At 43.5% G+C, this 288,358-nt stretch overlaps 5 protein-coding genes across 18 annotated transcripts; 3 read left to right on the plus strand and 2 right to left on the minus strand.

The window, feature by feature from the left end:
* Positions 1 to 3,391: 3,391 nt before the first annotated feature.
* On the plus strand, positions 3,392 to 128,521 carry ADAM23 (ADAM metallopeptidase domain 23). Of its 7 annotated transcripts, XM_053282740.1 has the most exons (27): positions 3,392 to 4,284; positions 5,647 to 5,876; positions 31,866 to 31,942; positions 36,397 to 36,460; positions 43,606 to 43,688; positions 45,740 to 45,803; positions 51,172 to 51,244; positions 52,104 to 52,174; positions 58,094 to 58,159; positions 60,074 to 60,145; positions 62,596 to 62,762; positions 63,869 to 63,953; positions 65,136 to 65,226; positions 74,968 to 75,016; positions 75,881 to 75,980; positions 79,174 to 79,245; positions 80,822 to 80,908; positions 83,042 to 83,122; positions 87,206 to 87,256; positions 87,908 to 87,971; positions 90,756 to 90,861; positions 91,932 to 92,051; positions 92,596 to 92,764; positions 94,968 to 95,079; positions 109,416 to 109,506; positions 113,050 to 113,140; positions 124,754 to 124,782. In XM_053282740.1, the coding sequence occupies exons 1-26, from the start codon at positions 4,062 to 4,064 to the stop codon at positions 113,054 to 113,056; spliced, it is 2,475 nt and encodes an 824-aa protein (XP_053138715.1). In that variant the 5' UTR covers positions 3,392 to 4,061; the 3' UTR covers positions 113,057 to 113,140; positions 124,754 to 124,782. The 7 variants fall into 7 exon arrangements, with proteins under 7 accessions (XP_053138715.1, XP_053138713.1, XP_053138718.1 ...); XM_053282738.1 differs by lacking the exon at positions 113,050 to 113,140 and having other exon boundaries at positions 124,754 to 124,931; XM_053282743.1 differs by lacking the exon at positions 113,050 to 113,140 and having other exon boundaries at positions 3,394 to 4,284; positions 109,355 to 109,506; positions 124,754 to 124,791.
* A 15,005-nt stretch (positions 128,522 to 143,526) lies between these two features.
* On the plus strand, positions 143,527 to 151,621 carry FAM237A (family with sequence similarity 237 member A). Its single transcript, XM_053284823.1, has 3 exons — positions 143,527 to 143,700; positions 147,870 to 148,285; positions 151,464 to 151,621. Exons 2-3 carry the CDS (start codon positions 147,877 to 147,879, stop codon positions 151,619 to 151,621), a joined length of 567 nt encoding a protein of 188 aa, XP_053140798.1. The 5' UTR covers positions 143,527 to 143,700; positions 147,870 to 147,876.
* DYTN (dystrotelin) lies at positions 150,433 to 197,337 on the minus strand. Of its 2 annotated transcripts, XM_053284810.1 has the most exons (18): positions 197,026 to 197,337; positions 196,751 to 196,849; positions 195,491 to 195,546; positions 192,105 to 192,179; positions 190,809 to 191,010; positions 187,795 to 187,880; positions 186,315 to 186,415; positions 183,939 to 184,010; positions 182,062 to 182,225; positions 176,998 to 177,109; positions 174,959 to 175,104; positions 170,013 to 170,175; positions 168,334 to 168,404; positions 162,895 to 163,054; positions 157,091 to 157,547; positions 154,526 to 154,670; positions 154,066 to 154,106; positions 150,433 to 153,197 (listed from the first exon to the last, which is right to left on the minus strand). In XM_053284810.1, exons 3-17 carry the CDS (start codon positions 195,531 to 195,533, stop codon positions 154,070 to 154,072), a joined length of 2,034 nt encoding a protein of 677 aa, XP_053140785.1. In that variant the 5' UTR covers positions 195,534 to 195,546; positions 196,751 to 196,849; positions 197,026 to 197,337; the 3' UTR covers positions 150,433 to 153,197; positions 154,066 to 154,069. The 2 variants fall into 2 exon arrangements, with proteins under 2 accessions (XP_053140785.1, XP_053140775.1); XM_053284800.1 differs by lacking the exon at positions 154,066 to 154,106.
* A 9,674-nt stretch (positions 197,338 to 207,011) lies between these two features.
* On the minus strand, positions 207,012 to 239,269 carry MDH1B (malate dehydrogenase 1B). Of its 4 annotated transcripts, none has more exons than XM_053282752.1 (13): positions 239,110 to 239,267; positions 235,879 to 235,991; positions 234,346 to 234,480; positions 233,450 to 233,592; positions 227,252 to 227,751; positions 218,975 to 219,116; positions 217,560 to 217,723; positions 216,478 to 216,518; positions 215,490 to 215,541; positions 214,629 to 214,688; positions 211,797 to 211,862; positions 209,187 to 209,285; positions 207,012 to 207,220 (listed from the first exon to the last, which is right to left on the minus strand). In XM_053282752.1, the coding sequence occupies exons 1-13, from the start codon at positions 239,129 to 239,131 to the stop codon at positions 207,207 to 207,209; spliced, it is 1,551 nt and encodes a 516-aa protein (XP_053138727.1). In that variant the 5' UTR covers positions 239,132 to 239,267; the 3' UTR covers positions 207,012 to 207,206. The 4 variants fall into 4 exon arrangements, with proteins under 4 accessions (XP_053138727.1, XP_053138726.1, XP_053138728.1 ...); XM_053282751.1 differs by having other exon boundaries at positions 216,379 to 216,518; positions 239,110 to 239,266; XM_053282753.1 differs by lacking the exons at positions 215,490 to 215,541; positions 216,478 to 216,518.
* FASTKD2 (FAST kinase domains 2) lies at positions 238,946 to 272,400 on the plus strand. Of its 4 annotated transcripts, none has more exons than XM_053282745.1 (12): positions 238,948 to 239,386; positions 240,125 to 240,932; positions 241,667 to 241,770; positions 244,234 to 244,342; positions 244,962 to 245,085; positions 245,770 to 245,909; positions 249,500 to 249,672; positions 259,752 to 259,915; positions 264,276 to 264,497; positions 268,006 to 268,093; positions 271,246 to 271,360; positions 272,054 to 272,400. In XM_053282745.1, the coding sequence occupies exons 2-12, from the start codon at positions 240,204 to 240,206 to the stop codon at positions 272,150 to 272,152; spliced, it is 2,067 nt and encodes a 688-aa protein (XP_053138720.1). In that variant the 5' UTR covers positions 238,948 to 239,386; positions 240,125 to 240,203; the 3' UTR covers positions 272,153 to 272,400. The 4 variants fall into 4 exon arrangements, with proteins under 4 accessions (XP_053138725.1, XP_053138720.1, XP_053138719.1 ...); XM_053282744.1 differs by having other exon boundaries at positions 238,948 to 239,382; XM_053282746.1 differs by lacking the exon at positions 238,948 to 239,386 and adding an exon at positions 239,415 to 239,539.
* The last annotated feature ends 15,958 nt before the right edge of the window (positions 272,401 to 288,358 follow it).

Here is a 288,358-nt window from a genome sequence, read left to right on the forward strand (position 1 = left end):
GAGTCTTCGCCCTTTAACAGCACAGTACTGTAAATTTCAAGCTGAAAAAACATGTTGAGGGCTTCTGCACTTGCACATAAGTTCTAGGAAAATAAGCATGAAAAGTAGATATAATACAGCTACCTTATGATGCCTGACAAAACAATGTCTAAAGAGAGAACAAATAGCTAGTGATACAATGAAAAGGCAGAAGGGAATGAAGAAATATGCTGGTGATCTGAGTCATGCACACGTAGTATACTTGTTTTGACTCTCACTGGCTTTTAAAAAGTGAATTGTTCTGAAGGCCAGCAAAGCTTTCTAGAGCATAGTGTGAAGGTGCAGAAGTAACAGGAATCTAAATGACGAGGAATTGCCCTGCTGGATCAGAACAAGACTCTGTTCAGTCCAGCACTCTGTTTCCTACACCACCATCAGCCAGCCAGATGCCATTGGAAGTACACAAGCAGAAAAGCAGGAAATCATGGTAGGAGTCTTGTTTGTCTCTTGCATCTGGTATGCCGCAGGTATGCTGCTTTTGAATATGGAGGATCCATTTACTGTTGTGGAAAATGGCGATTGACAGATACATCCTTCATATATTTGTCTGATCCTATTTTCAAATAAAAACCTATCTAAGCTAGTGGCTGACACACCTCATGGCATCATTATGATCCATATCTTATTAAAACAATGAAAAAAGTGGATTTTTCAGTTCACTATTCACTCCTTCCAGTTACAATTTTAAAGGCTGTTTGGATCCTTTACTCCCAAGTGGCTGGAACTTACTGGGCTACATTTTTATTCCCCCCCCCTCATCTAATTAATATGATCAAAAGAGGAATAACAAATTAGTTTGAATTGGTGTCTTCTAAATGATGAGATCTGCCCTTAACAGAAGCATATCTATTTTGGGATGCTACAGAAGTATTTACTGAGGTACAGACTGTTTTTCTCTGAAGCAGACACTACCTGAATTCTGTAGCCATAGCATAAGTACAAAGGGTAGGTTACTCACAGTGCTTCTTTGAAGCTAAATTTATCCTTTCAAATATTCATCGCCTTTCTGAGAATGCTGGGTGGCAGTATTAAGGGTGAGGAGCACTTGAAAGGAGCTAACATTCAATGCTCAGTTAACATTCCTAAGCTCAGTTGCCACCTTTGACGGGGCTGTGCTAGTTTAGACCAGCTGAGCAGATCCATCTTGGTTGCAAAGACTCTCCTCACGTTTAAATCCACTCCTGTGTTCGCCTAACAAAAATATTGGTGTGCATTTTATTTCTGGCTGAGGAGTCTTTAGGGAAAATTTGTGCCATATTTTTGAAGATTTCCTACATAGCAATGAAGGCTAGAATAGAAGCTTGGTGGGGTGGGGGGAGAGGAGATGTACACTGCTTTAATCCAGTAAAATCCAGCAGTATCTACTCAGAGGCTTCTAGTACAAAACTGGAAGGGACCAAAAGGCTATCTAGCTCAACCCCCTGCCCTAAAGAGAAGGGAGTTGAACTCCCTGCCCTCCTTTCAGTCTCTGCAATGTAGATCACTGTGTATGACAAGCAGAAGGTTAATTGCTCAATTAACAAAGTTAATTGCTCACAAAGCAAATAGCTATTGGTCCACTGATCAGGCCAAGCCATCTGCTGAATAGAAGACTCACCACACTCAGGACTACTGGTTGTTGTGACATCAGGGAAACCTATCTAGGGACACTGGAAGCTGCCATATATTGAGTCAGACCATTGGTCCATCTAGCTCAGCATTGCCTACACAGATAGGCAGCAGCTTCTCCAAGGCTGCAGGCAGGAGTCTCTCTCAGCCCTATCTTGGAGATGCCAGGGAGGGAACTTGGAACCTAGATGCTCTTCCCAGAGCGGCTCCATCCCCTGAGGGATGTGCTCACACATCAAGTGCTCACACACCAAGTCTCCCATTCATATGCAACCAGTGCTCACACATCAAGTCTCCCATTCATATGCAACCAGGGTGGACCCTGCTTAGCTAAGGGGACAAGTCATGCTTGCTACCACAAGACCAGAATCATGGTACTCCCTGATGCCCTAATGGAGCTGTGGTGGGGAATGGGGAGAGGAAGCACCCAAAGGTGAAACATGTCTTTGAATAACCTTGTATGACATTTTTTTCTGCATTCTGCATACTGTAGTGTGAGCCTTAAAAGAATTCCAAGCAAGATTATGGAACTGTATGGATTTTCTTTTTAAGCACAGTTCATTATGTGAGTGTATCATTACAGGTTAGTGACTTGTGCAGTAATGAAAGGCACAAGAAATGGTTCTTGGAAAACCAATCCATAGCTTTTTTCTGTTTTGTGGCTGTGTGTGGCTCTGGGTCCAAGTCCCCAATCTGCAATAGACTCATGTGCAATCCTGGGCAAAGCACATGTTCTCAGCCTCAGTTTTTCCATCTGGAAACAGGATCTATACTGAGCTACCTCACAAACCTGTTGTGAGACAGCACTAAATATTGTTTACTTTGCTCCTGAATCTTTTGTCCTTGTGCAGAAAGAAGTCAGCAGATGCTTCTTCTCCCATAACTGCAGTAACAGGACAGGCGGAGAAAAGACATGCCAGAGCTTTCTCCTGCAATTGGTTAGACAACCACTAACTACCCTCGGTCTCACCTACGGAGGTGAAATGTTTTTTATGCTGATTCTACTAGAAAAAAACCTTATTTTTAATCACTTTACACAATCTTTGTAATTTAGTACACTCTTATCTTTGTAATCCCTTTTCCTAGCAATTCCCGAGGTTATAAAGCTTGTTATTTCAATGCAGTGTAACCCCATTCTTTTTTGTTTGTGACTAATAGCATCAAGCCGTTCTCTGTTCATGCCCCCCTCCTCCATTTACCTGTTTATCGTTCTGAAACTACTGTTAGAGAGTTGAGGGAGAACTGGTGGGAGGAAGAAATGGAAGGGCTAAGAATAGCTCCATGTATAGGTATGAAGCCAATTTAAAATATATATAAAAGAGAAGGCTGAGCAGCAAAGGTCTTTGTGGGCGGCAAAAAGTATGAGATTTGGAGACATGTCGGCTCATATAATATAGCTGCTTCTCCTCCCCGACCTCGTCTCTGCAGCAAATCTCGAGGGGGAGGGAAAGGAAGGAATTGCACACAGGCAAGGGGGCGGGCGGAACCCCGCATGCAGGACTTTGGCGCCGTACCGCCAGTATCCAACGCTCCCTGGCTCGCCTCGCTCTGAGGCCGAGATGCTGCATCACGGCACCTACTTATTACCTTCGTTGCATGAGGGAAAGAAGCACGCACGCCCTGCAGCCTGCATTTAGCCGGGTGCTATTACTGGGTGCTTAACCATTCAGCAGCGGCGGCGGCGTCGTCAAGTCAGCGAGCGCCAAGAGGGACACGCAAGACAACGAGGAGGATCCCTCCCCACCCCCCCTTTCCTCTCGCACGCGCCTTCCGGCTCTCTCAAAACCCTCCACCCACCCACCCAAACTGCTCGCTAATCCACGGGACGCACGCGCGGCCCTGGGGTGCAATGCAAGGAATGTGGCTCTGGTCTCGACGACACCCCTTAAGCAGCATGCGGGGCTTTGGAAAGTGAAGGGCTGAAGAGAAAAGCGAGGAGGAGGGGCGCGAGCTGGGGCCAGCCCTGCCAGGAGGAGGAGGAGGAGGAGGAGGAATAATTGAGGAGCTCGCGTCGGCCGGGGTTGTGTATGCACCGGCCTCGCGCTCGGCTCGGGAGCGGCGGCCCCTCACAAGCAAGCGGGGCGAGGTGTGCACGCGCGCGCGCGCGCTGTATATGTGTGTGGGGAGAGAAGCAAGCAGACAGGTGCGGCGGTAACAGCAGCAGCGACCGAAGAGAGTAGGAGCATCGAGGCACCGCGCCTTGCTTCCCTACAGCGCCCCAACATGAGAAAAAAGGCGCCCTGACTGCCGCTCCGAGCTCCTGGACCTGCTTCGCCGGGGGTGGGGTGGGGTGGCGCAGCACCGCGGGCCCCCCAACCTTAACCCGTCTCACAGCTCGGACGAGGTGTCGTCCCCACCCTCGCCGCCGCCACCACTACCACCACACGCCCTTACCCCGGGGGAAGCGATGAGCTATGAAGCCACCCGGCAGAAGTTCTCTGCGGCAGCAGCCCGTCTCTGGCCGCCGCTACCGCAACAGCAGCAGCAATCTCTCTACTACGGCTCCTCCGACCTCCTCTTCCTCGTCTTCTTGGCCGCCGCGGCTGCCTCTGTCCAGCTTCTTCCATCTCCTCTTTTTGACGCTTCTGGTCTTCTGCCCCGGATGCCCACAGAGCCGGGGGGTTATTGCTGCCACCGGTGAGTGCAGAGTAGAACCAGAGAGCGAGGCAGCTCCCTCTCCGCCCCGCCACACACGCATACAACCACCGCATCCGCCCCAGTGGTCGTCTTCCTTAACCCCCGATTCTGCTGCGGGGATACGACTACTGCGGAGGAAAGGGGCATGGGGTGGGGTGGGGGTCAATCTTGATCCCTCCCCTTGCAATTCCAATTACTGTCTTTTTCGTGCGTGCCAGTGCTAGCAAATAATGAGCATTCCCCTTTTCAGTGTTCACCCGCCGCCACCCCCACCCGGCAAGTGTTTAATGCTTATAACAGCGGAACAGAAACACTGTCTGGGGTTATGTCCCCGACTGTGCGGTGGAGCCGGCTTGAACATAAATAATAAGCATGAACTTCTTTCACACATGTACTTTTCGTTTCACTGTTGACGCAATTCCTCTTTTAATGACATTTTGATTGGCCTTCAGTAGTAGTAATTGGTAATAGCTGCAACCCTACCACCTTTCTTGTGTGTGTGCGGGTGCACATATGTACAGCTGGATATGACCTGCTTGTTTTTACATAGTAGTCTAATATGTACATTAAGGCTGTATTTGCTGGTTTATTATGCTGATGGCAATGAAATTATTTCAGAAGGTGCTGATGCAGCAAATGCTGTTGGCAGAGTTTCAAGGTTGCTGTTTTTGTGCAGAATGTCATATGCAACAATAATGAGGGCTACTGTATTAGAAATGACATTTTTGTTATTAACATTTTCCCATTGTTAGTTAGATGGGGCATACCTTTTGCAAACAGAAAGGGGAATGGGATATGTTCAGAGAACCATGATGAATACTGTCTGCAAAGTGCTCGTTATTCATGCAGCATGTATATACTGTATGTTTGTTCAGAAGCAGGTCCCACTGAGTTTATTGGGACCTTCTTCCTAGTATGTGTGTTTAAGATTGCATCCTTAAAGTTAAAAGAATAGGGGAAAGTAGCCATTATGTAAAGGGAATTGATTAACATTCAGTACACATGGATTCAGGTCTTGAGTTGTTTACAGTGGACTCAGATTTATACATGGCTGGTAATTGTGTGGGAAGCTGGCAGAAAGAGGATCATGGATGACTGGATCTCCATTAAGAAAGTATTTATTTTCTCTCTCCTTGGAGTCCTTGCATATATAACACTTATGATAATGTAAAACTCTGTAAAATTTAACAAAGCACAACAGAAACGTGTGTGTATCTATTTCAGTGAAATATATTGGATTCATGAGAATGACTATATTCTTCACTTTAAGCCAATTAGCAAAATTAAAAAAATAACAAGTGTTTAGTCAACGTGTGTCTAGTTCCTCTGTGAATTCATAAAAGGTTTGTCTGTCTTCTCTAGCTCTGCATTGGAATGAAACTGCAGGAGATGTAGGAAGAACACTGGCAGACGGTGAAGACACTGCATTTCAACAGACAAACAGTAGCAGCAGTAAAAATGACAGTCACAGCAGTGCATTCCAGAAAGAAATCACTTTGCCTTCAAGACTTGTCTATTATCTTAACAGAGACTCTGAAAGCCCTTACCATGTCTTGGATACTAGGACAAGGCACCAGCAAAAACACAATAAGGTAAGGCTCTTTAAAGGAGCTTTCTGTACAGTGACTCAAAATAGTGATGTCTCTGGAGGGATTGTCTTACTTTGAGAATGGTTGCTCAGCAGATCTGTAATACTTCAGAAGTCACTGCACTGTTCTTAGACTGAAATAAATGTTTGTCCAAAAAAAGGAAAAAGGGAAAGATCTTGTCACAGCAGCCTCATGATTGATACAAGTGCCAGGAGTTGTCTTGAGTAATAATAACTGAGATTTCACATGGGTATCACTGTCCCCATTAGAATGAAACCTGGAGTACAAACCATAGTTTACTTGCTCTTTTAGAGGCCTAGAGCATTTTCTCTTTCATCTAGCTAATTTTACCTGATTTGGGGAAGAAAAAAACCCATAGTAACGAGTTCAATCTCCTTGTGTGCTCCTGGCTGCTGACAAAAATGGGGGTGACTGGGCCTGTCATCTGTGTCTTCGGTTGGGAGAATGATAGATGGAAAGAACTGGTAAAGCAGTAATGTCCAAGGGAAAGCCCAGGTCAGTGCAGGGGCAGGGATACCGGTAGAGTTGGCAGGGCCCACTCATGCACTCATGAGACTTCAAGTGAATCTAGGGGCATGGAGAAGGTGAATGCTGAAGTGGTCACATTTCCTATATGCTCCCTGGGGCTAGGCAGCATCCTTCTAGGTGAACCTGGGCACCTAGCTGTGAGAGGAATAAGCTGAACAGAAAGGGGGAGATCTGTCTCATGTTAGAGCACCCAGATATTGCTGTGAGAGCAAAGTGCAATAAAAAGCCACATTTTAGCACTGAATTCTTGCTTTGACTGATATTACCATGCAGGTACTCAGGCCCTTTGATGTAGAACAACCCCCCCTTGGGTGGTGAAGCCATCACACAGAGGTTCAGGATATCCCAAATGTTGCGTATTTAGCAGGAATACCAAGTTTTGAAAATAATGGAATATAAGTTAATCGTGGGGTGCAATGCAAGGAATGTGAATTGCTTTCAATTAGACTTGGTCATGACTAAGTCTAGTTTTGTGTTCAGAAGCACATTAGAAAATAACGTTAACTGGGCAAAGTGGCACCTTTTAAAGTAGTGACTCTCTTATATGTTGTAGGGGAAGAACAACTGTCTTTGTTCAACATAGCACAGCATTTTCCCAGTGTTTGTTGCTGTCTCTTAGGGCTGGTCGGTAATGTTGGACATGGCTCAACATCGGTGAGGATAAGCTGACCCTGACATAAGGAAGCCTATGTGTTGGGTCAGAGTTCCCAGGCACTATTCGGGGATTCCCGACCCATTTTGGAGCTCCAAATGGCAGTGGGAGCCTGCATTTTTTCCTGCTAATCACAGCTGGGGAAAAGAACTCCAACTACTGACATCTCTCTGCCTGCCCACACATTTCTTTCTTTCCCCCCAAATTGTAGTAAAATAAAAGGAGAAAGAAAGAAAGCGGAAGATTTACGTGGTTTTACATCACTTCCCTTGAGATTCTCAGTTGTTTTGTTGTTTCTCCTGAGATTCTCAATAGTTATGTCCAGGTACATGTCCCTGTCCCCTTTACCAAGCCTGACTAGGCTTACCAGGTTTGGCCTCAGAGCTGGGACAGGGAAAGGGCTGAGCGTCACCCTGTGCTGCCTCCATCCCAGGCTGCTTGCTCCTTGTGTCTTCCCCTCTCTGGTGGCTCCTGACACTTGCCTCCAACCAGCCTCTCATCCCCGGCCGGCTCCTTATATGCCTCCTCACAGGCTATGCACTGCCTGCCCCCAATTACGGGGCCAATGCCCCTCTTTATTCCCTGTAATTGTCTACCCTTTACAGCTGCTGCCAATGCCTCTTCCCCTTCTCCCTCTTCCTGCTCAGACCCCCTCCTTGTGGGAGGCGTGCTGTTGATGTTACCCTCACGCGCCTCCGCTTCGGCCCTTTCAGGGCTCTGCCCTTTCTCTGCTTGTCCCTGGCTGCCACCCATCCCTGCCTCCTCTTCACCACTCCGTCCTTGGAGGTAAGGACAGCCGGCCTTGCTGGACAAGTTATATCACTTTTCTTCCCTATTCTCTCTGAGTACAATTTCCACGCTACTTTAAAAAATAATTTTAAAACAGTGGATGGTCAAATTCAGTTTTATTTAAATACGCAGAGTCCAACCATCCTTAGCTACTTGTGTGCTTATTTTCTTATCCCCCTGACCAGCAGTCTCCTCCCTCCTGACCTTCCCCCCCCTTTCCCCATAGACTTCTATGGAGATTTTTGCTGATCAAAAAATTGGTGGTTTCCCCAGCCTTGACCTTCTGAAGGGTCCCAAAGGACCTGAACTGACATCTGGGGTTCTGGATTCAACCCAGTCTGACCCAATATTTGCAATCATGTACAGCCCTACTGTCTTCCCCTCATGTTTCCTTTAAATTGTGAGCTCTTTTGAGAAAGGGAATTATTATTTTTTAATTCTTTTGCTATGTAAACCACTTTGTGAACTTGTTGAAAAGTAGTATATAAATAATAATAATTAATTAATAATGCTACCATTGCCTAACACTAGACAATGTTTTGTTTTGTTTAGATAAAATAGGGAATCTAGAGACCATAACAGTGACCTACAATTTGGATTTAGGAACATCAGTTTTAACTATGTTTCAGTCCAAACTTCTGGTGCTCTGTCATCTAGTTTCCCCTGGTGTCTCGGCAGCAAGTAGGCCCAAACGTGAGGGTCTCTCTTCAAACAGTGTCTGAGTAGGTGGGTGTTGCAGACTATTTATGGATACAGTTCAATACTGCTATGATTTCCTCTTTGAAGTTCAAAGAATCACACAGACTCTTTTTCAGATTTCTTAATAATCATGAATATGTTGAACACTTTGCCACTGATAATAACGTCTTGCTCTCTAGTTACAGGCATAGTATAGGACTGAAATAATTCCCTCTCTGAATCTCAGCTTAGTGACAGGAGGAGCCTGCTGTTTGAATGCCACAATCAGAAGCTTCTTAAGTTTGTATTCAGAGTGCTTTCTTAAGATAAGAGATTGGCACTCTTCTATCCATTGTTAATATTACCCAAAGGGATGCAAAATCCAAAGGAATTGTGCTAACCTAAAGGGAACTCAAAGGGATACACCAGTACAGCAGAATGTCTGAAGCCTCTCTGCTACCTGACAAGTTGCTCCTGAAACAGAGGAAACCTTTGGGATCCAACTCTAATGCAGCATAAGAAGCTGTAGTCAGATAAAGATGGAAACTCTAGAAGTGTTCATATCCGCTTCTACCATATACCAAGGAATCATTCTGGTTTGTGAACTAGTGCCCTCATTTAGTTCTACAGAATTTTTCATTTTGTTGTGTAGTAACTTCTAAAAGAGTGTTCTTTGCAAGACCTTGAGCCATTGGCAGCTCCTGTCAACCCTAAGGGAGGCTCCCTGAGAAATTGATTGTTAGCTGTGTGCAAAGGTTTGGCTAAAGCTGAATACTCTTCATCCCCAGCGCCATGTTGGAAACTGTGCATGGAGCCCTTATGACTTGCTGCCTTGCTGTCACTTGCCTGACAAAGGAAGGATTGTTGGGAGCAGCGGTGGTTATTTGCTGTGCTGTCTACAACAGCCTTTCCCCTTCCCAAGCAAGGCACAGCAATGCAGGAGCAAGGTTATAGTTGCTTCAAGAGTCATTTTGCTGTTCAGCAATTAGGTAGGATGACTATGTAAGTTGCTTGTTTGACTTGCTAAAGTGATAACATCCTCAGTAATAACACAATTCAACTTATTTTGTTGTGATGCTTACTTGCTGTTGTTAAAATATGTCAAAGTTTTTCTATCTACCCATTTATAACATTCTATTTAGTGTCTTATAATTCATTATGGGTAGTTCATTGTGGGTAATAAGGGGAAACATAGGACACTGAGGGGGGGAACTGCATCCGTAGTGTCAACCTACCTTGCATTGAAAGGCCGTTTTTCCTTCCAAAGGAAGTCTCTGAGCCATTTATAATTTTTCACTGAACATGCCAGTTCAACCAATATGACTAAAAGTGTTGAATTTCGTTGTGGAAAATTCAGGTTTTGAGTCCCTACCATCCCTAAGGCTCTCTGAGTAGCCTTGGGCAAGCTACTCATTTAATCTATCTTTCAGCGTTGTTAGGATAAAATGGAAGAACTCATATCACCCTAAGTTCGGCGAAGGAGGGCAGGATTTTTCAACTGTGATGAATTAAATACAAAATATCTGTAGTATATGGACCAGGATTAATGCCATATCACTATAGTAATTATATAACAAGTTTAGAATAGCCAAAAAGGATAGCATAATTATAAGGTAGGGGCTACAACAACATGGGGCCTAGTGAATGATTCAGCAAAAGTGGCTATCAGAGAAAAAACGTTCTGAATATTTGTGTCACAGAAAAACTCAGGCAATCCTGAATTGTACACACAATTATGTTTAATATAGGCCTGTTAACAGGATGGCTCCCTGGTAGCACACATTCTATTCCTAGGAGAAGTAGAGAAGGAGAAGTAGGAGAACATATATATGTTGATACATGTTGTTGTATGGAGCAGTGGATCTCTGCCAGTGTATAAATATGAATAGTTTGGAACAGTGTGTGTATATCTCAGTTCACTGAGAATGACACTATGCTTTCTCTGGTCCTTATGGATCATGCACCTACATTGGCAGACTCATTGTTTCTGCTTGCCTGTGTCTATGTATGGTTTATTTCCTTGAAGGCCATGGGAGGTCTCTAGCCCTACACACTCTTGCTGAGCACAATTTTGACAATGGGCTGTATCCTAAGGTGATTTTGCTGTTCTGCATGCCATTATGTTCCAGGGGGTTTCCAGCCCTCAGGAGTGGGTTTTTCGGGGGGACACTATAGGGAGGAGGGACACTGAAGTTCCCTTGCCAGAACTTCCTTCTGCATGCAGTTCTTAGGATGCATTTTTGCCACGGGATGAGGTGATGGCCACTAGTTTGGATGGCTTCAAAAGGGGCTTGGAAAAATTCATGGACAGGTCTATCAATAGCTATTAGTCTTGTGGCTTTAGGCCAGCCTCTGAGGCAAGATGCCTGAATACCAGTTGCAGGGGAGCAACAGCAGGAGTGAGGGTATGCCCTCACTTCTTGCCTGTGGGCTCCCCAGAGGCATCTGGTGGGTCTCTGTGTGAAACAGGATGCTGGACTAGATAAGCCTTTGGCCTGATCCAGCAGGGCTGTTCTTATGATACAACATCAGTCTGGAACCAAATATTTCAAAGTTGACAAATGATTTCTACTGCTTGAGGCTTTATATATGACTATGATATAGCACTAAGATGGGAACATGATAACCTGTTGTTTTTATTTTTTAAAACAAAGGGCACATATCAGTATTAGGGATGTGCACAAAACCAATTTAATGTTCTGTTCAAAGTTTGGAACAGAACGTTAAATCTCTGGAATGTTCCATCGGAACAACTGGTTGAGGCAGTTGTTCCAACAGAATGACCCTGTTTTGACTCAGATATTTCTGAGCACCATTTTGGATTCCAAAATGGTGCTCTTCTGGCCTTTGTGATTGAGTGGCAGCCATTTGTGTAGTGGTGCTGACTACGCAAATGGAATCCATTTTGGAATCCAAAATGGCGCTTGGAATGTTCTGACTCGAAACAGGCTGTTCTGTTCCAAACTCAGAACAGGCCTTTTATTTGAAGGGTGTTATGTTCCAAACTTGGAACACTCAAAATGGCACAAAATCTGCACATCCCTAGTATTAATGTTGCATAATCATAAAACCATGGAACTGTAGGGCTGTTGGAACCTGATAGTTGTTTGGACCCTGAGGGAGGATCCTTTCTAGTGCCCAAACATTCTCATTATGAGAGTATGGATTAGCAGCCTTCCAAATTACAGCATGCAGAAGGGCTAAGGCACCGGGTCAGTAAAGTGTCTTGTTTACACAGTTAAAATTACTTTAGAAGTGGTTACAGGGTATACTGGGGAATCCTGGCTGTTTTAGGTACACACTCCTTCCTGCTGCTTTGGATCATATTAAAAAGCTGTATTTTCCTGATGTGGATTGTGTGGTAATGCAGATTTGATTACCTGATAATCCATGGAGAGATTTCATAAAGACTGACTCAGGAACACAAGGTTAAGCAAACGCCCCAGTCTATTTGATTATGAATGTATAATTCATTCATTATTCATAATACTAAATGAATGAATAATCAGTGTGAGGTGGATTCTTATTTATCTTCTTATTTAGCCTGCAGTGGCTGCCTTGTGGGATTTAGCTAGTCTCTGACTACCTTATGCATTGTGGCTTCTATATGTCCATAGAAGTGCTCTTTGACACACAACCTGTGGCTTTTTAATCTAACTGCTATTATCCGCCCTTCTCTATTAAGTGTACACAATTCGTTCCTTTGATTACATGTGAAGTAATCAGCATCTGCCTCACTTCTGCATCTCTCTGGTTTCTGAAAGCTGCCATTTTATGTTGGCATGTGTATACAGGTGAAACTCGGAAAATTAGAATATCGTGCAAAAGTCCATTAATTTCAGTAATGCAAATTAAAAGGTGAAACTGATATATGAGACAGACGCATTACATGCAAAGCGAGATAAGTCAAGCCTTAATTTGTTATAATTGTGATGATCATGGCGTACAGCTCATGAAAACCCCAAATCCACATTCTCAGAAAATTAGAATATTATATGGAACCAAGAAGACAAGGATTGAAGAATAGAACAATATCGGACCTCTGAAAAGTATAAGCATGCATATGTATTCAGTACTTGGTTTGGGCCCCTTTTGCAGCAATTACTGCCTCAATGCGGCGTGGCATGGATGCTATCAGCCTGTGGCACTGATGAGGTATTATGGAAGACCAGGATGCTTCATTAGCGGCCTTCAGCAATTCTGCATTGTTTGGTCTCATGTCTCTCATCCTTCTCTTGGCAATGCCCCATAGATTCTCTATGGGGTCAGGTCAGGCGAGTTTGCTGGCCAATCAAGCACAGTACACTGTATACTTTTCAGAGGTCCGATATTGTTCTATTCTTCAATCCTTGTCTTCTTGGTTCCATGTAATATTCTAATTTTCTGGGATTGTGGATTTGGGGTTTTCATGAGCTGTATGCCATGATCATCACAATTATAACAAATTAAGGCTTGACTTATCTCGCTTTGCATGTAATGCATCTGTCTCATATATCAGTTTCACCTTTTAATTTGTATTACTGAAATTAATGGACTTTTGCACGATATTCTAATTTTCCGAGTTTCACCTGTATATCCCATTGGAAGACTTACTGAGTGTTTGATATTGAAGATGATGCTGGTCTTCTCACCTTGCAAGTAAGGGGCCTGTGCATTGCTGTGCATTGCAGCTTAATGGCAGAATGGAGCCAGTTGCTAGTCTCACACACCACGGGAAGCAAAACCAAAATGGTAACCTCATAGCAAAATTGTAGACTTTACAAAACACCTCATTGGCCTGATTTATTCCCTAAACATTACACACGTATCTTATTTGTTCTCCTTGTGAGGGAGGAGAAGCACCAAGGGAAGCGAGTGAAGATCAGGCAGCTGCTCAGGCTGGGCTGCCCCTCTTTGCAACAGAGCCCTGTAACACCAATTGCCCAGTGAGAAAGCAGAACTAATTTTGCTTTTGTTTTGCTGAAGTGAAAGGTTAACACATCTATTGCATTTTTCTATATTGTATATGATCCAAAGGTAGGATAGAAAAGTATAAATAAATAAAATAAATAATCACCGTGCTTGAAATGATACAGAAATACAGAAAGAATTTTTTTAGCTTTGGAGGCATCAATACAGAAACAAGCCCCACTGTCAATATTATTCATGCTTTTAAAAATTGGTTATCACTGCCTATATTTTTCCAGCACTGATGACTTGCCTTCTTCTGTAGAGTTTGATGGATAGTGATAGAGAAACCTGTAGGTATTAATGCTGGCAATTAGAAGGTCTAGAAGGTTCACATAGTGTGCTATGGGCTTCTTGTTCCTTGCAACTGGCATTTGGCGAATTCTCATTCACCAAAGGAGGACTCGTAAAGGCTGATGCTCTCAGCAATAATGATATGAAGGATAAATCTGTATCCTGTCACTAATGCCATCTGGTCCTTTCCAACTTTGCTAGGATCCCAAAATGTTATGTCTACTAATTTATCTCTAGAATAAGGAGGAGCGGCAAAGATTTCCAATTTCTTTTTTTTGTCTCATGAGTGTTACTGGTATGTGTTGTGCATGTACATTCAGATGCTCACTAGCATCATGAGCAGATTCACTGGTGAAAACTTTCATTTATTCAAGCAACTGAAAGTAATGGAACAAGCTTTTGCCTAGAGAGGTTAGGCAACATTTGTCAGGCATGTTCTAGGTTACACATAGTTGCTATATCAAAAGTGAGACACAATTCTAATTCTGCTTATATTTCAGAACATATCTGGTATCTCCCCTGTTCTGTCCCTCACTCTTTTTGTGCTCAACTAATGCTTAAACATTACTGGTTTTGTTCATTTTGTGCTTCCGTTAAGATATTAATGTAATCCTAGTATTGGACTTTCAGAGCTAGACTAAAGTTATATAACTTTTTGATTGTGAATGATAAACTAATTACATGTTTAAGTATAGATCTAGTCTTGTTATTGTGGTAAAAGTTAGGGATGTGCACAAATCAACTTTTATGATACGATTCGAGCTCGAATCTGCTGCCTCAAATCTAAGATTGATTCAAATTTGATTTGAATGGATTCAGCCTAATTTTTAAGGGCTAGTGGACACCAAAGTGGGTTGGGTGGTATTGTTCTTCATAATCCCTATGAGAAAGTTACTTCAAACAGAGAATCCACACCAAGAAGCAAAGGAGATCACCAGCCAATTGTGAGATAATGCAAAGGAACCAGCCAGACTGGCAGATAAGCTTGGAGGGCTAGCAATGTGAGGACAAAATGGTGACTTGAATCACCAAATTGATTTGAGCTGGAATCTAGGGTGATTCAATTCAACCTTGAATCTGGTCAGTGCCCCCAAAAGTGATACGATTGGAAGGTGAATCACTCAAATCAATTAGATCTGAGTTGAATTGATTCGCCCATGAATTTATTTACCCATCCTTAGTAAAAGTAACATGATCTAAGATTAAACATGTTCTGAAATTATTTGGAATGTGAAATAGAGTTAAATGGATAAGTGTATTGATATATTTGTGTTCTGTTTTAGGCCACTTAACCATAAATATTATAAATGCAGAGACCATACATAGCAGAATGCAGCTATAATTCTTTGATTACGTCTTGTAAATAATTAAGATAAAATATAGGCCACAAACAAACAATGTCTGCAGTATCGCCATTTAAAATATTCTAAATTTTTATGATTCTCAAATGCTGGAATTATGGAATAATGTCATAAAAAGATGAGCATTGTTGGCTATTAGAAGAAGCTGTTTGATCTTGATGAAATTATAAGGATCCTCTTTCTGATACTCCAAGAATAAATCATATTCCTTTAAAATAATTCTATAAATGGACGTATACTTTATTGAAAAAAGCTCTATACTGTGTCTTAGTGTAGAGACATACTCTGTGTAATCACATTACTAATCTGCTTTTGAAATGTTTTTTTCACACATGGAAGTCAGGCTTTTGCATCTGTGTAGCTCTTAACTGGATGGGGAACTGCATATGATTCTTCCTGATCCAGCAGTTGGGGCTGTGGCCTTGGAGCTGTCTTCAAACAGTTGTAATAGCACATATTGGTTATTGGAGACAAAGGACTAGGTTTTAGAAGAGAGGTTTGCACATGCAGCTGCAGTTGATATGTGCATGCACAGTCGGATTAAGGCCAATGGCATTTTTTAGGCAATAGCAGATGGGAAGTCCTGCGAGTGAGAGTCCTGAATATTAAAATGGCAAATAGACTCAATTGGTTATATTGCAGCTTCAGATTATCCTGAAGATTTATCCTGCTCTACTTGCAAATTTTGTTGATTGTTTTAATGGGATTGCCAGTGCAACATAAGCAACAAACTTGTAGAATCATAAATAATTCAAGAGGGATTCTGAAACAGGGACTAAAATTAGGGCTTTGCCACAATCACTGTACATTGTTACTTTTCCAACAATGCTGTAGTTTTATCTGACAGAAAGGATGAATAACTAAAATACAGATTGCAACTGTGTGGTCTATAGATGCAGGATATAGTGGCAGGGAAACTTTAATCTTTATATTGATGACATAACCAGAGTATTTGAGCTCATTTTGGTAGCACTAAATTGCTAGCACAATGCTGGAATATTTAGGTGGTCTTAATTTTTGTTTCTGTCTAGAGAAAAGATATAACTAGCATCTGCGCCCCTAGTTCTCCCTGTCTCTCCCCACCCATCTTCATTTTGTCTTCAGCCCCAGTCCATTCTCCACCCCACCCCCTAGTCCACATTGTCTCACTGCCCTCCGGTGGCTCTTTCCTTCATTGCCTGCTGGCTGGCCAGGCTGCCGTCTGCCCATCCCCGCCACTATCCAACAGCTGCTCACAAACTCTCACGAGAGCTGCCACACATGGGATTAGCGACAGGTATGCCTAAGAGAAATAGTTCTAGCTGTCTGGTTGCCAGACCCCAGACTGTTGAAGAGAACCACCTGTCACTTGTTCTGGAAGCTACTTGTGAGAGATGTGGCTTTCGGGGCTTGTTGGCTTAAAAGCAAGGAGGCTTGCCAAAGGCGTCTGTAGGCGGCAGCCAAAGGGAGCCGGCCTTTGGGGCAGGACCTTTGAGGGTGGGACTGAGGGCTGGGGTTGGGTTGTGCCAGGCCTTTTTCAGATATGTGTTTGAGCTCTCTTGAGTGGGATGGTGCGCCCAGCGGTTCTGGGGCAGCTATTACTGTGGTGGTGGGGAATAGAATAATTGGTACTGGCAGAGCAGCTGGCGTTATAGGGGAAGGGAAATCAGTAATTTAGTGACTGTTTCCACTTCCAACTGCTCTGTCAACTCTCAGGCCTCGGGGAGCAGCTCCAACAACCCACAGAGTCTGGCCTTGCTCTTCTGCAATGCCAGGCCAGTTCAGAATAAGACCAAAATTGTCCATGATTTGATCGTGAATGAGGGAGCAGACCTGGCATGTATAACTGAGACCTGGTTGGGAGAGACGAGTGGTCTTGTGTGGGCTCAGCTTCTCCCACCAGGTTACTCTGTCGTGGAGCAGGCTGGAGGATGTGGGCAGGGTGGGGGGTGGAGTGGCTGTGGTTCATAAGAATACCATTTCCCTTACCAGGGCCCCTGTGAGACAGCTGACTTATATTGAGTGCATATATTTGTGGCTGGGAACTAGGAATAGATTGGGGATTCTGTTGGTGTACCGTCCACCCCGCTGCCCAACCGACTCCCTAACTGAGCTGATGGAGCTGGTTGCGGAGTTGGTGTTGGAGTCTCCTAGACTTTTAGTGCTGGGGGACTTCAATATCCACTTTGGGGCTGACTTGTCTGGTGCGGCTCAGTAGTTCAAAGCGGCCATGACAACTATGGGCCTATCCCAATTAGTTTCTGAACCAACTTATGTTGCTGGCCACGCACTCAATTTGGTCTTTTGTTCGGATCAGCGGGGTGGGAGAGCCAGTGGCTTCCCCATTGTCAAGGATGGACCACTACCTGGTTAAGGTTGGTTTCACAGCCGCAATCCACCCCTGCAGGGGTGGTGGACCTATTAGGATGGTCTGTCCAAAAAGGCTGCTGGACCCAGTGGGATTTCAAAAGGCCTTGGAGGATTTTGTTGGTGTGGCTGGTAATTCCGTTGATGCCCTGGTGGGAACCTGGAACAGGGAACTCATCAGGGCAGTAGACATGATTGCTCCTAAGCGTCTCTTCTGACCTGCTTCAAAAATGGCCCCTTGGCATACTGAGGAGCTGTGGGGACTGAAGCGGTTGGGTAGGCGACTAGAGTGCAAGTGGAGGAGAACTCTGTTTGAATTTGACAGGATACAGCATGTGAGTCCTGAATGGCTTAGGTTCAAGTTATCTTAGAGAGCACCTTCTTCTACATGATCCCCACCGCACGTTAAGGTCATCTGAGGAGGTCGGTCTGCAGTTGCCACCAGTGTCTGGTGGTGACTCAGAGGCGGGCCTTCTCTGTAGCTGCTCCTGGGCTGTGGAATGCACTCCTGGCAGAAATTCGTAATTTGAGATCATTACTGTCCTTCAGGAGAGCCCTTAAAACCTATATGTTTGGCCTGGCCTTCCAGGGTTTTTAAATGATTGACAAACTGTTTTAAATTGTTTTATGTTGCTGCCCTGATTTTCAGGGTTTTTTAGTTGTTTGAATTGTTTAATTGGTTTTATTCTGTTTTTATAGTTTGATTTTAACTGTTAACTTATTTTAATTGTTTTTATCGTGCTGTGGTATAAATAGATAGTTTATAAACATATAATCCAGCCAGTACATGCATGGAATCTTCCACCCCTTGCAAGCACTGCCTTATTCACTGAGAGAGATCTAATCAATTTACATAATCTGTTAATGGGATTGTCCTCATGCAGCTGATTTATGATGGGGATTAGTGTGCTATATTTTAGTGATATTTGTGTAATCCTCTGTGGGTTGGTTTTCAGAATTGGGCAATGTTAGTTATGCTGCTGAAAGTCAGGAGGCAGAGGTGCACGTGCTTCCGTGAAAGCTGGTTAAAGTGATTGTGTGTTGCCTGGGCACTGTGCCCTATAGATGAAGAAAAGTGAGAAGCACCAAATACAGATGCAAAATGAAGAGACAAAAAGTCATACGGTGCTGTAAACTGGTTTATTTGTATTGCTGAAGCTACCTTCAGGGCAAACTAGGACACATGATAACATGAAAAATGTTAATATACCAGCATAAAACGACTTGTTGTGAAAACTGTAATCTTTGTACACTTACATATAATCCAGTGTAATCCTGTTCCAAAAATTCTTCTTCAAAAACAGGTAACAATCTAGAAAATTTAAAATAGAATCTCAGTTTTACAAACACAGTATGTGACCAAAAATAACACTCAAACACAATGAGAAACATGCCATTACATACATCTTGGACTAGCCAAAGTAGATGGAGCACATTTGCTGCAATCTTTCTCATGAGAGCTTGTCACATTTCTCCATTTTCCTGCAAATTTATACCCTTGGATAACATGCTAAGCTGTGCTACCTTGCCTAACCAACTCCTGAAGTCGTGCTACTTAAAGGAGAATAGTTTTCCTCATTTAAACCACCTGGAATCAAGGCTTTTAATTCAAAAATCCACCAAGCCTCCCTCCTAAGTAAGATTCTATCATGGCCAAAATTAATCTTTCCAGCAGCCCAAAAACGTAAATCTTTGTAAGAGTGCTTGTGTTCCAAAAAGTGGGCCACCAGAGGGGCACCCATCTTTGCACACTTAATATTACTCGTATGTTCACCAGTCTGCTTCTTTAAAGGTTTCAAAGTTTTTCCAATATACATTCTCTTGCATGGGCACTGAATGACACATACCACACCAGCCATACTGCAGTTGGTAAAAGAATGCAGTGTGTAACATTTCTGATTAAAATGATTTACAGTATCTTTAACTGAATATGTATATTGGCAATATACACAATGGCCACAAGGATAATGACCCTAAGGTCCAGAAGAACCTGGTAAAGTATGTAGACTTTCTCTCCCTTCCTCCTTATATTCACTTCTCACTGATATGTCCTTCAGATCTTTTGTCCTTTTGAAAGAGATGATGGGCTTATTCTGACAACCAGGGATATCATGAAGAATGGGGTCTGTATTGCTTTATTTTCTTTTGTACAGGTGAAACTCGGAAAATTAGAATATCGTGCAAAAGTCCATTAATTTCAGTAATGCAAATTAAAAGGTGAAACTGATATATGAGACAGACGCATTACATGCAAAGCGAGATAAGTCAAGCCTTAATTTGTTATAATTGTGATGACCAAGAAGACAAGGATTGAAGAATAGAACAATATCGGACCTCTGAAAAGTATAAGCATGCATATGTATTCAGTACTTGGTTTGGGCCCCTTTTGCAGCAATTACTGCCTCAATGCGGCGTGGCATGGATGCTATCAGCCTGTGGCACTGATGAGGTATTATGGAAGACCAGGATGCTTCATTAGCGGCCTTCAGCTCTTCTGCATTGTTTGGTCTCATGTCTCTCATCCTTCTCTTGGCAATGCCCCATAGATTCTCTATGGGGTCAGGTCAGGCGAGTTTGCTGGCCAATCAAGCACAGTACACTGTATACTTTTCAGAGGTCCGATATTGTTCTATTCTTCAATCCTTGTCTTCTTGGTTCCATGTAATATTCTAATTTTCTGAGATTGTGGATTTGGGGTTTTCATGAGCTGTACGCCATGATCATCACAATTATAACAAATTAAGGCTTGACTTATCTCGCTTTGCATGTAATGCGTCTGTCTCATATATCAGTTTCACCTTTTAATTTGCATTACTGAAATTAATGGACTTTTGCACGATATTCTAATTTTCCGAGTTTCACCTGTAAATGGTTGGAAATATGATTAAATGTCAAACTGCAGTGAATGGCACTGGAGGAATCCCTCTAATGTATGCATACAGCTGCTCCCTAGGAATCCCCTTCACTTTCTGTAAATTACATTCAACTATGTTCTCTGTATTACCCCTATCCAGAAACTGTTGTCTGACTATTGTGGATTCTCGAACATATGATTGATCAGTGGAACAATTCCATCTAACTCTTAAAAATTGTCCATACGGTAAATTTTCCCTGAGCTGTTTGGAATGGGAGCTATCAAATTGCAAACAGTAGTACATCTGCTGGTAACCTCCAGACTGGATTACTGTAATGCTCTCTATGTGGGGCTGCCCTTGTACATAGTCCGGAAACTACAGTTGGTTCAGAATGCAGCAGCCAGGCTGGTCTCTGGGTCATCTAGGAGAGACCATATTACTCCTGTATTGAAGGAGTTACACTGGCTGCCGATATGTTTCTGGGCAAAATACAAGGTGTTAGTTATAACCTATAAAGCCCTAAACAGCTTGGGCCCTGGGTATTTAAGAGAACATCCTGTTTGTTATGAACCCCACTGCCCATTGAGATCAGCCGGAGAGGTCTGTCTGTATTTGCCACCGGCTTGTCTGGTGGCTACTCAGGGACGGGCCTTCTCCGTTGCTGCCCTGAGGCTTTGGAATGCACTCTGTAGTGAAATAAGAGCCTCCCCATCTCTGACCATTTAAAAAAAGTTTTTAAAGATGCATCTGTTCACCCAGGCTTTTAACTGATACTGTTTTGATTGTGTTTAATGCTGTTTTAGAATATTGTTTTAAAATTTTTTAAACTGTTGTGTGTTAAATTTCTTGTTTTTGTTTTTAACTAATGTTTGAATGTTTTATCTTCTAAACTGCCCAGAGATGTAAGTTTTGGACGGTATAAAAATATGTCAAATAAATAAATAAATAGGTTTTCCTATCTGTAGATTTTCTATATAAACTACCATCCACCTTTTTGATCAATAAATCCAAAAAATTGAATTTGTGCATAGTCAGACTGAGTGTCAAATTGAATATTGGAATCCCTACAATTGACCCATTCAAAAAAAAGAACACAATTCTGCAGTACTACCTCTCCAAATGAAAAAAATTATCTATGAACCGAACCATACCACCAACTTTGACCTAAAAGGATTATCAGAAGATGAAGTATGTTGGCGCTCATAAAATTCCATGTACAGATTAGCAGTTTCTGGGGCCATGGGACATCCCATAGCAACACCTTTTATCTGCCACAGTGATCAATTGTGTGTTATACTTTTTGTATATAGAGAATATTAGATATTTATACAGTATAAATCCATTTACTATTGTGTGAGTTATTGGAGGAGAGATTGTGTTTACAGTCTGAATGCATGAAGAGCGGATGGTGACTCACATATTGTTGCTTCATCTTTGCAATGGTCAACACAGAATATTAGACTTAGAAGAGGTTTAAAATGATTATCTGTTCTAGCTCCCATTGTAGCTATACCATTTTTAACCAGAGATGTGGAAACTTTCTGGAAATGTTTCCAATACTTTATTTTCTATAGATTTCTGTTTCTAAAAACTCATTATTTCATAAAATTCGTTAGTAACACTATCTCACGTGTTTCACAGAATTAGAAGGGTGGAACAGGAGCTACAGTCTCACAAGAGGCTGTTTTGGAGTTCAGCCAAAGCATTGCCAAGCAGCCAAACACACGCAGAGGGGAGGGGGAATGATTTTAGCTGGTCTCCCCTCCCAGTGCTATTTGACTGCCAGGAATATGTCGCTGAGGGTTGAGCCATCATAAGTAATTATAGCATGCTGGGATAGTAACATTCTATTTGCCATTAATTTTTACTCAGTAATATGATTGGGGGGCATTCTTCCCCACTGATCTCTCTCAGCAGACAGAACCACCTTTTGGTCACTTCCTGTGTGTGTGGCGGGGAGAGGGATGGACTTCCCTCTCCAATTAATGTGGCATCTCCATAACTCCACTAAGATTTTTTTTTTGCTGCTGTAGCATTTGTTAATTATTAACAGACATATTGAGAACAAATGTGTAGGAATAATACTCAGTAGGCGAAAAGAGACGTCATCCCCAAGATTTTATTAGGGTGCAGGGGCGTAGCAGGGTTGGAGTGGGCCTGGAGATGAGATTTTAAAATGGGCCCTTCATTGCTGATTAACAAAGGAGACTTTCAGCCATGCAATGCGATCCTGTGTATGTTTTCTTATAAATCCTAACAAATTCAGTACAGTTTGCTTCCAGGTTAGTGTGTAGAGAATTGCAGCCTCAGGCAGCAAATCTAACCACATTTAGCTGGAAGTACATTTCACTGAAACCTAAAGGACTTTGTAATTTTTTGTCACTAAACAAGCCACTTATATGACTTTTTGGATGTTTTTCTAATTTTAAAAAATATTTAAAACGAACAATTTGTCCAATCCACTTCAATTTAAATATACACATTCCTCCCACATCTCTCTTCTCGAAACCAAAGCTCTGTGTCCAGTCATTCCAGGTGATCTAAAGGATGGTGCTGAAATTGTTTTTTTTTTAATGATGGCAAAGGGCAGATTCTTCCATATCAGGGTGGAACTACTTTTTAAAAAATAGTTTTTTAAAATTTAAAAAAATCATTTTAAACCAGCAAATTCATCAATCTCTGAATTAAATATTCAGAGTAATTCCAATCTGTCCTACATCTCCCCCGCCCACCTTATATTAAAGCTCTATGGCAAGGAATACCTAAAAATCCAAGTGGGGGGTGACCACAAAAAGGAAATCCCACCCTACCTCCATTACTAAGCCTGAGGAGTCAAAAGCTGGGCAGAGCTGTGGTGGGTAAGAGCAGCCAGAGCTGGCCACCCTGCCTCCCTCCTTTCTTCATTCCTTGCTGCTTGCCGGCACTCGAGTTCTGGCTTCAGGGAGGCCTGCACGGAGGCCTCTCTGGAAGCCTCACCCACCCGCTGATAGGGATGGGCCTGGACCGGTCCAGAGGCCATTTAAAAAGCCTCCGGACCGGTCTGGACCTGGGCGGTCCGGCACTGGGGTGGGGGAGGTACCTTTAAGAGCGGCGGGAGGGTTTACTTACCCCTCCCGCCGCTTTCCTGCTTGGCGCCGTAAACTTACGAGTAATTGGGGCGGCAGGACACCACCCTGCTGCCCCTTCCCCAACGTTGCTTATAAAAACTTCCAGCAGTCTGCAGAAATGGCAAAACTTACAACACGGATCAGAGACCAAAGTTTAGAACGTTTCAAGGAAGATTGGAAACCTTTTTTGGTTTATTTAAAGAATTATTTTCCTACTATGGATCTTACAGCAGGATTTGAAATTTGAAATGCAGGTTGGGCAGATTAATGGTGGTGGAAGGTTTAAATTTGTGTTTTTCTTTTTTAATTAATATTACAATAAGGGTAAAATTTATAGTTGGTATCACGAAAAGAGGTGCACGGGAAGTCAACTTGTAATTGTGTTTATTATGATTGTTATGGTTACTATTATTGTTAAAAGTTAATAAAAAATTGAAGAAAAAAACCCACAAAAACTCCCAGCAGTCCTGTGCGTGTGTGCGTGCATGTCACAGAGACTCTCTCTGTGACATGCGCGCACATGCGCACAGGACTGCTGGGAGTTTTTCTAAGCAACGTTGGGGAAGGGGCGGCAGGGAGGTGTCCTGCCGCCCCAATTACTCGTAGGTTTACGGCGCCAAGCGGGAAAGCGGCGGGAGGGGTAAGTAAACCCTCCAGCCGCTCTTAAAGGTACCTCCCCCACCCCAGTGCCGGACCGCAGTTTGCGGTTCCGTGCACACCCCTACCCGCTGAACAGCTGAGAGGCAGAGACTTAAGGAGCTGCAGCAGCTTGCAGGCTGGTTCACTCCCTTGGCCAGAGCACGAGAGCTAGCAGGAGAGGGGGCCAGCAGGCAAGGCAAGGGGGACTGGCTAAGGGGCCTTGGGGGGCCCTCCAGGCCCTGTGGGCCTAGAGACATTCTTCTCCCCTTGCTCAAAGCACTTATGCCCCTGTTAGGGGGTTTAGAGTGCAGGAGGTAACAGAAAGCAAGAGGAGCTTGGTGAGGAAGAATGCTGGCCTACTATATCCTGGAGTGAAATTGAATAGTCATGCTGAGTAGATCCCCCCCCTCCCCGAAGGAGGAGGGAATTATTCTCCACTGGGAAATCTTACCCTATACAGTATGTGAACATTGAATGGAATAAAGGGAAGATCATTTCTTATAACCTGTGGACATAAGGATTAACTTTAGGTATACATCTGGAGTATTACATCCTTATTTCCACAGGTTACAAGAACTATAAAGGAGAATATGAGGAATTCAGGGGTACTTTTCTGAAATCACCATTTCTTCAGAGATACTCCTGACCATATCCATGAGAAATATTTATTTTAACCTCAATTTCCTTTGAGGAATTTACACATTAATGAAATGAAATCAATCATCAATGCCCTCAGGACCATGATAAGTTTGATTGAAATATTCATCAAAGTTTGGGAAAAGCCCCAACTGAGGGTAGAAGTAAAGTATATTTAGGCACACAGGAAGCTGCCTTATACTGAGTCAGACCATTGGTCCCTCTAGCTCAGTATTGTCTACCCAGACTGGCAGCAGCTACAGGCAGGAATCTCCTTCTGCCCCATCTTGGAGATGCCAGGGAGAGAACTTGTAACTTTCTGCATGCAGGTGCTCTTTCCAGGGCAGCCTCATCCCTTGAGGGGAATATATCATAGTGCTCACATATGTAGTCTCCCATTCAAATGCAACCAGGGTGGATCCTGCTTAGCAAAGGGGACAATTTATGTTTGCTACCACAATATCATATTTATCCATCTAACGAGCTTGGAGACCACAGTATGGAATAGAGATAGAGAGAGGAGGAGTGAAGGATGTGAATTTGCCAAGGGTTGAAAGCACCTTGATAGTGCGGATTCTCTCTGTGGGGATCTGATGTAGGGTAGTAGATCTGCTGTCTTGTAGGAGTGGCTCTTTGCACATATGCTATACTTGTATATTATATTATAAAGCAAATATTACAAAGATACCATAAACTTCCAGTGTTCGCTAATCCGAAGAAAATGAAACCCTAGTTTCTGCCCCTGGAATTTCACACCACTTGGGAAAGTGGGGACAATGAAACAGTGTCTAGGAGTCTGGCAGGGTGTCCTATAGATGCTGAACATTGCTATTCTCCAGTCCATGATATGCAGGGTCTTTCAGTATGGGTGCTGAGGGGTTCTGCTAGAGTAGGTCTGCTTGGTCTGTTAAGTTCCAGGTTTTTTGTAATGTTGATCATATCTGCAGATCAAGGTCCATGATCAGAACAGAATGATCACCTTTGCCTTTATATCTCTGGTTCTCTGCACCATTTTGGAGCTGGAGGGGAAGCAGGATGATCCTTGGCCATGATTGAGACTGGGCATTGAATCCTTCACTCTTGGTCATGGTATTGCACAAAGTACCACTCTTGTTTTTTGAAGAAAATTACTACAGTTCTGGCTATCTCCAAATCTGAATTATCTGATAGAAAAGCCTAGTTGTGAAGGATTGAGGTGTTAATCTGTGCTCATGGTGCATGTCTCTTAGAGACTTTGGGCAGTTGTTCCATCCAGGCCATTGTGTATTCCTTTCTTGTGAAGAGCTTACAGCCTCTTCTGTTCTTGTCCATTGATGTAAGAATTCAATGTTGTGTTGTCTGTGAACACCCTGACCAGCTTTTGTAGAAGTCTGTCTTGAATTGCAGCAGTGGCAGATGGATGGCAGGCAAAGTACCAGCCATGTCATGTTCTTCTTGGCCTGCTCAATTTCGGACCACTGACCCTGGGCTGAGCTCCATATAGTTAGCTCCTTGGCTAGACTGTCTGACATCTGTGGTAGAAAGAGGGAGAGGCAAACTAAGAGCCTGTCTAACCCTGCCAGCTTTCTTTTAAGTCACTCTGGCAGGGAGAAGCATCTTCACCCCGGAAAGTGACTTTAGGGGCTGGATATTGACATGCATAGTAAAAATGCTTTGCTAAGCCCACTGTACACTTAAACTGAAGTCTGGAGCTCAAGGTTTTTCCTATTTGCATCTGAAGTTTCAGGACTGACCCTTGTGGGTCAAACCCACCCATTCCCTTCTGGAACAACAATTTCATGTTTTTGATGATTAATTGACTCCTCCCCTCCTTCAGAAAAGGTGCTGAATAAGCGTTTCATCAGATAAGCATGCCAGATATGTTCGGGTTTTTGTTTTAACTTTCAAAAGCTTGCCTGAGCATGGTAGGGACAGGCAAAAATAAGTGTGATTCAGAGTTGGGTGCACTTGTCATGAGAGGAGTGAAGGCAGAGGGCAGCAGACTTTGTTGTTGAATTGAAAAACCAAAATTTATTCTGCTTTCTGTTTCCAAAAGAAGGGACATCCCAGTGACGAAGAATGTCCTCCTGCCACTTCCCAGGAAAAGGAATTTTATTGACTGTGGTGTGTGGGATGATGGTAATATGAAGTTTAGATAAGAATTAGACAAATTCTTGAAGGTCTTTTGTGAGACCTCCATGAGGTCTCATGATAGACTTCTTAGGTATATCAGCAATTTTTTCTAAATGGAACTTTTTTTAAAAAAAAGCAGTTTACCTAGACCTTTAAAGGCAGCAAACAGATGCTGGGGACAAAGAGAGGAGGGTTCTCTCTTCTTGCCCTAGGGCTGATTCATAGAACTGAGAACTGGGCGAATGTGCTGCGCATCCAGGAAAACATGGCTGGTACGAATCTGATTTTTGCTAATCTGTGAACAGAATGCCAGTTAACTCACTTGGAAACTATTGTGTGCTGCAGTGCTTGGCATGGGCTAGCCAGTATTGGGAGCAGATCAGGGGTAGTTAAGCAGAGCCTCCTGCTTGGCACACATTTGTTTTTTGGAGGATTTAACCGGGATTTCAGCTTTCAGATATGCAAAAATTGGGAATGCGCCGGTTGAATTATCCTAGATAAGTGGCGACAGCCCAGTTCTTGGTCCTCGTACATCTACATAAGAACAGCTCTGCTGGATCAGGCACAAGGCCCATCTAGTCCAGCATCCTGTTTCACACAGTGGCCCACTAGATGCCTCTGGGGAGCCAACACGCAAGAGGTATGTGCATGCTCTCTTTCCTGCTGTTGCTCTCCTGCAACTGGTATTCAGAGGCATCGTGCCTCTGAGGCTGGAGATGGCCCACAGTCACCAAACTAGTAGCCATTGATAGACCTGTCCATCATGAATCTGTCTAAGCCCCTTTTAAAGCCATCCAAGCTGGTGGCCATCACCACATTCCATGGCAAGGAATTCCATAGATTAATTATGCGCTGTGTGAAAAAGTACTTACTCTTGTCGGTCCTAAATTTCCCAACCTTCAGTTTCATAGAGTGACCCCTGGTTCTAGTGTTGTGAAAGAGGGAGAAAAATTCCTCTGTCTACCCCCTCCACTTCATGCATAATTTTATACACTTCGATCATGTCTCCCCTTAGTCACCTCTTTTCCAAGGTAAAGAGCCCCAGATGCTGTAGCCTAGCCTCATAAGGAAGGTGCTCCAGTCCCCTGATCATTTTGGTTGCCTTCTTCTGCACCTTTTCTCGTTCTACAATATCCTTCTTAAGATACAGTGACCAAAGCTGTATGCAGTACTCTGGATGTGGCTGCACCATAGATTTGTATAAGAGCATTATAATATTAGCACTTTTATTTTCAACCCCCTTCCTAATGATTCCTAGTAAGGAATTAGCTTTTTCCACAGCTGCTTTTTTCACTGAGACAACACTTTCAATGACCTGTCCACCACAACCCCAAGTTTTCTCTCCTGGTCAGTCACCGACAGCTCAGATCCCATCAGCGTATATGTGAAGTTGGTGGTTTTTGCCCCAATGTGCATCACTTGCTTACATTGAACCACATTTGCCATTTTGTCGCCCAGTCCCCCAGTTTGGAGAGATCTCTTTGGAGTTGCTCACAATCCATTGTGGATTTCATCAGTTTAGTGTCACCTGCAAATTTGGGCACTTTGCTGGTTACCCCAACTTCTAGATCATTTATGAACAAGTTAAAGAGCACTGGTCCCAACACCGATCCCTGGGGGACCCCACTTCCTACCTACCTCCATTGTGAAAACTGTCAATTTATTACTACTCTCTGTTTCCTGTCCTTCAACCAGTTACTGATCCACACATGAACCTGTCCCCTGTTCTCTTCATTTGGGCAGGACTTCCATTTTCTGAAGGAAGCCTTCTTCCTTTTTATAGCTTCCCTGACTCTTCTTGTTAGCCATGCTGACATCCTCCTGAACTTGATGGTACCTTTCCTCCTTCTTGGTATACATTCCAATGGAGCTTCTATTATTGTGGTTTTAAATAAGTTCCATGCTTTCTGTAGTGATTTGACCCTCCTGACTTTCCCTTTCAACTTCCTTTTTAACATTTCCCTCATTTTTGCTAAGTTTCCTCTTCTGAAGTCCAACACATCTGTGTTGGACTTCCCTGACAATTCTCCACTCGCATATATGCTGAATTAGATCACACTATGGTCACTGCTACCCAATGGTTCTGCAACTCTGACATCTCACACCAGGGCCTGGGCACCACACAGGATTAAATCCAAAGTCGCCATTTCGGTGGTTGGTTCCATGACTAACTGTTCTAAGGCACAGTCATTTGGCACATCTAGAAATTTGGACTCTCTGTCATTACCTGAATGTGAATTTACCCAGTCTGTGTGTGGGTAGTTGAAGTCACCCATTATTACTGCCTGTCTCTTTGATGCCTCTCCTATTTGTTTCTCCAACTCCCATTCACTCTCAGCACTTTGATATGGAGAGCGATAGCACGTCCCTAGTAACACATTTCCTTTCAGTCCTCGTAGTGTTACCCATAATGATTCTATGGAGGACTCTGGTCCACCTAGGTTTTCTAGCTTGTTGGAATCTATCCCTTCTTTAATATACAGCACCACTCCTCTCCCAACCCTCCCATCCCTGTCCTTTCTATAGAGTTTATATCCAGGAATAATCGCGTCCTCCTGGTTCTCACAGTTCCACCAGGTTTCTGTTACACCCACTTACATCTATGTTTTCATTAGTAACCAAGTGCTCCAGCTCACCCATCTTGGCTCTGAGGCTTCTGGCATTGATTTACAGACCGCTGTATGCCAGGTCCCTCACCTGGTGTTGGCATATGCTATCCCCCTTACCATCATTTGACCTATTTGGCAAGCTGTCCTGTGTTTCCTTCTGCTCAACTCCTGTCCTTACTGTGTCCCCTTCTAGTTTATCCAAAATATGTTCTCCATCACACCTTAAGGGATTTTGCCAGCCAAAGCAGATACCACCCTGTTTCCGCCGGCAATCGCCCAGGCGTCATTTTAAAGGCTGCTCTGCAACCTTCTTGATTTTTAGTGCCAGCAGTCTGGTTCCATCTGGGTTTAAGTGGAGCCCATCCCTTTTGTACAGGCTTCGCCTTCCCCAAAATGTATCCCAGTGCCTAACAAATCTTAACCCCTCCTAACAGCACCACCGTCTCATCTACACACTGAGACCCCTCAGCTCTGCCTGTCTCACTGTCCCTGCACATGGAACAGGTAGCACTTCAGAAAATGCTACCCTGGACTTCAGTATGCTACCTAGCAGCCTAAATTTGGCTTCTAGCACCTCCCGAATGCGTTTCCCAACATTGTTGCTCCCAGCGTGTACCACAACAGCTGATTCCTCCCCAGCACTGCCCAACAGCCTACCTAGATGCAGCGTGACATCTGCAACCTTCGCACCAGGCAGGCAAGTAACTGTGTGGTCTACACATAGGTCACAGACCCATCTCTCTATGCCCCTAATGATCATATCACCCACTACTAAGAGGCCCTCACCCCCTGGAGGAGTATCCTCTGTGTGAGAGGATATGGGCATATCACCCAAGGAAGGGGTCCTTTCTAAGGGAGTGTTTCCCCTTCCTCAGACCAATGTCCTCCTTCTCTGAGACCCTCATTCTCCATGACAACAGAAGTGCTGTCAGCCTGGGAGTGGGATGCCTCTACCACATCCCTGAGGGTCTCATCCACACACCTCCCTGCTTCCCTAAGCTTCTCCAGGTCAACCACCTTGGCTTCAAGGGAACAAACTTGTTGCTTGAGAGCCAAGAGCTCTTTGTACCAAGCACACACTCACAACCTCTGCCCCTCAGGCAGATAGTCATACATGCAACATTCTGTGCAGTACACTGGGAAGCATCCCCTCCCCTGCTGGCATTCTACCTTCATAACTAGTTTTATTGGGTATTTAGAGTATATGGGATTTGAAGCTAGGTACTGGGTACACTTGTCAGCTAATTAATGGTTTTTACTTTTGTCCCCCAAGAAAATTACAAAGGTTGGGTAGTACTCACCTTATTCTTGCCTTATGTATCTCCCCACAGCTTTTACCGCCAATCTCCTGCTAAACTCCTGAAAAACTCTTCCGTTATCTATTTGTAAACTCCTGTTAGCAAAGCTCCTCTGGTCCGAGCCTTGTATTCAACACCAGCAGTCAAACTGACTCAGCTCAGGAATGTGGGGCCTCCCACAAGCTGAGGCCCTCACTTAATCCTCCACTTAGGCTTCTCCTCTGGCAAAGACACAGACACTGCCAGCCAGCCAGAAATCAAACCCTAGGAGATTTCCAGCCCTAGCAGACCTAGTTTCTCCTTCCCCTATTGTTTTCTTGGTGATTTATTTATTTATTTTATTTTCTTGCTGTGGAAATGTTGCTACAAGCTTGTTGCTTCCTCCCTCTTCAAGACCAGCAACTGGTCTTATGTTGTGCACTAACGGATTTATGTTGGGAATTAATGTGCTATATTTTAGTGATAAGCAGTTCATTATCCTATTGGTCTCCTGCTAAATGCTTTGTAAAAGAAACCTTTCTTTATAATCTGCTGAAAGGTTAGCAGTGGCAGGGCCATATGACCTCTTTTGGGAGGGCATTCCATAACCGTGGATTTCTCCTGCTTCACCATTTGTCAGATAAGGAAATTTAGAGAAGGTAATCTGATGTTGATCTAAGTGGTTGGGTAGGTACATACATATGAGCCTATAAATAAAAAGTCTATTGGAGGTATATATATATATTTAAGAAACTGAAATTCCTAATTGATACTACTTTTGTTAGATAGTAATATCTTTTAAATAAATTTTATAGGTTATATAAATAAAATATTCAAATTAACATGTTAATATAGTAAACTTGTGGATTTCAAAAAGTTGTTTGAATTATACAGCAACCATATCTATGCAGTTTTAACGATTTAAGAGCCATGCAGACACAGCTCTATGCATGATTCTCTATGCATATTTTCCTGGAAGTAAGTTCCCTTGAGTTTGCTGGAGTTAATTCCAGGTAAATGTGCATAAGATTGCAGTCTTAGTGAACAAGCTGGCCTGTTATGAATAATCTGATAAAATAACAAAGTTTCCCTTATACATGTTTCTTCCTTTTTTGCCCCCACACCTTTCCTTTGTCTTCAGGCTGTACATCTGGCTCAGGCAAGTTTCCAGATTGAGGCCTTCGGCTCCACATTTATTCTTGACCTCTCATTGAATAAGTGAGTATATTTTTGTGCTTTTTAACATTGTAGGATTTTAAGCTAGGATACATTGTTTTGACCTGCATTAGTTTTAAGAGATGATCAGGCTATGCATTTGTTTCCTGAAACATTGTGTTATTGTTGGAAATCTTATCTACACTAAATTGCAAAGTTACAAGTTGCTAAATTGCTCAAATATTTCTGTAGAGAGATTTTATGAACCCAGCAACTCAAGATAGCAAAAAATCTTCGAATTTCTTTCCACCTTCTTTAATTTGTTGATATACTTGACATGCTTGGTATCTCCCCAATATTATATATCCAGATTTAAGGTCTCCTTAGTCAAACAATCATCCCAGTACAGGCAGATTTTACATTCTTGGTACCTAAAACGCTGCCTACTTTATAGGCTTTCTATGTTCTAAATGGAGATTTTCCCTAAATTTCACAATTTAGTGTGTTGCCAACTGTTACTCATACAATACAAGAAGAATCATTGATCTGGTTGTTCTAGTTTTCCTTTAAAAAAAAAAAGTACTTTAGAGTTAACTGAAAACCACAATCCTGGAGAGAGATTGAAAACACATACCCATTGACTGAAGGGCTCATGACATCATCTGCCTGCTTCCCTAAATTACTGTCTGTGATTAGGCTAAACTTGTTGCTCTTTCTGTTGGGTTTTACTCTCTTCTTTCGATAACTTTGCTGCCAGCTGAGAGGCCCACAGATCCTATCAGGCTATAATGGTGAGAATAGTACCCAAATCGATTTGTACATCCCTAATATTGAAGCATTTTGGAGACGCATTTTGGAGATGGAGGGGGGGTGGAGGTTTCTTCCAGCTACTGTTACTGAGCTGACCTTTTCACTGATCAATCTGCTGTCCCACAAAAATATTACCTTGTTTCAGCAGGCCTTTTGTGTTTATGAGGAGGTAGTAGAGAAGGGGAGACATCCTTAGTGCCTCCCAATATCACACCCAAACCAGGGCTGCAACCTCCTCATAAACATTCCCTAGTTTTTGTGATATTTAAATTGCTTAGTATTCATACAGCTTAATAATTTCCAAATGTTCAGTTTCCAAATGTTCAGTTGCTTCACAAATGTTGTGTCAGTTACCATTTACAACAACCCTGGAAGGTAATCTACTACAACTACCCCTATATTACAGTTAAGAGGGGTGTGTCTGATCAATCTTGGCTTGCCTAAGTCATCCAGTGAAGATAGGCCAGAGGCCAGTTGGAAACTTGGTATGCAGTTTTGCAAGGCACAGCTTGTCAGAATAAATGAACAATATTTCCTGTGGTATTGGGATCTCACCTTAAAATGATTTTTTAATAAATTTCTTATTTAAAGCACAAAAGGTTTCTAGGTGCCTCTTGTTTTTGCAGAAATATATAATTATACTAATAAGTATTGTTCAGAAAATGATTTTTTAAATAAATGACCGTACATAATATGTGTATGGTGGGTGTTTACCTTTAATCATCTTTTGAAGGGCTAATGATGCAGATAAGACTCTTGTTCAATTCTGTATTGCACATTTTTGCTGGATATAACAGTTTTCCCAATGTGCCTGGTCACTGCCAGTGTAGATTTCCACACAGTCCCTGTTGCTCTCCAAGACTACATGGCACAGGGAGTTGAGGAGCCTGAGAGGAGTTGAACCATATACAGTCCATTGACACTAGCTGTATCTGTAAATGCTTCTGGAGCAGAGCAGCACATAACAGTCAATTATATCAGGGTGTGTGTGTTTCTCATGTTCCTTTTTTTTTTGTTCTCCAAAGAAAATTGAGAACTTTTGAGGTCTTCGGTATGAAGCTTTTTCTTAACACTTTCCCCATTTTTAGTTGGATTAGGCCATCTCAACACAACCAAATTCTGTAAACCAGGGCTGTACAACTTCGGCCCTTCTGCCGATGTTGGACTAGAACTCCCATGATTTCTGACTACTGGCCATCGTGGCTGGAGATGATAGGAGCCGTAGTCCAAAAATAGCTGGAGGACCAAAGTTGTGCACCCTGCTGTAAACCAAAAAACCCCAAAGCCTTTCTTTTTACGCTATTTGGGAAATAATCTATTTACTACCAGAATTGTGTGTGTTCCTTTCTGAATCTTTCACTTGTATGGGAGGATGATACTGCCTTTCAGTCCTATCCTTCATTTTACTGATTAAGGCTGTTCTCATGAGCAGCCTAATCCAGGCTAGGGCGGTACAGCCTGGGTTAGGCTGCTCGTGTGCAGCACTGGGATTGAGGTGGATCTTGGCACTGCAGTGGCTACTAACCTGCCTTTTTTGACCTGGCCTTGAGCTAGGATTATGGGCATGATTGCACCCTTAACCCAGTGACCGGGATCGTTTGTTTGATTGGGCTGCTTGCTGCCCTAGAAGACACAAGAGTTGTGTGCCTAGAGCACCCATCTGGTGGGCAATCTCCCCTCAATGCACCACACTCAGGGCGAGGTGCATTGTAGGATCCTCGGAGGCTGGGATGCATTGCCCTGACTGGAAAGCTGCACAGCTCCTGGGAGAGCTGCTCAAGCATAGCCAGGAAGTGGCAGGGAGGGCAAGGAGATCATCTGGGGGGAAGGTCAGTTCAGCACAGCCTTCTCCCCCACCTGTCCCACCTTCAGTCAGTCAGTCAGTCAATCAATCAATCTTTGTTACGGTCCCAGACCAGCACAAGAATAAAAAGCATAGAAGGGCATGGAAAAACATCAGGTGTTAAAAAACACATCACCATCTAAAATATCACTATTAGCAGTCTGCCTCCAGTCATGTGAATGGACTTATTCTCTTTTAAGCCATTATTATTTTTAGCATTCTTAGTAGCTCTTTTGATTCCTCTGGGGCTGAACCATATAGTAGCTAATGAACTTAACATTCCTTGCCAATTTTTATGACTCCTTTAAAAATTGATAAGAAAAAACACATTTTCTGGGGTGTAGGATCGTAGTGGCAAATTACAGTGATAGCTCAGTGGGGAAAGGATGCTGGCTGGAGAACCAGGAGCTGAGAATTCAAATTCCCACTGGGCAAGAATTAGTTAGTTCATGGGAGAAGAGCTGGTCTTGTGGTAACAAGCACAACTTCTCCTTTGATAAACAGGGTCCTCCCGAGTTTGCATTTGAATGGGAGACTACATGTGAGCACTGTAAGATATTCCCTTGGGGATGGGGCCATTCTGGGAAGAGCATCTGCATGCAGAAGGTTTCAAGTTCCCTCCCTAGCATATACAGATAGGGCTGAGAGAGACTACTGCCTGCAGCCTTGGAGAAGCCGCTGCCAGTCTGGGTAGACAATACTGAACTTAGTGGACCAATGGTCTGACTCAGTATCAGAGGTGCTCTTACCCCTGGACTTCGGGGCCGAAGTCTAGGGCCTCCACAGCCCCTGCTTCCCTCCCCCATCCTCTTTAGTCTGTCCTGGGTGGTGTGGTTTGTGTCCTCAAGAACCTACATGTTAAAAAAATATGCTTAACTTGCAGCAGGGGGCCTCCAAAGACCTTTAGGTCCAGGCTCCAAAATTGCCTAGGTGCACCTCTGCTCAGTATACGGCAGCTTACTATGATCCAGTGTAATGCCTTTCAGGAATAATTCCCTGACCATTATAGGTTGCTTTTTTCTTTTGGAGCAGATATCTACCACTTTTCGATTCCTGTAACACTGTGCAGGTATCACTTCTTTTTTCCTACCTTATCAAGGTAGGGAAAGAGAAGTGATACCTGCAGTGTAATTACAGACTCCAGCAGTCCTTGCTAAGACACAGTGCTGTGTACAGTATATAGTGGATGGAATCCAGTCTTCAGCACTGTGTAACAGTGGGGTGGGGCTCTTGGACGGTATTCGTCCTTGGTATATAAGAATTGGTTGTTAACAAGTTTATCCTATTTTCATCTGCGAAGTGTTTGAGGGTATGTGTAACAGTCAGAAGCCTTTTCCCTTCAGCCTCCACTCATATTCAAGTAGTGGAATAATATGACTTCACTGGAGTCAACATAACTTGCTTTCACAATCGCACTCATTTTCTATTATGCAGGGCTCCTTAGAGGAAGAGTGGGATGTAAATGTTACATAAATAAATAAATAAGATTTCCACAACTGATCAGATCTCCACCATACTTTTAAACAGTATTTCCAGTCCTTTTATGTTCTCCACTTTTATGTTCTCTTCTTACATCTTCAGGTAAAATAATTCAGTTCAGTATTAGATCAACAATAGTGTACAGCTAGGCAAAACAGCAGAATGGTTAAATGCACATAATAGCAAATTTCATAGAAATCAATACAAATTACATTAAGTACATTAAGATTTGCATTGATAATCAGGGTAAATGTTCTTTATTTAGATACATTTCCAGTATGAATAAAGTTAAAAATGCTTAATGGATAAAAGTGACAACAATCAGGTTTTCTAGTGTTGTTTTCAATATACTAATATTTATATTCATTCCCTAATTTATTTGTAGTGATTTATTATCCTCTGATTATGTGGAGATTCATTATGAAGATGGAAAACCACAGTATTCAAAGGTACTGTACAAGCCTTTTCTCCTGGCTGAAAAGTAAAAATGTACTAGCGTTTTCATTATATATGTGTGGTGAGGGGAACCTAGCACATTTCAAACACCAGTTAACCAAAACATAAAATAACACCAGGCAGCTTTTAATGCGAATTTCTTATGCTGATGTTTGTGGCTTTGGGTATGTATGGTATCTGCCTGGTATATACAAGCATGATCTGTTCCAACTGCAATCATACAGAAAAGTTGAGAGCCTCACATCTGTACCAGTCTTCAAAGGAACTTGCAGAAAAGCTAAATTGAGTTAGAAAACAATTCTTCCTGGCATCTATTCAAAGCCAAAGGAACTATCAGCTGCATTACCAGTAGCATTGCAGTTGCTGAATCATGAGTCTTGCTTCAGGATTATATAGAACTTTAGACTCAGCAAATGGACCATCTTTGCACACTGCAGTAACTTGATCTAGATTTCCTGGAGAAAATTTCAGAGTCAATTGATTTGGAAACATTGATAGGACCCTTGCAGTCACATGTTCCTCAGCAAGTGTCATTACTTGCATTTCAAAAAAACACCATGCACTTATTGCATAGAAGGTCAAAAACAGTGCATTTCTCAGACATTGAGAAAATCTAGTTTGCTAATTCCACCCCGCCTCTCTCATATTGAGACTGGAATGAAATTTAAAAATAATTTCTTATAAGAGCAATAGTATATAAACATAATTTCTGATGACTATAAAGAACCTTTGGGAGTGTACAGGCCATAGTGTGAGACCTTCTTGAAAATACAACTAACTGTGATGGCATTTCACTTTTCCTTACCGAAGAGGTTTCATGTCAGGAGGTGGCAGTACTGTCCCCTTTTTTCTCTTTGCCTCTAGAGAATAGGTACATAAAGGGATATCTTGTTCATTTGTTTTTCTATTCATTTTCTTAATAAGCTCTATTTTGTCAGTTTCTATAGGCATTCGTGGTTTAACAGCTTTGCCAGCCCTTAAGACACATTTTTTCAGCCAGGCTTTTAAAATATTTAATTTTATTACATTAGTAATAGTAATTACATTACTATTACATAAGTAATTAGTAATCTCTGAATGTTTTAGATTGCTGTTTTTAAAAGTTTTGTTTTGTTTTTCTTGTGTTTATTTTTGTGAGCCTCCTAGAACCTTTGGAGTCAGGCGGTATCTAAATGAAATAAATATATAATTTCCCTTGAAAATTAAAATATATTTCTAGAGGCACTAGTGATGACTTTAAACATGACCAAAATAGCTTCATAGGAGTAAGAGGGATATACTGCATACTATTTAGTTTAGTCTAAATATTTTAGTCCATTGACTGTATTGCTAACTATTCTGTAAATATTGTTTTTACTGATTATTGTTGTTAACAATTCTGTATGAGAACAAAACTCCCCAAACAAGTGAAGATTGGAAATTATTTGAATTCCTAGGAGATAGTGAGTACTGTGGATACTTCTGAAGCATAAAATGTCTTTGCTGTTTTAGAGAATGGATTGTTGGGAAAATACTTTCTTTGTTCATGAGACTGCTGTGGCTGAAAAAGTTGATACTGTTGGGAAATTTGCTCTTTCCCTGTTTGTATTGAAAAGCCTGTAGCGGCCGGTGAGGGTGCCAGTGGAGGGGCGGCTAGTGGCACCTTTAAGAGTAAAAGAATTGGTGCTTACCTTCGCTCTCGCCATACCTGAACGCTGCTCGGAGGAGCAGTGTGCTGCCCAGCACCCTCTGTGGCCCGCCTCTGCCACTCACCTGGCTTCCAGGGAGCCAATCTGGTGAGTGGCGGAGGCGATTCCCTGCCGTAGGGGGTGCTGGGCGGCACGCTGCTTCTCCAAGCAGTGTTCAGGTGTGGCAAGAGCGGAGTAAGCATCAGTTCTTTTACTCTTAAGGGTGCTACTAGCCGCCCTTCCACCAGCGCCCTCACTGGCCGCTAGTGGATTTGACCCAGTTTTGGAACTGTTGTTCAACTGAGAGCCTGGAAATGGCTGGAAAGTTACAGATGAACTCAGAGAGTTTGCTGGCATCTAATGAGTATGACAAAAACTCAGGTGAGGGATTTGGAATACCGTTGCTCCAGGAAGCTGAGATGGTAGTTAATGCTGTTAATGCTACATATTAACAGTGCAAACTGTGAAAATTATATGTCAGAGGCTAACAGAAGTTTTAGAGAAACTGGACAAAATTAAAAGCACGTTAGGGGAGCATAAATAGAGATATTAGAAAGGGCCTGTAGTGCCAAGTCAAAAACAGTTGCAGTCTGAAAGGAGGAATGAAAATCAGGTTATTCCTCAAATTCCAGTTCCATCTGTGAATATAAAACAAGGATCAACTCTAAATAAGCAAACAAAAACTTATGGTTCTAGTAGAGTATTGCAGCCTAAACCATTTACACTCATAGTAGTGAATAATACCTTCAATTTTGGGAGGTGGAGTAACAGATGGAACATTGTGCGATCTCTTGGGCAGCTTCTGCATTGTCAAGTCAGTTATATTGATTTGCCTTCATATGAAGTATTACCTAGTAGACCTGCAGTTAAAAGGCTTTTGTTCTCATTCCACCAGCATTTATTTCCAACTATGCTAATTAAAATGAAATAGTTCTTGGCCACGCTCCAGATTTTTCCATGAAGAGTATTCCCTGATATAACTACAGTGTCTTTAGTAATGCGGAATAATAAAATTAGGTTGGCTGACTTGGTAACAAGTGAGAAGATCAAATATGAAAATGGAATTAAAAATAAAAGTAGAACTACTTTAAACTTCCTAAAAGATTCCATCAACAAATGCTGCACATTGGAGTCAGGTGTTTTGGATGGCATTGGCTGCCTCCCAAAAACTGTGCTCAGTTTCCTTGATAAAGTGTCTTCAAAGGAAGGCAATTCTGGGCAGGCAGCCAACCGGACAGATAAGGATGTACTTTCTGTCCAGACCAAAGGCCATCTGATGGAGAACTTACCGGCCAGAGTTGAAGATATGAAGAGAATCTTTAAAACAAGCCAAGACATACTGAATACACCATCCAATCACCTAAGTTATAACATGGAAGAACAGGAGACAGACTTTCGATTTCTCAATTATGTAAGAAATGAGACTAAAAATGGGAATACAGTTGTGTCCTTGTCAGCTGTTATCTTTAAATTTGGAGACTAATGCGTCCATGGTTGCAGATAGTCAGAACTGTCATAAGTGGGATGAACCAGACCCTGTGCAAGCAACATTTGGTTAGCACTAATTCTGAATTTCTGGAGCAGCCTAATTGCTGTTCAGGAGGCTCCTGATTTTAGGATGTTGAATATGGGCTCAGGTGATGCCCATAGTGAAGAAATAACTCACATGACATCAGTAGGCTCTCCCTCAAAAGAGGGATGGGGGGAAAAGGGGAAAAATTCATCTGGTCCTCTGATTTGTGTTATTCCCACAATTCATAAGTCTCTTGAAAGTCAGTCTCTGCTGGTGACACAATCACAGCTTAGAGAAGAGGATGTTGTACTGAAGAGTTGCTTCAGTCAAAATGATTAAGACAGTCTAGATACGAACAAGGAAGAGCAAGTGAGTCTGCAGATGGTTGGGTCCCTTCATCCTTGTCTAAATTACATTCTATCCCCTCATTGCAGCCTTTAGCCTTTACTTTTTTGAATGTGGCAGGTTGGAGGTCAAGAGTCAAAGATGTTTCATTTGTAAATTATTTTGAGATTTGATTTTATATTTGTGTAGGAAACCTGACTTGATGAAGAATCATATTTAGATGGGTTTTCTTCCTTTTTTCTGGGGGCTGTGGTGGGGAAGGGGAGGGTTTGACTATGTGGAGGCTTGGGGCTGTTAGTTTCTATTGCAGTACAGGCATCAATTGATAAGTTACTCATTTTTTAACACTATGCAATGGTGATTATGATTAAATTTAATAGTGCCCATTTGATTCAGATAAATGTGTATTTATACTATCAATAAGGTTGAGTACACAAGTTAAAGAAGTTTGGGGTAAATGTGAGGGATGTGTAAACAGCATACTTTCCTCCAAGCCTTTACTATAATTGCAGGAGACTTGTGAGGATGGGTAGGAATGATCATAATATCAGAAGTTTTAAAGCAGTGCGTCAGAAATAGAAGATGTTGCTCCACCTCTCGCAGTTCAGCAATTTAAGGATGAGGTTGCAAACTTTGCAGGTTTTTGTCTAGCACAAGCCATAATTAGACTGCAGCTGCATTTGCTCAAAGGTGCAGCATCTGATGATTTCCCTGGAGGATTCACCTATTGGGTTGGATCTAAAATGTCCACGATTGAGTATATCATGGTCTTGTGAAACATGCTAGCTTATTTGGACCATTTTAAAGTTGCTAATTGCCCAGTAGTGATCATTTTTCTAGGCTGTTACAGCTTAGTCCATTTGAAAGGCAGCCATTTTTGGAGCTAACCAAAAATTTAAATGTTGTATCTGAAATTCAACCCACTCAAGTACAGTGGTTTGAGAGGGTAAGGTAAACTTACTTCAGTCCTGAAGTTGGATTTATTGCAAAATGTGTGTAATGCAATATTGGCAAATGATATGAGAAATTGTACTTTAAGAAAATGTAATTCAGGTCTTAAGGCCAGTTTTGACATCACTTAGTGCAAGGAAAGTTATAACTGTCACCTGTTTGTCTGTAGAATGGTTTGATCAGGAAAGCTATAATGCAAAGAAGGAACTTGTTAGACTTTATCAAACTTCTAGAGAAGGTTCAGCAAATCCTCCTGCTCTAGAGCTTCTAAACCAGAAAACGAAATACAAATTGTTGTTAAAAGGCAAAAATTAAAATGCCTTAAAAGTGTCATGGCAGTAATTGATTGCTGCAGCATACCTAAAAAAATTCTTCAGTCTTCTGGTGACTTATTAAAATGCAACCATCCTGTGGTCTGCCTTGCCCAGTTTGTCATATTCCACCTAAAATATTGGAGGATTATTTTTGTACTTTGTATGACACAGAAGAGGTTGATGAATTTATTCTTGAGTTATACAAGAATTCCATACCAAAATGGCTACTACAACTTCAAGAGAAGTAGTTTCCCTGGCTCAGCAGTTTAAAACAGGTAGAGGTCCAGGAAATGATTTGATAACAGTTGAGATAGAGATAATTTGGACTGGTGGGTACCCGTGTTGGCCTCTCTTCTTAAAGCAATTGATTTCACTGCCAATGTGCCAAAAGAGTGGGGAACTGTGATAACAGTTCCCCTTTATAAGAAAGGAAAGCGGGACAATGCTGCCAATTACTGCCCCATAAGCCTACTATGAGTGGTGAGTAAGATCTATGCTAGGCATTTGTATGAGAAGTTAGTGGACTGGACTGATTCAGGAGATACTTTGTCAGATGAACAGGATGGGTTTACGGCCGGCTGTTCTTCTACAGATCGAGTCCTATTACTGCAGCATTTGGTAGAAAATTATCCCATGAAACCAAATAGATTATATGCTGCTTTTGTGGACTTTAAGAGAGGGTACAGTGCAGTTCGTTAGGACATCTTACAAAAGAAATCTGAACCAAGAGAGGAGTTGGACAAGGTTGTATTCTGGAGCTGATACTATTTAATTTTTATATTAATTCTCTTGTTTCCCACCTGAAGGATTTGAGATACCATCTGCCAAAGCTGGCTGATAAGCATTTACCAATTCTGCTTTATGCAGATGATGCCGTTCTGCTTTCCCAGACATCGATTGGTTTAAGGCGAGTCTTGCAGGCCCTTTCTTTGTATTGTGATCATTAGAAATAAATTACAGTAAAACTAAAATAATGGCATTTGGGAAAAGTCGTAAAATAAGAAAATGGCTGTTGAATAATCATAGGTTAGAGCAGGTTACCACCTTCAAATATTTTGGTGTAGTTGTGCAAGCATCAGGCAGTAGAACAGCACATTTACATTGTGTTTTTCAAAATGCCCAGAGGTCTATAAGGGCTGTTCTAACATTCTATTGATCCAAGGGTACTCAGTTTGCCCCTGCTGCAGTTAAACTATATTTAGCTAAGTCCCATACACAGCTACTGTATGGGGCGGGCAGGGGAGGTGGTAAGTTGGTCCATATACAAATCTTGCAGAACTTGAAGCTAAACAGTCAAAGTTCTTGAGGAGCTTATGGCAGACACCACATTGTGTCACAAATGCAGGACTCTGCTTGGAAGTGGGTGTCACAAAAGTACAAGTGGGTCAGTGGCTTGGTATTTTTGAATTGTGGTTAAAGTTAAAATTTCATCCTGCTGGCCAATCTCCTTTGTTATTAAGATTTAAGAAGGTTCCGTATGCAGAGCATCTATGTCCACGTAACACAGGAAGAGTTGAAATAATAGCTCATGTTTGTCATACTGCAATTTTTATAAGGATATTTGTAGTTGATGATAATGATAATGATAATAATAACTTGTTGCCTTTTAAAACGATTATCCTGGGTGTTTTGATAAGTTTTATGTAAGTTATATTTTATCTGCTACAAATATGTTATATTTAAGTGTAGCAAAGTTTTGTTTTACAGCAGAGAAGGTTTGTCAGAAGATAAGTTGTTTTGGAATTTTTGTTATATTTTAAATGTGTTTTGTTATGCTTAAACTGTTTGATTAATATCAGATTAACATTATATTAGTATTATTTAGTTTTTCTTCATTCCGGTGTTTTAAGTCAGAAGCCTGCATTTCAGGCTAGTGCAACAGGGTGCCCTCGTGCAGAAAGGCACAGAAGTAGATACCCACATCACGTTCTTCTGTTGCTACTCTACAAGCACAGTTTCGATTATCCCCATGACTACTCGCAGCTAGGAGATCTTCTTGTGTTGTGTAGCTTTGTTTGTCAGCCTTTATAAATATACTTTATATTTACATATTTCATCAAAATATTGTAAATGGCTACAGATTCCTCAGGTAACTTCTTCAGAATAGCATTTAAAAGATTGTCTTCTTAAGGGTTTAAATGTTTAAAAGTGTGGCTTAAAAAAAAAAAACTAAAGTAGAGATACATTGTTTTTGTATCATCAAAATTCAATGTTTGAAAAGGCATGGAGACTTGGAATTTGTTTTTTTGGGAGGGCACATATACACAATCATTCACCTGGGCATTCTGGATATGCAGCCTTTTGAAAACGGAATTGCAAAAACTTATAGGACTTTTGTTAATCCCTAGGGAGGAGAACACTGTTACTATCATGGGATTATTAGAAGTATCAAGAACTCTAAAGCTGCACTTTCCACATGTAATGGGCTCCAGTAAGTATTGATGGTGTTAAGTATACTGCTTATTAGTTACTGGCCTGCTAGTATATCTAGTTGTTACTACTGGGAGTCTTATTAATACTCTGTTCCTTCGCCTAAAGATATTGGTGTCACAGTAGATCTCTTATAGCTAATGAAATCTAATTGCCAATTCCTCTACAATAAGAATCAGCATACCTTGGCTGAATATTTGCAGTACAGGCAAACCTCACCATTCGCAGACCTGACATATGCGGTTCTGTGTATCTGCAGTTAGGTAATTGACACCCAACTTTGGCATACACGGTTGCGGGGGGAGGGTTAATTTCATGTATCTGCGGTGTTGGGAGTGGCCAGAAATTATCTCCTAAGTCATTTTTGGCCACCATTTTCAGAAAAGGAACTTTTTGTGGCTCGTTTAACCCCCCCCCCCTTGATTTTTCATGGGAAATTGGGGGAATTGGGATTGGGGGGGGCATCCTGGACAGCTGGAGACCCGCAGAGCATGACAGGACACTCCCCCCTTTTGGGGGGTGGTTTTTGCCCATTTTTCAGCCTCCAGGAACCTAACCCCCCATTCCCATTGCCTTAAAGCCCCTTTATCTGTGGTTCCATTTTCGGTGGTTATAGCAGAGAATGGAACCCCCACAGATAATGGGGTTCACTTGTACTATATTGCTTTTGAAAAGTTTTTATAAAAAATTGGTTGAAAGTTCCCAAATATGGATGCATGAAAAAATCTTGGGATCCTATTAGATACCTATGCTAGTGAGTTATGCATGAGGGGTAGGTATAGTTTGCTACTTGGGCTGTTTGCCTAGGGGTAATGGCTACTTGTCCCAGAAGAACATTTTTAAAATTCAAATATGATGTTTAAATTGTTTTAAGTTTTAATTTTTTTAATGGGTTACTTATTTTGTTTTTATCTGTATTGATGTGAGTCACCAAGAGCCAAGATCTGGGTTAGGTCAGTCGTATAAAAATTTAATAAATATATTAAATTAAATAAGTGGAAAAATGCAAGGCTGTGCTATCAGAGTGAGATGCAAAGAGGTTTGTGATATTTAGATGCATCCTCTCTAAATAGACCACATATTCTGTGAGCCTTTTAAAAAGTATTATTGGATGGCTGAGCCTTTCAGTGAACCACTGACAATGACTCTTTTCTCATTCAGCCCCTTATTTGTGTGTCTTCTTAGGACCATATTTTATCCAGTGCATTTTCTTGGTTCTTAGCAATATATTCTTTCAGAAAACATTTGACTAAAACAAATGTTACTATTAAGGCGATTTCTTTTTATTTTGAATGTAATGTTTAATATCCCTGCTATTGCCTCAGTCAGAACCCTTTTCTTTTTTGAAATAATATAAAAAGGAGCTGCTGTGTCCGACCTCTCTGAGTTCCAGATTCTGGGGACTAACAAGGGATGGCCCATGACACCCCTATTCTGCTTGTTAGTTTACGCAAACATCCAGCTTGTAGAGGAAAATGTGCTGGACTTGATCATGGTTGCATAGTTTGGCCAGCAAGCCATCCTTAGGAGCTGCTTCAGCTGACCCAGCTGGTGTCCTCTCCTACTCTTTTTCCTTTCCCCAATTTTCCAACTCCTAAGCTACCCTTTCTTTGGAATTATTTCATTTGTTTCAGTTGGGCATGCTCAGAATTAGCGCATGTTCTTTGCAATAAAATGAGGGCATTATTTTCATTGATGTCAACTGTGAATCCAAGTCTTTGACTCCAGTAAATGCCTTAATATTGTGACCACACACAATCAGACAAGGTTGCAAATAGGATATAAATAAATGTCATCAATTTATTCCCACCCCCTTTGCCATTTCCCCAAATATCATGTAGATATTTAAAAGGATAATTCGTCGTTCCTAGAACTTGCTTAAATTGTTTTCCATCACTTAAGTTGTCCCTACATGCTTTCTGGAATATGCTTGAAGTACAACAGTATGAAAACGTATTGGTTATTAGGAACTGTATACTCTGGTGTAATCATATGGACTTATTTCTAGCTATTTTTCATGCTCTCATACCTATCTTTATTCTTGAATTCCAGTGGCATGTTTGATGATGGTACTTATGTGTACTTGATTGAGCCTATGGAGTTGACTCACAGTATAGTAAGTTAATATTGATCTGTTTTGCTCTTGTTTTGATTTGTTACATCCATGTTTAGATGATAATTCTATAGGCCAACAATATATGATACAGACCCCTGTATCTGTTCAGGACTGCCTATGTTGTTTTAATATTTTTCTGCAGGAAGTTTTTATACCACAATTCCTCTATAATGATTTGTTTTCCTTTAGAAAAATATAGCCCATAGTCCCAGTACACAACCCATTTGTGCTGTGAAATTGAGCCAAATTGTACTATAGTTCCAAAGGATCTACCATAGTGACACTGCATTCTGTGATTCTAGTTCAGAGTCTTCCTGAGTGCTAGAATGGAATTGGATTGTGTATATGAAGTCCAAAGACGTACTTTCAAAGACTATAGTACGGTATACGCCCATTGGAATTAGTTAAGCTTGTTGTGGAGTTTTGCAGCTCTCATGAGTGATGTTGGTTCATCTAAACTGACCTCTTTGTCTGTGTATTGAAATATTTGAGTTCTGTAGCTCGAGGATTGTGTGTTCCCTTAAGCAGAAATAACACATCAGTCTGGGTTTTCAGCCAAGCAGGTGTGGGCTTCTATTAAACAATTATCTCGAAGATAGACTTTAATGCCCATAGCTGTTGAAAGAGCATGAGAAATTAGAGCTCTAATTTCACCCTGTTTTCAATATAATGCAAGAATACATTTCTTGCAAACATGTAATAGATAACGATATAAATTGAATTTAGCTAAAAATAACGTTCAGGATAGTAAGAATCCTGAGCACTAAAATCCAAAAGTTATTTGATCAAGAAGATGCCTGCTGGGTTTCTACGATGAAAGGTAGCAATACAATGTAGAATGGGAGTGTAATACAGAGACAACACTGGGCAGGGGAATTGACAAGAAACAGTTGAAAAGTGAGGCCAAGAACCTGGCAGAATCAACAGGTATGATGGCTCAGCTAGCAGAACAAGGTGCTTTAGCAACAGCAGACACACGTGGTGTTGGAAAGCAGGTGAATAGGCAAGGTCAGTGTCTGAGGGAAAGAACAGATAAAAGGGGCTGTGGGGTGGGGGATGAAAAGTAGTCAGAATAACCTTCAAAGATGAGAGGCAACCCCCCCTCCCCTTGTTATGAGTGAATTCAGGGCTGAAATGTATCAGGACAGAACTATATGTATTTACATATACATACAAAAACAAAATGTGTTTGTTTTTGCTGTAGTTATTAATTCAGATAAGCTGCCATTTGGCTTGAAAAGCTGCCTCTGAACATACCCCTTTTAAAGATCCTGTTATATATCAAAAATTTAAATGAAACCACCAAATATTAAAATTACTTATTAAAATTTGGCTGTTATTTGGTTATTGTTAGTTGGTTATTAAAATTATCAAAACAGATCTTATCCCATGTTCAAATATGCCATTCACAGTACTCATGTGCCAAATAATTGAGCCATCACACGTGTAATACTGGTGCAGACAATCTTAAACTTAAAGTGCAACTAACAGATGATACAAGTATGTTGGAGGCTAAGACACCACCAGCAGAAAAAACAATAACATGGAAAGTTCAAGAAACATAAAGTTGCAGACATGCTGCCTAACACAGTGTGTGCGCTAGGAGGCCCTGTGGGGATGCAATGGGGCCCTTGTGCAACTCCCCTAGTCCTCTTTTAGTGCTGTTGCATCAGCAGGTGAAACTTCCCAGATCTACTCCTGTTCTGGAATCACTCTGTAAGAGGGGAAACTTGTTGCTGAAGCTCAGCGACAGCACACACAGAAGCGGAGTGGAGGAGTTGCATCAGGGTCCCCTTTGTATCCCTGTAGGCCAGGTTTGTACAACTTCAGTCCTCTTGCAGATGCTGGACTACAGCTCCCATAATCCTTGACTATTGACTCCAGTAGCTGGGGATGATGGGAGTTGCAGAGGCGTAACCAGGGGGGCAGGCAGGGCACGTGCCCTAGGCACCACTGGAGGGGGGGCGCAAAAGTGCCATGACCCCCCTGCCCCACCCCCACCCCAAAAAACTTATCTTCGGGCAGCTGCGTGAGCACAGCAGCGACCCCCCCAGCAAACGCTCGTCTCTGGCTGGGTGCCTCGCTGCCTGCGGCATTGGCCTCACGGACCTCCTCCTGGCACTCCCCACCCCCCACTCGCGCATGCGCGAGTTGATCTCCTAATCTCATTGTCTCGCATGGCACGTGCATTGTCTGAGGTGAGAGAGCGATGAGCGGAGTGTCTGTGTTGCTTGCTTGCTGCTGGCTGTGGCTCCCTGGGAGGACAAGGAAGGAGGATCTACTTTGGGGCCCAAATTTCCAGCAGGCAGCAACAATATCATCATCATCATCATCATCATCGATCAAATTGCGCAGTAAAGTGTTCACACAGGATCAAGGTGTGTGTGCTTTTTTCTAAAAAAAATTATAATGTATTCTTTAAAATTATACCGTAACTGGGGTGTGGTGGGCTTGCTTCGAGCGGGGGGTGTCTTGAGGGGTGGTTGGTTGGGGGGTGTCTTGAGGGGTGGCGGGGTGGCACCCACCCCACCCCAAGTTGGAAGAGGAGGTGGTGGCATGAGCCGCGCCTGGGCAGCAGGCGGAGAGCATCCTTCCCCCCCTCCTGCCCTTTCCCTCCTAGCGGGTCATTGGGCGTCCCGGCCATGGTGCATCCTTGCAACCCTCCTCGCTGCCCCAGCCTGGAAGTCGTGACTTGTGCCCTGGCTGCAATGGCAGCCCGCGGGCGGGTCGTTGGTGTGTGTTTGTGTACCAACCATGAGCGAGAGAGAGCCTGCAGGAGGCAGCTGCCTGCTGCTGCGTGGCCAAGACGAGGGGATGGCTTTGGGGGTGAGCAAAGTAGTAGTCCTTTCTGTGGACCGTGGGCAAAGGGATCAGAGGGAGGCAATGAATGGGGAAGGCTCCAGCCCAGAGAAAGAGCAGCCCGGGGACAAGCCATGCGTCTCCAACTGCAGCAAAATGATACTTTCTGAGGAGAAAGCAGCCGGAGCCAAGCAGGACTGAGAAGCAGGAAGGCTGCCTATAAAAACCTCACCACTACCAAGAGACCCCGACCTGTGAATTACTGGACTGGATTAGGAGCAACTTGCAGAGTGTTGTCCTCTTTCTTGCTTTTTAAGTAGGGTTTGTCTGAGCAACATTTCTAAGTTTCCCCCCTCGGTGTTTCCTTCCTTCATGCGGCCACACCCTAAATTGCTTCCCATTTATTCTCTTTGCCACTCCTCCCTGCCTTCAAGTTCCCATGAGTAGCCCTTTACTTTCTTCAGCGCAAACATTCAGTTTGGCATCGTTCTTGGTTCACAGTCTTGCCTCTGTCACACACCATGATTTATATATCCTAATTATTTCCCCACCAACTTATCTTATCTCGCTTATTTCTCGGTGTGTTGTTTGTTTTCTCAACCATGGCTGCAAGAAGATAATAGCAATAGCAATAGCAATAGCAATAGCACTTACATTTATATACCGCTCTATAGCCGGAGCTCTCTAAGCGGTTTACAATGATTTAGCATATTGCCCTCAACATTCTGGGTACTCATTTTACCGACCTCGGAAGGATGGAAGGCTGAGTCAGCCTTGAGCCCCTGGTCAGGATCAAACTTGTAACCTTCTGGTTACAGGGCGGCAGTTTTACCACTGCGCCACCAGGGGCTAATGAATGGAATGGAATTTAAAGTGTTGATTGGGAAGTATAAAGTCCTGTGTGCAAGAAGAGTGCAATTAAGACAAGATGAAATTACCCATTTGAGGATCCACACAGCCATCTTTCCCTCCCTCTCATTCCACTGACTTTTACATGTCTTCTGGATTATTCTAGTCCTGGCTGGTCTCGTATCACACTTTTGGGGAAATGAGAATACAAGTTTATTCCCATCTCAATAAGCCATTTAATCACCATTGACTTTAGCTGCAAGTCCTCCTAAATCACAGGTTCTTAATAGCTCAAAAGAATGTAGCTTCACTCTCTTAGAACCTCTCCAGTATGATTCTGGACATCCTACTGGATCCTTCTGTCTGCGGAGAAACAGACAACCTTGTCCCACCTTACATCCCAGTTTAGCTGCTGCTCTTCCCCAAGATAGGATCATCATCACCACATTTGTATAACACCTGAAATATGCGTCCCTAGGTGGTATACATAAGTTAAAATACAAGTATAAAACAGGATAAAATGATTAAAACAGTAGGGGTGTGTACAGATAGTTTGTGGACAAATTCAGACCCAACCACCACTCTGCGAATCGGTTTGGTCGAATAGACCGGCTGGGCCAGTTGAACTGATGAAGCAGCTTGAAGCATTTTGAAGCGGTTTGCAATCAAACTGCTTGAACCAGCCTGGTTCGTGACTGACTGGTTTGTGTACACCCCTATAAAAGAGTTTTATGATATAAAACAGACCATTTAAAATTGGGTAGTAGACAGTATCTTCAAGATATTCCTGGCCTTTTCCATAGTGTCTGGCTTCTGAATCCCTGGTTGTTTAAAACCTAGCTCTAGAAGCAGAATGTTTCCTGAACCTCATTGCCTTGTTGCTCAAGAACAAAAATCCTTGGTAAGGTTAGAATGTTTTTTTCTTATCTAAAAATGTGAACTATGCAAAATGTGGAAGGCTTTTTGAGCATGTGTAGACTATTTGTACTTGTATGACATGAACCAGCCTTTCCACCCTCCACAGTTGCTACACTATGGTAATGACTCATATCATGCTGTGATATGAACAAAAGCACCTGCTTTTGGGAAACAGGCAATATCAAATAATGCCATGCTTTTTAGAAGCAAGGAACAGAAGCAGACATAAAAACTCTGGCAAACCTCTTGCTTTATAAGAGTATTCTCATATCTGTCTCCAGATAGTGATGATAATCGGGGTTTATAATATTTAAAAAGGGAAGCTCCTAGTACTGAGTCTTTCTATAGCTGACTTCTATATTGCATAGTATCTCTTTTCACATTTGGATTATTTTGTCAAGGTATCATAAGCTTAGATGACTTTGATGGTGCAGCTTTACACTATTTCTCTGCACTTAAGACATATATAAGCCCTATTCAGACATTATGTTGTATATGTGTTCATGAGAATGTACACATGTACATGCTTTTGCATGAATTAACTTGGATACAGATCCCTCAAATGCATGATGCTGATAGGAGTTTTACTGCTCTATCCACATACAGCATAATGTGTTAATAACTGCACATGGGTATAGATCTATACATGCATACACTGTACACAGATTGTACGTATTTATTTATTTATTTGGTGAACTTTACTTGTGAATAGGGTTTAAACTTGCAAAAGACACCCATATATTATAACATATTGTGTTTACATTTGTGTAATCTGTGTGACCTATTTTCTCTGTTGTTACAGACAAGCATAGGTAGGCCACATGTCATCAAAAAAACATTAGGAACAACTACCTCCAAGGGATTGGAAGATCTTGGTATGACATCTTTTATATCATATTTCAGTAATATTGGAGTTATACAAATATATATTTCTAAAAAATCATTTAATTTGATCTTTGTTCTGTAACTGATGGACACTTTTATACTGAAATACTATACTGCACAATACAGTTGTTTCTTGCCAACCGCAAGGGTTCCGTTCCTGGAAAACCTCATGGTTGGCGAATTTGCGGTAGATGAGCAATAGGAAAGTATTGGAAACAGGGAATTAGGGGAATTGTGGCCATGGAAGGGCCAAAAAACAAGGTTAAAACCAGTTAGAATCACCCCCTGACCCACAAAATTACCCCACCCCATTTTTAAAAAAACTCACCAAACTGCAATCAGGTTGCAGTTCGTGAGACCGGTGACAATTTCCCAGTTGCAGATACTCAAGTTTATTTACTGTCAAAGACCAGAAATCAAAACATATGTACAAATAAGAATCAACAGTGCTTACAGTAGTTTGGTATAATGTCTCAGTATAACAAATAAAACCCAAATAACAAATCTGCGATTGGGAAACCTGTGGTTGGGGAGTGATGACTGTATTTATCACAAACATTCTCAATTTCCATACAGAATTAGATTGACATAATCATTTGTAGTAGTAATAAGTGAGGTACATTGCTTAAAATAGAACATTGTCTTTAAAAATACTCCATTTTTTAGTGACCACATGACAGTTGTGCTAATGGTAAAAGTGTTGCTGTTCTTGGCATTCACTGCTGAGGATGTCCAACACCTGCAAATGATCAGTACTGGTAACTGTAAGCTTTAAATGTCTAAAAATCTCATTTTATAAAGATAAATGTGCTTCTTGTTACATTTTGCTGTTAATTTTATCTTCTACAGATTTTGACTCTACTTCTGAATGGCCCTACATGTCTGAGTTGCAGTGGCTAAGAAGAAGAAGAAGGAGGGATGTGAGTGTTATGACATCAGTCACCCTACACCAAATCACAAGATCTCTTTGCTTTTAAAATATACAGAAAAATAGTTCCATGGACCTGCACCCCAAGGTCAGGGCCTAAGGGCACCTCTGCCTGGCCCTTGGCTGAGAAGGCTATGCTGAGAGCCTGCCTCCAGCTGAAATATGGTTTGTGGGAATAATGGATCTCCTTCCCTTGAGAGAGATGTCTTGACCCCTCTCTATATTTTTCCTGTTTCATGTACTTTTATTTTGTTGAAGCAGGCCTGATTGATCCATGTTTTGTGATATTTTATTTATATTTATTTACGCACACACACACACACACACACACACACACACACACACACACACACACAGAGTCATTGAGTTAAGATCACTTTCTCTCCTTACTGCTTTGAAAAGTTTAGACTGCTTCTGATAGTCTGGTTTTGGTAATTTTGCTGGCATTTTTTGGATGCTTTGTATTTGGGTTTTTTGTTGTTTGTTAAATCTGTAAGCCAATGTTTGAGCTCTGTTTCCAAGTGGAAAGGTGAGTTATAATTTTCACTGCTGGGTGAGGACATCTCATGTGGGTTATCCTCTCCAGCATGCTCCAGAGGGGCAGGACATATTTAAATTAGTCAAGAAACCTTTAAGAGGCCCAAGAGGATAGCCCCCCCCCCCCAGTTTAGTTAGTCCTGCAGAGCTCCAAAGCGGACAGTGCTGCCTTGCTTGTATTCTACTCTTCCTCTACTCCTTTGTCTTCTCTTTACCTTCCTCCATACCTGGCGCTTCCCTTCCGTTACCTCGCCATTATTCACCCTAAAAAAAAAAAGCCTCCTCTGCCTTTTCCACTCTCTTCCCCCTCCCCCTCTCTTCCTGCTGATGGAGCCTAAGAGATTGGGCATACTGCACAAGCTGATGCTGAAGGAAGATGTTGGCGGACTACTTACAGCCCGGTAAGCCCCATCACCACCGCGTGATGGTGCACGCTGCCCAAAATGCCCCACCACGGACCACTGTGTCTTTGGGCGTGACGGGGAGAGTAAGGGCCATAATCCACTGCTGGGACACCAGGGTGCCCGTCTCATGGCAATTCAGCATGCTCGGAAGCACGACGGTTCAACTTCCCCTCTCAACAGGCCTGTGAGCCCCAACTTCATGGTCCTGGATGAGGCCAGTGCTCTGGAAGCCTCGCAGCCAGAGCCGCTCCCAAACAAACCACCCAATTCCCTTGGAAAGGACGCTGACGCGCCCATCCCAAAGAAAGGGAAACCAACGCCCAGGGAAGGGATGGGCGAGATGGCCACGGGCTCCTATCTACCAACAAACCCAGCTGGTTCCCCAGACTCGTTGGCGTAGGGAGAGAGGCCTTCTCCTCGATCCACTGAGGAGGGCATGGTTGGAGGAGCTGCAAACGCCACACAAACGTCCGTCCAGCTGGAGAGTGCACAAATAGAGGTTCCGACAATGCCGGCCAGCCCTCTTCAGCCCGATCCTGTGAGTCCAGGACCCTCTGGGCCAATAGCCCCTAGCGGACCAGTGTATCCCCAACCTCCTGCAGGCATCACCATTCCAGCCCCACCTCACACCAGGGAAGTACCTGAGACCTGGCATCTCTGGTTTTCTTCTTTCTTTCTTCTTCCTCCACCCATTCCCGCAGCCTCCTTCCATCTGAGGACTTTTCTAACTTATTTGTGAAAGCCTTACAAACTCTGGGTTTGAATATTGAGGGCCTACAGGGAAATACTGCTCCTTCTGGCGAATCCTGGGTTCTGCCCACCACATATTCTCTGGATCTGTTGTTTCCACTACCGGAAAGCTTTGCAGAATTACTGAGAGGAATGGCAGGCTCCTGCTGTACAAAAGAATACTACTACATTGGCTAACGAACACTATGGTTTTGTCCCAACAGCAGGAACTTGATTTCAGACACCTCCTGTCGATGCTCACATGGCCGCTCTCGCATCTGGTGCCATACTGCCTCGAGATGGAGAATCCATGCTCAAGGACCCCATTGAAAAGCAGCTTTAATTCCAACTCAAGAAGCACAACCAATGCATTTCATTGTCAATATGGGCCTCCATAGCAGCTGCTATCCTTTCTAGGGCATCACTTCTCTGGATGGACGGACTCCTTCAATCGCCGCCCCCAGATCCACTTAGACAGAGACAGATCCTATTAAAAATTCAAAAGGCCCAAGCATTCATAGCAGATGCAACACTGGATTCTGTACATTTTGGGGCATGTGCCACAGCAAACAATGTTGTGACCAGACACACCTTATGGCTTAAACATTGGCAGGTCAACACAGCTTCCCAATCCAACCTGTCCTCAATTGCTTTTACAGCCCATAAACTCTTAGGGGATGAGGCCTTGCAAGATATCTTAGTAGAAACGAAGGATAAGAAAAAAGCGCTCCCTTCATTCACTCACAAAGATGACAAACGACCTAATAGGAGATTCAACCAGCCCTTTCGGCCCTCCTTTTATCCCAGAGACAGAGACACAAGACCTCAGCACACAAACTGGAACAAGCCCCGCTTCTACGAAACAACTATTTGGACAATAATCCAACAGTCACCCTGACTCGCTGGCCATGGGAAGTCGCCTGTCTCGCTTCTTCCATTCCTGGGAGGCCTCCATCTCTGACAAATGGGTCTTGGACACGATTCTCCACGGTTGCAAGATAGAGTTGAGCTCCTGTCCCAGGGACAGATTCCTACCCACACCTCATTCCAAATCTCACCAGAAACACATGGCCCTACAACAAAGCAATCAACCACCTCTTTACCATTTCGGCAATAGAACCAGTTCCTCCTCATCAAATCTGACGAGGCATTTTCTCTATCTTGTTTACCGTGCCCAAAAAAGATGGCTCTCTCAGAGCCATTTTGGATCTCAAATACCTCAACAAGTGGGTCAGATGCAGAAAATTCTGAATGGAAACACTCCGCTCCATAGCGGAAACCCTACATCATGGAGACCTTCTGACGTTGATTGACCTCACGGAGGCATATCTTCATGTACCAATCTACCCATACTCCTGCCGCCACCTCCGTTTCTCCTACCAGGGATGCCACTACCAGTACACAGTGCTGCCTCTCGTCGGTTCCAGGGATCTTTACCAAAGTGATGGCCCCCCTAGTGGCCCACCTCTGGCTGCAAAAGGTCAGACTCTTTTATCTAGACGATCTCCTCATACAATCCAGAAAGTCTGCAACACAAGAGGTAAACACCACCCTTGCTACACTATTCTCGCATGGTTTTCTAATAAACACTGCCAAGAGCCACCTAACTCCCTCCACTCAGCTTCAACATCTAGGGTTGGTCATAGACACACTACAAGACAGACTCTTCTTCCCAGAGGAGAGACAGGACAAGATAATGATCGTAACCCGATCCGTATTGTCTCTGAGGAGGTCATGACCCTAGCACAACTACTGGGTCTCATGGTGTCCACTTTGGAAGCCCTCTCCTGGGTGCACTTCCACCTCCGCCCCTTACAGTGGTTCCACCTACCTCACCAACTTGCCGCCTGGTGACTGAACGCAATATCTTTGGCCGCCTGGGATATGACAGATGAGTCTTAGATACACTCTTGGCATCCAGAAGAGCATCCACCAACCGCATCTATCAATCTACCTTGCACGCTTTTCTTCGATGGTGCAGGCAATGCAAACTTTCAGTGATAGCATGCAGCCTTCCTGAACTACCCCTGCTAACTTGGCAAAGAGGCACCTTTTAACGTGGTGATTCTCTTTTATTTAGCAGGGGGAGAGTAACTGGCCCTATCCACCCCCAGCACAGTACCTCCAGTGACTGTTGCTGGTGTCTGTCTTATGTTTCGTTTTAGACTGTGAGCCCTTTGGGGACAGGGATCCATCTTATTTATATATTATTTCTCTGTGTAAACCGCCCTGAGCCATTTTCGGAAGGAAGGGTGGTATAGAAATCAAATTAATAATAATAAATAATCATAATAATTTCTGCTGTTCCTCCAGTATGGTCTGGACAAGGGTCTAAGTGCACACACCATCAAGCGACATGCAGCAGCTCTGGGATCGCTTCTCTCACCTTTCAAAAGGAAAGGCCTGACCCTGCACCCTCACTTGAAGTGCTTCCTGAGCAGGGCCAGACTGTCATCTCCTCTGGTAATTCACAGGTTCCCCTCTTGGAACCTCCACAGGGTCCTCAGGGTACTACATGCACTTCCATTTGAACCATTGCGTTCTATTTCTCTCCGCATTCTGTCCATGAAGCTCGCCTTTCTGATAGCTATCACATCTGCTAGGCGAGTTTCCAAACTTAGGTCCCTATCTGCCAATCCCAGATTCTGCATCTTCTCCTCAGATTCGGTTACCCTGATTCCGGAGCCCTTGGTACTACCAAAGGTGGCTTCAGTATTCCACAGATCTCAGTACCTAGTTCTACCCTCTTTTTGTCCTAACCCCTCTCACCCAAGAGTGGCACAAGCTAGACGTTCGCTGATGCCTTAAAGCCTACCTGTCTCAGACCTCTTCATTCTGTTCCATGGAAACATTGTTCTTGTCCTTCCTACCATCCACAGTGGGCCAGCAAGTCTCATCCTCTACTCTGTCCAGTTGGATCAAGGCCTGTATTTCCCTGGCTTATGAAGTCCAGCACCTTCCTTCTCCACTGAAGCTTACAGCTCACTCCACTCGCTCAGCTGCCACCTCGGCCGCCTTCTCCACGAACGCTCCCTTAGAAGATATCTGCAGAGCGGCAACATGGTCATCTCCATCCACCTTTATGAGGCATTACAAGTTAGACCTGATGCACTCATCTCAGGCTGCCTTCGGCAGGCATGTACTTCAACACATTCTTCCTCCCTGGTAGCCGGGGTCACCCTCCCTCCCAGGGTCTTGTTAGCTGTGGCATGTCCCATGTGAGATGTCCTCACCCAGCAGCTGAGAAAGGAGCATTGGTCAGTCACAAGGCTTCTTCTTGCTTCTGGTGTTGAAGAAATCTCGACCCACCCGGGATGTCCGCCGCTACTGGTCTGTACCTTGTTACCTGTGTTTTTGATACTAACTGTACCTTTTATGTATTTTTTCTCTCCTTTCTAGAAGCTTGGCTTGACTAACTAAACTGGGAGGGGCTATTCTCCCAGACCTCTTAAGGGTTCTTGACTAATTTAAATATGTCCTGCCCCTCTGGAGCATGCTGGGGAGGATAACCCATGTGAGATGTCCTCAACACTAGCAGCAAGAAAAAGCCTTCACAGTGAATGACCAATGCTCCTATTTATAAAACAAAAATAAACTGGATTTGTAGTGTGACGGCCACTGCCATGTGGTAATTTAGGATGGAAAAGTTCTGATTCACTTCACAAAAGTTCTGCTGACCTGAAGTAGAAAACTGGCAGAAATAAAATTTCTCTCTCATTCTGCAAGTAGTTATGGTTGGAGTAATGATATCACAAATAGATTTTCTATTTCAGAAACTCTCAATAAAGATAGGAGGAGTCCAGATGAGAATATGGCAACAGTTAATTACAAATATTTTTGAATAAAGAAAAACCAAAAATCAAGGAAATAATTTTGAAAGATGTGGAGGGAAGGCAAGATCAATGAAAATTACACCTTCCCCATAGCTGTGTCCCTTAAAAAAGAAAAGAAAAGAAAATCTTTCCCGTGTGATTAATTTAACTAAAACCACCTAGGTACAGATTGCTGAAACCAGCAGTCTTGTGACCACAATATTTGACAAACCGCCCCCTAAATTTTGGGTGAAATCTTTTTTCACCCAAGCTTTTTAATTGTACTGTGGTTTTATGTCAGTTTCATTTTAATCTGTTTTGTGGTGTTGTAAACTGCCCAGAGATGGAAGTTTGGGACAGTCTACATACTATAAATAAATAAATAAATAAATAAATAGAAAATCCAATTACGTTTTTAAAATATTATAGGTAGCACATGGAATATTTGAAGAAACAAAATACCTGGAGCTTATGATTGTTAATGACCATAAAATGGTAAGTTAATTTTATTCATTACTTTTGTTAATTATTGGCTTATCTAATAATTGCATTATCTAGTTTAGTTTTCCAACTATGCTAGAATATTAATATTCTCTCTTCTCTAAAACTGTTAACTATTGTATATATTATGCATTAATGCAACTTGATGAGTTTATATAATTTGCTAATAGGGATTGTGCATTGCAGTGGAGGAAGGGAATTATTATACAAATGTGATTTTAAAAAATGCAGCAAGTTCCAAATCAGTTCCTTTGTGCCCATTGTTAAAGGTTTACAGGAAGCAGAACTGGGCAAGGCCACAATCAGCCATTCCAGTGCCATTGCAAATTGAAATAGCTGGAACGGGGTGGGCGGGGTGGGGTTGGTTGGATGAGCCAATGGCCTCACTGAGGACAACAAAACTAGTCATTTTGGCCAGCTTTTGTAGTCATCCATCTCTCACAGTGTTGTTATATTTCATACCCTCCTAATATTCTTTGAGGTACTTCCTGATATCTGATTATTTCCTCAGGGACCCATAGTGATACCCTACCCCCAGGCAACACTGAATATCATTCCAGCACCATCAGTAAGAACAAAAAGAAGAGGAAATTTGGGTTTACCCACACTTCCTTAGGCCATGCAACTTTGATCCCCTGTGACCTTGTTGTAAGGTTGTACTGGCATAAGACTGAACAGGAAGTCCTTGGTCTGAATTTTGTCTTTTTCATGAGAGCCAAAAACCAGGAGGCCTTAGGTAATATAGGGATAATCTCTCTCTGAAGCCGCATGGGCTGGTGACCAGCTGCACAACTCCCGTCATAGCCAGAGTGAGGTGAAAAGAGAAAGTCATGCCATGGAGCTGGGGCAGAGCAGGAAGATAGAGGGAGAGGGATGCAATGGTAGTCCATTTGCTCCTGCCAGCCATACCCTCCACCCCCAGCTCTTCTGGCACCAGCTACCGTGGTTGAGCTCTAGAACCTTTGCTTTCTGGAGTTGCAGATTTTTTTAGATGTTCTAGGAACAAAGTGATTATACTCCAGAGCATGCTGAGAAACACTTTTTTACCACTGACTAACCACATCCAGTTCTCTAACAACTTTGATTTAAAATGAAGGCTTAAATGAAAGAAGGGATGGAACCATGCTCACCTCAACCCCTCTCTCACTATTGCCAGGTCACTAATTCTGGTTTGTGAAATGAAGCAACTCAATATTTAAGCATTCATAAAAGAAATTCTTTTCTCTACCTTCCTTTTGGAAGAATCACTTCTTAAGACTCTGATACCACATCCCTGTCAGTAGTCAAAACCAGGCTTGAAAATAGCAAACTCTTCATAGGCCTTCCCACCTTTGCTCACTGCTGGGATATTCTAAGTCAGGAGTTCTCAAACTCGGATCCGCAGAGATTGTTGGACTGCCCTATTGTAGCTGTCCCAAGTTTGAGAGTCTGTCTCCTTAGAAATGCATGTACCTGGCAACTAGCAAGGAATGAAAGGAGGCATGTGTGCCACATCCCATGCTGGCAATTGCAGGGAAGCTTGTTTTCTTGCTGGCTGATTTGATATTTTCATTGGTATTTATATGCAGTTTTCAGAATGATGAAGAGTAATGGATTATTTATTTAAATCACAGTTGTCTTTTAATGTATCTAAGTAAAAAAAAAATGGTTAAAGTACACTAGTTCAGTTTCAGGATAATTTTATTGTACTAATAGTATGCCATGGCAATGGCCAACATGTGTAATGCAACTCCGGCATTACTGATCGTGCTGCGCATGTAAAGGTTCTGGTACAGAATTTCATGAATGAATGATAAATGATAAAGGAAAATATTATTAACAGAACAGTGATTTGTTCTTTTCTTTGTCAGGAGGCAATGAAGAATAACTGACATCTTGATTTTATTATAACTAACATTTTCCCTTTAGTTCAAAAAGCATCGATCATCCCATGCTTATACAAACAACTTTGCGAAGTCTGTGGTAAACCTTGTAGATGCTGTAAGTATTACCATAATCAATGCAGTTAATAGCACATGACTCAGCATGTTTCTTTGCAGTTACTGGGGTGAAAATAGAAGTGATAATGGCATATAGGCATTGGTTAGAAATCACTTTAGGATGTGACTTGCATAGACTGTAGAAAGGAAACCTGTGTTTCATGAAACACAATCTTGACTAAGGCTGGGCCAAAATCTTCTCTCCCATTTAATGATCCAATTTGTGGGTCATGAAATTGGGATGACAACTTTGGGGGTGCAGGTGTATATGTGTGGATTTTGGGGTTAGGCAAAACTCACCAGCATTCCTCCTGGCTCCTTTTGCCTGGAGGCTGCTGTTATGTCCCAAAATGATACTGCATCATGATGTAATGTTTTTCCAAGGGCCATATTGGAGAAGGTGGCCCCTGGAAGAACGTTTGGAGCCCCCCCACCACCCGCGCGGCAGAGGACTGGACCTGGGCCCCAAGGTCCGGTTCTAAATGCGCCTCTGTCCACTAGCTATCTTTTCCTCCAAGAATACTCCTGGAGAAATCCCCAGAATTGCAGGGCATTCTGGGATAAAACAGCAACTGAAAGGATCCAGGAGAAGCACTGGTAAATTTTTTGCACCTCCACAAATTGTGCCCTCCTGAAAAGTGAAAGAGACTTCGCATCCTCTTTTGCTCCCTCAAATTTAGCTGAATTTTCAAATGTTCATCCCAGCCCTGTTTTATGCATCGGGAGCAAGAATTAAGATTACGTTTTTATGCTTATTGTTCACTTGAATAATATGAGATATAGTATAGTATAACAGAATATGTTTAGCAGAAAAGTATAGCAAAACAAGCTAGAGAATTAAGTGGCATACTGAGGCAAGAACTTCATTTTTTTTAAAATGCAGACAGAGACCTTCCAGAAAAATGGGGAGAGATAAAAGGAGGTTGTTCCTCCATCCCTCCTCCTGCTCTCGCATATACATACACATAGGAGTCTCTCGACTTTGGGGCTACGTCCTGTGTCAGTGAGTTTGAGCCATTGGAAATTTGGGTTCAGTTCAGATTCTTCAGCATTTTTAATTCTCTCTAGTTCAGACATTAACTTTAAAAAGTAGTTCAGTCAGTTAGTTCAAACATTTTGAACCACTTTAGATACATCTCGTGCAGAATAAGAGCCCATTCTCACGTCTGAGTGAAAGGGCTTGAGGGCAGGTGGTGGGAGAGGCAGCAGAAGCTTGCCTTCCCTGCAGATGAGCAATAGGGAGTTGCTGCCCATGTGGATTGTGCACCCAGACGGTCCATGGCTGCCACAGGAAGTGTGGAGTTGTAGGGGTCGGGACGCGTTATCCCAGCCCCCAGAAATCTCATAATGCACCACATGAGGCACCTGAAAGTTTTTCAGTGCCGACTGAAAGCAACCAGTACCGACAGTCAATCAGCTTAACAGAGTTAAGGTAGTGCTTGCTCCCTTGACCGTGTTTAAGAGGCGGGCTCCATAGGCGGGTTTGCTGCCAAGGCACCACCAGATGCCAATTGACTTCTGGCAGTTCTGCAGACAGACAAGCTTGGGCTTAGCTGCTCTAGCCCGGTCTTGACTGCTTGTGAGAATGGCCTCTAAATATACCACTCTTTTGCTTGCAGTTCAACTTGTAAATAAATACACTAGGGAATTCACTTGAGGATTTTTTTCTTAACTATTTTAAAGATTTTATGAACAAAATATATATGACAAGATTTAAAAACACACACACAGAAGGAGTACCCTGTTTAGGATGAGCGATAGAATGCCAGCAAGGTACACTGCAGGCACAGCCTTCAGATATTTAGAGTTCAGTGCTGGTGGTTCAGACTGAAGGCAACCTAAATACTTTAGGTTTGGGTTCTGTGCTGGCTCATTGGGCGGGGGGGGGACCCTCTCTGAACCAGATGTTGGGTTCAGGTTCAGTTCAATTTGATTCCTTGACCTGTGTGTGCCCTTTGTTGCTGGGATCCCCATTTCTGGAGACCTTTATCAACCCTGAAGAACACTATAATTTTATACTCTTAGAGTCTGAGGGTTTCAAATATATGTAATAGTAGTTGAAGAAATATGCGTTTAGCACATATTCCATCACATTATTATAATTTCCCACAGCATACCATAAGCACTACAGTACATAATGGTGATGTAGTAATAAAAAGTTAATGTAGATCTACTGCCTGTAATATTGTAATATTTTAAATTTGGAAGGGGCCTTGGAGGTCTTCTGGTCCAATTCCTTGTTTAGTGCAGTTAACCATTATAGCATCTCTGAAAGATTAATGTAAGCTTAATGGAATATTTATTTTTAGAAAAATTAGAGGCATATTGGCTAATTATATCCCCATGTTTCCCTCCTGCTTTATCCCCTTTGTCCTTCCACTGACTCTGATTGGCTAACTGTGCATGTTTGACCCAGTGTTCTACTCCTGTGCCTGTCCTGTCTGCCTTCAGATTTACAAGGAGCAATTGAATACCAGGGTTGTTTTGGTTGCCGTTGAAACCTGGTCAGACAGGGATCGTATTAATATTCGCCCTGACCCAAGGCAGATGCTTCATGACTTCTCCAAATATCGACTGCATTTCATCAGACAGCGTGCTGATGCTGTACACCTTCTTTCGTATGTATTATTAACTCTGTTTTGTACTGTCTGTGTTTTCTGAAGGACTCTCCCTCATGTTCACATTTTGTCTACTTATTTATGTTTCCTTGCTATGTCTCAAATACTGCATAGGGCTTTTAACTATTGTTATAAAATTACAAAAAATTATAATTACTATTTTTGCTATTACCATGATTCATATAGCACTTCTCAGCAAAAAAAACCTCAACATGGTTCACATAGAAAAAGAGTAAGAAAATAGTAATAATAATAATAATAATAATAATAATAATAATAAAAGATCTTCAAAATGTACACCAGTGTAGCAAATGTTGAATTTTTCTATTTTATTTCAAAAAGAGCTTTTTCAGAAAGGAAAAAACCAGAAGTAATTTAGAAAATGCAAGATGGTAGCCAATACACTGTTTTTCTGATGTACACTACAGTCTAGATACAGATATACATAGATAGAGGCCAGCAAAGTCTGTCCTGGGCTAAATCTAGGTGCATTGTTTATGGTTTCTGTGCAGTCACTAGAGTCTGCACCTATTCAAGCATCCTTTGGAAATGGATCTAGATCTAGGAAATATTTTGGGCCATAGCGGTGGTCAAAAGTTTCCTTGCTTAGGATTCAGAGGACCAGTCCACCCCCTAAGACATCATCCTCATTGCTATTTACAACCATACAACAATAGGTTTACTTGGAGATTCCAAGGGAGAGAAACAGGATAAAACCCATAAAATGGAACGGAATCCTGAAGGAACAATATCCTGAGGAACTCACCTCCTCTTCTGTAGGATCCCTGTTCTAGGCACCCTCCTCCCAAACAAGACCAAGGATGCATATTCTCTATGTATTGTGTCAGGTAGATGGTCTGAATGCTCCCATTTACCATATTGCCAAGAATTATCCTTTTTGCCTCTATATTATGAGAGCCCATCTCTTCAGTGGGGCTACTCTTAGTTTTATCCTTTATGACTGTTTAGCTTTATCCTTATATTAATGGAAATAAAATGCATATTTGTTGAAACATACTACATATGGAGTTATTTCACACATTTCAGGGTGTTCAGTTGCTACTTTGCTGCAGTTGTTAATATTATTTGTTTGTCTTGTTCTTAAGGAATGTAACATTTCATTACAAAAGGAGTAGCCTGAGTTACTTTGGAGGAGTTTGTTCTGTGGCTAGAGGTGTTGGAGTAAACGAGGTAACATTTCTCTTTTGCACATTTTGTGGGTGAGGGGTACATGAAATAATTTCTTCAACGTGTCTTTTTTTTAATGGGTGCTTCTCAAAGTGTATCAAGAAATTCAACAGTTGACATCCTAACTAAAGCCACGTGCATGCAGCCAAAGAATGCACACCTATAGCAGTCATGTCCCTGCTTCTGAAGCGCAGCTGCTCTTGTGGAGTGGGGAGAACTATTTTCACCGATCTTGCCTTCCCCCAGAAGCACTCTGAGCAACACACAATTATGTCTCTAAGGGCTACGTGACCCTCAGGGATATAACTGCACATTGCTCAGAGCACTTCCAGGGGAAGGCAAAATCAGCCCCCAACCGCAAGTGAGAACCTGGGACACTGCTTCTATGGGCATGCATTCTTTGGCTGCACACACAGAGCTTTTATTAGGATGTCAGCCAACATCTTTTTAAAATAGATGTATTGAAAGACCTTTGACTGAAATATGGTTGTCCAAACATTAGTTTTCATTTTATCTTAATGTCAGTATAGTGTAACACACGGACAATCCAAAAGGCAAACAACCTTATCTCCAGGTTAAATGCAATGGCAGCCCACATTTGAGAGGTGAAGCTGTTCTTATATATTACTCATTAGGAGTGGGGGTGCAGAATCTAAATGTGAACTTGTTCTGATTCTACTAGTCAGCGCACCTGTTTTTTAAAAAACCCACCATAAACAATATAAAAGATGATATCCTAAATCTTTATACAGAAGTGCCCTTTGAACCTAGTTGGGCATTGAAAGATATTGAAATTGGGCTGCAGTCAACCTTTAGTGAATAACCTGTAAAATAACCTTTTTGCACAATAGATTTAAACTGTTTTTACTTGTCATATATGGAGATGTGAGTTGGGAAAAAAAATTTCTGTGAAAATTTCCCCCACATTTTATTTCTACACTTCTCATGCTGTATGTTAAAAATGTTGGTACTTAGACTTAATGTGCATTGGGGTAAAATAATTGTTAGATTGCTAAAGCTCAGCTGAGCTGCATGAGTTTCTGCAGCATAACTAAGAAAATTGGATTCCTGCATAATTGTTTTCATTTCCTGGAATATGTTTTTCTATTGTTTTTAGTGTTTAGTGTGCATATTTTGGAATGTGTAGTAGTTTTATCAGCTTACTATTTAATCTTGTTCTAACAGTATGGCCTTCCCTTGGCAATGGCACAAGAACTATCCCAAAGCCTGGCTCAGAATCTAGGAATACAGTGGGAGCCAGGAGCCAGAAAACCAAGTATGTACTTTGCATTACATTCCTTCTGTTCTGTTCAGACTGTTTACAAAACATTTGCACAGTTTTATTGTTAATAATATATACATATAAAGTGTATTAAAAGAGCTGGAACTGTAATGCATAACTTTTTCAAGAGTGTTTAATATACTGATATACAGTATGCAAACTGAGATATATATCTAGATCTATATCTCAAAACACTGTATATTAAACAGTGGAGGTTCCATTCCCAGCTGCAACCACGGATAACAACACCGCAGATAATGAGACATTGAGGGAATGGAAATTGGGGGAGGGGTGTTAGGTTCCCGGAGAGAGAGAAAGGCAAATTAAAAAATGCTTTAAAAGGCAGAAACAAGTGAAATAACATATCGTGTCATCCTCTCTAGGTCTCCAGCTGTCCAGCAATGCCCCCCTCAACCCCCAATTCAGCCAATTTTCTGCCAAAAAAAAATCACAGTTTTTAAAAAAAGGAAAGACCCACAAAATGGTTCCATTTAGTGAAATGGAGGCCGTAAATGACCTCGGAGGTTATTTCCGCCCCCCCGAAACCATGGATACGCAAAATTTAACCCTTTGAACCATGCACAATGAGGTCAGAGCTCCATTGCCCAACTGCAGATACGCGCAATTGTGGTTGTTGGGGCTGCTGTAATGAGGTCCTCATCTACATATTTAGCCAATTAAGTGTTTCCAATGCTGTGTTTCATTAAGCAGTCAAATTTTTATTGACTCCAGTATTAGTTTTCTAAGGGAAAGTGCTACTTTGTAATTGTTGTTTAGCGTAATCTAATTTGTTGACTATTGCACTAAGGCTGCATTCTCACAACCAGAATTACCCTGGTTAATGTGTTAACAAGAATTGCTTAGCCTCATGGAGCTGATCGTAAGAATGCAGATTTCCCAGGTAATCCTGGTCAAACTACTTAGATAACCAGGATCTGATCCTAACTATCCTGTTTAAATGGGGTTCATTTAACTACAGTGGTTTGACCAGGACTACCTGGGAAATCTGCCTTCTTATAACCAGCTTTGCAGTGCTCAGCAATCCTAGTTAACTCTTTAACTGCAATCACTGTGATTGTGAGGATGCAGCCTAATTTAGTTAATTTACTTTAAACATACCTGCTGTCTGAGCCTAAATCTTTCTGTGGCAACATATAGATGTTTAGAAGAGGGTATGAAAGAGGGCGGGCATCAATACCGGAAGAACAAGAGAGGGAACCTCAGAGGTGCACTTGAGATATACAGGTGAAACTCGGAAAATTATAATATCGTGCAAAAGTCCATTAATTCTAGTAATGCAAATTAAAAGGTGAAACTGATATATGAGACAGACGCATTACATGCAAAGCGAGATAAGTCAAGCCTTAATTTGTTATAATTGTGATGATCATGGCGTACAGCTCATGAAAACCCCAAATCCACAATCCCAGAAAATGAGAATATTACATGGAACCAAGAAGACAAGGATTGTAGAATAGAACAATATCGGACCTCTGAAAAGTATAAGCATGCGTATGTATTCAGTACTTGGTTTGGGCCCCTTTTGCAGCAATTACTGCCTCAATGCGGCGTGGCATGGATGCTATCAGCCTGTGGCACTGATGAGGTATTATGGAAGACCAGGATGCTTCATTAGCGGCCTTCAGCTCTTCTGCTTTGTTTGGTCTCACGTCTCTCATCCTTCTCTTGGCAATGCCCCATAGATTCTCTATGGGGTCAGGTCAGGCAAGTTTGCTGGCCAATCAAGCACAGTACACTGTATACTTTTCAGAGGTCCGATATTGTTCTATTCTACAATCCTTGTCTTCTTGGTTCCATGTAATATTCTAATTTTCTGGGATTGTGGATTTGGGGTTTTCATGAGCTGTACGCCATGATCATCACAATTGTAGCAAATTAAGGCTTGACTTATCTCGCTTTGCATGTAATGCGTCTGTCTCATATATCAGTTTCACCTTTTAATTTGCATTACTAGAATTAATGGACTTTTGCACGATATTCTAATTTTCCGAGTTTCACCTGTATGGTTGAGTCCAGCATGTTTTAAGAGAATTACTTCTTCAGGGGCATTGGTTAAACAAAGTCTCTGAGTCTCTGTATTGTCTCAGAATAACCATTTCACCTGAAGAAGAGACACTTGAAATTCATTAGGTTCAGTAACATATATTTGTAGTGTAGCTTTGAGATTCTCTCTCTTTCATAGTTTCTAGAATCGGGTGTACCATAATTATTCCAGTGCAGCCTCACAAAATAACATTACTTTGACATGTGCATGAAGTATTTCAGGAAATATGCTGGCATAAATATTAAAGACTGGAATATTATACCTTTTACCTAATATCAAAGCCTACCTATGTTGACATTGGCTATCATCCACTAGTTCAGGCATGTCACACTAGTGCAGAGATGTTGTGCTAGACTTTATTCTAAGTCGAGAGGTTATGTTTCAGATTAGTGCAACAGGGTGCACTCATGCTGTGAAACCTTTCTCAATCCATATATGCTGCAGGGAATGATGCAAAGCTGTCTGCTATTCTGGTTATGCAAGTGCAATGTTTGCGTAAGTGGACTGAGAGTGCAAGCGATTGCACAGCTTTGTTCATCCACTCAGCTATGTGACCTTGGGTGTTTCTTTGTTTCTTGCATTAGCACAGTATTAGTCTGGATGTCTGCTGTTATCTCTAAATAAATATACCTTATACTTTAAGAATATACAAAAAGGTAGCCCAAGTCCAAGTGACTGGTAGCATGATAAATGCCGTCCTGCAGTGACGGCGGATCTGGCCCAGCGTGGAGGCAAGGCGAGGAGGCGGCGGCGGCCCAGCCGGAGACTGGGGTGCGTGGGGGAGAGGTTGCCGGCCCCAAAAAACGCACAGATGCTCTGTGCGGGGGTCGGCTTGTATTTATTATTTCTCTATGTAAACTGCTTTGGAAATCTTTATTGAAAGGCAGTATATTGATATTTGTAGTAGTAGTAATAACTATAGCTTGCTGTTTTGTGTTAACTGGCTAAACACAAGCCATAGATTGCCTGGTTTGGTGTTGTCTGAACTGAGCCTCAGCAATTTCGATATGCACCCAGAGGGTTCAAACTGTATTCAAACTAGCAAAGAAGTGTCAGTGACTAGAAAAGTAAATGATCTGGATTGTGATCCATTGTATCCATAAGAACTGGGTTTCTGCGCCTGCGCAGGGACCTCCCAGGCTGACTAGCTAGCTCCTCTTTGCATCCCGCCCGTCTGCACGTGCTCTGCTTATTCTGTTGGAATTGACGGTTGGGGCGCTTCTCCTTCAGTTTTCTCTTGACCGCCAAAGCGTATACACCTCTTGGCTGTTGCTCCTCGTTGAGAAAATTAGGACTGTTTTTTGACTACTCTATTGCTTATTGATTATTGTTTGAAAACTCGGATTGAACCTCGGAACGGAAAACGGCTTGATTCTTGGGACTTTGTCTTTAACTTTACGAAAGATTGAGGATTAAACAGCTTTGACTCGGATTGGCAAACGGACTTGTTAACGGCTTTTGGATTGTTTGTTGCCATACTCGCTTCCTGTGTCTGACTGAAACAGTTGCGAACGGGATGGAAACTAAGAAAACTTTCAAGCGCTGTGAAAAATGCCGGGCAAAATTGCCCTCCACTGATTACCATGACGCATGCTTGATGTGTATGGGAGAGGAACATAACACGGCTGCGTGTAAGATATGCTGTTCCTTCTCGAAACAGACGAGGCAGAACAGAGCTTTGAGGCTACGCGCGGCGTTGTATGAGGAAGCTCTTCGACCGCCGACGCCACGGCCTTCGACGTCGACCAGCTCCGGATCGATGTCGGGAATGCCTTCGATGTCGAAGACACGTGAAACATCGGGCTCCCCGAAGCCGAGTTCCAGCGGGTCTGCCGAGGTGCAGTCTAAAGCCGCTGTCGATACTCTATTTAAGAAACCGAAAGAGGTCTCCAAAAAACGAAAGCACAAAGACAAGGATCGTCGTGCGCTGGAGAAGGAAGATCGGCACCGTGAGATGCCTCGTCAGCGAACTCCTTCGCCGGCTGCGGTGCAGGTCTATGATGAAGACTCAGCTGAATCTCCTGAGGCACCGCCGTCTATGTCGATGATCGGTATAGCAGTGTCTTCAGCATCGGCTTCGACATCGACACCAACCCAACTCGCCCTGGGCCCTACATCGACATCAGCATCGGGATTGATGCCGAGGACGACAACACTGGAGTCTAGATCGATGCCAACAGCTGCGCGTTCGCTCGTCCCGATATCAGAGTCGACAACGCTTGACCAGATGATGTATACAGTGCCTCCGACATCGACGATGCCAGAACAGTTTTTGAATATGGGCTCTACTCCTGCGTCGATGTTGACGGCGTCGACATTGAGGGCTGTTCCTCATCTGTTATCGCCGGCAATTACGCCAGCTCAGTCTCCCTCGACACCAAGGACTCCAGGGCTGGCTGGACGAGATGACAGCCTACGGGAACTCTTGGAATCGACTTCCAGTACCCCTTCGGCTGCGACTTTTCGTGGTTTTGTGTCTGTGGACTTGGACGAGGGTCCTGTGCCTAACCAACCACGTGAGCAGGGAACTGTGGAAGGATTCCCAACTCCGTCGATTCAACCAACCCACACTTGTGGATTTCGACATAATCTCCCTAATGACTATGCAGAGTTTTTACGCTGGAAGGCAGAGCAGGGCGTGCGTGCTGGAACGCAGCCAGTGGACGCTACCCAACCGCTGATGGTGCCAGATCCACAGGTGGCAGCTCCTGCCCAAATGACAGCTCCTGCCCGAGTGACACCTATGGGTTTGACAGCTCCAGCTCAAGTAGCAGTTCCTACTCAGGCTGCAGCAATCAATTTGCCTGTACAGCAACAGTTAACTCAAGCTCAGACTTACCTTACTGTGAACCCTCAGCTAGTTGACATCCATCCTCGGCCACCAGAAAAGCCTGCGGGTAAAAGGAAGAGAAAAGCTATGCCTACGCCTTCTGAACCATCCTCGTCTCCCTCTGATGATAGTGGAGATGACGAATCTGGCCCTAGTTCTGAAGGAGATGATATCAGCCGCAGATCGGATCCACCTTCAGATGTACCTCCTAAGCTCGCAACCTCTCCAACTGAGGAATTGAAAGCCTGTCATGTCCTATTAAGGGACATTGCAGAGGCGCTAGGAATGGACGTAAAATCCCCGGATGCTGATGTGGCGGATCCCGTCTATAATATGATGAGGAGCTCCAAAACATCGCACCCTGTTGCCCTCACCATGATTCCGGGCATAAGTAAGGCCGCCAAGGTGGCATGGGACATGGTGGGGGTCGGGGCCCCGACCTCTAAACGCATTGAAAATTTGTATAGGGTGACTGAGGAGGATAACACTTACCTGCTACAACATCCTGTGCCAAACTCCTTGGTCGTGAGTTGCGCATCATCATCTAAAGGTGCACACCGTCATTCCACGCCGGGTGATAAAGAGGGCAGAAAGATCGATGTTATGGGTCGAAAGATCTATAGCACCTCCTGTCTAGCAATACGTATAGCTAATTATGCGGCGTGCATGGCACGATATAACCATCTCCTTTGGGATGCTTTAATGCAGGATTCAGCTTCGTTATCTCCAGAGGAATTTCAATGGAGATTTAATGATACATTTGAAAAGACCACGGCTGTTACACGCCAGCAATTGAGTGCCTTTAAACACTTGTCCGAGACTGAATCTAGGGCTATGGTGACAGCAATAAGCTTACGGAGGCATGCATGGCTGCGTTCGGCGAGCCTGCAGACCGATATGAAGGAGAAAGTGGAGTCTTTACCCTTTGATGGAAAGGGGTTATTCCACGAAGAAACAGACTCGTCAATGGAGACTTTTAAAAAAGTCAAAATTCACGGCGCGTACATTCATGACACCTTCGAGTGGGTCTAGCACATCTTCACGGACCCGTAGTTACTATCAGCGAAAGCCTGAGAGATATCGTGACAGAAGGGAGTATAAGAAACAATATAAACCCTATCAGCGCAATAGGGGATTCAACCAAAAGGCTAAAGGAAAAACTGCTCGGCAAGGTGATAAGGACGCCACGAAGCAGAACTTTTGACGGGGTTGTCCGTCCATGGCACTATTGTCCCAGCAACCAGACGCTACGGATTCCAACACCACCAAACAAGACATCCAGGACTCAAAACATCGGCCCTGTAGTTGCCAGATTCAACATCAAACTGGCAAGCCGTGCTCAAGCATGGCACAACATAACATCCGATCAATGGGTTCTAAGGATAGTTCAGACAGGATATGCATTGGAATTCAAGAACAGGCCTCCTTTTTCGGGACTGGTTTACACGCCAGCCACGGATGTGCTACAGGAGGAGGTCAGGGTGCTGCTGGAAAAACAAGCAATTGCACCAGTGCAATGGACGGACAGGCTGAAGGGTTACTATTCCCGTTATTTTCAGATACCCAGGAGAGATGGTGGAATCAGAGCAATAATGGACCTGAGAGGTCTCAACCTTTACATACGGACCAGGAAATTCAGAATGGTAACTTTACAAGGCATTCTTCCCCTGTTGGTCAACGAGCATTGGGCAGTGACCCTGGATCTGAAGGACGCCTACTTTCACATTGGGATCCAGGAGAGTCACCGCAAATACCTCAGGTTTACGGTGGGGGCACAGATTTATCAATACGCGGTGCTGCCCTTTGGACTCTCCACGGCGCCCAGAGTATTCACCAAGGTGATGGCAGTGGTTGTGGCATACCTAAGTACGCGGGGCCTAAGGCTCTATCTGTACTTGGACGATTGGCTGGTGGTGAGCCACGACAAGAGCATGCTAGTTCATCAGGTGCAGGAGTTGTTGGACTTGTTACAGGACCTCGGGATCAATGTGAATTGGAAGAAGTCGCGGTTGGAACCAAGAACCAGTGTAGATTTCATTGGGGCAGTTCTGGACCTGGAAAGGCAAAGGGCATTCTTACTGGAAGAATGAGTTGCTCAGATACAGACTCTCATACTGCACTTTCAGAGGTCGCCGCAGCAGCCAGCGGTACAAATCCAGAGATTGTTGGGATTGATGGCATCTTGCACTGCGACAGTGGAACACATACGGCTCCACATGCGCACATTGCAGCATTGGTTTCTCCGAAATTTCCGACCCAATGTGGATGGCCAGAATATGCAATTAACACTGCCGCCATGTACTCTTGCCAGCCTGCAGTGGTGGCTGGATCGGAACAATTTGAGCAGAGGGGTTGGATTTGTGTCCAAAATACCCACCTCTCAGATAACGACCGATGCGTCAATGTCAGGTTGGGGTGCGCATTGCACCGGGACCTGCGTCCAGGGCCTATGGACTCAGTTACAAAGTCGCCAACATATAAATTACTTGGAACTGATGGCTGTGTTCTTGGGTTTGAGGGCGTTCGAACCTATGATACGGGGGAGAACAGTACAACTGGAGTTGGACAACACAACGGCAATTGCCTACCTCAATCACCAAGGGGGGACAGTGTCCTTATCTCTTTGCCTGCTAGCACAGAAGATATGGGATTGGTGCGTACAGCATTCAGTGCACCCACTGGCGATCCACATAAGGGGAGTGGAGAACTGTCTGGCCGACAGGCTCAGCAGAAACATCAGCTTCAATCAGAGACACGAGTGGGAGATAGACCCCTTACAACTCGAAAAGGTGTTCAGAACCTGGGGGGTCCCATCGATAGACATGTTTGCCACGAATGCCAACAAAAAGTGTGCCAACTTCTGCTCACGTGCGGGCATAGGCCAGGGGTCACTGGGAGATGCTTTTCAACATACCTGGAAAACAGGACTGCTTTACCTATTTCCCCCACTACCGTTGATGGGTCGTGTAATCGCAAGGATAATGCGAGACAGGGTGAAGTGCATACTCCTGGCCCCATGGTGGCCACGCCAGCCGTGGTTTGCCGCACTTCTACAGATGTCAGGGTCGACTTATTACAGATTCCCTCGGGTTCCAGACCTGTTGCAAAGAGAACAGGGAAGGGTGTTACACCCCAAGGTGCAGTCACTGAAGCTGACCGCATGGAGGATCAACTTTTGAAAGACATTTTACTGAATAGCAGGTGTGAGACGACTAGATGCAGCTACGCCTGTAAGTGGAGGCGCTTCGAGGCCTATATGAGAGGAAAGGGTGTGGCGCCCATGCATGCAACATCGCGTGATGTGCTGCGTTACCTGACTTCACTAAAAATGAACGGCTTGGCAAATGTGTCCGTAAAACTACATTTGGCAGCGATCTCTTCAAAACACAAGGGATGGGATGGGTACACAGTCTTCTCCCACCCAGAGTGCAAACGTTTCCTTAAGGGAGTAAATAATCTATACCCACCTGTGCGTAGTCCAATGGAACAATGGAGTCTGTCCTTAGTGCTCTCTGCCCTGACTGAAGCCCCGTTTGAGCCACTGGCGTCTATCCCAATAAAGTGTCTGACTCTGAAGGTTGCCTTCCTAGTGGCCATAACATCAGCAAAAAGGGTGGGCGAAATGACAGCCTTGAGGATGGACAAACCATACACTCAGTTCTATCCACACAAGGTGGTGTTGCGTTTTGATCCGAAATTCCTACCTAAAGTGGTGTCGGAGTTCCACCTGAATCAGGACATAGTACTGCCCACTTTTTTCGCCAATGCGGAGTCGGACTTGGAAAAGGCACTCCATACGTTGGATGTGCGAAGGGCACTCCTGTATTATTTAGAAAGGACTCATGAGTTTAGGAGAACTAAAAAGTTGTTTCTCTCTTTTCGGGGACGTAGCAAGGGCCGTCCAATTTCACGACAGAGACTTGCACACTGGCTAGTAGAGCTCATATTTCTGGCCTATAAGAGCCAGAAGGTGACACCGCCCAGGACGGTGCGTGTGCACTCTGCCAGAGCTTATGCGACGTCCGCGGCGCATCTGTCAGGCATTAGGCTGGCGGATGTCTGCTTGGCGGCAACATGGTCATCGCATCCGCCATTCGTTAAACATTATGCACTGGATCTACGAATGGCTAAAGAAGCAAATTTTGGGAGGTCTGTCTTGAAGCGAGTGTTGGCGTAGCTATGGGTCTTCTGCACCCGCCTCCTTATGAGGTAGCTTGCTAAACACCCAGTTCTTATGGATACAATGGATCACAATCCAGATAAACAGGTTGCTTACCTGTAACTAATGATCTGGATGTGATCCGTTGTATTCATAAGTCCCTCCCAGCCGGCCCCGCTGCAGAATGTAGGGGTTGGTGCTTCCTAATGTGCGGGTCGTCACGGTGTGGCGGTCTGCAAGAAAACTGAAGAAGAAGCGCCCCAACCGTCAATTCCAACGGAATAAGCAGAGCACATGCAGACGGGCGGGGCGCAAAGAGGAGCTAGCTAGTCAGCCCGGGAGGTCCCTGCGCAGGCGCAGAAACCCAGTTCTTACGAATACAACGGATCACATCCAGATCATTAGTTACAGGTAAGCAACCTGTTTTTATTGTCTTTGTATGATTTTGCTAATGAATACCCTGTGTTCAATAGAAAACTGTTGCCTTGTAGCTATTTTGGCTAGGTATGCTTTACCCTAGGTATGTCTTTATTTGTTGTGTAGTGTTATAGTCAACACTGTAGGAGCAAAAACACATATTAGACTTTCTCTATCTCCCTTTTTTGTAAAGAGTTGTTTTTATTGCTTGTATATTTTTACCTACTTTCTCTTTGTTTTGTATTTTCCATTCTGTTTGAGAAGAATGTGACTGCACAGAATCCTGGGGTGGATGTCTCATGGAGGAAACAGGGTATGCTATAATAATCAGTACTGGAGGGATGTAGAAATATTTTGAGTTTCTCAAAACAAATTTGAATGCCTGTGTAACCCATCACTGGGGCCCATATATTTTGGGAAGAAATGCTTTACTGTGTAAGATAGCGTACATCCTTCCCATTTTGTCATAGTGTGAAAAGGAATACTTCATGGGAACTGTTGTATTAAATATCAGTTATATATCTATTGCGCATACAGATAATTGGAAGAAAACTAGGATAACCTTTTATAGAACATTTTATATCTATGCTTACTCCAAGGTGACTAGACACAAAGGCAGTTCACATGATCTTTAATTGGGTAGGACAAGTGTCCTACCCAGCTTCAGGAGCAATGCACACTCCCAATTTTTGATCATGTGGTAGCAAAGACCTAGGCAGGAGGAGAGAGAGGGGAGTGATAATCTGTGAGACCCAAGCTGGATAGGATGGCACCATCCTACACAGCACTTGTACCCAACATTTTACTGACGAAAAGGCATCCTACTCATCTCTTGTCACACAGTGTAAAAGCTGAAAAATACATACATACATGCGCATGTGCGCGCGCACACACACACACACAATCAGGAGTGCACATAGCTTCAGAAGCTGGGTAGGATGCTTGTCCTACCCAATTAACAATCATGTGAACTACTTTATAGAGTACTATTTTGATTAGTACCAAACAATTTACTAGTTTAAAAGTAGGTTTGTAAAAATGTGGAAGGACTGCACTATGTTGGCTGGAACTGAATAATTATCAGATAAAAACGATATTGATTAAAAAAAAAAGTGGGCTGCAGTTTTGTTTACTGCTTTACTGTAAAGCATTTTTCTAATGCTTTGTTGTTTTTCAGTGTTTACCACCCCAGAAAATTCTCCAGGTGCAGCATTGAAGATTACAAAACATTTTTACGTCGAGGGGGTGGTTTCTGTCTTTTCAACAGGCCCACAAAGGTACATATTTAGGGCGGAACTTGGTCCCCATATATTTTATCACTTGGTGACAGAAGTAGAAAAAATTGGACATGGGAGCAATTTTGAATGGACAAACAAGTGGCAAAAATGAGCATACTGGTAATGGGAGCAAACCATTCTCCTCCTTTGCCTTAACCTCTTTGCATTTTGTTGCTTCAAGCAATTTTCCTCTAGTTCAACTCTGTTGTTGGAAGTTAGTTGGACTGGGGAGAGAATTGCCTGAAGCAACGAAGAGCAAAGAGTACGGTAGAAGAGTGTTTAATTCTCCTCACCCACATTCTTCAATACATATTTTAAAAAACAGATTCCACATTTCATATGTGAATCACCAGACAGATGAATAAAGTAACTCATGTTTGCCTTATCACAATATAAACAAAGAGAGGTCACCATGGAATTTCCTGTTTTTAAAAACTTCAAGGAACACCGTGGACTCAAGATATCCCTTATTACTTCTTGTGGACACTCTGATTTTTCCACATACTTCATTTTCAGTGCCTTTTAAACTTCACGTTTTAATGCTCATTTAGGGGAGTATTATAGCCACTAAGAGGAATATTAGGAACATAGGAAGCTGCCAGATACTGAGTCAGACCATTGGTCCATCTAACTCAGTATTGTCTACACCAGGCCTGCTCAACTTAGGCCCCCCAGCTGTTTTTGGACTACAACTCCCATAATTCTCAGCCACAGCAGCCAATAGCCAGGAATTATGGGAATTGTAGGCCAACATCTGCAGGAGGGCCGAAGTTGAGCAGGCCTGGTCTACACAGACTGGCAGTGGCTTCTCCAAGGTTGCAGGCAGGAATCTCTCTCCGCAATGGACATTGGACGTAACCCCCCCGATTACCTGATGTGCCTTGTAATCCCCCACCCCTGAGTTACAGTACTACCTGCATATACTTCATAACCTTGTGGGTTTCCAAATCCTTGTGTGTAAATCTTTGTAGATATATCATGTACAAACAATCACTTTGTATATAATTGTGCTTTGGCAACGTACTGTATGCTTTGGTAGTTTGTTAGTTCAATAAAAAAATCTTGTCCTATTAAAAAATAAATAAATCTTGTCCTATCTTGGAGAGGCCAGGGAGGGAACTTGGAACCTAGATGCTCTTCCCAAAGTAGCTTCATCCCCTGAGAGGAATATCTTAGTGCTCACACTTACAGTCTCCCTTTCATATGCAACCAGGGCAGACCCTGCTTAGCTAAGAGGACAATTCATGCTTACTATCATAAGACCAGCTTGCCTCTCCACATGCACCCCAAGTATTTGAAATAGACTTTTTTCTGCTTGAGTATGTGTATGGAAGCTAGACGAATAAATAAAAGATAATGACTGTTTCTCTTAAACCTTGAGATACTGAACAGTGAACTCCTACATCAGTGATGTTGCTTTGTTAAAACCTTTGTATCTCCTGACTAGAATCAGCGTAATCACTGTATTTGGAAGGCTGTGCATGTAGTACAAACTTAGTGGTGTGCATGGAAGCAGCACCTGCTGGTTCGAAGGTGGGGGAAAGATCCGTTTAAGGACAGAGGAGAGTGCTCTCACCCTCCCACTGCATTTCCCCTGCCGGTGCTGCTTTTTAAAATGGTCCAGTGGGGCAGCAGCGTATCTCCTTGCTGCCCCAGTGCCTCATTGGATGGAGATTTGCCACTGCACATCCGCACGTCATGACATGTGTGCAAGTGAGCATGATGTGCGAGCGAGCGCAACTTGAGCACATACGATGCGACATGTGCACACACAGTGGCAACTTTCGGTTACTTCTGGTCCGAGGAAGCACTGGGGTGGCATGGAGGTACGCTGCTGCCCTGCCGGACCATTTTAAAAAGGCAGCGCTGGCAGGGGAAATGCGGTGGGAGGGGTAGGAGCACCCTCCTCCACCCTTAAAGAGATCCCCTCCCACCTTCGAACTGGCCGAACCACTGGTCTTTCAAACCACTTCGGAAGCCCAGAAAGGCTTCTAAACCAGTTCCGGGCACATCCCTAGTACAAACTCATTTTTCCATATAGATTATTGATTCACTGCTCTAGAAGCTCTATCTTTGGTTTACTGCTTTAGATTAGAATATGTGAACCCTTCACATACTCATGCTATCCATCTGTTAACATACCTTTACAAAAGAGTGTGATACACACTATAATAGATTAAAAGTGTCAGAACACTTCTAAAATTTAAAAATGAATCTTAACTAGTTAAAGTTAAGAGTGAATATTGATAAAGGTCCATTTAGGTCATATATTTCCCCCAATTCACCCTGCTCCCCCACTTATTTTTGTGTATCCAGGACTGCCTAGTTTAGTGCTCACAACCAGCCCTACTTGAGTAGGACAGAGCAAGCCCAGGTAGGGCTGGTTGTCTGTACCCTCAAGATTGCACCCGATCCAGCTGCTCTTTCCCTGGGTAGCCCTGATCTGCTACCCAGGATTAAAGGTGAACCAGGAGGACAAGCATGTGTTTCTTACCTCACTCAGTCATGTGGAGCTCTACGCTGCTGGCAGCTGCTCCTGGTTTGCCGGCAGCCATCTTTGGTTGGCTGGGGGAAGGAGCAACTTCCTGGGGGAAGGAGCAACCAGGCAGCACAGAGCTTTTCCAGTGCACTGGGCTGCTTGCATGGTGCCTTCTGGGATACCTGGAAGCCCCCAGATTCCTCCCTCCCTCCCTCCCTCCCAATTGTTGCTGGGCTTGCTACCACACTGCTCATGTTGGCATGTGGGCAGTGGAGCCCTGATGATGCTTTGGACGTGTAGGAGCAGGAAGGTAGGTTCCTGCCTTCCCTCCAGCTCCCCCCCACTCCCCCCACATTTTGGTTGTGAGAATGACTTCATTGTGTGTTGTGCTGTTTGCTTTATTCTTCCAATCTTTCGTTTGGAAGATCCTATGAGGTAGTTCTCATAGGAGAACGCTTTGCTCCATTCTCACAGCAAAAATCCCATACTTTGATGACCTTATTTTCCATCTGGTTGACTTTTGTTGTTGTTTGTTCTTTGCTCAGTTGCAGAAAACTGGGGTATGTGTTTTATCATCATACTGCTTCAACATGGGAATGCACAGTCATTTGGTTTCAATGTAAACAAGAATAATTTTATCTATCCATCTGAATAGTTGAACACTAGTTGTTTGTGATCTTTCTAACAGTGTGTTTGTGTATTTGTCTTTTTCAGTTGTTTGACACCACTGAATGTGGAAATGGGTATGTGGAACCAGGAGAAGAATGTGACTGTGGTTTCCAAGTGGTAATATTTTTATACACAAAATACAGATACTTCATCTTTCCTATTCATATTTTAAACTACCCCATAAATGAATATTCAGTAAATATGTTGTTAACCATAAGACTCATGCTGTATAGTAGGGAGGTGCATGGAATCATTCCACGCTCCATTTTTGGAGCACTGAACCAGTTCTGGCAACCAGTGTTTGAACTGGTTCAGAAGGGAGTGGGGGTTGCTTTAAGGGGCAGGGAAGGCACTGTCTGCCTGTGAGCCACCCCCCCCCCCGGCCGCTTTTCCTTGTAGCCGGGACCAATGTCGCCATGCAGATGGCTGGTGCGCTTGCATGCCATGCATATGTATGCCAGCCATTTGTGTGGTGATGCTGATCCTGGCTGCAATGAGACATGCTGCAGCCCCGCACACCTGCTTTTTGAAAGAGCGCTGGTGGGGGTAAGAGGCAGGGCGGCGGCTGGCAGGTAGGCAGCACCTTCCCTGCCCCTTAAAGCGACCCCCCACCCTCCTGAGAGTGCATGGAACTGGTTCCGTGCACATCTCTACTGTATACTGGAACTATTGTACAGTCGTCCCTCACCAACCGTGAGGGTTCCATTCCCAGAAAACCTCGTGATTGGCGAATTCATGGTAGACAAGCCATTGAAACCAATGGCAAAAGGGGAGTTAGGGGAATCACTGTTGTGGAAAGACTGAAAATAAGGTTAAAAAAAAATAGGTAGAATCTCCCCCTGGCCCCTGGAAATGACCTCCCGACCAGAAATCCTCCCTAACTGCCAATATGGCGAGTTTTTTAAAAAAATATTTATTTATTTATTCATTCATTTATTTATTTAAGCTCACCAAACCTTGGATACTCGGGTTGCAGTTGGTGAGGGTGGTCACAATTTCCCAGTCGCGGATACTCATATCTGCGATTGGGAAAACGCTGATTGGCGAGGGACGGCTGTATAGTAATCAAATGACTGAGCCACTGAAAATGACTCGGGTCATTATAAAATGAAATTTTATAAAAAATAAAAAATAAACTTGTACTTCAGTGAGAAATTCAGAAAAGAATTGTCACAGGAAATAATATGATAAATAGAGAAGAACATTTCAGTTTCCCCACTTCTGAAACTTTCCCTTGCCTTTACCACAAGAGAAGTCACATTTGACAATGGATGGAACTTTTCCCACAGGAATGCTGGGAGAAATTTTAATTCCCATAATAAAAATTTCAACCACAAAATCAGGAGTGTGATGCAACACTTCTGTATAAAAAAAACACAGAGCAAGTTAGTGTTGAAAAAAAGAACTTGTCAGTGGCTCAGATACCCCGCTGATAAAAGTATATTCTTATGGACGGTACTATTTCAGATTGGAGCAGTTCACTGTGGTAAGACCATGCGGGTCCCGAGTCTTGCTTCTTAGTTTCGAAATGTTTAGCACGTAATATTCCTTGCACTAGGTGGTTGTGTAGTTTGATGTGTGGAATGTATAGAAATAATCCATAGCCAATAGATAGTTGAAGTGTGTGGCTGTGATTGCACAAGTTAGTATGTTCTAGCATTTATACTAATAGATCACGTTGTGTTTTCTTTAGGATTGCCATGGAGAGTGCTGTAAGAAATGCTCTCTCTCTAATGGAGCTCATTGCAGTGATGGCCCATGTTGTAATGAAACCTGCCTTGTGAGTTTTTAAAGCATTTATCCTTTATTAGAATTACAAAGTCTAGCATTTCTCCTCTTAAAAATTGCACTGTTAATGTTTTTAGCTACGTGCTGCTAGCCTGTTCACGGTTAGAGCTGAAAAAGTGACACTAATTTAAGAGGCTTTTAATATGTCCGAATAGCTGATGCTAAGATTTAAAAAATTACATTTTACAGTGAATTAATTACTGCATATGGGAGGCAATAACAGTGTGTTCAGATGAAGCCCATTTACATGGTGATAGTAATTGATATAGATGCCCTTTTTCTCCCCTGCCTGTTGCTGCCTACTCTACATAAAGAAAAAGCACCCTAGTGGTTCTTCAAATGTTCTTGTACAGTGGCTTTAATAATGGTTGTGCAAATGTTTTCATCATTGGGTTGTATCCAGAGGTATCTTATGTAAGTGCAAAGGCATTTCCAGTCATGCAAGGCAACCCTCTCTCACTTTCCACTAATTTTCTCCACCCCCCTGCCCAGCAAGAATGGATTTTCTGGGGCAATTGGCAGCAGTGGAGAGGCCCCTCCTAAAAAACCCTCATTGGGCCCAGTTGACCTGAATAACCTTTGATCAGTGTCTAACCTCCCCTTCTTGGGCAAGGTGTTGGAGAGCATAGTGGCATCTCGGCTCCAGGCTGCCCTGGATGAATCTGATTATTTAGATCCTTTCCAGTCTGGCTTTTGACCTGCATATGGGACGGAAACTGCCTTGGTCGTTCTGGAGGATGACCTATGCCGGAAGATAGAGGGATTTGGCTCTGTTGATTCTCTTGGACCTCTCAGCAGCTTCAGTACCATCGACCATGGTATCCTTCTGAGACGTCTGTTGTAATTTGTGATTGTTTAGCAAAGCACTGAGGAAGCTGCCCACTCCAGTTATGAAGTAGTGCAGAGCCTTATTGTTGCAGTTAGTCAAGCACAAGCATGGAGATTGTAGTGCAGTATAAAGTAAATAAGATTTATTAGATTAAGTACACTTGAGGTAAGAAAGACCTATCCTAACTATGAACTACTTAGTGAATAGGAAGGGAGAGGGAGAGTATGGTATTATGTATATGACATAATACCATAATAGCAATCTATAAAACTGTAGCTAATAAAACACTGTAGAGTTACGAAATCTACAACTGCATGGTACAAGCCCTAAGTGATGAGGCTATGAACCTACTGAAACTATGTTACTTCCCTCTTCAGCCCCAAATAATTGCATAGCAAAGATTTCATATTATAAGGAAATATGTCTGGTGGCTATAAGCCATTTCCAGCCTCAGAGGTAAGATACCACTAAACACCAGTTGCAGGTAAGCAACGGCAGGAGAGGGGGCAAGCCCTCACCCTCTGCCTGTGAGCTTCTTGAAGGCATCTGTTGGGCCACTGTGTGAATGAAACAGGATGCTAGACTAGATGGGCCTTGAGCCTGATCCAGCAGGCTTATGAGATGTAGAGCCCATTCTCACAATTTGAGAATGGTCTCTAAAGAGGAGAGGGGAAGGAAGCCACAAAATACTTACCTCCCCCGCACACGAGCAGTCCTCCTTCCTTGGGTGGGCAGATCGCACGCCCAGACGAGCACCAACTGCTGCCGGTAACTCCGAGGGTTGGGGTGCCGGGAGACACCGCTGTGCATCGCCCCGCCCCCCAGAGCTCCAATAATTCACTGCCTGAGTGCACAGTGCCTTATGGGCATTATGCACCGTGCATTATCGCTCTCCTAACCCCATTTGCAACGTAGGCTTCATAGGCAGGGTTGCCACCATGGTTGGGCAAGATCCCAGCAGTTCACACACTTGAGCAGAACTGGGCTGGGCTCCCTTAGCCCGGTTTTGCCCCTGTGTGTGAATAGCCGCATAGAATAGCCATCAGTGATGAGTTCCGGTATCCGGGTGATGCATGGTCGGATGTTGATGAATCTGTCATGTCGTCATTTTGAGAATGGAAACTTGGAGCCAAACTACACATTACATAGAGTTGGGTGTTTATTTCCCATGACTCTTTTTTAAACACTAAAAATGCTCCCATTGGGAGCACAAGAGCAGGGGAGCTTTGAATGTTTGGAATTATTTTTATTTAAGCCATCTTGATTCTTAAGTCCAATTTTTTATTTTGCTTCCAGTTTTTTCCACGAGGCTTTGAATGCCGGGGTGTTGTGAATGAGTGTGACATTCCAGAGATCTGCACTGGAGACACTGGGCAGGTAATTAAACATTTGTAATGTATTCCATATACCCACCTAATGGCACAGCGGGGAAATGCTTGATTAACAAGCAGAAGGTTGCCGGTTCGAATCCCTGCTGATATGTTTCCCAGACTATGGGAAACACCTATATTGGGAAGCAGTGACATAGGAAGATGGAAAATTGTGAACTTCTTTTGTTGTTTTCAGCAGCAACTTTAAAGTCCTTTTAACTGGAAATGGAAGATGGAACTTAAAAGTGCTGTGCACATACAAAATTTGTCTCTAACAAAACCTTTTCCTACCTTAAGTCACATTCATAAAATAATTATAGATAATGGGGATGTCTCCTAAATTTCATGTAGCATTTTTAGTAGTATTACTCCATTAGTATTACTCCATAGAAAACCTATACACAGGACAGGAAGCCACAGTCCATGTGGAACATGGTGAAACAGATTGGTTCCAGGTCGGCAAAGGAGTAAGACAAGGCTGTATACTTTCTCCTTCTTTATTCAACTTATATGCTGAACATATACTGAGAAGAGCTGGATTGGAAGAAGAGGAGCGTGGTTTTAAAGCTGGAGGAAGAAATATCAATAACCTGCGCTATGCTGATGACAACCACTCTGATAGCTCAGAATGCGGATGGTCTGCAAGCTCTAGTAACGAAAGTCAAGGAGCACAGTGAAAAAATGGGTCTACGGCTAAATACTGACAACTGGTACAACAGCCAGTCTCAGAATTGATGGTGAAGACATTGAAGATATGGATAGCTTTTGCCTTTTAGGATCGACCATCAACAGTAGAGGATCCAGCAGTCAAGAAATACTCCACAGACCAGCACTTGCTAGGGTTGCAGTGAAGGCCTTGGAAAGGATATTTAGATGCTGTGACATGTCTATACCTACAAAGATCAGAATCATTTGGACAGTGGTTTTTCCTGTGATACTCTATGGATGCGAAAGCTGAACTTTGAAGAAACAAGATAGAAAAAAACATTGATGCTTTTGAACTTTGTTGCTGGAGAAGACTTTTGAGGATATCCTGGACAGCCAGGAAAACAAACAAATGGATCATAGAACAAATCAATCCAGAATTTTCACTCGAAGCACAAATGACCAGGCTCAAACTATCATACTTCGGACACATTATGCGGAGATCCAGCTCCCTTGAGATGTCCATAATGCTGGGGAAAGTTGAAGGAAAGAGAAGAAGAGGACGACCAGCAGCAAGGTGGATGGACTCGACTGCGACAGCAATGAATGTACCACTGAGAGACCTTAAAGGGCAAGCTGAAGACAGATCATCCTGGAGACTATCTATCTAACTGGTCGCTAAGAATCGACACCAACTTGACGGCACTTAGTCAGTCAGTTAGTCAGTCAATCACTCAATTAAGCAGCTTGGCATTAGGTAGTGTGATTTACCATTTGTTGATTCCTGCATGATACTTTGTTGGCAATGAAGATTTCATAGGAGTGGAGATGAGGAGTGTGAAGACCACGGAGTTAACATTAGAGCTGGTTTTATAACTCTCCATCTTGCTCCCCAAATTGCCCTCTTGAATAGCATGCCAGTGTAAGGAGAAAATAATTATTTGATTTTTCTGCATTTTTCTGCTGCAACAGTGCTGAGAAGGGGTGGGGTGGGGTGGGGTGAGGTGAGGTGAACAGTGCCTGTTTCCTGCTCTTTTTTCTTTTGCTCTAGAAACAGCTGAGGAAAATTTCTGTCAGGGTTGGTGAAATCTCACTTCACTCCCGTTAGGAATGGAGCAACTTCTTGAAAATAAAGGACAGCCATGATTACATTTGAATGGTTTAACTCATGACTCTGAGGTAGATTGGGGAACAGGCTGTGACAGTGGCCTCTTCCTTCATTCCCTCTATATGACAGTGGCCTCTTCCTTCATTTTACCTCAGGACTGGTAAGCCTCAATGCTCCTAATTGACATTTACAACCCCCCAGCCTTGTATCTTGTAAGCAGAAGGGGCTGCTGAGGGCCCAGGACTTTTAACAGTTGCATGACAGGCAGACATTTACCAGGTGCAACTCAACCTACCATGTGAGGATGGAAGCAGCACCTGTGCTCTCTTACAGCTGTATGGCAGGAGAAAAGTTGCACCTGTTGAATGTCTGGCTATCATGCAACTGTAAAATGTTCCGGGCCTTACAAGGAACTCAGCAGCCCCTTTTGCTTATGAGGTACAAATCCAGGCTGTAAAAGTCAAATAGGTGCCCTGAGGCCTACCAGTTCTGAGGTCATATTATTACAGGAAACTTCACTTCCTATACTCTGAATGACGAGGCCTCAAAGAAAGACAGCAAGCATGATGTCACAGCACAGCCAACATGGCTGCTGCCTGTTTGGTGGGTTGTGGCCAAATAGGAATTTCAAGCCTTGATTTCAGTTATGAGCAGCTTTCAACGACAACAAAAAACTGGGTGACTTGTAATCCATTTAGTGGTGAGAACAGAAAAATAAAATATTTTAGGAGACAACCCCGTTATCCATAGACCAGAACACAGTGTGCACATCTTTGTGTGTTTCCAGATGTAGTTTATTCCACAGTCAACACTGATTGTTGACAAGCACTTTACAGGGTGTCTTCCTGATGATGTGCCCATGTAATAGAATAAGATTGCTGAGCAATGAACAAGCAAAACAGGCAAGATAAGGTATAATAAGCTGCTACTATCCTCTTGCAACATTTGTAATGGCAATATCATGGAGTTAACATAAAATGTGTGTGTGGCTCTGACAGCTGAAATAGTATAATGTCACCTTGCTTCTATCTAGTATGACTTAAAATGCAATAATTAAGAGGCTGGCCATTTCCCAGATGTTATATAAATCTTGCAGGTTGGGTGCATCAAATTCACCTTAATTTGAAATACATGTGCAGTGTATTTCATGCACAATGCAGATGAGCCATTACTGAACAGGAAAACTCAAAAAGGTGGAGGGATAAGCTGAACTAATTACGATGTGCTTATCACAATTAGTTTGGCATACCCTTCTACCTTTGAGAAATAATGAGACTGTGTAATTACTGGTTAGTGCAAAAACAATAATATCCTTATTTATATATTCCTAGTTCTGATCTAGCATACAATGGTTTTATGCAACCAAAGAAAGTATGTAAATGTTTTATGTGTATAAACATTGGGGATATCTTTCTACTAAAGCAATCTTAGTCAATTAATTGTAGGAGTATTATTCAGCTAAATCAATCAAATCTACATACATGTGCCTTTAAGTTGAAACAATTGTTCTGAAGGGGGGGAAAGCACACTTTCTAACTCCTTATCACTTCCGGCAGCATTTTAGAAGAGGCATTCTTGTGTAAGAGAGAAGATGCCTCTTCTAATATGGCATCTGCCACCTGCAATTTTGTAAGTACTTGTGTTTAAAATTATTAAACATTTTAAAAATCTGCTGCCTGATTAATCATGGGCATCTTTTAGTTGATTTGATCTAACCAATTAATCTGCTATATGTTGCAGCCTAAGCTTATAACATTTTTGCCCTGTTACTTACTCTTGGTACACTTTTTTCTTGTCTGCATCCAGTTACAGGAGAACCTCATTACTCGTGGGAGTTCCATTCCTCGCTTCCTACCACAAGTAATGGAATCATGAGTAATGAGGCATTAGGGCTATGGGGGAAAGGGGAGTTAGGTTCCAGGGTAGAGGGGAATTTTTTTAAAAAAAGAAAACTGCTCCAAAATTGCCCCCATGGGTCCCCCATGTGCCCAGAAATGCCCCTCAAAGGATGGAATGCCTCCAAAAATCATGGGGGAAAGTCTGTGTGTCCCCCCCCCGCCAAGAAATGAGCCACAAAATGGCTCCTCCTGTCTCTTCCCAGGCTCCTCCAGACAAAATGGCGGGCAGAAGTGACCTCCACAGTCACTTCCAGCCCTCTAGGAACCTTAGACACATGGGTTTTAACCCATTCATATCCATGGATACTAAAAATGGGTGTCTGTTAGATGCCTCGTGGCTAAGCAGAACCGCAAATAGCAGTTCAGTGAATAACAAGGTTTTCCTGTACTGTCCCATAATTCAAAGCTTCATAATTAAAGGAACACTTTTGTCTTTCAGTGCCCACCAAATCTTCATAAGCAAGATGGATTTGCTTGTGATTCTAATCAGGTATGTAAGTCTAACATATATCTTACAGAATACTAAGGACATGTAAATTTTGTCTTCTAAATTAATTCATCATATTCATTTTCTTAATTTCATATAATACTAGCCAATGATAATATTCTCTGGACATCCTTTCAAACACCATCTGTTCTCAGCAGCTGCTAGGATCAGATCAGTGTCTTTTGGGTATAGTTCCTTATACCTGGTTGGATCCCCCCACCACCCAGCAGAACATCTATGTGATGCCACCTATCACTCTCTGCCATCGTTCCCTCTTCGTAAGTTAAGCTGCTGGGCAGTAGCAGCTCAGCAACTCAGAGCTTGTTGGCTATTGAAGTCTGCACATGAACGCAAACTGACCTTATTCACAGTGTAAAATTCTAGTATTCTCTTCTCTGAAGGAACAGCTCTCCTGAGTCTCCTGACTTATTGGAAATAGAGTCCAAAACAATACTTGTTCTACTATTCTCCCCACTAAGGAAACTGACCCTGGGAAGCTACTCTGAGCACCTCATTCCCTTTGACAGAAAATCAGCATTGACAAAGGGAATGTGTGCCTATTGAGAGCAACACTGACCAACTCTTTCATGGCAATGTCTGGTTTAGGAAGAAAGGGGAAATGTACAATTCTGTTTACAGTTTGTTTTTATTTAGGGGCGTTGCTACAATGGAGAGTGCAAGACTAGAGATAATCAGTGCAAATACATCTGGGGAACTAGTAGGTTGATTTAAGTATGCTTTATTTACATGCATTTTTTTCTTAGCTTGTATTAACAGCTTTCCACTTGCTATAAGTGTTCATTTAAAATTGCCCCATGCAGGAGCTAAAAGGCATATGTTATGGAAAAATATTTGTATGTTAAGCTTTTATTTGGCATTTTTGCCATAGCATGTGGTTGGAGACAAGTCTAAGTGTAATCTTACTTTTCAGACTTTGCTGAAAACAGGAGTGATGCTTAAAGTGAACACTATAACAATATATTTGATAAGCATTTATATTTACTTTTTGTATACATTCATATAAAATGTTCATAGCTCTTGTTAACTTTCAGAGTCTCTGACCTAACATTGCATTAGCTCTTGCTGGAGCAACAGCCTAATTAACAACAGTATGTAATATATAGGTACTTAAATGTGTGATATCAATGTGGTATTAATTAATTCCAAATTAAATAGCAAATATTAAGGCATATGCTGGTTAGGAAAGTTGCAGAAGATTATCAGTCCTCTCTGGCTTATTTATCCATTATTTGAAAATACTGGGTGGTATCCAGACTAAATCTTTGGTTGTGGGACCCTCTGGGACATCGTTTTGGGAGGCACAGGAGGTTGCAGAGAGAAGGTGGGTTGGCAGTAATCACTGCACCCCCTTGCATGAGTGGAAGAACCCTGCTTGTGCAAATCTTTGTCTTGATGTCACTCATTGATATTATTATGTTGGAGTCAGGGTATATTGGCACCACCTTCAGCTCACTCAATCTCCTAAAATAAAATAAATAAATAAATAATAAAATAAATGTCAGATTTCAAGAACCAGGTACATCTTCACCCTTCCATGTTGTGATGTTACCCTACAGGGGTCAACCCCTCCAAACAAAGATGCCTGGACATTATTGGCATCTATTTCCATAGGAGCCACCTTGCTAATTCCACAAGTGGAATTAAAATTTCTTAAGGTTTGCTAGTCGTTCTACAATAAGAAGTGTCCTTGAAAAGAGAAAACAATTTTTAAATGTATATTTGTTTATCATATTTATATACCAACTGATATTTGTGTCTCTGGGCGATGTACACAATTTAAAACAAAACAGAAATACAACAGTAAAAACCATTAAAACAATCAGCACACTTCTCATAAATGTTGTAGATGGATAGAATCCCTTTTTAAAAGATATCTTTCTAATGTTCTCTGGTGGGGATGTGCAGAACGTTCTGAGCTCTGAACATTATCACTCGAAATGGGCCCTTGCAAGCGTTCCATTCTGAAACTGAATCATTGGCGGATTAACGCAGAGGCAGAGGAGGCATCTGCCCACAGCATCCAAATTTGAGGAGCGGCGGTTCCGCAAATATTGCTCTCCCTCTGTCGGAAGTGGCAGGGGGCAAGAAGAAAGTCCCTCTCCTGCCTCCTTTACTTCATTTTCTTTAAAAAGCCACGGCGGCGGCAATAGCTGTGGGGTGGGGGAGGGAGAGGAAAGTCCATTTCCTTTACTTCATTTTTTTTAAAGGCAGGGCAGCTGCAGTCTATAGTAGAGCGCAAGCTGGAGCCTCAGCCTGAGTGCATTCACTCAAGAGGAGGCAGGGAGGAAGAAGGAGCTAAGCCCACCGCTGTGAGCGGTGGCCTTTTAAAGGTAAAAGGAATGGGACTCTCCCCTCCTCGTCCTCACACCCTCCCTGAAGTCAGCTGCCACCGCACCCCATCCCATCTTGCTTCCAGCAGCAGTGGCAGCCTTTTAGGGGACAAAAGGAGAGAACTTTCCCCTCACCCAGTCACTCCTCCTCCCTGCAGCAGCTACTGGAGCTACTGCACTGCACTTTAAAAAATGAAGTAAAGAAGGGGGACTTTCCTCTTGCCCCCCTTCTCCACAGTACTTGCTTTTGTGTTTTTTTTAAAAGGGGCAGTAAAAGCCTTTTTGCCTGTAGGCAGCAAAAAGGTTAATCCGCCCCTGAACGGAATGCCCTTCAAATGAAGGGCTTGTTGCAATGGAATATTCCGGGCATTTCTGCAGGCCACTAATGCCTAGGACGTTCCATCGGAACAGTTGGTGGAGCTGGTCATTCCGACGGAACAAGCTCTTCATTTGAAGGGCATTCCATTTTGGAACGGAACACTCACAACGGCCCATTTCAATCTCGGAACATTCTGCACATCCCTATTCTTTGGGCAACAAGTGTATTAAGTGCATCCTTTAGTCCTTAAGTAAGCCCAGGGGACCAGTCAGTCATCCAAGTAAGCTGGAAAAAGTCTGCAACACACTACTTCTTACTCCTTATATATTTGAGACGATGGCGTGGAGCAAAATTAGCTTGTAACATTTTGTTGCCAATACAGTATATGACTCCTAGGATTATATTGCTTGTTATGACTCAAATGCAATCTTGCAGAGTTATTGAGAGTCAGGAACCTGCATTTTTTTCCTGCCATTTTGTTCCTTCTTATCATTGGTCACTATGTCATTGAATAAAAATGTGTCACAGTACATTGACATGGCAGAAAATGCATGTTTTCTATCATGTGTCCATACAGCCAATACCTACTTTCTCAGGCATGTACCCTTATCACGTATACAGCTCAAAGTGCATGGTTCTCAGACACACACATCAAGCTATTTTAAAATGCACATTTAAAGCATTTAAGGCATTTACTTTTTAAAATGTGATGTGTGAAGTAGTGTCATTGTTTAGCAAAAATTCTTATTCTTAATTTATACGCATTCTAATACAGAAAGATTTTCTTGTGCCTAGTTCTGATAGTAGATTACATTCTAACTTTCTTTAACAGAGGCTTCAGGGTCTCATAAACACTGTTATGAGAAGCTTAACACGGAAGGCACTAAAAAGGGAAACTGTGGAAAGGACGGTGATAACTGGATTCCATGCAACAAACAGTAAGTTCAGCATTTTAGAAAATGCATACAATTAATGTGTGTGGGATGATTAGAATTCCCAGTGCTCCTTTTGCCTTTCTGAAGTTAGAAACCGCCAAAACATTTGAAAGAAAATAGAAAACCTGCCCAGTTTACATGTCCATTCAGGGTTCAGAATAAATATTTTGACCTGTACATGTTATGATGTCTCTAACAAAAGGCCAGTAAATGCTTAATTTTGAGAATCCCAGTTGTTTACATTCTAGAAATTTGTCTGTAGAATTACTGGCTGACGTCCTGGTTAATGAAGCGCTCACGTTTTTAGGGACTGCGGGGACATATCAGGAGCTCTCAAGCAAGTCCTGATCTCCCTGCACATATGTTGTTGTTGTGCAAGAGTCCTCAGGGTTCGGAGCACTGCCTGCATTTCAAAAGTACTCCATAAGATCGGAAACATGTTGTTGAGGGTCAGCGATGTGTTTCCGATCTTACAGAGTGTTTCTGGAGCATGGCTAGCACTCTGAACTTCAAGGGCTCTTGTAGAAGAAGAGCGCATGTGCAGGAGGACTGATGGAGTTGTGCAGAGGCTCCTGGCTTGTCCCCACTGTCCCTTGAAGCATCCACACTTCGTTAGTCAGGATATCAGCCATTTTTTTCTCTCAAGGTTGAGAACTCTATGTATTGAACTTTGGCTCATGAAAATCACTTGAAGTTTGCTATTGACTATAGTTTAGAGACTGATTGTATTTTCTTATAGAGCTAAGTTTTATAATTATTTTACCACAACATTCTCTGGTTTCCTTTAAAAATGCAAAGGCTGCTTCTAAAACTTGTGTAAGAGAGAGCTCACATGTGGGAATTGTCTTGCCCTCTGAATCCCTGAAAAGTGGCTTTTGAGCTGCTTAGTTCCCAGATGGTCCACTCAATTTTTGTCAGTTCCCAGCCTCCCTCCAACCTGATCCCACCCTATTCTGAAGATTCCTCAACCCTCAGGAGAGTTTTGGTGTGGGGTGCAGGGGACTGCTGTGGGAATGTTCCCTTTTTTCCTGCATGTATAAGGTCTGAATACAACCTATTTATTTATTTCACAGTGATGTGTTCTGTGGTTTACTGCTTTGTGCAAATCTTGATGGAGTTCCACAAATTGGTCACCTTCAGGGAGAAATTACTCCAACTTCTTTTTTCCACCAAGGTGTAGTAGTGAATTGCAGGTGTGTAGTGCAGCTCAATACAGTGCGTATGAATGGTTCTCTTCTCCTAAGATACATTTTGAATGGTAACTATTCATGAACTAAAACTAAAGTTCTGTTTTATAAAACTTATAGGGGTGTTATTGTTTCTGTAGTACAGTCCCTAAACATTATTTAAGTAATACAATCTGTATCGTTTGCCCTCTAGAGACCTTGAATATCATATATTCATACACAGTATATATCACTGTTTCTCACTGAAATAAAACTTTTTTTTAATCCTTGTCTTATTGAAATAATTTGAAATATTGCTGTTGTATTCAGTGTGGTCAGTTTTTTGTGTGTCTTGCTTAGTATAGCTGAATACTGTCCTAGTTAAAATAAAAATAATTATGCAAAATGACAAATATCCATACATATACATATGGTGAGGTTATTTTATCATTTTAATGCCCGTTTCTCAAAGTATATTGAGAACATAAATGCTACGAGCCCTTAAATATGTATTTATTTTTATGATGTCTCAGTTATGCTAATAGAATTTTTAAAACTTCTTTTTGTATAGTGGTGCTCATGTACTTTTGGATGATGATACAGATTTAGGATATGTAGAAGATGGAGCCCCATGTGGTCCTCATATGATGTGTATGGACAGAAGATGCCTATCCATTCAGGCTCTGAACATCAGCAGTTGCCCTATTGGTGCTAATGGAAAAGTTTGTTCAGGGCATGGGGTAAGATCCAGTTAACATCTTCTATATATATAATTCTCTAAGGCATACCCGTGGCTAATTCCGTGTGTGGCAGCTCTTGCGAGAGTTCACGAGCAGAAGCACTGTGATGATGGGGTAGTGGGGATTCCATATGCAGATAAGGGGAGGAGCCTGTGATGGTTAAGGGCAATTGGAATGCAACTGTTACTGGTTGGAATTTGTTTTTGATTGTAGAGGAGAGGAGTGTATATATGTAAGTGTGTGTGTGTGTGTGTGTGTGTGTGTGTGTGTGTGTGTGTGTGTGTATAGTGGGCAGGGGGAAAGGGGTCATGAGGGAGGAAAGAGTCCCTTCAGGAGAAGGAGGCTGCCATTGTGTGAATTAGGGAGGAAAGACAGGGGAAGAGAGAAGAAGGGAGGAGAGAGAGAAGAAGGGAGGGCGAGGGATGGACCCAAGCCTGTCAGCGGCCTGAGGAGAACAAGCACCCATGGTGGCGGCGGCGGCGGAAGCAAGGAAGGGCCCAGTCAACCACTGCTGCTGTTTTGAGCTACCGAGGCCATTGGTGGAAGGAGGCAGGCAGGCAAGGGACGGGCCCAGGCCCATCAGCGGCCTGAAGGGAATGAGCAGCCATGGCGGTGGTGGCAGCAAGGAAGGGACGGGCCAACCATTGATGCTCCTGTAGGGAGGAGCCAGAGCGGGTCTTGGGTGGGGAGGTCTCTGGAGATAGGGGGCTGCAGCTTGGCCAATAGGCACCACAATGCTGCAGCCGCGACCAAGAGGGGTGAGGAGGATGGAAGCAACCAGATGGAGGAGGAAGAGCAGAAGTGCGGCTCATGTGAGGGTGGAGAGATCTCTGAGGTGAGGGGAGCTGTGACAGGGTGAGGGGAGCAATCAAGTACTAGTGTGCAGATGCTCTGCGTGGGTTAAGCTTAGTATACTCATATTTCTTCTTCAAACTAAAAAAGGTTCTTCGGGGTTTCTTATCAATATACCTCTCCACAGTAGCTAAAAAATGCAGGAAAGGCTTGCATCCTCACTAAGTGTGCACCTGCATGCCAGGAAAAAGTGTCAACACTAAGGAGAGCTTATTGAGCTTCATAGGGCCAAGCATGCATGTGGGAGTGTATGATTTATGAAGCTTCTTTTCCGAATAATGGGCACATGCTTAGGATGTTGGCCAGAATTTCCTAAAGAATGTTTGAGACTAAGCTAGAGACTGCCCCTTCATCTCAACACTCAGTTGTGTTTATTTTCAACTCTGCTGGCAGATATTTGAGCAGGTGGACTGTATGAACTGGGGTGGTTGTTTGCTTGTTTTTTATTGTACCGGGAGCAGAACAACCCAGGGATGGGCAAGAAGATTCACCATACACTCCTGGGCTGAGAATACAGACCACAGTTTTATTAGCAGTTGTAACATACAGCACCAGGTTTGGCACACCTCTAACACAGGAACAAGGGTATAGTTAACAAGTGAGATGCAGTTTCTTAGCAAACTTATCTTCCCTCCAGTTGGCTTTGCCACCAACAAGCTGCTGTATGAAGCAGACCTGAAGAGCAGAGATGCTGCCTCTGTGGGGCATGTGTGTCGTGGCCAGTGAGTTCTTGCTCCACTGCTCTACCTGCCTGGCACAACCCAGCTGCAGAGTGGGAACACCAGTTATATACTGTTTGTTTGGTTGTAAGCCGTACTCCATCCAGTGGTTCTGGTATAGGACTATCTTTACCAACTGGGAAGTACTTTTCCTTGGTTGACAGGCAGAATCTTCATGAAGGAAGTGATGCTAAGGGGGTGGGAGTTCTCTTCAACCCCCTGACTAGCACCAGCCTCCACACCCATGGGGTATCACACCTCTCCTAGGAACATAGGAAGCTGCTGCCTACTGAGTCAGACCATTAGTCCATCTAGCTCAGTTTTGTCTACTCTGACTGGCAGTGACTCTCCAGGGCTTCAGGCAGGAAGAATATATATATTCCAGTCCAAAAATTGCAAATAGGAGGGAATGCTTCAGAGCATATAGAGAAATCAAATCTGCACAAAGCTGCTCTTTTTAATTCAGCAAAGGGCCAGATCCCTATGCTTGAAAGAATGTGCAGTCAGATCAGATTCTCCTGTGTTCAAGGGAACTATGTATCTGGATTTAAAATATAAATGTGTTCTCCAAAGTTCATCTTTCTGTAATTATTTTCTATTGTATGCTAATACATGCTATCTTTTTTGTTTAGGTGTGCAGTAATGAAGCCACGTGTATTTGTAACCATACCTGGGCAGGGACAGATTGTAGCATGTTTGATCCTATAAAGCCGGAAGACCCGGGTAAAACCGAAGGACCAAAGGGTTTGTGTGATTTCAGTTCCTGTTTTCCTCAGTTTAATGGTATTGTTGGATAGTGAGATTTGGAACAGAGCAGCTAAGGACAGTATAATTATAGACTCAATATATATGTATTCTTCTCAATGATTGTTTGTAATTATACTTTGATCTGTGCTGTTCCAGAGGGCCTTCATAGAAAATCATCAGCAAAACAGATTTTATTTTCTTAGCTTTTGTCTTTTTATGTTTAATAACATAAATATAGAAAATATATTTTGTTATGATTACCATCTGTTAATAATCTTACCTCCAGTTTACATCCTAATTAGGACTTTTTAGGTGCCTGTTTTCCTTTTTAATGTAATACAACATTTAAAAAAAAATCCTTACAGCCTATATTTGGTTTCTGCCCTGCCCCCATTAGATATAGCTTTGCTGTAACAACTCTTACAGCAGTTCAAAGATATTTAAATATTTTGCCCAGGTATGCTAGTCTGGAGCAACTCTTACTCAGTTTACCAGAGACCTTCCTGAAAGATTTGAACCTATTTCTTCTAGTGCATTAGGTGGTATTTGGGAAGAAAAGTCACACAGTATCGAGAAATATTAGCCAACTTGACAGGCAGCGCTCAGTCCATGTCAGGGACCCCACCAGGGCTGCTGTGCAACTTGTAAAGCATCCCTGATGGTGTAGTGTGACAAGGCTGCTGTGAAATAACTTAAAACTGCTTCCAGGCAGCAGTTCACAATGGAAGGGGGAAAACACAGGACAGCTGGCCCAAAAGGTCAAATGATGGTAAGGGAGATAGCACATGCCAACACCAGGTCACGGTGTATAGGTGTCTATATACCAATGCCAGAAGCCTCCGAGTGAAGATGGGTGAGCAGGAGTGCTTGGTTACTAATGAAAACATAGGTATAGTGGGTGTAACGGAAATATGGTGAGAACCAGTGGGACACTGTTATCTCTGGATATACACTCTATAGAAGGTACAGGGAGGGGAGGATTGGGGGAAGGAGTGGCACTGTATATTAAAGAAGGGATAGATTCCAACAAGCTAGAAAACCTAGGTGGTCTGGAGTCCTCCACAGAATCATTATGGGTGACAATATGGGGACTGAAAGGAAATGTGTTACTAGGGACGTGCTATTGCCCTCCAGATCAAAACGCTGACTTCAGCTACCCACACATAGACTGGGTAAATTAACATTCACATAATGAAAGAGAGGCCAGATTTCTAGACATGCAAAATGACTGAGCTTTAGAACAGTTAGTCATGGAACCAACCAGAGAGATGGCGACCTTGGACTTAATCCTGAGTGGCACCCAGGACCTGGTGTGGGATGTCAGTGTCGTCGGCCCTGACAGTGACCATAATGCGATCAAATTCAGCACACATGCAGGGAGAAAATCACCAAAGAATAACTCAGAGACTTTGAATTTCATAAGAGGAAATTTCTCCAAAATGAGGAGTATGGTGAAAAGAAAGCTGAAAGGGAAAATCCGGAGAGTCACTTTGCTCCAGAATGCATGGAGTTTACGCAAAACACAATACTAGAAGACCAGCTAGATTGTATACCCCAAAGAAGGAAAGGTACCACTACTGTAAGTCCAGGAGGAAGCCAGCATGGCTAACAGGTAAATTCAAGGAAGCCATAAAAGGGAAGAAGACTTCCTTTCCAAAATAGGAAGTCCTGTCCAAATGAAGACAGGAAAGGAACCTGAAAGGAACACAAACTCTGACAAAAGAAATGCAAGGTAGCAATAAGGGAGGCGAAAAGAGAGTTTGAGGAACTTTTAGCTAAAAGCATCAAGGGAAATAACAAAAACTGCTTTAAATACATCAGAAGCAGGAAACATGCCAGGAAGGCAGTTGGACCATTAGACAATGAGGGAGTGAAAGAGATTATTAAGGAGGATATGGAGGTTGCAGAGAAGCTAAATGGGTTCTTCACCCATCTTCACAGCAGAGGATACTGAGCATATACCTGTTCCTGAAGCAGGTTTTTCGGGGATGGGGGCTAAAGAACTGAGTCAGACAGAAGTAATGAGAAGATGTTCTAAACTGTTAAAACTGAAAACTAGCAAATCGCCAGGGCCAGATGGCATCCATCCAAGAGTCCTCAAAGAACTCAAATGTGAAATTGCCAGTCTCCGTGCTAAAATATATAACTTATCCCTGCAATCAGGCTCTGTACCAGAGAACAGGAAAGTAGCAAATATAACACTGATTTTTTAAAAGGGACCCAGGGGCGATCTGTGAAATTACAGGCCAGTCAGCTTAACATCAATTCCAGGCAAATTGATGGAAAGCATCCTCAAGGATAAAATTGTAAAGCACATAGAAGAATAGGCCCTGCTGGAAGAGAACCAGCATGGCTTCTGCAAAGGTAAATCTTGTCTCATAAACCTTCGGAGAGTGTCAACAAGTGTGTGGATAAAGGTGATCCAGTTGACATAGTATACCTGTACTTCCAAAAAGCTTTCAGCAAAGTTCCTCATCAAAGACTCCTGAGAAATCCTAGCAGTTGTGGGATAAGGGGACAAGTACATGTGTGAATTGTTAACTGGTTGAAGGACAGGAAACAGAGGGTAGATATAAATGGAGAGTTTTCACAATGGAGGGAAGTAAGAAGTGGGGTCCCGCAAGTATCTGTACTGGGACCGGTGCTTTAAATTTATTCATAAATGATCTAGAGGTCAGGGTAAGCAGCGAGGTGGCCAGATTTGCAGATGATACCACTCTTTCAGGTAGTGAAATCCAAAACAGATTGTGAGGAACTCCTAAAAGATCTCTCCAAATTGGGGGAGTGGGCAACAAAATGGCAAATGCAGTTCAGTGTTGGCAAGTATAAAGTGATGCACACTGGTATGAAAAACCCCAATTTCAAGTTTACGTTGATGGGATCTGAGCTGTCGGTTATTGACCTGGAGAGAGATCTTGGGCTTGTGGTGGACAGCTCGTTGAAAGTGTTGACTCAATGTGTGGCTGTGAAAAAGGCCAATTCCATGCTAGCGATCATTAGGAAGGGGATTGAAAATAAAACTGCTAATATTATATTGCCCTTATACACAACTATGGTGAGGCCACACCTGGAATACTGTATGAAGTTCTGGTCACCACATCTAAAGAAGGACACTGTAGAACTGGAAAAGGTGCAGAAGAGGGCAACCAAGATGATCAGAGGCCTAGAGAATCTTTTTTATGAGGCAAAGCTACAACACCTGGGGCTATTTAGTTTAGAAAAAAGACGACTGCGGGGAGACATGATAGAGGTCTATAAAACAGCAGGAGGGAGGGCACGTTCTCCACTCCTGCCTGTAGGCTTCCAGTAGCATCTGGTGGGCCACTGTGTGAAACAGAATGCTGTACTAGATGGGCCTTGGGCCTGATCTTGCGAGGCTGTTCTTATAAAGACAAAATTGTTAAACATATAGAAGAAAAGGCCTTGCTGAAGAAGAATTAGCATGGCTTCTGCAAGAGCAAATCTCGCCTCACTAATCTTTTGGAGTTCTTTGAGAGTGTCAACAGGCATGTGGATGAAAGTGATCTGGTTGACATAGTATACTTGGACTTCAAGAAAGCTTTTGACAAAGTTCCCCACCAAAGGCTCTTGAGCAAACTTATGTCTACTGTCATGGGATGAGAGGACAGGTTTGTGTGTGCATCGGTAACTGGTTGAAGGACAGGAAACAGAGGGTAGGAATAAATGGACAGTTTTCACAATAGAGGGAAGTGGCGTCCCCCAGGGATCAGTGTTGAGACCAGTGATCTTTAACTTGTTCATAAATGATCTAGAAGTTGGAGTAAGCAGCAAAGTGGCCAAATTTGAAGATGATACTAAACTATTTAGGGTAGTGAAATCCACAACAGATTGTGAGAAGCTCCAAAAAGATCTCTCCGAATTGGGGGAGTGGGCGACAAAATGGCAGATGTGTTTCAATGTAAGCAAGTGTAAAGTGATGCATATTGGGATTAAAAAAACCCAACTACACATATACACTGATGGAATCTGAGCTGTCAGTGACTGACCAGGAGAGAGATCTTGGCATCGTGGTGGACAGTTCATTGAAAGTGTTGACTCAGTGTGTGGCAGCTGTGAAAAAGACCAATTCCATGCTAGGGATCATTAGGAAGGGGGTTGAAAATAAAAATGCTAATATTATAATGCCCTTGTACAAATCTATGATGTGGCCACATCTGGAGTACTGTGTACAGTTTTGGTCACCTTATCTTAAGAAGGATACTTTAGAACTGGAAAAGGTGCAGAAGAGAGCAACCAAGATTATCAGGGGCCTGGAGCACCTTCCTTATGAGGCAAGGCTATAGCATCTGGGGCTTTTTAGTTTGGAAAAGAGGTGGATACGGGGAGACATGATCACAGTGTATACAATTATGCATGCAGTGGAGAGAGTGGACAGAGATTCCCCCCCCCCCTTCTCACAACACGAGAACCAGGGGTCGTCCCATGAAACTGAAGGTCAGGAATTTTAGGGCTGATGAGGAACTTCTTCACACAGCACATAATTAATCTATGGAATTTTTTGTTATGGGATGTGGTGATGGCCGCCGGCTTGGACGGCTTTAAAAGGGGCTAAGACAAATTCATAGAGGACAGGTCTATCAATGGTTACTAGTCTGGTGGCTACAGGCTACCTCCAGCCTCAGAGGCCACAAAGCCTCTCAATTCCAGTTGCAGGGAAGCAACAGCAGGTGAGAGGACATGTATACCTCTTGTCTGTGGGCTCCCCAGAGGATGCTGGACTAGATGCTCCTTGTGCCTGATCCAGCAAGGCTGTTCTTATGTCCCACTGCCCAGAAGTGATTTTAAGTCATTTTGCAGCAGTCCTGCTGCACTACACCATTGGGAATACGTTTCAAGTTGCACAGCAGCCCTGGCAGGTCCCTAGTGTCAACAGAGTGCTGCCCAGCATGTAGGCCATTATTAATTTTTTATTTGTGTTTAATCATTTTTTGTTTAATTGTTGCATGTTTAAAAGGCTTAAATGTGTTTAAAACAGGCATTGACAAATTTTATTTGGATCTAGGAGCCAGCTCCAAAATTTAGACATCAGACAACGGACACTTGACAAACTTATTGGACTTGGTGACAGACATTATTGGAGTGGGGAGGGGAGGGGATTCTCTCTACCACCTTTACAAGTAACAGAAACAGGGCTTCCTGTGGCAAATATAGCTCCCCGACGCCTGGGATTTGTCAAGCCCTGGTTTAAAAAGCAAAACAATACTTACATCTAGTACAACATCCATAAAACAGTGATGAAAGTGACCTAGTAGTAGTTCTGTTTTGTAGGGCAGATTTCATTTTGAAACTTGGATGGTTTTATATTTTCTTAACGTTGATGCACCCTTCTTAATACCCGTAGAAATTAATGAATCAATTTTATTTCCACCTTAATCTAGCACTGGGGAAATAATGGATTTGAGCAAAATTTGTGAGCAGAATGAAGCTCTTCTAAAGGATCTTGTCTTTTTCCTTCCCACCATTATAGCTCCCTGAGCTCCCCGAAAAGCTGTTCCAGGATGGGGGTCATCCTGGGGGTCCTCCATGCCTCAGAAATAGTGTGGGATGTGTTGTGGAGCGGAGTTAGGATTCAACCAACTCTTTTTAGAGTATAATTTACTGTTTGCAATGTTTCATTACAAACATTTACTGTTTGTAATGAAGATTTTATAATTCTGTATTATCTAGTATGGTAACATTCATTCAGATAGGACCAACATATACCACATACATGGAGTCATGGTGCATAGACTTTACATCAGGGTCAATTTGCATTACCAAAGAGTGGAATATTGGAACAAGGTAGCAATTCTTTTTATTAAAATATTCTATTAAGTGTTGAAATATTAAGCAATGTTTCAAGAGGAGTTATTACCAGTTTTATGGCTGCATACACCTTCTCTACCAGAAACCTATTACAGTAATCCCTCGACCTACGAACTACTCGACATCCGATGTTTTCGAGTTACGAGCGACAAAAAAGACCGGAAGTAGTTGCCAGTTTAGATTCAGCTTACTCGACCTACGAATTTTTAGATGCGGTTTCCTCGACTTACGAATGTTTCCAGACTTCCGTGGTGCGCTCTTCGACTTACGAAAATTTCGACCTCCGAACGTGCGTTCGGAATGGATTAAATACGTAAGTCGAGGGACCACTGTACAAGGTTTGCTATGCTTTGGCTTAATTTGGGGAACTGAACTTAATGCAAACCTGCATAATGTGGGGAACTGAACTTAATGCAAACCTGCATACAGTCAAATTATACACTGAGATACCAAGAAAGCTGACTGTGGATAGGATACACCCATGTTAGAGCACTCAGAAGAGTACAATACAGTTTTCTTACAAGCAAAGTGGAGTTTTATTAAAGTATAGAGATTTACAAGTAGAAATCAGGGCTTAGTGACAGAAGTGCACCTAGGTAATTTTGGAGCCTGGACCTAAAGGCCTTTGGAGCCCCCCCTCCCCCCGCACACACACATTAAGCATCATCATACTGTGCCACACCACCAGGGACAGACTAAAGCGGATTTGGGGGCCCCTAGGGACTGTGGAGGCCCTGGACTTCGGCTTGGAAGTCCTCTGCTTAGTGTTGAAGGGTGTGAGGAGAAACATTGATTGGTCATCACAGCAGAGTATGCTCTGGTGATAAAGACACTTAGCCCAAGAGATTATCTGGAGATAGTAGATTGAGTTCAATAAACAAATACAGATTTATTAAGAAACTGAAACATCACATACTGAGAGAGAGTGCCATTGAACAACATATACAAACAAGCACTAGCCTACAGGCACTGACTCTAACTGACCAAGAGAGACCTATTAGCATAACTAGTGCTAAAAATCAATGTTGTAAAATTCACACTTCTAACAGTTATCACCTCAGCAGATTTGCTGGCAGTGATCTTCTCTTAGGGAGTTAATGTTCTGAGAAAGGCATAGAGTTGCCCTAATACACATTTACAGGTTACCACTACATGACAGGGGCTAAAGTTGTGGGCTCTAGAAAAAGGCAGTGCGGGGGGAGTGGGTATAGAGAAACAGTTCTATAGCTACCTGTCTTGTAGCTTTGCCTTGTGCTGGAGCGATGGGATGGGAGATTCACCTGGTGAAGGGAAACTCCAAGCAGCTTGGAGAAAGGAAGGGCCCCAAAACAGTGATTTCAGCTCAGAGATTCTCAGGCTTGGGAATCTCTAGGACTCATCCACAGAATTCTCTCTCTCTCTCTCTCTCTCTGGGCTTTCGGTGGGGGTGGATGGTCAGGTTAGTGTGAGGTGGGTAGCTTCAATCCTTGAGAACAGGCTGACGTGCAACAGGGTGAATCCTCATTCAGTGAAATGTGCAAAGTACTAACTCCAAGAGGGTTTTTTAAAAATAACTTCCAAGTAGCCTGAGGGCATGATATTGGGTGTGTCCATTGTTCTATGGACAGGGAAATACTTAGACAAAAGGTGTGGATGAGGGCCAGGCTGTGTGCAATCTTAGACATTTTCCTTAAAACAAAAGGCTGAATAGGTGATCTCCCAAGGGGAGGTGGATCCTGATTTTCAGCATGATTCATTTGATTGAATCTAAAAGTCTTATCTGTGGCGGGGAATCAGTCCATGGTCCCTTGGCTTATCTGGCTGTTTGCTTGTTAAGAGAGAGAAACTGCTTTCCTACTCTACCTTTGAAGGGAAGCTGTTTAACAGTGACTGACATGATATGCAGAGTAACACTGCTGCCGGCATCTGAAACAAGGCCCACAGAGTTGTGCAAGAGCACTCTGTGCTAATAAGAACTATACAATCCCACCCACAAGACAATACTTCCATTGCAATTAATGAAAGTAGCGTTGTGCAAGAATGGTTGTGGAGTTTTATGTATCAGTGCAAGAGTGCTCTTGCACAACATTGTGGGCCTTGATGACCCATGCTGCTGCAGGCTTTTAAAACATGTCAGACAGTATCTTTTTCATCTGTTTGGGATCTGAAATATGACATGTTCTTTTTTCAGTAAACCACCATAAGCAGGTATCTTCTTAAAAAGACAAGTTCAGATACCATCAATATGATGTAAAATATGTTTGGACCACCTTGCCACTTGGGACTGGGAGGCACTGGCTTTTAGTGCCTCTGGTCATTCCTGGAGGGGCATTCTCAAGAGGTGGTGCTGGGGGATTTGACTTTTGGATTGTCACAGGGATCCATCTTGTCCCCCATGCTTTTTAGCATCTGTTACATGAAATCACTGAGTGAAATCATCTGGAGGCTTTACACACAGGGCTTCTGCCCCAAATCTCCTTCAGAAGAGAGAGTGTGCATTCACACACCAGCCAAACCTACCTTGAAGTGTCTTTGAGATTTTTGGACCCACTCCACACAAACCGGGCTTTGTGATGTACATTCTAGCTTATCTCAATGTTGTAATGAATGGAGACTGGAGGATGGTGGATTTAAGCCTAGCTTTTGTCTAAGAGCAAGAAAGGGGGAGAGAAAAATGCTGATTCATTCCCGCCATGTTTGCTCAACAAGGCTGTCTTTCTGGTAATTGCTGCCACCACACCCAAATTATTACAGATGGAAACCCACCCCCAGATTTGGGTGAATGTCCAGGGAACTCTCCTCCTCATTTACCCAAATGGAAAAATAAAAAAAACCTCCCACATGCAGCCTACACGTGGTGAGAAAACTTGGTAGATTGCCGAACAATTAACCTTGAGGCATGTTTACACCAGAGTAAGATCCCTTTTTCCCGAGTTAAAAATCCACTCAAAGGCAAGTGAAATGACAAAGAATAAAAGGAGAAAACTTTATTCAAAAGACTACAGACTGCTTTGGTCTGAGGCTCTAGCAGCTTCAGTTACAGATTAAAAAAAACAAAAGAAACACTCAGTACTTTCAAGAATAATTCAAAAAGAGCACTCCAGTTGATAGTTGGAGTGGTACACTTTAAAATCTTGGTTACCCAGTTGCAAAGATAATTCAAAAAGCACCTCCAGTTGTAAGGAACCTTTAAAAGTACTTTTAAAGATTACAGAGACTTTTGCAGTGCCCTGGATGGATAAAAAGGGCACAGGTACAACCTTCTTACATTACAAATGAAACACAGTGGGCCAGTTGTAAGGATCTACAAAGCACTAAAATAAAGAAATCTGATGCCATCTACCTAACACACAGTTCCCTGGCTTAAACCCTTCTCTGAAGCCAAGCGCTAGCTTCTTCACTGAACTCACCAAAACCATGTTAGAGACTTCAAGCCCCTGCAGAGTTCCTGGTTGCTGCCATGGCTTGGCCAGCCAACCTGTTGCTTCTCCTGCCCGGCTCCAACTGACTCAGAACAAAGACTCCCTTCACTTCCTGCCACCGGGCCCTCTATGTTGTGGCCACCATGTGCTGAGCAGCTGATCCCTAGAGGTCACTGCCTGATGGACCGGAAAGGGTTCACTTCCAGTTCACTCTTTTGGGGGAAAGGAAACACTGTCTCTGACTGATCACATCAGACCTATGTCTGGGTTTTTAAAATGCTGGTTTTAAGCTACTTTTTCTGAAAACGCCAGAGCAAATGGGAGAGGCACTGATGTACGATCATTAGCACGATAAGAGGCATACTCTCTTCAGAAGATCTTTCTCTGCAGGAGCTCCCCCCCCCCCAACTTGGCTAGAAGGAAAACATGGAGCAGGCCATGTGAACTTGCAGAAACAAAACCCAAGAGCAGAGGGGAGGGGCTGCTTCCCTCAGTGCCGCGAGTTTACTTCCAAGTGGCTTCACTCATTGTTTACTCCGAAGCCAAGTGTGAATAACTCCCTGGAGGTTTGAACTGAAGTCTCATCAGTATGCTGCTGTTACCCATCTGTAGCTCATTACTGTCATTCTCTGCTAGGGAGGTGGCAGTTCTGCTTTGAGATGAGGATGAATAAGCTGAAACTTGATGCAGACAAGACAGGACTACTGTTGGTTCAGAATTCTGTTGGTCTGGGTAGATATGCAACCTCTTTTTGATGGGGTTGCACTTCTCCACCTAGAAAATCCAGTACACACTCTGCAGGTACTCATGGATCCAGTGTTATCTCTGGATGCCCAAATTGTTGGGAGTTGTAATTTTTATCCCCCAGTTAATTACTAGAACACTAAAGAAGCTGCCCACTCCAGTTACAGATTATAATGCAGAGTTTAGTTGCTGCAGCTCTTTAGAGAAGACACATGGAGATACTTGTAGAATAAAATACTAAGTGGATTTATTGGTGAAGTTCACTCTTGGATAGGAAAGACCTAATTCTTAATCTAAAGAACTACATAATGAATAGGTTGGGGGAGAGAGAGATGTTTCCATCTGCTCTCTAAGAGGAAAGGAAGGGAATCCTGACTCTCAACAGGAAATACCTGAAGAGTCATATCAGGGGTCATAGAGTAGAGACAGGTAATACAGCTAGGGAGACCCTTACTCACTATCTCTACTCCCAATGCCCCTAGTGGTCATTGGGAGAGTTGATGCACTGGAACTCCAACATAAATTGCATCAGTAGCTAAAATAATCTTTTACTAGTTTCAGCTGGTTTACCAGCTGCAGCCCTAACTAGAGAAGGCAAATCTGCTTCAGTTACCCATGCACTACTTATATCCAGACTGGATATTGCAATGCTGTCTACCTGGGACTGTCTTTAATAACAGTTTAGGAACTACAGTTGGTACAAAGCATGGCCACCAGAATTCTGATAGGAGCAAGGTGATCAGATATCACACACATTTTACATAAATTTTCCTAGTTACCAGTTTGTTTCTGGGCTAAGTACTGGTAATAATCTTTGAAGCCCAAAATATCTTGGGATCAAGTTACATTAAGGGCCACCTTCCCCCATTGAACCTGTCTGGGCTTTAAGATCAATACCATTGGCCCTGCTTCCTGGCCCATTATTAGCAAAAATCCAATTGGTAGGTACCAGGAACAGAGGCTTTCAGTGGTGATGTCATGGTTGTGGAATTGTTTCACTGGACAGATCCCCCTATGGCTGTCCTAGACAGCACATAAGAACAGCCCTGCTGGATCAGGCCCAAGGCCCATCTAGTCCAGCATCCTGTTTTGCACAGTGGCCCACCAGATGCCGCTGGAAGCCACAGACAGGAGTTGAGGGCATGCCCTCTCTCCTGCCATTACTCCCCTGCAACTAGTACTCAGAGGCATCCTGCCTTTGAGGCTGGAGGTGGCCCACAGCCCTCCGACTAGTAGCCATTGATAGACCTCTCCTCCATGAAGTCATCCAAACCCCTCTTAAAGCCTGAAAATGTTTTTCTCCTGGAATGTGTTCTATAATTAACTTTGCTGGTTTTTAGTGCTGGTTCTTAATGCTGCTTTGAATTGTTAGTAAAAATAATAATAATTTTAAAATGGTATTTTATGCTCTCTTTTTTTAATGTAGGAAAAATATACCAGAGGGATGTGGAAGGAAAATTCACTTTTTAAGTTCCTTCAGCACATGATGGGGGTGGGTAGTGCATGTCTGCAGCCTGCATTGTAGTGTGGTCTTTAATCAGCCCCAGTTTAATCAGCCCCTTCACTGCCCCATCTGCAGTGAAGACTTTGGCTGATTCATCTCAATCATTTAAGTCTTATTGCCCTAGTAAGTTCCTGAATGGAGAAGTACAGTAGAAGCTGCCAATCCTATATTTCAGGGGCCATGACAGGGTCAGAGAATACAATAATGCCATAGTTGTTGTTAGCCCTGGGGCACATGCTTGGAATCTCCTGCTGGGTGCCCTGGATCTCTGGCATCCCCAGCATTTGTCCTTGTTTTGAGTACATGTCCTGTCTTCCTTCCAAGTCTGCATTGTAATTAAAAGGGGGAGATACAGATGGAACACATTCTCCTCATTTCCTCTTCTGCTCTGGGAGCAGGAAAATAAATAGGAAGAACATGCTCCATCCATCCATCTCCTTTTCTATTTTGGTGCACGGGGATTTGGAAAGAGGAGATAAGGTTGCAGAAATGCTGGCCTTTGGTCCTGTGATGCTGTGGGGGCTTTCTCTTGGGATGGCAGCCCTGGAAGGGGGGGGCGGTGGAATTGCTGGGGCCGCAGCCTCTCTTCAGTGCCCTAGTCGCCCTGCAATTTGTGCTCTGCATCAAGTGCGCTGCTGTCTGAACTGAGGAGAAGAGGTGGTGACAGTGAAGGGGGTTGCCAGAAGAGGGAGGTGGGGCCTAGATATTCTCAGCACTTAGCAGTGCCCCGGTGAATGTTGTGCAGAGTAGACATGTTAATCGGCTGCAGCAAAGGCACCTTGAAAGACTGGCAGCTATATTCTGGCATAAGCTTTAATGGGCCGGATGCTACTTTGTCAGATGCACGAAGTAGTAATTTCAGTGGTAGATGGTTGCAGCTTGCTCCTTGGATGTTAGGCTGGGGTCGGTGTTGACCACCAAGCTGTTTGACTAAAATTAGATGCAGTCCACTAATACTGTGTATTAGTGCCTCCTTGCTGTGCTGGGGAAGCTGTAAAAACGGCCCTGTTACCTAGTAGGAATCATCACTTCCTCTTGCAGGTAGCTCAGAACTATTACTTCTTCACTGGACCATATGCATAGGCTTTTTTTAGCTCTGTTCCTCCTTTGTTTTTTGTTTTTGTTTTTGTTTTTTAAAGTAAGATATTGAAATGTTTAGAATGATTTAAGGTAATTTTACCAGATCATATTTTTTGAAAAGTAAGTATATGGAAGAATGTTGGGCTATTTTTCTAAAACCTTTACGAACATCATCATCATAATAATAATAATAATAATAATAATAATAATAATAATAATAATAATGCATTTCTTTTTGCTTGACTTAGTCAGTATGCAATGGCTTGGATCCAAAAAACAATGAGCGGAACTTGCAGAAAGAGAAAATGACTTAGTGCTGTTCCATGAACTCTTGTGCAAATGTTAGTGCAAGACTCCTTGCAATGCTGAGCTACAATATATTGGAGGAGGGGCAGGGTTGCTTTACAGTACAAGAAACATGGTAAATAAGAAAGGTACACTGTAAAATAAAAACTCTAGTGGGCCATAAAAGTTTGGAAAAGAGCTTGTGCAAGGACTGGTACAGAAGGTTGCACAACTGGAGGACTCTTTTGGATTTGGAATCACTCTTCTCATAAGAACAGCCCTGCTGGATCAGGCCCAAGCCCCATCTAGTCCAGCATCCTGTTCCACACAGTGGCCCACCCGATGCCGCTGGAACCCTACAGGGAGGAGTTGAGGGCATGCCCTCCCTCCTGCTGTTACTCCCCTGCAATTGGTATTCAGAGGCATCCTGCCTCTGAGGCTGGAGGTAGCCTATAGCCCTCAGACTAGTAGCTGTTGATAAACCTCTGCTCTATGAAGTTATCCAATCCCCTCTTAAAGCCATCTAGGTTGTTGGCTGTCACCACATCCTGTGAAAGAGAATTCCACAAGTTGATTATGCTTTTCTCTTCTACATTTGTTTTAATCTCATGCTGGTCGATGACCAAAATAAAGAGATTTGATTTTTGATTTGATTATGCTTTGTGTTCTCGTGCAACACTCTTCCATTGTGTCAGAAACCAGTTCTTTCATGAGCAGAAGAGGCTTTCTGCTCATGGAAGAGCACCTTTGGATCCAAGCCAGTTTGTTTCTGATGGTACAAGAGAGTTTTATTATTTGTGATGATTATAAACTGTGTCTGTTTGAAAATGTAAATGGCTGAGAGAAATAAAAACATGGGAGCATGATCCATCACTCCATGGGCATATTGGCACTGGGTGCAATGGAACTCTCTTTCCTCTCTCCCTGGCTGACCCTTGCTCATGTGCACATCAGCCTACATTTTCGTAATACCTCCCATACTCAGCCCTCCCTCTCCTCTACCATGCTTTTGAACACATTAACCTCTGTGCAAGACCCAAAGGAGGAGAGGGATGGCCTCATAAGCATGAAGGAAGAGTTGGGTCCTGTTGAAAATAATGGCCTGTGTCTCGAAGCATATGCAACTGAAAGATAGCCAGGAACCAGGCGGGGGCGGGGGGAGCGGGGAGCAGTTCCTGTGAGCCCTGTGCCTGCCCCTTTCCCCACACAACTGCATTTTGAGGAGGATGGTTCATGCTCATGGTTTACAAAACACTGCTCAATTTTTAAAACAGAGTGAACTTTTAAACTGATGCTTGCAACACATTTACATGCAGGGAAATGTACTATGTGCTAAATCCATATTTCTAAGACTGCTGAAATGAATTATCTGTAAAATGAATGGTAGAAAATACTATATCATTTTGAGGTGCCATTTAATTCTTCTTTTCAGACATCTTCTATGTACGTGATGACATCCTTTTTAAAAAGTCTTCCCTTTTCCCTCTACACAGTGAGCATGGCCACTAACAGACTTATAGGTGCAGTGGCAGGGACCATTCTGGCTCTGGGGGTGATTTTTGGAGGCACAGGGTGGGGAATAGAGTAAGCATATTTCTTAGTTTAAGAGTTTTATGTTTGGTTGTGAGGTAACTGTGCGCATCTGAACCCTCTGTGTAGTATCCCATTAGCTTTGTGTTATGTGGTGACTGTATTTGTCATGTGATTTGACTGTCTGTGCCATGTGATTTGCTCATGCAGTGTTTAACCCTCTCCTGTCTGGGATAATGTGGGGCATAAAACAATTCTTTGTGAATTTTACATCATTACAATTAATGCAATTCAATGTTTACATGTTGTCAGTGCTCTAAATTATAAAATTAATTTCAAAAAATTATCAACAAATGTACTCGAATAGGCATCTTGGACTATATGATATTACTTGATTTAGCGATTGGGGCTTTCAGTGTAACAGTGCGTCAAAATCCAAGATGAATAGTATGAAACTAGAACTTGGGAAGTATAGTGTTTGTATAACCAGTTTTTCAAGTTTTGATTCTTCTTTTTCTAGGATTTTCAGTTGCCTTAGACCATAGTGTTCCATCTTGTTATGCCATGATCCAGCAAGGGAGGTCCACTCATGGAAATGGCCTTCTGCACCCTTAGGCAATGTGTATCCAATGGTGCATCTTGATGTACACCCCTCCTTGCATCATGATCTAATCTGGGTCCCACTGAACTGGACAGAAGTGTCTTTTGGTGCTTATGAGGGATCTCATCTGGGGTCACCATTTGTTACACATAATTGATGCTAGATTGGGGCCTTAAGCTGTATGAATACTTATGTTCAACAGGTTATATAATTTTGAGAGAGCTAAAATATCCGCTGATAATACACTAATTGACATCTGCTATCCATACATGAGATTAGAATAATCATGGGATAGGATCATTCAGCATTCTTTATGAGACTATATTACAGCTGTTTAAACAGTCACTGGGATTGTTATTTTTCTTCCCCCCCCCCTTTTTTTTCTTGTTCTTTTCTTTTTTAACAATGAAAATTCCATCTGCTTTTTGCGTCCTATGTTACCTTGGACAGAAATTTATAGGGTTAACAACTTATTTTGCTACTATCATTCCTATAACAATTTTAAATATATCCACACCCTGGGTGGCAGACTGGATTATATAATAACAGCAAGAGGCAAACATTGGATTGGTATATTTTGAATTTTCTGTCTTTTGTCTAAAATCAGTTTCTAGGGTTTTATTTTATTTAAATTAATTATTGTTACCAGATTTTTTTTTTAAAAACCACCTAATTTAGGACTTCTCAGATTGTACATTCCTGCATAATGAGTGACCTGTGGTTTAAATTTAATTATCCCACTGTAAACCATCATTTTGGATATCTGCTGCAGTAGAAAATTCTTTATTTATTCAAAATTGGTACTGATATTTCAAGAAAATGTATGTTAGTAACATTAGCATAATACACTTATTAGGATTAACAGAAATATCACAAAGTGAGCAAGTTTTTGAGTTCATCAAAACTCTTAATCAAAACTCTGATTTTGTAGATTTACCCCCATAGACAAATACCCATTATTAGGTGGTAAAAGGTAATCTTCCTTTAATTCTATGGTCCCCCATGCGAATGGCTAAAACTGGTATTCTTCAAAGTGGATGAAATTTGTAGACAGTCATTCATGGTTACTTGCAGTTTTTGTGTGCTTAAGAAGATGTGTGATTTTAATAGTAGTCAATGTATATATCTTACAAAGTTTTTTCTTTCAAGTTTCCAACTATGTTTTCTGTGGGATTTCAAAAGTTTTTCTTCCCTTTTGATAACTGGCAAGGTTTGTTCTCAATGGTTAACATTCAGACTAGCACTGTGTGGATGCAGCAGCGCTGAGTTCCAGACTAGCACTGTGCTGGTAGTCCCATGCACAGCAGGCTTCAGATTTGGGTGTCATCAGCATATTGATAACACCCAACACCAAATCCCCTGATGACCTCCCCTAACCTGCTCAGCAACAGAGTACCATGGAGGAAGAAGTTGGGCCCACAAAGGACCATTAGCCACCTCCATCTAAGTCTCAGTTATACAAGCCAGGTCAGCAACTTCATCCACAATCAAATCACAGATGATTTTGATCTTATTTTGAACCAACCTGGCATTACAAAAGAGCATGGTTAGGAGTTGGAACTACTCCCCACGGCCTGATTGCTGACAGGGCACCAGGAAGGGAAAACAGTAATTAAATTACTGGACTCCTTTCCCCTGTAATGGCATGCTGGCCTGCCAACGCCCAATCCTCTATTTCCCACCACTACTGAAATAGCCACCCCAATCTCATAGAACACAGCCCCTGCTCCATCCTTGGATTGCTTTTCAAGGTATATTCTTGTGAGCAAAACAGGATACTATGCTGGAAAAATAATACATGTAACAGCAGCCAAGGATGAGTGTTTAGTTCTTCCCATGCATGCACAGACCAACAAATTGGGTGGTGTTCTTAGTTCTAACTGCAACAAATACTTTTTGTGGGAAGAGTGATTTCAGACACCACATTTTAATTTCTCCCTCAACAAGTTACCAACAAAATTTCTGTTTGCTTTGTTGTAAACCACCCAGAGACATGAGTTTTGGGAGGTATTAAAATATGTTAAATAAAATTAGATTTTGCAGTGCTGATCATCCAGGGGAAGGAATCTAGAGAGACATGCATGCTTCTGGTCATGAGAATTGGGTCTAACATGAATAATAATTTGCTTAAAATAATCCTAATGATGTCAAACAATAGTTTTGTATCAGTAATGATGGTAACCTTCCTTTTGATGTTGCAAACTATACATTTTCTTGAAAACACTATTTTGAGTTGTGAATTTTCAGCAGCAGCAGCACACACCAAAAAGTCTCCAAATCTTGCAGCAATATAACAGGAAATACTTAAACTGTCTGTAGATCATTTCCCATTGGCTGTTGCAAAGAAAGTGAGGGATTGTGATTTTTCGTATTAGGACCAGATATTGAAAATGATCACATTTCACATTGTTCCCTACAAAAGACATTTGCTCCGGTGAAATTCTCTTACTAATGAAGTGAATGGGCATCCTAAAGAATGGGATCCTGGACTGGTCCCTTAAAATTTAGCTAGTTGTCCATACTTACTTTCTTTCCCCCTTCTTTTCTTGATACATTTCTCTTTCTTCTTCTTCTTTGAAAGTATTCCTCTCTGAAAGTATTCAGACTCCCATTTAGAATTCAAAATTTGCTTTTTAAAATAGTCAGCTATGCATCCAAGCAGAAAAATCCACTCTCTAACTTCCTTTTTTTTGTTTAATATTTGAATATTGCTGTTGCTATATTGTAAGATATATGTAACATTAAAAATAAGTATTTAGATCAGTGTGCAGACATTCTGGTAAGGACTTAATTTGGACTTATAAGCATGGTAGATAATTGATTTCCCCCCCTTTCTTTTTCCTCATATATATTTAAAATAAGCTTGGCCCATATGATGTTTGCTTAAAGTAACTAATTAGAACAATTATTTTAAATTGCTTAACTACGTTTCCCTTGATGTGAATTAATTAAGTGGTTGGTTCTTATGTCTTTCTTCCCATAATCCTTTGTCACAGGTCCTAGCGCCACCAATCTTATAATAGGTTCGATCGCTGGTGCCATCCTGGTAGCAGCTATTGTCCTTGGGGGGACAGGATGGGGCTTTAAGTAAGCAATGCAGCATGTCTTCTCTTCAGTGGCTATGGCATCTCTCTCTTCTGCTTACATCACTAAATTTTGAGTTCCTGCTATAAGATCTGTGGTAAGGTTTTACTTAAATGATTTATGTGTTTAGTGAAGGGTCAAAATATACTTCAACAAACCCTCAAAGATGTCACCAGGATGCAAAGTTACAGACAGTGGCTGACATCCTGACTAGCAAAGTGTTTGCATAATGATGAAAGTTGCACAAGTGCAAGAAGATCACAGAGTTATGCTAAAAGGGGTGGGGTGTGGGGTTCAGGATTGCACTTGAACAAAAGTTCCCTTTAAAACAAATGAGGCCTGCCACTGCAGGTTGTGTTACTGTTGCACAAGCATGCTTGCAGTTGCGCAACCCTAGTCTGGGATGCAAGCAGCTAGCATAAGAGCTTTGCACTAGTGCAATGTCTTTACACTAGGACTTTGTCAGTCTGAATGTTAACCAGTAAATTTAGGACTTTGGGCTTAATAGTCTCAGTCAAAATGGACAAAAAGGCTTATTTTTGTCCAGATAGATGGACAAGTACCATATCTCTGCTTGAAGCAGACTTGTTACAAAGCCAGCAAATCTATGTTATGGTAAAAATCCTAAAGGTACACTGACAAAATTAGTGTTTGTGATCCTACGTGGATAATTAGGGACCCCTTCTTTTAGAACTGGAGTATAATACTGTATATTGGGGCTGCAAATTGTATGAAACAGCATCTCCATTTAAGAGCTATGCAGATGCTTGAAGCAATTTGCACAAAAATGGCAGGCCATTTTTGAGCTATTTTGATAATGTACATTACAGCAGCAACGTATGTGAACACCATAAATAGATGATGGCTCATGCAACTGGTGCTTTCATGTGAGCCTTCTGGCAGCTCACCTCTTGCACTCCCAGAAGTACTGACTGTATGAACTGGTCCTTAGGGCAAAATAATGGTATGGAAAATATGTGGCTGCTTCTAGAAGCAGCAGTCAGCATCTCCTCCTTCCTGCTCCTCCCTCGCCATAACATTTGGCATCACACAGTGCATGGTGTGACATAACCTCATTGTTTGAAAGTTTTCTGCAGTGTTCTTCCTTAGTTGCTGCTTGTGTTTGGAAGTTGTTGGAGATGGGGGGCCCCAGAACTGCTGATTTTTTGCAAAAGCTGTGTGTTCTCCATGTTGCTAGTTCTGCCCTTAAGGACTAGCTGTGCATTATATGTCAATGCATACAACCAGGCCCCAACACCAATTTTTAAAATGAAAAGCAGATTCAAGAGGGAAATTTAAAGTAGAGAAGCAGCCGTGGAAGAGGGTGCTTTAGTCTGAATGTCAGGCACTGCTACAGCCTTGAAGCACTAGTCTGGATGTTGGGCTCTGTTTCTGGGATTGGAGTCAATGGCTCACATGCTCCAAAGTGTCAGAAGGGCAGAACAGGAGCTGCTTGCTGTCAAGGGGTTGCTTTAGAGCCCAGCCCACAGCATTGCTGAATAGGTGAGAACACACACAGAGGGGAAGAGGAGATTGTTCCTCCCCCTAAAAGTGCTGTTTGGCAGCTAGCAATATGTTGTTTGTTGTTGTTTTTATTTTATTTTTTAACATTTCATATCCTGCTCTTCCTCCAAGGAGCCCAGAGCGGTGTACTACATACTTAAGTTCCTCCTCACAACAACCCTGTGAAGTCGGTTAGGCTGAGAGAGAAGTGACTGGCCCAGAGTTACCCAGCAAGTCTCATGGTTGAATGGGGTTTTTGAACTCGGGTCTCCCCGATCCTAGTCCAGCACTCTAATCCCTACACCACACTGGGTCATGCAACTCTCATAGAAACATTCCTGGCAGCCAAACAGCACTTTTGGAGGGAGGAGAGATCAGCGAATATTGCTCCCCCCTCCACTTGCATTTTACTTTCCATAACTATCTCCCTGAGCGCTGAAGCAACCTCTTGCATGGACTCTGCTCCTGCTTTGTGCTTCTAACACTGTAGAACATGTGAGCCAGCATGTTTAAATTGATGGCTATGATGTCCTGATATTCCCCTTCTAAATCCTTCAAAACATCCAGCTATAGGTATCAGTTTTACTGAGAGAGATTCCATTAAACTAGCATGCTGTTAACTATTTCATTATGCTGATGCTTTTAAAAAATGTCCACTCACATTGTAATCAGCCCCTTGAAAACTATGGGGTGAGTCACATGATTGTCCTTGACGGGCTGGGAGGGCGCAGGGGGAAGGCTTACCTTACCCCCAGGTGACCAAACTTTCCTTCATAGCGCGCCTTCCGTACACCCACATGGACAGCCCTGCCCTGTGAAGCACAGAGCAGGGCAGAGGGATCCAGGGCCGGAACTTGTTGTTAGCGCCTCTAGGCATCCCTCAGTGCAATGCATGGCACGTGTGTGGCATTGGAGATTCCCCTGTCATATGGGCGCTCTATGCCCCCGTCTCTGAATCATGCGATACCCAATAGCCAGGGTGAAGGTGCGAGGATACCCTTAACCTCGGCTAAAAGTTGGGTTTGTTTAAAGGGGTTAGGCAGGCGGGGAGGGGAGGGATCTGCGAGGATCCCGTCGCTTCTCACGACCAGCCTAACCCTGCTTGGGGTGTGAGAACAACCTCTATATATTATACAGTTATAGGCTTGCTTAGGCAATACTTTGCATCCTGTGTGTCATTCTAGCATGCCTGTACAAGAAGATGATTTGATATCCCTTTATGGATAGCTTTTCAAGTACAACTCCCAATAGTTCTCAATTGTTTTAAACGAAAGGTCTTATATTCTGTAGCAGAACCTCAAATATGATGGCCTCGCCTAGCTCACAGCTTGAAGTGCATGTTTCTTTGGGGCAAAACTGAAAAGGAGTTTTCACTGTATGGAAGAGGCCTAGCCCAGATAGGCCCTCTCACATTTTGCTTCTTCGTCTACTATGTGTGAGGCTTAACAGACAGCCTTTAATGCGTCTGATATCTGATAGGGATGAGAGAAAAGATGGCAAATTAGCTTCAAAACAGCAGAGTGTGTTTCTGTAATCAAGATTTTAAGAGTGTACTCTACCCTATTTCGGTGCTATGTCCAAAACAGCAGGTTCTTGTTAATGGAGTATAAAATGAAGTACAATAATAAATTTAGTTCAATAATATCAAGTTTAACTTTAAAGAAGCAAAAATACAGTGAAGGTCTTCAAATAGCTAATGTATAGCAGTCATAGGAAGTAATGCTAATGAAACTGCTAAATATTTCAGCTGGGCACCAGAATATTACTTTTTCTGAGCCTTTCTTCAAGTTGGAAATTATCTTGGGACCTTATTAAAGATTTAAATACTCTTTAGCATGGTACTAACAGTGTACTGACATAATATTTGATGCTCATGTGGTGGATTTTTGAACTATGTCCAATCCATTCATATTGAAAGGTCTCAACGAAATTCTGAAATAAGCTTTCCATGTAACATTTCTAGAGAGAACCCACAATGAAGATGCTAGATTTCTGTGGGATCTGGCCTGTCCCAATAAAATAATATGGATATCCCATTTTTCATAACTATTGCAGATGGCTGCATTCATCTTAGCCCCAAATGTTTCATCACAATCAGGCCTATTATACAGAGAATTATATAATGTTTGTGTTATTGTATGGACCCTCTGTCTGCACTACAATGACATTTACGTGACCTTTTGGTATTTGCAACTTTAGTGTGGGATGTATGTATGTGTGTGCATGTGCATACATATTTTGGATTACATGTACTTGCGTACACACATGCAATCTGAAATACGTGTGCATTATTTAAAAAACATTTTTGAAGTATATAATATATACTGTAGACTGATGGAAAGGATTGTATTGATGCTATGCATGAAGGAATATCTGAATTATTCTTTTCAGCATTTTTCTTTCTTTCTTGCAGTGTGCAGTGGCAGATATATGTAAAGCAGGTGTTTTCCTTTACTTTAGTGTCTGTCTGTAGGGAGGAGAGAAATTAGGCAGATCTGTGCTGACCACATTTAGAATAAAAAAAGCAGCTGCACTCTTGTGTGTTCCAGTAAGATTGTTGGGAGTGCTGCAGATTTTCTGTCTCTACACTGTCCCTCTACTTTTCATCCTCTCTTTGAAAGGTGGCCACCTTCTTAAGGGCCACACTGTTCTCCAGACAGTTTCCAAGGGCAGTTAGAAGTGTACTTCATTAGTGGCCAGGCTATGTCTAGCAGTAAGGGCATCATAGTCATGGAGCACATGCACAGAGAACAACTGGGTTATTACATGCAAAATCTAAATGTGAGGTTTAACACAGAAACTTGGAGTATCTTTATTTCTTACAGTATGACAACATTTAATTTTTGCTTATACTTGAAATCATGGTCAAACTTCTTACCATGGCTTGATTAATATTTGGTAAGTCTACCAAGGCTAGATGAGTCCAGTCTGGCTTCCATGAGCTGCCAGTTGGCCATTTCTGTTGTGCACCACACCTTTTGGTGATGTCATTACTCTGTTTTTAATAGCATCTGTTACCACTTGTACATGATGGATTTTTCCAGCCCCCTTACTCTTCACTTTCTGTTCAGACTCATATTTCTGTTTCCCAAGGTTTTCCATTTAAGTGTGCTCTGGGCATCTCATGTATACCAGCAAAAACAGTGGTCTAGTTCAGATGAAACACTGCCCAATTTGCCAAGCCACTGCTTACAGGCTTCTCCTGCTGCTCCTCTGGTTTGTGTGCTCTCCCTTCCCTAGTTAGCATTAGCTGTGGTGCAACATGTCTGCACCAGCTCAGCCACTGTTACCCTAACCACAGTTAGTTTTTAAGTTAGAGATAGAAATGAGGAACAGAAGAAACAAGTATGGGCCCACTATAAAATGTTGCAGTATATCTCTGATGTGCATGTGTTACCTGAAACCTGTGACTGAGCATGGTGAAAGTCATAGGCATCTTTCCCTTTCAGAAGCCGAAGGGGTTGTGACTGTCTTGAGGAAATATTCTTTAAGCTGACAAAATTCCTGCTCTTTTTGTTCAAGTGCTCCTTCCCCTCCTCCTGGCCACTGAGTTCCATCAGCTTTACCCAGCTGGTTGTATGTTAACTACCCTCTGAATCCATGAACATTCCACTCACATTGGGACAGTTTGGGGGGTCATTTTTTCTTCTTCAGATTTTTTACCCTCTAATCTGTAGGCACTCTGGTTATCTTCCCATAAGGACCATAACATTTCCAGCTCTTTTGGAAACTGATAATAGATGGGTTTCAATTAGGGATGTGCACAGAACTGTCTGGCCCGGTTCAGTTTGAGGCCAGACCATCCCGAACGGAAAAACAGGCTTAAAAGGCCTAAGGGGTGCATTTTGAAGGCCAGCGGGGGGAGGAGGAACCTCCACGCACTCCCGCCGCCTCAACGATCATTTTAAAGGTAATTTTAAAAAAAATTAAGTATTTGAAATTTGCAAAAAAAAAAAAACCCAAACCATTGAGGTGGTTTTGGTCCTGGGGGCTATCGAGCCGGATGGTGTTTGGTCCAGGAGTCGAACCATCGAACCCCCGAACCAAAACCACGAATCTCGAACCCCCGAACCTGTCTGCAAATCCCAATGGTCAGACCAGTGTACTTTAGGTATACTTAGCAGGGAAATCTGTTACTATCCAGAGAAGGGATATTCATATGGGCAAGAAGGAGGAAGTGGAAGTAGGAAACCTGCATGCCATCCCACCCCCACCCAATTGCCAAACCATGATCTGGTGGCAAGGCAGTGTTCCATCTGAATCAGGTCAGTTTGTATAATCTTTCCATCTCTGTGTGTTCCTCCCGTCCCTATATATCTTTCCAATATCAACCTTTTTCTTGTTGTACCTTCTACTGAAATATTTTTCCATGTTGGAGAAAAAGGTGGATAACAGATAATCTTTTACCTAGATTACTGTAACCTATTGCTTACCAATCTTCCCTCTTCGGTAAACTGAGAATGCCTCTACTAAACTACTCTTTCTCTCTTACTGCTTTGATAGTGCCCTTAGTTTTTCCAGTGGTTCCCTGTTACTCTCTGCATCAGACTTCTTTTCCATTCTTCCAGAATGTACCATCTTTAGGTCCCTGACACTCTTTCACATATCCTGTCTGTTTTGCACCTGATTGCTTACAGAAGGAGGTTTTTATGCATATTGAATGTGAACTGTAAGAGAAAGCTGCTTTGAACATAATCTAGCATATGGTGCAATATGTTGTGGATGCCACTGCACCATAAAATATCTACCCACTTGCCATCCATTTTGCACAAGCTCCTCTGCAGTCAGTTACTTCAGTCTTCCTCCACTCTAGTCCTTTTGCCTGCTGCCATGCCATTCCACACGTCTGGATGATTCTAGCCTTATTCACACATTGGGCAGTTCCCTGCTAACTGAACAAAGAGGCACCTTTTTAAAAAGTGGTGATTCTCTTTATTTTGCAGGGGGAGAGCAACTGACCTTATCCATCCCCAGCACAGTATCCCTCCAGTGACTGTTGCTGGTGTCTATCTTATGCTTCTTTTTAGATTGTGAGCCCTTTGGGGACAGGAGGCCATCTTATTTATTTATCCGCTTTGGGAACTTTTGTTGAAATATTAGTTGTAGTTCACATGTGACTGTAGTAAGTAAGTATGGAAGAGCTACTGGTTTCCGTCAGATGTGTGCTCCCACTGTCATTTCTTTCTGTGATGTGTGAAGCCCAAAATATCAGGTGGAGAATGTCAGTTACCCACTAGGGATGGATGTACAAAGCATTTCGACGTCGAAACGTTTCAACTCAAAACAAGCCATTTCGAATGTCTCGAGCTCAGAACGAAACACCTTCTAAATAAATGGCCTGTTTTGAGCTCGGAACAAAACAACTCCATTTTGATTTGAAATGTTTTGACATTTCAACCACCATTTTGGAGGCCTGTTTTTTCTCTTGCTGTGATTGGTTTTCTGGCACTGGATTCTGATTGGCTTGTGATCTCCTTGCTTAGCTTGTCATTGTACAGATCAAGTGTTTCTTGTCAGACCATTGCTCCATCTAGCTCACTATTGTCTACAGTATACAGAATCAGACTCCTCCCAGGTTACAGGCAGGAGTCACTCCCTTAGCCCTATATTCTATGGGGGCTTCAGGTAAAGTTTAACATTTGTTAAATATTGCCCGGTTGCCCATTTCTTTTGTGAGTTGGGTGGTAGGTATCACCCATCATGCCCTACCACTTAGCCCACTTTGGTGCCCCTAGGAGCTACCCATGGGGAGCAATGGGGCATTTTGAGTTTACCCATTGTTCCCTGTGGCTGAAATATTTCATGGTTTGTTTCGTTGAAACAATTGGCTCAACCACTGTTTCGATGAAATGTTTCAGCCATCTGTATTTTGTCTCAAGCTCAAAACAAAACATGAATTCCATTTCATGCACATCCCTATTATCCACCTCAGCCCCATTTGCCAGATATTTCCAACTCCACGTGTCATGAAAATAGTGGCAGTGATGGGAACACATGCCTGGCAGCAAGTGGTGGCTCTCCCATACTTACTTGTAGCATTATGTTTGAAGCAGCTCATTATGTTTAACTCCTGTGCAGTCATTTATACTAAAACATGTGCATGCGTACAGACATTAAAATGTAACATCATGTTTAAATAAGTGCTGGTTATGCTTATGCTAGTTCCCTATTACTAAGTCTGTCCCCAAGACCCATGTTTTCAGTGAAACCTTTCCTGACCAACATAGCATCTCTCCTTGCCACATTTTTGCTCCAGATGTTTTGTGCTTTTGAAAAACCTGTATGATAGGAGGACATTAAAGAGGTGCAAATGTTCCCATCGCACCATCCACATATTGAAGTCAAGGGGCAAAAGACAATGGTGGACATCCTAATGAAGTGTGTGTGCTTCAAGAGTCTGTAGGGGCATGCCAGGAGCCCTCCCACAACACCCCCTGCTGCTTCTTCAAAGCCATTTGGATTCAGAGCACAGCCCATGCTCTGGAAGGGCTCCGTCAAATCAGAAGCACATCGCTCAAGCGGAATGGTGTGTTTCTGATCTTACAAAGCCTTTCTGGAGCCCAAGGAAGGCTCTGATCCCTTAGGGCTCTGCAGCAACCGTGTATACACAGAGGGTGACTTGGGGAGTCACACAAGGGCTCCCAGCATGCCCCACTGTACCTCAAAGCGCACCCAATTCCATTACTCAGGATCCAAAGTGCCTCTTTGTTTCCATTTTTAGCAGCTGCTCAGACACTGTCAAGATTAGTTTTTCACCAAGTGTGACAATATTGAATACTGAGTATAGGATAAAGACAGAGAAGGTTGTAATACTGTTCTGCAAACAAATAAACAGAGATGCTGTGTGTCGCATTTTTAGAGGAATAAAGGCAATTTATTTAAAAAGTTGATTTTTAAGAAGTGTAAAAGTATACACACGATTACTGTGAAAAGCAGGAAAATGTGTCAAGTCATGGTTTCAACAACTGAAGTGTAGAAAATGAATTTCTTTCCTATTCTGTGATATAAAACAGAACTTTATTCTCTCCACCACTTGCAGTTTGTGGTAAAGTATTTAGAAGAAGATGAGACACTAGTTAAACCAGGTAACACTTGGTTTTCTCTAAAAAGGAGTCAGAAAATAATGGCTTGGAAAGTAAGACCACCAACATGAGACTTGAAGCAATCATCTTGTATTTATAGTGTCGTACTTCTGGGCATGATTTTTAAGAGGAAAAATACATTCTCCTTTATTACCAGGGATGTAGTTGATTATGAATGACGGTATCTAAACATGGATTTATTTATTTATTTATTCAATTTCTATACCACCCTTACAAAAATGGCTCAGGGCGGTTTACACAGAGAAATAACAAACAAATAAGATGGAACCTTGTCCCCAAGGGCTCACAGTCTAAAAGGAAACGTGAGATAGACACCAGCAACAGTCACTGGAGATACTGTGCTGGGGGTGGATAGGGCCAGTTACTCTCCCCCTGCTAAATAAAGAGAATCACCACATTAAAAGGTGCCTCTTTGCCAAGTTAGTTTGTCATATATATGCTGACATATTGCACAGTGTTACACATGAGGTGGAACATAATGTTTGCGCAGTTGCACAGGAGTGCGATAGTGCAGCCTTTCTATATAATGGCTGCACTATTGTGCAATTCCATTTGTGTCATTTCTGCTTTTGCACAACAATGCTCTTGTGCAAATGTTACATTCCACCACATTCATAAAATTGTGCAGTATGTCATCTGTTGTGAGTAGGAATGACAGTATAGTCTAGTGTTTAGCACATGGGCCACTTCTAACACCAACATTGTTTAGAACTGTTGAGATGATGGACCTTTCTACAATGGACTGTCTTCACATGAAAAGTTCAAACTGCACAGTGGTGGTGTTTTAAAGTTAACTATGGGGAGTGTGGGGAGAGAAAATCACTGATGTAGTTAGTCTTCACATTTTTCATGAGTGGAGTGTTTTTATCATAAGCTGTAGCAAGTACTTTGTGTGATGTGAGCCAGAACATGAAGTTATTTGTGCTTGTCTATCCCTTCCCAAGAGTACTCTTCTGTTGCTATTGAGCTACGTGTGAAACTATGGACTTTATGCTAGAATATGATAAATTATATAATAAAAAGTTGTAGCACTGATTTCAAGCTTTCCCTATGTATTCTAAAAATATGTAAATTGTAAGGCTATACTTACGATCATTCCCAGTGCAGGGAGCGGGGGGGGGCGGCAGGGATGGACCTCCCCCCACCAAATGATTGTCCATGGCCTCTTCAGCATGCTGCCACGTGCCCACATGATCCATGCTGCTCCATGCAGTGTGGATCTCTGGAGATCAGGACTTGTTTCCCCATCCTCCAGGAATCCCAGAATGCACCACACAATGAGTGTGGTGCATTAGGGGGATTCCCCTGGGAGTCGGGTACTCTGGACACACAGCTCTGTTTATGCTCTGGCTGTGTACAGCCCGAGCATCCCCACGAGCCCGGCACCAGGGTTAAGTGCACACTCACGGGGTTGAAAGTTGGGTTAGGTGGGGCTGGAGTGCTGGGATCTGGAACGATCCTGGCATTCCACACGAGCCGCTTCATCTAGGCTGGGCTGCCCAAGCCTTGGCTAGGCTGCTCATGAGAACAGCCTTGGTGAGGTGTAGGAACATTCTTCGTGAAGACATTTTGTTCAAGCCTAGATCTTCACTATTTATACTTTTAAAAGGTAGCAGTATTAGTCTGTGGGAGCGAAAATCTTGTCGTATTTTACAGGCTAAAAGATTCATTGTGTCATAAACTCTTATGGACTAGTGTCTACTTCATTAAACACAGGAAGTATCCTCAGTTGGCAGATAGATAAATGGCGGTGCAAAGGGAAAACATTGCAGCCAGTGGGGTGAAAAAAGGGGCATGGGATGTGGTTAGACCTGCAGAGCCTAAATGTATGCAGCATTCAAAAATCTACCCAAGCAGCAGTTGGCAATCTGATTATCTCTCTAGTTGTTATGCTAGTGTTCTAAGAGTTGAAAGAACCACCTTGATCTCGCTGGGCTCGACGTTCCAGATCTACCATTGCCGTGTGAGTGCTAGGGAGGTTTACTCTGCTATACCTGAATGAGATTTATGGTACATATTGCTGAGGGCATATTTCATGTACAAAAGACCGTGAACATTGTTGTCACAGTGCAATTCTCCAAACATTGATCCTTAAGGTGCATGTTTGAATTAGTTCTGTGGTGCAAAAGTGAAGCCTGAAAATGTCTTTTTGCAATTGTCCGCTACTTGCCACGTTATAGACTACGTAAAATTTTACTTTTAAATTCGACATACTGCAGCAGCAGTTGCAAGAGCATGGAGTGGAGAGGACCTGCGGCTTTATGTTGCATAGTATTAGGGAATCTGTGAAATCCTGTTCTATGTTTTACTGCATGATAATTTGGTGGCGGTAGCAGTGCACACGCCCAGTGATAAGACTAAATGCATGAGCCCCTTGCTTGATGCCCCACATAAAGCCAGATTATGGGGAGGTTGCACCCAATTTTTGTGTTGCCTTGTAATGTCTTGCTATAGGGTGTTGGTATGATAGGAGAATGGACGTTTATATCCAAAGCTTCACCTTTGCTAATGACAGCAGCAAAATTGCAGTGGCACAACTAACACACGCTGGTGTCCATTCTTCTTCAGTTTCAGTTTCTCAGCATCTTCTCTATGGAGATTGAAAGTATGTTGTTCCATATTGTAGTAAAGGCTGACACAGAAGACACAACCATGGTTTTATACTGAAATAAAATTATGTTGATTTCACTGTATCCAGTCAGAATATCAACTCTTTGAGTAGCCTTTTTTCTCTCTAAGCAGTATATTGATGATTCACAAAAAGGTATGTAGCTCTAATAAAAGCAGTTTTTTGTTGGTTCTATGATTTTGAGTTGACATTAGAACTAAACTTTAAAATCCTTTTAGTATGAAACAATTCATGGGTTTATTTCAAGTTTACACATGGAATGTCTTAATGTGAGCCCTTACTATAGTGTGGTGACAATAGCATGCCCTTGTTTTCTATTATGCCTAACAAACTATTTCTTGTTTCCCCTTCTTGCCATTCCATCTCTTCTTTAACTGGAAGAAATGTCAAAAAGAGAAGATACGATCCCAGTCAAGGAGGTATCTAAGGAACTCGCTGGAAGAGCTTTTCTGGTGCACTACTGGATTTTGGGTATAGTGGCTTTTTGTAGTAGCTGTACAGAAAATACATCACTGCAGAAGAAAATTAAGAAAGGTGATGATTTACTACAAACTGCAAGCTGAGATATTAATGAAAGGGCTGAAGGAAAATCTGTCCTTTTTGGAGATTCAAGTTCAAGAACTCCCTTCACTCATCTCTCTCTTTTTTTTTAGGTTGTTAGAGACAAGACAAATGTTATAAATGAACTATTTTGGCCTAATTTTAAAAAAAACAAAGAATGGAGTAAACAAACCAAGTGCAATAAGAGAACTGTTTCAAAAATAATCAAATAGATAAAAGAGTTTCTTAACTGAGAACTTGAGTACGCATGACCTTTTTCATATTAATGACAGACTCCAGTGGCATGATAAGCTAACTTTTGAAACGGTAACCTGCATGGCGCATATATACAGCAAACGAGCTAGCAAGCTGACCCCCAAGCAAAATCTGCATACCAAGTAACAAATAAATACAAAACATAGAAAAGCTGATTCTGGATTCTTATGAAATCACTTTCCACCAGTGCAACACATACTGCTCTCTGAGCTCTATAGCTCCCTTCCTAATACATGTATTCCTCATTAATCTTTTTGTTTTGTTTTTTGAGCAAAGTTCATTGGTGTGGCAGGTCATGCCATGATGATGCATAGTTTTAAGTATGGAAATAAGATATTTTTTGTTATATCACTCTGAGATATATATCAGTTGTCTTAAACCTTTTGTTCTCTGTGTAAACCTATTTCCATGAGTTTGTAAAGCCTTTAAAAATGTTATCTTTTAACTTTTTTGTAGCATGTAATATAATGAGGATTCTAGATTTGCTCTAAAAAGGCATATATCACATGCAGATGCAGGGAGTTCCAGCAGAAAACAGGCGTGCTTTTTAAATTTGTATGCTTGAAACCAAAAAAACAACCCCATCCAAAACCTATTAATATGTGTAAAGGCATATGTATGCAATGAGTTTTCCTCTTTCTGAATGCATTATTTGCTGTCATGCAGATATTTTGTATATAATGTAAGAAAGTTGACACCCTCTCAAATTAATCACAGAAGTGCCAAGCTTATAACTTTTTAATTTTACCATCTGTTTTCCTTTCACTATCTCACATCGTATGAAAGGAAAAGAAGCCTAAATAAGCCTTAAAATATCTATAAAATACTGAGAGCTTTTAATAGGTTAAGGCTTTCCCATTTATTGTTTCGTATTCCTTACCACCTCCTCAACCTGAGGTCCAGCTTTCTGTTTCTGAAAAGCTTGTAAAACTGAACCAAACATCCATATTTATCTGTGTAATATGTACCTTTCAAAGCACAGCCTTGAATGTCACTTTCTAGACTACTTGTGGTTACTGTCATTGCTCACATCTGTTTGGTAAAATAAGGATACTATTGTGATTTATATATTCAGATAGTACTACTTCATGCTTACGCATGAGAGTCTATTTAAGTATTCATTATTTCTCTCTTGTCCTCATGCTTCAGTTCAATAGTCACATCAGTTCACTACCTGCTGTAAAATGTAAAAAGCAGTAGTGGTAAAGCTATAACTTCCATTAGCATCTCAGAGTAAGTTGTATTGTGATTAAAGCATGTCTGAACTGGTGCCCTTCTGCAGGGTGATCGTGTATTAGCTTTATGCTGATACCACATTATCTTGTGGGATGCTGCTAGGTGCTGCTGGAATCACACAGGTTGTCCATCCATGCCTGCTGGGAAACAGTGATAGGACATCTTGCATATAACCAGCTGTGGTTAGAGACAGTAATTGTCCTAACCCTTCCTTTCAATTCTTGTTGCATCAGACCAGTAGGAACAGAAGGTGCAGTCACAGCCAGAGCTCCAAATGCTTTGTCTGGTGCTCATTCATGCCAGTGGAAGACTCCTTTTTGATTACAATTGGCGGTAGGTTTGTACCTCCAAAGTCTCAGGCAGTTAAAAACGTCTGGTTGTTTTAGTGCATATTAATTTAATCCAGCTGATCCTAGAGATATTACTTTCAATGTATACTGATGTAAATATTTTACCATTTTAAGATTATTTTCCCACAGCTTAATTCAGAACTATTCTTAATAACAAAGTTAAACCATGACAGTTTTTAAAGATACCTTTTAAATGTGTTGAATCTGTTTTGAGATTTAACTGTAGAACTTAATAAAACATCATTCTTCGAGACACCATTCTTTCTTCATGCTGTTAATTTGTTTTCAGTTATGTATCGTCATAGTAGCCTTTCCCATGAAAACTGTCCTTTAGGTAAAGACTGTTTTCACAAAATTGCCATAATTGATTAAAAATTGTTGTTATGAATAAAAGATGCAACAGGCAAGCCTGAAATATATTCAGAGCATTGATACTCAGCTTTCATAAGACTCTCTGATAAAGGCCGTTCTGCCCAAGCAACCATTTGCAGACAATGTTGTGTGTTGCTTTTCTTCTTGAACTGAAAACAAAATTGGCTCTGAGTCTCTGAAAGTAAAAAATATATTTGATGTACTCCATTCTGGATCCTCTCACTTGTAGTACAAAGTTGTCCATATAACTGTTTTTCTTAATGACACTTTGCTTTCAAGTATATTTGGGATAATGATATCTAAATAGGTGCTAAGGACTCTCTTTGGTTCTGATGTTCTGGAAGTGATGTGGTAACCACAGTAGACGATGCCATTCAGTATGGTTAGAAAAATAAATTTGTTGCATTTGGGGCGGGGGGGGGGAATCTCTTCCAAGTAATTCACAAAAACATTGTAAATGTGCGATGTGATGTTTTTAATCAGACCACACTGGTCCCCAATTATGTACATATGGTAAGAGTTGGTGTAACTTTTTGTTACACTAGCAGTTTCATAAGAAATATAATTTCTTGTCTCAGTTTCTCCTTTGTTTTTCTGTTGTGTGTTTAAAATACACAAACTTTATGTATAGAATGTAAATGACCATGCAACCACATAGCTCACAGAAGTGGATTGTAATGTTTTCTGTAGTACTAGAGTTATCTAATTGCATCTGTTAAAGTAGATATTTTATTTATTAAGTCTTCATTTGCCACATTTTGTAGAGAATATATACTACTTGCGTTCTTTTTTAACCATAAGTGTCATTTTTAGTGTTGTTTGGCAGAACAAGTGTCAATTTCATACACTATATTTTTGCTCTATTAAAAAGGATTCATTTTGGCAGGAAAATGTATGGAAATTTCTATAGCTTATGTTGATATGCTGCATGATCCCACTGAATTGAGTCAATCCTCTACTAAGAGGAAAGCTCCACTACTCAAATTAACAAAAGTATATTATAGGTGCATGTTAAAATAAAGTACATAGAACTGGAGTTTTACAAAGTTTTCTTTACTATGCAATGATAGGTATTGCACAATCTTAAAATTCAAAGACAGGTGTCTGAGGAACTTTACAAATAATACTTGAATTTATTTTTGATCTAAGAAGCTATCAATCATATTTTATATTCATTGTTGCTTCCACTATTAATCTTCCTTTAAAATTGTTTGTAATTATTTTTTTAAGTGCGCAATATGACATAAACTAGTTTTTGTTTGAAGTTAATACTCATTCATATCTTGTGGGCTGCTGATGAATGGGAATTCAGTTGTCATTGTTCTGCATCTTAGCAAATGAGTATTAAAGACTTCATGAACATGGAAAGCTTCAACTTCTATGTTTATCTTTTTTTCCCCTGATATGCTGTCATTTGATTAAAATCCTGTGGTCCAAAACAACTGATCTTGCAGTTAACAATAAGATTTTCCAGTAATAAGATTCACTGGACATAATGTTTAATCAAAGCAGGATTTAGGAGAATGCTGTCACACATCACTCCCATTAGTAAAATTGTAACATTGGATGGATTTATATCTATTTATTTAAAATCAAATATGAGAATACAGCTCAACATACCTGCTCCCCAGGGTTATTTCATATATCACTGTATTTACCTAAATCCAAGTCTAGTCCCCGCCACCCACGTTTTTTTATATAAGAAATCAGGAGGTCATCTTAAATGCAGAGTCCTGTTCCTTTTGAGTAAATGCAGGTATTAACCTCTACTTTTTAAGATGGTCGTCTTAAATTGAGTCATTTTCATTTGACTCTGGGTAAATGCAGTAAAACAAAGTAGGGTCACTGCATTTCTGCTGTGGATCAGTTTGTTCTTTTTTTACGTTTGGAGGATATTTGCATTCCTGAAAACACACTGTGAGCTCCCTGGGAAGCAATGATTAGTAACACACACACACACACACACACACACACACACACACACACAGATGAAAGTTTCATGTGTTTCTGGGAATGTCATATGCCATTTAAAAAACAACAATAAAGTGTTATTGTACTTTAAGCAGTCTTAATAGTTTGATCTGATCCACTAAACCAGAAAATAATTGTACAAAACTGGACACAAGAAATGTTTCACTGGCTCAGCATCACCTCTTACGCCAATGTGCCAGGGTCAGAAGGTGACCACCGTGCTATGCTGGTGCAACCATCTCAGTGAACAACGCTGGTGACAGACACCATAATCAGATGCAATACAAGACCCTTCCACAGTACTGAAATGGGTGGTGACGGGTGACTAGTGACCAGACTAGATATCTGGCCTCACAGCTACTATGAAACCAGCTATGTCATTATGTTTGGTAATATTTTATTGCCACAGGGCAGACACCTTCAGTTTGCATCTAGATGCCGTTATAGCTACAAGATGTTGACTCAATGCTGCCAAAGCAATTTCCAACTATGACTGGACTGGAGGATCTGATCTATCATGCAGTCAACAAAAACTGTGCACATCCAGTTGTTTTTTGTATCAGTTATTCTTTCCTGTGTGAATAAAAATTAGGAAGTGATTTATCCAGAAAGAAGTCCATTCCACAGTGAAACTTCTGTGCTGATTTGTCAGGATAATATATTATCTGTGAGTGAGAATGTGGTCTGGAAGGCTTCCTATATATATATTCACTAGGACTTAAGTCACATTGATTTCAAAAGATTTCCAAGTAAACATGCTTAGATTTGTAAACTAAGAAAGGTTAGCTAGTGGAAACTCATAGGAGGCACTCAATGAATGTAAAACATCCAAAAGGAGATGTCTTTAGCAAGACTTTGAGAGACAATCATTGACGTTCAGACTAAATTACTAAATAGTAATAAGGAGTTACTCTAAAGGGCAGCTTGATTTCAGTGGCTGACATATGGGTGATTCTGAACTGTCTGCACTGCTGTGGATGTCTAAAATTATGCCCACAGTGGAACAGGGCTGGTTTGTGCTACTATTTTAAAATCATACAATCACACTTCCACTGTAGTGCTGCTTGACATAAGTCTTTCCTTTTCAACTAGAATTCTCCAGTAAAGTGAATTACACCTTTTCCTGTGTGTCTTGTATTCTGTTGCTACTATTTGTCTCCCCTTAATGATTGCATGTTTATTGGTGGTCACTGTACTTCAATTCTACCTAGTCAAAGGGGAAAGCTTGGCATTAGAAATGAACTTCAAGAGATACCACTTACTGGGCAGGAAAGAGTCATCTATTTGTTTGTACCTTTGTGCCATTACTGCTATCAATGTTGACCCAAATGTACAAGGCCTATCAGGTGCTTGAAAAATCAACTCTGTAACCATGCCACTTGCCTTTGCTACTTCTGATAATCTCAGCTACTCCCCATCAGGGCTTTCTCTGAGGCAGAGCAAGCAGGGAGACTGCCTGGGCACCACTCTTGTTGCCCTCTTTAAAATTAACTGGAAGGGAGCCTCACACTGGCTGGTTTGCCCCAGGCACCGCACCCTGCCAGGGCTCCCTAGACACTCCTGCTGCCCCATTTCAGTTGATGTCCCAGTGAACTCAACAGCCATGTAGGTGAACACATTGGCAAATCTGTCTTTGGTACTGCAACCGCCAGTCTACCTGACACTGGTAATCAGGATGATGGGGTTTATTTTGAGCCTGAGGATTTAGTTTTATCCTGCCTTGAGCTGGCAGTCAACGTTGAGACCAAATCCCAAAGTGGAAGTGGTTGGGAATTGACAGCAGTAGTCCACAACACAGTCTGCCATGGATTGCAAAGACAAGGAAGGCTTGGCCTGGAAGATGTATTTGGTTTCTCAAAAGCATGAGAAGAGAAGACCTCCCCCACGACACACACACATCAGGGACTTTCAAATCACACTCTACGTAGTGCCTTGTACCCTGAGTGAGAGACCATTGAAGAGCTTATAGAGTAGTGATCTGGGTTTTTCCTCTTGCCTCCATTTCTGTTTTTAGTGAAGATGAAGCTCAGTCATCTCTGCTTCAGGGCAAGGATCATCACTGGGGAGCAGAGAAAACTACTGTGGTGTCCCAGACATTTGGACATCTCTCTGTCATGCACCAACAGTTGTGGGCTGGATAGCTATTGTTGATGTGACTGCTATCAAAAGGCTTCTGTAGTCTTGAGGAGGCTTCAGAACTGTGCTACCAGAAATAGGGTAAAGTGGAAAATATATCTGGTTTATCCCTGTCTATTTGATTAATTAATTAAAAGATGTATATCTTGCATTGTCCATTCTACTAAAGAAACGTTCGAAGCAGTTAACAATATTTCCACTAAAAACAACCAAAATACATTTTTTAAAAGAACGAATTCTAAAATCATCCTCCTATCCCCCTCTGAGGACCAAGGGAGCGTGTCTCAATTCAGCTGTATTCAGTAGAGTTAGAGGGAGCTATAACTACAGCAGTGATCTTCACTCCTTTAGCTACAGGGTTGCCAGTGTGTGTGCCCCACCTGCTGCAGGCCTGTGCTTGGTCCAGCGGACATCCCCTCCCCAAGGCACATGACCTAGCAATGAGGGCACACGCTGAAAGTGCTGCCGGCACCTTCTTGTCTTCCCTACTGCTGTTGATGTTTCTGCTGCTGTGGACTGCCAACACTCACAGAAGGCAATGGGGAAGTGGTGGAAAGCAATGGACAGTGATATGTCAATGCCATTTGGAGTGAGAGTGGATGAAGTGAACAGGGCCAAGACTTCACCATTACATGAATGTGTGACATGTGTGTGACAGAAGATGGGCTTCATGATGTCTGATTGATTGATTGATTGATTGATTAAGTGCCCTAAGGACAGTGTTGACTTTTAGTTACCATTATTATTCAACTTCCCCCATACCACATGGGCATAATCTATCCTCTCTAGGAATCCCCAGAAACCTCCCTGAGAGCACTGCTGAAGGTAACATATCAAGTCTTGCTCTAAAAAAAGGCCCTCTGATAGCATGTCAAGCTCAGGGCATTCAAATAAGCAGCAGGGCCCCAACTAGAACTGCTCAAACCCAGCCTCCTTTTAGTGCAATCAGGGATTCGGTAGAGTTCTTGTTGGATTTCGAAGTCCAAGAGTCTTTGTTTCAGGATCTGCCTGGCCTGGTTGTGACTTAACAGGACCAGGTAGTCCATAGACAGACCCAAGGACACAATTTTGTCCTGGATAGCCTGGTCCCAGGTGGGCTGGAATACATCAGCCAGGATAAGGGAAATCCATCCTTGGGGTGAAAATCTGACTTTAAGCCAATAGGTCAAAATAGACAACCAGGCCCAGACCTCGATCTTCAGAACACCCAACTCGAACCTTAATAATGCATTGGGGACACATCTAGGTACTCTAAGTAGAGCCCTAAGGAAGTCATTTTGAACTGCATCCATAGACTTGTATGAAGGAAAAGGACCAAGTTGCGCCCCATATAATAGCTGGCTCCTAAATTTGGCCGCAAATAATTTCAAGGCGGCTGAAATGATCTCACCTCCTTTAGAATAGAAAAATCGCCGGATAGCCAGAGAACTTCTCCGTGCAGTAAGAGTAACTTGATCTGTATGCGCCTTCCATGAACCCCTTGCTTGCAGGGTCACACCTAAATATCTATATGTATAGACCTGTTCTAACTGTTGATCCTCAATCGACCATCTTAACAGCCTGTGCCTTCTTGAAAAAATCATGACTTTGGATTTTGAGTGATTGATCAAAAGATAATTGGCTCTACAGTAGAGGGCTAATCTTTTCAATGCTCGCCTCAGGCCCACCGTGGTCCTAGCTAAAATAGCAGCATCGTCTGCATAAAGAAGTAGAGGAATATACACACCTGCTGCAGATGGCGAATGTAGGCTAGGGTCAGTTAAACAAGGGGCCAAATCATTGAGATATAAATTGAAAAGCGAGGGGGCAAGGATACATCCCTGCCTCACTCCTTTATAGGTTGGTATAGGTTGTGAGAGTTCGCCTTTAGGATGACATCTAACCCTGATGTTCGAGCCTGCATAAAGCTGTTGCATTAAAAAAAGAAGCCGCTTGTCGATGTTCATTTGAGCTAGCTTCTCCCAAAGCAGTCCTCTAGATATAGAGTCAAACGCCGATTTGAAATCAATGAAAGCCACGTATAAAGCCAACCCAGGCTTATCTCCATATTTCCCAATCAAATGACGGAGGATAAAGACCTGATCAATGGTAGATCGTCCAGTTCTAAACCCGGCCTGCTCATCCCACAAAACACTCTCGTCCTCCATCCAGGCATGAAGTTTGGCTAAAAGGTGCCTGGCGTACAGCTTGCTGACTACACTTAACAGTGAAATAGGCCGATAATTCGAGGGGAGATTTGTTGTCAGTAGTTTAGTCATCTTTACATTTAGTCATAGACCCATTTTTTTCATTGTGCTCCTTGACTTTCATTTTGCTTTCTCCTGTTTCTTAGCCTTTGGCAGTCTCTTTTCACATTCATCCTTAAGAACTTATTTGATTTCATTCCACAGATCCTCTGGTTCTCTATAAATGAGGTTCAGAACTTCAAAGCAGTTCCTGATGTTCTCCTTGAATATGGTGGGTACATTCTCAAGATCATATTGTGGAAACTGGGTAGCTTTGTTTTTGCACTTTATTTTGACTTGCAGCTTGCACATGAGGAGTTCTTGATCTGTTCCACAATCAGCCCCCGGCCATGTCTTTGCTGTTATAACTGAGCTCTTCCACCTCCTTGCACCAATAATGTAATCGATTTGATTTCTGTGTACTCCATGTGGTGATATCCATGTGTATAGGCACCACTTTGGTTGTTTCATATGTCTGATAGGCATATCTAAAGAAGCAAATATTCAGAGAGAAGGCTTTAGTTTGTGAACATTCAGAAGGAAGGCTCTATTTAAAAAAAAAAAATCAATATGATTATTGATCATTATAATATCATTATTATTCAAATATAAATAAATAAATCCTAATCATGATCCTAAAATGAAGAATATCCAAATTTCAGCCTGTAATGGATATAATTTCAATTTGTTAAGAAATCCTCACACTCATACTACAACAAACCTGGCCACCAAGTCTTTTTCTGAAAATATCTCCCTTGGGTGAAGTGTGATGCAGAAGTAAACAGCTCTCAATTTATAGCTCTGAATTTTCCAGCAGAGTAACTGGGAACCCAAGACTGCTAAGATATATATGGTTAAGGTGCTAGACAAATTGAAAAGTTTTGAAATAGCCTGAAGGACATGAAGTCTATAAAGAACATATTTCTTGCTGTTTTGCTGTAAGGCAATTGCAATACTAAGTTCTCAACGTGAGTAATACTGTGCAGAAAGATATATAGCCCTTTCTGGACTGTACCACCTCAGACGATAAGTTTGGGGAGGGGAAAATGCTTTTTCTATCTTTCCTAAATGTTAAAACTCCCCGTGTGTGGAAAGCGAGCATGACAGGGGGAAAGTTCTGCTTTCTCACTTTATAAGGCAGCCGTACTCGAACAATGTCCCTCACCTGAATTGTTCACAATTTCACACCCCAAATGGTATCCATATACGATTTGTATTTTTGTTGCTTCTCCTTTACCTGATCACAAATCTCTGCATCCTCAGGGTGAGATGGCATGAAAAGCCCTATCAGTTGCTGCCATTGAATAAGTTTGGTGGTATCTTTGAGTCCTCTCAGCAGTTCAAAAGGTGATTTTCCTGTAGTGGAATTACGAGTAGTTGGATAAGCAAATAGAGATTCACGGATTGTTTCTTTCCAAGGTTTTTGTTGCATAGTAGCTAGTTGTAAAGTTTCACTAACCTGTTCATGCTTTCCACTAAGCCATTCCCTTGAGAATGGTACAAGGAAATAGTCTTGTGTTTCATCCCATGGTTATACAAGCGAATATTTATATACAGTGAATATTTATATACCGCTTTTCAACAGAAGTTCCAAAGCGGTTTACATAGACATAAACAAACAAATAAAATGGTCTCCTGTCCCAAAGGGCTCACAGTTTTTTAAAGATACATAAGATAAGCACCAACAATAGCAACAGGAGGGGTGCTGTACTGGGGATGGATGGGGCCAATTTAACCACCTGCTGAATAAAGAGATTCACCACTTTTTAAAAGTGTCTCTTTGCTCAGTTATGCAGATATTGCTCCATTTCAAATGAGGTAAGCTGTGTCCCATTGTCAGTCACTAGTTCTTTAGGAAGACTCACAAAAACTGCAGCCATGAATTGGATCACCTTGTTCGTAGTAATGTCAGCAAATGAAACCTCCGGCCACCTGGAATAACAATTCACCATCACTATAACAAATCTTTGGTTTTTGGATTGGTCATCAAAAGACCCTATTATATCCAGAGTGAGGTTTTCCCAGAGACCATTGGGATATTCTACTGGATTCAAGGGGATGGCAGAAGTTTTCTGTGACTTGTCAGATACAGCACAAGCCATACAGTGCCTGATCACATCTTCAATATGTTTGTCCATACCTGGCCAGCAAAAACACACTCATCATAAGATGAGTTTGATTTTAGTCAAGCTCATGCTCAAGTGACCTTCATGGTCAATTTTGATCACTTTTGTTTGTAAAGAGGTTGGCACCACCAAACGATCAGTCCTCAACACCAACCAGCTCATTGAGAAGAGACAGCTCACTAGCTATGTGCATGCATGGTTGAAGATGTTCAGGTACCTTGTTTTTGCATGGCCATCCATTTGTTATGTAAGGTTTAAGTTGAATAAGCACTTGATTAGCACTGAGGGCCACTTTCCATTCAGAAGACGTGATCGCTTCATGAGTGGATGAAGCTATTCTTGCAATTATTTCTTCATCCTCATCTTTTGAAATCTCCTCCTAGCCTGAAAGTAGAAGTTGAGATAAACAATCTGCAGTTGTATGCCAAAGACCTGGAAGATATTTTATCTGGAAATTTAAATCCATAAGTCTGGCTGTTCTTGGGGTTGCTCAACTTGATCCCCGAGTTAAAGCAGATATGGGTTTATGGTCTGACCATAAAGTAAATTTCCTGCACACACACACACCCCAAGCTAGTCCTGAAGTGCCTCACCACGCAGAAACAAGCTAGATTGGGTTGAAGAAGGATTTAGACTGAACAGCATGAATTTCAGTTGGTGGGTTTTAGGGTACCAAAGAGAGCAATTTGGCACAGTGAAGAGCATTTTCTACCCTCCTAGCCATCTCTATAACTTTATCCAAGATATGTTTCCACTTCAATAGTAGTTATTCACACAGTTTGGAGCAGTTTGTTTGCATAACAATCTGATCCCTGATCATTTCATCAGTAAACTTGGCAAACTCACAAGTTACACTTAAGGCTGTGCCATACTGATTGATATATCCACTAGACAGCTGGAATCTAGAATAGAACTTGTAACATTCAGCAATCACATTTAAAGTATGAATGTACATTGCAATCACATTCAAAGTAGGGTTGAAATGATCATCTAAGACTTGAAGAACAGCTTCATAAGAATTGGCATCTTCTTCCAAGTTGGTAGGAAAGGACAAATGATTATATATTCTTTGGTCTTCAGGGCCCAGGCAGTGAAGCAATATAGCCTTCTGCTTTGCTAGAGTAAAGTCAGGAGTCTGTATAGTGAGGAGGTAATTGCAGAAATAGAACCTCCATTGTTTCCAGGGAAGAATAGGCCCTGGGATGGTCAAGAAAAAAGGTGGTGGTGGTATCTAAGCCATGCTGCCGTGGGCATCCAGTGAACAACAGAGTCCAGGATTGATTAGGAAAAGTACCTTCAGTGGGTTGTGCAGGTCAGCAAGCTGGATAAATAAGCAGCAGCAGCAACAAGTATGTGGATAAAGGTGATCCAGTTGACATAGTCGACCTGGACTTCCAAAAAGCTTTTGACAAAGTTCCTCATCAAAGACTCCTGAGGAAACTGAGCTGTCATGGAATAAAGGGACAAGTACATGTGTGGATTGCTAACTGGTTGAAAGACAGAAAACAGAGGGTAGGTATAAATGGAGAGTTTTCACAATGGAGGGAAGTAAGAAGTGGGGTTCCCCAGGGATCTGTACTGGGACCAGTGCTTTTTAATTTATTCATAAATGATCTAGAAGCAGGGGTAAGCAGTGATGTGGCCAAATTTCCAGATGATACCAAACTCTTCCGGGTAGTGAAATCCAAAACGGATTGTGAGCAGCTCCAAAAGGATCTCTTCAAACTGGGGGAGTGGGCGACAAAATGGCAAATGCGGTTCAATGTTAGCAAGTGTAAAGTGATGCACATTGGGACGAAAAACCCAAACTTCAAGTATATGCTGATGGGATCTGAGCTGTCGGTGACGGACCAGGAAAGGGATCTTGGGGTTGTGGTTGACAGCTCGTTGAAAGTGTCTATTCAATGTGCGGCAGCTGTGAAAAAGGCAAATTCCATGCTAGGGATCATTAGGAAGGTGAATGAAAATAAAACGGCTAACATTATAATGCCCTTATACAAAACTATGGTGCGACCACACTTGGAGTACTGCATACAATTCTGGTCACCACATCTTAAAAAGGACATTGTTGAACTGGAGAAGGTACAGAAGAGGGCAACCAAGATGATCAGGGGCCTAGAGCACCTTTCTTACGAGGCAAGACTACAACACCGGAGGCTTTTTAGTTTAGAAAAAAAGACGACTGCGGGGAAACATGATAGAGGTCTATAAAATCATGCATGGCGTGGAGAAAGTGGAGAGAGAGAGATTCTTTTCCCTCTCACACAACACTAGAACCAGGGGTCACTCCATGAAATTTATTGCCAGGAGGTCTAGGACCAACAAACGGAAGTACTTTTTCACACAACGCGTGATCCACTTGTGGAACTCTCTGCCACAGGATGTGGTGACAGCCAACAACCTGGATGGCTTTAAGAGGGATTTGGATGACTTCATGGAGGAGAGGTCTATCAATGGCTACTAGTCAGAGGGCTGTGGGCCACCTTCAGCCTCAAGGGTGTGCCTCTGAGTACCAGTTGCAAGGGAGTAACAGCAGATGAGAGGGCACGCCCTCAACTCCTGCCTGTGGCTTCCAGAGGCATCTGGTGGGCCACTGTGCGAAACAGGATGCTGGACTAGATGGGCCTTGAGCCTGATCCAGCAGGGCTGTTCTTATGTTCTTATGTAATAGTAGAAGGCACTTCAAGAATGCAGGCCTGGTAATGCAATGATACAAAGTTGCAGGAACATTCACAAGCTTTGCAGGCTCACACACGCTTGGCTCAAAATCTCATCAACAAATGTTTTATAACTACTTCCCTCACAAATACAAAGTAATCTTATGTAGAAATCTAACTAAGAGTATATTCAGAAACAACTCCATTTTCTCTTTCTCGTTCCCTCTCTTTCCCTTTCTGACACTCTCTACAGGATCCCCACAACAAAACGTACATGATACTGGATATAATACAACAGGCAGTTATTGTCTGTTGAAAAGTTTCAAAAACGCAGTTGCATAACACTCAGGACTTCCAATGGGCATTGCGTCACTATAGTTGTGCAACTTTAGGACAGAGCGGAACTGTTTACTCAGACGCAGCAGCTCCCATGGCTCATGTTTCATTACATGGTATGTGAATGAGTGCCAGTGAGGCTGATCAGCTTAGGTCTGTGTAACTCCTCTTGCTCCCCGTCTCAAGACTCTTCCAAGTGGCCGTCTTTGAGGCTATTGCACCATGCCCAGCTTCCTTCCACCAAAGCCATGACCCACCCACCTTTTTGTTTTTTGCCTTGCTTCATGTCCAGCCTGATTAAGAGTTCTGGGGAACTTGAGAATTGTGCTGCTCACAACTTTGTGGCATCTTGGTTGGTCCTAATAAAAGGAATTATCGGATGGTGTCTTGGGTGTTAACACTGGAAGCACAACTGACTCATCATGACAGCTTGAGTTGGCCTGTGAGCTGAAAGTACAAAGAAGGCGGGGCACTTATATTCTTTTACAAAATGAGAATTCCCCCCCCCTCCCCGCTCCAGTGATAGTGAGGGCAATGTGCACGCAAAAATAATCGTTTGTGTTCCTCACTTATGATGGATTTGACCTTGACCTTGGCATAATTTGCTTTCACTTCCCTCCCCTAACCAGGAATTTTCTTGAATATCTACTGAAACAGGGTGAATCATACCCTTCATGGGGATGTACTAGGAAATTGGCTTTTTTATTACCTTCCAAGAATAATGGGCAAAAGCAGGAAAGAAACAATAGACATAATGACTTTATTGCCTGGTCAGAAATTCTAAACAAGTGCCCCAGCAAGCAGGCCCAGCCCCTTCATTTGCAAAGTGGTGCTCTTTTCAGAATACAAACGACATACTTGAAGCCTCCTGGGTGTTATTAACATTAGTCTCTTGTGGAATTGCTCTGAATGGCTGAAATGAGGAAACATTGCCTGCAGGACACATGCAATTAATTGCTGGAAACTTCCTCGCTGTGTTATTCTCAGGGTTCTGCTGAAGGTGTGGCCCGGTGGGAAGTGCTACAGGTACATGCACCAAGCGATGGTGCTGCTCTTTGTCCTGAAAAGTCGTGGCAGCAGGTATCCCACTTCCATGCAGAGTCCCGCTCTGTGGTGCAAGCAGAAGCCACCAGGAGCCACCCCTAGGCAGTCACTGGTCCTTTTTGTGCACTTTCCTTTAAGGTCACTTCATCGGTGGCACCAGTGGGTGGGATGAGAGGACAAGCATCTCCCCAGACAGGTAGCTTACTCTCCCCACCTGTTTTCCATTGCTGGACCCCTGTGAATCCTTGAAGAAAAGGCACTTATGCACGTACTTGCGTGCCTGAAAACACCCCCACCACTATGTGCCTCCCACGATTATTTTCTGATGTCACAACTGTTTATTTCACACTATATCCCCATTTAGCATGCACATATTTCTAAATACCACATAGACCAAGTGCATAGCTGGTAAAATCTTTTATTCTGGGATGGTTCGCATGATCACTGGCTAGCACATGCACTGAAGGCAGGAATGCACCAATAACTAAATTTAAATTGTTTTAAAGCACATATAGAAGGATGATTTGGATTATTATCCCCCCCCCCGCTCTCACAAGAGTAAAGAATTTCCCGACAGTGTGACATGGTATGCTTTAGTGATATCAGGGTGGGCACATTCTCAGCACGTCCCTGGCTTCAACATATGTGCTGGCTGGTAATCATGCAAACTGATTATCTCTCTGCCCCTTTCAGGCTTGCCATCTCACTTTTCCATTCCAAATAGAGCATTCAAAGTGGTCTACATTATAATAAACAATTACTAATAGTGAAAAAATTCTATTTACTTAGATTCTCTCCTGAGCTATTGACAACGTGGGTTCATGATCATGCCAGGTTAGCCCTCAAACAAATATATAACTCTAAACCAGTTAGGTACCTTAGCGCATTAATGGTGTCTAAGTATTGAAGAATGTTCTCATTGGCATGTTTTAAAGCTCTCCCGTCAGCTGTTCTGGAGGGTAGGTTTAAGCCAGGACTGCTCAACTTTGGCCCTCCTGCAGATGTTGGCCTACAATACCCATAATACCTGGCTATTGGCCACTGTGGCTGGGGGGTTAGGGGAGTTGCAGTCCAAAAACAGCTGGGATGCCTAAGTTGAGCAGGACTGGTTTAAGCGAATTCCTTGTAAGGAATGGGTATGCCTTATAACGAATATCATGTAGATGGAGCAGTTGAGTCTATAGATCATGTTTTATTATATTGTACCTTTTAAAAAATAGATTCTTCAATTTCTCTTATAGCTCCTTTGCTAAGAAATTTTCCATGCCATTTAGATGAATTTTTTGTTTTCTTCTTGCTGACCATGATTCTGACGTTACATATAAAGTCACCAAATTTTGTGGGGTGGCCAATAGAATGAGACAGACTCTAATATCTGATCCAATTGTTGTACTTTAGGAAGAATTGTTATTAATGTTTAAAGTTTTATCTATCTACTTTGTCTTGCTGGACAGAGACTGAAATAAAATGAAATTGAACTGATCAATAATGGGGCTGGGAGATCAATTCAAAAACAAAGCCAAAATAGCAGCAGAATTAAAATGCCAGATGAAGTCAAAGAAAACCCAAACAGAAGCCAAGCTAAAGGCCTGCCTGGAAAAAAAAAATCATTTTTTTAAAAAATGGCAGACAGTCTTCAACAAACTTCTTTGAAGTGTGGCAGGAGGGAGCTCCACAATCTGGATACCATCACAGAAAAGATCCTGCCTCTTGATCCCATCATCTGTGCTTTGGAAGGCCATGGAACACACACAGAAGGGCCTCTCTTGTTGATACCAACTGTCAGGCAAGATTCTACCAGAAGAAATGGTATCTGAATACAGAGCTGGTTCAGTGTAAATGGGCATCTGAGCACAATGTACTGCCTTGCCACCCTCTTCCCTCCTCTCTCTCTTTTTCTCGCCTTCCTAGGGTGAGCTCTGTCTGCCTCCTACCTGCATCCATCCATCCATCCATCATTTAGCTGAGCAAAGTGATGGGATGCAGGCAGGAGGTTGAAGCAACTCCCTCAGCTCCAATCTCACCTCTGCCATTCACTAACTAGGGGACTTAAGGCAAGCCTCGCAACCTCAGCGCTCTATTAGGGCGGCAATAGGGCCATAATAATAATTACTGCCCTTATGGGGTTCTTGTCAGGATTACAACAAGCACAATTCATGTGAAGCTATTTGAACCCTTGAAACCACTGTACAAGTACTAAGTAGTATTAACTCCAAATCTCCAGATGACCTGCCTCCTTAATACCATGTAGATATTAAATACAAGCATGGAGGATGGAACAGAGCCTTATGGGAGATCTTAGGCCAAAGGCCAAGGTGTGAAGCAGATGTCCTCCCCAGCACCACCTTCTGAAATCTACCCTCTGGGAAGGGAAATCTTAGAATGGCCATTGGATATTCAAGAAAGCCTATGTGCCTTTGACACAGGGGGTGACCCTCTAATGAGGCAGTGGATACTGCACAGGTGGCATACTGGTCCCCTCCAGGGCCTCCTTTGCCATCCGGCTATCTCTGCAAAGCCGGGGGTGAAGTCTGGAGCGGAAGGAAGTCCACCCCCACACTTCCTGCTGCTCCATGTCCTGCCCCAGCCTTTTCAAATGAATGACAGTGAGACTTAGAAGCATGTAGAAAGAGGAAGCACCTGGAACAGCCGAGCCACTATCACTGCCGCCAGGTAAGAGCTCTCTCTCTCTCTCTCTCTCTCTCTCTCTCTCTCTCTCTCTGTGTGTGTGTGTGTGTGTGTGTGTTAGGAGGGGTCTTGAAAAAGCATGCAGGATGGGAAGGGTCTTGCAAAGCTGCAAGAAGTGTATAGGGGAGTCTTGTGAATGCAGGCAAAGGGTGGGGATAGTGGGGGGGGAGGTCTTGTGAGGGAGCAGAAAGAATGGAGACCTTGCAAGGGGTGGGGAGGGAGGGCAGAATCTTGTGAGGGCATTAAAGGGGTTGGGAAGGGCTGAACTGTGAGTTGACAGTGGGGGGCACAGCTCACTCTGCTGCCTCTGGCATTGGTGGGGCTTGGTCCGGCCTCACTAGACAACCAGGAAGGTGCATTTTTTATCGTATTTTGAGAGACAGCTTCTTGCTCGGGCCCATCCTAGTTTGTTGTTGAAGGAGCTGAGCAGGGTATGTTGGAACTAAGGGAACTTATTCAGGAGTTCTACCTTGCTCTTACACAGGAGGCAAAAACAAAAACAAAAAACCTTTTCACAAACCAGACACAAGATGAGGACTTTGAAATTACATTTATTTCAATGAGAGGGAGTTCAACAGCTGTGTAATTGTCCTATTAAAAACAGTTACAATCAGACTTAAAGGTGCTTAACGTTGGCTGGATTATACACTTTCTTTTTCTCACATCTATGACAAAACAAAAAGAAGAATCATTTTGTGGTGTACTGTATACTCTGCTTGAAACATTAGTAGGGGTGGGGTGATTGGGGTGGCAGGGGAAAGAGTTCTAGTTTTGGCAACTAGAAAATACTTTTTAAAAGAAGAAGTAAATAGAGATCTGAAAGTATTAGAAGCAATAGGTTGAGCAAAGAGTTTGCTACAAGTTCCACAGGAGTCAAAACAATCTGCTTTTGGACAGGAAAGCCCTCTGCACTCATGCAATCCAGGTGGAGGGTTCCTGCATGCCTATGCTGTTTCTTGGATACCTTCCATTCCAGTTCCACAGCTGATCTTCCAGCCTGCCTAGTAATAGCAGGGGCTGGGAGTGGAGAAAAACCAGGTGGCTGCATGGTTTAAGCCGAGTCTTCGGAACACCTCCCAGTGGAAATCAAGAACAAGTTTCTTTGGGAGTGCTTGCGAAACAAACCATAAACCATTAGGAGGACCGGAAAAGCATCTGCTTCAGGGACTGAACACGAAAGGGGTGTGGGTTTCTGCACAGAGCATTGACGTAAGACAAAAAGACACCATCCACCCCCACATCTTTATAAAGCAGAAAAGAAATGGAAATGACACTCATGTGGTCTTTAGACTCCCAGGAGAGAGAAAGTTAGACCGAGGTCTCAGCTGGATGCGAGTTATCCTTTGAGGGACCCCCACTGGATACAGGGAGGTAAGTGGATCTCTTGTGTTATTCTCCATAGCAGAGGAGCGGGGTGGGGAGCGCCGGCCGCTTTCAGGACCACGGAGAGCTCCTATGAGCAGACAAAGGGGGAAGCCGCAGTTGAGTAGCGCGACGTTTAAATGGCCAGAGTTTGCGGCGCTCTTAACAACTGCAGCGTGCCAGCAAGCGCTTTCCACTCTCTTGCTCTGAACAAAAAGCGACCACACTCCCAACACCTATCAGCTACACCGAACAGTTATTGGACTTTGGGGCCCCGCTGGGAGCTAAAGAACTCTCCCGAGGTTCTAGAACTAGCAGAGCAAACGAAGCAATGTAGTGGGGATGCCAGCGAGCGAGCGAGCAAGGAAATGCACGGTGTCGTCTCAGAAAGGAGAAGGGAAGCAGACATCGGGCGGGCAGCAAACAAAGAAAAGGAGACCCAAGACATGCAAGGGGGCAGAGACCACACGCTTCAGGGCAGAGCACCAGGGTTCAGGTGGCCCCTTAACGAGTGCCAAGCAAGCATACAAAATCCCTCCGCAGAACAGCTCAGATCTTGGCAGAAGGAACACTGGAAGAGAAAAGAATAGCCACGAAAAAACACTGCTAAACCTGAAGTACAAATAATAATTTGAATAATAGTGATGAATATAGTGATTCTATAGTTAATTCCTTATATTATAACATATATGTAAAGGAGAGCATGTCGGCTTTATCATTAATAATAATAATAATAATAATAATAATAATAATTCAATTTCTATACTGCCCTTCCAAATATGGCTCAGGGCGGTTTACACAGAGAAATATTTCTATTAATATTTTAAGCATTTCCCTTGCACCCAGCAGAAACTGTAGACACCTCCTTTGGCTCTCCTAAGTTATAAAAAGGAGGAAAGTAATAAAGTTAAGTTATAAAAAGGCTTCTGATGGTTCCAGAAGGAGAATACAAACAAATTGGTCTGGCATGGTAAAACTTAGAAATAAGCAAGTTATAAACTCATGCATGCAGTTATTCTGCATTTTAAATTCAACATTTTTAAACTATTACAATGAGGGTGGGTGGGCAGAAAATTGGCAGGAAATGTATTCCTAGCAAACGTTTGGATAATTCAGGGAAATGGCTAGAGTTACTATTCAATAGTTTCCAAATTACTATTTTGAATTTATCAATTTGAATGCATTCTCATCTGGATGCCAAATCTAATAATTTTCTTTTGAAGACTCTATATGGGACCATTGCAATACAATTACTAAAATAAAAGCAACCCAACTACAATAAAATACAAAATGTACATTGTAAATTGTGCTCAATTGCTTTATAGTGAAATTACATTTTAAAAGCACTGAATTGGCAAAAACAATGTGACTGGCACTCTACAGAATATAAAAATGGGATAAAGGGCCATTTGTTGAGAAAGGGGCAAGGGAAAGAGAAGATTCTAGCCACAGAAAAATGCACCAGAAGAAGCACAAAGGTGGGTGATGAGTAGGGAAGCTGAAAACAGACAAGACCGTGCAGTATTCAAGATCTGGAAACAACTCCCAGCAGATCTCCCTCTCAGCTTTTCATGAAAATCTCCATGGACGGAGATATAATTCCCAACTTGTTCTACTACTGAACTGCTCTTAGGAACTTTGCATTTGATTGTGACCACTGTGCTTAGATTGAAATGACATTTTAATTAAAAAGAATTCTTTTTGGACTTCTGGAACAATGAATAGTTGGAACAATTGTTCCTCTACTTCAGTTATTTCTCTATATGTCTGGATTCACAAAACAAACAAAAGAAACCATTAGTAACTAGGTGTCAGGTATATGGACATAGGCAGCACTTACAGGTGAAACTCGGAAAATTAGAATATTGTGCAAAAGTCCATTAATTTCAGTAATGCAAATAAAAAGGTGAAACTGATATATGAGACAGACGCATTACATGCAAAGCGAGATAAGTCAAGCCTTAATTTGTTATAATTGTGATGATCATGGCGTACAGCTCATGAAAACCCCAAATCCACAATCTCAGAAAATTAGAATATTACATGGAACCAAGAAGACAAGGATTGAAGAATAGAACAATATCGGACCTCTGAAAAGTATAAGCATGCATATGTATTCAGTACTTGGTTTGGGCCCTTTTTGCAGCAATTACTGCCTCAATGTGGCGTGGCATGGATGCTATCAGCCTGTGGCACTGATGAGGTATTATGGAAGACCAGGATGCTTCATTAGCGGCCTTCAGAAATTCTGCATTGTTTGGTCTCATGTCTCTCATCCTTCTCTCAGCAATGCCCCATAGATTCTCTATGGGGTCAGGTCAGGCGAGTTTGCTGGCCAATCAAGCACAGTACACTGTATACTTTTCAGAGGTCCGATATTGTTCTATTCTTCAATCCTTGTCTTCTTGGTTCCATGTAATATTCTAATTTTCTGAGATTGTGGATTTGGGGTTTTCATGAGCTGTACGCCATGATCATCACAATTATAACAAATTAAGGCTTGACTTCTCTCGCTTTGCATGTAATGCGTCTGTCTCATATATCAGTTTCACCTTTTAATTTGCATTACTGAAATTAATGGACTTTTGCACGATATTCTAATTTTCCGAGTTTCACCTGTACATGCTTGGGAAATGAGGGACCTGAATCCTAAAAGAACAAAGGACAAGTGCAATGATATCATTCACAACTGATATCAAGTTAGAAAAGAAGTGGTAGTGTTTGTCTTTAGAAGATAGGCAGAATAATGCACCAGACAGAATTAAAGACAGAATAGCCTAGTGGCCAGCATTCAAAGATTGACAATAAACATGTCCCACTGGACTTTTTGCAAGAAGTTCAACTTCTGGCAGCTTCTAAGGTCTCTTGCCATGGTGAGCTCTATTTGAAAAAGACAAAGCTCCCAATGTCCTGGGGCATGCAGAACCAGTTCTTTGGATCCCTGCACATAAACTGGCTAATTGCTGACTCACAAATTTGAGGATCCATTTTCTAGGAACTGCTATGTGGCAGTGGTATCCATTTGTCAGGAAGAGATGTTTGGTGCCAAAGCAGGAATACCAAAGTTAAGGTTGCCCCACTTTCAGGATAAGGGAAGCAGCAGGCAAGAAGGATAATATGAAGCAAGCTGTTGCCATGGAGGTTGGCCATGGCAAGAGGAGATAAAACATGACAGAATGGCACACAAGGCAACTTGTTACTCAGGCAGAACCCATAGGCTGCCCTAGCAATATTTTTGTACTGGACAAGTGTCAACAAAGTTCAGTAACAGAACTTGATTCTGGGGCAGACCAAGCAGACAAAAAGAAGCCTTCTGGTGCCCTGCAAATGGGAATGGTGAACCCAAGAGAGTCAAAAGCATCTAACTCTGATTGCAGACCCATTATTAAAATTACTAATGAAATACCCATGAGTAGAATGGGAATGAGAGGAATGGATGAATTACCCCTCCATTGGTGTACAACCATGGGGGAACCCTGTCACTAAAGGTTGTATACTGCATAATTAGGCCGTGGGATGAGGTGATGGCTACAAGCTGGGATGGCTTTAAAAGGGAATTAGATCAATTCATGGAGGACCAGACTATCCATGGCTACTAGTTATCATGATGACTATATGCTGTTTCTAGGTTTGGAGGCAGGAGGCCTTTGATTAGCGGTTGCAGGGAAACTATGACAGGAAAGAGGACGTACCTTCATCTTCTGCTTGTGGGCTTCCCAGAGGCATCTGGTGGGCCATTGTGAGAAACTAGATGTGTGACCAGATAGGCCTTGGGTCTGTTACATCAAGGCTCTTCTTGTGTTTTTGTATTGCCTCTCTCACCTAATGCTGGGACTTTCTGTAGCAAGGCATAGGTTATGCCCCTCTATCTGTGTTCCTTGCTAAAGCAAAATTTCTCTATCAGAAGCTGATGGGAGCCTTAGCATCTGAACTTGTTCCTCCTTGCATAGGCCATACTTGGATCTATTCTTGGTCATTCTAAATACTGTGACAAAGAGAATCTTGCAACTGGTTTTCACTGTTTTTTGAACATGTTCATGGGTCCCAGCTGCTGATGGCAAGACCAAGGACAGACACTGATTAATTGCAAGTAAATGAGTTGTATATTTATATTTGCATACTCAACCTGAGGGACTGTGAAGAACAGGGAATTGCTATTTTATTTTTGCTCTTGTCAGGAAGTCAATGGATGCTGGCATCTCAAGAAAGATTCACCGCAACATGAGATTCACCTGCTCTCTTTTCATCATGGGTGCCTTTTATGTGACACCCTTCTTGTGCAATAGTCAGATCGACCTCCTGGCTCTTGGCCAAGCTGATCCTCAATGCTGGGAATCCTCATCTGCCATCTTGCTGGAGATGAGGAAGCCCCGTGTTTCTGATTCTGTCAGCGGCTTTTGGAACTTCATGATCTTCCTGAAGTCATCTGAGAACTTGAAGCATGGGGCTCTGTTCTGGGACCTGGCACAACTCTTCTGGGATATCTATGTAGACTGTGTTCTTTCAAGAACCCATGGCCTAGGAAAAAGGCAGCTGACTGAAGCCCAACAGCAAATGGCCACTCTTCCGTCTTGGATCACAAGGAGTAAGCAAGGTTATTACTCTGTATCCAGTATGCATGTATAGTGTGGTGGGAAGACAGCATCAGTACACAGGATATGAATCAAACACAGTCAGGCATAGTAAGGAAAACCAATTGCATCTAAGGGCCCCTTCTACATCTCCTTTCATGGCATAGGAGCAGTCGCAGCATGGCTCTTCCCTCCATTAGTTGGCAATATTGGAAGGCCATGGTCACCTGAGAAGGGTCCATAACACAGTTCCTTCCTATGCCAGCACTGCTCTAGTTTCTGGGTGCTGTGTCACTGGCATAGGAAGGAGCCATGGCATGGCCTTCTCCCATATGGCCTAGAGCTTCTGATGCCATTGGAGTGGCAGAGGAGAAGCACCCAATCCAGCAGCTCAAATGTCAAGAAGGGTCCCTGCCCAAGGCTCCGGTTCTAATCACAATTCCTCAGAAATTCAGATCAGTGGGATCTCAAATAAACATGGCTAGGATTGGAGTGCAAGTCCAACGGAAACCAACAGGACTTCAGTTTGTCACAATTAAGACCATTCCATCACTTATCAATGGAGATTCTTTGTAACAAATGCTTACTGAATTGTACCTTTTGGCTGGCACAGTCCTAACTATTCAGACATTGTTTTCCTAGGGCAATAGATGCTGACAGTTATATAAAATTCAAGCAGAGCAAGATTAAAAGGGACCAGATGATCTAAGCAAGGTCAGATGAATTATTTGGTGCTGGACTGTACATAACAGAATTGTTATGCAAGAGGTAGAGATAATGGCCCACATGTTGCGCAGCATTATGGGTCTGTAATGCTGCACCCCATGGCTGCTGTGGACTCAGAACTCAGTCTTGACATGGTTAAGAATGGGTAGAGGTGCTGCTAGAGCAACTGCCCATTCTTAACAGCATCCGGGGGTCTGCAGCAGTCCCAGAGTCAATGGTGGATAAGGATTACTGCACAAGCAATGTAGGCAGCCACCTAGGGCGGCAAATCTTGGGGAGCGGCATCTGGAGGGAAACTTGATTTTTTCCCCTACCTTTAAAAATGCCACTATATAGCGGTGGAGCTTTGCCCACCTCCTAAACCATCACAGGAGGTGAGGCTGGGCACTGAAGGATGGCGACAAAAGAAGTCCTCCCTCAAGCCTGGCTTACTCGCAGATGACTCCAAGCGGGCAATTTCAGGCCTTTGCGCATGTGCGTGCAAAGGCTGAAAATCACTTGCTCTGTGACATTTGCGAGTAAGCCAGGCTTGAGGGGGGACCTCTTTCGCTGGTGTCCTCCAGTGCCTGACCTTGCCTCCTGTGATGGTTTAGGAGGCGGACAGAGCCTCTGTGGCTACACAGCGGCGTTTTTCGAAGTAAAAAAAACCCCAGAGTTACGTTTCTCTCCCCCTCCAAGCCCCCTTACTCTTGCCCCTGAGACGGCAAAACTTTGGCTGCCTATGGGTGGCCAAAAGATTAATCCGCCCCTGCCCGGAGTGCAGCTGTATGGAGCTGTATTGCTGTGCGTCCTGTCAGCATATGAGTATAACCCTCCTGGAATTCTCTCTTGAGCAGCCCTTCAAAATGAATGGAATTGTGCTCTTGCTCCTCTCTCATTTGTTTCAAAAGAAAATGTGCTGAAGAAGGTTCGTGGCATTGAGCCAATTATATTTTACTGGACTGAGTAACAGTTTTTCAGAAATGTTCTAAAGCCTTCAGCCCATGTAAAATGCTTGATGAGATGCACGGACTTCAGATTGTGGTTTCAGATGTGTATGAATGGAAACCATAGATACCATTAGACACTGTTTGTACTGGTGCCAATGATCTGCTTAGCCAGCGCTCAAGGAAGAGGGAGGAGGCTGCAGTTAGAAAGCGCAAGAACCTGAGGCTGTCTCCCAGTTTGCTTATCATGGTTAGCAGGGAGCCAGTCTTACCTCTATACTGGTCCTCGCCCTCAGATCTCCATCTATGGGAATAAATGAGAGTCTGGCATGCAGGGGTTTATGCAAATGAGAATGGCACACAAGTGTAGTTATTTAGCCTGAGCTTTAAGCTCTCTTTTTGTTTGTTTGTTTGTTTGTTTGTTTGTTAAAAGGAACAAAATCAGCAGTGTCATTGTTCTGATATTTCCTAAACAAAAAGCAGGGAAGCCAGGTTATCTACACCTTAGCTAGATTTCCCTACAAAGCCAGCCTGAGCTAATCTACCCTGAAAGTTCTTTTTCCATGTTTGATGGAGGCAAACAGAAAAATCAATTGTTTACATAGACTGGCACGGTAGTGTCAGTATAGTTCCACATGCAACCATTATAAATCACCCCAAAATCTCATCGTGCCTTCTGAATAGGAAGTCAACAGCTGATACTTAAGCATAATAAATTGCAGTGTCAATCTCTTTATTTCATCTGAGTGGCACAATGGTTTCACTTGTGTGAAATAAAAGCAGCAAAATTTAACTCTGTTCATTTTGATAGGTGGGAAAGAGAGACACAAGGAAGGATATCCAGGGAAACACACAGGATTATAGGTATGTCAGTGCCAATCAAAAAGCAACTTCCAATAGAGTCCTCTTGTTTTCTTTTTGGCTTTTCCTTAATCTCATGACATGTTTACTTAAATTTTATCCACTGCTTTGGTTCTTCCTTTACTCAATGAATTGATTAATTAATGTTGCTTTGGTGCTACTTTGAACAGTCACAATACTACAATGCTCAAGGGAGGTTGTGGTATGGAATAGAGCTTTCATCCCATGTTTTTAGAGTACACACTCCAAATCACTTAACATGGATTAGCTAATATCGACAGCTAACATCTGCTTATGAACTTGTATTTCCACTTAGAAAGTGTGTATTTCACTCCATTCTTTTGCCAGTGTGTATTCCCGCCACCATCTTTCAGTCAATGTTTATGCATCAAGTGGAAATGAATGCAAATGAATGATTGCGAATGTCAAGGTGAACACTGTTCAGAATGAACAAACTAAAGCACAGCACAACAGTGTGACCTTGCACATGCGGCACATGCTGGATGGGAAGCCCTTACATACAGTGTGGGTTTGCCTGCAAGGAAAAAGGAGTTCCAGGCATACCAAGTTCCTACCACACATATCTAGAGCCATTGGAAGAATATTCACATCAGATAAGCATATTTAAAAATCACAGGGTAATGTACCAGGAACATGTTTTCATGATGCTTTCCCCCCCAATGTCTAGGGATTTTTTCACAAATCCAGGTGACTCCAATTAGGAAGAACAAAGAACTCAAGGAAGACTTAATAAGCATCCATGTTCACCAGAGTGAGTTTCCTTTGCTCAGAAGAATTACTGGTAAAGTTCCTTTACTCAGAAGAACAAAGAAGGAACAAGTTTAGCGTGGTCAGCTGATTTCTTTTGTAAGATGAATGCTATATTCCCTATTGATCTTCGCCTTTCATTGCATTTAAAGTCGTTCCTCGTGGGGAAAAAGAATGCCTGTACACTATGAGCTCCCACTATAACATTTACTGAGCTCCCACTGTAAAGTGATGTGCAACTAATCTCCATTCCATTTTTAATGGTACTTGGCTATGACTAACTCTTGTGGGATTGTAGCTTTTGTTATGTTGAACTGAGAGTTGGGGGGAAGTCAGTGGCCAATAATGAGTGGATTTTGTTTGTTTTGTGTTCTGAAAACCAGGAAGACTGTTTCTTTAATAAACTTCATGGTCTGCAAGGCAAACAACTGGTCAGCTTATTGTTTCTGCATGCATAACATCCATGAAATGGGTGGGGGTGGAGAAGATAGGTTCACTAATATAGCTCTGTAAAAGAGGATAATCTGTTGCTTCTCGTCTTAAGGTGCCACCTGTTACAATTATAATAATGCTAGTAGTCCCTTGTGCTGAACACACATGATGTGCATGTCAATCTCATAAAGGTCCAAAATATTTACTTGTAACATAGCATGCATAGGGCTGGGGGGGGGGCTCCTCTTCTTAGCGAGACCATTGACTGTAGCAACTATAAGTCCAATGGCATCCATCTTATAGTTGCCGTCTGGTTCTGCTATGTCTAACTGTAGCCTTTGCTAGAATTGTGTATGTGATTAATTAAAAAATGCTGTGTACTTTCTGTCACATCTTGTGGTTTTACACCAAATGTATTGACTCACATATAACATAACGAAGCATCACTTGCCAGTCTAATAGCGTGCTTGTGGAACAAGAGACCATAATTATTCACAGCTATGCAGTGGACACTAGCCCATAAAACATGCCACAAGCTATTTGTTCATTTATAAGGTGTCACAAGTCACCTTAAGTGGCGCAGCAAGGAAATGCTTGATTAACAAGCAGAAGGTTGCCAGTTCAAATCCCCACTGGTACTAGATCGGGCAGCAGCGATATAGGAAGATGCTAAAAGGCATAATCTCATACTGCCTGGGAGGAGGCAATGGTCAACCCCTCCTGTATTCTACGAAAGAAAACCACAGGGCAAGTTGGGCTCCAGGAGTCGAAATCGACTTGACGGCACACTTTACCTTTAAGGTGTCACAAGAGTCTTTGTTGTTGCTGTCTCTGTCCTTATACTTCTGAGTTCGCCGTAAAGGCTGTGCAGCTGAATCCCGGGGTCTGCACAAGCAGGAGTCCTAGGGAAGTGAATGTTGGGACTGATCCACAGTTAGGTGGAGATTCTGAGGCTGAGGGCATTTCATTAAGAGATTTAACTGCTGCTTAAAGCCTCCTGAATGAACAGCCTGTCAAGTCAGAAGTAATCTGCAGCTCTTTCTGATATGAATCAAGTGATTTAGCCTTTTGATCCAATTAAGATGTTTAAAAAAACCCATCTAGGTGCCAAACACAGATTTCGATTCTAAGATAACTCCTGCAAACAGTCTTCCAGCGTATGCAGACAGTGCTGTTTTATCATTTTCCACTGCTTCCAGCAATGCTTTCTCCAAGGCCAAGCCTGCAAGGCAATACAGGTTTATATTTAATAGATGACTTAAGAAACTGGCAGCAGGTAGAAATATCATCATGCAGCCTAATCCAAAAGATGGACTTCAGCTGCACTCATTGTGAGCAGTCCAGGGGCATAGTCACCAATGCGCGGAGGGGTTCAATGAACCTGGGCCACTACACCCCAGGGGCTATGCCTGGTGCCCCAGCCACGCCCCCTGCGCCTGACGTCAGATGCACCGCCATCCAACATCAGAAGCAGGAAGCGTGGCCCCATTCGCAAATGGGGCCGCTCTCCCTGTATGCAAGTAAACTTCGGCCAGCAGCACATTTGCAGTGTGGCTAGGATCACCTCTCCCTGCTTGCAAAGGCAGAGACACACATTTCTGGCTAGGCCTGGCTGAAGCTTCTCAAAAATGGGAGTTGCGTGGCTCCGTTTTTGAGAAGCTTCAGCCAGGACTGGCTGGAAATGCTTGTCTCTGCCTTTGCAAGCAGGGAGAGGCAATCCCGGCCGTGCTGCAAACGTGGCGTTGGCCAAAGTTTATTTGAAAACGGGGGCGCGTGGCCCAGTTTGGAAATGTGGCCATGCCTCCTGTGTCTGACATCAGGTGCAGGAGGCATGGCTGGGGTGGTGGCGGCCGCTAGCAGCGGGCTGAACAGGGGCTGCCGGCATCCTCGCAACGCCACTGGTCTGGAGCAGTCACTTATTCTGGATGTGATCCTTTGCCACGTTTCCTAGGAATCCTTCAACTACCTCCTCCCCTTATTATTACTATATTTGGCTGGTGAGTGTTTGAATTGGTCTCACAATGGATGTCAAACAAGGGATTCGGAGAAGATCCCCTGCAGCCTACAAGAACGGTATCAAAAACAATTACCTTTTCATGGCAGTGGGTAGCCATCAGTGCTGAAGCTTCTCCTGTGTTAGTTACAGAACTGGAATTCAGGCTCAATGAAGACAACCAGATCCTTGCACTAATTGAGCGTCTCCCTCAATATATTGTTCAAAGCAGGCAGCCTCATACAGTTCTCAACCATCAGACTGCAGGAAACTATAGAAATACTAGTGAAAATAGCTAAATTACCCTATCTCCTTTGCCCCAACAGCAGATCTGCTGAATTATGTAAAACAAATTTTAGGTTGAGCAGATTCATTGGAAGGAAGTTCTTTGAAATGAAGGAGGCACACCATCAAGTCACTATATTCAAGATAAGGATATCATTTAAATAAGTCAATGTTTGTTTGATTGGTTAATCAGTTTATTTTTATATGATATTCTGAGGATATTTAATTATTATGTTTTGTGCATGCAACTTCAGGAGCATGGCTATTTTTACCTTGGACGATCAGGCAGGGAAGCACCAAAGCAAGCATCCTGACATAAACTAATTGGCAAGGTTACTTGGCCAATGAGATCAGAGAAATACTTGGAGACATGTTCAGCTGCGGAGAGCAATTCCTTCTTGAGAACAGAGTGCTGACCTAAAAAAGAAAAAAAAATCAACGTAGAGACAACGTACATTTGAAATGGATATAAATGGGGAATAATTACAAAACTGTTGTAGATTTGGAGTCACTGCATCAGAATTAAGTAGAGTCTGCAGCAAAATAAGGCAGAAAACAGTTGTAATTATGTAGAGAATCTGCTGTAATTACTCAAAGGAGTCAAGGGACATGTGACCATATCCCTAGAAGACAATGGCCATTGCTGGGTCGGATCTTCCCACTTCCCTCACCATCTTGATTATTTCTATGAGCTAAAGGGTCACAAGAGTTTGCAGAGAGTTAATCTAAATGCTCAATGCTCCACTACCAGTCTTAGCAAGTCTGGGCATTTAAAAGGATGTTGATGCCACAAAGATATGGAGTGCCATTTTTGCTCTCATCTTTAAAAATGTCACTTTCGTATGCTGTGATGTACAAAACTGCTGCATCTCTGAAATGACACACACTATCTATTTAATAACACACCTGATCAGCAAAATACATTCAAACACATGATAATGAGTCCATAAAACAGCAGGTGCTGGCATCACACACTTGAAAAAGACTTATAAGTAAGGTTATGAGCATTGCTGTTCCCTCTGTCATCAAAAGGATTGTGAACTCTCCAGATATCTTGGGGAAGTAATTTGGGCACCAGGAAAGGAATGACATTTGCATCTGTTAAATTAATTGAGGGGCATGAGTAAACGGAAGCCTTTTAGGTAGCACAGAGTGTCCATGGTGTGTCTGAAGCACATCTAAAGGGAAAAATAATGACAGCCAAGGACTCAGTCCTGTTCACGGAACACAGCCATGAGTGCTATTTAATGACCGCATTTGCACGAAACACAAAACCTCATTTAAATGGGGCGGAAGTTGGAATTTGCAGGGAGCACTGTCGCAGCAGGAAGCTGTATGGAGTGGCGGAGAACAGGTAAGGACATGCTCTGCTCCTTTTTAAAGATCCCACTCACTGCTCCCTCCACCCCAGTGCTGCTGAACCAGTTCAGACCTCACCCGAACCAGTTGTGCGACAAACCTGAGTATGAACAGGATGTGCCTCGGTTCGTACATATACCTGGCAGTCAGGAGAGAAAGGGGACAGGATAGGAAGGCAGGCACTATGTGATTAGCTCTCCAAAAATTATGCGATCAAGATGTATGTTCACAAGCACATGCAGTTGTGGTGGCAACATAAACAGGGCAACCCCATTAGGTTGCTGCAACGGCAGAATATGACAGGACGGTGAGACCCAGGGTCAGGTATAAAAGGCAGCCCCACACAGGAATTCTTGAATTCTGAGGTCTAGTTTTTGCACAATGAGGGCCAAGGAGGCCCCCAGCCCTTCCCCCTTGGGTGAACATGTGTGGTCCCTAGGCTTACTCATGAGAAGGGCCAGTGAGCTGGATCAGCATTCCCTTCAGTAACAGGGGAGATTCCTCCTCTGTGATAGGGATGTGCATGGAACCGATTCTGGCAGTTCAGTTTGAATTCGAGCCAAATTGGAACAGGACCACCAGACCGCGAGCCAGTTCGAGTTGAACCAGCCACTGGTTCGGCCCAAGGGCTGAACCAGTTCGGAACTGGTTCAATTCAACTCTAGGGGCATGCTTGTAAAGGGGAATCCAGTGAGGATTCCCCTTTACAAGCAAAGGGGGGAATCCTGCCTGCCTTTAAAAATACTCCTATGGGGGCGGGGGTTTGTGAGAGGGCACGGCAGCGGTAGTGGCTCCTCTGAACTCCGGATCGGACTGCACTTGAGCACTAGACCTGTTCTGGAGTTCAGAGGATCCACGCTGCCACTGCCACTACCGCCAAAGTGCCCTCTCACTGCCCTCCATTAGGAGTATTTTTAAAGGCAGGCAGGGCTCCCTCTTTGCTTGTAAAGGGGAATCCTCACCAGATTCATCATTCTCTCCCCAACTGCTTTTGAAAACTGTAGTCAGATAAGAAGAGTCCGATATATTTTATGACACATCCCTAACCAGCTGGTTAGTCATTCAGCCCATGGAATTCAGATTTGACTCCAACAGGACTGAACAAACTTGAATCCAAATATTTGGTTAATGGGGTTGTGGATCAGATTGTTGGAAAATATCCACTAGGCTAGATTTATACCACCCTGGAAATGCTTCAGTGCCCAATGGTTATTTCTTTGAACAAAGAAAACAGTGCTTGAAGCTGAAGCCCGGCTGGAAGCTCTGCTCTCTGATCTGGGTTTTTCCCTCTAATGTCCCATATGTGAAGCCCTGGCTAGGATTTCTCAGTGGAAGGCAGTCTGGACATACTTAGAGATCCTCTCCTTCATGTATCCCAGAACTGAATGTGGGGGTGGGGGTAGGGGAGAGATTGCAAGGCTGAGCTTAAGATAAAATGAAGCCTATTGGTGCACCATGCAGCTTTGGGAAGTTTTTACCTGGTTGCACGTTGAGAGACAGAGCATCCTTCAACTTCATCATTAACTGCCGCAGTTCTTCCTCCTCCATCTCTTTCTGACCCAAACATGCCTTGGTTGTAGCAAAACAATTAGGACTTGTGGTCTTAACCCTGCTGAATTGGTCGCTCTTTGTTTCAGGCATTAAAGCTCCAGAGTCCTTTGTTAGATGAATACTTCTCACTTGGGGAGTTTCATGATGAGCCACTTCAGGGTCAGCATTTTGAAAGAATTTTGACCAGAACTCTGGTGATCCTGAATTTCTGGCGAGAAGACCAGCCTGTGGCTCTAAAAGCCACTTCCTGGCAGTACAAGTGGAGGGGAGATCCAGAGATTTGTATTTGGAGTACCTGATGTTGGAGGGCTTTAACAGAGGGCAACCAGATCCATTCTGGATATTTCTTTCCTTCAAAGGCTCCTTGTTGCATATAGTGATATTCTAAGAAGATGTAAAAGAAAGATGAGGTGATTATGAAGATGTTGCCTAAACATCCATGTGCATGTGGGCATGCTCATACACACACACACACACACACACACACACACACACACACACACACACACACACACACCCCAGTTATGCTAAGTAACCTACATAAAAGGGCTGAGTCCAAATAGGAGCCTTTTCTAAAAATAAATAATATGGGCATTTCCCACAGTGAGTAGAGTATCTGTACACATGTAGGCCTGTGCAGTTCAGAAAACAGTGGCCACCTCTTTTCATATCACGAGCGATGAAAGGTCTTTTCATCACAGACTGGCAAAAAGCTATTCTGCTTTCAATAAACAGCAACAACAATTAAAACGGGAGGGATCACAGTCAAGGATTTAATACGCCAAACAATTGTTATATAACAGCAAAATACAAAAACTGGCTAGAAGCGATAAAATGATGAACAAAAAGAATTCAGGGTTGTTAGAAAGGTCTTCTGGGCCCAACATGTTATTTATTTATGCCTCTCTTCAGTCGGTGTGACCTATGGTCACATGACAGTCCCTCTGAGCTCTGGGCCTTTCCTTGTGGGATGAAATCAAGAATGCAAACGAAGTACATTTACGAACAGACAAGAGAAGACAGGGAATCATAACCCATTTAATCATGGCAAGCTGCATTACACTGAGGGCTAAAGTTGACATGGCAACAGAGATATGTAAATATGTCTCCCTCTATTAACACGTTTGTTTCAAATGGCCATCCTAAGGGAACCTGATCCAGACTGGAACCACAGCACAGGGCAGAAGGGATTCAGCTGCCCCTAAGGCTATTTGTCAAAGCAAGAAAAGCATATGTGCTCACATCTGAGTCAGATCTGTTGGAGATGAACTTCCAGTGCATCGACTTTTTGCACCAACTGTCCTAATGGCCACTAGGGGTATTGGGAGTAGAGACGGTGAGTAAGGGTCTCCATATCTGTCCCTACTCTATGACCCCTGAACTGACTCTGCAGCACTTCCTGTGCTGAGTCACAATCCTTCCTTTCCTCCTAGAGAGCAGATGGGAACATCTCTCTCTCCTTACCTATCCACTATGTAGTCCTTTAGATTAGAGATAGGTCTTTCCTGTCTAAGTGTATTTAACCAAAAAATGTTTCGTGTTTAGTCATACAAGGATCTCCATGTGTTTTCTCTAAATAGCTGCAATATCCAAAACATCCTCTGCTACCTACTCTGTAACTGGAGTGTGTGCTCATTCCTTAGTGCTCTGCTGTTTTACCTATTGTGGGTAAAAATCAACAACCTCTAACAAGATCATCCATCCATCTTGCTTGTTAGTATCCACTGGCTCTCAAAGGACTCAAGTAAGGGTCTTTCCACCCTCACATCCTTGAATCAGAGTTGCAAGAGAGACTTATCCTTGAGCCTTATACATGTCAGCACGTCCCCTGCTAAGGGGCTCTCTATGGGACCCTCATCGGTAAGGTAAGAGAAGGGAAGCTGCATTCTACTGAATCACTGGCTCTAAAATGCAGCATGCATAACGGACATAGAGTACCAAACCAATTTAGGCAGGGTCCCAAACTTCTTCATCAATGAAAGACCAAGATACATTGCATCTCCTGCTGTATACCTGACGCAGCTGGAAGTCCCCAGACACAGAAGGGCCTTCACCCTGGCCTGCTGTGGCGCCCTTCCTTCGGCTGTGCTAGAAGGGAGATACAGGGAAGTTCCCTTCTCGGAACGCCTGTGCCCCTGCGATTCTTGAGAAGTTGAAACAACGGAGCATGTCCTCCTCCACTGCCCATTCTACAGAGACACTCATATCACCCCCATCCTTCCGCTATTAATCAAATTCCCAGGTCGCTCAAGCCAATTCTACTTCTCTCTCCTGCTCTCGGACTCTAATGCTGCTGCTACACATCATGTTGCCAAGATACGTGTGGCAGCGGGTCAGCAAAATTTGTCGGGTCATCAAAAACGAAGCCGGTCCAACACAGCACATGTCCACACAGTTTAGTTTTAAACTCCATAGCATTATATATTTCCCCCCGATTGATTTTAAGATTTTAACCACTTAAAGCTTTTATATAGTCTTACCCATTTTACATTGATTTCCCCCATTTTAACTGTAGGTTAAAGATGGCTCACTGCAGCTTAACAGTAGCTTTATAGCAGTAAGCCCTTTCTCATGAGCAGTGAGAAAGGACAAGAGGGCTAGTGGGGAAGGAGCCTTAAAAAGCTGACCTCCCCACAGATGACGGAGGGCTCCCTCTTCGGCAGGCGGATTGCCACCCAGACAATTACTGGCTGCAGCCTGTGGCCAGTAGCTTGAAGGGTCGGGGTGTCGGGACGCATTCCTCCATGCCGCCCTGCCCTGCCCACTCCCCCCGGAGCTCCCACAATGCACCACACAAGTATGCAGTGCATTATAGTGATCCCCTCTCCCCTCCCCAAAGCTGGCCAGGATCCCTGCAATCTGCCAGACGATCACAAAAACAGGGTCAGGAGAGTGCTCGCTAGCCTAGCCTAATTTTAGAGGGTGGCTATGGAGGTGGGTTTGCCAAGGTGCTGCTGTGATCGGGCCTGATCCCGGCAGTGCACACATATTATTTACATTTTTACATGTTCTATCCCGCTCTTCCTCCAAGGAGCCCAGAGCGGTGTACTACATGCTTAAGTTTCTCCTCACAACAACCCTGTGAAGTAGGTTAGGCTGAGAGAGAAGTGACTGGCCCAGAGACACCCAGCAAGTCAGTATGTTATCAGTATGCTGATGACACCCAGATCTATTTCTCCATGTCAACTTCTTCAGGAGATGGCATATCTTCCCTGAATGCCTGCCTGGAGGCAGTAATGGGCTGGATGAGGGAGAATAAACTGAAGCTGAATCCAGATAAGATGGAGGTACTTATTGTGCGGGGTCGGAACTCCAGAGACGATTTTGATCTATCTGTTCTAGATGGGGTCACACTTCCCCAAAAGGAACAGGTCCGCAGTCTGGGGGTACTTCTGGATCCACACCTCTCCCTGGTTTCTCAGGTTGAGGCGGTGGCCGGGGTGCTTTCCATCAGCTTCGGCATACGTCAGCTGCATCTGTTTCTCGAGATCAATGACCTCAAAACAGTGGTAATTTGTTGGTAACCTCCAGACTGGACTTCTGTAATGTGGTCTACGTGGGGCTGCCTTTGTACGTAGTCCGGAAACTTCAGCTGGTTCAGAATGCGGCAGCCAGGTTGGTCTCTGGGTCATCTCTGAGAGACCACATTACCCCCTTGCTGAGGGAGCTACACTGGTTGCCAATTGGTTTCTGAGCAGAATACAAAGTGCTAGTTATAACTTATAAAGCCCTAAACGGCTTAGGCCCTGGGTATTTAAGAGAACACCTTCTTCATTATGTACCCCACCGTCCACTGAGGTCACTTGAGGAGGTCCATCTCCAGTTACCGCCAGCTCGTCTGGTGGCCACATGGAGACGGGCCTTCTCGATTGCTGCCCCGAGATTGTGGAATCCGCTCCCTGCTGAGATGCGATCCTCCCCATCCCTGACTATTTTTAAAAAACATCTGAAGACCCACCTCTTCACCCAAGCTTTTTCAGCTTTTTAAATGTGTAGTTTTAATTTTATACTTTTTAGGGCTTTTAGCTGTTTTATTGGTTCTACTGTCTTTTAATAGTTTGATTTTAATTGTTAATTTGTTTTAATTGTTTTTATCATGTTGTGAACTGCCCTGAGCCATTTTGGAAGGGCAGTATAGAAATCTAATAAAATAAATAAATAAATAAATAAATAAATAAATAAATAATAAGTCTCATGGCTGAATGGGGATTTGAAGTTGGGTCTCCCCGGTCCTACTCCAGCACTAGAACCACTACACCACGCTGGCTCCCATGCAGGCAGAACTGGGATGGGCTTCCTTAGCCCAGTTTTGCCTGTGTGTGCGAATAGCTAGAGTGTAGCTTTGAGCCCCTCTACTGTCTTCACAGTTCCGGGCATAGCCTATTTTAATGCTGCCTTAATACTGTATTAATGTAATCTACTTAGGCTGGTCAAAGACTGTAATAAAGATTGATTTGTTGAAAATGCAACAAACAAGATTGTGTTATAGCCACTAGATTTTATTCAAAGTACTGTAGTGTATGTATGGCCGTACACATTTCCATATTACCTGAAGAAGAATCATGACAGGACAGGACAGGAGAACATATACATGTTGCCTTGAAGCTATTTAATTTTTGCACTGTGTTGGAATTCTGACTATCAAAATTTACAGTCACAAGAACACATTTAACGCCATCATGAGCAAAGAATCTGATATAAACATTTGCCATACAGCAAACTGATTTGATTTCTAAAAAGCATTTGAAAACCTACCTCTTCACCCAAGCTTTTTCAGCTTGCTAAATTTTTAGGTTTTAATCTGTGTATGATTTTAAATTAAATTGTTTTAAGTTTTTGTGTATGTTTTTAACTTGTTTTTATGATATTGTCAACCGCCCAGAGACAAAAGTTTGGGGTGGTGTACAAATCTGATAGATAGACAGACAGACAGACAGACAGATAGATAGATAGATAAATGAATGAATGAATGAATGACTTGAAGCCCTTAAAGGCCAGTGTTAGATGGGAAAGAACATGTTAGTCTGCTGTGGGAGGAAAGCTGGTCTAGGGAGGAGAGCTGGTCTTGTGGTTGTTGTGCCATCAGGTCAGTGTCGACTCCTGGTGACCACACATCCCTGTGGCTGTCTTTGGTAGAATACAGGAGGGGTTCACCATTGTCTCCTCCCATGCTGTAGGAGATAATGCCTTTCAGCATTTCCTGTATCACTGCTGCCTGAGATAGGTGTTTCCCATAGTCTGGGAAACATACCAGCGGGGATTCAAACTGGCAACCTCTTGCTCCCTAGGCAAGTTACTTCCCTGGTGTGCTGCTAGGTTGCTGGTATTGCGGTAGCAAGCATGAATTGTCCCCTTTGCTAAGCAAGGGCCACCATGATTTGCATTTGAATGGGACATTCCCCTCAGGGGCCATTCTGGGAAGAGCAGCTACATGTTTGCATGCAAAAGGTTCAAAGCTCCCTCCCAGGCATCTCCAAGACTCCTGCCTGCAAACTTGGAGAAGCTGCTGCCAGTCTGTGTAGACAATACTGAGCTAGATGGACTAATAGTCTGACTTGGTATAAGGCAGCTTCCTATGTTCTTATGTTCCAGAGGTTTTCTTTGTGAAGTTATTCCAGCAGAGTTCCCCCTCTGACCATGGTTCTTTCTTTACTGACTGTCAAGCCATTCTGGGTAATGTTCCCCCACACAGATGAGCCTTTTGCCCTGGAAGGGTGCACTTGTTCCATACCTTCACTTCCTGCCTCATTTTCTGCAGCTCCAGCTTGAGGCTTTCCTGGCTTGCTTGAAGGCTGTGGAGCTTGGCTTCTAGTATGCAGTTTCGGTCTTCTTGAGTGGAATGAAGGAGCTGTACTTGGTCCTTCCATTTGGTAAGCTGCTTCCTCAAGTACCTGCAGGGCAAGAATGTGGCACATGTGGTTTGTTGGTTACCAAAAGTGGTTTGTCGGCAGGAAACTGGCACGGAAAGCAAGGATTAAACACCCCCTAGCTCCACACTGCCCTCCCAGTCCAGAGCAGCCCCCTACGCAGCTGGGATTTCAAAATGAAAATAAGCCCCATACTAGACGACAACGCTTTTAACGTCATGTCTAGTTTGGCGCTAAGCCCCATTGATTGCAGTGGGAGTGTTACGCATTTATGCCTAAATATCTCCTGCTGAAATCAATGGGATTTAACTTGGTGAGGATTGTGCCCCAACTGAATGGACTCCAGTTAATGAGGTTACTTCTGGGTCACCCAGAGAGATTCTTTGTTACTTCCTTAGCAAGATGCACTTGTTTATTTGATTTCGATTGAGCTCACACTATATACTGCAGATCCAGAACAGGTTACAGTGGTTTGGAAAACACAAATAGTCCTGCTCTCAAGGGGCTTACAACCAAACGTAATTTTAGAACTGGGGCGGGTAGTATAAAAAAGGTCAAATTCATTTTTAAAAAATAACACTGCAAACTGACATAAACATTACAAGTTATTATACAGCTTCATTTTGCAGCATCCCTTTTTGCCCCAGCAGAAACACAAGGATGACTAAGAAAATAAAAGCCTGAAAACAGCCCACTCAGGATGGCAGCAGCAGCAGCAGCAAGTGGCAAGCCTAACCCTCCCCACTTCAGCTTTTAAAGGTAGCCTGCAGAAATCCAGCAGACCAAGTCTCCTCCACAATTGTCAGGTACACCCAATCTCTCTCTCTCTCTCAATCATATTTATATACTGCCTGAGGCTGATATGTGCATCTCTAGGAGGTGTACACAATTTAAAACATAACAAATACACAACAAAGTAGAAGCATTTAAAACAATTTAACAGAATAAAAAATTTAAAACCATCTCATGGGATAAAAGCAATTAAACAGTTGGAAATGAATTTCAATTAAAAGCCTGAGAAAACAGGTATGTCTTGAAGGTCTTCTTAAAAGCAGAGAAGGAGATGCTCTTATTTAAATAGGGCACATATTCCAAAGCCCCGGAGCAATGATAGAGAAGACTCGGTCCTGAATCGCCACCCAATGAGCCGGTGGCAACCGTAACTGGACCTCTCCAGATGATCTTAATAGGCGACAGGGTTCATGACAGAGAAGGTGCTCTCTTAAGAACCCTGGGTCCAAGCTGTTGATGACTTTAGAGGTAATGACCAGCTGTTTGTATTTCGCTTGGGAACATATTGGCAGCCAGTACAGTTCTTTAAAAATCAGTGTTATATGGTCCTTTTGTGTTGGTCCAGTTTGGCTGCTGCATTCTGTACTAATGGTAGTTTCCAGACTATGTACGAAGGCAGCCCTATTTAGAGTGCATTACTGTAGTCAAGCCTAGAGGTTAATAGCATATGCACCACGGTTTTAAGGTCATTTACCTCCAGAAATGGATGAAGCTGACGTATCAGCCAAAGCTGATAAAAAGTGTTCCTGGCCACTGCATCAACTTGAGAAACCAGAGAGAGTTTGGGATCAAGGAGCACTCCCAAGCTATGTACCTGATTTTTCAGGGGAGTGTTATACTATCCAGAACAGGCAGATTTAAAGCATCTCTTGGATCCTGACCTCCCATAGTCAGTACCTCCATCTTATTTGGATTCAACATCTGTTTGTTATCCCTCATCCAGCCCATTACCACCTCCAGGCAGACATTTAGGGAAGTTATGCCATTTCCTGATGAGGTCAATATGGAGAAATAGATCTGGGTGTCATCAGCATATTGATAACACCCTGCGCCAAATCTCCTGATGATCTCTCCTAGCCTAGTTTCAATGACACTCTCCTACTTTCATGTAGATGCTAAAGAGCATTGGAGACAGTATGGAGCCTTGTAGAACTCCACACTCGAGTCCTTGCTTTGCAGAACTACAGTCTCCAAGCAACACCATCTGGAATCTACCAGAGAGGTAGGAGCGGATGAACGGTAAAAGAGTGCCACCCAGTCCCACCTCCCTTAGGCACCCCAGAAGAATACCATGGTCAATAAAGTAATTTATTTCGGTCATAGACCAGTAAAATACAATACAATACAATAAAAACAGGAAAAAAACAAAAATAGAAAAACAATAATAGAAAATTCATTACACCATGCAAGTCCACATTTGACATATTATATAACAAAATTTAGCCACCGTATATACAACATCAGAATTTAGGTTGGTAAGCAAGTAATTTAAATAAAATTCATCTTGATGACCAGGGAAGTTATTCAAGAGCGGGGCTATTAATTTACATCTTACTTCTTTATAGTGATCACAGTGCAACAGGACATGAGCGGTTGTTTTGATATGGCCAGATCCACATGGGCACACTCTAGATACACTTGATGTGCCTGCGAATCTTCCAAATAAGACCTCTGTAGGTAGAGCATTTAGTCAGGCGAGAGTAAGAGCTCGCCTGAACTTTGGTATCAAGATACTACTTAAATATGGAGCTGGCTTAATCTCAATGTTCTGACTTTCAAAATATATACCACTCGGTAAATTTGCCTGTTCCATTTGCAATTCTACATCCTGAATGTGCTGTATAATCAAGCGCTTAGCTCGATCAAACCCTAGTCTGATTATCTCCACTAGGGAGAATCCATATGCTGATAATTTTTCCATGATTCGTGATTCCCAATTAGATTTAAAAGGATCCTCCAGGATAAGATATGCCAACCCAACCTTTGTAAACACAAGCTTTAGCCAGAAAAGTATAATGGGTTTCCAATAGCAGGATTCAATTGTGGCTACCATGGTCTATAGTACTGAAAGTCGCCGAGAGATCCAAAAATATTAATAAGAATATTTGTGTAAATCAAAATTTGAGATTTTCAGGGCTTTCCATGAAGTGAAATTGACGATACATTCAACCACTTGATTAATTTCATTTCTGTTGAACTCGACTTTCCAGGCTCGGATTGCTAGGAGATAGACAGATGGCAGGAACCATGGTATACCTTGAGCTGCGCTAAGGAGTTCAGCAGTAGCGATGAAAACTGAAGAGGCCACAGGGATGACTCCAAGGGTTAGCAAGGGGTGGCGGGTGCTCTCCTCCCAATATTTCTCACTCCCCCTTTTATTTCCCCATCCACCAGACTGGAACTTTGCAGCAAAAGGTCAGACAACACAGACATGTTATATTTGTTGGGAATTCTCTCTGGTAAGAGAATTCCTTTTTCATTATAGCAGAGTGCACAGAGGCACAATACAGCGGAATTTGGTTAGGCATGCGTGTATGCTGAGAGTAAAGTAACTTGGAGCCAGTTCATAGTTTCAAATCTATATATATGGCATTTATTAAAGAACTCCATTCTAGATAGGAAAGTGAGGAGTTAGGATCTCTAATCTATCTATCTAGCTGGATGCAGATGGATTCTGCATCTTCTCTGCACACATGGTGCAGGGGAGAGGAGCTTGCATGTTGCAAGGTAGAAGGAACAGGAAGAGAAAGGGAGAGAGGAAGTGCAAAGCAGGAAGGAAGGAAGTTAGTCCCTGAAATTAGCAATCTACATATCAAAGGGATAGTGTCAGAGCAGTAGAGAAGGGATGACCAATGTCTTGACCCTCTAGCCCTCTGACTCACTAGTCTGTCCTCCTATGCCATTGAGACAAGAGACACCGTATAGTCCTTCACTTCCAACAATATTATGGTCCTACAGCTTGAATTAATTATTTTTAAAGGCCCCATTGTTTAAAGAAGCCTCATCCAGTCACCCCCTACGTCATAAAAAGCTGTAGAAGTCCGTGCAGCCAGGTAGGTAGGAGACTCATTCACCCTTAATTACAGTAATGACCTTACCTCCATAAGCATTTAATGTATAGCAAAATCCTCACTCCCCTCAGGAATGGCCTGTCCACAGGCAAACTAGGCAGTCGTCTAGGGCGCCAAGCAGGGAGGGGCACCGATGGCCAGGGTCATGTACCACCTGGCGAGCCAAAAGCAGGGCCGGCCTGCCCACTAGGCAGATGTAGGTGGCCACCCAGAGCAGCAACCTGTGAGGTGCACTGTCGCACCCCCTGTCCCCTTTGTGCATGCGGGTGGGCATGCAACCTCCTGTCATTTAAGCAAGTGAGTGGGCAGGCACTTCCCATCCAGGTCTCCTGGCTGGCTGCTCACTTTCTCTGCTCACTGCCTCAGCCCACCCCTGGCAGCTGCTTCTGGGCAGCCAGCCTGCGACGGCATGTTACAATCATGTTGCCGCATTGCACAGCAACATCATTATAACATGCCACGGCAAGTCAGCTGCCCAGAAGCAGCCAGGAGGAGCAGATGAAGGCAGAGGAGTGGAGAGGACAGAAGGTGGGTAGGCAGGTGATGGTACTACCCACCAACCCAGGCCACAGGAATTTCCCACCCACCCACCTATCCACCTGGATGATGGAAGGTGCCCACCCAAGTGGGCAAAGCTAGGCTTTGCCTGCAGTATCAGCAATCCTTGGACCAGCCCTGATTCCCCTAATAATGTTCCTTTCTCCCTCAGACTAGTTGTTCCAGAGTCGTTCCTGAGTGGCCATGGGGTTTACTCTGGCAACTTCTGGCAGGTGAGTTTCCTCTCCCTGCCCCCCCACCCCACCAAGCCTCTGCTCCTCTGGCCAGGGCTCTATCTCAGCTGCAAGGAGGGCAGTGCAGCAGCTACAGGAGCAATGATTCCAGCAACTTCTCACAGGTGAGTCTCCTTTCCACCACCACTACTGCCCCCCTGTTAGGTTGATTCTGTCCTGGCCTTCAGGTGGCCTCACAAGGACCATGCCTGCTGATGCTTGCTCTAGTCTGTACCAATGCAGGGTGAGTGTGGCCCACTTCCTACAGAGGGACTTTTAAGATATTTTTTCTGGTCACACCGCTCTTGTCATTGCTCTTGTGATTGCAATCAAAGTACCACCCCCATGAAGGAGTGGAAGAATGAGAGATTATCCATGTATTTCCTATTTGAGACAGCCCATATATAAATACCACCCACTTCTCTAATCTAGCAGCCAAATCTGATTGATAAGTGCAGCCCCCCAAGCCAGCTCTGCCACTTGCTCTCACACACTGCTGGGACAGAGATGTGGAGATAAATTCTAACTAATACTGGAGAAACAAATCACCGATTGAATGAACGGTTTTCCTGCCATCTAGACTGATGCTCTCATCAAATGATGGTTTCTGCACCTTTCAAACAACACAACTCCAGGACTACCAAGATTGTAGATTTAATCATATACCCACCTCGTTTCACTGTGAATAGCCTTGACAGATTCCTGTGTGTTAACCAAGTCTATTTTAAAAGGAGCGAGTACCTGTAGAAAAACAGAAGAGATGGAAAGTACCTGTAATTGTAAGGTGATGAAGACATTAGACGCACAGAATGCGCAAAATGATGTATCTTGCTGGGCAGTCCAAACAGACTAAAGCATCCAGGATGAACAGTATATGCCATGGAATGACATTTTTCAGTAGCTCTTTATATCCATAACTACACATAGCTTTCCAGAAGTTTTCGCCAAACATGATGCTCTAGGATTCAATTCTCCATAGTAAGAATGTACAAAATATCACCACTCAAGAACCATCACTTGCAATTGCCATTGGCTTCTGGCCCACATCACGTTATTTGTTGTTCTTGTTAATATTTAAATTATATTATTTATCTATTTATAGTCAACAAAAAAGTTCTCAAAGCAATTTACATAGAAAAATAAATACGATGGTTCCCTGTCCTCCACAACCCCTGTTTTTCTATTGGAGTGGTGGAACAATGAACCTGCAGAATAAACACCCAGTCTCAAAGATGAACATGTGACTCAATTTGGGCAGCCTTTGGGCAAGACACCCTCAGCCGAAGAGTTTGAGATGGGTGAACATTGAGAATTCATTCCTGTCGCCATCCACCTTCTAGAGTAGGGCTGCTCAGCTTCTGCAGATGTTGGCCTACAGCTCCCATAATCCCTGGCTATTGGCCACTGTGGCTGGGGATTATGGGAATTGTAGTCCAAAAACAGCTGGGTGACCAAAATTGAACAGGCCTATGTAAAGTGAGAGTGGGGCTGCCACTGGAGTGAGTCATTACCAGTCTTGAGGCCCACTGTGCTCTGGAGTTGGCCTTTTCTTCTAAGATGTGCTGCATAACACCCACCTTAGTGGGACCTGATCACAAGACTTTGTGGCACTTAGTAGGTTTGATCGGAGAGGCAGAAGCTACTACATTTTCACAGCACATTTATTCAAGATGCTTGTAGGGACTATATCAGGCTTGCAGGACGTGTGCCAAATGATGGTTTGCAGCTGACAAGAGTACAAAATATCTTGCTAACAACACTACCCTGGTTTCAGCTAGCCATGAAACTCTCTCACTGGCAGACTTTGGACCAGTTTCTTTCTCTCATCCTAACTTATCTTACAAGGTTGTTTTTAAGATAAAACAGCAGGAACCAGGTACACCATCCTGAGTACATGGTGGGAACCATGTATACCCCATGTACCCCACCACTCCTTGGAAGAAGAGTGGGATAAGAATGTAATCTATCTATCTATCTATCTATCCATCCATCCATCCATCCATCCATCCATCCATCCATCTATTTCTCTAAGGAGTACCCATTTCTAATCCCATGCGTGGCAGCTCTCATGAGAGTTCACAAGTGAGCTGCCGGCAGGGGGAGAGGAAAGCAGCAGCGCCAGATAGGCTTGCCAGCAGGCAGGCAAGAAAACGGCGGTGGTGGGTGGGGGAAGAAAATGGTGGGGGCAGGTGGGCAGTGGAGTGGGGGGAATGGAGGCGGGTGAGTGGGTGGGGAGAAAATTGTGGTGACTGAGGTAGCGGGGTGAGAACTAGGAGGCACAGATGCTCCGCGCCTGGCCCAGCTAGTAAATGCATAAATTAGTGGGGCTCCTATAGTTGTGTTAATTACCTGACTGGCTGTTCTTTCTTGATTTAGTATTCTGTTTTTGTTTTTCGCCTGCTGTGCTGGGGATAGTTCATAATGTAAAGGGCTTCTTGGCTGCAACTCCGCCGAGGGGAACCAATTAGGTGGCACAGGCTGTTTTGAAGAGACAGGCTGAATGGAACAGGAACTGCAAGGCAGCAAAAATAAGAAGGTGGTGGCAGAAGGGATTAAATGAGGTACTGAACACTCTCACTCCTCCTTTCCCCTCTCAGCTAGGACCGGGGAAGACCCGAGTTCAAATCCTCATTTAGCCATGATACTAGCTGGGTGACTCTAGACAAGTCACTTCTCTCTCAGCCTAACCTACTTCACAGGGTTGTTGTGAGGAGAAACTCAAGTATGTAGTACACCGCTCTGGGCTCCTTGGAGGAAGAGCGGGATATAAAATGTAAATAACAATGAACAGAGGAAAAATAACAAGAACAGAAGGAATAGAACTGCCCAATGGAAGCAACATCAAGAACCTGGAAGAGAAAGAACATTACAAATACTTGGGCATTCTCCAGGCTGATAACATTGCACACACTGAAGTTAAAAGAAAAATTGGAAGTGAATACATCAGGAGAGTTAGAAAAATCCTCAAGTCCAAACTCAATGGCTGGAACAACATACAAGCCATAAACACCTGGGCTATACCTGTTATCAGATAACTGCAGGAATAATAGACTGGTCCCAGGCAGAGCTAGAGACGCTAGATCATAAGACCAGGAAAATAATGACCATCAATCATGCTCTGCACCCCCACAGTGATGTAGATAGGCTATACCTCCCTCGCAGCTCAGGTGGAAGAGGAATGCTGCAAGTCCATCAAACAGTAGAGGAGGAGCAAAGAGGCCTTGAAGAATATATCAAGGACAGTGAAGAAGATGCACTTCAAATGGTCAATAACGTGAAACTATTCAACACCAATGAAAGAAAGCAGGCCTACAAGAAAGAACAAGTCAAGAACTGAGCAGAAAAATGGAAAAATAAGCCACTGCATGGTCAATATTTGCACAATATAAGTGGAAAATCAGACATCACCAAGACCTGGCAATGGCTTAAGAATGGCAACTTGAAGAAAGAAACAGAGGGTCTAATACTGGCTCCACAAGAACAGGCACTAAGAACAAATGCAATAAGAGCAAAAGTAGAAAAGTCAACACAAACAGCAAGTGCCGCCTTTGTAAAGAAGCAGATGAAACCGTGGACCACCTAATCAGCTGTTGTAAAAAGATCGCACAGACTGACTACAAACAAAGGCATGACAAGGTAGCAGGGATAATACACTGGAACATCTGCAAAAAATACAAGCTATCTGTAGCCAAAGATTGGTGGGACCATAAAACTGAAGAAGTTGTAGAAAATGAAGATGCAAAAATATTATGGGACTTCCGTCTACAAACAGACAAACATCTGCCACACAATACACCAGATATAACTGTAGTCGAGAAGAAAGAAAAACAAGTTAAAATAATTGACATAGCAATACCAGGGGATAGCAGAATAGAAGAAAAAGAAATAGAAAAAAATCACCAAATACAAAGATCTACAAATTGAAATTGAGAGGCTGTGGCAGAAAAAGGCCAAAATAATCCCAGTGGTAACTGGCGCCCTAGGTGCAATTCCAAAACAACTTGAAGAGCACCTCAACACCAAAGGGGCCACAGAAATCACCATCAGCCAATTACAAAAAGCAACTTTACTGGGAACAGCCTATATTCTGCCACGATATCTATAATAACAGCAACAACATTGATAATAAAATCCAGCTATCCCAGGTCCTTGGGAAGGACTCGATGTCTGGAGAAAACAAACCAGTCAATAACACCCGTCTGACTGTATAAATAACTAAATAATAGAAGCACCTTCCAAATAAGGTCAAAAATAGAATGACTTGGCTCCAAAACCTGTGCAGTTAGTTGCATGCCACTCTAAGGATCATGCAGCCCTCAGAGACAGACTTTGGGGAGTGGGTGGCAGACAGTGAGTGGCAGAAGGAAGAGAGACCAGTGGGGGGAAACCTTCCTTTGTTGTGCATGCAGAATGTTCATCTGAATGTCAACCACCAGGCTTGGACTGGCCCTCAGGGCAACAGAGGCATATTCCCGGTGTGTCCCACCTACAGGGTGCCCCACACCCAAATTCCCATCCTGAATTACCCATTCTGATCAAAACCTGGTGCCCTCCCCACATACATTTCACCACCCTCTCAGTGCCCCCAGTCCAGCCCTTTCAGCCACTGCCTTTTAAGTTTTAGATATATTTTAAAGAACTGCTATCCATTTACTGACAGTAAACGTCTTTGGGCGCTACATAGAAAAAAACAGATACACTACCAGGCTTTCAAGAGTGCCCACATATTCACAGAATTCTGAGGGCATTGAGCCCTGAACTGTAATGCATTTAAAGTGCTGTAGTTAATACAAATTTTAAGCAGCAGTTGTAGTTATGAATACTATATTTACCAGCATACTGTTTACATTAAGAGGTGCAGCAGGTAAATGCTTGACTAACAAGCAGAAGGTTGCCCGTTTGAATCCCCACTGGTACTATATTGGGCAGCAGCGATATAGGAAGATGCTGAAAGGCATCATCTCAGACTGCATGGGAGAAGGCAATGGTAAACCCCTCCTGTATTCTACCAAAGAAAAACCACAGGGCTCTGTGGGCACCAGGAGTCGAAATTGACTTGACGGCACACTTTACCTTCACCTTATATTCTATAGTAGACCGGTACTACTTGTGACCCAGAAAGCCAAATGCAACCCACCTGCCATGAATAGTGGCCCAAAATCCCATTTTAAAGGTCCTGCAGCATACACATGTGTTTCGCGTATTGCAATGCAGGTCACAGGTTGTACAAACCTATATACACAATATCAGTGTGTAGGCATACAGAGGTTCCTTAACAAGGAAACAATATTGCCTTGTACAGATGAATCTGCAGGCTGCCTAATACTTCTTAGCTTCACTTAAACTCTGCTTGAAGATTGCAATGGAACCAAAAAGAGGAACATTCAGATTTGTGCTGACCCTTTGCAGATGAGAGCATTTCATCCTTGGTAAGTCTGAATAGTTGTTTTCTTAATAGCCCGGCTCAGCTCATAAACTTAATTGTCAACCAATGGTTGAGCATATATGGGAAAGGGTCAAATGAAGAGCCAGCACTGGAAGATACCCAAACAACTTGTTATGATGATATAGATCACAAAGTTGGAAGTACAATACTGAAGCCAAGCTGTAGGCTAATTGAAAGAGCCTTCTTCCCTTTCTGGATGACTTGAATGATTACTCAAATTTCTCCCAGTGTCAGACTCCCATGGCTTCTAGACAGATAGAAAGTCCACTTCACCCTCTCTATTGAGTTTAAGATGACAGAAGAAAGTCAGCCCCATCCTGCCAGAGATGCTGCAGACAGCCCGTCAAGTTTTATTCTATGGCAAAAATATGGCATACAAACATATTAAATCAAAAACTATCTATCATCAAAACAATAACTCAAATAATCTAACTCACATCAAATCAAACTGATCCACTCCCATTGTAGTTTAATGGACAGAAATATACAAAACTAGCTGACCTGGCACAGAGCATCTGCACCCCTAGTTCTCCCTGTCTCTCTTCCTCCATCTTCAATTCTTTCTCCCCCCCAGCCCCATTTCTCCCCCCCCGCCCCATTTCTTTCCTACCCCCCCCACAGCCCATTCTCCCTCAGTGTCCAAGCTACTTTTCCTCAGTGGCCACCACCTGCTGTTTCTCCCCAACCTGTTCCTCCCAACCTGGAGGCAGCCGCTTCCCCTGCACAGCCGTCTGCTGTCCTGGCGGCGGCCGTTTCCCCTGCGTGGCCAGCCATCCTGGCGGCTGCCGCATCTCCTCCATGCCTGCTTCTCCTCCCGTCCCCGTCGCTAATCCGAGAGCTGCCACACATGGGATTAGCGACAGGGACGTTAAAGAGAATTACATAGATAGATATGTCCTTATTTTCGCATCTTGTACAGCAAGATGTGCATATTTCAGAGTCTGTCACTGACTCTGTCAACATGATTGGCAATCTACTTTGGGAGATACTCTTTCTTTTTGCCTGTCACATTTTAACCCAATTAATCCATTTGTATGGGCCACTTTTAAAATCTTCAATGAAGTCTCAGCTTTTTCAGCTCAAAGCCACTTTGCAGTTACAAGTCATTCCTCCAAAGGACATAATAAAAAGCACCTATACCTCCACACCTTAGAATTATGAATGAGCCCTTCAGTGGCTGTTGTTGGTGCCTACCAGACATTTCCTTTTAGATTATGAACCCTTTGGGGACAGGGAACCATCTTCTTCCTCTTCTTCTTCTTACTTCGATTTCTATACCGCCCTTCCAAAAACGGCTCAGGGCGATTTACACAGAGAAATAACAAACACTGCAAGATATTCCCCTCAGCGGATGAAGCCTCTCTGGGAAGAGCAGAAGGTTTCAAGTTCCCTCCCTGGCAGCATCTCCAAGATAGGGCTGAGAGAGATTCCTGCCTGCAACCTTGGAGAAGCCGCCGCCAGTCTGTGAAAGCAATACTGAGCTAGGTAGACCAATGGTCTGACTCAGTATATGGCAGCTGCCTATGTTCCTAAACAAATAAGATGGATCCCTGTCCCCAAAGGGCTCACATTCTAAAAAGAAACATAAGATAGACACCAGCAACAGTCACTGGAAGTACTGTGCTGGGGGTGGATAGGGCCATCTTCTGCATTTATTATTTGTTTTTCTATGTAAATCACTTTGGAAACTTTTGTTGAAATGCAGTATATAAAGTAGTAGTAGTAACAGTAGTGGCAGTAGTAGTAATACTGAAATCTCTTTACTAAGCAACACCCTAAGCATAAGACTTAGCTGGAGTCTCAGGCTGACAGGGTAGAGACAATGCCCCAGATGAAAGGAGGTGCTCACGGTGCTTGGTGGTGGGTAGAGACGTCTTCTTCTCCCATCATTGCCAAGGTCCTTCTTCGCCGAGCTTCCTTCCGTTTGCAGCGCCCTCGCAGCAGGTTGTTTCGGATGGTGCGGAGAAACAGCCTGGTGCTCTCCTTCGCTGAAACCTGCCCAAATGACATAATGGAGAAGGGAAATGACTAGAAAGAAGCTCTTTTCAGACGTGCTAAGGAGACTGTGGAGGATGCAACTAAGCTGCGGGCTTGCTAACAGAAGCTGAATCTGGACAATATTGCGTGAATGCTGATTAGGGTTGCCATGCTCCCCCGGAATTCTGGGTATCACATGGATTTTAAGCATCTCACCCAGATTGCTTAGCCCACCCGGATTCGCCTGGATTTCAGCTTTCTTTCTTTTCTTTTTTAAGCTAAGCTCTAGGCCTTGTATAAGCACAGTTATGGAGCAAGACATGCAGTCACTATTCTGCTCAACTGCTGGACTTGGATTAAGAGGGGAAGAGCACAGGAGCTAGCTGGGAGGGTTTCACTTTCACAAGTATAGTAATCCCCTGAGGAATGGTGCCTTGTTTGTTATCAGCAGGGGATCTCTTTCGGGAAGTTGAGAGGATAGCTTGCTTTTGATGTGAATCACTACCCTGCCTACCAGGCTGTGTATTGTAATGTTTAAGGACTTTCTTGGCTTTACATTCAATGCATGCCTACTTAGAAGTAAGCATCTTTGGTTTCAATCAGATCTTCTCTCAAATAAGTGTGTACAGAACTGCATCCTTAATTAAAAAGCTGTGCATTTTTTTGTTCTACTGCTGCTGTTAATATGTCAAGGAAAATGGTCAGGCAAAGATATCTTCCCCAGCTATTGTTGGTAGATATCCAGAGCACATACAAGGCAACTGGAAAGTGCAGCTGCTAATTTGCATATGCAAATTATTTGGAAGCCAATTTTATTTGGAAGCAAATTAGGCACCCGGATTTGGAGAGCCAGAATATGGCAACTCTAATGGTGATTGGCAGGTTTAATGGAGGTTACAGCTAGTGAGTGAGTATCAAACTTGTATTTTAATAAAATGTAAGGTAAAGTGTGCCGTCAAGTCAATTTAGACTCCTGGCGCCCACAGAGCCCTGTGATTTTCTTTGGTAGAATATAGGAGGGGTTTACTATCGCCTCCTCCCAGGCAGTATGAGTTGATGCCTTTCAGCATCTTCCTAGATCACTGCTGCCTGATATAGTACCAGTGGGGATTCGAACCGGCAACCTTCAGCTTGTTAGTCAAGCATTTCCCCGCTGCACCACTTAAGGTGACTGTACCAAGCCCCAAAGCTAGGGCCCTGTTCATTAGGAAATACAAAGAATAACTGGAACCTGTTCAGTGGTAGAATTATGACAGTTTGTCTCCTCATACCTGAGGCTGATAAAGCGGATACAAGCTAGCTCCCTAGACTACAAAACCAGGCAGTCAGGTTGACCTGTGGGCAGTGGGCTCTAGGTGGCACAGCGCTTGAAGCCAGGACTGGGGAAGTCAGGGGGACATCGCCAAGAACCAGAGGGCTGGAGTCAGAGCCACACTAGGTGTCAGACACCTGGTAGACAGACCAGGAACACACAGTGAGCCATAGGCCAAGAACACTGTCTTGGGTCAAAGTATCCTACTGCTGGTCCACATCTGCTGCACAAATAAAAAACTTGCCTCTGCACATGGATCTCTTTTGCTGGAGTGGGAACCATGTGGAAGTCCCACCCATTTTAACAGGACATACATTCAGTGGTCTTGGGTTACACAGAGCTCCTAATCAGACGTTAGACACAGAACACAGAAAATAGAATAGATATTGTTAAAATATATACATTTCTAGGGAATTACTTAGAAATGTGACGCAACCTTTACCTAATTTTGGACACAGAATGAAAGAAAATAGCATATATGTTGCCAAAATAGAAGTCTTACACTTCTAGGGACCTAATGTGAAGCCACCATGTGAGTCTCCCTAGAGCATTTACTGATCCCCGGTCCATACTAGGCGAAGTGTGAATCCATTTTTTACCGGCACACAGTGCTCCACCACAGGGTGAGACTTCTTGTGGGGTTTGCTGTATTGTCCAGTGAAGAAACAGACCTGGCAAAGGTCAAAGCTCAGGCACTTCAAACAATGATACCTGGCCAGAAACGGGAAAAGGGAAAAATATAGTGAGGACCAAATTCTCCAGGGTGTTTTCCACATTACACACTGGAACATACACCATATCCTCTAAGTGCCCCTCCATATTGCTTGTGTTTCCACATTGGTGTTGCTGCGTTGTAAGCAGGGTGTGTTCACATTTCCCATGCCTTGATTCGGATTTTAATGATGCGTTTTTGCCCTACAACATTGCAAATGCGCTGCAGGAAAGTAGATGTATTTTTCCGTTGTAGGGAGCCTTGCACCGCATTTTATTCATTGTAGCATTTTGCAATGTGGATCTTTCTTTGCGCTCCACCCCTTGCTTCCTCCATCCCCTCACCTCGGGGAGAGAAACCGGCAGAAAGAAATCTCGGCACCCCACACCTCCCTCCTCCTTCACTTGCTCCCAACATAACTGGAGCTTCACAACACAGAAGGGAGGAGATCGGAGGGGTTTTATTATTATTTTTCTTCCCGGGTTCTTTTGTGCATTCCCCTTTTATTTTGCAACTTTGGCCAGAGAGCTGCATACTAGTGCAGCTGAGCAGATTTCTGAATCCAACTCTTTCTCGTGCACTTTTCACTGAAGAGGAAGCCCACTGAACTAAATCACTTACTTCTGTGCAATCCCACTTGCTTAAGATCTTCCCCATCTCTTACAACTTTTGGAAAGGCAGTCAAGACACATTTGATCACCCAGGCTTTTAATTATATACTGTTTTAATTGTTTGATAATTTTTAATAGTTTTAAAATTGTTTTAAATTTTGAATTGTTACAATGTTTTAATCTTTGTATATCTTGTTTTTATTGTTTCATTGTAAACTGCCCAGAGATTTGCAATTTGGGCAATATACAAATATGTTAAATATATAAAAAATAAATACTACAAGGCAAAGGGCAGGGAGAGAGAACAGTCACTCAGAAGGAAGCCCATTGAACTGAATCATGCTTCATTTACTTCTGTGCAATCCCACAATCCTCACTGGAGGAGCACTTGCCTCCCCTCTGCCTCCTCCCTCCTATTTCTTTCTTTCTCTAGAGGCACGCCTCTGCTGCCATCCTCCCTCCTCAAGAGAAGACCTGGCCGGAGGGAAGCAGTGAGGGTGAAAGTGGAGAGGAGAAAGCCACAAGGCTCCCCAGCCCTAGTGAGGCTCTGCCAGGCAGGCCCGTCCTTAGGGTAGGACAACTGGTGTGATCACCTCAGGCCCCATGTTTGGAGCGGCCCCACAGCGCCATGGGGGGGGGCAGAGAGCAGCGGCCAAGGGGGCAGCAAGCAGCCTGCTCTGCTGGCCCGCCTCAACTCCCAGCAACATGGAAACCAGCACAGCCACTGCCATGTGTGCAGGGGGGAGCAGCGGTGGCCAGTGAGAGGTGAAGGGCCTGCTCCACACAGTGAGGCTGCCCACATGCCCGCCTCAGCTCTGCGGAGGAGCGGTGGTGACAGCCAGTTAGCGGTGAGCAGCCTGCTCCGTGAGGCTGCCCGTGCACCTGCTTCAGCTCTTGGGGGTGGGGAGCGGAGGCGGTGATCAGTGAGCAGCCCTAGCCCTAACTGCCTTGGCTCTGGAGGGGAGCGGCAGCATCCAGCAAGAGGCATCCAGCAGCCTGCGCACCCACCTCAGCTCTGCGGGCGGGGGGGAGTGGTGGTGGTGGCCAGTGAGTGGCAAGCAGCCTTCTCCGCTCGGCAAGGCTGCCCCACATGCCAGCCTCAGCTGGGGGGGGGGGGGCCCAGAGCGGCGGCTAGCGAGCGGCAAGCAGCTTTCTCCGCGGTGAGGCTGCCCGCGCGCCTGCCTTGGCTCTAGGTGGGAGCAGCGATGGCAGCAAGCGAGGAGCAAGCAGCCTGTTCTGCTCAGTGAGGCTGCCCATGCACCCGCTTCAGCTCCGGGGGTGGGGAGCAGCGGCGGTGGCCAGTGAGTGGCGAGCAGCCCTAACCCGAATTGCCTTGGCTGGGGTGGGGGGAGTGGCGGCATCCAGCAAGTGGCGAGCAGCCTGCGCACCTGCCTTGGCTCGGGGGGCGCGGGTGGTGGTGGTGGCCAGTGAGCGGCAAGCAGCCGCAGCCTTCTCCGCTCGGCAAGGCTGCCTGTGCACCAGCCTCAGCTCTGGGTGGGAGCAGCAGCGGCAGTCAGTGAGTGGCGAGCAGCCTGCTCCACTCAGTGAGGCTGCCCACGCGCCCGGGAGCTGAGGGACTGCTGGCCGCCACTGCCACCATGGAAGAGAATGCCCACCCAGGTGCGCCAGTTCCTCTCTTCCCCCTTCCAGGCTTGCCACAGGATTTCCTTTCACACCCCTATTTAAATAAATAAATTAATATAATATAATATAATATAATATAATATAATATAATATAATCACATCACACACACTCCACGACTCCATCGGCTCCAATGGAGCAGGAGGAGGGGCAGATAAATACATTTCAAGGAGAATATGGACACACTTGCCTGGAAAATATGAATGGCCACCAGCTTACAATGAAGCATTGAACAACCCCCTATACTCTCATTTTGAAACACCCAGCAGAAGCAGAACAAGAAGACTGAACTCAATGGAGAGAAACGGGCAAGGGCAAATGAAGTAACACCCAATGGAGGCTGTGATGTAGTGCTAAGAGATTGGGACAATCAAGCTGCTGGACTGGATCTGTGAATGGCATTGGCCAAGTTATAGTTTTGTAATCATATAACTGCAACATTATACTTGACTGTGACTGACGTGCCCCACAGTGTAATGCGAGTGCCTCTGAACTGCCCATGCTGCTGCGGGCATCTAAAACACACACTCTCACATTGCTGTTATTACTGTTCTGCAATGACTTGCCATTTTGTGATTGCACTGGGAATCCTGCAAGTCACGTTGCAAGATGTTGCAAGATGCAACCGTCAGCAGCGGCAGAACAGCCGTGTGGCACAGCAAAGTGGGCATGTGTTTTAGATGCTCGCATTACTGCGGGTGGTTCAGAATCACCCACATTACACTTCAGGAGGACACGTCATCCAGCATCTCACTCTGAATTCCAGCTCACCCAGGGATTCACTGAGGATGAAGACAGATGTCACGAGAATGATGGAGGCACTGCTCTATAAACAAAGCTCAGGAAAGCTCAGGAAATACTGGTTCCACAGGATTTCAGAGTGGGTCAGCTTAAATGGAGCAAAACTGGCTGTAGTGGATGCCAGTTGGCTAGCCCATCTGTTACCAACACATTTCCCACCATCATTCCCTGGAACAGTTTTGTAGTGCTTTTAAAAATGTTTGTGAGGGATTCTGTGTGTGTGTGTGTGTGTGTGTGTGTGTGTGTGCGCGCGGTGGGGGGGGGCAAGGTAGAGTAAATGTGCATGCACTGTTTTGAAAAAGAAAAAAAAAGTGGACAGCCTGGCTGATACATGAAGGGAGGAATGGGGCAGAGAACTTGTACAGCATTTGACTTGCAGGATAATGGCCAGGCATGCTGTGAACCCAGGCTCACAATGCTGGCAAAGAGCCTGTTGCAACTGTTCTTCAGATCCTATCCTTCATGACCTTTGGCCGATCACTTGGTGACACGCACAAGCTCATGCAGAGGGATGGCAGACGCAGGATGTTAAGAACATGCACAGTGGGTTCTTCACCACCATTGTGAAGCTAGCTTCATGCCTTCTCTGCACATTCAGAGCAGGGGTGTCCCAAGATGACGTGGCACATGAGGCAAGGCACCATCTAGCCCCACATCCCTGGTGGGGGCCAATCTTCTCTCAAAATTGGCTCCTGCAAGTGGCTTGTGGGGAGAGGAGAGGTTGCCAGCGCCTTCCGCTCCTCTCCTCATGCTTCTTGTGTTGGATATGGAGTTCCAGTGCATCAACCTTTTGCACCAACTATCCTAATGACCACTAGGGGCATTGGGAGTAAGGATTGTGAGTAAGGGTCTCCCTGACTGTTCTGGCTCTACTCTATAACCCCGATCTGACTCTTCTGCACTTCCTGTGCTGCGTCACAATCCTTCATTTCCTCCTAGAGAGCAGACAGATGGAAACATCTCTCTCTCCCCTTACCTATCCATTATGTATTCCTTTAGATTAGATTTAGGTCTTTCCTATTCAAATGTATTTAACCAATAAATATTTAGTATTTAGTTCTATAGGGATCTCCATGGGTTTTCTCTAATAGCTGCAACCACTAAACCATTCTTGGCTACCCACTCTAACTGGAGTGTGTGCTCATTCCTCAGTGCTCTGCTGTTTTTTACCTATTGAGGGTAAAAATTAACAACCTCTAACATCTTGCACACTTTCCAAGGACTGTGAGGAGTGTGAGAAGGGCAGCCTTCACTCTCCTCTCCACACTCCCCGCAAAGCTTACAAGGGTCAGAGTGGTCCTGAAGCGCTGCCCCCATGGTGGCTGCTGGGAGTGTCTTGCCGCCTGGCTGGTGCCCCAGCAACCCAATGCCCGAGGCAACCACCTCACCCTGCCTCATGAAAAGACCGCCAGGAAGAGTCACAGCAAGAGTGTGCTCCCAACCACAGTGTTATTGCAAGGATGAATGACAAGAGGGAATCCTGTTATCCAAACAGAGTGAGCAAATCAAATCAAATCCATAGTTCTGCTGTGATAAACAGCAGATGTAGTGAGTGCTATCATAGTGGAAAGGAAGTACTTTTCGTGTTATAACCACACAGCCATTGTTTTTGAGCACATACAGCCTCTATCCCTTGCTGTTTATTTTTAAAGTAGAGCTCATCGATTGGTGAAATTAATGCTGCAAATACACATGTGTGAGTTTGTCATCCTGTGAATCAGTGTTGCCACCTCTGCCCTGTGTCTGCTTTTCTGTGTCTCAAGACTCTCATTCCTAGCTTTTCTATAAAGACCTGACACAGGGGAAGAAAATCACAGCAACCACTGAGCAATACTATTAATGGTATTATCTCTTGGATCTGAGGATCAGTTTGAGCCTGGATTATAAAGCAATGCACCTTAGTCCAGTAATAGGGAAGCTCTTACAGACGCCACAGGTGACTTGGTGTGTGACCATTTTGGTCGCCGACAACCTGTTCCAGGTAGGGAGCCAGAGGAGAAGGGCAGGCTCAGACTGGAGCCAAGCCAAGAATCTCTCTTCACCAATGGCTGATTTCAGAACCTAGAACAGAACAAAACAGGGTCTGTGTCTCAATCACAGCATGTAGTGTAAAAGGCTAGTTCCTCATTAGGACTGATGTCTGGAGAATGTAACCCACTGATTTTCTATATTTCTATGTTGGGGGTGGGGACAGGGGAAACCCTCACCTATGACTGTGACAGCCATGATGGCTATTGAGCAAAGTGAGATTATTGCACCATTCTGGAGAAAGCTCTATAAATACTTTCACCCCAACCCAGCAAGGAAGATTTGCACATGTGGCCGATGCAAGAACCAGGATGTGTACGTCCCAATGCTCATCTAGTAAAGTAAAGTTGTGCCGTCGAGTCGGTGTTGACTCCTGGTGCCCACAAAGCCCTGTGGTTGTCTTTGCTAGAGTACAGGAGGGGTTTTCCATTGCCTCCCGCCGCGCAGTATGGGATGATGCCTTTCAGCATCTTCCTATATTGCTGCTCCAACGATATAGGTGTTCTCCAAAGTCTGGGAAACATACCAGCGGGGATTCGAACTGGCAACCTCTGGCTTGGTAGTCAAGTCATTTCCCCACTCTGCCATTAGGTGGGTCTATAATGCTCATCTGGTCCCCATCAAATTTAGTGGACGTATATCAGATACATCAGTGGATGTGGATCTGAATATGCATCTCCATGCAGAGCACCTGCAACAAAGAGCAAGTGCAGCTGGATCAGGACTTTTAAAGTTTCTATATCAGTCACTGAAAGAAAAAGCTCGTTATTCTTAAATAAAGCCATTTGATGGCTGCCATTCTAGCTGACCAGCCAAATGGTCCTTTGTGGCTGGGAAAGAGCTAAGTTGCTCTAATCAATACCTTATCTGATCCTTTAAAAAACCAATTCTGTTGTGTTTTGTGGAAAGTACATGAGAAAACATTCAAACCTCGAACAAGATGGGATTCGAAAATGAGAAAGCAGATTTTGCTATTATTCTTGAGATAATCTATGCTAAAATGCTGCCTCCAGGAAGCAGGCAGCCTCTGCAGAGGGTTCATGCCATTGGGTTTTAGACAGCATGAGATATTTAAGACTACTCTGTTCTTTCACCTTTCAGAGCTGTACCCCCAACACCACTGTGTTTATATGTTAGGTATTCCTAAACCCGCTTATGCTTTACTTTTGATTCTGATTACTGTGTGCGGGTCCTCTTCTTTAGACTATCGCACTGGATATGGAGTTAGGTGTGTTCCCTTGACTGTTTGGGAAACACAAGAGGTTGTTCAACCGACCAGTCCTACCCAGCCTTGGATAGCCCTATCTGGGTGGGCTGGTCATGTGGAGTGCTGGGATCGGGATCGATCCTGGTGCTCTGCACCAGGGTAGCCCAGGTTTTGTACCTGGGCTAATAGAGAGGTGGAAGGGCATGAGTGCGCCATTCTACCCCACACCCTGGTCATGTAGCTGCTCAGAATGCCTGCAGCCTGAGCAGCCACAGAGCTGGAAGGCAGGAGCGCCCAGCAGCAGGGACATCCCCCAATGCACTGCACTCCCGGCGTGGTGCATTGTGGGATGCCGGAGGACTTCCTCCTCCAGCTTCTGACTCTGCTTGGGGACAAGAACAACAAAGGCTTTATGGAATTAAACGCTATAGAAACCTTTGGCACTGGTGGTTGTCCTGTTGGAGAAGTGTATTTTCTGTCAGTGAAGACTACTAGTCAAGTATAATTCAAGTTCATTTCTCTATTGCAGTCTGACTTACTCCACTGAAACAACTGCGTATTTCAGTTTCCACAGAAGACAGATTACAGCTCTCTCCCACAACTGTCAGGATCTGCAGTGGAAGGAAAAAGAAAGCTTTACTGTCACCCCTCATTAAAAAACAACTGCAGTTTCAATGCTTTACTGAAGACAGCAGGAACAGGCTACATATGGATAAACGTTAGCGAAAACCCATTTCAGTCCTATACTGGCAAAAGGTTGTTTTATTTCAGATATCACACATGAAATTTCAAGCCACGGCATATATTTTGAAACGTCAGTGCTTTAACAGCCATCATCAGGAGAAAACCTTTTATTTCCAGTACATGCTTCTTCCACCATGTGTGTGCGTATACACATGAGCCTACCACAGGAACATGGTGATCTAAAGAATGCCAGTGAAACTTCTCCCACTCTAGATGCCATGCAGTCCAATGTTTGCCCTGTCTCATTAACTCAATACATTCCTCTCTACGTCTCCCCCACACTTTTATTTGTACATCCCATGTTTCTGTCTCTCCACAACTCCTCATCAGTTACAAGTAGTTTAGGAAACTCCGGGCATGATGGTCTGTTTTTCCTTAGGAATGTTGTGGAGCAGAACAAAAAAGGCCAAATGAGCCATTCTAAGCACACTGGAAATGATATAAGAAAAACACGAACAAACCAATTGCCTCCCATTTGCAAGGCTGTTCCCTTAATTTTTTGAACACTGAAAATCATTGATCATTGAAAATCATTTCCCAGACTAACCCTTGCTAATGCTGAATCCATCTAGCCTTAACCCCATTCCTTCCCCCCGGCCCCCAGTGTGAGCTAAGCTAAAAAACATTTGAAGAATATGATTCTGAAACTGGGGTGGGGGAAAGCTATTTGACCACCTCAAAAAGAAAAATTCTGAAGTGTTAAATTTTTTACATTGCAGCCTGTAGATAAACTATAAATATGCCAAGATGCATTTCCCTAGCTTCTGGAAGGTGGTTAGACCATAAGCATGATCATGGGCATCCCCACATTTTTCAGGGGTGGGGCAAAAGCTGCAATCCTATACCCAATTACCTGAGAGTAAACCACACTGAATTAAATGGGAATTTCTCAGTCCCCTCCAGACACCCATGGGTATCATTATATCCATCATATATAAGCAAGCTATTTATATAAAATGGATTAGAAAGGCAGAGCAAGAGATGAGACAGATAGAAAAATACACATAGGAAGGGATGGAAGGTTTACCATGCTCAGTAAAATAAGCCTTTCTTTTCCAGGAACACTTGGAATAGTTTAAATTGAAAATCAACCTGTCAATAAACTTGAGGTTCAGATACCTGTGAATGTGAATGAGGATTTTCACCAACGATACTACTATTTCAACTATGAATATTTATATACTGCTTTTCAACAAAGCACTCATTACTCAAAGTGGTTTACATAGAAAAATAAATAAGAAATAAGATGGTTCCCAGTTCCAAAAGGGCTCACAATCCTAAAAGGAAATATCAATCAGTTTTTATTACAGCCATTGGCCAGCCAACTAAAAGGAAATATGTGGCAGAAACTAGCAACAACCACTAGGGATGTGCGGACTGGTCTGGCGGTCCGGAGGTTTGGGGTCGAAACGAACCACCCCCACCGGTTCCGTTGGACTGGAACTGGACTGCCGGCTCCGGAGGGCATTGGTGCAGAGGGCATTGGCGCATGCGTGGCGGCTGCCAAAATGGTGGCCGCATGCTCTTACGGAGGCCCAAAAGGGCCAAAAATTCTCAAGTTACCCAGCCGCAGCAGGCCGCAGCGGTGATCAGGAAGGCCAGCGGGGGGAGAGGGAACCTGTGCGGACCCCCCCCCTGCAGTCTCAGCAAGCCCCCTAAAGGGGCTAAAGGTACTTATTATCGAATTTAATTTAAAACAAAAAACAAAAAATCCGCGGACCGGTCTGGGACTGGACCAGGGGGGTTCAACAGGGGGCCAGACCGAATTGGCCCAGTTCCATTCGAGGCCAGTCCAGCTTCGAACCAAACCGGGCCAGACAGTTCCGTGCACACCCCTAACAACCACGGGAGGGAAGCGGTGCTGGCATTGGATTAGGACAGTTGCTCTCCTGCTGCTAAATATAAGGAAATCAACAGATACCTCTTGCTTTGTTCAGCTGTGATACAAACTAAGCAAAACTAAGTAAAAACTTTGGGAATTGGAATTCAGGCTGTATTTATCCAGGTTGATTCCTGCAGCCATCCATAGGCCTGCTGGCTTCATTTCTGTCTCCTTATAGGGCTGATAATATATATACATGATTACACACCTTCAAGACCGACAAACAGCCTGGAAGTTTCAGGAGATGCACCAGCTCTGTAGTCCCACATGGGCACACTGACTGAATTACCTGGAGTAAGTCGGTGAGTAGGTGCCTCACACCATTTCGAGTAATGTGAATGCCCTGGCTGGAATGCTTCCTGCCACAGGTCGCATAAAGCTGAAAGAGAACTGCCAACCACAGAGAATACCAATCAGAACCCCAAAAGAGTCCAAGGAGTTATTTCCTAACTTGTGCTCTTCTGGGGGCTTTCCAGATTACATCCTACAACAGTGTCACTACGTATCTGCTAAGTCTGCTTCTGTACTTCCTGTGTTGTGACACTACACTCCCTGCGCTGGCAGCAAGGTGTCGTTCACATTTCTGATGCCTTCTTTCAGATTTTATCTTTGCGTTCTAGTACTACAATGTTGCATATGCATCACAAAAAAGTAGCTGTATTTTCCCATTGTAGGAGGTTTCTGCAAGCTCGAAAAGACTGTTCCCCCTGCTGGTGGCTTTGTGCAACAAATGGCTGGACGTTTTCAATACAATCCTCTATTTATGTTTTCAATACAATCCTGCCAAGCCGAAGCATTTTACCATTGTTGTAGCATGTAAACTGGAAAGCGCCCTGGTCAGGCATTAGGAACCGCAACCCCCCCCCCCCCGCAAAAAAAAATAAGGTACATGGCCAGTAAAACCTTATACATTCTAGCCAGTGTGATGGACTTGATTTGGATAGGGGAGACTTGAGTTCCTATCCACACTCAGGCGCTTTCCAGACTAGACCCTACAACAGGGTCAGGACATATGTCGGAAGTGTGCTTCCACACTTCCTGCGTTGTGACACTGCAGTCCCTACGCGGACAGCAGGGTACTGTTCACATTTCCAATGGCCTGTTTCGAATTTAATCACTGTGATATAGAGCTAGGATGTCGTATATCCGGCACGAAAAAGTTGCTGATTTTACGGGTTGTTCGTTGCTGCGAGACTGCTCCCCCTGCTGTTTACGTTCTGAATGAGACTTGCCTGAACAGAGGCATTTTGCTGCTGCTGAGCAGCTAATTTGGAAAGTGCCTCAGCCATGAAGGTCACTGGATGCCCTTGGGAGGGGACAGTCATACTCTCAGCCTAGCCTGTCGCATACAGTAGTTTGATGATAAAATGGGGAACCTCCCATCCCATATGTACAGTCCTGAGCTTCTTGGAGGAAGGGCAGGACATGAATACGAGGATTACATAATTACATTCAATCTGACATAGAACTGTGCACACTTAATCCCATCCGTTCCAGTCAGTTTGCTCAACTTTGTGTTGGATTATGGCCTCTGTCTCTACCACTTCCCCACCTTGTATCTACCATCTGTGGGGGGGGGGGAGGAAAAAGGGAAAGAGACGCTGCAATGTTTTGGTGGGGTTTTTTGCAGGGGTTATTCCCAGTGGGCAGGCAATTCATTGTGCCCATTTTCATCTGGGCCCTGCAAGACTAGATTTTCTTAGTGTGCAAAACTGTTATTTGTTTGTCAGCGCTGTGTACATAACATAGAGGAAAGCAATGCCCCTTACCTCTGTATTTCGTAAGCAGGCTGTCTCCTGAGAGGGCAATTAGAGCAGCTGCAGCTGACTGGGGCTGGATAAACCCCTCTCCATGTCTACAATATCATAAAAATGTTACAACCCAGATGTAAGAACAAGGGCAATAGCTGGTCACACATGCTATATTACCACATTGTCATGTGATGTTTCTTAATATTACCAAGAAATAGAGGTTCAAGGCCATCTCCGATGTCAGAGACTGTAACATGATAGTGAATCAATGCACTAAAAATACCTGAAGAACAAGGCAAATAGAATTACTAGACCAGCCCTGCATTATTCATAGAGCTGGAGCGGGGGCAGGGAATACAGAGGATACAGAGTCAGAGACATAAGAAAATGTTCTACACACCTCCACTTGAAAAACCGGGATAAGGTCTCAATGAGGTGGCCAACCTGCATCTCAACTGTACCACCTGAGACCGCAGAAGGGGTCTTACATGAAGGAACTTTCTACCATACCAAAGCATTCTCTGCACATAAAAGACTAGGAGGCGGGTCTCATGATCAGTGAGACCTGCCATAATGGGCTTAGCCCGCTCTACCCGCAGAAGATCGTCCAGTCTGCCCTGGGCGGCTGGGTCGGCCGCCCACACGACTGCTGGCTCTGTTACGGAGCTGGTGGGGGCTTGGGAGTTGGGGGGGCCATGTGGCCCCCGGAAGTTTCAGCATGCTCTGCATGCTGGAGAGACCCCCGATCCGGGAGGCTGCTTTTTAGCCTCCTGGTCGGGGGGTCTTCTCGTGAGCCAGCAAGCCCAGTGGTTTACACGACCAGCAAAAATCAGGCTAGGTTCTCCTAGCCCAATTTTTGCTGGTCTTGAGAATAGCCTCTAGATGTCAGGGAGCAGGGTTCTAGCCTAGCTTCCTCTCCAAGATGTCAATTTTCTATGTGTAATTAGATTCTGTTTGTGGAAGAGCCTTCCATCCTGGGGGGCTCTACCTGTAGCCTGAAGTAATACAGCCAAGACACAGTAAGGCTCTACACACAATCAGTGCATAGAGCCGAAACGGGTTCTGCAGGGAGAGCAAAGGACCTCTCCCCGCAAAGGGGCACTTGCCCGCCCAGACAAGCAGTGGCTTCGTTTCAGTGCTCCCGCACGTGGTCGCGGCTTGCCCAGCAGCTCTGGGGGTCAAGCAAAGGCCACCCCCTGGAGCCCCAATAATGTACCACGCAAGTGTATTGTGCATTCCTGGGGCCTCCCCTCCCCTCTCTCCCCCTCCTTGATTGCGTCCACGGAGACACACGGCCAAACAAACAAGGTCAACAGAGCGCTCGCTCCATTAACCTCGTTTAAAGGGGTGGCTCCGTAAGCAGGCTTGCCACCATGGAGCCCCCAGGCTTTCCCATAAGCCCAGTGGTTCTCACGAGCGTGCAAAACCGGGCTAAGGGAGCCCAGCCCGGTTTTGCTCACTCATGAGATTTGCCTGAGTGTCTCAGTGAAAACTAGGCCTAACAGCCCCGGTGGTGCTAAACCCAAACGTTCCAAGTCAATCGGTGAGCTTAATTAAAAGCCACATCACTGGAAACGAATCAAGCAGGGAATTTTAGTTCTCTCTTCTCCTGGGAGCCTTTCATCATTTCTGATGCTGCAATCTTGAGGGGGGAAACAGTAAAACACAATTTCTTTGGGATTTTTGGCCTGGTATTTTCAGGTTAAAAGTTTTCAGTCAGGTTATGGAGACAGAAAATCCCTGTCTGTAGGGCAAGCATCAGCACAAGGTACCCACAGACAGCTGTTGAGGGACCAGGATCCCAGAGGGACCCACTGGGGACATTCGCCTCGTTTTCTCCTCAGTAGGACTGAGCCCAGTCAGCAACTGGCAGGTGTCAGCTACGCTCCCCTGCTTACTATGGCACCAGTCATCATGGGTTTCTTTCATTCTCATCAGGCTAGCAGCAGCAGCAACAACAACATTCTAGCCAATAGATGCTGCCTGTCATGGTCCTCTTCCCCCTAATGCCCTATGTGACATCATGATGCTCCATGGGGTATTGTGGTGGTGGGGAAACATAGCAGGCATCTGCTGCTGGCTAGAATGCCAGTGTTGCTGCTCATAAACTTGTGGGAATGAAAGAAAGCGGAGTCTACTGCCATGATGTGGCAAAAGGGTTCCACCAAGGTAGGAGGATCCCACGAAAGATCTCCTTGTGCAGGGCCCCCTCCGACCTAGAGCTGGCTCTGCCTTTCAGAGATTCCTTGCAGCGTGACTTGCTGACCACTGAGGACTGCAGCTCAGAAGTAGAGCAAATGCTTCGCATATATAAGGCTCCCAATTAAATCCCTAGAGTCGAGTCCCAAGGGCTTTGCAGTGCATTGGCAGCAGCTGCACGCCCTGATTCGTGGAAATTCTACTCAGCCGCTGTCCTTCTCCCCTGGCTTCTGAGAGACCACTGAGCCCATGGCCGGCACATTTCCAAGCCTCTCCTTGAAGCCAAAAGGGCTAGAGACTGGGGAGAATAGGTGAAGAAGTGGTGGTTCTCAGGAGGTGTAATGGCATATAAAAGGACACACTTGTATGTGCAACAAGTGTGACACAGAAATAACACACTTGTGTAGCTATTGCATAGCTATTGTGTAGCTATGGGAGGAGAGCTGGTCTTGTGCTAGCAAGCATGACTTGTCCCCATAGCTAAGCAGGGTCTGCCCTGGTTGCATATGAATGGGAAACTTGATGTGTGAGCACTGCAAGATATTCCTCTCAGGGGATGAAGCCGCTCTGGGAAGAGCATAAGGTTCCAAGTTCCCTCTCTGGCATCTCCAAGAGAGGGCTGAGAGAGAGAGATTCCTGCCTGCAACCTTGGAGAAGCCGCTGCCAGTCTTTGTAGAGAATACTAAGCTAGATAGACCAATGGTCTGACTCAGTATATGGCAGTTTCCTATGTTCCTATGTTCCTATTTTTTACCCAAATGTTGCTCAGGTGAAAGTCAGTGACAGTTGAAAGTCAGTGAAAAGTCAGGCACTAGTTGTCTTGGTGCTCTCACCTGTCATATGCAGCAGTTAGGAGGTTCAGCGTTCGTTCAGGGGCCTTGGGCTCTACCGGGCCAGGCTTCTCTAACCGGACTCTCTTGAAAAGCTCCTTTAGCAGCTGCAAGAGTTGCTGCACTGGCAAGGAGCTTTGCTTCTCAGCCCGGCACTGGTGATTAGGCAGGATGTCTTGGATCAGGGAAGCATCAGCCAAATCCACTGGGGGAAATCAAGCAACTAATTAATTCCAGAGTTCCAGCATGTCAACCCTCAGCAAACAAAGGACTGTTCCTTACTTCAGGTTCCTTCACTGCCCGCTGCAAGGGCCTTCCCCACACTCAGCACGGATTTTGTGACTCTTGCCATCAAGCTCCCCAACCTTCTGACACTGCGGTGACAACCCACACACTCTTCCTGGACGCATCCTACCCCCCAACAGTTTGGGTGCTGCCTCCACCTCTTCGCCGTTGGCTCCGGGGTTCAACACAATGGCTGACACCCAGTTACTCAGTAGTACCACTCAGGAGTTACTCTAAAGTACTACTTCGTTTCAACAGGACTAGTGATTTCAACTGGATGTCAGCCAATAACTCTAAATGTTCTGATCTTTAGAGAAGCCAGATCCCAGCCCAGTTTAGACAAGCTCTGGTAATGTGGTCGAGCTGGTCTTGTGGGAGCAAGCAGGACTTGTCCCCTTAGCTAAGCAGGGTCTGCCCTGGTTGCATCTGAATGGGAGACTTGATGTGTGAGCACTGCAAGATATTCCCCTCGGGGGATGAAGCCGCTCTGGAAAGAGCAGGTGGTTCCAAGTTCCCTCCCTGGCAGCATCTCCAAGATAGAACTGAGAGAGATTCCTGCCTGCAACCTTGGAGAAGCCGCTGCCAGTCTGTGAAGACAATACTGAGCTAGATGGACCAATGGTCTGACTCAGTATATGGCAGCTTCCTATGTTCCTATGACAGGGCCAGTGTTAACTAGAGTTCATCCATTTGCGCACACAGCCTTCCCAGGGCTGCCGAATTGCTCCTTGCTGAAGAAGAGGCCTATGAGGTGTGACTGCCTTAAGAAGGCAGGCTCCTCCTGCCATCCTCTCTGGATCAAGGCGGGGTCTCCTGCATGTATCTGAGCACTCTTGCCTCTAAGCGGGGCAGGGGCCAAAGCCACTCTGCACTATATGGGGCAGCTGGGAAACACACATATGCGGAACTCTGGCAAACCTTGGCAACCCTCCAGTGCCGTATTAGTGCAGTGGACGACTTCGCCCCTTCCAAGCTGACCAGAAGGTGGCCTGACTGATCCTGGCCACTACTCACATTGGCATAGACTTTGCACAGCACAGAGCTTCAGGGCTATTCGGTAGACAGAATTCGGAACGGCATTGAGAGCCTCTGTGAAGAAAATATATCAAAGGCACCATCACATGATTTGTTCCTCCCATCTGTTCTTAAAAAAAAACAAAACACTGGGGGGGGGAGCTGTCAAGTGATGGCTGAAAGGAAGCAGTGGCCAGGAAGATGGAATGCAGATGGGAATCCTATAGAGATGTCTGAATGGATGATTTTTCAGGATGGGGTATGCAAAAAAGTGTGCTCTGGTGGGCTACATATCTGTAGGGCATATGCCTCCAGCCCCCCCCCCCCCCCCCCCGCACCTGCTTGCACAGGAAATTGTTCACCTGCTAGATAGTGACATTCAGTTTTTCTGTGCCATTTTTAAACCTGTGCCAGGTTTAGTACCAGCAAACCTGCCTTTACTGTGACTAGCTCTCACACTCTTGCCTCTAGAAAGGAAAAACAACAGCCCTGGAGTATTAGAATTGCCAGTGCAGGCATGCTCCCGGCATTGTATCTTTTTTTACCATTCCTTGGGGATGGGGTGGTAGCAGGGATGGGGCTGTGGCTCAGAGGCAGAGCATCTGCTCTGCATGCCAAAGGTCCCCGGTTCACTCCCTGGCAGCTTCTCCTGGGACTTTGACACACATGGCTGCATCTCCTCCGGAATGGAGGGTGTGAGTCTGCATATCAGCTGGATTGACCCCGAAGCCCCTGCGAGCTACCAGGGACCAGTTTACACAGAATTCTGCTTTTCCTTGAATTACTGCTACACATTCTAGCTTAGCCCGAATTATGTCCGGGGGAAATAAATCTTCTATTTGCAGCAGCAGCTTTTTTTTTTTTAAACCTGAGCTTTCTGGTATGCCTTGCTGCCTCTCCCACTATGTGTGGAGCGGCCATTGCCAGTAATTCGGCTTTTTTCAAAACTCGCACTTTTGCAAGGCTAAATGAAGGGGCGTTTGACCACTGTGTTAGGTATGGTCTGCTCTTTGAGTGATTTGCAATTGCAAGCACTGGGGGCGGGCAGCTTGTGGCAGATTGGTGAAATTCCATGGAGGGAGTCCAGAAGGGGAGGGAGAAATTTCTGAGTTAAACACAAACACAAACGAGAATGCAAACTGTGGGTCTTCCCATGCTTTCAACATGTACAAGATCCTTGCTAGTGCTACACCAGTCTTTTGGCTGGAGTATGAACATTTAATTCATATATGAGTCTCTGGCTTCATCTTATTGAAGCCTGGTCACCATAGGAACATAGGCTTTACATATGCAGATGTTGTTGGAGGATGCCTGGAAGCTAACAATGGAGACTACAGGTTCAATGTAACCTGAGCCCTTTGTGTCCTGAGCTGATTCCATGAGGCTGCATTTTTCTTCATCACAGAGAGAAAACAATGATTTCTGCTTTAAACTTCCATGGCCTCTTAAATGGTTTGTGTTGGGGGGAGGCATGAGGTGATGAAGGCAGTCACAAAGGCAAGTTCATTATAAAAATCAGCAAAGATGTGGGTCAGATTCGGCAGGTTCGGGTTAAGTGTTCTGTTGTTTGATCCATCTGCTTGGCAACTTGTCTCGCCGGTCTTCCACAACTAGCTGTCAAACTAACAAACGAATTCCCACACAGGACCTCCAGCTCGTGGAGTATCTGATGAGGGAAGCCACTTTGAATGAAACTCTCAGCATTAGGGAAGCAGCCCCTCTCCTCTCTACTGCAAGTTTTCTTTTGCGTAGGTTCACACATAGCTCTCTTCTGTGTTTTCCTTGTGGCCAAAGGCTTCCTAGAGGAGGTGGGACGCCACATCTCCCTTTCCTCAAGGGTTTAGTAATTAAAGCACCCTCTGTGATCCGGCTCTGTTGAAGTACACACACACACACACACACACACACACACACACACACACACACGTCTGCTTAATGGAACCGTCTCCAGTTACCACCGGTTCGTCTGGTGGCGACTCAGAGGCAGGCCTTCTCTGCAGCTGCTCCTGGGCTATGGAATGCACTCCCAGCAGAAATCCGTAATTTGAGTTCATTACTGTCTTTCAGGAGAGCTCTTAAAACATATCTGTTTGGCCTGGCCTTCCTGGGCTTTTAAATTGTTGTATATTGTTTTAAATGTTTGCCCTGGTTTTCCAGGGTTTTTAACTGTTTGAATGTTTAATTGGTTTTATTCTGTTTTTATAGTTTTGATTTTAACTGTTAACTGGTTTTAATTGTTTTTATTTTGTTGTAAACCGCCCGGAGCCATTTTTGGAAGGCCGGTATATAAATCGAATGAATGAATGAATGAATAATTGGTTTGTGGATTAGATTGACTGTTAGCCATCAGTCTTGGCTTTCTATCCACTCCCCCCACTGCACCCAGCCACGACTCCAAAACACACACACACACACGTCCCTAGCATGTGTCAGCCCTCCTGCAGCATCACCTCTGCTTTTGCAGCCCCATCCCAGCTTAGATGGCATGCAAGGAAATGCTCATTTCTGCAAAAGACTGCAAATCCTCCTCCCAGATCCAACCCCCCCAAGAACTTTTAAAGAGCAAAAAGCCTGAAAACTGGGTTTTCAACTCTTTGCCTCAGGGTGAAGGCAAGGCAGCTGTGTTTTTGCATTCCATAGGCGTGACTTGCTCTTATCATTTAAATGTGAAGACTGATGTCACTGCTTTGCATTGCATTTTCCAGGAAATTTTGCTGAAAACCAGCATTTTAAAAACTCAGATATAAACCAGGATGAACTGAAATCCAGCAGGTAAACCCCGATTTGTGTGTGGGGTGCTTTCTAAGACACAGAACTGACCTTGGGGGGAATTCGGCTGTAGTGAGAACACACAACCTGCCTCCTGAAGGTGATTCGGGGTAAAACCCTGTGTGGGAAAGCTCCAGGTAGTAGGACTTGGAGAGACTCCTGCCTAAAACCTTGGAGAGCTGCGCTGGTGCCAGTCAGTGTAGACCATGCTGAGTTAGATGGATCAATGGTCTGACTTGGTACATGGCATCTTCTTTGAGATGCATGCTTATTATTACTCAAGGTAATTTAACATACTGAAGTGGGACATGTACCTGTGTTTTATCTAGGGGTGGATGTTTGAACATCTATGCATCTGTATGTGTCAGGTTGTATTCATGTAGGCATGAAGGGGTGTGTGTGGAGAGAGAGAGAGAGAGAGAGAGAGAGAGAGAGAGAGAGAGAGAGAATGCATGCATATGGGCATCTGGGGAGTGTCCACTGCCTTATTTAAAACGATAATCCGCCCTTCCACTTTAATGTTCGAACAAAGAGCCAATTTCATTTTTAATAAGAGGCCAATAATGAGAATTTCCCAAGAGGTTCCTGAAGTGCAGCACACACTGTTTGATATTTACCTTGTTGATATAGATCCATTTTATGAAATTTGAAGATAACCATGGATTTCCTGTAACTAAACATAATGTGACATCAAGTAAGAACTCTGAAGAAGTAGCAACAAGATACACAACAACCACGACCATGACAAAGAATATGTATATACCACTTTTCGACCAAAGTTTTCAAAGCAATTTACATAGAAAAATAAATAATGCATAAATAAGATGGCCCCCTGTCTCCAAAGGGATCACAATCAAATAAGAAACATAAGGAACTCCACTGGAATGCTGGGGTTAGAGAGGGCCAGTTGTTCTCCCCCTGCTAAATATAAGAGAATCCCCACTTAAAAAGGTGTCTCTCTCTGCTCAGTTATCAGCAGTTGTCCTCAGTTAGCAGGTTGTGCTCAGTATGCACAAACAGAGTCACTTAGCAGGAAATAGATCTTGAACTCATGTTCTAAAGACAGAGCAACTCAACTGTTGGAGAACCATCACAGTTCCTAGGGTATCTTTATAACTAACCCTTGAAGTGCCTGTGGGGATGCGTCCCAGCACCCAGCGGATTGGCTGGGCAGTAGGAGCTCATGCACGGCAAGAGGCCGTTGAGCTGCTGCTGGGGGAAATGGTGGCAGTGCTGGCGAAGAGGAGGCAGCAAAGAGGAGGCAGCGGCCCCAGATGCAGTGAGGCGGTGGTGGCCTGTACGCCCGCCAGGGTGAGGAGGCAGCGGCTGGAGGGGACAGAGAAACCGACAGGAGGCAGGAGAAACCGTGGGCGGGGCAGGGGGGAGAGAAGCGGGCCGGGCAGGTGTCAGAGACGCCCGCCGTAAGATAGAGTCAGGGAGAAGGGGCTGAAGGTGTGGGGAAGAGTCGAACGAGGGGCGCAGATGCTATGCGCCCGGTCAGCTAGTGTTAATTAATGCTGCTCACTATTACTTATTCGTTACAATTGGTCTCATAATATGAAGACATCACATTGGCATAACAAAAGAAGTAATTTAATTCTAAGTACCTCATGGAAATGAAGTACAAGAAATAGGCAGAATAACAGAAAGCTGCATTAGTCAACTCAGAAATGCTCAGAATGGATACAGAATGGACTTTGTAATATCAGCCCCAATAAGAGGAGGAGACATTGTGGACAAAATGAACTGTATAGGAAGGGAGGAAAATGGCAACGCTGTGCACAATATCCTGAACAACCTTATCATAGATAGTCATTAATGAGGCAAGATGACAGACATTGTAATACTGAAAATACAGCAAAATATTGCTTACTAACTTAGATCTTTCCAACTAGATGCTTCCTGACTACTTCAGTCCTTCAACGCTGCATTTCTCTTCCCCAGACATCTCTCGACTGCAGACAGGTTTCAAGACCCTTAGGATATTCAGGTGGAGGAAAGAAAGGAAATTCTATTAGACTTCAATGAATCATGAATATAAATACAAAATAAGCTAATGCAATATAAAGCATTATATCACATATTTATTTTCTTTTAATAATGCAGTATTCTGCAACTGTGTACAATAGTTCTCCTCAAGGGAAGGCCTTACCTCTCTGTGTCAGGAAGCTACTGAAGTTCTCCAGGGCCATAAGACAAAGTCTGATAAGTCTGTCTTCACTGCAAACTGTTTCACCTTGGAATAGTTGTTTTGTTTATTGCTCCACAATAAAATGCAGCAAAATGTCTAGCTGCGAGCATGTACTCCTATCAGCTCCCCTCCCGCAAACAAAAAATTCAAGAGCAATCAATAAATAATAAATATTCTGAATAATTAAAAACAAACGGCTACTTTGATCTCAGTTTCAAAAGGCCATTTCACACAGTTTCACCTTCGGCCTCTCTTGAACGTGAGACGCAAGCATCTCCTAGTTGCTGAGAAACATGATGCTGCTATGGAGACAGGAGCAAGGGGGAATTCTCATTTAAAAAGGAATGAAAATGTTCAATGACCATGAGCTGCAATACTTGCTTCAGGTTCAAGACTTCTCCTTTTAACAAAAACAAAAAACCGGAGACTATCTTAAGGAAGTTTTAGAATGGTATTCCACAGCTCAGCATTAGTAGTCTCATGAGTTTCAATATAATGAGTCAAGCTTCAGTTTCTCTTATTTTTTTAAAAAATGACACTTGCTAGTGTCTTTAGAATCTGATGTATTGTAATCTCAACTCTAGGCATTTCACAACCACATAAACACTAGCTGAGCTAAAAAATCTACTAGGTTCAAGCTTTTTATTCATAGTTTGAGATGTATGCAGACCACAGTAAATGCTCTTTTACCAGATGCAGTACCAAAAATCTGCCAAGTCTGGTGGCCAATTTCTGCATAATAATTAATTGGAGTAACAGAATTAATCTCTTCGGATTTTATCACTTCCCTAGTGTTCTATCCCAGGGGTTTAGGTTTAGTATTTATTTATGGTCTTTGACCAAATGATACAACACATTTACATTTACAAAAACAAACAAACATACTTTCAGTAAATTTGAAACATTAAATAAAAACCAATTAATCACTTAGAGTGGAGTACATGTACATATTGTAGCTTCCCAGAAGCCTTAGAAACTCTATTCCTTTGAGGGCCATAATCTTGAGGCCACATAACAAAACTTGGCTACTGCGGCAGACGTTGATATATCCTTATCATCTAATAAGTGCATTACCACCAGGTCATCGTCTTTTCCATTCAGATCTTTTAATAATGGACCAATTAATTGATGCCTTATGTCCTGATATATAGGGCAGGGGAAATAACTGATTGCAAAGAGAAACTGTGTCTTCCAAGGACAAAAATTTCATTTGTTTTTGCACTCTATTGCAGAAAAAAGAGCAGAAATTTCATAGAGTAGAAATGAACAGATCAGAGGCGAAGGAGAATATGAAAATGGCAGCTTATTTAGGAAGTTAGAGGAGATATGAAGACAGTAATCACAGTGATAATCCAGAAGCTTGAGGGAGGAACAATGAAATGCGTCTATTTTACATTACAAAGAAAACATGACAGGCATATGGCTTTTCCTTTGGTTTGTGTTTCAATAAGATGAATTCACCACTCAAATGGAAACCCTTACCACAACAATACGAAGACCTGTAAACAACACAGGGACTCTTAAAGAATCTATACATTACACAAGATATCTGTACATATGCTGATGTTATTCTGGTCTATGAAGTATCAGTAAGCAGAAACAGAAATCACTCACATGAGTCTTGCCATATCCATATATGTGTGTGTATGTGTGTGTAATTCCCATATTATGTAGAGCAAGGAGCAGCAAAACTTTTATTCCTATTGGATCAAGGGTGGAATCAGTTGACATTATGTTACTTGTGTTAAAAGCTGACCTAATATAAATGTAGACGAGTACCTCAGTTTTATGTTTTGCTGCCCTATATTCCTTTCATACATTACAAATTAAGAATGTACACTGTACATAGGTGGTGCATACTGTCATGTTTGAAGTAGCTGCATGTATCTATTTAAATGAGTGTACATGAGTTATATATGCACCAGGGAGCCACGCCCCAAAGATGTACATAACTGTTTCAAAAGTGATATCACACAGCATATACAGTATGCATGACGTACACATGGTGTATACCCTTAATCCTGATGTGGCCCAGAGGCAGCAATATATAAGATGGGATAAGGGTATCCTATCCACTGGTACCCAACGGGGAAACGTCCTTGCTCAGAACCTGCCCTGCAAGCTGTGTTGCCACTAGCACTCCTGAACAACTGCTCTGTTCTAGCCTGCAGACTAGCTGTGCCTTCCACGGGGCCTTTTCAAGAAGAGGGTAAAGATGGGTGGGATGGGGGGATCTTTTATGCAAGATCCAAAGGCCATTTAAATTTTAAAAAAACAAAACTTGAATGGTGACACACAATTCACACTGTAAATTTGTATGTGATAAGGAAATATTGGTAGATGTTCAACAGCTATCGGTAGGTGTTCAAAGGGTTTCAGCGGTTCTCACCAAACAGGATTTTGCTTCTGCACAATCAGGTCAGGGACAGAAAACTGTTCTTCATTACAGTAATAAACTGTGTTACTACAGTAGCCAAACAAGCTCCTGATTCAATATAGCATGTAGTTTTTCTCTTTTGGCATATTTCATTTTACAAACAATAAAACCATATACGCAATGATTCCCAAGTAACAGGAAACTGGCTGTCATCCAGACTAACACTGCACTGGCACAACAGCATTTTTCATCACCTGATTGGGGGGGGGGCATTTTCTGATTTTCCCTCTCTGCAGCCTCCCAAAAGTATGTCCCTGAGGTTTTGTGGGGGAGGATTCCCCCATTGTTTTCTCATAGGGAAAAACTCATTAGTGAAGATGGTGTGCTGATGCTGACAAGCTCAAATGAATCAAACAGCAATGCAGTGACCAGGTTATGAAACCCAGCTCTTGCTCTGCCTGCAGCTATTAATGTTACCTAATACCCGATTATGGGATATCAAGGTCTATACTATAGCTCCTCCACAAAGCATAGTGTATAAGGACCCATCAACCTTTCCTCTTCAAGGGTGACAGAAATACATGGCTTTCATTATTGCTTGTTTCTCTCCACACATTCCTGAAATCAAACAATTATTTGCTGTAATGATAAAACTGTGCTAGACACAGAACAAACCTGAAGAAGTTTATTTTTCTACTAACTTCTAATGTCTTCTACTAAAACACTAACTCCAATGGAATTTTGTGCTAGATCCAGACCTGCAAAGTTTTGTACATCTAAATCAAACTGATCGTGTCTTAACTTTACAATACCAACAGTAAAAGTGATGCAAAAGCAATGGACCGTGGCATGATTTGCTGATGGGCAAGTAAGCAGAATTGGTAATTCAATAATCCAAAAACCTTTGGTTTATTTTGAGAGTTAAGATGCTTTACATTTTCACTTGTGCTCTTAAAAGAATGGAAATTGCAAGTTAAGGTGCCCATCTTAACTTCTGTGCCATATCAGCTGTAAAGACTTTGTGCAGTTTAGTATATGATGATGGCTTTAGAAATGTGACTCCATGCACCCACACTTTGCCTTGATCAGAGATGCATCAGACAGAAATTCATCAGGAAGTGATTAGGGAAACTGCACCTGTTAAATGTCTGCCTGGATGCATTGCTCCCCAGTAGATATGTACACAAAACTGGTTTTGCTGGTTCTGTTCAAATAATAAACTTTATTTTTTAGCCTCCTCATAACACATTGATCTCTGGGCACCTTACAACACAACATTAAAATAGCGATAAAAACACACCACACCTTTAATCATAACAGACCAAAAAAGGTGGGGGGAGGGAGGTGAAGAAAATACAAAATACAATACAGAACAATTTAAAAGGCACTGTTAAAAGCAATTATATTCAGATCAAAACATTTAAAAGGCCTGAATGGTCTTTTAAAAAGGTCTTCACCTGGCATCTAAAAGAACAAAGTGATGAAGCTATGTGAGCCTCACTTGGGAGGCTATTCCATAAACAGGGTGCAACCAGTGAAAAGGCCCTCTCCCTAGTAGCCACCCGCCTGACCTTGCTTGGCAGAGGCGCTCGGAGGAGGGCCTCCAAAGATCTTAAGGTCCAGGTTGGGAAATATGGGGCAAGGCAATCTCTCAAGTAAATGGGTCCCAAACCATTTAGCAATAGCAATAGCAATAGCACTTACATTTATATACCGCTCTATAGCTGGAAGCTCTCTAAGTGGTTTACAATGATTTAGCATATTGCCCCCAACATTCTGGGTACTCATTTTACCAACCTCGGAAGGATGGAAGGCTGAGTCAACCTTGAGCCCCTGGTCAGGATCGAACTTGTAACCTTCTGGTTACAAGGCAGCAGTTTTACCACTGTGCCACCAGAGGCTCATTTAGGGCTTTAAAGGTTAAAACTAGCACTTTGAATTGGACCCAGAAACTGGGAGCCAGTGCAGCTGACAAAGCACTGGCGTAATATGCTCAAAACACCCAGTCGCAGTTAACAATCTTGCAGCCTTATTTTGTACCAGCTGCAGTTTCCATACCATTCTCAAGGGCAGCCCCACATACAATGTATTGCATAGAATGCATACGTATATGGTGCGGAAGTTAAGATAGGCACTTTAACCTGCAGTTTCCATTCTTTTTAGGGCATGAGTGAAAATGTAAAGCATCTTAACTCTCATCTTAAACTGGAGGTTTTGGATTACTGAATTTCTAGGCTTTTAAAAAAGAAAAATCTGATTAGACACTGGGAAACAGCTTACCCAAAACACAAGGTAGAACCTCCTGATGTTGAACACCAAATATTTTGTAAAACCAACAAAGATAAAGTCACACTCCCCCTTCCTCAAAAAATAGAATTAAATTAAATTAATGGATTCAGTAATAGTGACAAATAAGTAAAATATGGCTTTGTATAATTCTGGCTTAAGGTAAGTTTCTACCCTTTGGGGCTGACATTGTTGATGCTGGCGGATAATTTCACTTCTAAATGGGAATATGCACTGAAGAAGAAGTTGTGTACCTATGGTTTTTCACTACAGGTATTAACCATGATGGGCTTTGATTGAGTCAGATTGGTGCTTTGTCAAAGGATTTTGGATGCAGAGCAACAGAAGAATAGAAGCCTTATTTCTAAGGGAGTAGTATCAGGAAACTAATTTTTGAATATGACACCAGCTAGGTGTCTTAATCTCCTAATGACAGCAAAATATCAGCGGGCATTTACCCAGGCATGCTTTAATGCTCTGCATACTGCAGTTCTTGTAGGTAGATTTAATACAATTCCATTTGATGAGTTTTTGTCCTTGCGAACTGGGAGTGATTGAAAGAATGGCTCCCATGTTACTTTATTGTAACTTCTTTGGGATAGCTGTAGTGTTTATAGAACTCCATTTTTAGAAAGCTCCTTGGGTCGTTACGATGAATTTTATACCCAATATCTTCTTTCAGAGCACAATAAAATTTCTTATTCAGTTGCTACGTTTTGTCTTATAGCTAGTAGAATCTGCAAGAATATGACATTTAATGGAATAGCTAAGTATTTATTATTATTATTTAATAATAATAATAATAATAATAATAATAATAATAATAATAATTCTATTTCTATACCGCCCTTCCAAAAATGGCTCAGGGTGGTTTACATGGAGAAATAAATAAATAAATAAGACAAGATGGATCCCTGTCCCCGAAGGGCTCACATTCTAAAAAGAAAAATAAGTTAGACACCAGCAACAGTCACTGGAGGTACTGTGCTGGGGTTGGATAGGGCCAGTTACTCTCCCCCTGCTAAATAAAGAGAATCACCACATTAAAAGGTGCCTCTTTACCAAGTTAGCAGGGGTCAATATTATCTATTGAAGTATATAATTATAAATTGTGATAGGACTCTCCCGGCCCATTCTGTGTTTTATATTTGTAACTCATTTTATGCATCCAGTTACTTTGTATATTATGAGGCTATTCACACGTGTGTGCAAAACCGGGCTAAGGGAGCCCAGCCCAGTTTTGCATGCACGTGTGAATTGCCAGGATTATGACCGATCCTGGTGGCACCATGGTGGCCAACCCGCCTATGAAGCCACCTTTCAAAATGGGGTTAGGAGAGCGAGCGCTCTCCTAACCCTGTTTTTTAAATCGCGTGTCAGACATAGCTGCAAACAGCCACAGCTGGCAGACTTGGAGGAGAAGGGGGATTCCCATATTGTACCGTGCACTCGCATGATGCATTTTTGGAGCTCCAGGGGGCAGGGTGATGTGTCCCAACACCACGACCCTTGGAGCTACTGGCAGCAGCTGATGCTCATCTGGGTGGGTAATCTGCCTACCCAGGGATGTCGGATTGATTGTCTGTGGGGAGGTAAGCTCTTTAGGGCTTCCTCCCCACAAACCGGGTAGCCCTTTCTCACTGCTCATGTGAAAGGGCTCTATGTTTCTTTTTAGAATGTGAGCCCTTTGGGGACAGGGAGCCATCTTATTTGTTTGTTATTTCTCTTTGTAAACCGCCCTGAGCCATTTTTGGAATAATAATGTGTCTTATTTATATGTTTTATTTATATGCATGTTTTTTTAAAAAAAAATTCTATGGTCGGTGACTGAAATAAAGTTTGTTGTTTTAACAGTGAAGGTGTCATCCCACCTCATGATTATTCAGCAGTGAATAAAGACACAACAAGAAGCAGGTTAATTTATGTTCACTTTAAATTTGCACTTTTTCTTAAAAGAACACACACACAAACAATGATAATTAAAAAATAACAAAGGCTTTAACAACAATGTCTAAAACTAGATTATCTTCCCAGAAATTCCCCATAAAGCTCACAGTTGTGCTTGATTTAATTTCCTTCAGGATGGTGTTATCAGCAAAACAGTGTAAAAGTTATACTTTTATATAGCCATTCACACACAAACCACAGCCCCCCCCCAAATACACACTGGAGACACACACACACACACACACACACACACACACACACACACACAACAACAACCTAGAGGAGCATGTCTCCTTCACTCCACATCCCTCTTACACCCAGCTGCACAAAGCAGTGCACAGGTTTTGGCTGAGGGTTGGGATGAAATGTCCATGGTCACACACACACTCTGCAGCCAGCCAGCCAGCCCCCCCCCACACACACCTCGTAGCCTAGAGGAGCCCAGAGGAGCCCTTCACAGCCTAGCAAAATGCAGCACTGCTTCTTCCCCCCACCTCCCACTTATAGCAGGCTGGACAGAGCAGCACCCTGGTTTTGGATGGAGGTCAGGACAAAAGGCACATGGTTTTGAAGAACTGACGATTGTGGAGTAGCCGATGACTAGAATTGAACAGCACTTTTTCTAAGGCAAAGGAGTAATATTAAAAGGTATACAGGTGAAACTTGGAAAATTAGAATATCGTGCAAAAGTCCATTAATTTCAGTAATGCAACTGATATATGAGACAGACGCATTACATGCAAAGCGAGATGTCAAGCCTTAATTTGTTATAATTGTGATGATCATGGCGTACAGCTCATGAAAACCCCAAATCCACAATCCCAGAAAATTAGAATATTACATGGAACCAAGAAGACAAGGATTGAAGAATAGAACAATATCGGACCTCTGAAAAGTATAAGCATGCATATGTATTCAGTACTTGGTTTGGGCCCCTTTTGCAGCAATTACTGCCTCAATGCAGCGTGGCATGGATGCTCTCAGCCTGTGGCACTGATGAGGTGTTATGGAAGACCAGGCTGCTTCATTAGCGGCCTTCAGCAATTCTGCATTGTTTGATCTCATGTCTCTCATCCTTCTCTTGGCAATGCCCCATAGATTCTCTATGGGGTCAGGTCAGGCGAGTTTGCTGGCCAGTCAAGCATAGTACACTGTATACTTTTCAGAGGTCCGATATTGTTCTATTCTTCAATCCTTGTCTTATTGGTTCCATGTAATATTCTAATTTTCTGGGATTGTGGATTTGGGGTTTTCATGAGCTGTACGCCATGATTATCACAATTATAACAAATTAAGGCTTGACATCTCGCTTTGCATGTAGTGTGTCTGTCTCATATATCAGTTTCACCTTTTAATTTGCATTACTGAAATTAATGGACTTTTGCACGATATTCTAATTTTCTGAGTTTCACCTGTAGCTGCAGTGGGGGAAGGAAAGAAGCAGGCAGGGAAGGGAACTGAAAGTCTGTGCTCCCAAGGCTCGGACAGGGAAGGAGCTGACTGCCATACTGGTAGTGGGTAATGCTGTGGGCACTGAAGCTTCAAAAGTCCTACTGCACAGATTGTTTTAGCGGTAAAGAAAGATGCATTTTTCAGCCTTTAAAAATGCAACTTTGAGGAGCAATTGTGAAATAACCATAAATTGGGTCCCAGAGGGATATACAAAAGGCACTTTTCTGCCATGCAGTCTAAAGGCTAAAACTATGCAAATGGACTACAAAATAATTTAAATACCACTTCTGCAGTCCAAAGGAATGTCACCAACCCTTTAAACCCGTTCAAAAGAGAAAAACTCTATCAGAGTCATTTTCAACGGATCTTCACCAAATTTGTAGGGGCGGTGCCTCTTGTCACGTAGTGAATGAGTGCTTATGGCCAGGCAGATCAGACAAATGGTTTTGATTTTATAAGCAATAGAATGTTCAGAGCTTATAATGGTGGAATGTTGAAAACACCCTCTGTCTTAAATGTACTGGCACGACTGTTTCAATATAGTGCCATGATTATCTCCATCTGTAAGTTGCAGTATGGGTAGAGATATCAATACTGCTGAAGTTTTTGTGCCTGTTTCCTGGCGGCATATTCACCCTATTCAAACTACCCCAAGACAACTCCATTCAAGGAAGGCTTCTCTTACAGTCATTGTTGTAATGTGCCTGACACACTTCCTCACTTCAGTAGGCTTTACTCACATTTTCGAGAGCCTTTCCCCGCAATCTAGATTTTGACACAAGGAAGAAAGAGGAAAAGGGAGGTAAATGGGGGTAGAATATGTGATTGTTTCAGTTATATATGTCTAAGGGAATAGGAATTAAGGCATTGTGCCCAAGGCTTCATAGAAAAGAAAGAAGGTATGTGAAGAAAGCAAGACGGGAGGCATCACTCAGCTATTCAGGGAGTTTTTCCAAGCATAAGGGGCAGCAAGGGCAAAGAGAAAAGGGCTTTCTTGTTTGAGAAAGCCACAGTCCTTTGGATACCTGAGAGTGTTGGAGATGGAGTAGAGGTCATGGGCAGAAGTTTAAAGAAACATGAGAGCAGAGAGGTAAGGAAGGGAAGGACAAGGGGATTTGTTACCATGAATTCTATTCTCACAGGCACAGGATCTGGAAGTGGACAAGAAGCCCATGAAGGGATTTATGCAGAGGTGTGGTTTTTGGTTGGGGTGATAAAACAGAGGAATTATTTTGGCAGCAGAGACCTGGGGGTGAGAACACTGAGCTGGGCCAATGGGAGAAGAAAGAGAAGGCTGCGGTAATCCAGCTGAGAGTAGAACAGGACATGAACTAGAATTTTTGCTCAGGGGCAGAGATGAAGGGCCATATTATTTCAATCTTTTAAAGGGAGAAGGAATGTGCTTTGAAAACCACTGAATATGGGGAATAAAGGAGAGAGGAGTCAAAAATAAAAGCAAGGTTGTGCTCCGTCCTATTCGACAGGGTAGATGGTGACACTGACCATGGATAACAAGAGATATGAAGAGAGAAGGGCTTGGGAAGAAAGATGAGAACTTGAATCTTGGACATACGTATTCAGTTTGTAATTATGATGATGAAGCATCCAAGCTGAGATGTCACGCAGGCTGTTGGAAATGCAGGATAGAATGGAGGGGGAAGTCTGAACAAAATATGTCTGAATCAGGCTATTGTCTACAATTTCCAGTCTATAATTTCCAATCTATAAATAGTCTTTAAACCCCTATTTTAAATTCCTATTCTGGAAAACAATGTTTAAACTGGTGTCATTGTACTGAAAAGAACTGAACTGATTTAATCCAAGCATTCCAGCTCAAATGAACTAGACATGTGTATTGTACAAATAAAAGGCAAAGATACAAGAATTTTCACACAACTATATATTTAATTCTGTACAGAAAGGAGAACCTGACATTTTTATGTCATAAAGTCCATTGTAGTTGATTCACAGAAGCCACCATACCCAAGAATTTGCCCGGCTGCGGTGTTTAGTATTGTTTTAAGAGTTTATTACTGGCTCCAGTGTTCAAATAGGACTCTTGTTAAGACAAGCCATTAGGTTAATCTTCAGGAGCTGCCGAAAAATGAATAAAGAGACATTTGTTTTCTGCTTTAGCTTTTTCAAATTGTCAATGAATACTCAGTTAACTGATTATTCAAACTGATATCAGGTTTTATATCCCATGTACAATATCTGCTTTCATTGGCTGACATCCTGACTAATCCAACAGCATTAGCCTCCTCACTTCCAAAGTTCACAGACGCATTTAAGTGCTCTTTGACCTGCATAAACATGCCCCCAAGGGCTGCAGCACCTTCAGAGACATGTTTCCACTGTCAAAGAGCACTTTTGTTAGAAGCACATGTACACCATTTGTCAGGATGTCAGTCATTTCCCCGCCAATAAACATACTTCCAGTCCTTTTGATTGTAAAGAAAAACTACAAGCAAAATTGAACTTTATGTACTCAGTCACATTTCTCAAGGGTCACTATTGTATCAGGAATACTCAGAGCACGTTTGCAGCCATGAACAAATAGCTGCTTCTAACTTTATGTGGCTATACACCAGTATCACTCTGATGTTTGCAGTGGTAAACACACAGAATATGAAAGAGAGAGGAGAATATCCAGACATACTGTAGACATGGGCTGGAAGCTGTATAGCTCTGATCCAGTCTGTAGGGCTGACTGATCTCGCTCCCCACCATGTGTCCCCAGGTGTCTGGAGATGTGTCTCTCCAGATGCATATCAGTGGGATGAGGGTTTGCGCAAACAGAAGTCAGTTCCACCCCCAATGAGTGGTACAAAATTTCCATCAAACTCCACCCACCCCACTCCCATCAGCAGGCCCCTATGCCATATCATGTAAGATTCCCATGGTACCCCTATCCTCAGGATTGGCTTTTGGGGGAGTGCTTGAGTATGCAGCAAGGAGGAAGGGGCAGGAAAGCTCTGTTTCACTCATGGTGTTCTGGATTCAACCCTATTAGTTTACCACAGCAAAAAGAGCAACACTCCAGTGCAGTTGTGGCAATCCTAATTGCCATATACAGTTGGAAGTGGTTCAACGAGGGTTCCTACCCTGAAGAGTTAGCCCTATACCAGAATATGATGCTGTAAGGAATGGACAAAGCAGAAGAAGGGGGTAAGAAGAAAATTCGGTGCTGGGAGCCTAACGACCAAAAACAGTTCACAACAAGTCTGGAGACATGAGGGATAAGAAGAGAGAACAACGGGTGTTCCAGGAAAGGATAGCTTCTGATCAGGAAACTACATGGAGTATTACTCATCTGGAAAGCACAGGCTACCGGACTGTGACTAAATGCTGCTAACTAGATATATGGCTGTTATCTGAAAACATAATCTTAATTTTATGATAATAATCTTAATTTATGATAAAATCATAATTTTATCTGAAAACATAATCTTTAAAATTAAAGCTAAATTTGGCATGATTAAAACTAATTGCAAACTGTGATTGATGTAGACCTCGTATTTCATTAACTTGGCCATGTTGCACTAGTCATATTGTACAACATAATTTTGTGAATGAAGAAACAATTTTAGTCGTTTTACAAAATGATGGTTTAAGTTAAATTTTTATAAAATTACATTTGCATCATTTCAGAGAACGACTGAACTTCCAGGCATTCTGATAAATGATTTGACTGAATCTGCTTGTTTTATTTGTTCATTACACAAAAAACCTAAATGACTCAGGCAGTTCACAATATGACTGAAGGGATGTCTTACTGCGAATGCTATTCTGTCAGTATTACAGAAGTCAGAAATCAGAGGAGATTTGAGAAGATGCTATGCATCAGCAGATGTCATAATAGTTTCAAACTATAAGCATATGTTTTAGTTCTTATATTACGTCTTTTTTAGTTAAGAGTCTCAAATGGCCAAAATGGCTGATCTCACTCATCAAATGTAAGAGCTATAGTTGGGACTTCTGTCTGTCTCCCTGGGAAAACAATACAGCTACAACCTATGCAACAAAGAGTAAAGAATTCTCAATAGGCTTCTAGACCTACCATCTATAGATTCTTCAACATTTTCTTCTGTGAGTTCTTCAGCGTTTCCTTCTTCCATACTCTTTGACTCATTTAATTCAATAGGTAAATCTTCAGCCTCTGTGATAAACAGCATTGTTAATTTTACACATATTAATACACGCTGCCCTTTTAAAAAACATTCATTAGCAGATTCTGACCTCTTTTTCACAGGTGGCTTAAGAAAAGTATATGGGGTATCCATTTGGACTCTCTTATTAATGCTGACTGGTAGCTATGAGATGAAAGGTGCTCCAGCATTATGAAAAATTGGCTATGTGGTCCAATGGAGAGAATATTGTGCTTTGAATGCAGGACACTTGAATTCAAATCCTAGATCATTATGCATTCATTGGTTAGCCTTGAGCAAAGTCATCATCTCTCTGGTCCAATTCCATATGTGTAAAGTATGAAATCTCTTGCCTTACCTTAAAACCCAGTCTTTATTATTTTTATTTATTTATTTAACATATTTTTATACTGCCCAAAACTTACGTCTCTGGGAGGTTTACCACCAGATAAAAACAAAGGTAAACAGTCTTTACCATATATACTATGGTACTAAAGAGGCTTACACTGAAGTACTCCAGCTGAACTATTCCAGTCAATAGCCATGATAGAGATAGTCCCTTTACGTGTGTGCAAAAGCTCATGTGCACAGAGTGGTGTTTCTGCCTTTCCCCCCTAACAGTACTTTCACATGCTGCATTGATTTGCAAACCACTTTTAACCCTCCAACTCAGACTACAAAACCGGCTTATCACAGGGAACCACTATTTTAAAAAGCAAATAACCAGAAGCCCTCCTGTTCACATGAAGCTCATGATCGCAGTCATTTGTAGAAAATAAGCTTGCCAACTAACTGCTCTGATTTGCCTGGTTTAGAAACTGTACTGCATGTGACTGCGGTTCTCTTGCCAGCTTCTCAACTTCAAATTTTCTGAACAGGCCTGGGCAAATTAGATACTCTCTCTGTCTCAGGGCTGCTCACACAAGCACATATCACTTGAGAACTTCAGATCAAGTTGTTTCTTGCATGCTTGAATAAGGCATCACAAATATAGCACCTCTAATAGAACTTTCCTCTCTCTTCACATTACTTCAAATGCACTGTTTTTCAGTGGAGTAAATTCACAAAGTTAGAGCAGCAAACTAGGGATGTGCACAGAACTGGGCGGGCCCTGTTCGAAGGCGAGGATGTGTGTCTGCCTTTAAGGGCGGGGGAGGGTACACTTACCCTTCCCTCCACTTTCCCCCCGCTGGCCCTCAGTTTTCTCAAAGTCCATCAGGGTGGCAACCACCTCATTGCCCCCTTTACCAGAAGTAACTGGAAGTACTAGAAGCATGCAGGCGTGTTGGTGCACACCTGACCACGCAGGCACGTAACGTAGAGTACTTCTGGTTACTTCCCGTAAAGGGGGCGACAGGGAGGTATGCTGCCACCCTGGTGGACTTTGAGAAAACCGAGCACTGGCAGGGGGTAAGCAGAGGGAGGGGTAAGTGTACTCTCCCCCACCCTTAAAGGCAGACACACACCCTGGCCTTCGAAGCAGCCAATGTTCGAACCTGTTCGGAGGCCCAGGTTCATGCACATCCCTATAGCAAACACCCATAATGTGTTATATGCAAAGCCTGAAGAAATCCTTGGGGTGGTGGTGGGGAGTTTTCTATAAGTACCTTGCATGTTCTGCAACATTCAACAATATGTAGTCTGAACGTATGGAAATATCTGTATTTCTGGATCTTTGCTTCTAGGCTTATCTTGCCCTTTCTTCCTGAAATATTTTGCTGTTGCTATTTACCTGCCTCATCTTCTCCTCTCAGCCCATTTTCATTGGCCAGCTATTTCCCCATATCAGCCAATACAGGCCTTTACAGAAACATACTGCTTTTTCATCTTCTCTCCCCACCCTGCCATGGGTGGAAAAGCAGCTTGAGGAGGAGGATTCCGTAATGAAAAATGAGAAGAAACAGTTAATGTGCTTCTCTCTATCCGCCCTTCCCCTGCCCCCATTTGCAGCCAGCATAACCAAGCTGATTGATTGATTGATTTTTATTATTATTTATTACATCTATATACCGCCCCATCCAGACGGCTCTGGGCAGTGCACAGTAACAAAAACAAAACCCACAAATCGGTAATTTTAAAAACAATCAATACAAAACAATTTTTTAAACAGTTTAAAGCCATTAACAATTAAAACTTTTAAAACAGTTCAAAAGCTCTTAAAAAAAATAGCTTCCCACAGAAGTGGGGTATGTAGTTCGTGCTTTAGTATGTAGCTCTGTATAGTATGTAGTTCATGCTTTAGTTCAGGCTCCCACATTAAACACCTGTAGGTGTTCTGTAAGGACATGCATCTTTAGGATAACCTTTGGCAATGCTTAAAATGGGGAGGCTGTTATTTTGAAATGTAGAAACGGAGGGTTGTTTTTGCCACTGAACTATGGCTGTTTGTTATTTGATTTGATTTATTATTATTTTGATTTTATGGATTGTTGTTTTATAGATGTTTTAATGATTACTGCTTGTTGCAAGCTGCTTTGGATCTATCATAGAAAAGCAGGAGAAATACAGTTGAAAATAAATACCTTCAGCAGTAGATTGATCTTCTGTTTCCAACGCTACTCCTTCCATACTGCTTGAATATTTGATCTCTAAAAGGAACAGAATTAAAGAGCAGCTTCTCAGTCCTGCGAGTTTTTATTATGAGCATAACAGAGCAAAGGGCCAGCAAGAGCCATCAATCCTGCAGTGCCTCTTCTTCCCCCGTGCCTCTGTCCAGATGGCAAAAAGGAGCTCACAAATGCCCCTTTGGCAGCTTGCTCAGAGCCAACGCCATTTCCCCATTCATTGCCAAGACTTGAAGGAGATTTTAAGGGTAGGCAGTGGCAAGTGGGGCATTCCTCTGTCCAACTTGCCAAGCACTTTCTGCAGTGGTGCAAATGACTGGGGAGCCCAGTATGTTCTTCAGGTGGTCTTTGGACAATATATCACATTTACAACAGAAGAACCAGTTTCTCTGTTTAACATCAGCTGGGATTCACTCATAGTCACCAGACGTTCTGAGATTGCAGAACAGCTTCCCAGGGAACAGCCTTTTCCAGATTCCATATAACGAGCTCTGGTTAGCTGCCCATGACTTATAAGCTAAATATTCCCCGTGCCTGAGCCAGTGATTTCCTGTACAAATGTTACTGGCTCTGGGATGGCCAATGTTTAGCTCATATACCAGAGGCAACGGCCCAGAGCCACTTCTATGGAACTTGGAAAACCTTGTTAGGGACCTGACAACCTCAGGCCTTTATGAGTCACTCTATATATGTAGTTTTTTGAGGTATCTGTGTGGACTTCCAGTCAGGGTGCCATGTGCTGAGACAAATGTATGAATGCCCATGTTATGTGCAGAACGGAGCAGATCAGCTTTGGACATACCACTTCTCAGTGCTTAGAAAACTGCTCTCAAAAACCCATACATACTATGATCTGCACGTGGCACTATTAATCATGTGATTGCCCAAAGTGCATCATATCTGCAGCTACAATTCAACACGGACTGACTCAAAACTGCAGGTGCTAATAGTTGAGAAGTTTGTGAGAATAGGCCATCAGTTTGCATTCAGAAAAGAGAGTGTCTAGGCCATTATGGAAATACACACAATGCCAAGTTTCGAAAGGCAAGCAAACGGCTGGAGGACTCGGAAGGTAAACTATAAAAAGAGGTCATTGTGGTCCCACCCCATCATATTACTTCTAAGCTCAAATTATCATCTGGAAAGCTCAATAATGATTCTGCACATACAGGAGTAGGAAAGCTAGAGAGCTACTAGTCACTTAGCAGGCAGAAATAATGGCACATCACTCCTCCCACCATGTAATCCTGACAGCCTTGATACAACATTCTTCACAAGCATGGCTATTACGTGTACATTAAACTGTGCAAATTAGCTTCTTCTTAGTGCTTAAAACCTTGTCTATTCCTAAATGAAGCAAGGCTTTAATGACTGACACAATGAGGAAAAGTAGTCCCATTGAAATTAAAAGGATGTTAGGAATTGCCTGACTTGTCCTTTTAATTTCCATAGGAGTATTCGGGATAATTTTCCTTACCATGTCAGTCATTGCCTTTAAGTCTTCTTCCCACCATCCTACTGGATCTGAAAAACTGCAAACCCATCTGGAAAACTAATCAGTATGCTTTTAAATTGTAATTATAGTACTTTTCTGCATATTCAACTGCAAATTTGTAGTGTTCTACAGAAATTTCAATATTTATGAATTATTAGGAAAATGTTGATCCATCAATAAATGTTATGCACTTATTTGATTTATAACAATATTGTTATTACTTTATTATTTCATTATTTCTTCAGTTTATATACTGTACTACCCTTCCTAAAGTGGCTCAGGATGGTTTACACTAAAATTTAAAAAGCACAGCATAAAACACTTAAAAAAATAAATAAACCAGATTAAAACTCATTATGATTAAAATTAAAACTAGATATAATTAAAAGCCAGCCTAAAAAGGGGGGGGGGTCTTTACGGTTCTCCTGAAGGCCTCCAAGGAAGATAATCCTCTTATATCCATGGGGAGTGCATTCCATAACCTAGGGGTGACAACTGAGAAGGCCTGATCCTAGGTTGCCACCAGGTGAACTGGTGGCACCCAAAGATGGACCCCTCCTGATGATCTTAGTGGGGATCTTATAGAGAAGGTAACTTATAGAGGTGGGGATCTTATAGAGAAGGTAACCCAGAGAAGTTACCTTATAGAGAAGGTAACTTATAGAGGTGGGGATCTTATAGAGAAGGTAACCCAGACCTAAGCCATTCAGGGCTTTAAAGGTAATATCCAGCACTTTGCGCTTTTTCCAGATACATATTGACAGCCAGTGCAACTGTTTATGAACAGGCATAAAGTGGTCTCTCCAGAATATCCCCAAGACCAATTTGGCTGCCGCATTTTGGACTAATTAAAGTTTCCAAACTTTAGAAAGTTTAGTTTCCAAACATAGAAAGGCAGCCCTACATAAGAGTGCATTGCAGTAGTTCAACCTGGAGGTTACCAGCTGGTGTACCCCTGTTTTCAAGTCATTTTCCTCAAGGAACGGGCAGAGTTGTCAAATCAATCACTGCTGGTAAAAAGCGCTCCTGGCCACAGCCTCAACCTGATCAGATGACAATAGATATTACTTTAATATATATCATCATCTGAATTGCATATTTTAAAAGTACAGTAAATAAAGTATATTAAGGCACACACACAAACACACCCTTGAATATTGTGATACCACTTATCTCTGCTTCCAGAGCACATTGCTGGTTTCTATTATTTTTTTATCCTGAAAAACAAGTCAGAAAAATGGGAATGTTTTCTCCAATAAAATACATGCCTAAAGCAAAGTATTTATTTGCCCTACCCTCTTTGGAACTGTGGATGATTTCCTCTTCTGATGAGTCACGATATGCCACATGAACTTCTGTAAAAAAAGAGTTTTATGTTCCATCATTTAAATGTATATTCTTTTCATTAATATGGACATCTCCTAGATGTATATTGGAAAACTGAAATGTGATAATAATGGGGTTATCATATCTGGGTTTCGAGGTCCAAAGATTAAAAGCTCTTTTGGAAAACAGTAATGTAAGAAGTACTCCCAAAAGAGTCCATAATCTTTAGGAATATTGTTTATAGTGCTATGCGGCTTCTGGACTCTACATGACATTTCAGGTCTTGTACTGCAGACTTAAAGAATGTGATAAACTGCCCATGTTTGGTGCCCTGCAGCTATAAAACTGATACACAATGATGAACAGTGGATGGGATCCAAATCGCTGCTGAGGTTCCCATAAGGAACTTTTACTAGATCAGTGGGTTTTTCTTTTCTTTTTGCACTTTGAACAGCTAACACCCCACCTCCACCCTCTGCCACATCATAAACATCGATTTCTTTTTAAACCCCCACCATCTTCAAAAACTGTTTGCCATGTGGCATTGGAAGGGTTGAGGGAAGAGCCAAGCCTAGAGCTCACTGGTATTTGGGATTCTGTCCCATAATGATAACTTGCTATATCTTGAGCTAAAGCAGTCAGGAACCATTTTTTATACTATCATCACTCACAGAATTATAATAATTCCGATTCCGATTATATGACCAACACTTGAGCAGTTAGGAATTCTAAGGGACCAGTAATAGATGGGATGTTCATACTTTGTATTGAGATTGAATTTGTGGTATCTGTTGTAGAAGGCAATTTTATAACCTACTGCTGAATTTTACCTCTTCTTTGTGGATACAATTCTGTTACTTCACCTAATGCAACTTGTTTTTCCTATATGGGGGGAAAAAGTTTGGTTTACCACAAAACAGTTGCAGATGGTGTAATTTATTTCATGTATGAAGTACATTCTGATAACAAATAATTTCAAATTAATGCAACTAACAGCCCCTTCCTAATCTTATATGTTTGCCCCTTTTGTATAATTTGCATGTATTGCTTCCCAATTACCACAATGTTAGCCTAGTAAGTATGGCACTTATCTGCTCACATTAAAAAGTCTTAAGGACTGAGCCACAGAATTAAAAACATTGGCATGGTATACTCCTAGTAATGTCCTTTATATTCTGAAAAAAGCAAAATTTGAATTTTTTTAAAAAAATGAATATTTCAGTAGGAATCTCAAATGATAAGAATTTAACTGCAAGGTGATCTCATATTATAATTGTGCTGGGTTTGCACTTGTGGGAATCCTCTGTAGATTGTAACTCATCTCTAGGCCAATCTACAAACCTGAACATTCATTTTGGAACTTTTACTCAAGGAACTTTATAGGACAAGATCTGTGCATTATTGTCTCACACATTAAATATATTTGTCCTGGGTGTGCAGTAGTGGAAATCACATCTTTGCCTCATGTCTGCAAAAACCTGCACAGTCATGAACAGGCCAAGTATATTGGTGCAATCCAGATAGTTCTAGGCATCCTTTAAGTTTCAATAAAATTTAACTTATCTGTGCAATTAGAAATGCCCTTTTGATCTGCAAGTAAAGCCTCTACAAGTGGAGGAAATGCCGTGTGTAAGAAATAGCTTGTTTGAAATGCATCCAAAACTATAAGGAAGAATTATGGAAACAATACTGCAGGGTGTGGAAACAGCAGGACATTACCCGAGTTAGATCACAGGCTAAAATCTGAAGGTATTCTAGAGTTTTATCACTTATTTGCAGTTCTGTAAAGACCTCCCAGTCACCATTCTGGAACCTCACAGGCATGCAGTAGACAATCCCTTCAGGAATTCCAAAATGACCTAAGGAGCAGAATCAGCCCTCAATGAGTTTCACTGACAGATAACACATACACACTTTTACCAAGAAAACGGGGCATGAAAAGAACGTGAAGGATCATTCCCATCATTCCACTTTGTCTTCCAGATGCCATATTGCTCCTTCCTCCTGTTCATCCAAAATATGAACACATGCTGGTAGATGAGGGGGAAAGAGAAATATGGTAACTGCCATACACTCTGTACTTTTACTTCTGACCTTAAGAGGTATGGCAGTATTGGGATACAAGTCCTGCAGCAAAACTTTCTAAACTCTTGCTCAGATAATGTTCATATCATAATGTTCATAGAGCCAGTGTGGTATAGTGGTTAGAGTTCTGGACTAGGACCGGGGAGACCCGAGTTCAAATCCCCATTCAGCCATGAGACTAGCTGGGTGACTCTGGGCCAGTCACTTCTCTCTCAGCCTAACCTACTTCACAGGGTTGTTGTGAAAGAGAAACTCAAGTATGTAGTACACCGCTCTGGGCTCCTTGGAGGAAGAGCGGGATATAAATGTAAAATAATAAATAATAATAATATTTAAATAAGAAGTATAAAAACTGACAAAAATCTTAGGCCTTTCAAAAACAGAATTTACAAAAACATTTCTAAATGTATCTGTTCATGCCATAGCATAATTTTTTCTATGCTAAAACTCTCTTAGCATTGCCTTAAGCCCTGATTCAGACATTTTGATCCAAACGCCAGAGATATACATGGGCCTCCCAATGCACTCATGAAGCTCCCACACAAATGAAGCTCTCACTCCATTCACATATGTATCAGCAATGGCTGGATCCAGATACTGTCCTTTTGACTTCACTAATTAAAACTGAAACATTTGCTTAAAGCTGCTATTGATACCAACAGTACCTAAATGCTTCACTCTGGCAGTAACATTTTTTAAATTTTTTTTACTTTGGAACAGGAAATGCACAGCTCTCTCTCAAGCCATCTGGTAGAAATGGAGCATTGTGACAGAGAGCCATTTGGTGACTATATGATGCTAAGGAGGACATTCACCTTCACTGATTACTCCCAGAGAGACCATCTCCCCAGGCGGGGAATCTTGGTACCAGTATCTCAGCACTGTAGTAATGACATGTGCAGGCGCCAAGCCTAAACAATGATGCCCCCAAGAACTCAATGAACTCAACGAGGTCAGAAATTCAGTCTGCATCCATTCACTGTCGGGGAGAATCAAGAATGTTTGTTAAGCACACACAAAGAAAATGGCAGCACAATATAGTAGAGAGGAGAAGCCCACACTTCTTTTCTAAAGACTCTCTTCGGCGCTTCAAGTCTCAGATCCCCCGCCTCATATGTGTTCATGACTCATTCATTGACTTGTATCTTTATAACTCAGCCCTGCATTTCTCATAACTAATTTCTGCAGCCCTTCAGAAACCTGCTGTTGTTTGTTTGAGATTTTCCTTACACCAACATAGGACAGACAAGTATTTTTAATAACAAACTTTAGAATAGTAAAAAGGCAAAGAAAATGGAAAACAGAAAAAGCACAATAGTTCTTTGCACAAAAGTAAAAACACATTAAGCTCTCTCTGTGTTCTTGTAATAACACAGGGATTTCATAAGGGCATTTTTAAAAAGTCACTTCTTGATTTTGTGTGTGTGTAAATACAGGCACTTCAACAAGTGCTTTAAATGTCTACTAGCTGGCCCTGCGCAGAACATCTGCGCCCTAGTTCTCTGTCTCTCACCCCTCCCTGGACAATCCAGCTCTCTGCCCTGCCTTTCCCCCCTCCACCTGAAGCCACCCCCTGCCATCCAGGATAGCAGCGGAGGCAGCAAAACTCCCCCCCCCCTCAATCAACCACCCCCTCAGTCAGCTAGGTCTCCACCCACACACACTCACGTCTCCCCCCCCCACTCAGTCAGGTCTCCCCCCCCCTCAGTCAGTCAGGTCCCTCTGCCCAGTCAGTTCCCCCCCACCAGGCCAGAGTGGCATGGTGGCATTGGCGGTCTAAGTCAGCTCCTACCACCAGCCTCCGTCGCGTAGGCCTGCCCAGTCTCTTCACGAGGACAGCCGATTCGGGCAGAAAGCGCACCTTGGCCTGGCCTCCATCGGCCCAAGACTCCTCATGAGGAGAATGGCCAAGCTGGGGCTTCTCTTCTGGCCTGCATGGATGGCCCTCAGTGTGCTTTTCCGCCCTGGCTCAGCCACCCTCCTCATGAGAAGGCTCGGCGGGGCAATGGATACCGCTGCTCAGTGTCTCTTTTTCTTTCTTTGCCGCCTCTTCCTTGGCAGCAGCTGCCTCTCTGTCTGCCACTCAGCCCTACACCATGCCTTCTTTCTCCTCTGGACAACTCCCTCTCTCAACTCTCATGAGATGTGCCATGTACCACGGGATTTGCTATATACGTCCTAAGGCTTTTATATATAAAGAAGATTATTGCTCAAGTATCATGAAAAATACCGATCAAACATAAGTTCCAACAAACGACGGGAAAAGTTTGGTGGGCCCCAGATGGCACTGTCGTATCTATAGAGCTGAGTGTTAGTCAGGTCCACAAAGCTATTCCCGCTGACGTTCCCCCAGATGATGAGATTTTTTATTCCTGTCAAAGAGAATAATGGAAAGATGAATGAACACACAAGTAATCAGTCAAATGTTACACAGAGAGTCTGATCTACGTCCCCACAGCTGTGCTTCCTGGGAATTCCCCCCTATGGTGCACAATGTTAGCAAGCAGCAGGAAGAGTTCCCCTCTATGAGAGACAGCATTCCCTGTTGCAGGAACAGAGCTCTGACTGGCAAGGAAGATCTCAGGAACATGCAACCTTGTGAGATGACACCATTGCTATTCAGAATCCATTTTTTCGCCTGTGCTGCCCCCTTTGTGACTCATGGAGGGGCAGCCCTACACTAGGACTTCAAGCAGAGTTCTTTCCCAGCCCTATCTGGAGGTGTCAGGGATTGGACCTGGGACCAATTATCGATTATTTCATCCCAAGCTATCACACACAGAGCTAAGTAAGTATGGCAAGGTCACAGTATGAACAGCTTTAGGGCGAGGCAGCTTTGGCACTGAAGCCTGCATCTCCTGGAGGCTTTACACACAGGGCTTTTACTTTGAATCTCCTCTGGAATGTAGTGGGCCAGTCCACATATTAGCTGCATTTACCCCAAAGTAGCTGCAGGCTATCAGAGACCAGTACAGACAGGACTCTGTTTTCCTCCAAATCAAGGCTGCTCATTCTGGCTTAGCTCAAATCATGTCCAGCTTTTTAAAATCCTCTATTTCCAGTGGCTTTGTGGGGGAGAAAGGGTTGCTCACCTGTAACTTATGACCTGGAAGAGATCCATCGACATCCACAAGTATGGGATTCTGCGCCTGCACAGGAACCACGCGGTAGCAATGTCGCAGCTTGTCAAGGCATCCAAGCCTCGCCCCCATGCCTACAGCATGCTATTTAAAGGCGGGCTGGGTGCCATGTTCCCTCAATTCTTGGACAACCGCCATGAAGGACAATCATCCGGATAAGCAGGTGAGTTCAGCAGTATCAATGGACATGCACACAAGTACGCACATAGCGGAGCACTACTGCAGAGGGGTGGTCCGGGAGGGTCTTATGGATGTCGATGGATCTCTTCCAGATAATAAAAATCTTATGTTGATATGAAAGTAGGCATCTTTCAAATCCAGCATTGCAAGCCACTTTTCTTGGTGGAGAAGTGGTAAGATCTCCTGCAACGTCATCATACGAAATTTCCTGACATGGACCAGCTTGTTTAAATGGCGCAGGTCCATGATGGGGTGGATGCCCACATCCCATTTCGGAATCTGAAAGTAACAGGAGTAAAATACCCGTCGCCTGTGCACCCATGGCACCGGGGTGACTGTACCTGTCTCCAACAGCTCCTTCACCGCTTCCTGTAAGGACAGGGACGGCGGAGTGAACTTCATTCCCGTAAAATAAGGGATCGTTCTATGGCGTCTCCTGAGGAAATGATCTTCAGGACCCAGCGGTCTGATGTTATTTGATGCCAAGTAGGGGCATGGCGTGCCAGCTTGATAGAACTGTGTGGAATCGCTGGGATTTGATGGATTGCCGGTAGAATCCGCTTGCCAAGATGTTAAAGCCCCTGTAGGCGGGACTGGGGAGAAGTCCAGTGTCAGTGGGCGGTCCCGAACCTCAAAGACGTTTTTGCAATTCTGGTTGCTTGTTACGTTGGGACTGAGTGGTTTTGGCCTTACCTTGGTAAGGGTGTTTGTGGTAAGGATTGTATTGCTTTTTGTAGTCTCGGAGATCTTGTTGCCTAAAAGGAGGCCTCTGTTTGGCACAATTGGAACGGTATCTAGGAGTATATGTGAATGTAGATGCAGCAGAGGTAAATGCTTTCGCTGTAAATTTTGATTTATTTTTTTAAGCTCTTCCATGGTGGCATCAGTTGTCTCACTAAAAAGGCCATTTCCGTCAAAGGCCAAATCTTCAATCTTCTTTCATGTCGCTTTGAAGGTTTGTAGACCTTAACAACGCATGTCTTCATAAAGCAACAGCAACGGTCAGAGAGTGAGACTCTGACTCTGCAAGATGTTTTGCGATACTTAACTGCTGTCTGGTTAAGTCAGCCGACTTATCTAGGGTTCGCTGGAACTTCTGTTTAAAATCTTCATGGGACAAGGTGTCCAAATCCCCTTGTAGGGATTCCCATAGGCCATGGTTGTACTTGGCCGTGCATGCTGAGTAATTCGCCACTTTAATCAATAGGCATGAGGTGGTGTAAACCTTTCTTCCTCATAAGTCCAATTTTCTCCCCTCTATGTCAGATGATGTGGTGTGTTGCCTTCCCGCTTTAGAGGAGGTGGCGCAAGCAATTACAAGGGAGTTAGGAGCCAGGTGCTTCAAAAGGTAAGTGTTGTCCTTCTCCTGTATACAATATAGGCTTTCCAGCCTTTTAGACGTGGGTGTAGGTGTATGGAGCACTCCCCAGGCACATTTTGCCACTCTGGTGATCACAGGAAGAACGGACAAGGCCACAGGTTGAGTGGCTTGAGATCTGACCATGAAATTAAACACTGGGTCATCTACTGTTGACAATTCTGATTTTAAGTCCAAACCCAGTGTTTCTGCCATGGCCCATACATGCTTATGGTAGGCCTTCATTTCATTTGGGGAGACATAGGTGGACGGTGGCACATCTGTGGGAGGATCCACTCAGCTGTCTGCATCCTCTGGATCAGACTCAAAATCAGAGGATCCATGTTGTTCCGAAGTAGATCCGGTTGGAGAAGATGGAACTCACGTTTGGGTCTCTACAGTAGTGTTTTGAGGGGAAGGTAGAGCCCCTGTCTGGGCACCTATTGTCCTGAAGAGTGGAGTTGAGGTCTGTGTGGTCTGTGGCATTGTAGGCGGAGGTGAGGTTTGTGACGACTTGGAAACATATGTAATAGCCTCACTGCGGGAGGTAGTGTTAGCTAAGGTGGTCACTGCTAGAGAAGAAGTAATTGGAGTATACGTTCTTGGATCAAAAGACTTCCAGGACTTCACCATCTGGTAATTATACGGTGCCCCAGGGGAACAGGTACCCATGGCAGTCGCTGAGAGGGTGGTAGTTGAAACAGGAGTATGCAAAAAACCACAAGCGTGCCAGGTAGAAGGAGTTTGCAAGTGCTTTGCAGACAAGGTAGTTGCTAGGGCTGGTGCTGTGCCCAACTGACCTTCAGTACCTGAAGGAAGAAATCCCTTGAAGGTTGACATGGAAGGGGTACTCTAAGAGGAATACAATATCGAAAGCAGCGTGTGTGCCGTGGTCGGGCCCAAGCCAATACTGCCATCTACAGCCTCTACCTCCTCCTCATTGAATGTTGGCATCGGTAGCTGGCATCGTGGCGAGACTTGTTTCGATGCTGATAATACAGGGTCGATGTCGAAGGAGCATCTTGCTGAACCTTCGGTGTTGAAGGGGCTGACGAAGAAATCGGTGTCGGAGCAGGAGATAGGGAATGTGCCCTCAATGTCAATCGTGTCGATGTCGATGGGCGGTCAGCGTTGAGTAGTTCCATTGGTATCGGTGCCGAAGGTATGATGTTGAGAGAAGTCTTTGACCTTGAAGCCGGTATTGACGGAAGATGCTGTAGTGCTGACAGCGACGACGTGCATTCCCGCGTCAAGTCAATTGTCTTTGACATCTTCTTTGGGGCTGTTGTGGAAGTCTTGGTAGTCCGGCGCTTCACCGATGACTTCGAGGCCCCTAGCATTGAGTCAGATCCCCCAACATGTGGGTGTTGGCTTCGGACTGTCGATAACAGTCCTGACTGCTTTCGACGTTGAAGGAGTCGCTAACGTCTATGTCAACAACCTAAATTTCTGTTGACTCGGTAATGACGTCGATGTTTTTGGTTTCTGTTGACTCGACGCTGAAGGCAATGTCAATTTCGATGTCAACATCCTAGGTTTCTGTTGACTTGGCATCACCGTCAATGTCGATGCTGCCTTTGGTGGTGCCCTCAACGCCGAGGAAGGCAGGCATGGTTCTCCTGGCGTTGAAGGGCTTAGGACTTCGTCATCAATGGCGGCATGAAGGCAAAGCGCCTGATTCTTGTGAGTCTGTTTAGAAAAAGATAGACAGATCTTGCAATTGGACATGTTGTGCTCCTCACCCAAACAAATGAGGCACAAATCGTGAAGGTTTTTAGAGGGGAGTTTGGCTTTACAGCCCTCGCACCTCTTGAAGGATTGTTTCTCTTCAGCCATTTCACAAATTGAAAAGTCAGGTCCGTTCCAGGGTCAAGTGCCAGTCGTTATCCATTAGCCAAAGCCAGCCCAATTTATCACCAAACATAGTCCATCAGCCAGAAAGAGGTCAAAAAACTTAATATCCGTTCTCTCCCCCCCACCCCATTTTTTAGATGAACTCACAGAAAAACACTTTGAAGAACTATTCTGAAGAAAAGTGGCAGACCAAGGCCCAAACGCGACATGGTCGGAAAAGAACTGAGGAACATGGCGCCGAGCCTGCCTTTAAGTAGCACACTGTAGGTGTGGGGGTGGGGCTTGGACGCCTTGACAAGCTGCAGCATTGCTACCGCGTGGTTCCTGCACAGGTGCAGAATCCCATACTTATGGGTCTCAACGGATCTCGATCCAGATCCTGAGGCTTTTGTTATGCCCTGAAGTTTCTCTGTGATATGTGGAGGGGCTTCTTTCCAAACATGCACTTGAAATCCACCCAGGTGCCAGCAAAGGAGATTTTCAATTGCAAGCGCTGGGGGGGGGGGGAGGGGTTGTGGCAGATTGATGCAATTCTGTGGAGGGGGTCCTTTCAGCTCATGTCTCTGTCAGGTTACATTAGAGCCAGGCAGCCTACATAATACACACACAGATGTCCCCTCAAGTGGAGGCTATTCCTCACAAACCACTCTCAGTGGAGAAAGCCCTCTCCAGCCCCTGCAGGGGTGCTGTGCTGAGGTCACGAACCAAGAACAAGTGAGACATTGACCACGGTTCCCCACAGGAGATACTTGTAAGCACAGAAGGCACCCTCAACTTTGCTGAATCACAGAAGCATTTCTGAACTCTGGTGTGGACCCAGCTGTGGTGCAGAACGCTGCCAGGAAGGCTTGCTAAAGATGAGTAGAATTTCACACCATCCATGGGGGAAAGAAGTAGAATGGCTGGCTGAGGAAGAGGGCCACAAGTAGAATAAGACAGTCCAGAATGGGAGAACGAGGGAGAAATTCCTGATTTAAATGCAAGATGTAACCTCAGCCCTTGCGTTCTGTTGATTGATCCCTGGCTGATTGGTCTTGCGGTCTTCCGTAACTAACTGTCAAACTAACAAACAAAAGAGCTCTCTCGCCTCCTCCTGATGGGATTGGTTGGATAAAAAATCTGGAGCAAGAAGTGGGAATGCGCACAGGAAGAAGATCTGCAGGGACTGCGGAGAGGAGCCGACCCTATGTGAACTGTCCATTTAATCCCCCGAATGAAACATCTGCATATCTGCAAAGCAAGATAGGAGTGGAATTAACTGCAAAGCAGATTCGCTATTCAGATACCCCGTCACCTGAAACCACGTGTGAATAACTCCCTGTTCTTTGTGTCATGCAGTTAATTCCACTCCTAACTCAGCTGGTCTTGAGAGGCATAGGATCACTGGACACATACCCACTCTACTCCCCACACTTCAAAAGTTTGGATGCACTAGCTCTTTCATTTAAATTCATAGCAATTTACCATGCCAAAGATCACTGCTTTCTGCTGGTGATATCATATTTATGGCACAGCCTCTAGCAGATATCAGTGCTTCAGTTGGTGTGAGGCATCTGGTCCAAATGATTGTGCACATCTTTCCAATTTATCTGAGCCTATACCTCAGTAGTAGAGCACATGCCCTGTGTACAGAAGGTCTCAGATTCAATCCTTGGCATCTATAGTTCAACAGGTCTATGCTAGCAGGGATGAGAAAGAACTCTGTACTTTAGAAAGATATCCTCTCTATAGAATAGATACAGCCAAACTGCAATATTAGCCGTCAGCTCTTCTAAATGTAGACTAGAGCCATTGCAAACTTTTGAGGAAGAATTTCATAAATAAATCCGTGCAGCCAAATTTGGCCACCTGCTTTTTATAGAATCTCTTGGTCTCATGCAGGATCCGTCTGAATTGGTGTTTAAGTGTTTGGCAGGGAGGATTACTAAAGTCCAGGTTTCCCTGATGTTTGGGGCCTTGCTATGAGTAGGCAGAAACCGCCAGGTTTCAACATCACTGCTTGTTACCAGTGCCTAAAGACTTCTGCAGGCTGTAGTTTATATGGTGCTGATTGGGCTCCCCCCATCTTGCCCTCCACCATTTAGCGGCCATGGCAGGGTGGCTTGACCCAATCTATGCTGCACAGGCTGTGGCCTGCCATGCAATCTTTCATCAAAAGCCAAGTGTGATGGTTTATGAGGTCATCAACTCACACTTGTGCCTGAAGTCCTCAACCAAGACTTAGCCAGGCACACTATATTTATGAGAACGACTGGAACTGAAGATCTTTCAGAAAATTCATTCAATTCTGTTAAGTCTGTCTACCCACACTCTGAAATGTGCTGGTTTGTCAAGATCTGACTCAAATTCACAATAACTCAAGCACAGGCTGATAGTAAGATTCTCTACCCTATCAGCTTGCTGGCCTGCTTCTGAAAGATATATATTGGCACCATTCTCAGAGATGGCTATTGACAGGGAAATGTGACTCTGCTGATCCTCTTGGATCTCTCTGCAGCTTTTGATACCATATACCATGGTATCCTTCTGGACCGCCTGATGGAGGTGGGATCAGGTGGAACAGTGGTTCTGTTCCTACCTCTCTGGTAGATTCCAGATGGTGTCGCTTGGATACTGTTGCTCTACAAAGCAAGAACTGAAATATGGAGTTCCACAAGGCTCCATACTGTCTCCAATGCTCTTTAACATCTACAAGAAACCGCTGGGAGAGATCATCAGGAGGTTTGGTGCTGGGTGTTATCAATATTAATTAATAATAATAATAATAATAATAATAATATGCTGATGATACCCAGATTTACTTCTCCATGTCGACTCCATCAGGAAATGGCATATCTTCCCTAAATGCCTGCTTAGAGGCGGTAATTGGCAAGATGAGGGATAACAAACTGAAGTTGAATCAAAATAAGATGGAAGTATTGACTGTGGGGGGTCAGGACCTGAGAGATGGTTTGGATCTGCTTGTTCTGGATGGGGTTGCACTCCCCCTGAAAGATCAGGTACGTAGCTTGAAATGCTCCTGGACTCAAAGCTCTCCCTGGTTTCTCAGGTTGAGGCGGTGGCCAGGAGCACTTTTTATCAGCTTCGGCTGATATGTCAGCTATGTCAGTGGTACATATGCGGTAACCTCCAGACTTGACTACTGTAATGCGCTCTACGTAGGGCTGCCTTTGTACGTAGTCCAGAAACTACAATTCGTACAGAATGTGGCAGCCAGATTGGTCTCTTGAACAACACGAAGGGACCATATAACACCGGTTTTGAAAGAACTGCAATGGCTGCCGATGTTTCCGTGTGAAATACAAAGTGCTGGTTATTACCTATAAACCCTTAACAGCTTGGGATTAGGTTATTTAAGAGAGAAACTCCTTTGTTATGAACCTTGCTGACTGTTATGATCTTCTGAAGAGGTCCGGTTACAGTTGCCACCAGTTCGTCTGGTGGTGACTCAGGACCGAGCTTTCTCTGTGGCTGCCCCAGGGCTTTGGAATATGTTCCCTGCTGAAATAAGAGCATCTCCTTCTCTGTTTGTTTTCAGGAAGACCCTCAAGACTTTCCTGTTCTCACAAGCTTTTAGTTAGAATTTTAATAATTTGTTTTATATTGGTGTTTATCGTGTTTTATGTATTTTAACCTGTGATTTTAATGTTGGGATTTGTACACTGCCTAGGGATTTATATGACTGATAAATAAATAAATAGACAAAGGCACTAATGCAGATCCTTCTCTTCTAGAGGTACACCACAGTCTGACTTCCTCACAGAGATATTGCACATCCTTCCCTTTGGAGGACTGAGATGCATAGTCTGGGCTATTTTTGATCCTGCTGCAAGGTATCATCCACCTGTTACATGTTCATATTTCATGTCTTTAATGTGTAGTTTTAAATGTGTTGTAATCTACCCTAAGGACAAGATTTAAAAAATCCAAAATGACTAAATAAATAGCAACCAGTCCTCCGTTATCAAACACTTACCAGCTGGATGCATGTTCAATTTTCTTGCCAATGTGGCCTTGGCTTCACTTTCCAAGAGCATGGCTACAGTGATAATGTTTCGAGGGTTAATGGATGGGGCATGTGTCATGATCATAAATGTCTTAAGGTTGGCAAAGGTTTTCCCCATCACAACAACTCTGGCATTGCTTTTGGCATTCTTGTCTATCAGAGGCCCATATACTTCACACTGATTGGTCACTTGTCGGATACAGTCTTCAAGTGTTGGAATTGTCTCCTGGACTATGTCGTCAAGCAAAATGATGACATCAGCCTCAAGAAAAGCTTCATCCAATGTTGTGTGCAGGGAGACATTACGAAGGACAGGGAATGCTAAGTCTTGAGTCTCCATTACAATACCCTCAAGGATTTCTTTGTTGCTGTCTCTGTCAAGTAAATGGAGGCTGATCTCTGTTTCCATCCCAAATATTTCCCCATTGATTAATAAAGGGATAAGATGGTAGCAGATAGGACTAGAAGCTCTGATTAAGAAAAGAATGAGAAGAAATCTTTAGTATTGAACAAATACTTCTGTATTTATGCATATGAGATCTATTTTTTGAAAATATTTTCAAAATGAATTCATAGGAATTCAGTTTCCAAAGAAATCAACTGTTAGTGCTTAAAGATGTGAACACATATTTTGCCATGAGCTTTCTAGAAGCATCATTTTCAGACAATTGAGCAGTGGCTGATTTGGTTTTTAAATAATCAGCAATGTGTTTAATTATATACCATAAAGTCAATCTTTATTACAGTCAGTGACTGGCAGCAAGACAATACAATAAAGGCATTTATACAAATCATATATACATCACTGACTATCATTGTTCCTCATATTGACTAGACAACATGTCCTAGATGCTAAAAAACAAATTTTAGCTACATTATAGATGACACAGGAATTTATATCCTCTAAAATAAACTTAACATAAAAATCACCCAGATGTCCTGGGTATTTCACTAATAATGATAAAATCAAATCAAATCTTGATAGAAACAGCAGCACAAAAGAACATGAGCTATTGTTTCAATCTCACCAGTGCCACAAGGGCATTGCCACTGTGAAATCGGTATATGCTGAAATCTAACTTCCAGTATACCATACGTCAACTTCAATGCATTAATAATTGCATTTTTAAAAATAATTTACCAATATTTATATTCTTGTTTACAATTTTATCAAATGAAAAAAACACTCTTTGAAATAAATACATCGTTTCAACTTATAACTGAAAACTTAATAAGAACTCCATAGACGGAAATACTATACAAAGTGATTCCTGTCCACACGCTCCCACCCCATAGCCACTTGGCAACAAACATTCAGGAGAGGCTGTTCAATTCCATTAATCCATTAAGTCCAAATGAACATGGAAAGAAGCTAAGAAACTAAGGATGAAGAAAGAGAACAGCAGAGGAAAGAAAAGAGAGAAAATAAGTGATTAGGAAAGGGAGAAGCTGGGATGGGGTAAAGGTGTGAAGTGTGCCATCAAGTCAATTTCGACTCCTGGCACCCACAGAGTCCTGTGGTTTTATTTGGTAGAATACATGAGGGGTTTACCATTGTCTCCTCCCAGGCAGTATGAGATGATGCTTTTCAGCATCTTCCTATATCACTGCTGCCCGATATAGTACCAGGGGGGATTCAAACTGGCAACCTTCTGCTTGTTAGTCAAGGATTTCCCCACTGCATCGGGTAGGAGGAAATGAGCAGGGGAAGCAGTCTTAGGATGCTGAGGGTAGTAGTATGAATTTTCCTAGTACAGAGCAGCATGAGATTCATCGCACATGCCACCAAATAGTTTTCTGAGCTTTTTCCAAAAGTCATTAATTTTAGAAGCCCAGCAGAGGAGAAGGAGAAGTCCATCTGCTTCCCACCCAGTACTGCCTGGTGTGAGAGACCAGGTGGGTCTTGGGGGCTCCTTCTGCTGTTGCCTGCCTATTCCTGCCTTGCCTGTGGGGCTGCTGGCTGAGGGTAACATCTGTGGGGAGTGTGTGGGGAGTGAGTGCAGAACTGGGACCAGCCCGAGTGATTCAGCGGTTCCTCGGGTCATCTGCTCAGTTCTGGGCTTTATAGGAGGCTGCTTGTAGCAGTAGGCTCGCCACTGAAGGAGCAACACCAAAGGGGGTCGCCACTTCGGGGGAGAACGAGGGCTAGAGGGCTTCTGTTTAATCGGTTTTAGCTGTTTGGGAATTGGGTTGAAGCTGCTGCAATGTGTTTGGGTTCGTCTGGAAATAGGGAAACAGGGGGTGCCTTCGTTGACTATGGGGCAGCTATTCTGGTGGTGGTGGGGAATAGAAGAAGAAACGTTGGCAGGTCAGCAGGCCATTCCAGAGGAAGGGTAGTCAGAAATTTATTAGCTGCCCCCCCTTGCAGCTGTCCTGCCAGCTCTTTGACCTCGGGGAGCACTGCTAACAACCCACATAGCCTTACCTTGCTCCTCTGCAATGCCAGGTCGGTCCAAAATAAGCCTGAACTCATCCATGATTTGATTATAGATGAAGGGGCCAGCCTTGTATGTATTACCTAGACTTGGTTGTGGGAGGCTAGTGGTCCAGTCTGGTTCCAGCTTCTCCCTTCAGGATATTCTGTAGAGAAGCGGGTAAGGGGATGTGGGCGGGGAGGTGGAGTGGCTGCGGTCTATAAGGATAACATCTCCCTCACCATGGTCCCTGCTAGGGTATCGGACCATATTGAATGTGTATACTTAAGTTTGGGGACCAGGGATAGATTGGGACTTCTGTTGGTGTACCGATCGCCCCGCTGCCCAACGGAATCCCTTACTGAGCTCACGGACTTGGTCGCGGAACTCGTGCTGGAGTCTCCCAGATTTTTGGTGCTGGGGGACTTCAATGTTCATTTCGGTACCAATTTGTCCGGGGCAGCTCAGGAGTTCATAGCGGCCATGACAACTATGGGCCTATCCCAAGCAGTCTCTGGACCGACGCATATTGCAGGTCACATGCTTGATTTGGTCTTCTACTCTAATTAGGGTGGTGTTCCGTGGGTGGGCACTCCTTTGATCTCCCCATTCTCATGGATGGACCACCATCTGGTAAAGGTGGGACTAACAACCATTTTCCACCTCCGCAGGGGTCCGCCCAAAGAGGTTATTGGATCCAGTAAGATTCCAAGGAGCCTTGGAGGGATTCAATGTTGGCTTTGCTGGTGATCCTGCTGATGTCCTGGTTGAGATTTGGAGCAACTTGCTCACCAGAGCAGTAGACACAATTGCCCCCAAGCGTCCCCTCCGACCCGCTTCAAAATTGGCCCCTTGGTATACAAAAGATCTGCGGGGGCTGAAGTGGCAAGGTAGGCGACTGGAGCGCAAGTGGAGAAAGACTCGACCCGAATCCAACAGACTACAACATAGAGCATATTTAAAGATCTATGCTCAGGCAATACGTACTGCAAAGAAGTGTTTCTTTTCTGCCCATATTGCATCTGCGAGTTCACGTCCAGCGGAGTTGTTCAGGGTTGTGAGGGGACTAGTATCTGCCCCCACTCCCTTGAACCAGAATTTGGAGTCGTCAGTTACCCGCTGTGATGTGTTTAAAGAGTTTTTCGTAGATAAAATCTCTCGGATTCGGGCCGATCTAGATGGAGACTCCACAGTTAATTTGATGTCTGAACTGGAGGTGTCCAGCAACTCCTCTTATGCAATTTGACTGGATCGGTTTCAGTTTGTGACTCCTGAGGATGTGGACAAGCTGCTTGGAGTGATGAGGCCTACCACTTGTTCTCTTGACCCTTGTCCAACATGGCTTGTTTGATCTAGAAGGGAGGCTGTTATAGATGGCCTGGTGGAAATCATAAATGCTTCTCTGAGGGATGGCAGGATGCCTCCTTGTCTTAAGGAGGCAATCATTAGACCTCTTCTAAATAAGCCTGCATTAGATTCCTCAGAGTTGAACAATTATAGGTTTCCAACCTCCCATGGCGGGACAAGGTAATTGAGAGGGTGGTGGCCTCTCAGCTCCAGGCGGTCTTGGAGGAAACTGATTATCTAGACTCATTTCAAACTGGTTTTCAGGCGGGTTACGGGGTGGAGACTGCCTTGGTCGGTCTACAATTGGGAATTGACAGAGGAAGTGTGACTCTATTGGTCCTTTTGGATCTCTCGGTGGCTTTCAATGCTATCGACCATAGTATCCTTCTGGAACGTCTGAGAGTGTTGAGGGTGGAAGGCACTGTTTTACAGTGGTTCCGCTCCTAATTCTCGGACAGATTCCAGATGGTGTCGATTGGAGACTGTTGCTTTTCGATAACTGAGCTTAAGTATGGCGTCCCTCAAGGCTCCGTACTTTCTCCAATGCCTTTTAGCATCTACATGAAACTGCTGGGAGAGATCATCAGGGGATTTGGAGCTGGGTGTTACTAGTACACTGATGACACCCAGATCTACTTCTCCATGCCAACTTCTTCAGGAGCTAGCATATCCTCTCTAAATGCCTGTCTAGAAGCAGTAATGGGCTGGATGAGGGAGAATAAACTGAAGCTGAATCCAGATAAGATGGAGGTACTTATTGTGCGGGGTCAGAACTCCAGAGACAATCTTGATCTACCTGTTCTAGATGGGCTCACACTTCTCCAAAAGGAACAGGTTCACAGTCTGGGAGTACTTCTGGATCCACACCTCTCCTTGAGTTCTCAGGTTGAGGCGGTGGCCAGAGGTGCTTTCTATCAGCTTCGGCTGATACGCCAGCTGCGCCCGTTTCTTGAGATCAATGACCTCAAAACAGTGGTACATTTGTTGGTAACCTCCAGACCTGACTTCTGTAATGTGCTCTACATGGGGCTGCCTTTGCATATAGTCCAGAAACTCCAGTTGGTTCAGAATGAGGCAGCCAGGCTGGTCTCCGGGTCATCTTGGAGAGACCATATTACTCCTCTGCTGATGGAGCTTCACTGGCTGCCAATAGGTTTCCGGGCAAAATACAAAGTGCTAGTTATAACTTATAAAACCCTAAACGGCTTAGGCCCTGGGTATTTAAGAGAGCGTCTTCTTCACTATGACTCACACCGCCCATTGAGGTCATCTGAGGAGGTCCGTCTCCAATTACCACCTACTCGTCTAGTGGCTACACAGAGACGGGCCTTCTTGGTTGCTGCCCCGAGATTGTGGAATGCGCTCCCTGCTGAGATATGATCCTCCCCATCTCTGGCAATTTTTAAAAAACACCTGAAAACCCATCTTTTCACCCAAGCTTTCCCAGCTTTTAAAAACTGTCTGGTTTTAATTTTATGGCTGTTTTTAGATGGTTGCATTGTTTTAACTTTTATATGGGTTAATTGTTTTTATGTTAACCTCCCAGAGACGAAAGTTTGGGCGGTACAGAAGTTTGTTTAAATAAATAAACAAACAAACTAAACTAAACTAAACCTAAACCTAAACCTAAAATAAAAAAGTTCCTCATTGCCTAAACCTTACCCTCCCATGTGTTGCCAAGATCAGGGCTTACAATCTATACACATTCACACTCAACACACCTTGTTTTTGTATTTCTCTTAGGCAGTATATAGACCAATCAGTTTCTTGTTTGGTTTTAATCAATGCCATGATTCATTACCTAAGTATTGGCAAAAGGGTATTAATTTTTTTCAACCATTTAAAAAAGAGTTAGAATGCCATTACTGGAGGACATACACATTAGTTATTTAACTCTACCCAGTTTCAGCAGAGGGAAAAGTCGGAGAAGCAGCCAGGCTCCCACCATAAGCCTGGCTAATAGAGGCCTGGCTCCTCCCCTTCCAGAGCTGTGCCCATCTGATGCCACTCCACCTGCACCTAAGCCAGACTCCTGCCATTAGAGTTGCTAATGTTTAGAGCAGAGGTTTTAATATATGTATTCCTTTTTATCAACATTGTGACCAACTTTGGGAATTGATGTTCAAGCAGGATAAAATCCATCTTGAATGGCTCAATCCCACTATAGAAAACAAAGAGACATTAGGGCCTCTCAGAAAGTCCAAGGGGCTGCAGCTGGGAAATCTATGCTATGTTTCGGAAATGCTTGTACACACACACGGGATCTTTGCATTGAAAGCAAGGAGTGCATTCCTTCATGTACATGTTCCAGACCCAGCTACTTTTCCAATTTCCCTGATGAACTGTGTAAGAAGAGGAGGGCAACATTTTTGAGACTCCCTATGCAGTTCTTTTTCCATCTTCCTACCTGTTGACCCAAATGTGCATGGGATTGATCTGGCTTTTTATTTCTTCCTCCTCTGTCTCAACTTCTATGTGAGTCTGCAAGTTTTCCTTAGCAATTAGCAGCATCTCTTCAGTCAGCATGTCTGATGTGATGTTATAATAACGCTGAAGATGTAAAAAGGCCATCAGTAGGCACCTACAGTAAATGTGGCTCAAACACACCTCCTGTTACAAATCCAAAATAACAAAACATACATGCATATATGGAAGAAGAACAAGGGAGAGAATTGGAGGAGCCTGCAAACACCCTCGAGGGTGGTCCTTTGCAGTGGCAAGATTTTCTAGACTTAAATAACCCAGTCTCCAGAATTCTGCCATTTGTTTCTGCCCAGCAGTCTGTAATCCCTACCGTTAGGAATAACTTCAGATCACCAGGTTAAGGTCACTATACTGCCATTTGCTCCACCAGTACTGCTGAATTTTGCACAATCACAGCCATTATTCCCAACAGAAGTGTGTGAGACATGCAATACCGATGCTGCCCTCTTGTGCAGCAGCATCACCACATGTGTTGGGGCCCTGTGGTGGTGTGGGCAGCTCTAGCATTGCCTGTATCACACTGCGGGATATGCAAGCCACTGTTTATTGTCTTTTCCCAGGACCTCAGTAAACAACTGGTCTCTCTCTCTCTTTATGGCAGTGTGATATGTCATGCTTCCAAACCTCTTATGGTCTTCTGGTGTGATCCTGATACTCAGAAATAAATCCCAGTGACTTAGTCCCTGATAAGTGTGCTTATGACTGCAATATTTGTTGAATGATAAGATAAAGAAAAGTTGAATACTGGCTAAATGCTGTTACCAAAAAACAAAACAAAACCCCACAACAGACAGATAGACAAAAAGGCCAGAAAGTTACCTGAGCGTGCTCTAGGAATTCATTAAATCCTCCCAGAAGAAGGCCCTTCCCGCCACGGTCCAACAATTCTCTCCAAATAATTGGAGAGCGCTTGTGTTTCCATCCATTCTTTTCACAGATCTCCTGCAGCCACTTCTAGATGCAAGATCCCCCAAAGTACACATGAAATGCAATGTTCACGAGTCACAACTAGAAAAAGCTTTCAAGACAATCCAGACACCAGTAATGTGAATGTGGTTTTAAAATGTTGCAAGCAGTATTACTACAATAATATACTGGGGCTTTAATACAAGCAAATATTAGGATGTCACTTTCCTCAGAAATCCATCCCTTTTGGTAATTCACACAACCAACTGAGAAAGACAGATCATACTGGAGAAAGGGATATCAACTGTAGCTTTTACTGGCAAAGGTTTTCAATTCAAAAGCAATACCAATTAGGCCACATATTGATAAGCACTTTGAAGCCAAATTACAAAAATGTTTCATAAAGAAAGAAAAAGGACAACAGTGTCCAGTTGAATCCATGAATAGACTAGTATGGCTTCCAACTGGCTTGAGATCTCCTTGCTTCTTGATTGGCTTGTTATCATACAAATCAAGTGTTGTCATGGGCAACTGTGCCCCACTGGCTGGGTAGAGAGAGGAACACTAAAGGTAAAGGTAAAGTATGCCGTCAAGTCGATTTCGACTCCTGGTGCCCACAGAGCCCTGTGGTTTTCTTTGGTAGAATATAGGAGGGGTTTACTATCGCCTCCTCCCAGGCAGTATGAGATGATGCCTTTCAGCATCTTCCTATATCGCTGCTGCCCGATAAAGTACCAGCGGAGATTTGAACCGGCAACTTTCTGCTTGTTAGTCAAGCATTTCCCTGCTGCGCCACTTAAGGTGACTAACACTAAAGGAGGGAATTTCAAAATTTATTCAAAAGGACTGCAAGGCAGAGAGAGAGCCCTTATGCCTCTCTTGGAGGATACACAGGGAGAGGAGGAAGGTAGGTTTGATTGTGTGCACCAAGTCTCAGCACCAAGTATAATATGCTGTGCTATTACTGCTATAACTATCTGATCTTGCTGGATCTCAGATTGACAAAGGCAGAACTTGGGTGCCTACCAGAGTCTCTTTTGAGCAGTCTCCTTTAACTTAGACAGAGCTAAGGTTCTTTCCAAATATATCCTGCATTACACTTTGCCCACCACATCAGGGTCAACACAGGTCCCATGCCAATATTACCTTTATAATATGATCTACAAATATTCACATAACAAGATATCATCTGTAAACATCAATCCAGGGAGGGTTTGTGTGCAGGAGAAAAACCGGCCATTACGGTTTCACCCACACCTCACACCTTACCCCCTAAAATAACTGAAATTTCAGTCACCATAATCAAAATGGCTACATATGGCAAAGGGGCATTTCCAGTCTGCTCTTCCCACTGCAGCCCCTCACGCCACCCAAAAAAGTGTTCCTGAAGGTGAGGGTACACACTTTGGGAAACTCTGCATGTGTGAACTGGAGCAAAATCTTTACCTCCCAGGTGTCAGGATGTTGAGTAATCTTGTATATCTTGAAGTTAGGCAAATTTGTCTGCAGATAGTCAGCTAGTAGTTCTGCCTTAGCATAGTAGGGGCAATCTGCCCTACCTGGAAATTAAATAGTTAACTTGAGAATTGTTCACATTCATAACTTTGTGAATATCAAAGGAACCTATCTGATATTTTGATGTTACAAGAAGTTCTGGTAAGAATTAATCTTACTTTCCTTTTACTATAATCATAAGTTATAATTACCATCTTCACAAATTAGCCCATGTGCACCTGAAATGTTCATGTGTCTGCCATCTTGAAGGGGAGGTGGGTGGATGACATAATCACAAACTACGCCATTGAGGTGTCCCTATGTGTCACTACAACTTTACTAAATTTGGTCCAAATCTGTGCTGGCATTGTGAAGTTGATAGGGGGACACAAAGAACTGGGTGATCTCATAAGCTTACTTTCCTTAAGGAAAACAGGCTAAAAAAAAGTTTATTCCAAATAAGGATGAGATTCAAGACAATGAAGAGTGGGTTAGTTCTCACAATCCAATGAAAAGTGATGGATCAACCAGCCAGGATTCGGGAGCCACATACTCTTTTGTGTGGATGGCAGTAATGTTGGCTGGAGAACCAGGAAGTGATTGTGTTCCAGAAGCAATCCTGGTTGGCATGGGCAGCTGACACTGGTAATCTGACATTTGAGTAGGGTAGAGGTTGGTTGTCTGCACTGAGTGGCTGACCAGGATTGCTTCTAGCATATTATTACTTCCAGACCTCTGCCTGACATTACTGCCTCTGACATGATCCATTAGAAGCAGACATGCTGGCCACTCCTCCATCTTACATTGGATCATGAGAACTAGCCCAGTGCATTGCTACACTGAGAGTTCATCAAATTATGAGAACGTAAGAAATCTAATAGAATAAAGCACTCAAGCAAGCATATAAGCCAGTGTGGTGTAGTGGTTAGAGTGCTGGACTAGGACTGGGGAGACCCGAGTTCAAATCCCCATTCAGCCATGAAACTAGCTGGGTGACTCTGGGCCAGTCACTTCTCTCTCAGCCTAACCTACTTCACAGGGTTGTTGTGAGGAGAAACATAAGTATGTCGTACACCGCTCTGGACTCCTTGGAGGAAGAGCGGGATATAACATGTAAATAAATAAATAAATAAAATAAAATATAAGAATACCTCTGCAGCTAGGCACTCCAGAGCTGTAGTATATAGCTAACTTGGTCCTGGTCTTAGGCATTGGGTTTGTGAGAGCACCAAAGGCACTGTCTACTCATCGCTAACAGGCCATATCACTGCAGAACTGAGTGAGCAGAGGCACCTCTTAAAAGTGGTGATTACACCAAGGGAAGGGCAACTGGCCCTATCCAGCTCCAGTACTCTGTCCCTCCAGTGGCTGTTGCTGGTGTCTAAGTAAAGTGTGCAGTCGAGTCGATTTCAACTCCTGGCGCCCACAGAGCCCCATAGTTTTCTCTGGTAGAATACAGGAGGGGTTGACCATTGTCATCTCCCGCGCAGTATGAGATGATGCCTTTCAGCATCTTCCTATATCGCTGCTGCCCGATAGAGGTGTTCCCCCCATAGTCTGGGAAGCATACCAGCGGGGATTCAAACCGGCAACTTCTGGCTTGCTAGTCAAGTCATTTCCCTGCTGCACTATTAGGTGTCTCTCTTATGCTTATTTTTAAAATGTGAGCCCTTTGAGGATAGGGATATTTATTTATTTATTTATTTATTTATTTATATTTCTCTCTCCAAACCACTTGTTGAACTTTTGTTGAAAAGCAGTATATAAATATATGTTGTAGTAGTAGAACACACAGAAGACATCCTTCCTCCTGCTTCCCCTTCTAATCAGGGCTTCTCCCAGCACTAGCAGTTGTCAACCTTTTGCTGAATTTCTGCTGCCAATATAAGAGACACAGTGCTAGAATCCTTCTCATTACTAGATTTTATTTATTTTTATTTTATTTTTCAAATTTATTTACTGCCTGACTTCCATAGACTCAAGGCAGTTTACATAAATTAAAACAACAACAAAAACAAGAGGAAAAAGAGGAAAACAAATATACACAACTAAAAGCCCGGCAAAATAAGTTTTCAAAAGCTTCTTAAAGGACAGAAGGGAGGTGGCATTACGAATCTCAGGAGGCAGAGTGTTCCATAAGGAGGAGGCTGCAACAGAGAAGGCTCTCCCACGAGCCTGGGCTCCACATACCTCCACTGGGCCCAGAACTCTGAGAAGGCCCACCTGAGACAATCTCACAGGGTGGGTCAAAGTTGGATGGGAGAAGAAGTCCTGAAGGATTTTAGCATCCAAATCATTCTTGCTTGTGCTGCTTCAATAGATTTATCTACCTATAATTAAGATTCTGCAATATTTAAGTTTGCTCTTTGTTTAAATCTTACTCAACTTGACTACTTACAAAGAGGCAACACAGTTTTGCTTCCATCTTTCTCTTTATAAGCTTCATTGTTTTTTGTCTTTTCCTTTGTTAAAGAGACAAGGAAGACAGAGACTGGGAGACAGAAAAGAGGAAAGAAAGATCTAGAAACAGTTAAGAGAATTATCTTAAGAAGGGATGAAGAAATATATTAAGATATATCTAAAGAAGGGAATAGAAGAAAGATTGAAAGAGCAAGGAGAGAGCCAAAGATTGCTGAACTTTTATGGACAGAGGTTCTTTGTTTCCCACAAAACAGGCAGAACTCAGCAGATTTAGGTTTTCTTTTCATTGATTTTAAAATATATATCTTTTAAAAACTATTTTTAAAAACTATTTAACTGCACAGCATCTCCATTATGGGAAAGCATCATCATTAGGTGTCTGTTTGTTATACAACTATTAAAAGAGAGTGATCTTTACCGCCATGGCTAGAACGGTGAAAAAGCTGGAGAAGCAACCTGGTTTTATCTGTGTCCTAAGAGGTGCTTTGAGTCAAGCTTCCCCCCACCCCCGGCGGAAACCACCTCCTCTCTGTCTGACCTGAAAAGCCTTCCCTCCTCCCTCCCCATCATCACTCAGATAGTTGGCGACGAGACGGCACTCTGCGCATGCTCAGAGGCAGCAGGCTGTCGCCTCACCACCTCCTGCAATGCAGGTTGCGGCGGCGCGCGGGCGAGAGTCTCGAAGCTGGGAGGAGGGTGGGTGTGTGTGTGAGAGAGAGAGAGTGGACAGTGCTGTCCTCTCGGGCCGCGCTCCCACCTCACCTGCGAGCACGAACTTGGCCATCCGAAAAGGCGCTGGCGGTGAAGCGAGGCGTCTGCGCTCTCTTCTCCCTTCAGAAGAGCGGCTTCGGGGAAGTTGCCGGGCAACGCGGTGTACGCTGTGAGCGGCGGCGCATGCGAAGGAGAAACGGACTGTTTTGACCCTTGTGGGCAACCATAGGTCGAACGAGGCAGAGGCACTCTCAGTCGGCTTGGGTCACGTGCTAACTTTGCGATGGTGGCTCCCATGCGCATGTAACCCGCGAAGAGGAGAAGGTAGGTAGGTAGGTAGGTGGTTGGGTGAGCCGGGGAGAAGGACGACGAGTCCGAACGAACGGCGCGAGGAGAGGAGGCTCCAGTCCACCGTGGGGGAGCACGAGCCTGCCCCTTCGCTCGTCGGTTTGGAGCCAATCCAGTCCACGCATCATGCAAAGTGAGGCGGTTGATCTCCTGGATTGTCCCGCTTCAGACTGCAAGTGGGGGGTGATATTCTTTTCTTTCTCCCCCGTGTAAAAACAAAAAAAGCCCCGCAAGGACAAACCAGTTTGTAAGGGAGTGGCTTGCGCTAAACCTTTCCTTCAGTTTGCTCATTGACTACATGCGATGGGGTTTGTTCGGCATGGGGGAGTGCTCTAAAACAGGACCCCACGCCTGCAGGCTGAACAGACCAGAATGCTCTCAGCTCAGTGTAATGCCTCCCTTGGGACTTAGGGTGAGAAGGTGCTCCTAACGCACTGCACGTAAATGTATTCAGGCTCGGGCTCTTCTTGTATAGAGATGTGCATCTCCTTAAAGGATTATCAGTTGCAGATCGACTTTACAAGAATGGTGACTTTGGAAGTATCTGCCACTGACAGTAGCTTTGCAGTGGACTGTGCCCCAGAGTTGTGTCAACACTACCATTGGGACATCACTCCATGTTGGAAAATGGATTAACCTGTTAATGGTTGATTACTGTACACATAAAGTTGTGACCATACATGTTCATGAAAATGTCCACTTTGAATTCATTTACCAGGTAATCTACGTGACCCTCCTCTGGCCAGCTTATTTGTGCTCTGAAAATCTTATGAATTCTTTTAACAAGCCATTATAAAATGCTAAACAGCAAAATGAATAAGAAACTGGATTGTTTTATAAGGACGGTCAGGCAGTTGCAGGCATATCATGATGCATGGAGTCCTTTTTCTCAACCTGCAATGAGGATGTTTGCATTAGGAATTAATGGACATAAAAGTGCTATACTCAGTTCTAGCCCCAGACTACGCCTATTGTCCACATCTCCTTGCTGGTTCCAATCACCTGTTCAGTTTTATTCTCAAGATAAACCATTTAGTAACACAGAGGATGCCAGAGCAGAGGAGCAGAGAGCTGCTAATGCTCTGTTAGGTGACCATACCCAAAGCCCCATGACTGTGAAGCCCATCCAACCTCCATCTGGTTTCTTGGTCTCCCCAAAGGAAGACAGAAGTGCAATGGAAGAAGATGGAGGGAGCGTGTCTGAGCAGTTCTTTGCTAACCTCCAGAAGTGCAGATCTCCCTGTGATGTCCTGGACCTGGCTTCAAAATCTTCTGTCTCCCAAAAGTATCCTAGTAGCTGTCTTGCCACTATGTGGATGCTCACAAAGAAACTCCCTGCAGACCAAAAGAATTATGAAAAAATACTGATCTTTCAACACCCTCACTTTAGCCAGCTCTGCCAGTGTGTGATGCACGAGGCCAAATATATGTGGCGTGATGACTTGGTGTACAGCTTACTTGGTGTGGTGAAACTAGGAGTCCGACAGAACACCCGATTGGTTCAGACCTTGCTGAGAGTGTGCCAGGTAAGCTGGTAAAACCTTTAATTTAAGAGATGGTTATAGTGTGATTTTTTAAAAAGAGAATTTAAGAGGTAGTTATAATGTGTGGAGCATCAGTGGGGCATTGATATAGCAGGAGCAGGGAAATTATTAACAAAGCTATAATAATAACAACACTTCAGAGTGTTCAGAGTGCTTCATGTACATTATCTTGTAATCTTGCCACATGACAGCCGCATGTGCAGTTGCTATAGCACAGCACTCTATAAAGTGTAGGGTAGAGATATGGCAATGAGTGTTTGTGGCTTTCTCCCCATAGTGGGAAGTCTCTTAGTCTTCTGTAGGCAATTTTTACACTCCATAGGCAATCAGATGAGTGCCAGATCACAACCAGATCTGTCTGGTATATAGTTGATGGCTCTTGCGCACAGACAAACTCCCCATCATCTCTTTCTGTTCTGAAGAATGCAAGGATAAATCTGGAGTTAATAACTGGAACCAAAATATGTCAAAGAAATGTACTTAAGAAAATCAGTGTAGACTCGAATTGAAAATAAGATTTGCTCAAGAGCAAATGTCATTGGGCATTTCTCATGAGTAAAGGTTAAAGATTGGAGCCTCTCTGTGGCAACCCTTGCCCTCCAACCCATGATGCTGATAAATTCTGTTGTGATCTCTTTGGGTGAAATGATGAAAACTGACTGACAGACCTCCTAATCTCTTGAATTGTATTTTTTATGCAATTGTATTTTGTATAGGAACGTCTCAATGAATTTGATGATCGATGTCTCTCAGTTCTTGCAACTGCTTTGCAAGGAATGGAATCATGCAATAATGTGGAAGCTCTTCGAGCTGGCTTGAAGTAAGCAAAGGTCCTTGGGTAGCATCCAGACTAGTGAGTCATGAGACAAGTTAGTTGTGACTTAGTCAAGTCCCGTTAACTTCTATGGAACTTAGTCATTATTATCTTAGTCTGGATGCTGCCTTTTCTTATATTTTATTTTTATAGGTATTACGGCTGCACATTGGACTCATTTCACATGTCCAAGAGCTTTTTTTAATTAGTAAAATATAGCTTCATGCAGTACTATATGATGTAAACTAAGTGGGTGGGTTCTGATGTTAGTTTGCAAGTAAAGGCATATATAAAAAGAATAGAAAATTAGACTGGAGGCCAAACTTCATTACATTACCAATAGCTTGGCCTTGCATGTTTGTTTTTACTTTAAAATGACAGCTTTAGGGGTATGATTTGGGTCGAGCCATGGTCCATGGAGAGGCAGTTTGTAATTTTCTATTGATGCCAATGGAAGCTTTCCTCCTTGACAATTTTCGTTGGGGCTGCAGCAGGTATAGTTAAATCACCATGGCCCTGGCCCTCACCTAGCTCTGTCAGTAGCCACCTAATGTAAGTAAAAACAAATCCAAACTGTGGGTTTAACGTAATGTGTCATTTGAAACAGTTAAACCAAATGAATGTGGTTCCTTAGTACTCTGTGGGCCAATTCAAAAAATACTTTTAGCATGAGAGTAGATTCCTCTACACGTGTGCAAATGATCATCCGAATGGAAAAACAATTCTTTACCCAGGATTTAAATACTAGATATAGAAGCTATTCTCACAAGTGAGCAAAACCAGGCTAAGGGAGCCCAGCCTGGTTTTGCTCACTCATGAGAACCAGTGGATTCGAGGGTGAGCCCAGTGGTTCCATGGCGGCAAGCCCGCCTACATAGCCGCCCCTTAAATGAGGTTAATGGAGTGAGCAAGGGGGAGGAGGGAATCTGGGGCTCTGGGGGGGTGGAGCTTCCCCGCGCCCAACCCTCTGAGATGTGGGGTGAGCTGTGGCTGAGCGCAGGAGCGCTGGAGACAAGCCTCTGCTCGTCTGCCCACCCAGAGCCCAAAGGAGGGTCATCTGTGGGGAGGTAAGCACTTTTGGGCTTCCTCCCTGCAAAAGAGGGTAGCCCTTCCCACTTAATCGTGAGAAGAGCTTCAGTATGTAGGATTTAAAATGTGTGTTAGTCATAATCATGTGATTAGATGATTGTCTGGATTGCTAAGTGGTGTGTTTTCTCTCTAACCATTGAGTTCAAATTGTAAACACAATAGAGCCCAGTAGGTATTAAAAAAAACCCCACAGATATACTAACCGTGCACTTAAAATTATCATCTGAACTGTCCCAATATGGAGTAAATCCCTAGTGGGATATTTGAAAATTAAGGTTTTAGACCTGAACCAACTTAATATGTGTAAGGGGTAAGTGTAGGAGCAAGTTGCATTGAGCTCAGAGGGACTGATTACTAAGTAAACATGAACAGAATTAATTTGACTGTCCAAATTCAAAATGTGGATCAAACGGATTCCGGTGATAAAAATGAACCTGAGTGTGTTTATCAATATCTTAATAACACATTTCCCAACTGATATTCCACATAAGTTGTTTTAAAAATGTGTATACCACCTAACCCAGAAGGCTCTAGGCAGTTCACATTTAAAAAAACAGATAAACATCATAAATAACCCATTGAAACAATTAAATTAAAACCAGTTAGAACTATTTAAAAATCAGTGGAGGCCAGGTTAAAAAGTGTGTCTTTAGGGTTTTTTTTAAAGGCTGTTAAAGTTATTAAGCCACAAATATGTTAATATTAAGTTAATGAACTGTAGAAGCATTTGTTAAAATACTTTCAAGTGGAGAGTATATGACATGCAAAGGTGTGTCATACTGTCCTCTTGAAAGTATATAACATTGAGGCTATTCTCACATGCAGTGGAAACTGGGCTAAGGGAGCCCAGCACGGTTTCCACTGCATGTGAGAACCGCAGGAAGCTGTGCAGCTTCCGGCGATGGTGTAGTGGCAAACTCTCTTGAGTAGCCCGCCACTTGGGGCGCAGGAGCGACCAAAAAGCATATTCCTGGATTGTGTGTCGCCACAGCATGGCACCATGCTGCAATGACTCACAAGTAGCTTCCCGACTGGGAGGCTACAAGAAGCCTCCTGGCGTTGGGAGGCTCCCTAAAAGGCACCATGCACTTGCGTGGTGATTTATTGGACTCCCGGCCCCCAAACCCCGCCACCCCAACTGACACCGTGATGGAGCCAGTAATCATCTGGGCGGCCAGGGAGGGCTCCCTGATTGTCTGCGGGGAGAGCGGGTCAAACCCGTTCTTGCAAACCCCCTTCTGGCTCTACACACGGATCGTGTGTAGAGACTTATTGTTTTGTTTTTAAACATGTCTTAATGTTAGTTGACCGCTTTCATATGTTTGTGCCTATTCCATATGCTTCTTCTAAGCTGACTGAAGCCCTTCTGTTTCTTATCAGGTTGCTGGTGGAACAGCGAATCCCCAAAACCTCTAGTGTGTTTATGTTGCAAACCATGATGAAGTGTATAGGGAAGAATGCACCACTCACCCTTAAGACAGAGCTGGAGGTAAAAGATGGGACTTATTCATGTCACTTGTGTGTTCAGTTAAAGGAACTGGTATACAAGTCATTCCATGACTGGAAGTGTTGTACCAGTCTCCAGTGTAACTTATTTCCTGGCCCCAAACCACATTATTTCTGACACTGACTGGGGTGGGAAGGGTGGAAGTTTAGGTTTCATTGTTCTTTGAGTTTCTAATGTTGTCTTATGTAAAGAGTTGAGAATCCAGTTCTTCCATTTCATGTTAACTCTTATAACAGTGGCTACACAACAGATATAAATGGATTATTGCTCAAAATTGATTATTGCCCTAAATTCTGTGCTGCTTTTTCATACATAGTGGAAGTGTGCTGCTTTTTCAAGCACTTTGATGGAAAGGAACTCTTTGTACATGGAGGCAGACAATTAGAATGAGAGAGAGAGTGAGAATAAGTATTGAATTATAGATACCCATTATAGTCTAGAAGAAATTTTTATGAGAATCTCAGCTCTCTTTTTTCCTATCGAAAAGGTAACTGGGAAAACAACTCTTGTCTTGCCTTATCACAGTGGACAATTATTTCATCAACTTTTATCATGTTAGGACAATAAAGTTTCTGTCTAATTCAAATTTGTTTTATTTCAGAAAAAGATTTTGAGTCAGATAGATGACATTTCTCTCCCAAATGCTCAACACATGTTCAGTGTGTTGGCCGAAATGGATTACCGCTCTGTTCCAATCCTGAATGCTTGTAGTAACAAAATAATAAGTAAGTTGTAATAAGCGTATGAAATTCTTTCTGCTTTATACCAGCTGAGTTTGATTGCACTATTCTTGTCACCAGTCCCTTTAAACCAAAGGAAGGCAGCTGTTTAGTATGGTGTGAGGTTAGAGCAGGACCATTTGCCAAGAAGCAGAATTTGATGACAGAAATGGGAATGATGCGTGATGAAAGGTAAACTCTTTTTTCAGAAATGTTATATGGCAACTATACATCATAGTTAAGTTTGAAGCAGTTCTAGGTATAGATTGGCATTGTCCGAGTAGGTTCAAAAAAAGAAGGGCTAGAGTTCATAGATGCTAGTTTAAATAATTCTGTGGCCCCCAAAGAGCTTTCTGTTTCTTTTTGATGAACAGCATCACCCTACACTGTCACATCACAAACTGACTTTTTTAACCAGGGAGGGGGGAGTCAAAAACAGTTTGCTTCTCTGACATGGGGGTCAGCTGTTCAAAGAAGAAGTCTAATATTTTGCTGGGCTAGTCCTAGCTGCTATATGATCCTGAATAGCTCTTTGGTTCCACCAATAATGTACCTCAGTTCTGTTCTGGGGCATGGGTTTTTTTGATAAATTTAAATGCACAAACATCTTCTGTTACTATATCTCAAGGATTATGTCAAAGCATTTCTCATAATCTCCATGTTTTTGTCGTCCTTTTGCACGTATATTAGAGAATATCCAGGGAATTCCACTTTGGAATCAGCTGATGATTCTGCGATCTTGCAGAGACCTTCAGTACCGCAACATCACACTTTATTCTGCAGTAGCAGATTATGTTGCATCAGCCTTCTATATGTGGGACACAAAACAGGTAAAGTTTGGGATGAGAGTATTCATACATATATTGATGGGATAGCTGGCTGCCTGTATGGAACTGGCTATAGCCCTAGATTACTTTGTATTGTAGAATTGTTTTCATGATAGTTGTGGAGGGTACTGCCTCAGCAGGCTCTAGGTAGGTCTTTTGACTGGTTTTGCCACCCAGTCACTGGAGCTTCTGTCCCTCGGTTTTACAAAGGTAGACTGGTAAGGCAATTAAGGAAAGTAAGCATTGGGTGGGGAAAATAATAGACAGAGACATTATCGAAACAGTTCAAAAGAATTAGGAAACATTTACTAGATGCAAAATCTTCTTAATTCCCCAAACAATGCAGAAATGTCAGGTAAAACCAGAAAATTTTCAGTTGAGCAAAGGTACAAATAAAGCATTGAAATAACAAAGTCCACTGGCATATACAGATTAGGCCTAGTAGCAGTCCCAAAAAAGCACAAAGGATAGTTTTACTCCCCACCCACCCCCGCAGTAGGCCTGGCTCCCTTACTGCTGCAGCCTAGCAGTTTCTGCCTCTCGTACTCTGCAGGGATTTCAGCTTAGTGAATTCCGGTTTTCTGCCTCTGACTGCCTGAAGTCTGCTTGGATCTTCACTTTCTCTCTCTGTCAGTTCACAGCGATCCTTCCAGCTTTGTTCCTGTCATGCTGCATCTCCCTCCTTTTGCTCTTACAGCTCCTGCTGACTTCTCTGCCACAGCCAAGCCTCCTTTTATTCACTCTTTCCCTCCAAATTTTCTAAACAAACCAATCACAATTCAGGTTCCCTCCATTTTTTTAAAAAAAATATACCCAGTCAAATAAAACTCCCTTTCCCCTACAAAAATAAAACAGTGAAACTCTTTCCCCTCCTAAACGAAATTGTAGAACAGGAGCTATGAACCTCTGACCCCTGCACAGCAAGAGGAGGGTCAGGCCTAATTCCTTCAGAGTCTTGAGTTCTGAATATCTGTTACCGTAAGGACTCTTTTGGGGAAAATCCATCACTGAAAACTCAAAGGTCAGACTGAAAGCTGCAGTCTAGTATTGGTGCTGAAGTCCAGCTGAAATCCAATTGAGTCTGTAGCATCTTTTGATGGATGCTATGGATTTCAGTTAGACTACAGTGCTTGTTAGGTTGGTGTATTAGGGTAGACTTGACCCAGTAGGGGAGGTTCTTTTCTGGGCAGATGGAGCCAATAATCAGCCCAGATGAGAGGTCTTAAAGATCAAAGCTTTTATTCTGCAGAGGTACTACTTTGGCTTATGCTCAAAGCAGGACAAAGGACCATTACAGAGAGCATACATTTATACTCTTAAAATTGTTCTCCAGAATAACATGTTGTTCAGCTACATAGCAAATACGTCATCATGACTTGCTAGGATTAGGGAATAAACCACAAACATGCGCGCAGGCAGGCAGACAGCCTTATCTCCCTTCTTCTGCATAACACATTCCACAGATGGTCACTGTAACCTAGAGGGAATACTGCAGGCAAAGCTAGTTCCCTAATAGAGAACCATTATTCAAACTACTTCAAGCTGTGCATTTACAGCTTTACTATACATCAAGGTGACCAGCTTTTATATATACATATATATATATAGAGAGAGAGAGAGAGAAATGTATAGGTAGGTAGATAGATAGCTATGGCTAGGACAAGGAATTTCTTCTGGGCAAGTACGAATTACTCTCTGACTTTTCTCCAGAAGCACTTCAGAAGTATGGATCACAAGGATTTTTGACGATAGCATTATAAACCATTAAGATGTTTCCTTTTAATCTGCTAGTTTGTTTAAACAAGTCAAACTGTTCATATTAGGACTGTATGAAGCTCAGAAGATTGCAGGTTAGGGTTATAATCCTAACCCTAATTGCAGGTTATTTGCACTAATACGGATGGAGAGAAAGTAAATAAAGGTTGGACTACTTGTATTGAAGAAGATGCTTGGATTAACGACAGCAAAAATTTAAAACGTTCTGGTAAAGATGGGGTCCAGGATCTGAAAACATGCTGTAGGTGTGTGGCCAATGAGAGTTTAGTTTGCATACACTTATTTATTTATTGTATTTATTTAAAATATTTCTATACCGCCCAAAACCCTCTGGGTGGTTTACAATAAAAATCATTTAAAACATGAAATCAATTAACAATTAAAATCATAACGCCACTTAAAGAGTGGCTTGCCAGAACCACTATTCAGATAATCTTGTGAAGATTGCCAAGCTTTCCCCATCCGGATTGCTGCCTTCTCCACCCCACCCGGGCCTCCTCCTCCAGTTCCGGCTGCAGGACGGGAGGGAGGAAGATGGGCGGAGGTGGCTCCCCCAACCCCCAGCAGCTCCCTGCCCCAGCAGCCCAGATGGAAACTGGATGGGGAGGGGGTGGGAGGGGATAGGAGGCAGCAGCGGCTCCCCCTGTAGGAGGGGAAAGGTTAGAAAAATTGTGTGAAAAAGAAAAATCATTGTGTGTGAGAGTGAATGTGCATGAGTGTAGTGTGTGTGATGTACGCACATCGCCTCAATGCTGACACCAGGACAAACCTCTCCACACTCACTATTTAAAAAAATTAGAGGGAAGACTGATTGGGGTGGGGGAGACATGTGTATGCTTGTAAGGCTGATGTTTAGTATTTAGAATTACATTGTGTACATCAGACTTCCCCAACCTGCGGCCCACCAGAAGTTGCTGAACTACTACTCCCAGCATGCCCAGCCACAATAAATTGTGGCTAGGGATGCTGGGAGTTGTAGTTCAGCATCATCTGGAGGGCCTCAGTTTGGGGGAGCCCGGTGTACATCATTAACGTGCAGGCTGCTCTACAAAGCATGAGAGGACAAGTCACTGCCTGGAGGAGCTTACAATCGTCTTTTAAAAATAGACCCATCTGGTCCCATTAATTGCCACTTTTAGGAGGAGAGTTAAAGCCACACTGTGCCTATGCCCTCATGTGAAATTGATGATGATGATGATGATGATTATTATTATTATTATTTCTATACCGCCCTTCCAAAAATGGCTCAGGGCAGTTTACAAAGAGAAATAACAAATAAATAAGATGGCTCCCTGTCCTCAAAGGGCTCACATTCTAAAAAGAAACATAAGACACACACCAGCAACAGTCACTGGGAGGTACTGTGCTGGGGGTGGATAGGGCCAGTTACTCTCCCCCTGCTAAATAAAGAGAATCGCCACGGTAAAAGGTGCCTCTTTGCCCCCCTTAGCAGGGGATTGTTTGGGGGTTTTGGCTATAAGTGTTGATCTTACTGCTTTTGTGACTGTTATATTTTGTGTTATATGATTGTTATTGACTGTATATTTGTTGTTTTAAAATGACATACTGCCTGAGGTATGTTTTAAAACAGAAAGGTGGTTAAGAAACTTTAATATAAATGAATTATAAATATAATTTGATATAGGGAAGCAACAGAATAAAGGGAAGGAAATGTCGGCAAGGATGAACTGGAAGAATATGCATTTATTTCAGCTACATTTACTTAGACTTAATTTTTTAAAACGTTTCTTAAACAATGGCCTCAACAGTACACAAATAATATTATGCAAATTACATGGACTTTCTTTTTATTTCAGGTAGTCCTGCTTCTTTCAACCTTTGAGAATCTTGGTTTTCGGCCAGTTGGTCTGATGGATGCTTTTGCTGAAGAAGTGGTATCTAATCCTGAATCTTTGAACATGAAGGATATTTTAGTCATTCTTCGAACGTATTCTGCTCTCAATCACATCCCCAAAGACCAAGATCAGCGGTAGGTTCTGAATTTGGAAGCTTTATGTCCCGTGTTATATGATAGTTACAGGGAAGCTCAGACCCGTGCAGCAATAGCACAACCTGCCACATAATGTGGCATTTATAATTTTTGCTAAAGGCTCTCGTGATGGGCAGTGGCATAGATGGCTTAGTCATATCCATGAATGATGATTCAGTGACTATTTATTTATTTAACACATTTTTATACTGCCCAAAATGCAAGTTCTCTGGGCGGTTTACAACAAAACAATAAAAATAACCAATAAAAAAATATAAAACCTTTCAACAATTAAAATTTGAAACGTTAAAACTATTAAAACACAATTAAAACAATATCTAATTAAAAGCCTGGGTGAACAAATGTCTCTTGACTGCCTTTTTAAAAAGTTGTAAGAGATTGGGAGATGGGGAGGCTCTTATTTCAGCAGGAAGTGTGTTCCAAAACCTTGGGGCAGCAATGGAGAAGGCCCATCCCCAAGTAGCCACCAGACGGGCCGGTGGCAACTGCAGACAAACCTCTCCAGATGATCTCAATGGGCGGTGTGGTTCATAGCAAAGAAGACGTTCTCTTAAATACCCAGGGCCCAAGCTGTTTAGGGCTTTATAGGTTATAACCAAAACCTTGTACTTTGCCTGGAAACTTATCGGCAGCCAGTGTAGATCTTTTAAGATAGGAGAGATATGGTCTCTCCGAGATGATCCAGAGACCAACCTGGCTGCCGCATTCTGGACTAACGGCAGCTTCCAGACTACGTACAAAGGCAGCCCCACATAGAGTGCATTGCAGAAGTCAAGTCTGGAGGTGACCAGCAGATTATCTTCTGTTCTGAGGTTATTTTTCTTAAGAAACGGACTCAGCTGGCGTATCAGCCGAAGCTGATAAAAGGCCCCTCTGGCCACTGCCTCAGCCTGGGACACCAGGGAGAGTTTTGTTTCCATAAACAACTCCAGACTGCATACCTGTTCCTTCTGGGAAAGTGTGACCCCATCCAGAACTGGCAGATCAAAATCATCTCCCGAGTTCCAACCCAGCACAATAAGTACCTCTGACCTATCTGGATTTAGCCTCAGTTTGTTACCTCTCATCCAGCCCATCACTGCCTCAGGCAGGCATTTAGGGAGGTTATGGCCTCTCCTGATGACGTTGACATGGAGAAATAGATTTGGGTGTCATCAGCATACTGATAACACCCTGCACCAAATCTCCTGATGATCTCTCCCAGCGGTTTCATGTAGATGTTAAACAACTTCGGAGACAATATGGAGCCCTGAGGGACACCATACCAAAGTTCAATTTTTGAAGAACAGTCCCCAAGGAACACCATCTGGAATCTGCCCGAGAGTTAAGAGTGGAAACACTGCAAAGCAGTGCCTCCCACCCCCAACCCCCTCATATGCTCCAGAAGGATACTAAGGTTAATAGTATCAAAAGCCACCAAGAGGTACAAAGGGACCAACAGAGTCACACTTCCTCTGTCAATTCTGAAACGGGTCTAAATAATCAGTTTCATCCAAGACTGCCTGGAGTTGGGAAGCCACCACCCTCTCAATTATCTTGCCTAGCCACGGAAGGTTGGAAACAGGCCTATAGTTGCTCAGCTCTGAGGAATCCAAGGCAGTCTTCTTCAGAAGTGGTCTAATAATTGTCTCCTTAAGGCAAGGAGGCATCCTGCCGTTCCTCAGAAAAGCATTTATGATCTCTACTAGACCTTCTACAACAACCTCCCTGCCAGATAGTATTAGCTATGTCAGGCAAGGGTCAAGAGAACAGGTGGTAGGACAGATGTGTTGGACTTCAGAAAAGGAAACTTCTAAAAAATGAGGAGACTGGTAAAAATGAAGCCGAAAGGGAAAGTCAGGAGGGTCAAATCACTCCAGAAAGTATGGGACTTACTTAAAACCATAATAATAGAAGCTCAGTTGGAATGTATACCAAGAAGGAGAAAAGGTACCACAAAGTTCAGGAGGACGCCTGCATAGCTAACAAGTATTCATTCATTCATTCATTCATTCATTCAATGTCTATACCACCCTTCCAAAAATGGCTCAGGGCGGTTTACACAGAGAAATAATAAATAAGATAGATCCCTGTTCCCAAAGGGCTCACAATCTAAAAAGAAACATAAGAGATAGACACCAGCAACAGTCACTAGAGGTACTGTGCTGGGGGTGGATAGGGCCACCCTAAGTAGAGTCGAGGAAGCTATAAAAGGGATAAAGACTTCCTTCGGAATATGGAAGGCCTGCCCAAATGAAGAGAACAGAAAGGAACACAAACTCTGGCAAAAGAAATGCAAGGAGACAATAAGGGTTGCAAAGAGAGAGTTTGAGGAACATATAGCTAGAAGTGTCGAGGGGAATAACAAAACGTACTTACTTATTATTTATTTAGTATATTTCTATAGTAAATATTTAGAACCTGCTAGGGAGGCAGTCTCCTAAGGAGGCAGTTAGACCTTTAGACCTAAGGAGAACCAGCATGGTTTCTGCAAGGATAAGATCTGGTTCGAGATCCGTCGATGCCCATAAGAATGGGTTCTGCGCCTGCGCAGGAGCCCCACGGTATCCATGCCTGAGCTCGTCGAAGTGCCCAAGCCACGCCCCCACGCTGCTGCGTGCTATAAAAGGCGCGGCTGAGGCACGTAATCCCTCAGTTCTTTTCCGACCGCCTTGTGTATTAGACCTGCGGTCTGTGCCTCTTCGTCGGAAAAATTCCTCTTTCGTTCTTCCTGTATAATCTTTTGACTCGGACTGGAATATCGGACTTCGTTGGATCTGACTACGGAACGGCTGACGGTGATTCTTGGTGACCTCGAACTTGGACTGGCTGCGGTAACTTCTGGCAAACGAACACGGAACGGCTTTTGACCTGATTATGGCTGACGGAAAAAAATCCTTCAAATGGTGTGAGGGTTGCAGAGCGAAAATACCTTCTAAAGACCTGCACGACCTCTGCTTGTTATGCCTCGGTGAGGAACATAATGTCTCCTCCTGCAAAATCTGTCTGTCCTTCTCAAAACAGACAAGGAAGAACCGAGCGCTTCGCCTACGGGCAGCAATATATGATGAGGTTTTGAGCCCTTCAACACCGGGCACGCCTCGACCTTCGACGTCTGCTGCGCACTCTACACCAGCGCAAAAGATGCCGAATCGCTCCTCGATATCGAGTACCCGTAAATCCTCTGACGTGTTTCCCGCCAAAACCACTTCAACATTGAAGGGTTCCTCAACGTCGGAAAAGCGCTCGTCTTCGGCAAAGTCGTCAAAGGAAGATGCGTCTACTGCCTCAAAACCTTCCCACAGCTCTAAGGAGCGTGAAAGGGCTACCAAACGATGACATGAGGATCTCTCAGCGTCACAAACTTCCAAGCGTCGCAAAGATCTGGAAGGTCGTCGAGATCGAACGCCATCCCCTTCCACGGCTCAACCAGTGTTGCCTGTAAGGGAACCGGCATTGTCGACGTCAACAACTTCCACAGCGCTAGCAGTACACGCAGCTGTGTTACTACCTCCTCCGACATCTATTATAGGCGATGCTGACGACCCTCCGACACAATCTTCCAATCTTGCTGTGTCGACATCAAATGCGCTCGACACCGAACGACCCTCCAGTGTTTTTCTTGGAACAACTGCAACCTTCGACACCGATCAGATACTGACCCTTCCTCGCTTAACACCAGTCTCGATGCCGACGGCAAGAGCTCTCTCTCCAGCTCCACCACCTCTGGCATCATCGTCCTCCCTGTCGACACCACAGCCTGCGTTGCCCGTGTCATTGACGTTGCACACTCCAATCCTCTCGGCGTCGACGCAAGTGACTCCTCGGTATCGACCACCGATACCTTCTCTCCAGGTCGTCGATGTCGACGCGGAGGAATCTCTTCCGGCTGCCACTCGTTCTCTCCTCTCTCTCCTAGATTCGACCTCGAGCGGTCGCTCGACTTTCACTGGCTTTCCTTCGGTTGGAGCTGATCCTCGGGAATTAGCAACACCATCGCATCCTCCTGCTCCTTCATCACCCAGCCGCTTGCACGCTCAAACGCCTTGGCACTCTTGTGGATACCGCCACCCATTGGGCGTCTCATCTCCTGCGGGTCCAAATAGGGATGATATTGAGAGGCCCTGGGGACCAGTCACTCCTGCCAGACCCCTCTCCACTTTTCGATCGGTGGCCACTCAGACGTGCCAACTAGCGGTGAGCCAACAGGAGACACAAACCTCAGTACTTCAATTGGCTTCTACAGCCACACAAACATCTTTGTCGGGACTTCTGGCTACGTCTGCTACTCAAACCCTTCCCGGCCGGGATACAGATGATCAACCACCACCCGCTTCCCCTTCGGAACATTATGGTTCCTCAGACTTCGAGTCTGATCCGGAGGATGGTAGTTCTGTTGTGGAACCACCCACAGACGTGGCTCCAGTAACCTACGTTTCACCCAATGATGAACTCAAGGCTTACCATAAGCATATTCACAACATGGCCGATGCTCTAGGTTTGGACATACGCTCCCAATTGGCCACCATTGATGACCCAGTATATAACTTTATGCTGAGGTCCCAATCTACTGCCCCGGTGGCACTACCAATGTTACCAGTCATCACAAGAGCTGCGAAATGTGCTTGGGAGGTATTGCACACCTCCACTCCCACGTCCAAAAAATTAGAGAATCTCTACAGAGTTCAGGATAAGGACAATGGGTACCTTATAAAACACCCAGCACCCAATTCACTAGTCATCGATTGTGCCACGGCTTCCAAATCTGGCAAAAGGTACACAGTCCCTCCTGAGAAGGAGGGTAGAAAACTAGACTTGCTGGGAAGGAAAGTCTATTCAACTTCTTGCCTGTCAATTAAAGTAGCAAATTATGCAGCATGCACTGCTAAATATACACATGGTCTCTGGGAGCAACTGGAGATTGAACTGGACTCCCTACCCTATGAGGACTTTAAGGCTAAGTTTCGTCGTACCCTTGAAGATTCAGGAGATTTGACCCACAGGCAACTCAGCATTGCCAAGCACTTGGCGGAAAGCGAATCACGTGCTATGACAGCAGCAATAACACTGAGGAGACATGCCTGGCTTAGGTCTACTGGCCTCCAATTGGATATGAGGGACAAGATAGAAGGGTTGCCCTTCGATGGCACTGGTCTTTTCAGTGAGACAACTGACTCAACTATGGAGCAGCTAAAAAAATCAAAATTTACTGCTAAGACTTTTACCTCTCACCCCTCTACATCGACTTCCTCCTCTTCCTTACGCAACAACTATGGCAAATTCCGTTCGTCTTTCAGAACTCAAGATAGACGTGATTTTAGAAAACCTTACTCTTCCTATCATCGTCGACCTTTCTATCAGAAGAAAAAGAATACTCAAGCCCAACGTACAAAGACACAGGATACTCATAAGCGCCTTTGAGGATGTAGATTGCCCATTGACACCTGTTCCTGCCCTATCTCCACATATCCCCCTTTTCCCGCCAGCGGGGGCTCTTCCATCAACTCTGACGGATCTCTCCAACCTTCCGTCCCAGCCTTTGATCAGGCTGGCAAGCCATGCCCCTGCATGGCACAATATAACATCGGACCGCTGGGTCCTGAAGATTATATCCTCTGGCTATGCGATCGAGTTCAGGTCCTTACCACACTTCACGAGGATAAAACTCACTCCCGCCTCACCTCGACTACTTCAGGAAGTGAAGGAGCTGTTGGAGAAAGGAGCTATTGCCCCGGTGTCATGGGCAGACAGGCGGACGGGGTTCTATTCAAAATACTTTCAGATCCCCAAAAGGGATGGGGGCATCCGACCCATCATGGACCTACGACGCCTGAACAAATTCATCCACGTCAAAAAGTTCCGTATGATGACGTTGCAACAGATCCTCCCGCTGCTCCAGGGGGAAAGGTGGCTTGCAACGTTGGATCTCAGGGACGCCTATTTTCATATCAACATACGTCCATGCCACCGCAAATACCTACGATTCACTGTAGGCGACAAAGTGTTTCAATACAATGTATTACCCTTCGGATTGTCCACCGCCCCGAGGGTTTTTACTAAATGTATGGCAGTGGTGATTGCACATCTAAGAACCAGGGGCGTGTCGGTCTATCCGTACCTGGACGACTGGCTCCTGACTGCAAGGGACAAAGGCGAGTTAGTTTCGCACATCCAATATGTAGTGAGCCTGCTTCACGACTTGGGCATCTTAATAAACTGGAAAAAATCGCATCTGGAACCAGCACCCGTGATCTCCTATATAGGAGCAATCCTGGACACGGGGCAACAAAGAGCATTTCTTCCAGAAGACAGATTCACCTGCATTCAGGATCTCATCTCCCTGATTCAGAAACATCCTCTGCAACCAGCCTGCGTGATTCAGCGTCTTCTGGGTCTAATGGCATCCTGCAATACGGTAATCCATTATGCGAGACTCAAAATGAGAAAGCTCCAAATCTGGTTTCTATCGGTATTTCATCCCGCCAGAGACAGTCAAACGAAGCGCCTTCTACTTTCACCGGAAATACTTCGATCTCTCGCCTGGTGGACCAACCGCAAGAACTTACTCGAAGGGGTGCCCTTTCAGACCCCTCCCCTTCGGCTTGGATGGCGACAGATGCCTCACTTCAAGGCTGGGGGGCCCATTGCGGCAACCACAAGATTCAAGGGAAGTGGTCCCCTCAACGAGCCAAACTGCACATCAATTTCCTGGAGCTTCTAGCTGTTTTCCAGGCTTTACAGTCCTTCCTGCCCATCCTTCGGGGGAAAGTTGTCCAGATCCACCTCGACAACACAACTGCTCAAGCCTATATAAATCGCCAGGGTGGGACGGTCTCCCGCAGCCTGTGTGCTCTCAGTGTTCAGATGTGGCACTGGTGCATTCTGCACCGCATTTACCCCTTAGCTGTACACATCAAGGGTCTGGACAACACCCTGGCGGACGACCTAAGCAGGATCTTCTTTCAAGACCGTCAACACGAATGGGAACTCCGGACAGATGTGATAGCTCCCTTCTTCGACCACTGGATGCGGCCTTCAGTGGACCTCTTTGCTTGCTCAGAGAATGCGAAATGTGCCCGCTTCTGCTCAAGAGCCGGACACGACAACCTCTCTCTCGGGGATGCTTTTCAGTTGGATTGGTCCCTGGAAACACCTTACATGTTTCCCCCTTTGCCATTAATACCCAGAGTAGTGGCCAGTCTTCTTTCCAATCCGACCAGTTGCATCCTAGTGACTCCTTGGTGGCCAAGACAATCTTGGTTTCCACAAGTACGCAGACTGGCAAAGAACTGCTACAAGCACCTACCTCGCTATCCACATCTTCTAACTCAAGACGGAGGTCTCATTCTGCATCCAGACGTCCAGACCCTCCATCTAACTGTGTGGAGGATACTCTGTTGACTCATATTCTGCTTAATCAACGCAAGGAATCTACGCGCCGCAACTACAAGCACAAGTGGGATCGTTTTAGATCTTATGCACGCACCAAGGGATTCCTTCCTAAACGAGCTTCCATCCTTGAAGTTCTACGATACCTTACATCTTTGAAAGCAAAGGGTCTTGCTAACGTGTCCCTGAAGGTCCATCTGGCTGCCTTGTCTGCATACCACCCGGGAAGTGATGGAAAGACATTATTCTCACACCCACTGAGCAAAGCCTTCCTGAAAGGTTTGTCACGGGTTTACCCCGCAATCAGGATGCCGGTTGAACCATGGAGCCTATCTTTGGTTCTCTCCTCGTTGACTCAGGCTCCTTTTGAACCCATGACCACCTCTTCCCTGAGGCTACTCTCTTGGAAAACAGCCTTCCTGATTGCAGTCACGTCGGCTAGGCGTGTAAGTGAACTGACAGCTCTCAGGGTCGACTCCCCCTACACGATATTTCTTCAAGACAAGGTCCGTATGCGTCTCGACCCTGCATTTTTGCCCAAAGTGGTATCTAACTTCCACTTAAACCAAGATATCATCTTACCTACCTTCTTCGGCAACCCTACTTCTGCTCTTGAACAGTCACTGCATGCTATGGATGTACGCCGTGCCCTCCTATACTACCTGGACCGCACAAAACCATTCAGGCTGTCTAATCGGCTATTTATATCCTATACGGGACCGAATATAGGTTCTCCCATTTCAAGACAGAGATTGTCCAGATGGTTGGTGGAACTCATCCTGCTGGCATATCATCTTCAGGACAAATCGCCTCCTGAGGCCATTAAAGCCCACTCCATTAGGGCTCAGGCTTCCTCTGCTGCACACCTCTCTGGAGTCTCGTTCAGGGATATCTGTAAAGCTGCTACCTGGTCCTCAGAATCCCCCTTTGTAAAACACTACGCCATAGACGTACGCTCTGCTGCGGAGGCTACCTTCGGGAGAAGCGTATTGAAACAGGTGTTGTTTTAGCCTACTACTGCTCCCGCCACCTCTTGGAGCTTGCCAAACACCCATTCTTATGGGCATCGACGGATCTCGAACCAGATAAACAGGTTGCTCACCTGTAACTGATGATCTGGTAGAGATCCGTCGATATCCATAAGACCCTCCCGACCTTCCCCTCTGCAGTAGTGCTGCGTCTATGTGCGTACTGGTGTGTAGCTCTCTCTTCTTGAGATACTTTTTCTTTTTTGTCATGGAAGAACTTACCTGTTGGATGATCGTCCTCCACGGCGGTCGTCCAAGAACTGAGGGATTACGTGCCTCAGCCGCGCCTTTTATAGCACGCAGCAGCGTGGGGGCGTGGCTTGGGCACTTCGACGAGCTCAGGCATGGATACCGTGGGGCTCCTGCGCAGGCGCAGAACCCATTCTTATGGATATCGACGGATCTCTACCAGATCATCAGTTACAGGTGAGCAACCTGTTTTTTTGCCTCACTAACCTTTTTGAGTTCTTTGGGGGTGTCAAAAGGCATGTGGATAAAAGTGATCTGGTTGACATAGCATACTTGAACTTACAAAACGTTTTGACAAAGTTCCCCAACAAAGGCTCTTGAGTAAACTTAGCAGTCATGGGATAAGGGGGACAGGTTCATGTGTTGATCAGTAACTGGTTGAAGGACAGGAAATAGAGGATAGGAATAACTGGACAGATTTCACAATGGAGGGAAGCAAAAAGTATCAGGTATCTGTACTGGGATCAGTGCTCTTTAACTTGTTCATAAATGATCTAGAAGTTGGAATAAGCACCAAAGTGGCTAAGTTTGCAGATGACAGCAAGCTATTTAGGGTAGTGACATCCAGAATGTGAGGAGCTCCAAAAGGATCTCTCCAAAATGGCAAATGCTGTTCAATGTATGTAAGTGTAAAATGATGCATATTGGGGCAAAAAAACAACATCCCACATATACACTGATGGGATCTGAGCTGTCACTGACTGATCTGGAGAGAGATCTTGGGGTCATGGTGGACAGCTCATTGGAAGTGTCGACAAAGCGTGGCAGCTGTGAAAAAGGCAAATTCAGGATCATTAGGAAGGGGATTGAAAATAAAAATACTAATAATATAATGCCTTTATAAAAATCCATGGTGTGGCCACATTAGGAGTACTGTCTGCAGTTCTGGTCACTATATCTTAAGAGGACATTGTAGAACTGGAAAATGTGAAGAAGAGGGCAACCAAGATGATCAGGTGCCTGGAGCACCTTCCTTATGAGGCAAAGCTACATCCTCTGGGGCTTTAGTTTGGAAAAGAGGCAACTATGGGGAGACATGATAGAGGTGTATAAATTTATGCATGGAGTAGAGAGAGTGGACAGAGAGAAATTGTTCTCCCTCACAACGCTAAAACCAGGGGTCATCCCATGAAACTGAAGGCCAGGAAATTTAGGACCGACAAAACTGCTTTCAGCGGTGCCTGTCATGTGCCGTGGCGAGCTGTAGACCGAACTGGGGAGGCGCCACTCCCTCTGTCAGCTTTCTGCCCCGCCAGCAAGTATGATTGTGTGCACAACCTTATTCTGTAGCTATCTATAGTTAGACATAGTGTTTTGTATATTTATAGCTATCTATAGTGAAATAGTGACACATGGTGTCAATTAATTTATGAATGTATACATGACCATTTCCCCCTTTCCCTATTCTTTTAGATTCCTTGAGGCTTTGAATAGTGCCTTCAGTAAATATCTCCCCAGGATCTCTAATGTGGACCTACTGAGGACTGTGTACTCATTCTGCATATTAGGATATCTTCCCCAATGTGCACTTGATCAGCTACTGCAAGATGAAGTTCTCCATGATCTGCTAACATCAGGTCAGAAACTTGATCGTGCATTGTATTCTTGTTTAGATCAGACTTGAGGCCATACGGCTTCAGGATTTGAACACATTGCAGCCTGTGTTTGCAAGACTTACAAATCTATGTAAGATTGTTATACCTTTGTCCTGTAATAAAGTGTATGAAATGTCTGTCTTCACTTCCAGCAGTAAGCTACTGTCCCCTTATGGTGCATTACACTATGGTAGTGCCAGCTGTTGTTGATTCCCCCCCCTTCAGAAGCAGCATGTTCCAGCGACTTAATTGTAGTCATTCAGATGTTCTTTAATATAGATAATTTATTTTATTTTAAAATAAATATAGATAATGTGGTGCTGCTTTGCCACCAATAACGTTTTTCAGGCCTAATAGTTTAATATGCCAGAATATATTAGGAATTCAGGTGAAAAGACAAAATTGAGTTGTTCTGTCTGGTGTCCCTTGTAGTTGGTAGACTAAAAATGAAAAATTGTATGCAAATGTTTTGTACTGTAAGTAATTTCCATAGCAATCAAGTAATTTCCTTTATTATTTCCCCCCAGGATGCATTGCCTCCAGATAAAATACAGTAGCAGAAAAGTGATAATCCTGGGCTAGAGACAACTGTCCTTTCATCTCTCCCTTTACAAAGCAATGCCAAATTTTGTCTGTCAAATTACATTTATATACCGCCCCTTATAAAATCTATGGGCAGTTTACAAATTAAAACCTTAAATCATATCAAACAAATTAAAGTAACCATCAATACAACTTTAAAACATTATAAACTAAAAGCCTGCTAAAATAGGTGTTCTCAAGAGTCGCTTAAAAACAGCCAGAGATGAGGAAGTTCTGATTTCATTTGGAAATGTGTTCCAGAACCCAGAGGCAGCCCTAGAGAACATGAAGTTTTAGTCACCACCAAATGATCTAGTGGTATCTCATACTCCTCCCAGTTACTAACTGGGAGTGGAGTGGGGAGATCTTTCCACATCTTTACCTATGTCTCATAACCAAGAGGACCTAAAGCCCCGTGCCAGAAAGCCCCAAGTTTATTTCCTAAGGGTTATGTTTCATAAGGGTTTATTTCATGTTATGAGAGCACATTCCAAGTAATATCTGTAAGAACCTCTAACACATCACATAGTATTTTTGTGCTTCTGTAAAACTTATTACATGTTTTTTAGTAGCATTTATAATCTGCTCCCTGACCCTTCCCAATTGCTCAAGTACTGTTATTAAAGCTTGGCAATTCTCATACCAACAAGGCTCTGAGTAGCCTTAGGCCAGGCAATTGAGTGCAAGGAAGTCTTTGGTAGATTCTAGAACTAGAACTCCAAGGCTTGTGAGTGTACACGTACGTGCAGGCATGCATGCTATTTGTCTCCTAAATGCAGTGGCTGACATGACAGGCAGCCCTATGCTAACATTAGGGACCCACCATGCTGCTGCACAACTTGAAGGGCAGCTCTGAGAGAGCTGCTGCAGAATGGCTTAAAACTGCTCTGGGCAGCAGCACAGCACTAGTTGCATTGCTTCCAGTGGAAGTAGCACTGCATGACTGCCCAGGAGTGGTTGTAGGTTGTTCCAAGGCAATACCTTTGTGCTACGCTGTCAGGGTTGTCTTTCAAGTTGTGAAGCAGCCCAGCAGATTCCTAAATGCTACTAGAGGGCTATCCATCATGTTGGTCAATAAATGTATGTCTAAGAGTCCACAGCAGAATTGCAAGTATGCTTCCAGACTTAGTTTGGAACACACTTCCTGCTGAAATAAGAGCCTCCCCATCTCTTACAACTTTTAAAAAGTCAGCCATTTTTATTTGTTTGTTTGTTTGTTGTTATATTTATATACCACCTTTCATTAAAAACTATCTCAAGGTGGTTTACAAAAGTTTAAAAACATACAATAAAAATGATAATAAAAATATTAAGCTAAAAATATAAAACCAATCTAATTTAAAATCTATAAAATGCAAACATAAAAACTATATGCAAGTAAAACTCATAGAAGCAGCAATAAAAACAATCATGTAAAGGCCTGGATAAAAAGCCAAGTTTTAACAAGCTTTCTAAAAACTGTGATGGAGTCCGAGGAGTGAATGGCCACTGAGAGAGCATTCCAAAGTCTGGGGGCAGCAACAGAGAAGACCCTGTCCCGAGTGCGTGACAGCTGAGCCTCCCTCAATGTCGGCACCTGGAGCAGAGCCCCCTCAGATGACCTCGTCAAACGGACAGCAATCCTCGGGAGCAGGCAGTCCCTCAAGTACCCTGGGCCCAAACAAGGGCTTTAAAGTTCAAAACCAGCCCCTTGAATTGGACCCGGAAACAAACTGGTAGCCAGTGCAGCTCTTTCAAAATGGGTGTGATGTGCTCCCACTGGGCAGCTCTGGATAAAACCCTAGCTGCTGCATTTTGCACTAGCTGCAGTTTCCAGATATTCTTCAAGGGCAGCCCCACGTAGAGCGCCGTACAGTAATCCAGCCATGACGTGACTAAGGCATGGGTAACTGTGGCCAGATCTGCCTTCTCGAGAAAGGGACGCAGCTGGCACACTAGCCGAAGCCGTGCAAAGGCACCCCTGGCCACCGCCTCCACCTGAGCTTCCAAAAGTAGAGCCGGGTCCAGTAGTACCCCCAAGCTGCATACTTGCTCCTTCAAGGGGAGTGTAACCCCATCCAGAACCTGTAAAATCTCATCCCGATTGGCTCTCCTACTGACCAACAGTACCTCCGTCTTGTCCGGATTCAATTTCAGTTTATTAGCCCACATCCAACCCATCACGGCCTCCAGCCCCTGATTCAGGACATCTACCGCCTCCCTAGGATCAGGTGACAAGGAGAGATAGAACTGAGTGTCATCTGCATATTGCTGACAACTCAGTCCAAGTCCCCAGATGACCTCTCCCAGCGGCTTCATGTAGATGTTAAACAGCATGGGAGACAAGACCGAACTCTGCGGGCTCCCACAGGCCAATGGCCACGGGGCTGAGCAGTAGTCCCCCAGCACCACCTTCTGGACCCTCCCCCAAGAAAGGACCGGAACCACTGCAACGCAGTACCTCCGATTCCAATACTCAAGAGCTGGTCCAGAAGGATACCATGGTCGATGGTATCGAACGCCGCTGAGAGGTCCAGCAGAACCAACAGAGATGCGCTCCCCCTGTCTAGTTCCTGGCATAGGTCATCCACTAGAGCGACCAAGGCAGTCTCAGTCCCATACCTGGGGCAGAAGCCAGATTGAAAAGGGTCCAGATAATCCATATCATCCAAGACCCTCTGCAGCTGGGATGCCACCACACGCTCTATCACCTTGCCCAAAAAGGGCAGGTTAGAGACCGGTCTATAGTTTTCCAGGTTGGAGGGATCAAGGGAGGGCTTTTTTAATAATGGTGATGTATCGGGGTACCCTTGACCCCAATAGGGGAGGTTCGTTCCTGGGCGGATGGAGCCCAATAATCAGCCCAGATGAGAGGACCTAAGATCAAAGCTTTATTTGCTCTTAAGTAGCAAAGGTGCTGCTTGGCTCGCGCTCAAAGCAGGACAAAGACTCATTACAGAGAGCAATACATTTATACTCTAAAATATTCTTTAGAAAACAGCTGCATAGAAGAGGCAGATTGGTGTCACCATCCGTGATTGGCCAAGGTTCCTGCCGTTAGGGAATAGGTTACAAGATAAGTAAGTCAGCAGTCAGCCAGTCTATTCCAGCCTTATCACATTCAGCACTCGCGGTTACTCTGACATTTGGGGAAAGGGAAATCTACCAGCAGGAATAAACAGTAGTGACAGGGCTTTTCTGCAAAGCAGATCCTTGAGACTAGTTAGGCAGAATGGCGTAGCTTAATTCAAGCTATGCTTTTCTATATCTAATTTGCCATACATCAATGGTCTTACCATCGCCTCCTTGAGGCATGATGGCATCCTGCCCTCCCTTAATGAGGCACTAATAAGCACCTCCAACCATCTACCTGTACCCCCTCTGGCAGCTTTTATTAGCCATGAAGGGCTAATAAAAGTCAAGATGCATTTGTTCACCCAGACTTTTAATTAGATATTGTTTTAATTGTGTTTTAATAGTTTTAACATTTTCAGTTTTAATTGTTGAAATGTGTTAATCTTTTTATTGGTAGTTTTTATTGTCTTGTAAACCACCCAGAGAACTTGCATTTTGGGCAGTATAAAAATGTGTTAAATAATTAAATAATAATAATAGTAGATATGACTATTTCCATTTTAGGCCTTCAAAGTGTTATTGACAAGGTATTAGCCAGATTTTTTTCCTGAGTGATCCAGATGTGGTTGAGAATAACTGTCAGTTTAGGCTGACAAAGCATCCATTCATTAACAACATTGCTCTCTCTCTCTTTTCTTTCCCCCAGATGGGCAGTACATAGAGCAACATGAAATGATGTTGCGTTCCATAAATGTTTGTCTAGAACTTGAGGGACATTCTGTCACTATCAAGCCGGCAGCCTTATCAGCAGATAAACCATCATCCTCTGTTGTTAATTGTCCTGATGTTCAGGAGGTGCTGCTTACACTATTGGGAGACACAAATCTGTTTCAATCAAATGTACAGTTGAGTCATGGCTACAGCATAGGTATGGCATTACGTGTGATCAGCACCATCTTTACAAAATAATCAATATTTGATAAATTTGGAAGACCTGAGGTGGATAAAATGAGACTATGCACACACAGAGGGCACTAGATTTGAGCAGAAGCTATCTGTTGTAACTTGGATCGCATTGAGATACAGTGGGTATAGGAAAGAATCACCCCCTTTGATAGACCTTAAATTCTGGTTCCCTTACATCCTGAAATGAAAACACAAAGAAAATTCCCTTCACCAGCTGTACTTATCCAATGCAGCCTATAACATCCAACTGAAAAACATCACAATTACAGTCCAGAAAAAGTGTCAGAAATAAAAAACAAGAATTACTGAGATTGAAAAAGGATCACCCCCCCCAATGTCAATATTTTGTTGAACCACCTTTTGCTTTAATAACAGCCTTGAGTATGTTGGGATACTTCTCTATCAACCTTGCACATCTAGACGGAGCAAAATTTGCCCACTTCTCCATACAGAACTGTTCAAGTTCGGTCACATTGGATGGCAGGTGTTGGTGGACTGCTATCTTCAAATCTCTCCACAGATTTTCTATGGGATTTAGGTCTGGGCTCTGACTGGGCCACATGAGGACGTTCACTTTTTTCTCCTTCAGCCGCTGTGTGGTCAATTTTGCTGTGTGCTTCGGATCGTTGTCATGTTGAAAGGTGAATCTTCTGCCCATCCTCAACTGTCTGGCAGAGGGTAGCAGGTTTTCTTCCAGAATCTGACGGTATTTTGCCCCATCCATTTTTCCTTCTACCCTAACGAGAGCCCCAGTCCCTGAGGCAGAGAAACACCCCCACAACAGGATGGTGCCACCTCCATGCTTCACTGTAGGTATGGTGTGTTGTGGATGGTGAGCTGCGTTGGATTTACGCCAGGTGTACTGTTTGGTGTTGAGGCCAAATAGTTCAATCTTGGTCTCATCTGACCATAAGACCTTTTTCCATTTGGCATCAGAATCTTCAAGGTGCCTTCTGGCAAAGCGCAAACGAGCTTTAATGTGGCCTTTCTTGAGAAATGGCTTTCTCCTTGCGACCCTCCCGAACAAGCCACATCTGTGGAGCGCTCGTGAAATTGTTGTCACATGCACCAACCACTCTTTGCCATGAAGTCCTTTAACTCCTTCAGAGTGGCCATTGGCCTCTTGGTAACCTCTCTTACCAGTTTCCTCCGTGCTCTTCCATCCAGTTTGGAGGGCCGACCGGATCCAGGGAGGATAGCAGTCCACCAACACCTACCATCCAATGTGACCGAACTTGAACAGTTCTGTATGGAGGAGTGGGCAAATATTGCTCCGTCTAGATGTGTAAGGTTGATAGAGAAGTATCCCAACAGACACAAGGCTGTTATTAAAGCAAAAGGTGGTTCAACAAAATATTGACATGGGGGGGGGGTGATCCTTTTTCAATCTCAGTAATTCTTGTTTTTTTATTTCTGACACTTTTTCTGGACTGTAATTGTGATGTTTTTCAGTTGGATGTTATAGGTTGCATTGGATAAGTACAGCTGGTGAAGGGAATTTTCTTTGTGTTTTCATTTCAGGATGTAAGGGAACCAGAATTTAAGGTCTATCAAAGGGGGTGATTCTTTCCTATACCCACTGTATGCTGTTGAAGTGACAAAATCTAGCTTCTCTGCAAAGTGCTCTCCAGGTGAGATGTTTTGGGAAGTGAAGGACAAATTAAAATACTGGTTTATCCCACCTAAAAGTTTGAGCTGTTTTATGCCTGCTAAGCCTGCTTTCCACTTACTTTGAAGATCACTTTTTCTTTATTGATCTAATTTCGGGGCTGCTCTTTTAAATACGTACGCAGTGTGATGTATTGTAAGCGCCATCTTGTCTTCTCTCTCTTGGTTTCAGTCAGTCACTCTTATCAGTATGGAGATTGTTCTTACTGTAATGTGAGAAATTACATGGGTTTTGCCTGCCCTAGAGACAAAAGCTGGAACTCTTGTAGGAGTTCCTTAATTCCAGGAGGAGCCTGAAATCTGAGATTGTTAGTTCTTTCCTTTATTTAAAAAACAAAAAACCTAAACCCAAACCCAGATACAGATTCCCTAGCAAGACATAGTTACATTTTAAACTTTACTTGTTGACATTAGAACCCCTCTCATTGACTGAATACTTATTGAAACTTGGTGCTAGTGATGTGCCCGGACCAGTTCGGAGGCCATTCTACAGGCCTCCAGACCGGTCCGGACATGGGCGGTTCGGGTTCGGGTGGATTTGGGGTGGGGGGTTTCTTTAAGGGCGAGGGAGGGTTTACTTACTCCTCCCGCCGCTTTCCCCCCTCTGGCGCACGTATTTCCCATAGTAATCAGGGTGGCAGGATACCTCCCTTCTGCCCCTCTTCCCCCCGCTTGGCTGCAACTTGCCAAAGGCTTTTAGAAGCCTTCTGCGCGCGTGCACAAAAGGCTTCTAAAAGCCTTTGGCAAGTTGCAGCCAAGCGGGGGGAAGAGGGGTGGCAGGGAGGTATCCTGCCGCCCCGATTACTATGGGAAATACGTGCGCCGGAGGGAGGAAGCAGCAGGAAGGGTAAGTAAACCCTCCCCTGCCCTTAAAGGAACCCCCCACCCCAGTGCTGGACCGCAGCTCCGTGGTTCCGTGCACACCCCTACTTGGTGCTGTGGGCATGTGCCTGAATTGTTTCTGTGCATAAAATACACATGTTGCAATTGTAACCAGGAGTTGCTTTCTCCAAGTTCATCTGATGAGTAACGTTATTTTTTTAATCTGTTGTGATAAAGTGCTATTGCAAATAACACACGTTGCAAAACAAGATATAGCTTTTCTATACTACTCGTAAATTACCACTACGTCATACCAATTTATTCTGTTACCCAGATGTTGAGGTGAGTAATGAACTGCTACATTAAACTGGCCTTGTATGACACTCAGATCAAGGGATTCTTTGAGCCATGAATTGCCGTATCTGCCATGGCTACATCCAACATAGAGAAGAGGAAGGTGTGCTTTAGTGTCCTGGTTTCAGTGGGCCAGTACTTATCTCTCTTGAAAAGGAGAAGATGGGTTTTAAGTATGCAGTACACTGTAATCTGAAGGCCCTCCCCATATCCCTGATGTGTAGTATTCCCTCTGCTTACTCAGTGGTGAGGGAAATGCACTCAGAAAAACTTTTATCCATTGTGCTCTATATTCCAGAGTTAAATCCTGGCTTTGAGAAATATGCGAAACTTGAGCCCTAACAGAGATTTATCCATGCAGTGGATCTAAGCACATTTGAGTCTCTCCTGGATTGATTTCACTTCTTTCTTTTGAATCTTGTCTTCTCCCAAGGTTGTAGCAGAATCTATGGCTGTCTTTATTTGTGACCATGAACATCTGAAGTATTGATAATTGGGATTACTGTAGTATTGACGTTACTGTTATTGAAACACTGTTTTCCTTTTTACAGTGTTCCTGAGTGCAGAGGGCAACATTATAACCATTTATATTTTTAAAAAACTGAATACTTTGCCTTTGTTTCTAGATTTTGAAATTCTAATTGATGCGGACAGAAGAATTGCAGTGTCCAACACTGAAGTAGATCAGTCAGCAGATGATTCCAAGATTCAAAGGTGCCTTTATTTGATTTTAGGCTTCTAGAAATTTGTTGTTTGTGCTTTCTCCAGCAGCACAAGCTGTTTACCTTACTTCATCTGCAGAGACATGAAGATCTACTTTGCTTCCTGACAGATTCAGGGTTTCAGTGAAAAGTCAATTACATTTTGCTGTGGGAAACCTTTTTCAGTACATTGGAGCTATAGGGAATTTTTACTTAGTTTTTTGTGTTGCAAAAATATTTAGCAATTAGTTTAAGCTTGTGAATACCTGGGCGTTCTTCACACAGCAGGCTATAATTCTTCTTCTTCTTCTTCTTCTTCTTTAGCCTCTCCATAACAAATTGTTCTCTGGGTGGCTTACAACACAACATTAAAACATGAAATAAAAACACACATTAAATCATAACAGACCCCCCCAAAAAGTGGGGGGGGAGAGAAAGTACAAAATACAATTCAAAAACAATTTTGAAAACTTTTTTTGAAATCAGTTACAATCAAATCACAGTTCTTAAAAATCTTCTATATATTTATTTCTCCTACGCGTACCTGTTGCTAATCCCATGTGTGGTAGCTCTCGCAAGAGTTCACAAGCGGCTACCAGACTAGCGATGGGAATGAAAATAGGGATGAGGCAGCTGTGGGCCGGCCTGGGCTGGTCACTGGGAGCAGGAAGCGGTGGCGGGCCAGCTCTCCAGCTGGCCTGTCAGCCAGAAAGTGCCGGGGGGGGGGGCAGAAGAAGCAGGCTGCTCCCGCCAGTGGGAGCAAGCGGCAGCCCGGTCTGGCCGCTAGGAATAGTAGGCAGCAGCGGGCCGGGCCAGTCACCAGGAATTGGCAGGCGGGTAGGAGGAGGTGGCAGGCCAGCTTTCTGCCCCGCCCGCTAGCCAGAAAGCACCAGGTGGGGGGGGAGTAGCGGGCGGGCGAAGAAGCGGGTGGAGGCGCAGATGGTCTGCGCCTGGCCCAACTAGTTTAGATTTAAAATGCAAAAGGCCTGGGTGAGCAAAATGGTCCCTACTTGGCATCTAAAAGAACAAAGTGATGAAACCAGGCGGACCTCACTGAGGAGGCTATTCCATAAACGGGTTGCAACCACCAAAAAGGCCCTCTCCCTAGTAACCACCCGCCTCACTTCATTTGGCAGGGGCACTTGGAGAAGGGCCTCTGAAGAGGATCTTAAGGACCGGGTTGGGACATATGGGACAAGGTGCTCCCTCAAGTAACCTGGTTCCAAACCCTTTACTGCAAGTTTATTGTGAGGCTTTATTTGCAAACTCAGAAGATGTCTCAAAATTGACACAAAAAGTGGCTTTTTAAAAACTGGATATAAATTGGGCTATAAAATGCAGTGAAAAACCTGAATTGTGTGTGAAGTGCTCCTCGATAGCTTGCAGGGACTTTGCGGTAAATCTGCCCAATAGGTGAATACACCCCCTCCATTCCAGAGAAGGTGCAAGCTAAAGGGTTTTAAAAGCCCTGAGTGAAAAATGCCCAGGTGGCATCTGCAGTTTCCTTTATTCAATAGCAAGGACTCCTTGCTCTGGAGTAAAGGGAAAATGTGGATGTTATCCATTGTTGTTGTTCTGCGTTTCAAAACAAACCAGTTCTCAACGCAGTTTAAATAGCAAATGGATTGGAAAGATGCTTTCCTGTCCCAAGGGGACTTGCAGTCTTGTTGTAAAGTTTCAAGAACTTTATTTGGGCTTCACCAGGAAGCAAATTAAATGCAGTGCAGCAGAGATTTTGCACTGACCACCTGGACCTATCCCGTGGGCTCCCCAGGAGATCCAAGGACCCTGCTATAGTGAGTAAGAGTTTCCTGTACCCAGCCAAGCAGAGAGGCTTTAAAATATATATGAAGAAGTTTTGTTCTTCTTTTCTTTAAGGCCACTGATGTGTGCTAGAAAGGACTAGCCCAGACTTGTGTGGGTGGAGATGTGAGTGAGCAAGCAACTGTTTTGTTGGCTAGTGACTTATATGGACTTATTTGCAGGTTGTGAATTAAATTGTGAGAAAGAGATGTGCAGTTCCTAAGCTCAGCTGGAGACACTAGGAAAATGTTTCCTAACAATAAGGTCAATTTAACAATATATCTCTAGTGTTCTTATTACTATTGCTAAATAGTCAACAGCTATTACTATTTAGTCCAGTCAGCAGAAAATCAAGCTTCTGCTAGCAAAAAGGTAACCCCAAAAGAAGTAGTGTTGTGCATTTTTGTGTCAACAAAACTCGTATCATTCTGTTGTGGATGAACATGCAGTACCAAGCAGGAGACAGTGACAAGAGCAAATGGAAATTTATTTATATGGCCTTTTATTTTTATTGATCTGTAGGCATACAATAGGATGCTGAATGTGTGTGTGATGATTTATTTCTGTTTAGACTTATAGTCAAGCTGAATTTATCTATCAAACAAGATGCCTGTGGAATTTTCTCACCTGAATAACTTATTTAAAAAGAGAAAAATCTGTCCATAAATTTATTTTTAAAAAATCAGAACTAGATCTGTTCACCATTGTTCCTTGTGCTTTCACCATAGCAAGTTCACTTATACTTGGATGGCTAAAGTGTAGGCAGGGACAGAAACGTCTTCCCTACCCCAGTTCCAAAGAAGCCCAAGTATGAGTTGCCAGGGAAAGGGAAGGGCTGCCACTTTCTATTCTCACAATTTGCCCCGGCAGACCTGCTGACTGACAACTTTTGTGGGCCTGGAGAGAGAATGTGACCTCGCAACCCCTGAAATCCTATTTGGAGGGCCCCAAAAGCCCCTTCCTGTTCAGAATTAATGAAATCTGCCCCCACTATAAATTGTTTGATTTAAATGTCATTTGCAACTGAACATGCACATAATTGGGAAGAAGCCAAACAAACGAACTAAGGCAGTAGTAGTAACAAAGTACAATCCTGATATTTTATAGGTTTGAGAGCCAGTCTCTGATCCATACAATGCAGCAGATCAGCTGCACCGTGCAAAAGTTTCTGCAACCTTTTTTATGCTGGCTGGAGGCAGGCCCACCAAGCCGAGAAGCCCCAGTACTCCTCCTGTGACCCCAGGAACAAACCTGTGCATGCAACGTCTTCTTGATCATGGCTCTTTGTTTCAGTGAACAGTGAACTGTAACCTTGTTCTGACTAGTGCAGTTCAGTTAACTAGTACTGCCGTTTTATTACAGGCTCGCTGTGTTGTGTGCTCCTGTGACTGTCTTCTGTGTCAATTCAAGACATCCCCGAGGCAGGATGGCACTGAAGATGAGACACCTAAATCTTCTGGGCTATCGTGTGATTCTGGTAAGGTGAACAAAAATGGTATTGTGTCGCAGTATTCTGTGATGTAAACTGTAAGTGGAAACCTTAGCTGTTCCACTTCATAACCCTGTCTGTTCCACATTATAAGCCACCAAAAGCTGATATCTAGGTGCAAGAGTTAGCTTATTTAAGAACTCATGCATTTAAATATCTGAGTTCCTGTACCTAGGAGCTATAAATCTGTAAACTTTCTATAACTTTAATAGACTTTCTGTAAGCTTAACAAGGTGGTGAAGTACGCATGTATGTTGTTTTGGAATTGGTGCTTGAACGTATTAATCCAGGAGTTTTGGAAACATACACATGGTTGGAGAACCTAAGGAGTGCCAGTGGAAAGAAGCTCACACATGCAAACTTTCCCACCCCCTCAACAGCACAGCATTCTCCTGCCTCCCCTGAAAATCTATTCCAGAGAGTCAAGGGACCCCCTGGAACAGGATTTTATGGGGCATGGAAAATTGCAGGAGGAAGGCCACCCTGAATCTGTTTTAGAGAAAGTGCAGGATATACATTTTAAGGGAGGGAAATCATCTCCTTCCCATACAGATGTGCCTTCTGTTTATAAGAGCAGCCTAGGCTCCAACCCATTGTATTTTTTTTCGTTGGCACCTATACTTCTAGTTTTTCCTAATTAGAACCAAAACTGATGTTCTTTTCTGGTTGTTTTTAATTGAGGTTCATTACCAAGAATTCCAAAAACTGAAGAAAGAAGAAGCACTTGAGTTCTTGAAGAAAGAGATCTTTCCAGCAGAAGCACATCTGGGTTCCGATTAGAGCATCCAGGATAATTCCTTGAATGTACCACATTATAACACTTTGTGAAAGAAAATAATTCTAAGATTCCTTAATTGTCTCTCATTCTCTGAATGGCATAGAATCCTGTTCATCTATTTACATTTGTTCCAGAACTGGGAAGGATGCACAGTAGTGACTAGAGTAGTATTTACTATAGTGCTTCAAGTACTATCTGTTGGCACAGAATGTGTACTTACAGTATTTGAAATAAATATTTAATAAGTGGAGGGCGAGCGTTCTTGAAGTAGGTGATTTTGGCTTGCTGCTGTTATGAGTTGAAGATGTCAGCAGGAGAGAATAGTGGGTGGGACGGAGAGTACCGGAGAACCCGATTATCTGTTCTGTTCCATGGGGGTGCTGCAGATAGTGAAACTCTGGGTAATGAGGCATTAGGGCAATGACAATTGGGAGGGGGGTTAGGTTTCTGGGGCAGTGGGGCAAAAGGGCGAAAATGGTGCAAAAGGAATGGCAAAAACAGGACGAAAAATGGACTGAACGTGGGGAAAATGGGGGAGGTTGGACTACCATGATCTCTGTGTCCCCAGCTGTCCAGCAATGCCCCCCAAAGTTTTTTTTAAAAGGGTTTTTCATGGAAATATTGTTTCTCTCTCTCTCTCTCAAACAAAAAGCTACAATGGTTCCTGTCCTCAGAATGGCAGGTGGAAGTTACCACAGAGGTCATTTCCACCCATTCCCGACCAGTTTTCCCTCTAACAGGGATTCCCAGATGTTGTTGACTACAACTATCCAACAGTACTAACCACAGTACCCAGCTGCAATGGCTAACCCTGTTCCTGACCCACAGATACTTTAAATGCCTACTTTTTCTGCATATACTGAGGTCTGGTGGCAATTGTCTGACTGCGAATATGCTTAATCGTCAGGTCCACGATTAACAGAGTTCTCCTGTATGTCAAAACGGAGAGTATATAAAAAAGATACATAAGTACCTTATTTAAAGGTACCTATGTATCTTTTTCTTCTCTCAAAACAATGATTCTGTTCCCTACTGACTAAATGTCAGCATGCTGCAATTGACACTCACTTTCACCTGTTTCTCCTTTCCCCATACTTGTAACACTTATCCCACACTCCCTTAAAGTGAGTAAAAGAATATGGAAGGTGCTGTCTGTGTCTACTGTCCAAAGCCAATTCCTGTGGGGATGACACTCCTGGTGACAATTTCTAAGGAGAAAACCATTCCAAACTTTAAAATTGTCTGTGCTGTTCATCTAGCACTAGGTTCACTACTGTGTTTGGAATTATCGCTGAATCTTGTAAAAATATCCAATCTGGATTTAGCACACGTACACCCATATGTAAATCAAGATAGTGTTTCAGCAGTAAAATACTAGTACGCCTGTATTACACATGCAAATGATTTAGTCCTTTTAAGTTTGGATAGCTGCAGAAGTCCTGCTACAGAAAACGTTCATGCATATGCCTTCTGATTTCCACAGGCTTAGGTGTGTCTAACTCTCCAGAAGATTGCAAATATAACATACCAGGCTGACCATAAGCAATATTCTTGATCATAACTCTCTTTCTATTACACGGTTACTGATTTATTGTTAAATTTATATACCGCCTTTCATTAAAACAATCCTAAGGTGGTTTAAACCAAAATTTAAAAACAAGATTGTAAAAAAGACACAATTAAAATATTAAGCTAAAAATATAAAACCAATCTGATTAAAAATTTAAAACACAAGCATAAAAGCAATACAAAGTACAAAGAGCAGCAGCAGAGACAATCGTATAAAAGCCTGGGTAAAAAGCCACGATTTAACATGCATTCTAAAAGCTGTGATGGAGACTGAGGAGCGGATACCCACCGGGAGAGCATTCCAGAGTCTGGGGGCAGTAACAGAGAAGGCCCTGTCCACGTGCACAACAACCGAGCCTCCCTCATTGTCGGCACCTGGAGCAGAGCCCCCTCAGATGACCTTGTCAAGCAGGCAGCAACCCTTGGGAGCAGGCAGTCCCTCAGGTATCCCGGGCCCAGACTGTTAAGGGCTTTAAAGGTAAAAAACAGCAACTTGAATTGGACCTGGAAACAAACTGGTAGCCAGTGCAGCTCTTTCAAAATGGGTGTGATGTGCTCCCACCAGGCAGCTCCAGATAAAACCCTAGCTGCCGCATTTTGCACTAGCTGCAGTTTCCGGATATTCTTCAAGGGCAGCCCCATGTAGAGTGCGTTACAGTAATCCAGCCATGACGTGACTAAGGTATGGGTAACTGTGACCAGACCTGCCTTCTCAAGGAAGGGACGCAGCTGGTGCACTAGCCGAAGCCATGCAAAGCCACCCCAATGATCAAAATGACAGACTGAGGTCTGTGCTATAGACCCACAATATGGTCCATGGTTGTGACTTGCATCATGTCCCCTGCAGGATATTGAACATTATTCACCTGCATGAATTGGCCCTTTCTGTTTCTTTTCTCCCTGTGTTCCCTCCCACATACAAGGTTACATAGAGAAGCCTCAGTGTGAAGACTGCTGTACCCAGAGCCAGTCTACAACTACAGCCATAATGTAAACATTGCCATGTGCAGCTTGGTTCTCATGGAGGTTATATCCATGTGATCTCATACAAAGGATCTTCCCTTTAGTCCTCATGAATGTTCAGTTACTTGGGAAACACTAAAGATGAGAAAGTAAAGCATCGTTATTTGAAGCAGATTTTGTAATATATATATATTTGTCTTGGGCGTACCCGTCGCTAATCCTACGTGTGGCAGCTTTCGTGAAAGTTCATGAGCAAGCTGCCAGCAGGAAAAGAGGAAAGCGGTGGCACCAGAGGCGAGGTGGGAAACAAAATGGGGGTGGGGGGGGGAAACAGCGGCAGTGGGCAGGCAAGAAGGCATTGGGTGGGGGAAGGTGGCAACATGTGGGCTGGGAAAGAAATAGCGGCAGCAAGAGGGGGAAGTAGAGGCACAGATGGTCTGCACCAAGCCTAGCTAGCATTTAATGATTTACACAAATAATGTTCCATATCTGTGCTTTAAGACAAGTTTTTTGGAAATGCTTGTGGAAGAAGCACTAAAGGAAGCCCGGCTTAGTATGTGAAGCATGCCAGTATATTCTTCTGGCCTCGGGATGGTGCTGCAACTCCTCACAATCCATTTTGCAGATCTCTGCTTTTCTGAATTAGGCTCTAGTTTTAGCTGGAACTTTACAGCTAGTGATAACAAGATCAATGCAACATAACACATTGTTAATTGCTTTTTTCCTTCAGGGGAATAAATTTCTAAACGGAATGTAGTGTATGTTTATTAAGATAATGTAGAGTTAGTCTATGGCCAACATTTGTTACAGTTAAAGCCATATTTTTTCTGGGTTCTTGACCCACTCGTAAAATGTCTAGAAATCTTCCTGGAATAAATTGTGACGCAGTAAAACAAATCATGCCAAATAAATAAATGCATGTTTGATTTGTAAAAATTTATAGACCTAGCAGGGTCTTGACGGGTGGGGGTGGGGGTGGGGGAGGGGTGGCGTTGCACTGGATTTGGATTGTTTTGGTGCAGATTTTTGTTTTATGTGCAGATGCCCTGTGGTCCTGGTCTTCATGTGAGCTAGGAGTTCGTGGCAGCTCAGTTCAACCCTGTTCAGAGTTAGCCCCCTCCACCCCTGTAGTATATTAAACTGGGTTTCTGCCCTAACACCTACAGGTTGGCAAGAGGGGAAAGGGAGCAGTGCCTTTCCCAAAAAATCATAGAGTAATTGCAACCTGTCCCAACACAACTAGATTTAGAGACCAGGATTTCCAGCTTCCTGCCAGAGTTGAGTGCTATATCTCTCAGTTTACAAATTCAACAATGCAATTGGACCTATTTTAGATCAGTAATATACTCTTGAAACCTCTTTTCTTTACAACTTCTTTGTGGAGCACTATTTAGAAGCATGATTTCCATGTGCTGCATTATACTCCACTTGGCACAAATAACCATCATCTTAAACCTAAACCAATGTGTACAGAGCATCATTCTCACAAGACACCACCTTTTTTGCACCCCTATCTGTTTTGCAAGCAAAATATGCACATTTGAGAGCCAAACCATTTGCATTTGTGTGGTATATTAATCTTTCCCCCAACTGTCCCTGTATTTTGTTACCAAAGCTTGTATTCTTGCACTGTTTTTGTCCCATGTGCCAGGATACACAAGATGCACCTTGTGTTTATCTCATTAATTTCCCCCTTCCCTCTACAGCCCTAACCCATGTCTGCTGAAAATAAATCCTTGAAGGTCCAACTCTTAAGGACATATTTTTGGCAGATGAGGGGACTATGCAGGGAGGGACAGATGGATTGGTAAAAAATGCCCTTCCCATTCTACATAGGCAAAAGAGTCTGGGTGCTGTCTTGTATGTCGCACTTAAAATAGCAAAGTCCATGATGCATTGAGACTGCAAATGAAATCCGCACATGCAAGAATAGCTCTAACCTTGCCCTGAGATGAGCAATTTATAAGAAGGGAAAGAGCTGACTGAGACTTTCCATGGAAATTGCTACTTGAAGACTGTCAGGTGTCATTTCTCCTGCAGGTTTTGCAAATGCCTTCCTTCTGTTCCAGTCACGTTATGGAAACTTCATGGTTTCCATTGAATGTAATGAGTTTTACCTCCTAGTAAGTATGCATGTGGCTGCTGCCTTTCCCCCGCCCCTGTTTTCCTGGAGCAGCTTTGTGAGTAGAAAACTATAGCCCTGTGTTGTAAAGGGCATGTATTGTGTATGCCTGTTACAGCCTTGTAGCAGCAACAGCAAAGGTTCCTGCACTGCTTGGAACTGTACAAAGCAAAATCCACACAAACCCCACAGCAACCTAGTTACCATAGCAGCCATGTGCTGAGTCCTGCTGCAAGATGGAAAACGAGAAGAGAAGAGAAGGACAGTCATCCCTTGCCAACCACAAGGGTTCCCTTCTGGGAAAACCTCATGGTTGGTGAGCCATGGAAACCAATGGCAAACAGTGGATTGGGGGAATCGCGGTCATGAAAGGGTTTCGAAACAGTTTTTAAAAGTAGAGAAAATCACCCCTGATCTTCCAAAATCACCCCCCAAAATCATGGGGGGGGACCTCCCAAATTGGCAACAACAACAAAATCTTACCAATCCACAGATACTCAGGTTGAAGTTGGTGAGACCTGCCACAATTTCCCAGGCATGGAAAACTGTGATTGGGAAACCCATGGTTGGCGAGAGATGACTATAGATTTATCAGTTTCATCCTTTGTCCGGAGCCCAAACAGTTGCTGAATCCTGCATCAGATTCAGAAGCATGTCCTGACGATCTCTTGACTGCCTTGTGCCTTTTGCAGTGCTTGACTTGCCAGGGCCTCTGTATTGCTGCCTTTTTTGATGGCTAGGTTTCATTAAGGCACCAGGATCCACATACTCAGCTGCTGTCAACTGGCATTGTTCCTCTCAAGACGTCTACACTGTGCCAGTCAATAGCAGCAAAGTATGCTCTGGAGGGAGAGGGGAAATCAGCTCCATGGTGCCACCTCTTTTAATTCCCTTAAATCCTTCCTTTAAAACCCACCTCTTCTGTGTAGCCTTTGACCCCCAAGCTTCTAGTCTCCATACCATAATGCAACTAAATCTCAACACATGTGCGTTATACAGTCGCATATTCTTATCCAGTTTATCCTTGCTTCCACTTCCCACTACTACGTTTGTTGTCTCCCATGCCTACTTTAGATTGTGATCCCTTTGGGACAGTGACTTGTCTTGATTTTTTGTAAAACTCCATGCACACACATGGAATAATCATTCTGATAGTAGGGATGTGCACGGAACTGGTTTTGCTGGTTTGGCTTGAATCCGGACCTGATTTGAGCTGGCCACGTCCAGGCTCGACCAAACCGATTCTGGTCTAGTCTGGCCATCAGATTCCCCTTTACAAGTATGCCCCCCATGCCAGCCTGTGAGCGGGTCCTTAGAACCGGGTGTAGTCCAGTTCAAACTCGGACCACTCAGACCGGGCCGGCTAGATGCGAGCTGGGGCTCACACATCTCTAACTAACACTACTAAGTAAGAATATAATAATTCCATAAGAAAAGATCTCCGGTTTAAGATGATTGTTGACAGGTTTACATTTTCACTCGTGCTCTAAAAAGCATGGAAATTGCAAGTTAAAGTTCCCATCTTAACGTCCATGCCATAGAAGCTGTAAAGACTTTGTACAGGCTCATATACCATGCTGGTTTTAGAAATGAGACTCCATGCACACACACTTTGCCTTGGCCCTTCAGTAGGACATTAGGTGGGGAGGGCATTTTAGAGGCTGCCGTGCATGCACAATGGGCCTCTGTGTAGCTGGGTCACCATTGCTCATGTGTGATGGCCTCCAAAATGGCCACTGAAACTACACAGAGGCCCGGAACGGGCCTAAGACCACCCAAACCGGGCCGTAATGACACTAGGGGAGGCTGGCAGGGGTAGGGGGAACCTCTGGAGACCCCCCTTCCCACAGCTGTGGTAGCACCACCCGAGGCAGTAAGATTTTATTTTTAAAAATTAAGGTAGAACCCCCGAACTCAAACTGAACTGGGGGTTGTTCAGGTGTGCACAAAACTGAACATGCCCAGTCTGGTTCAAGTCCAGTTTAGACTCAAACCAAACCAGGCATACCAGTTTTGTGTACACACACACACACACACACACACACACACACACACACACACACACACACCACATGATGTTTCTAGCTTTGAGAACTGCAGAAAAAGTCTGCATGTGTCTGGGAAAGTGTTAAATTTTGAGGGAATAAACTGCAACTTGGTAGCAGAGCTTTATGCAAAAGCCCCCAGGTTCAAACTTTGGCATCTCCAGGGAGGCCTGGGAAAGATTCCTGCCTGAAACCTTGGAGAGTCGCCACCAGTCAGTGTAGACAATACTGAAGCTCAGCCGTGCTGAAGGGATGATACAGGAAGATCCCACTCTCAGTCCGTCAATGCCCTTTCAACTCTGAGCAAGTAGAAACAACAGAACACGTATTCTTTCAGTGCTCGCATTACAGAGATATTTGCTCTACCTTCATTCTACCGCTGTTACATAAGTATCCAAATCACACAGACCAATTTTAAACCCCTCTACTCCTTTCTGATAACAACCCCGCCACCACTTACAGTGCTGCCAGGTTTTGCGCACCAGCGATTAAATCTGGCTGAGGATGACCTCTAGCTCGTGCCCAGCGCCCAACTTTATGGACTAACTTCAGTGCGCCCTCAGCCTGCTGCCACAGAGCACTTCATGGCAGCCCTGCCCTCCTACAGTTTTACAGTCCTACAACTTCTTGGCTTCTTAAAGGTAAAGTTGTGCCGTCGAGTCAGTGTCGACTCCTGGCGCCCACAGAGCCCTGTGGTTGCCTTTGGTAGAATACAGGAGGGGTTTACCATTGCCATCTCCTGTGCAGTATGACATGATGCCTTTCAGCATCTTCCTATATCGCTGCTGCCTGATATAGGTGTTCCCCATACCAGCGGGGATTCGAACCAGCAACCTCTTGCTCCCTAGGCAAGTTATTTCCCTCGCTGCACCATTACCTTGTCTTAAATTGACAAAACTCTTTGCCTATAGTTGCCCTTGTATGATTTTTAAAGTCTTTTTATGCCTTTTATATAACTTTTTAATGCATTTTTGTTTTTCTCTTTTATGCCTTATGACCTTTTAAAGATTTGTACCCACTTTTTGCCATTATTATCTACCATTTAACATTATTAACTACTGTTCACTACAGCTTTTAGACCTTGGCCATTAAGGGCCACTTAGTTTGTGGTCATGCCTTTTTGTACTAGACAGACTCTAAATTTTATTTCTGCTACTTATTTTTATAGTCTTTTATAGTTGTTCTGATTCCATACCATATGCTTGTATTGTGTCACCTCTTGGCTTCTAGTGCGTCCCTATGTTCTTATTGTTCTTGTGCTGGTCTGAGACCGAAATAAAAGTGATTGATGGATTGACAATACTGAACTAGAAGGACCAATGGACCAATGCATTATAAGGGAGCTTTCTATTTACCTATGCAAGTCATAGGACTGAATTCATCCAGTTTGTTGAGGGTGTGGAGACGCGGATGGGGTTCAGTGCAGTGGTGGGGGTGGGTATCCAGTTGTTTGAAAATAAGAATGGAAACAACAGTGGCATTACATCCCAGTAAGGAGTGCATTGGAGACTTACCAGTCTCTAAACAAAGATCACTTGAACACAGGGCATGACCAGTCAGAGGCACCAGGGAGTCATGCTGCCCATTCACTACCCCACTCCACAATGTCCATACATTAATCTGGCAATTTTGTTAAGTGTCCAGGTCTGGCTCATAAATTTTGAGGCAGGCTCATAGATCCATAGAAAATCTGTTATTGCCAGGTTTAAATTCAGACTTCATTAACAAGCTGAGCAGGAAAATCTTAAGTGTGTGTGCACACCTATCCCCACACACCCCATAGCCATTTCCAAACATGATGCACACCCACACCCTGCAGCCTCTCTCTCTCTCTGACACATCCACACCCACACCTACCTCAACTCACCCAATCCGGTGTGTGCCTGGCCTCCAGCTGGTGTTCCCTGCCGGCTGCCCCACCCCCAGGCTCAGATGGCCTTCGCGCATGTGCAGGGTCCACACATGTACAGAGGCCACCTGAGCTATAGGAGTGGGGCAGCCAGCAGAGAACACCAGCTTGCCAGGGCTGGGGGCCAGGGTAAGGCGTGCGCTGGACCAGGTGAGATGTGCCGCGCTGGGCAGGAGCGTCCGCAGAGGGCAGTGGTCAGTGGGAAAGCCGCCGCATCCTTGACAATTGCATGCTGCATGGGCAATGCTGTGAGAACCACAGCTTCAAAAGTAATACTGCACAGACTCTTTCAGCAGTAAAAAAGCATTTTTTCTGCCTTTTAGAACACAACTTTGGGGATTAATTGTGAAATAACCATTGATGGGGTGGGGTCCCATAGTGATATATAAAAGGCACTTTCCCAGCATGCAGTCGAAAAGCTGAAACTAATTAAATCATTTAAATAGCACTTCCTCAGTCTGAAAAACATGTCACCAACCCTTTAAACACCTGTTCAAAAGAGAACAAATTTTAAACTGCTGTATCTAAGCCATTTCCCAACGGATCTTCACCAGATTTGCAAGGGAGCTGTCTATTGTCACCTAGTGAATGTGTGCTGATGGTCAGACAGATCGGATAAATAGTGTTGCTTTGATAAGCAATAGAACATTCAGGGCTTATAATGGTGGCATGTTGAAAAACACTCTCCATCTTAACTATACTGGCTGATGTGATACACACTGTAATGGGACTGAGACACTTTGTGTTGGCGCTGCAGTGGAGTCAGAGGGCAGCCCCAACAGTGGAGAGAACCAGCATTTGTGCAATCAACATTACTGCTGTACCATTCATGACAATAACACTGATTGTGCAACCTCTCAGCATCAGGGTTGCCTGACTAATATTATAGTCTTTGTGTCTGTTGTCATTTATATTGCACTTCAATAGTTAATACGCTGGTTTATTGCTTGTAATAAAAACCTATAAAAACTAAGTGGCTGGTTATCTCCCAGTGCATTGTAGTAATCTCTTCTTTTTAGTGCAGTGTAGCATGATAATGGGTTCTTCCTGCTTTTTTACGAATAAGGTGATAGTAATAAAAGTCCATATACATGCTTTTTTCCCCTTTTCTCTTTTTACAAGTAAAGCATAAGTACTAAATGACTCAATTGTTTAGTAATAAGTGTATTAACAGAACTTTTGTTCTTTACATGTTTCTAATAGGCCTGTCAGATATCAGATCAGATTCGGAATTTGAATCCAAACTGGGACTTAAATTCAGATATCCCCCCCCCCCCACACACACAATAGCAGTCAATGGGGAAATAAAAATGAAGGCACCAAAAATCACCAATTGGCCTTGAAGCTTGCCATACATGTGGAAAAGGAGGTCAGGGCCCACTGTTGTGAATATGAAGAGAATTGGTCAATTCACTGATGTTTTTGTGAATTTTTTAGTTTATTCTGCAAACAATGGCTAAAAATGGTGAAATTATTCCACCAGCATTTGGAGGAATCTGCCTTTTGCCTTCATGCAAAGGGGTAACAGCATGCCCCCTTTTATATTTCTGCAATGGATGGGCATACAGTTATGAAAGCTGAGACAAATGAAGTCTGTGTTGTTTTTTCTCAAAGATATGGGTCACTCCTCTGGTTTTTGGTGAATTTTTCATTTTTAAAAAATGGCTTAAAATGGTGAGATCTGGCTTGTTTCAAGCCAGAATTTTACAAAGCGTTCTGGATCTGAAGCCACCACCACCCCACACACCTCGGACCATCGTTCCATTGTGGAATTTTGGAAGGCCAAACTCTGCATTCTGATTCTGCACTAAAAGTCAACATTCCGCCAACCAAACACAAGATAGGAATACTGTTGCACACCTGTCTGGTTATTCAAATGATTCATTATAGTGCACCTGGCATTTGAGTTTTTATAAAATCTGCTAATTTTTAGGCAAGGAATGATACCAGTATGTGGAAATCTGTAGTAGGGGTGTGCACAAAATTGGCTGGCCTGGTTCCGAATTGGACCTGAACTGAACCAGGCCAGTTCGGTTCTGCGCCCCCTCGACCCTGCCATTTGGTTTGGGGTCATTCACAATCTCCTTTTTTTTAAAAAAAGTGTACTCCCCTGGTGGGGGGGCTTCTCCGAGGCCATGACAGGTCTCCCCCCACCAGCCTCCATTATGTTGCAAATCACCCTGTTGGGGCGGACTTCAGTCCATTCCCGGCCTTACCCCAATGGCAGCGGCGACCATCTTGGAGGCTGCCGTGCATGCCAAATAGGCTTTTGTGTGGCCGGGTGATTACCTGTTCCAAACCTGTCTGCACATCCCTAGCCACATCCCTAAGTAGGCCATGGTGCTTAGTTATAATCATGATTAAGCACAATTGAGATAAATGAAACAAGTTAGTCACCTAAGACTTACCTAAGTCCCATTCATTGCAATGGAACTTCGTTATTGTTCCGTTAGTCTGGATCCTGTCCAACAGCTTTACAAGAGATGATGGTAGCAATGTGTACTCCACATAAAAACAAGAAAATAAAAATGTTGCACCAGGGTAACCCAAATTCTGCAATAACAAAAGGTAGATTCTGGGTATTTTATGCTATTTATATATTCCTTTGTTTATAAATAAATATGTCATTACCATGCCAGGTGAAGATTTATTTTTTTTAACCCCAAACCCTAGGCTTTGAATCTATGCTGTGAATGTTTTTAATTACTGTTGTTTTTATCCTGTTTCCGAATGTTTTATCCCCCTAGTGTAACACACTAACCGTTACTAAAGGAGTGAATTTCCCTTGCTTGTCTGCCTCCATTCACGTCCTGCCTGCAGCCAATGACTATGGCATGGTCCTGGCCAGGGGCAAAGGTGACCTTTGCATGGGTGATGAGGCAGGCCTAGCATCCCAGCTGTGTCACTCACAAGGGCTGTCTCATCTTCCTGCCATGAGGTGGACACAATCTGACCTTTGCCAAGAGCAGAAGCAACCAAGCTACTGACAGTCACAGGCAACTGAGAGGACCCTCTGAGAAAAAGAGATACAGTAGACTGTTTTACTCTGGCAAACGTTTAGACAGGTATAGATAGGGATCCTGTATTTTTGTTTGTTTTTATTGTGAGCTGCCCTGGGGAGACAACCTCTCTCTCTCTCTAAGGAAGAACTATTAATTTTAGATCCTAGGCATCCTTTTGACCCTGGGCCACAATATCTTTTATGAGTGAATGGTATCGCTGAGAGATTAAAAAGAAGGAACAGAGTCAGCACAGATTATATCTCAAAGGTGGTGGCCAACTTGTTCGGGCCTGAAATATGTCATAAATTGGACGGCAGCATCTAATTTGCATGTTTTAATTAACGTAATTAACAGTTTGCATAACATTTGCTTGAACACCGAGGGTGCTGTCAAATGCCAAATGTCGTTTCTCCACATGCACTTTTTTTTTTTGCCTTAGAGTGTCTTTCAGTTTCAGAGTTTGCCGCAAGGGCCGGGATACTGACAACATGGGCAGGATGACACCTCCTCTCACACCAGCTGAGTCTTCCAACTGATTCAAATAACTAAGTCCCCTGGTTTTCCTTACACCAAATACTTATATCCATTTATCGGCCTTGAGAATCATGCCACGAGGATAGAAATCACGAGGCATGAAGAAAGTGAACAGAAAAACAAGGTTTCAAAAACTTGTCTTGGTTTTTAGACTTTGCAATGTTTTGTTTTTTAACATTTATATTCCATTCTTCCTCCAAGGAGCCCAGAGTGGTATACATAGTTAAGTTTCTCCTCGCAACAACCCTGTGAGGTAGGTTAGGCAGAGAGAGAAGTCACCCAGCAAGTCTCATGGCTGAATGGGGATTTGAACTCGGGTTTCCCCCGTCCTAGTCCAGCACTCTAACCACTATGCCACACTGCCTTCCCCAGTCTCTGAGCAAGTCTTGGCCATTAATAAAGAGTTCAGGTTTTTCTCTGCAACATACTATGGGTTAACAACTCCAAATCACCACCACCCGCCTACTGATCACTTCTTGTCCTCTGCCCAGGAAGTTCCCTTTTTGATGGGACGCTTTCACTGCAGCAGGCAAGAAGTGACCAGTAGATAGCTGGGGAAGGGAGCTGCTGCTTCTGATGGAGAGCAGTCTATACTTGAACCTATTGGACAAATTGGAGTGCTTCTGTACAGACATAACTTTTTCTAGCATCTCCTTAAGTTTGCCTCTGTTTCTTGGCACTGAACTGGCATAGTATTTCTCCTCCTCCTACTCTGCCTTAGACAGTTGATCTGCACTCCTCAGGGTGTTCCTAAGGGATCCATATTGTCTCCGATGTTTAACATCTACATGAAACGGCTGGGAGAGATCATCAGGAGATTTGGTGCAGGGTGCTGTCAGTATGCTGATGACACCCAAATCTATTTCTCCATGTCATCATCATTGGGAGAGGGCATAACCTCCCTAAATGCCTGCCTGCAGGCGGTGACGGGCTGGATGAGGGATAACAAACGGAGACTAAATCCAGATAAGATGGAGGTTGTGCGGGGTCAAAACTCGGGAGATGAGTTTGATCTGCCTGTTCTGGATGGGGTCACACTTCCCCGGAGGGAACAGGTACGCAGTCTGGGAGTGCTTCTGGATCCAAGCCTCTCCCTGGTGTCCAGGTTGAGGCAGTGGCCAGAAGTGCCTTCTATCAGCTTCGGCTGATATGCCAGTTGCGTCCGTTTCTTGAGATAAACAACCTCAAAACAGTGGTATATATGCTGATAACCTCCAGGCGGGATTACTGCAATGAGCTTTATGTGGGGCTGCCCTTGTATGTAGTCCAGAAACTACAGTTGGTCCAGAATGCAGCAGACAGGTTGGTCTCTGGGTCACCTCAGAGATGCCATGTTGCTCCCGTATTGAAAGAGCTACACTGGCAGCCAGTAAGTTTCCGGGCCAAATACAAGGTGCTGGTTATAAACTATAAAGCCCTACATCCCTTGGGCCCTGGGTATTGAAGATAACATCTTCTTTGTCATAGACTCCACCACCCATTAAGATCATCAGGAGAGGTCCGTCTGCAGTTGCCACCGGCTCATCTGGTGGCTACTCGGGGGACAGGTCTTCTCCGCTGCTGCCCTGAAGCTTTGGAATGTGCTCCCTGATGAAATAAGCACCTCCCCATCCCTGAAAACTTCTAAAAAGTCTTTAAAGATGCATCTGTTCACCCAGGCTATTAATTAAAAACTGTTTTAATAGTTTTATCATTGTTTTAAAATATTGTTTTAAACATTTAAAATAGTTGTAATGTTTTAATTTTTTCTGCTGTTTGTTTTGTTTTGTTGTAAACCACCCAGAGACATAAGTTTTGGGCAGTATAAAATATGGTTAATGATGATGATGATGATTGATGAAAAAATATTATGGGCCTTCCGACTATAAACAGACAAACATCTGCCACACAATACACCAGATATAACTGTAGTCAAGAAGAAAGAAAAACAAGTCAAAATAATCGACATAGCAATACCAGGGGATAGCAGAATAGAAGAAAAAGAAATAGAAAAAATCACCAAATACAAAGATCTACAAATTGAAATGGAAAGGCTGTGGCAGAAAAAGACCCAAATAATCCCAGTGGTCATTGGCGCCCTGGGTGCAGTTCCAAAAGACCTTGTTGAAAAGCACCTCAACACCATAGGGGCCACAGAAATCACCATCAGCCAATTACAAAAAGCAGCTTTACTGGGAACAGCCTATATTTTGCGACGATATCTATAATAACCAACAGTTTTGATGATAAAATTCAGCCATCCATGCATGCATCCAGCATGCAGGGCATGCATGTAGCTCTGGTACAGAAAAGTGTGTGTGTGTGTGTGTGTGTGTGTGTGTATTCATTCATTTTTTATGTTCTTCCTTTTAATATGCAGTCCATCTCACTCACTCTTCAAGAGAATAAGACATACAGTGTGGGCAGCATCCACGGAGTAAGGGGAGGATTTTTGTTGACCCTCCTTCCCGCTGTTGCTCCCTGCACTTCCTTATGTTCCTGAGTGATCCACAGGGACATGATGATTGAGGGCTGCAAAGGGAAGAAGGAATACGTGAAAAATCACCCCTCCTCCTCTGAGCAAGCAGAACATTCCTCTTGCACAAGCAGGATTCGTTTTGTTACTGACCTATATCATTAAGACAACCAACACCATGATTTTGCATGCCCAGACCATCCCAGTAACATTCAAATGCGTTCACAGCATTTTGTCTTGCTTGGCCAGAGCTAATGCTAAAGGAGCCACTTTTTGCCTAACTTCCTTATGATTATTTGCAGGGGCTTAATCTCTTTCTTCTCCGTGCAAACAATGCTTGCCACCCTGCAACAGCCCAAGGAGAAATTTGATCCTCACACTCTCCATTAGAGGGCAACGGATTTTTTTTTAAAAAATGCATATATGGCAGTTGAGCGCAGCCTTGCTGGATCTTTCTAGCCAGCACTCTGTCTCCTCACATGGCCTACTAAATGCTCCTACGAATTGCACACAAGCAGAGCAAAGGCTGCCATCCCATTGCTTGCTCCCAGCATGCAAAACTGCCAAGTTGAGAACAGGGCCTGCTATTAAACCAAAACCTCTGAACAGTTGGAGGTACTGCCGTATAAAGTGATCTTTTCTAATTCTGCTGCTCTTCCCTTCTGTGGGAATCACGCAAGTCCAAACCCCTCACCCTGATCTCATATAATCATGGCTTGAGTGAGAGAAGCATCAGTGGGTATATTAGGGAAACTGTTTGGGAAGTCAGAAGCTCTTGATGCTTTCCTTCTTGATGAATGCACAAAAATGGCTCGAGTAAAAGAAATATGCCCAGCTGGGCCTTAGTAAATAATTTGATTCCGTGTTTTACCTTGCTTGAAAAATCAATTAAAATTGATTTGGCTGGAAACACCCGTGTCGAATGAGAAGTACTTGACTCTTCAACCTCTGGGCTTAGCTACATCTACTATTAGCAATCATATAGGAGTGGTTCCGAAATGGCCAATCAAAAGGTAGTTCATGCAAGTCTGATTGCTCCCACTGTGGCAATGATACTCTTGACAACATAGAGACCTCGCTGGACACGGAGAACAATTTCTGTATGTCTAGCCCATAACCATAAACCTAACCCATAACTGTAAACCGGGCCCATAACCATAAATGAGCGGGCCATCTCTAATTTTGGTGTACTGTTAAAATAAAGAAGTTATGTGTCCACATTGGCTACTGTAAAAGGTTTATCAGTCAATAAGTGCTGGCCATCTGGCAGCAATCTGACTTGCAGGCATTTCTTTCCTTGAGCATAATTAAGATGTAACGTCAATTGGGGAGGCAGAGACATTATGCAGGATATTGTCTCTAGTCAATGAGGAAAGCAAACTGGAGCATTTATGGAAAGTGAAATTGATGTATTTATATTCAAGCAGTGAAACATTTATCCTGTGTCTACAAGGCTCTCTTGCGCTGACACATCAGCTGTTATACCAACCCGTTAGCAATGCAAGCGTAATCATTTTGCTTAATGGAGAAGGCTGCGACAAAGTGAAATTTTCCCTGCTTGCCAATAAATGGCAGTGAAGAAAGTGGTGGTGGTGGTAGTGGTGGGGTT

This window comes from Hemicordylus capensis, chromosome 1 (genome assembly GCF_027244095.1).
Source record: "Hemicordylus capensis ecotype Gifberg chromosome 1, rHemCap1.1.pri, whole genome shotgun sequence".
Lineage (NCBI taxonomy): Eukaryota > Metazoa > Chordata > Lepidosauria > Squamata > Cordylidae > Hemicordylus > Hemicordylus capensis.

Coding starts and splice junctions, on each gene's coding strand:
- ADAM23 (XM_053282735.1), top strand. CDS start 4,062: ATGAAGCCACCCGGCAGAAGTTCTCTGCGGCAGCAGCCCGTCTCTGGC. Junction 65,227..74,967: donor GCCAGGAGCCAGAAAACCAA/GTATGTACTTTG, acceptor CTGTTTGAGAAG/AATGTGACTGCACAGAATCC. Junction 75,017..75,880: donor TGTCTCATGGAGGAAACAGG/GTATGCTATAAT, acceptor GTTGTTTTTCAG/TGTTTACCACCCCAGAAAAT.
- DYTN (XM_053284800.1), bottom strand. CDS start 195,533: ATGGTTATCTTCAAATTTCATAAAATGGATCTATATCAACAAG. Junction 192,180..195,490: donor AATGGATCTATATCAACAAG/GTAAATATCAAA, acceptor TTTTCTTCACAG/AGGCTCTCAATGCCGTTCCG. Junction 170,176..174,958: donor TCTACCCACCACCAAGCACC/GTGAGCACCTCC, acceptor GCTGCCTTGCAG/TTCCTGTTCCATTCAGCCTG.
- MDH1B (XM_053282751.1), bottom strand. CDS start 239,131: ATGGCCAAGTTCGTGCTCGCAG. Junction 217,724..218,974: donor TTGGAACTTATGTTTGATCG/GTATTTTTCATG, acceptor TCTCCCCGACAG/TGAATGGATGCAGACTGAAT. Junction 214,689..215,489: donor ATTGTATCCACAAAGAAGAG/GTAAAATTCAGC, acceptor CTTTTTTTACAG/AAGTTCATGTGGCATATCGT.
- FASTKD2 (XM_053282745.1), top strand. CDS start 240,204: ATGCTAAACAGCAAAATGAATAAGAAACTGGATTGTTTTATAAGGACG. Junction 240,933..241,666: donor CCTTGCTGAGAGTGTGCCAG/GTAAGCTGGTAA, acceptor TATTTTGTATAG/GAACGTCTCAATGAATTTGA. Junction 249,673..259,751: donor CCCAAAGACCAAGATCAGCG/GTAGGTTCTGAA, acceptor CTATTCTTTTAG/ATTCCTTGAGGCTTTGAATA.
- FAM237A (XM_053284823.1), top strand. CDS start 147,877: ATGGATGCTGGCATCTCAAGAAAGATTCACCGCAACATGAGATTCACC. Junction 148,286..151,463: donor GATCACAAGGAGTAAGCAAG/GTTATTACTCTG, acceptor CCCAATGTCTAG/GGATTTTTTCACAAATCCAG.